Raw genomic sequence first — 233233 nt, 5'->3', positions numbered from 1 at the left:
TGATTTCTGAGCAGAGGCTGCTCTCCCTGAATCCCTGGCTTTAGTGACATTCCTGTCTTTAGCTTCCCTGGAAGGTGATGATTCCTGACAGACAAGCTGGCAGAAATAAATGAATGAACAACACCACCAAAAGAGAAAACAAATCAGCTTTACTCCTGAAAACTTGGGAGCTTTTCCTTTTTTTTTTCCTTTTTCCTTCCCTGTCTGCATTATGTACACGAAGCTCCTTGAGAGATTTCTTTATTACTTTATTATAATTGGTAATCTGAGCTCTATTACACTTTCCTAATGATGCTCTTCGTGTTTTGCCTGTTTAAATGTTATTTTATATATTCCCTTTACTGCCTTGCTGTAAATAAATGATTCAAAAACTCAGCAGCTCAGAGAAATCCGAGCTCCCCTGCCCTGGAATCCCAGCTGGGATTTTTGGGGTTGTTTTGCTGCAGTTTTGGGGCTCTTTCACATCCACAACACTGGAATTCATCTCTCCACAGGCAGGGAAGACATGAGGGGGATTCAGGGAAGCATTGCAGGTGAGGTTTGGGTCATTTTGGATCATTTGGAGTCCGTTTTGGGTCACTTTGAGTTATTTTTGGGTCATTTTTTTGGGTCATTTTGAGTTATTTTTGGGTTATAAGAGCTTTAAGGTCCCTTCCAACCCAAACCATTCCATGATTCCAGGGCGTTCTGAGCAATTAGGGTGGCATTCTGTCCCTCCACCTCCCTAAATGACAAAAAACAACTGTTGAATCCATTTGTTCTCTCAGCAAAGATCCCTTTGGTATTTATTGAAAAATACCCATAATTCCCGCCCCCCCTTTTTTTTTTTTCTTTTTTTTTTGTCAACTCCTCAATGGATTTTAGGTTTTGTTCTTTCAAAATATTGATGGCAGGTTGGTGTAGGATGGAAGTTGTCCAGTCCCTGGCACAAGTTCTTTGCCAGTTGGGCTGAGCATTTTGGGGAGAAATGTTTCCCATCAGAGCTGGGCCCAGCACTCCCTGAATGAAAAACAAAAACCAAAAACCCAAAAAATTTGGATGTGTTTCCTTCCAAGTCTGATCCAAAATCGAGCTGGGAAAGAGCCTGGGGTTAACTCTGAGCATATGCCTGGGTTAAAATGTTTTAACAACTCTTCCAAAATTTTTAGACACCTATTATTAAAAAAAGGAAGCTCAGGGGAGTTTTTGAAGGAGCCAAAAGTTTTGATGCCACTTCCAGCTCCGTCCTGGTGAGGTCAGTGAAAATAAAGCTGTGATTTTTGAGGGATTTCAGAGCCTTCCTGCAGAGCTGCACGTTGGTGTCCAGCCCCATTCACTGATTTCAGCACTTCTGGGAACTAATCCTGGGAGAAGGAAATTGGGAGTGAGAGGAAATGGCCTTGAGATTCAGGTCTGATATTTGGGCTGGGTATTTCTGATATTTGGGCTGGGTATTTCTGATATTTCTCCATGGGAAGGGTGCTCAGGCTTTGGAGCAGTGGTGGAGCCAGCATCCAAAAACCTGTGGATGTGGCACTTGAGGTGGTGCCATTGTGGGTGATGGGTTGATATTATCAATTATTAATCTTAAAGGGCTTTTCTAGCCTTAAAAATTCCATTATTCCATCCAAGTGCATTTCTTGCTTGAACCCTCCTGCATTTCTCCACATCCCAAACCAAAAATCCACCGCCAGCCTTTCCTTTAATCAGGAAGCTGAATTTTTCCCCCCCTTATTTTCCTCAGCTGCAGTTTACAGCTGCAAATCATCGAGTTGGGCTTTTGGCAGAATAAAACCCCCAAAATATCCCAGCCTCTTCCTTTCTTGCAGCACTTTGTTTGTTTCCAGATGTCTGCAGCTTATTCAGCGTGGAGCATCTCCCCTGATCAATATTTTAACCTTCTTGTTGATATTTACTCAGTGCTGCTGAATAAACTCCGTGGAGTGGAGCTCCAGAGTGAATCTCCATTTCTCTCAGCTCTCCGGAGCTTTGGCAATAATTTGCATTATCCGGAGTTATTGTTATGCTGGGATATTAATGAGCACATCTCCCTTCCTTCTGTCTCTCCAAAATTCAATTCAGAGCCCACTTCTGCTGCTGAAACAACTTCTCAGCTCTGAATTAGCACAGGGAGGAGAGAGCTTTGTGCTTTTCTTTTGTCAGCTCGCTTTGAAAAACCCTTTTCTCTCGAGTTTTATAAAGATGGCTTTGATGCAACTCCAGCTGCTTGGGCCTTGTGATGAGGGGGAGATTAAACCCTTCTTGGTGGCATTTTTTAATCCTTCTTCCATCTTTCAAAACTACGAAGTTTAATCCCATTTCTCTGGCTCTTCACCACAAAAACTCCATATCAGAACTGCCCCATGTTGCCCCGTGCCTGTCCTTCACCTGTTCTTTCACCTCCAAATGCTGATTTTTTTTGCACGCTTGGTTTTTTGGGAACTCCTCTCCTGGGTTAAATGGGTTCACTGGATTTCAGAAGCCCCCCTGAACGATTCATCACCATCATTTCGGGGCGTGCATGCAGCAGAAGTCAAATAGCCTCGATTGCAGCTTCTATTGAACTCATCTTTTCTCCTCTGCAATTTCTTTATTGTGCCATAATAAAGCTGCCCCTGTCACTGCTGAGCTCTGCCTCATCCATCTCCCTCTGCGAGATGGGAGCTGAGAGAAAACTCTGCTGAGGCTGGACTGGATCAGTCCACCTCAGAAACTGGAAAAAACTCTCCCCCAGGTGGTTTTTTCCTGCTGGAAATGCTGTGACAGCCCCCCAGGCACAGCAGTGGCTCTGGATGTGCCCCGGGAACAGCAAATGACTCCAGGCTCGGCTTCTCCCTCTCAGCAAACCCAGTTCTCTGGTTTAGGCACAAATTCCTGCCCCAAAATCCACAGCAGCAGCCTGGTCTCTGCTCCAGCTGCTCCTCAGGGCTCCGTGCTTGGAATTCCCTTACAAAACTCGGGGTTTGGGCTCTCAGCAGATCCAAATCTCCCTGCCCAGGTGCTCATTCCCCTAGGACTGAGCCTATGCTTTTCCTCTTTTCCCTCCATTCCTTCCTTTTCCTCCTTTTCCTCCTTTTCCTCCTTTTCCTCTTTTCCTCTTTTCCTCTTTTCCTCTTTTCCTCTTTTCCTCTTTTCCTCTTTTCCTCTTTTCTTTACCTCTTTTTCATTTTTTCCTCTTTTTTCCTTTTTTCCTCTTCCTCTTCCTTCTCCTCTTCCTCCTCCTCCTTTCTCCTTCTCCTCTTCCTCTTCCTCCACTTCCTCCTCCTTTTCCTTCTCCTTTTCCTTCTTCTCCTTCCCTCCATGGAATTATGAGAGCCAGAACTCTCCACGGAATTATCAGGCCTCCATGCTTGGATTTTCCTTACAGAAATTGGGGCTTGGGCTCTCAGCAGATCCAAATCTCCCTGTTCAGGTGCTCCTTCCCCTAAAGACTGAGTCTTCCCTTCACTGCCTTCCTCTCCTGACTCTTCATGGAGTTATGAGAGGTGGAATTATGAGAGGTGGAACTTTCCATGGAATTATGAGAGCTGGAATTATGAAAGGTGGAACTTTAAATGGAATTATGAGAGGTGGAACTTTCCATGGAATTATGAGAGCTGGAATTATGAAAGGTGGAACTTTAAATGGAATTATGAGAGGTGGAGTTATGAGAGGTGGGGCTTTCCATGGAATTATGAGATGTGAAACTCTGCATGGAATTATGAGAGGTGGAACTTTCCATGGAATTATGAGATGTGAAACTCTCCATGGAATTATGAGAGGTGGAATTATGAGAGCTGGAACTTTCCATGGAATTATGAGAGCTGGAAGATGTGCCCTGTGCACATGGGAGAAGTCAGACCTGCAGGTCTGCAGGGATAAAAGGTGTCTCTACACCTCTGACCTCTGCCTGGAAAAGTTGTATAAACTGGTGGAGATTTAAAAGCAGGTGAATTTACCCCAAAATCACAGCCAGGGCTGGAATTCCCTGAACCTGCTGCAAAAATGAGAGGTCTCCTCCTGAGTCCTTGTCCCAACCTGCCCATGACTCATTTCATTCTTCGTTCCTCCCTTCCCTTACTCATTCCTCACTTGAAAGTCTCTTCATCTTTTGTCTCTTCATCTTTTGTTTTCCCCACATTTCAAAGAGAGGTTGGGTTTTGGTTGGATGGTTTTTTTTCTGCCTCACTTAAATGACTGCTTTCCTTTCTCTTTGGGGTGTGAATGGGATGCACAGAGGAGAAAACATCCTTTGATGCAGTAATTATGAGGAGGATACCAAAAAAAAAAAAAAAAAGAGCAAGGGGAAGTGTGATATGGAAGGAAAGATAGGCTGGAAATGATAATTCCAATATTTATGATTGGGGGGATGGATCCTGTGGCAGCTGAGATGTTCTGTGTGACCCTCCTGAGATCCTGTCACTGCTCTGTTCCCCGTCCCTAAAGTGGCAAAAATCCCAAATTCCTTAAATATTGCACCTTCTTTCAGTGCTCTGACCTCCCGGGGCTCTCACTGCGTGTGCAGCACCTGAGAGGGGGTGGGATCCATTTTTGGGAAGCTTCAGGCACTAAAATCCCCAATCCCACGTGCAGTTTGGGATTAGGTGGCAGCTGAAGGCTTCCCAAAAGGGGAGCCAGGGTGTGGAGCCTCTTCAGCTGGGACCAGGAATATCCTCCCAGATCCTGCAGCAGGATTTGGCAGATGCCACTCCTGGCTCTCCAGCTCGTTGAAACTCACACACATTTTCCTTTTTGCATGGAAGACAAGGCAAACAAACTGTTCCACATAATGTTCCTTATTTATCTAACTCATCCTACCAACTTCTTGGAGCTATCTAAATATATATTTATAATTAGCTGGGCTTTTTTATATAACTACCACAGGCTACTTGCTCCTCTCACTGCTTCCTTCAGAGCAGCTCTTATCTTGAAAATTATCTCATTTGGACGTCCTCTATTACCAATAAAAACTTGTTATGAACCTGGGTGGAAAAAAACCCCACACCCAATATAGATTTATTCTTTGTGTCTCAGTCAAATCTTGACTTTCAGTGCCTTTTATCCCCTCAAATCTCTCAGCTCTGCCTGAATTTGACTTTTTGTTTTTGCAGTGGGGCTGTTATTTACTGTTCTGCTGAAATACAGCCACCTATGTAGATAAATGTGGATTTTTAAATTTTTTTTTAAATGATTCACTGCTCACCTCCGCGTCAGTTTGAGATCAGAGCCCCTCTCTGTGCAGCTGACAGGAAAAAGGGAATTTAACTGCTTGGATGAATAACCTGCTATGAGGGAAGCAGTGGGCACTGCTGGAGGCTCTTTGTTCCAGATGTCTGGAGGTGTGGGATTATTCCCAGAAAAAAACCAGCCTGGAGTTTGGGGAAACTGGGGCAGCTTCATCCGTGTGCAGCACCACAGGATTTCCTACACCTTCCTGGCAAAGCTGCTGCTGGGAAAGGCTTTTGGGGCTGGGTGGAGGCACCAAAAAGTGTTTGGGGCTGGATTTAGACTTCAACATGTGTTTGGGGCTGGATTGAGGCACCAGGTCTGGATTGAGAACCTAAAGTGTGTTTAGGTCTGGATTAAGCCCCCAAATCATGTTTGGATCTGGATTGAGGCCTCAAAATGTGTTTGTGACTGGATAGAGACCCCCTAATTTGTTTGGGTCTGGATTGAGACACTACAAAATGTTTGGGTCTGGACTGAGGCCTCAAAATGTGTCTGTGACTGGATGGAGACCCCAAAGTGTGTTTGGGTCTGAATTGTGACCCCAAAACAGGTTTGGGTCTGGATTGTGACTCCAAAATGTGATTGAGTCTGGATTAAGACCTTGAAACAGGTTTAGGTCTGGATTGAGACCCCAAAACAGGTTTGGGTCTGGACTGAGACCCCAAAACAGGTTTGGGTCTGGACTGAGACCCCAGAACAGGTTTGGGTCTGGACTGAGACCCCAAAACAGTTTTGGGTCTGGACTGAGACCCCAGAACAGGTTGAGGTCTGGATTGAGAACCCAAAACAGGTTTGGGTCTGGATTGTGACTCCAAAACGTGTTTGAGTCTGGACTGAGACCCCAAACCAGGTTTGGGTCTGGACTGAGACCCCAGAACAGGTTGGGGTCTGCCCTGAGCTGGACCTGCACTGGTCCCATGCCTTTGTGCTGCTCTCTGGGACAAGGATCTCCATTTCCAAGCCCTGCTGCTCTCCCCTGTGCCTTGGTGAGCCCAGGAACATCCCTGGCAGGATTCCCCGGGCAGGAGCACCCGGGGCTGGCTGGGGGGAGCAGTGCCCTGCCCTGAGCAGCCCAAGGGCTTTGGAAGCCTCAGCATCTCCTCCTGCCTCTGAGTGGGATCCCACCCCCTCCGTAACACTTGGATTTGCAGCCTCACACCAACAACAGCTCCAGGATTTTCTGGGTCACCAAACCCTCCAGCTTTGGCAGGTGTTGCCTTCAGGGGAAGGCAAGGCGACCTGGTTTCAAGGAACAGCACGGCAGCCCAGTCTCCCCTGGGCCACTCGGGCCAACGACACACGCAGGCACCAGTGTGGTGGACGGTCGAAAGCCTTTATTATCTTATCTCATGGGTTTAAATAGTCTTGGGGGACTCTGCTACGTCAGGGGGGGTTGGTAGGGTCTCTAGGGTTAGTCAGGAGTGGAAAACTACTGGGTTAGGTGTGGTTACATTCTTTGGGGTAAATGGATAACATGTTGCAGGGTGAGAGGGGGAAGGGGTCTTTCTTTCCGTCACATCCCGAAATCTTCCGTTCGCCTGTCCCTATCTACTACATCTCCCCCCTCCTTTTCATAAGTAACATGAGGTAGTCGTAGATATAGGCACTGGAGTGAGGTACAAACTTGTAACTTGGTAAGGAAAAAAGGGTTTTTGGTAAACCTGAGTAAATCTCGCAAGGTGAGTTTCGAAGGCTTTTGCAGCTGACTGTGTTAGCAGTTTTTGGTTTACAGCATTTGTTGCTGGCCTACAAACAGAATGTTTGCCCTTTCTAGACGGGCCTGAATAAATGAGACTAGCTTGTTCAGCAGGCATGGTCCTATGGTAACAGCTAAAAGCAGTATTGCCAGTGGACCTACCAGGGCAGAAATTAAAGTGGTGAGCCAAGGTGATTGATTGAACCAGGATTCGAACCAGCTCTGCTGGGTTTCCTTGTCTCTCTTTCTTCGAGCCAGTCTATCTCGGAGTTCTGCCATGGAGTTTTTAACGACTCCTGTATGATCTGCATAAAAGCAGCATTCCTCTTTCAAAGCTGCACACAGTCCTCCTTGTTGCATGAACAAGAGGTCCAGTTTTCGCCTATTTTGTAAAACTACTTCTGAAAGCGAAGAGACTGATTTCTCTAGATAGGAGATGGATTTCTCGATCCTCTGCAGGTCTTTATCGATGGTCATTTGCAGCTGAGAGAGTCCGTGCTGTTGGGTTGCGATGGTTGAGACACCTGTGGCTGTACCAGCTGCTCCCAGGCCGAGCAGCATTGCGATAGTTATACTTGTGATTATTTCTCTTTTGTGCAGTCTGTCAGGTTCTTCGAAAAGGTGGTACACTTCTTCATCTGAGTGGTATAGGACCCTAGGAACAATCAGAACTTGGACACAGAAGTTAATAGAGTCATTAAATTTGGCAAGGAACACACAAGGACTCACTCCGGATCGCTGGCAAACCCACATCCCAGATGCGGATGGGACCACCCACTTACCGATCTTTCTGTTGGGCTTGACAACTTTAGTGCAGAAGTTGCCTTTCTGCTTTGCTAAAGTTGCATTACCAAAACATTTGCCTTGTCCTGTGATTTGACTCAGGGTGATTCCTCTGCGGGGAGTGTCCCATCTGCACTGCTGGGGGGCACTGGCTGTGGAGTAACTGAAGGGGGTGTCTAAAGCGATGCCTTCGTAGAAAGGGGGTTTAACATCATAACAAAGCCAACAGGAGTTAGTCAGGTTCGGTTTGGTTTCGTTTAGGGTTAGAAAGGTAGCTTCTAGTATATAAACACAGGGGTGTTCCACGGGCTGGTGGAGGGTTCTATGTGACCCTTTTGCAGCTCGAGGTCGACCAGTTCTAGCAAGGCTGCTATTCGAGGCTTTGACAGGGGCCACTGCTCGATCCATACGGGGTCTGGTGATTTCTAAGTCAGTTTGATTGGCAGCAGTGGGTGTACGGCAGTGGCCCTTATTATAAATTTGTAATCTTGACTCTTAACATAGCAAGGATGTCTCTTCCTATCAGGGGTGGAGAGTTTTGCAAAATGTAGGGGTGGATTGCTACTGTTTGTTCTGGTCCCTTTTTTGTATGAAGCGTTATGGCTACTAATTGGGTGCTTTTCCAAGCTCGGGACGGCCCTCCTACTCCGTTCACTGGGGGGACTTCTTTGCACTGCCAGTGTCGGGGCCACAGTGCTTGGGGAAAAATCGAGCAGTCTGCTCCTGTGTCTGCCCAAAACTGAAGCCCTATGACATGGGGGTCCTGACTGCCATAAAGGCGGCACGTCCCCCACACCTTCGGTGGCTCCTTCCCTATTTTCATGGCCAGGGCCACCCAGGGGTCCCGTTCTGGGGCGTCCCCTGCTGACCCTGCGGCACAGGCGCTGTTTGCGGCGGTAGTGGGTACGAAGGTACCGCAGGCTGTGTTGCGAAATTCGCTGGCGAGGGTACGAAGCTGGCTGCCTCCCGTGGGGGTATGGGGTATAAGGGCGCCCCGTCCCACTGGGGGTTGGCATAGATGGGCTGCCTTGCATTTGCAGCGGGAGGAGGCTGGGTGCAGCCCGCACGCCCCCTCCCTCTCCCGTTTCCCTGGGGCCGGGACCTGCATTCCTTGGCCAGATGCCCCTTCCTCCCGCAGCCCCAAACAGGCTCTTCTCGGGCGTGCTTGGGGTGGAGGCGCCGCGGCGGGCTGCCATGCCAGCTGGGGACAGCTCAGCGCAGGCTATTTTTATTTCTCCCCAGTCGGTAAACTGGGCTGGTTTGTATTGTGGCTGCTTTTCGGTGCGGCTTAAAGCTTTACTTGGTTTTGTTTTAAATTGCATTGGCTCTATTCTCTTCGTCTCAGAGTCCCAGCCGGCTCCCGGCAGCTCTTCCGAGCTGCCGGAGCTGCTGCCGGACTCAGAGTCGGAAGTCGAATGCCAGCGCACTTCCGGGGCTCGGTGCCGTTTTGTGCGGCTCCGACCCCGCTCCTCCCCCCGGGGGTGGCGCCGCTGCCGTCCCCCGGGCTCGCCCTGCCTCCTGCAGGGGGGTGTTTCTCCCTTATATGGTGGCAGCGTCAGGCGCGGCTGCCGATCGGCTCCGAGCCCTCTGCTGCTCTCCTCCTCTTTCTCCCGCACACGCGCATTAGCGAAACTCTGCGCCTCTGGGCTCTTCGCGCCGAGACTGCCCGCGCCCCGCCCCTCCCCTTGGCTGCCGGCGCCATTTTCAAAGGCGTATGGAGGCGGCGTGGGCAAGATCTCCTCCCGAGCCGCGGCTCCCGCGGCTCTGGCTTCCCCCGCCAGTCCCTGCCAAAAGAACTCTGCGCGCTGCTGCACCTCCGGTACCGGGTCATCGACCGGCGGTGGCGGGGCGGATGGGGAAGCCGCGGATTTTTGGGAGGTTTCCGCGGGGGGTCCCGGGCCCCCGCCCGGGGAGGGGGGCGACGCGCCGGCCCCCCCCGGATCCCCGCTCCCGGGCGGATCGCCCTCAGGGGTAGTTTGCGTTGCCGCTCCTACCCCTAGCTTGGGTGTAACCAATAAACACGTACGCGCTGCGCTCCATGTCTCTTGCTCTTCTATTGCTCTGCGCAGGGCTTTCTCTACTTTTCCCCACGCCTTAAGGTATTTGCCGCTGCCTGAGGATTTCGTGTCCTCGGCCAGCGCGGCTGTGCATTTTTCCCATATCTCCGGATGCAAAACATCCACAGGGCGTTCAATTGCCCCAAGCTCAAGCAGCCTTGCTATAGCAAGATAAAAGTCTTTGAGCTTACACTCAATTCCCCATTGCTTATGAACCTCACTTACGACCCTGGCGATGGCATCCATGATGATCGCGGGTCCTGGGACGTCTCCCTTGCCGAGAACACGGTTCCACCGGTCCGGCCGCTGCTCTTGTCCAGGCGACACCCGCAACCCGAGCGAATTATTCCCGGGCTTCGGCACCAGTTATGTTGCCTTCAGGGGAAGGCAAGGCGACCTGGTTTCAAGGAACAGCACGGCAGCCCAGTCTCCCCTGGGCCACTCGGGCCAACGACACACGCAGGCACCAGTGTGGTGGACGGTCGAAAGCCTTTATTATCTTATCTCATGGGTTTAAATAGTCTTGGGGGACTCTGCTACGTCAGGGGGGGTTGGTAGGGTCTCTAGGGTTAGTCAGGAGTGGAAAACTACTGGGTTAGGTGTGGTTACATTCTTTGGGGTAAATGGATAACATGTTGCAGGGTGAGAGGGGGAAGGGGTCTTTCTTTCCGTCACATCCCGAAATCTTCCGTTCGCCTGTCCCTATCTACTACAGGCAGGGAACTGTGTCACAGCACCTCATTCATAAAATGACCAAACTCTATTTTAAACCTCGCTGGGTGCCTTCCCTCCCCTCCTCTCCCCACGTAACACTTCCCAGCAGAAGGCACTTTGGAAAGCTCTCTCCTGTGGTTAGAATCCTGGGTTTTTTTCCCCCAAAACCAAACCAGATTTCTTTGCAGGCAGTTTCTGGAGCTGTCTCCTCTGGATTCCTGCTTTCAGCTCACCCTGTTGGCTGCCAGGGTGCTTTAACTTGTGATTCTGCTCTGATTTATTCTGATTTATGCCATGCCGTGGAGACTTTGGAGAAACTCTGGGTTTCCAGGTCTTGAGTTGAGGCTCCAATAAGTGCATGAAAGGCTCAGGGCATGGCAGAGATGGATCTGAACCACGCAAAAAAAATCTCTAAAAGAGAGAGGGGTGCTGGCACAAGGCAGGAGCCATGAGGAGGGTGCAGAATCCACCTGGATCAAGGTGGCTGGGGGAGCCCTGCCTGGCCCAGGTGTGCTCAGAGCAGAGGTGAGAGGTGGGATCTGTCCAGCTCCCACTCCTGGAGTTGGCACAGAGCTGCTCCGGGTCCAGGAGGAATCCCAGCTCTGTCAGCCAAACCTCTGCTCACCCAGGCAGGCCTGAACCCGGACCTGCAGGGCCACAGTCATTCATTAGAAGCAGATGAAGCCCAGATGAGGGAAATGCTCATCAATTCCAGGAATAATAAATGCTGGCAACGGCCTGCTGGGCAGGGACACTGGGACAAAGGGATCTGTCACAAAGCCACTGACTTGTAGCTGTTGTCCTGAGGGAAATGATGTGTAAAAGGGATGAGCTCAAACACCCCATGCCTGTTACCTGTGTATCTCATGAGTAATTTGTCTCTGAGGCAGAGGCGTTTTATTTTTCTCCTGTGAAGCTGATTCTCTTCCTCCAGCTTATTTCTTCTCAGCAGGAGGGGAAGATGAATTTCTGTCAAATAATAGTTCATTGCTCTTAATGCAAGAGTCCAATTAATTGATGGTTTAAAAGCTTTGCTTTCCTCACCATCACAAACAAACAAAAGCAGGAGGACAGGACTGCAGCACTGCAGGCAAGGCTGGAGCATCACAGGGATCAGGATCCTGCCTGGCATTTCCCAGCCTCACACCACGGATGCCTCTGCCCCACTCCTGCTTCCCAGTGCTGGGTGATGCCTTTTCCCAGCCTGTGTGGCTGCTCAGGGCACCAGGACGAGGTTAAGCTTTAATATGAAGATTTTAGCAGCTGGGAGCAAAATTACCTCACCCTGTGTCCTTCTCAGGGAGGGGAGAAGGAGAGGAGGAGGAGGGAGACTCGGGGTGCTGGCAGGGAGTCCCAAAGCAGTTGAGGATTTGGGATGTGTGGGGAGCAAGCACAGCTTTCCCAAACCCAGCTGACCCAACCAGAGGTGTTTGGGTTTAAAGCTGCTCGCTGTTGGAAGCAATAGTTCCTGTGCCACGCTGGTCCTTGCCCTCCCTCCTCAGTGCCCTCCATCCCAGATTCCTGTGCTCCCTCCATCCTTGGAATCATCAAACCACAGAATCTCCTGAGCTGGAGGGACCCACCAGGATCACCCAGTGCAGCTCCTGGCCCTGCACAGACACCCCCAAATCCCACCTGGGCATCCCTGGCAGCGCTGCCCAACCACTCCTGGAGCTCTGGCAGCCCTGGGGTTGTGCCCATTCCCTGGGGAGCCTGGACAGTGCCAGCACCTCTGGGGAAGAACCTTTCCCTGAGATCCACTCCAAAACTTCCTTTGGCACAGTTTAGTGCCCCATCCTCTCTGTATCCTTCCATCCTGCCTGATCCTCCTTCCATCCTTAGTGTCCTGTTCTTCCTGCCTTTCTCCATCCTGCCCAGTCCTCCTTTCATCCCTGCTCCATTGCTCTTCCTGCATCCTTCCATCCTCCCTGCATCCCTCCATCCTGCCTGGTCCTCTTTCCACACTTAGCCCCCTGCTCTCCCTGCATCCCCTGATCCATCCCACTCCCCTGCTTTCCCTGTATCCCTCCATCTCGCCCTGCTCTCCTCTCATCCCTCCATCCATCCCGGATCCCCTGCTCTCGTCTCATCCCTCCATCCATCCCAGATCCCTGCTCTCCCTATATCCTTCCATCTCGCCCTGTTCTCCTCTCATCCCTCCATCCATCCCAGATCCCCTGCTCTCCTCTCATCCCTCCATCCATCCCGGATCCTCTCTTCTCATCCCTCCATCCATCCCAGATACTCTCTTCTTATCCCTCCATCCATCCCAGATCCCTGCTCTCCTCTCATCCCTCCATCCATCCCTGATCCCCTGTTCTCCTCTCATCCCTCCATCCATCCCAGATCCCTGCTCTCCCTGTATCCCTCCATCTCGCCCTGTTCTCCTCTCATCCCTCCATCCATCCCAGATCCCCTGCTCTCCTCTCATCCCTCCATCCATCCCAGATCCTCTCTTCTCATCCCTCCATCCATCCCAGATACTCTCTTCTTATCCCTCCATCCATCCCAGATCTCCTGCTCTCCTCTCATCCCTCCATCCATCCCTGATCCCCTGTTCTCCTCTCATCCCTCCATCCATCCCAGATCCCCTGCTCTCCTCTCATCCCTCCATCCATCCCGGATCCTCTCTTCTTATCCCTCCATCCATCCCGGATCCTCTCTTCTCATCCCTCCATCCATCCCGGATCCTCTCCTCTCATCCCTCCATCCATCCCTGTCCCTGTTCTCCTCTCATCCCTCCAATCCATCCCTGTTCCGGTCTCCCCTCGTGCCTCCCTCTCTCCCTGGCCCCGATCGCTCCCGTCCCCGCGGTGCCGGTGCCGGTGTCGGTGCCGGTGTCGGTGTCCCCGGCGGTGCCGGTGCCGGTGCCGGTATCCCCGGCGGTGCCGGTGCCGGTGCCGGTGCCGGTGCCGGTGTCCCCGGCGGTGCCGGTGCCGGTGCCGGTGCCGGTATCCCCGGCGGTGCCGGTGCCGGTATCCCCGGCGGTGCCGGTGCCGGTGCCGGTGCCGGTGCCGGTGCCGGTATCCCCGGCGGTGCCGGTGCCGGTGTCCCCGGCGGTGCCGGCGCCGGTGCCGGTGCCGGTGCCGGTGTCCCCGGCGGTGCCGGTGCCGGTGCCGGTGTCCCTGGCAGTGCCGGTGCCGGTGCCGGTGTCCCCGGCGGTGCCGGTGCCGGTATCCCCGGCGGTGCCGGTGCCGGTGCCGGTGTCCCTGGCAGTGCCGGTGTCCCCGGCGGTGCCGGTGCCGGTGCCGGTGCCGGTGCCGGTGCCGGTGCCGCCCCCTGCAGTTCCCCCGCCCGCCGCCGGGGACCCGCGGCCGCCGCCGCCGAGCGGGGCCGGAGCAGCCGCGGGCAGAGCCCAGCCCAGGTACGAGCCGCGGGCAGCGGGGGGGATGCGGGGCTCGGGGGGGATGGCGGCCGGGCCGGGGGGCGGGCGCGGCTCCCCCGGGACCCCCGCGGGATGCTCGGCACGGCGCCGGGGCCGCGGGGCTCGGAGCCGCAGCCGCCGCCGCTCGCCGGCTGCCGGCGGTGCCCCCGGCTGGCACTCGGTTCTCCTCTCCCCGGCCCCATCCAGCCCTCCCCGGTCACACCCAGCCCCCCTCGGCCACGGCCGGTGCCCCCCGACCGCCTCCCGCACTCGCTGAAGGACTTTGGGACCAGCCCTTTGCGGTGTTTTAGCGCACCAAGAGTTGAAAAATGCCACGCTCGGGCTCTGAGCAGAGCTGAAGTTCAGAGAGCGCGGGGAGGGGGCACTCGGTGTGGCTCCGACTCGTGCGGGTCACCGGGAGCGGCTCCCGGCTGCGGGAGCGGGCGGCGGGCAGGGATGCTCCCCGCGGGCTCGGGGCTCGCCGGGCTCGCAGCCTGCGTGCCGCGCTCGGAGGAGGCGAGGAAAACGCTCTTTAACTCGTATTCGCTCAGGCTTGGCACGGGGGAGGAAAGGGTCGTTGTTCTGGAAGGCGTTTGTGCGGAGTTGTGCTCGGGAAGGATTCGCGGTGCGATCGCTGAGGCGCTCGCTGCGTGCGCAGACGTGCGGGGCTGATGCTGACAGACTCCAGCGCTGAACCGGCAGCGCCGAGCCCGGCCAGCGTGCGGGGGAAACTCCTGCAGAAACCTCTCCCTAGGCCTAACTTTATTCTGGCTGATTTATGCCCAAACTCCGGTTTAGCTGCGGCTCGGGCCGGGGCTCTGCGTAGGTGCGAGATGCTGCGAGTGCTGCTCTCGCCATCCGCCGGGCTGGATTCTTTCCCTGGGCAGGATTGAGACCGCGGGGTTGTGGCCCTGGGGGAGTTAAGCGGTCCCCGGTGGGGCTGGCTTTGTCCCCACACGCGTGTCCTTCGTGGGGAGGTGCTGCTGGCCGGAGCATCCCCGGGGACCTGCCACTAGCGAGGGATGCTGAGGGACGGCTCAGCTCGCTCTGCCGCCGCATCCCGGCCGCTCTGACGGGGCTCCAGCAGCCCCCACCCCACGGGAGATCCCCCCAGGAGGAGCCAGCCCCTTTGTGTCGGCGAGGCGAGGCAGCCTTTCCTCCGGCAGCCACATCCCGGCTGGATGTGACGGCTGCAGGCAGCCGGGAGCGGAGCCCTCCCCTCTCCCCGGGCAGCGAGTCGGGAGTCTACGGCATCGGAGAGAGCCGGGAGCATCCCCCAGGAGTCTGACAGACCCGGCAGCTGCCTCTGCCTCCGTTCCGGGTGCTCAGCCGTGTGTGCTCGCAGGTAGGAGGGGGATGTGGCCGCGCTGGGGCATCCCTGCCGTGCTTTGCTCGAGTCTTGTAGAAACGATCCGCAGTGAGGCTCCCACCGCGCCGAGGCGCGTTTAAAGTGTCTCGATGCAAGCCCGCGTCGGTATTGATGTGTCTGAAGCTGGGGATTTGAAGGGAAACCATCTGCGTGCAGAAATCGATGGTGAGAGGCAGAACCTGCCCCTCTCGGTTTCCATCGCAGGGCTGGGCCTGGCGAGCAGAGACAGAAGTTGGGAAAGTTGCTGCGTGGGGTTTTCCCCTGCACCTGGAGGAATGAACAGCCTGGGATGAGACCCCTGGAATTCTGGGGAAGAGGGAGCTGCCGACAGGCTGTGCCGAGCAGAGAGTGGCAGCGCAGGGAAGGAGAATGCTCTCTTTAAAAAATTCCCTTTAACTGGCCATTTCTCTTAGACCCTTTGTGATCTGGCTCCGGTGTGCTGGGAACAGGCTGCCTGGGGAAGGTGAACCCCAAAATGAAGGGCTTTATCCCAAAATCTTGGGATAAAGACATGAACATCTTGGAAAGATCAGTTCTAAGCGGCTGATTCGGAGCAGCAGCCTGCAGCTTCCAGAGGCACAGAGATGCTGCTGCAAGTTTCTTGCTGGAGGTTTCTTTTGCAAGCCGTGCAAGGAAAATCAGCCAAGGAGTCATGTGGGCTGGCAGAGGTCTGGACACCTCGGTGCCAAGGAGCACTCAGCAATCTGGGGGTGAGCAGGGCAGGATTTGAGGGACCTGGGCTCCTCACAGCTCATCAGAGGAGCAGCGAGGCAAGGAAGGGGCAAGACTGCCTGAAAAATATCCTGAAATCTTCAGTGTGCCAGGAAATCTCATCTCCTGTGCTTGTGTGTGTGCTCACAGCGATGTCTCGGCTTGGAGGAAAAGCAGAGAGTGAATTTCAAACTCCCCCAGGAGCTGGGAGCATCCTCGGCTAAATCCTGGCTGGTTGCAGGGGAAATGGTGGTGGGGAAGTACGTGGCTGTGATGTGGGACCTGGGTGTTCCACGTGGGATCAGATTCCTGTTCCTCCTGGAGGAACCTGCTGGTTTTCCATCTGGAACAGGGCCAGAGGAAAGGCTCGGCTGGGGGAGAAGCTGGGGGGCTTCACTGGGTGATGGTTGGGTGGGTGCAAGGGAAAGGCTTTGGGGTCAGCAGGGAGAGGAGGAGCAGGGGCTGACCCGAGAGATGAAGGAGCTGATACATCCCTAGGGTCAGACAGGCAGAGGAGAACGCTCTCCTCCAAGAAACTTCATTTTTTTGAAGGCAATTTAAGCTTTATTCTGGTTTTGCTCAGCACTCAGCATGTGCAGACAGTTGATGTCTTGACCTTTTTAAAGGCTTGCTGATGTTCCTGAGGTGTGGATATTGATTTTCACTGACTTTGGGGAGAGATCTTTGTGGGCAGCACTTGTTTGGGTCAGATTTTATTTATTTTTCATGCTTCTAGGCAGGCAGAAGGCAAGACAGAAATTTTGCAAGCCTCCTCAGAAATGCTTTTTGTTCTGGGGCAAGAGGTTTCTAAGGCAGCACATAAAAGGTGAGGAATCTGTTAAAACAAGGCACCTCTTGCTGTGTGTGAACAGGAGGAACAGTGAAATTGTGGCTCGGCAGGATGAGAACAGCTTGGAGGGTGTTGCCTAAACCTGAGGGAGGAATCACCGGGGTATCAGCAGCTCCACGAGGAAGAATCTGTCCAGAAAGGAGATTGTGGGATTGCTGGAGCTGTGCCCATGCACGGGAGGATGCAAACTCCTTTTTGTCACCTCAAGGCAGCCACTAACGCTGTCCCGGGGTCCCTGCCAGGAAAAATGGGGGTTTGGAGAGATAAAAGGAGGTGTAAAACCCGTGAGAGGTAATGGAGCAGTGTTAAGGATCACCATCATAACTTCATTGGTGGGATGGAGCTTGCAAGGACAGATTGTGGTGGTAACATAAGGATTTTTATGTCCTGGTGCCTCTGGAAGATTTGTTTGCTAATGGATGTGGGACTTGGTTGTGCAGGAGGAGGAGGAAAATGCAGCGAGGAGCAGAGTGGAGAAGCCCAGAATGGTTTGGGTTGGGAGAGAACTTAAAGCTCATCTCATTCCATGGACAGGGCCACCTTGCAGAGGACAAAGCAGGAATATTTCCATGCTGGTCACAGGGAGTGGCTGCTGGCAGGACAGAGCTGGCAGTGCCCAGTGCGGGGCATTAGCAGTGACTGTATTGCTCAAAGAGGGAGAAATGCACCCAAAGTGTTCCACATCAGTAGATCTGAGGTAAATCAGGTGTAAAAGAGCAGCAGGTGTAAACATAAAGGGGAGGACACCTCTTCCTTCTCCTCGTCCTTGAGTATTGAATATTAATTTAATATGAATATTCAATTTTATCTTGAGATCTTGCGGCTGAAGAGCTGCCAGAATCCTTTACCAAGCTACAGGTCATTGGGAAGGGATACGGTGGTGAACAACTAAACAATTTAAAGCTGATTTATCCTGTTTTTAAGCTTGGATTTCCTAACAGAAGATACAGGGGGGAATAAAAAGGTAATATTTCCATGACACTGTAAGAAGTTTTTAATAAAAGGACTTGAATGATAGAAAAAAACCATGAACCTTGCAAATTCATCTATGTTTTCTTTTCCAAGTCCAATTTTTATATCCAGCCCGTGCTGAGCATTTCAAGAATGCTCATGTAAATACACTTGCCCTAAAACAAAGACTTGTCACGGCTTCCAGGGGAATGGAGTGAGGACAGTTTTGGACTAGTTTTGAAAGCCCTCTCATGCAGCAAAAAAAGCTTTGCCTAACTGGAGTCAAACCTTCAAATTCTCCCGTGTGTGTAGTCACTGTCATTAGCTTTAAGAGAAAAAAAAAAAAACAACCCTGGACACAAAACATGGACACAAATTATTATGTCGTGACTTGTCTTTTTCTTTAAAACTAATGCCGAGAGACAACACGTAACTCAGATTTTATATTCTGTGTTGGGTTAGATGCAATACAGTTTCTTTCTCCCTGGCCATGGCAGAGGGAGCTGATGGTGCAGCAGGAATTTTTGCCACTCTGCCTGTCCAGAAACCAAACCTGAGGAAGAGCTGGGATATCAACTAACTGAGTTTTTCCTTCTGTGCCTGCTGGGAGGGCCTAATTATCCCTCAAATACTTGGATGCTCTATCCCTGGGGGTCAAATCACCACCGTTTATTTGCAGAGGATGGCTGCCCAGTAGGGAAGCCTTCCTTCCTTAAGGCCGAGGAAATAAGAGTTCAACATGTTCCAACGGGCCTAATTTATTTGGATATTTCATTAAATCCACCCAAAAGAGACTATTTTAGGAAATAAACAGCAGAACGTGGGCAATAAATAGCAGTGGGATAAGGGGCAGAGTTCAGTGCTGGCTTTCCTAGTTAAGCTGCAGAAAATAGAAGTGTAATGGCCGAGTGCTGATGGGAGCATAGATATGTGATTATGTGAGGGTTCCTCACACTGAGGCTGGGCTTATTTATTATCTTTAATGATTTGGAGGTGGAAATGGATCAGAGCTGGGTTAGGGAGAGTGAACATGCTAACAGGAAGGGTTTTTTTGGCAAGAATTAAGAGGGAAAGCTGCTGGATTGGAGCGTGCAGCGCTTTGGCCGCTGCAGCAGCAGTTGGTGTAACTCAGATTTGAGCATGTGAAAAAATGGGAAAACCTGAGTTTTCCTGAAAACCTGAAAACTCCTTCCCTGATAACAAATCCTGGGCGATTCTGTGGCATTCTAGCAGGAGGACACGCGGGGATGCAAAGAGCTGGTGTGGTTTGTGTGCAGCTGAGGAGCTCCTGGGGCTGTGTGGACGAGGTGCAGGTGCTGGGGAGCCCCTGGAGCTGCTCTGCTGGGGCAAACAGGGCTCTGTCCATCTCTGTGTGGTCCAGAGGGGGCTCTGCTGTGACATCTGCTCTCCCCAAAGCCCCCCAGCCCAGAGATTTGCTGCTGCTGGAGCAGGGGCTCTGGGTGACTGTGCCAGCATCATGTGGATTTGCTGCTGTGGAATCCATCAAGGGGAACTTTGCTGAGTCCTGATCTCCTGCTGGGGCCATCCTCTGGATTCCCCAAGGAGGAAGATGATGGCTCAGGGATGAAGGAGCCGAGATCAGCTGTCCATCTCCAGGGGTGATTCCCCCCAGGCCCGTGGTGCCTCCATCCTGGAGCCCTGGGGATGTTCTGAGTTTGAAGTGCAGAATTTGAGGGGTCCCTGGTGCTGGGAGGGGGATTGGAGAGCCCAGAGGGTTCTGCTGCTGCTGGATTGCACCTCCCTGAGCCAGCTCTCATCCCCAGAACATTTATTTTGTGTCCTCATTGCACGTGAGCAGCTCTGGAACAAAATACCCACACGCTGCCTCACCTGCAGAGCCATCCAGCACCGGGGGGATTTTCATCTCTGCTGAGATCTCCTGGCTTCAAAGTCTGCAGAATTCATTTGCATCCTTCATGAGGGAGACAGCCAGGCACAGCATTTTGTATTTTTTTTTTTTTCCTTCCTCCCCCTGTTTCCCCACTGGCTTTTCAGTTTGTTTATTTGGTGAGCTCAGCATCAGCACAATGATGTGGAAATAAAGCAAAGGAGCTTCCTCTTGGCCTCCCTGCATATGCATAAATGGGAGACATAGATCATGCTGGCAATCCCCAGCCAGGCTCCAGTTAATGAAAATTCTCCTGTGACCTTACAAACCCCTCTTTGCCAGGGTTTATAATGAGTCTGCAAAAATCCGTGCAGGGCACAAACAAGTCATCTGAGGTCTCAGACCCTGGGAGCAGAGAGCCACAATAAAACACTAATTTCCCACCCACTCAGGCATGTGCTCGGCTCCTTAAAGAGTTTGCTATTTTTAAAAAGCCGTTTTTTCACCTTTTTGGGGACTGTTACGATGTGTTTGTCGGGGAGGAGGAGGAGAACAACCGGTGGGGAACAGCTCTCCCTGAGCTGTGTGACACCAGATCCTCCTGGGAGCATCCGTGCCTCTCGCTGGAGCAGTTTTGGGTCAGGAACCTGGCAGCGCTCACACCTCAGCTGCTTCAGCAGAAAATCAGCTTTCCTCCCCTCTGCCCCCTCTCCCCACAGCTGAGTCTGACCACAAAGATCATCTGTGCCCCCTCAGGAGGGGACGGGCTCCTGCAAACCCCTTGCTCAGCCCTGACCTGTCGCTACAGGACACGAAAAGCACAACACGAGCCACTGCGATGGCGAGGCAAAAGAAGAAGGAAGTTTATTTTCTGATTCCAACTTTTATACCTTTCCAAAGGTGACAGTGGATTGAAGAGTGAATGGGCCACCTCTCCAAAGACATTGGACAAACCACCGGTACATCAACTTCTTCCACCCCCACGAAGGAACGCAAAACAATATCTTGTTTATAGAAAATGTGTGGGAAAGTTCTCCAACAGAATGTAAACTCAGAAGTCTTTAGAAAATCTTAAGAATCAGGGCGACACTGACCTTTGTGTAAACGCTTGCCGCAAACCACGGAGCGTGCGGTGGGGCGGCAGGAGTTGATGTTTTTTGGATTTGGATGCTGAGGGTTGGTTTGATGGCTCTCTGTCCCTGCTCAGGGGCATGGGGGCTGCAGGAGGCTGTGGTGGGATCCACGCTAGCCCTGCCTAGGCTGTGATGAAGCAGCAAATTGCTGCTGTGGCTGAGGGAATTGCTCTAAATTCACTCTGGGTGAAGGGGCTCAGCCAGGCAAACTCTGTGGCAACCACTGCTGATCTGTGCGTTCTTAGTGTGCCAAAACTGCTTTTTCCCACCCCAAAAAAGAGGTTCATCAAAGGATCTGTCCCTCTACCATCACTGGTTATTGGCCTTTGCTGCTTTCTTGGTTGCTCTCTGCTTATTTCCTGCTCCACCTCCCGAGTGCTGCTGGGGGCTGCGTGTGCAGCTCTGGGCATCACATCTCTTTTTTAGCCCGAGAAATGTTCGGGGCAGAGCCTGTGCTGCTGCTCACCGAGCATCTGGTCCTCTCCAGGTCCCATTCATCACTGTCTCACACTTTGCATTATTGTTCACACCGAGGGAAAGTGGGTGTGAAGCTGGAATAATAATGTTTCACACTTGCTTTGCAGTGGGTTTGATAGCCAGCAGCATTTGAACGGATCACAAAAGGCACCGAGCAGCGGAGGGCTTGGGAGCTGGAGGTGCAGCTGACAAATAACGAGTTAATTACCTTCAGTGAGGAAATGACCCCTGGGATTCGTATTACACCCATGATAAACTGAAAATCAAGATGGGATTTTTAAATTCTGGCTTGACAGGTTAGAAGGAATCTGCAGGTGAGGGCAGAGCTCAGTGCAATGGTTCCCCCAACTTCAACCTCGTTCTTTCACATGGAATTCCAGCAGGGATATCATCCTGAATCTTCAGAGCACTGAAAATATGTCTTTAATCCAACATGCCTTGCTCATTTCCAAAGGGGCTGGGAGGTTAAATGATGGACATTGGTGCAGTTGCTTTAATGACAAACATGGAAAGAATTGAATGCTCTGTGGAATATCAGGAGTTTGGTGTTTGGGAATTGGGGTCTTTTGGCAGCTGGACCTCCCAAGGGTCTCTCAGGAGATGTGGCTTTCAGTGATTTGGACTGACGAGCCTTTTGTTGTGTTCCTGCTGGATGTTAAATAAGATTTAAGTCTCAGTCACCACTTAGTTATTGAAGAACATCGCAGCTACCAGAAGAGCAAACAAAACTGTCTGGATGCTTGTTTATGCAACAGATCATTAGAAAGTCTGTAGGAAAAAAACTATTCTTGTCTGTTAGATAATTAATCTGCATTTTAAGAATTGTCTAAAGACATATTTGCAAGCCAGTCCATTGAGCTGCTGCTCATCTAGTCAATAATCCCATATTTAATAGTCCCTGAGAATGTATTTCCATAATGTGCTGTGAACAGTTGAGAAATCTGCATCTTTTTTTGTCTTAAGATGTCAGTGCTCGCACATTTTCTTATGACAATTTTTTTTTTCCCCCTGACTGTGGGTGAGAAAATCCAGCCATATGAACTCCCAACTGGTGGGGCTGGGGGTAGGGAAGAGATGCTGGGAGCAAACCCCTGGATGAGTTTGCAGTTTCCATCTGGCATCTGTGAGCCTGCAGCGTGCTGGCAGCGCTGCCCAAAAGGCACCTCGGGGATGGGGGGAGTGGGGCCAGGGGCTTTCCCAGCTCCCAAAAATCCCCTTGGAGTCAGGGAAGTGGGAGCACGGCTTGGGAAGGAGGGGCTGCCCTGAGCTGTGGGGATGCCCTGGTGGGGATGCCTGGCCCTGGGGGGGCAGATTTGGGCCTGGCAGGAGCAGGGATGTCCTGGCTGGGATGCTGGAGCTGGTTTGGCTCCCAGGATGGGGCTCTGCTGCAGCAGCACGAAGGCACAGGGACCTGGACAGGGACTCCCCTCTTCCAGCCTGGAGTTCTGGGAGCAGCCATTGCATTTTGGGGTGTCTACAGCACCTCTGGGCCGAGGTTTTGCATGTTCCCACATGGATGGGTGTGGGTTTAGCCAGTTCCCCGGGTGTACAGGGGGAAAGGCTGAGTCTGTGATAATTTACTAATTTACTAATCCACACTAACGAGAGCGGGGAGTAAAACCCACACTTGGCGAGAGGAACCCCCCGGGAGCTGCCACATCAAGGTGAGAAACAGGAGCTTAATTTCATTATCTTATCAATAACTGGCTGGTCTTGTGCTGTGCTGTGAATCCTCAGGAGTGCTAATGCTATCTCGGGCTGTCTAAGCAGAGAAATAATGAATACAAGCAGGAAGAGCATTGTGTGCAGCCCTGGTATCTATACCTTAAAAATGATGTTGGCAAACTGGAGGGAGATAAGGGGAGAGCCACGGGGATGATGTGAGGGCTGTAAAACAGGCTGGGGAGAGAGAGAGAGACTGAAGCCCAATCTTCTTCTTCTCACAAAAGGGAAAATTTGATTATTGTCCAGGAGTACTTAAGCAGGGGAAGAGAGTTCTGCTAGGCAAAGGTTGGGAGGCAGGCCATGGTTCTGTGGCTGGGTGCTCAAGCTGGATAAAGCCAGACAAGAAAAAGCCATGTTTTATTTTTGTACAGCATTATATTTAAGCACAGGAGCAAATTACCCAGGACTTGGTACATTTGCTGTTCTTTAAATTGAAATGATACATCTTGCCAGCGTTCTTTTAGGTCAACTGCAGGTTTGGAGTGGGAAAAGCTCAGCATGAGTCAATCACAACTCAAACAAGATTTTCAAAATGGTCATTATTGCCCTTCAAATCTTTCAGTATGTTATGATTTTTTTTTTTTTTTCTGATGTGGGGGAGGGCAGGGATGTAAAATCCAGCAGGGCTTTGGGCTGTAATGTAGAAGGGATCGGGCTGCTGACAGCTGAGCCCACGTGTAGGGCTTATCCAGTTTAAAAATCCCCTTTTCCCACTGCTTTTAGGACTGGCACAGGTCTGTTTGGATGTTTTCGGGGTGCCTGAGGGGTTCTGCTTTCCCCAGACCCACTTTCCTCCTGCTGTCCCATGAGGTTGACCAACCTCCTGCTCAGCCACGGGCAGGATGCTGCAGCCACAAATCCCCTGTGCCACCTCCCAGAGGAGCTCAGCAGACCCGGGCTGAGAGATTAAGAGGCATCATTACATTCGGTGGGTGGCTGGCATGTTAATTAGGGCACGGGGCTCTGGAAGGTTACTTTCACCTCTTACCTCACCAACCTTAAAGCTGCAGAGTGGGAAAGGAGCAGAGGCGAGAAAAGGCAGCTGGAAACGAGCCCAGCTTCCCCAGGGATTGGGAAGGGGAGGTTTAGCCAGTGCTGCGTCCCCTTTGCCACACGGAAAGTGGTTCCAGGTGGCAATGCCAGCCTTGCCCTGTCTCCATCCCCACTTTGACTCAGCTCTTTGCAGAAATGAAGGATATTTCACCCTTTCAGAGGGTGGCTCCTCATTCTTTTTCTTTCCTCGCTTGATGCTGGTGCGCTGAAGAAAATCAAATTAGGGCTGTATCAGTACAAGGGAGAGATTACCATTTGCAAAAACATGTTTTGCTTAAGTTGGTAATATTGTAAGTGTTAATTGAGTGTTCATTGATTGCCTGTCACCACCCTGATGTAATTCTGCTCCTCTCGGGTGGGTGCCCTGCCCCTGGTTGAACAGAGCTGCTCTCGCACCGGGAACCGCCTTGGTTGTTCATTTCTTCCCCCCAGTGATCCCATTTTACCAGCTGGATAATTAGCATCATCTCCTCCTCTGGAGCCAGCTCAGCCCGCACACCATCCCTGTTCTCTCCCAAGCACCTTTCATGCTTTAATACTTCAGGGTTTTTAAGTGGCCCTAGACAAGAATTTAAGCAGGGATGTGGTTGAACTCGGGCCAGGAGCTGTTGTCTGCCTGGATTTAGGGTCTGAGCTCCCCCAGCAATTGCTCTGTTCATTAGAGGTCCTTTGTTGCTGGAGGTTCAATTATGGGAGTGAATGGTGTTTTATGGGAATAGAGGTGGGGAAGGAGAAGCCAAAAGCTTTCTGTGCTAATGGTGTCTGTTATGTAAATGGCTCTGTAATCAGGTAATCGCGGCCGAGTCCTGCTGGTGACAGGACTTGTGTAATCCTTCCACTGGAGACCTTTCAGAGCCTTTTTTGTGTTCCAGGGAAGCTGCTCGGGCTCCCTGCGGGGGCTGCGAGCGTTTGGGCATGGGAGGTTCCGTGCAGGACACCCCAAGGTGAGCTGGAGCAGGAGGGTTGGACACGGCATCCACACGTCCTTGGGACACAGCATCCACACATCCTTGGGTCCTCCAGTGCTCCTCTAACCCAGCCAGGAGCTGCAGCACATCCCAGTGATGCCCAGCAGCAAACGAGCTCCTCTCCTGTCAGAACCCAGGGCTTCCCTCTGGCTGCCCTGGGACCCTGGCAGGGTCAGGAACCCCCTGGACAGAGCCCCCAGAGACACTGGCTGTGATCTCTGGCCATGGAAAAGAGTTTTCAATCTTACAGGATCAATTACCATCTCTGAGTGTTTGATATCAGTAATAATTAAGTGTGGCATGGGTGCAAAAGTAAAATTTTAGGATTCTAGATGAGGGGTCCAAAGGGATCAAGCTGGAGGAAATTGGGTGTGCCTTGTCCTTTTTCTCCTTCTTCATGCCCTCCGTGTCTCACTGTGGTGTTGGCATTTTTCTGTTGGTTCAGGCTGGGGACACACTGTCCAACGTAGGTGACAGATATTGGCACGTTCTTGTAAATGCAGCCCAGGGAGTTTCTGGTATTGAATGTTTGTCACATCCCACTGAGGGCAGAGCCCCACACGCTGCCCTGCAGGACAGAGCTGGGCAGGGCAGCAGAACATGTGAGAGATAAACAGAATAAACAACCTGGAAACCAGCACAGACCAATTATGGCTTCTGCTTTGGCAGGGGGCTGACAGACAGAGACTTTCTACAATCTCAGGATCATCAATAGCTCAGATTCCAACACTCTCCCACAGCCACCCCGTGATCTGGAATATTTGTGTTTTCCCTCCCAAGAATGAGGCTCGTGGTGCAGTTCTGCATATTCCATCATTCCTCCCCTGCCAGGTTGTGCAGCAGAGCTCTGAGATTTGTGCTGGGGCTTTCCTGGGGTGAAGGATCTTCCTGGTGTGTGTTTGGTGGGTTGGAGAACCTTTGGAAAGATTAATTAACCCTAGGTGAGAAAGTGTGATTTAACATTCATACAGGGGGAGGGAAATTAATATTCCTTCTGCCATGCAGAATCTGTTTAAACTCCTGCCTTCAGCTTGTCTGACTGGGAATCTCCTCTAACTTGTACAAATGAAAGAACAATTTGTTTTAGATGATGAGTTATGAGAATATTGCTCATAGACCCAGAACACGACACTTTCAATCACATCTTTATTCCATTGGTAAGGAAAAAAAATTATTTTTAGGATCTTGACATGCTTATCCTTCGGAGACCAAGTCAATTATCATATTATATAAGAATTTACTCCATGGCTCTCTGGTCTCTGGGAATATCTTCATGTCAAGAGGGAAATCCTGCAGAGTTTGTTGCAGCTGTTGCAGAGCTGAAAGGATTGCCCAATTTTTTGTGGTTTGTACCCACAGGTGGCCTTCAGGTGGCTTAAGAAATGTGAGGTGGTGAAAATATAAGTTAAAAGTCATTTTGTCCATTCAGTTTTTGACAATGTGCAGCTTTAGCCTCGTCTTGAGGGCCACAAGAACCAGAAACTCATTTTCCATCAGCCTGGGAAGGTGGAGGTGGAGCAACAGGTCAGAAATCCTGAGCTGGATGACCAAACACTGAAGTGAATGATGAAATCCTTCTTTGTAGCCCTTAGCTGAGGTCGTGGTGGTGTTTGTGTGTTTTTAGATGTCTGCAGGGTCCATCCTGCTGGGAATTACAGTGGTTGGAGTTGTTCTCTTCTCCAGGCTGGGTTTTTTTGGTGAGGGACACTCTTCACTCCTCGTTTTTCTCTGCCTGTAAAGCATGGACAAGCCTGTGCTGCTGGCACACAGCAGATTAGCACGGAATGATGCTCCAGGAGCTGGAAATGCTGCTCTGAGCGCAGAACTCGGAGCACTTTTCTCCTTGAGCAGATTTCCAGTCACAAAAATACCCGAGTCCCATTTGCAGGCACTGGTGTTAATGCAGTGCAGCTGCTCTGCTCCATTTGCTTGCATAAATGCAGCTTTTAGAGCTGTCACATATGCTTGATGGAGCCACTAGCCCTCACCTGCTCCTTCCTGGAGTGGCAATTCCTGGCAGGGATTGCCGAGACGAGGGAGATGATGGTTGTCTCCGTGCTTTAGTGCATATGCCAGGGCTAAGATCTCACCATTTCCAAGCTGCTCTGGATGCCTGGAATGCTCCAAATGCACTTGTGCAGATGGAATTTTTGGGCTGTATTACCTTGGCTCGAGCCCTCCCTGGTTCTCTAGCTTTGTTTACGTGGAGGTTTCGCTTTGCCCTGATTTTTCAAAGTGTTAAGTTGTCTTTTATAGTTCTTTTGAAAGTTTTAAAGTTCTCATAAAACTTCTTTAGCCTTCTAATAATGTTTACATATTTCTACTGGAGTTCTCACGCACTGTCCATATAAATAATGATTATTTTGCATTCTTCTTTGTGGGAGGAGAGAATTGTTGGGCTGTTGGTTTGACCAGTGTGCTTGGAGAGGTGGCAATTTCACGCTCCAATCCACTGTCATTTTTGGAATTCTAAAAATACCAGATGTTCAAATAAAACTTTATTTTTTTCCTCTTTTAATCTTACCAAGCTTCTGTGTACTCATTTTGTGTCCAATAGCAACAGTTTCGAGCTGGGTTTTGATTCTCCTGTTATTGAGGTTGTTATTTTTTTTATAGTGTTGCATTACTCATTGCTTCCTTTAACTCCTTTCAAGTTTGCCATGACTAATGAAGAGTTTTGCGGCAGCCTCTTGTGGAGTGGACAGCCCAAGAAGCTCTAAAGGGATTTTTAGTGTTTTATTTTCTCTTTCCCATGGTTTGGTAGTGCAGGCTTGGTGCTTTCAGTGGGAAGCTGTGCCTCCTTTTTTCCCCCAGCCCAGGAGGGAGTGATTTGGGAGCTTCAGGAGTTAAAGGAATGATTCAATTTTTAAAGCTGGGGTGTTGTCTCCAGTTTGGAGGTGCTTCAAGGCCAGGCTGGATGTGCTTGGAGCAGCGTGAGCTCATGGAACATGTCCCATGGGATGATTTTTAAATCCCTTCCAGCCTAAATCTTTTGTTATTCAGCGATCTTTCTATTTAGTGCATCCCCCTGTTGTATCCTGGGAATCCTTGGTGAGCCAGGGCTGTGTTTTGTGGGACCACCAGGACTCCTGAGGGATGGCAGGGTGGGAGGAAACGTGCTGGAAGGTTCCCAGCTCATTCTAATTCCATTGCTGGGCTGTTTGTGCTTTAATCTTCAGCCCCAGTGTGGTGAGGAAAGGAATCCTTCCTGGGCAAGGGCGGAGATTTTGCTCAAGGGAAGCCCTGAAGCCTTGAAGATGTCGGGGTGTGGGCTGGTGTCACGGCGGGGTTGTCCCCTTGGTGTCCCTGCTCCCTGTCTGGGATCATTTCTGTGTTCAGCTCAGCCCTGAGTGTTTTCCCAGGGCTCACACCTGTGCTGGGGACCCTGGAGTTATTCCTGCCGTGGCTTTTGTCTCTCTCCCTTGCACAAAGCTTTGTCTTCCACGCCGAGGAGCCCAGCAGCTGAGCCAGGGTCTGTCGTGCCATCTGTTTGAGCACACCCCTGTGCCCCCAGCCCTGCCTCAGCTGATTCTTCCCTGGCACTGGGGATTTCAGCAATCAGGCAGCCCCGGGAATGCTCCTGGAGCGTGTGGATATTCTCAGCTCAGAGAGAAAAAGAGAAAGATTTCTGGGAAAAAGTCTGGGAGGATGTAAACAATCGATTATCTTGTTTGTTCATATTGTTTATAGATATGTTCTACCACACTGACCTAAGCCCAGTGCACCAATCAGGTGAAATGGTTTTACTTTAAGACCAATGGAATGAATGTTCCCGATGTTCTCTATAAAAGAGAGAAATACTTTTGAATAAACATTTATTTGCCTTCATAAATCGTGCGAGTCATTTCGCCCGTCCCTGGCTCAACAGCATCAGGAGCGAGCAACCAAAAAAACCCCCCAAAACAGGAGAGAAGCTAAGAATATTTAAAATAAATAATTCTCCCTGGCTCCTGAAGCATAGCTGGGCAGCTTGCTGAGCTAAATTCAGCTTAAAAAACATCTGTGAAATTCAGGTTTAGGGCGGTGGGTTCACTGGGATACCCTTTGGGAAGAGCAGGTGGATGTTTGATTCCCTTTTCCTTCCACTCCCTCCTCCAAGAGCACTGGATCTGGATATTCAGAAAGGATGGGTGAGAATTTGGGTTCTTATGACCCTGTTTTGCCCTTCTTAACTGTGAATAATTTGAGATGTGGAAACAGGTAGCTTTGGATGCACAGCTGTGAATTTCTATCAAAAATTTCAAATGCCCTTCCTAAAAAGAAGAAGAAGAAGAAAAAAAAAAAGACTGTGGAAAACAGATTGAGATGAGTCTTTTTTTAATTAAAGGAAGCTGTTGTCTTGTGTACTTGGGTGTTCCCACGGAGATGACGAGCTGCTGAATTTTAATTCGCTGCACATTTTTTTTTTATTCACTTTCCTCCAGCTTCTCCTCCTGAACTTTGCCCCGTGGGTGGAACCGGTGCTCCCCTTGTTAGAGCATCTAAAACCTCTAATTATCAGGGAAATGGCTGAGAATTAGCAAACCAGCTGCTGTGCATGTGCTGGATTTTTGTTTTCTTTTTTTTTTTTTTTTTTTTTTTTCCCTAGGTGTGGATGAAGCTCCTTAATTTAAAAAGCAGGGAGATGTGACTGGTGTGGCTTTGGTCTGGCAGAACGAGCTGTGCTGGGGTTTGTGTGCTTTCCTGTCATGTTCCTACTCCTGTCCAGGAGAATTGTTCTGTGTTTGGGGCATTGTTATTTTGCAACTGGAATCAAGTTAACATGGATTTGATTTTTTTTCTTTTTTTTTTTTTAACGTGGAGCCACTGGGAGCAGTTAGTCAGTGAATACAAAAAGGCACCAGCCCTAATGATGACAGGGAAAAGTTCTTTATGGGATCTGGGAGCAAAAGGCAGGCAACAAATGGGTACAGCCTGCAGAGGCTCAGCACGGAATCCATCAGGGGAGCAGGGCTTCCAAATAATTGCATCTGCTTTTGTTAATGTCTCTAGTGATTAGTTGGGAGCTGCTGTCCCCATCCTTCCTGGGAACAGCGCCTGCAAGGAGGGGAAAAAAAGGTTGGGTGGAGTAAAGAGAGATAAAGGAGCAGCAGCAGGGGTGTCACAGCGTTATGGAGTGGTCTGGAGGATGCAAAAGGACAGGGATGGATCTGCTGGATTCAATCCCTGCATCCCAACAACCTGCATGGGCTGGAAGGATTCAAAAGGACAGGGAGGGGTCTGCTGGATGCAATCCCTGCATCCCAACTCCCTGAACAGGCTGGAAGGATGAAAAAGGACAGGGATGGATCTGCTGGATTCAATCCCTGCATCCCAACAACCTGCATGGGCTGGAAGGATGCAAAAGGACAGGGAGGGGTCTGCTGGATGCAATCCCTGCATCCCAGCTCCCTGCAGGCATTGGCAGGGTGCTCCGGGCGTGTGGCAGCACCTCTGGCACAGGGAACAGGGAGGAAAATTCACTGCCTTGCTTCCTTTCCCCACCTTCTGGCAGGGTGATGAGCTCCTGAGGTGTGGGAAATGCAGGGCTGGCTGGTTGAGGAGCAGTGGGGATGTCCCTGTCCCCAGGGCTGGCCTGGGAGGCAGCAGGACAGGCTGGAATGCTGAGCCATGGCAAAAAATGTCATGAAACAGGAGAATGCTGTAAGAGAGGAGCTGAGGGCAGCACCCACAGCAGATCCAGGGCTGGCTGGGTGTGCTGGAGGCCTGGCTGGGTGTGCTGGAGGCTTGTTCTTGCTCTGGGATGCTCTTGGTGAGTTTTTTGGGCACTGCTGGAGCCATGAGCAGCGCTGTGTTGGCTCCAGCCATGGCACGAGCTGTGTGCTGCCAGCTGGGCTGTCCCTGTGCTCTGGGCTTGTGGGGGTGCTGGGATGGGCTCCAGGGACACCCAAAACCATGGCAGGACACACAGCTGGCCCTACAATTGGTGTTTGGGGCCAGCCAAGGCTGGGGCACAGCTGTGGCTCGTGTTGGGGCACACAGTGACCCGGACAGGCTGGGGGATCAGGGCAAGGACCACCAGGGCATCAGCAAAGCTCCATTCCTGCCTGCTGCAGACAGCTCCTCTCAGCACCTGCTTCATGTTCTGGGGTGGCTAGAGTGGGAAATCTGTGTGTGAGGAGGGCTTGGAGCAGAGATGTTCCTCCTCAGTTTGCAGGTTTGAGCTTGTGCTCCTCACTGGATGTGGTTATTGGGAGAGCTTTGCTCTGTTTCCATTTGCTTCCCAGCATGTTCCCATTCTTTTCCCCCACCCATTCCCCTGTTGAACAACTCGTTTGTGTAGCCTTGGTGTTTTCCAGGTCCCAGCAGGGCTCTGGCAGGGCACTGCTTCCCTCTCCTCTTCTTTCCCAAGGTGACAAGCCAATGTTTCAGAGGTGGGAGCTCTCATCTGCAGTTTGGGCACAAAAATCACCTTTGAGCTGCAGGTAATTAATGTGTCTGAAACAGAAACGGCTGCTTTGGGTGCTTGGATCTGAGTGCTCTGTGTAAGGGGAAATCAGGGCTGTAAAGATTTGTTTAATTTGTTTTATTTGTCCCTGATGAATTTTGGTTGCCAGTTTGGGATTCCGACCCGCAGAGCTCCTGTTTGTGCTGGGCCACGTGCAAAGGTCTGGCTGGCAATCCAGCAACAGCAAATTCCTGAGCTGGGCTTGCAGAGGGCAGCTCAGATAAGCTGGCCCATCAGTTCTGTGCTGTAATGTTTGATTTATTAATGCCTGGAAACCTGAACACAAGCCCCCAGGAATCAAAGAGAAACAATCTGCAACGAAAGAGAGAGAATGAACTCTTCTCAACAGCAGAAATTGCAGAAAGAAAAATTGAGGCTGGACATCGGGAAACATTGTTGAACAGTAAAAATAGTGAAGAGCTAAAATAGATTGCTAAGGGAGTTTGCAGAGGATCTGTCACTGGAGATTTTAAAGAACAGATTAGACAAATGGCTTGGAAGGATTGAGCTTGTTGGATGGACGGGAGGACTAACAGAGCTCTTCATTTACTGCCTGCTTCCCACGGCTCCTCCATCAGTGTCACAGCCTGCCCTGCCCCGTGCCAGCCTCTCTCCCCACACACAGAGCCCTCAGCTCAGCCCCTGCCTGCTCCTGGGGCTGGCACAGCCCTGGGGACAGGGAATTTGGGGTTTCCTGGCTCTCTCTTGGCTCTTTGCTTCAGCCCTGTGGCCACTGAGCAGCCCGTGCCATTATTGGCAGTGCTGCACAGATTCAGAGATTTAGATTTAATTCAGAACTCTGCCACCTGACCTCAGGAAAATCATCTGAACCTCTTGGGCACAGGCCAGACTTTCAGCAACAAGTAGAGGTTTCCTCATTAGGGACTGAGATGAATTTTTTTGGCCTGTTTCAGTCCATGGTTGATTAGAGACAGTGCTAATTCTAGAATAACAATGGGCTGTAAGGACCTCAAAGCTCATCCAGTGCCATGGGCATGGACACCTTCCACTATCCCAGTGTGCTCCAAACCCCATCCAGCCTGGCCTTGGGCACTTCCAGGGATGGGGCAGCCACAGCTTCTCTGGGAAATCCATTCCAGGGCCTCCCCACCCTCACAGGGAAGGATTTTTTGAGTGTGGTTGTGCTCCCTGTGATGTGCAGTCCATCCTTCCCGAGCAGATTTATGTCAATTGAGATGGGTGTTATGTGAGAACGTCATTATCTGAAGGCTTTCAGGGCTCTGGAAGGCAAAAAAAAAAAAAAAAAAAAAAAGAAGAATTTTGGAAAATTAAATGTTTCTGACTAGGGTATGCTAAACCCTTTTCTGTTTAGGAAGGTGAGAAATTAAAATTGCAAAGCAGGCAGCGAGGGAGCGAGTCGCTGTGTGTGGCAGGGTTGGCTGGGTCTCCTGACTTCACAGAGGCTGTGAGAGGGAATCAGCAGAGAGACAGAGCTGCTTCACATGCAGAGAAGCCTCAAAACCTGTGTGTGACAGGGCTGTGGCTTCCTTGGCGTGTGCAGGATCCCAGCAGCTCTCCCCACGCAACGCCGAGCCCCTGTCTGGTGCTCTTTGCCTTGGGAGTGTTTTTCCCTGGCCTCCATGGTGCTGTGAGAGGGGAGTGCTGAAAACTCGTGGGGAGCCCTGTATTTGTGTCCTTTCACTGTTTTCATCAGCAAAAGCATCTCCAAAATGGACTGGGGAGCGAGCTGAGTGGTAGGTTACAGATGAAAAACCCAATTTATCAATCCGTCAGCGTGGGGAGAGGGAAAGAAGGGAGAGGCAGGGGTCTCCTGGTGGTCTGGGAGGCTCAGGGCTGAGCTGAGCTGGGCAAAGCTCAGCCTCGGAACAGGAAAATCAGGGGGTGTTTGATTTGATGTGCAGAGACTGCATTCTCTGTCTGACAGGGCTGTACAAAGCACAAATTATTCTCTCTGTGGAAGAAAACCACTTCTGTTCAGCCTCTGCTGGCTGCCCGAGGCCAGGTTTGGCTGCTGCAGGCAGGAGACACGACCAGGCTCGTTTCGCCCCGAGCACAGGGTGGCACAGGCACCTGGCCAGCATTGCTGCTCTTGTGTTGCATGCCCAGCTCCTCAAAGGTGGGAAAACCTCTGGAAAAACCTGTGTGGCCACCGGATCGTGACTGCAGTGAGGCACAGACTCGGAGATGGGTCCAAAGGCTTGGAGCGAGGTGGCCAAGTGGGAATTGGAAGCCAAATTTCACAGGGGGATGCAGTGGCCAGCTCACAGTTGTTTGTGAAGGTGCCAGGAGTGATTCTGCATCTCCCTTTTCCCACTGCAGGCTGAGCTGGTCCCGGGAAGGACGTGGGGACCCTCCCTGGTGTCCCCGGGGCGATGGCAGCGGGTGGCAGGCAGCAGCCCCTGCCCTCCCCTGAAGCACGGCCCTGGCAGCTCCAGTGCCTCGGTTACTCTGGCAACAAACTGCAGGCAGACAGCACCAAGCAGCTGAATTCAGCCCCTTGTTCCAGCAAAAAAATGCTCCCATTGAAGGCCAGCCCGAGCAAAACCCCCCTGCTGAAGGACCTGGGCGGCCAGAGGGACATTTGGGAGTTGGGGAGTGTGGGAGGAGCTGTCCCCCAGGGCTGTGTCCCCATCAGGGCTCCTTGTCCCTCACATTTGGAAGTGTTTGATGGGTGGGGAACAGAGATTTGGGGAGGTGACAGGGATGGGTAGAATGGAGCTGCTGGAAGGGGTGGAAGGAGCAGTGTCACAGTGACAGGGCCCCACGTCACCAGGAGTGTGGGACAAGCTGTCCCCCAGAGCCGTGTCCCCATCAGGGCACCTTGTCCCTCACATTTGGAAGTGTTTGATGGGTGGGGAACAGAGATTTGGGGAGGTGACAGGGATGGGTAGAATGGAGCTGCTGGAAGGGGTGGAAGGAGCAGTGTCACAGTGACAGGGCCCCACGTCACCAGGAGTGTGGGACAAGCTGTCCCCCAGAGCTCTGTCCCCATCAGGGAACCTTGTCCCTGTGTTTGGAAGTGTTTGATGGCTTGGGGGTGTTGAAATAGAGATTTTTGGAGTTCACTTAAGCATTTCTATTTTAGCTTGTAGGGTTATGTGTGGGGAACAGAGGGAGATTTGGGTGACAGAGATGGGTAGAATGGAGCTGCTGGAAGGGGTGGAAGGAGCAGTGTCACGGTGACAGGGCCCCATGTCACCAGGAGTGTGGGACAAGCTGTCCCCCAGAGCTGTGTCCCCATCAGGGCACCTTGTCCCTCACATTTGGACGTTTCTGATGGCCAGGGGTGTTGAAATAGAGATTTTTGGAGTTCACTTAAGCATTTCTATTTTAGCTTGTAGGGTTATGTGTGGGGAACAGAGGGAGATTTGGGGAGGTGACAGGGATGGGGAGAAGGGAGCTGCTGGAAGGGGTGGGACAGGGAGCAGTGTCACGGTGACAGCTTCCCACGTCACCAGGAGCTCACCAGGAGCGGGGAATTCTGCCCTCACCCCAGCAGCAGCAGCAGCAATCCTGGCAGAGCTCCCCTCCCTCTCTGCTTGTTTGTCAGCTCACAAGGGTAACAAAAGCATCCGTGGCACCGGGGATGTGCTGCTGCTGCTTCTCTGGGATCCAGCGAGCTGCCCAGAATGATAATTGGGCGCTTTTTCATTTTTTTTAAGGAGCTAACAGGCTACTGCACGAAGTAATTAACTGGACAGATGGATCCAGCAGAATTTGTAAACGTCGACAGCAACAATAAGGTGTTGTTTTTTTTTTTTTAAAGGCCTTGTGTCAGCAGAAGGGCTCCAGGTTGGGGCTGGCTTTCAGGGAAGCAGCTAAAATAAATGAGACTTTAAAAAATTAATAATCTTCATGGCTGCAGATGATGCAGGTGTCTGGTGGTGGCAGTGAGGACAGCCAAGAGATGAAGGAGCAAAAAGGCCAGTATTTCTGTGTAGCTGCTTGTGTGTTTATATATTCATTTTGCCCATGCAGAACATCCCCTCTCTGTGCATATAAAGGGGAATTTACTCACCAAGAGTGTGAGAGGACTGAAATAAAAATTAGGTTGTTGCAGCAGCAAATCCAATCCAAGTGGTTTTTAGATTGTTACCTGCATTCTGGGACTGCCAGATTTATTTCAATTTGTCGGCAATGGGTGATTCAAATGCTCCTTTTGCTGCAGCCTGACAGCGTTGGGTTCAAGATGTGTGTTTTTTTTTCCCCTCACATTTTCTCACCTTTCAAATGTCAGGTCTTTGCTGTGTAACCCATCAGCCTTTTGAGTGCTTCCCTTTGCTGGTTTAATTGGGCAGGTTGTTCTTCCCTTTGTGTGCAGGAAGTGCTGGGCACTGCTGGCTGCAGTGACCTGCTGTGGATGGCCTCTCCACCAGGTGCCAAAGGCAGATAAAATGCAGAGCAGAGGGCGAGGGAGGCTGCTCACACAGAATTATGGAATAATTTGGCTTGGAGAGACCTTCAGATGATCCAGTGTCACCCCTGCTGTGGGAGTCCAGCTCATCCCTCTGGCTGCCCTCGTTGTCCCCAGACCATGGCAGGGGCTCAGAGACCCTGGCACAAAGTCAAAAACACCTGTGGCTTCCATTTTAGCCCCTGGAAAAAGCTGCCAACTTTGTGTGAGGAATTAAAAGCCACAAGGGTTTGAGCAGTGTGGTGGTTGAATTAACACAGGGTGAAAAAATAGAATTTTGGTATTTTTAGAATGTGATTCAGGGGGTCAAGATGGAGGAATTTGAGTGTGCCCTGGCCTTCTTCTCCTTCTCCTTGACCTCCATGTCTTGCTGTGATGGTGACACTTTTCTATTGGCATAAGGTAGAGACACTGTCCAACATAAATGATAGATAGTGGAACAATATTGTAAACATACTACACGTAATCTTTGGTATAAAATGTAAATGCCACCTGAGGGGAGAGGCAGATTGCCATGGCCGACTTGCTAGATGGACCTCGGCAAGTCAGAGAAAGAATGTTTTAGAAAAGGAAAAATAAATAACCTTGAGAAGCTGATCCTGCACATTCAGACTCCTCCTTTGGCTGCACAGGCTGGGAAATGAGCATTTTACACTCTTGGGATCATCCCACAACAAGCAAACCCTGAGACCCTGCCATGGGCAGGGACATCTTCCACCATCCCAGGCTGCTCCAGCCTGGCCTGGGACATTCCCAGGGATGGGACAGCCACATCTTCTCCGGGAAATCCATTCCAGGGCCTCCCCACCCACACAGGGAACAGCTTTTTTCCTAGTATTTCATCTAAACCTCCTCTCTGTCAGCTTAAAACTGACATTTGTTCCCCTGTCCTGTCACCAGGTGCCCTTGTAAACAGTTCTTCTGTGAGGCAGCCTTGCCTGGGCCCCTCTGGGCCGTGCTGTGTGGTGTAATTAGTCTGACTTCAGCAAGAGTGAAGCGCTGCTCTTGATTTATCTCACTTTATTGGCTCGGGGCTGATATTGGTCTGTGCAGCAAAGCTTGGAGGATGTTGTCCTCCAGCATCAGCCTCCCAGGAGACATCTCGGAGCGGCCCGTTCTGCCTGTCAGCTCGGTGTAAATCACCCAAACACCCATCCTTCCCAGCAGCGCCGCACACACGGCCAAGGACACTTGTTGCAAGCGTGTCCCTGGGAATGCAACAGGTTTTTGGGGCTGCTGGCAGCTCCAGCCCTGTTCCCACTCGCTGGTTGTTTTGGCTTGGTTGGGGATGCAGCGTCCTGGGGATGGAGCATCCCGGTGCCAGGGGGGTCCTGCCTTCGACCCAGAGGAAATGGTTTGGTTTTCTGGGAGTTGTTTGCCCACTTGTTTGTTTTTAGCAGCACAAAGGTGCCCTCGTTAGGGCCGGGATTTGTGTGGTTTGTGCCTCGGGGGGCTTGGGAACATCACAGCGGCTGGGAAGGTTTTGAAGCTGCACCCAAGGAGAGCATCCCTCTCATCGTCTCCAGGCTCTTCCTTTAATTAGCAGGCAGGAATTGGGATGAGTTGTACCAAGTGCAGGCATGGGGGCACACGGGGAAGGGAACTGCAGAAGGATCGGTGCTGTATGAGTGTGGCAGAGCTGATTAGGGAGAGAGGGAGAGGGGAAGGCCAGAGGCGTCTCCCGAATCCCAAACGACCCTGCCTGGCTGGAGCAGCCTCCCCCTGGCACAGGGAGTGTGACACATCCAGCCCTGCCAGGAAAACAGGGAGCAGCAGTGGGGGAACCATGCCTAAATCATGCTTGGTTTAATCAAGTTAACTGTTTTATGGGATTGTGATTAGTTCTTTCGATACATCGATGGCAGAGGCGCCTCCGCTGTGCTTTGTGCTTCTTCCCTTCCTCCTCCTGGCATTGCATTTCTCTTCCCTGAGAGCGAATTTTTATTTGTTCTTTTTGAGGTGTTGCAGTGGATAAAGTTTGGGGTTCAATATTTTTAATAGGAAGAAAAAACTATTTAAGGGAGCAAGAGCAGCCTTGTGATTTCCTTTGGATGCAGCAGTTTGAATTATTGGTGAATTTCTGTTTTTTCCCCCTGCTTTGCTGTGGAATTGGAGAACCTTATTCTGCTCTGAAATTGTGCTGTCTGCACTGGTTTTGGGGATGAATTGAGAGTTTTGCTTACTTTCCACTTCAGCTCAAGTGCTGCTTGCAATGAGTGGGTCCCTGGCTGATGTGGCAGGGACCACATCCCTGCAGGAGGGCTGGGATTGCCCTGGCACAGGGCTCTGGCTGGGATCTCCTGGATGAGAGGGATCTCCTGGATGGAGGAAAAACCTGCTGGGATCTCCTGGATGGAGGAAAACTCTGCTGGGATCTCCTGGCTGAGGAGATCTTCTGGATAGGAGGAAATCTCTGCTGGGATCTCCTGGGTAAAGGGAATCTCTGCTGGGATTTTCTGGATAGGGAGGAATCTCTGCTGGGGTCTCTTGGATGAGAGGAATCTCTGCTGGGATCTCCTGGATTGAGGGAATCTCTACTAGAATCTCCTGGATAAAGGGAATCTCTGCTGGGATCTCCTGGATGGAGGAAAACTCTGTTGGGATCTCCTGGATGGAGGGATCTCTGCTGGAATCTCCTGGATGAGGGGATCTCCTGGATAAAGGGAATCTCTGCTGGGATCTCCTGGATGAGAGGAATCTCCTGGCTGAGGGGGATCTCTGCTGGGATCTCCTGGGTGATGGGATCTCCTGGATGGAGGGAATCTCTGCTGGGATCTCCTGGATGAGAGGAATCTCTGCTGGGATCTCCTGGCCCTCTGCTCTGCAGCTGAGCCTCCGTGTGAGCTCTGAATTCATCTTTTTCCACGTCATGCAGCCTCTGCCTGCAGACCTGGCTGCTCCGAGATATCCTTGAGTTCAAAGTCATTCAGATTGGGCACTCTCAGGGACAATGGGAGAATGAAAACCGAGAAGTGAAATTATTATGCGGTCGGGATATTTCATATTATTTTATTCTAGAGGACAGAAATGTTTCTGGTGCTGGAGATGGCAACGGCCTCATTGTCCCTCAAGACAAGTCAATCTCTTTTTCCTTGGAAATTGGTCCAAAGTTTTCAGTTTAGGACACCAGACCTAGGACAGGCATGCCAGAATTTAATCTCACGGAGCAATTATGGCCCACCAGATTTCACAGAAGCAGGAAAGGGAAGGATCTTGACATCTTTTGGTGGCTCTAAAACCAGCTTTAGGGCAGGCTGTGTGCTGTGGGTGAATTGCCCCCAGTCAGACCAGCTCCTTTTTCCTCTTTATGGGAAAAGCCTCCAGGCAATTTTGGGGTGGTTTTGCTGGGAAAAAAGCAAGATGTGAATGGGTGAAATCCTGCTTATCCACAGGCAGAGGGGACTTCTGGGAGCACAAACCCCAGCGTTGCATCCCTGGGATTTGTGAGCTCTGTGGCGGAACGTTCAGGTCACTGATTCTCGAGATAAAAGACTCCTGACTCGAGCAGAACAAGCTCTGCTACAAATTGCTTTAGTTCATTATGCTTGGGTAATTAATAGGCACTCTCCCAAACCTCCTGGAGCTGCAAGCTGCCAGGCAGGGAGCAGGGACAGGTTGGGAGCCTTGTTTGCTGCCCATGGGGACAAAGGCAGCACGGGAGCTGCAGGCAGTGCCTCGCCCCTGGCAGAGCCAGCCTGAGCTGAAGCTGCTCCTGCAGCTGCAGGAAAGGAACATCAGCCTGGGCTCTGCTCCAGTGATGCCTTGAGTTTTAGCTTTCATATTTTTCAGATTCTGTGCTGCTTTGGAGTATTACTCTGAGCTTCGTGTAAGTGTCAGCGAGTTCTCTTCACAGGGCAGGTGGACAAAACATTTCTTTTTTCAGCTTGAGCCCAAGGACAATTGATACAAGCTCCAGGCCCAGAAAGTGTAAACAACAGAGAATCGAGCAGAGAAAAACAAGGAGGATGGGACTTCATAACCCAAAGTCATTTGGGTTAACCAATTACCAATGGAATTGGACAATGAACTCCAAGGTTCAAATGGAGCAGAACTGATCAAAGTGAGAGACTCCGGGAGCGCTCGTGCATTTTGGGACCATTTTGGGACCATTTTGGGACCATTTTGGGACCATTTTGGTTCATTTTGTGGCCATTTTTGATTCATCTTGGGCTCATTTTGGGACCATTTCCATTCATCTTTGGTTAATTTTGGGACCATTTTGGTTCATCTTGGGTGCAGCCCTGGCTGGGCTCTGGTGCTGCCCAAGGTGGGTCCTTTGAATAAATCCCTGCTTTATTCTGTAACTCCGTCCAGCTCTGCTCTAGGCCAGCCAGAACAGCTGGAGCAGGGAAGGGGTGACTGGCAGAGAATATTTGGGCTGGAGAAGGAAACCAGAGATCACATCTCCCTTCCTGCAAGGACCAGGCTTTTCCTTGCTCTTCTGTTTGCTGCAGATAACAAAGGAATAGAAACACCCTGAGGATGGCATAGAAATCAGTGGAACAAACCTTGTTCTGAGTGCCCTGATATTGTAAATGCAGGTGAACCCAATGGGAAGAAATGACCATGTCTGACTCAATTCAGAAGGCTGAATGATTTCTTTATTATTAACTATGCTAAAATACATTAATATATTACATAAAAGGAGAATACTAAAATTACATGCTATTTTCTCTGACTCTAACACAACTCGTGACCCTCTCTGAGAGTCCAGCCCCAGGTGGGTTGGATTGGCCACCAGGCTCAAACAATCCTCACCAGAATCCAATCAAGCACTCACTCTAGGTAAACAACTCTCTAAACACATTCTATATAGGAAAAACAAGGAGCAGAAATAGAAATTGTTTTCTCTTTCATTTTGCTTTATGAAAAATCTTGAGAGGGAGAGAAATGTGCTTGCCACACCCTGACTCCTTTTTTTTTGGGTGTAAACGTGTCAGATGTGCAGCCCAGCAGCCAGGAAGAGGCACCAGCCTCCAGGCAGAGGCCCCCAGCAGTTGTTAGAGGAAACTCCACTGAGGTGGAAAGGAAAGCAGGGAGGTTTTCTATGGAAAAAGGCATGAATGGCACAGTCAGCTGGAGCAGTGCCTTGTGCCAGCAGGGTGGGAGCTCTGCTGAGTCCCTGAATCCAGGCACTTGTCTTGGAGGCCATGGGAGCACCTGCCCCGGGAGAGGAGGCAAAGGTAGGGCGTGTTCCTGCTGTGTGCTCCCTCCCCTGGCATCCTCACCCATCCCCTCTGCCTCGGGCTCTCTGCAGCCTTAAATAAACCTGTGGGAGTTGGAGGAAGCGCCAAAATAGCAGAAATACAAACGTGGAAAAACAGTTGCAGTTTAAGAGGTGAAAAAGCAAAACTCCCTTTATTCCTTCTCAAGGTCTCCTTTCCCTTCTGCTCTTTTTTCCCTTTTATTTTTGCTTTTGGTAGGAGCTGTTTTCTCCAGTAACCCTTAATAAAGGAGGCAGGAAATTGAATGTGTTACTTGAGAGGTTTGTGGGGAAAATTGGAAACTTCTTGGTGAGGGGGCTGAATTGCAAAAATTGCCAATTTTTGGAAGAGGGCCATTCGTTTGACAAAAACTATTTGAGAATTTCTCCCCAGCTCTCGCTCTAATGTGTTTTGGCCACCATCCTGTGTAATCACAGTTCATTATTTCTGAAGCACGGATGCTGTCTCATCTGAAATATCCCTCAAGTGAGGGAATGATGATGCCTCAGGCAGAAGCACGGACCTGCTCCCTCCTCACCCTGCTGGCAAGGTGGTGTCTCCCCTCTGCTCTGGACATGCAAGAAATTTGGGGACAATCCCGTGGATGGCACATGGAGGATAGCACATCTCCTCCTGGAGGTTGGTTGGGCTTTGCAAGGTTCCAGGGTGTGGAAACCCAGGGCAAGGGGAATATTTCTCTGCCTGACTCCCAGGGGAGCACTGACTTTGACCCTCATTCATGGAGAAAGCCTTCAAAGCCTCAAGCTAAACTAAAGACCACAGAAGTGTGAAATAGATTACAGAGAGTAGTGTAACATGTCACTTGGGTGAGAAATTTGAGGTTTTTAGTATGTTGTAGATGGGAACAAGATGGAGGGTGTAGGGTGTTGTCTCAAGTTCCTTTTTCTACCTTCTTCTATCTTCTTCTTCATGGGTTTGGGTGGTGTCTTGTAATTGGGCAGAAAAATCCGCATTGCAGGTTTTTAGGGGTCAGTTATTGGGTTAGAAGGGAAAATAATCTAGGTGTCACTTCTTAATTGGGCACCTTCTTTTTTGATTAAGCTTAAAAGGCCTTGTGACATGAGGTTGTTGGCCATTTCTGTGCTGTTTTCCTGCATGCAAGGTCTGGTGCAGACAGCGTGCTGAGGCTTTGGTGAGATAACAATAAACAGAAGCTGAAGACTGAAAAAGTCCTGTGTGTGTCCTTTCTGTGACACAGAACTGCTCCACGAGGGTTCCCCCATCAGAGCCTCAGGGAATGGCCCAACCTGGGGCCAACTAAGCCATGCCAGGGTCACAGGAATGCTTTCAGACCCCCTTGGCCATGTCTGGACTGTGGTGCAGCAGGGCATGGCGTGGCCAGAGCAGCTTCTGTGCCCTCCCTCTGTGCCCCAGTCCCAGCTGGAAGGGTGGATTCCCTGACTTCCACCTCATGGTGAAAATGTCATTTCCTTTAACTCTTAGTGCTGGGTTGATTCTGCAGCTTGAATCTCCTGTTGTTCTTTCTCCTTGGAGGCGACAGGAACATTCTGCAATGTTCTGAGGTCCCAGTGACAGCAGCACAATCCCAGCATGGCTTTGTTTGGTTCTTTACCTCTCCTGCCTCCCCCCTCCCCTCAGCCTCCGCTCCTCCCCGAGCACCTGCCTTTTATCCAATTTAATTTTCACACCTCCTCCTGCCGCTGCTGTCCTTGCCAGTTATCTCTGTGCTTCTGCAGTGGGTGTCTTTCCTTTATTGGACTGATTGCCTTGCAGGTTCCCATCCCGAACTGGCTTCCATAATCCTGCTGGATCTGGTCATAGCTGGGGGAGAGCAGCTCAGATTGCCAGCAGGACAGGGCTAAAGCACAAGGTCAGCTGTGAATTTGTGGTGGTTTGGATATAAAGCAGTGCCGTGGCTGGCTGTGTGATATCAGCACCCCAGCAGGGTGGAGACAGCAGCGTGTCCCTCCTCTGGGAGGCCATGAGCATCTCCTCTTGGTGTCAGTGCCCACCCAACTGGGGTTCCATCCCTAATTCTGCTTTTAGCCAGGCGTTCCTGGCTCCTGCCAGCCCTGCAGGGCCAGAGCAGCAGCTGGAGGACGAGTCAGCAGCAGCTCTGGCTCTGCCAGCAGCACAAGTGCTGATGAAGTCTCAGCTGAAGGTTCAGGCAACTGCAGCTCTCTGTGCCCAGAACAGAGCCAGAACCTCCTGGGCTCGGTGGCCTCACGGCTGAGTTTGGCCTCTGACATTTGTGACTCGTGGTGGCCCAGCAGAACGAAGCCCAGCTGCCACCTGAGCCTGCAGGGTGGGCAGGAGAGGAGAGCAGAGGCAGAGGTGGTGCTCCTGATGAGAAATTGGGGCTCACAGGCTGCTCATGCCACCCTGCTGGGAGTGCCCAGCAAGGCTTGGGGAGCTTTTGTTTAAAACTGCCCCCAATTTCTGAGGCCAAGCCTCCAGCAGAGGTGGGAGCACCTCTGGATAACAGAGAAAAGAGAACCAGGGGGAAAAGGAAGGGATTGGAAAAGCTGCTGTAAGGTTTGGGGTTATTTCTCAGGATCTGATTTGGTTGGGAATAATTTCCTGAAGCTGACCCTGTTTTTATCCCTGTCCCCCTGAGGAAGACTCAGCTGCAGGGTGACAGTGACCATGGTTCTCCCCACGGGGTGTGGGATCTGTTCCCTTCAGTGCTCAGTGCCACCCTAAATGGGATCCCAGAATTTGTACAGAGCTCTGCCCTGACTCCACAGAGGATTTTTCCAGCTCAGCTGGAATTGGAAGTGTTGGCACTGAAATGCAAAGTGCAGGACCTCCTAACCACTGACCTTGAGGTTCAGGTGTAGGATAGAGGAAGGCAAGACCCAAAATATGGGAATTATGGCCAGATATCATCATTTAAAACTAATAACCACGTCCCTCGGGTATTTTTCTGATATTATTCTTGTTCTGTAGATAACATTTAGCATTTGCATGAGATAATGAGATCTGGCCATGACCAGTAAGGACAGGTCCCTGCTCTGCCCCGGTCTGTGTGTGAGTGTGTCTGCAGCCCTGTGCTGATTTATTCAAATCTGAGATGATTATAAGGGACCTTCATCAAAAAGACAGAGATTATCCTAACTGGGAGGAAGGAAAGATGGTGCCTGCACAGCTGGGCCTGCACTGGGAGCTGGCAATGCCCTTTCCAGCTGAGGAAGCTGGGAAAGGGGAAAATTGCCATATTTTCTTTTTTTCTTTCTTTTTTTCTGCTCTTCTTTTTGCTAGGATGAAAAGACAACAAAGTATGAATGGTCATAATTTAGTGGGCTCCTGGGTAAATTTGTATTTCATTCCGATTATTGAGTGCATTCCCTAATTGCAGCAATAAAAAGGAATAGTCCATCTTCTAAATGCAAGTGGTAGCACTGATTGTTATTTAATTACTTGATTCCAGTGGTCGAGGGGTGAGCCTGGAATTACAATTGCAGCTTGTATTATTTCACTGAGATTGCCGAATTAATTAGGAGAACAATGGGATTCTTCATTGTTGACATCTTAAGGACTTGCGACAAGAACTTTAAAACCCAGTGAATAATAAAAAGCCACCGTGGGGTTTTCTCCTGAGAAAAAGAGAAATGGGGGAGCTGAAGTCCCCCCCATCCCCTCTTTCCCCCTCCAATGCCCTTCCCTGTTCTAGAATGTTCTCATTCAGGAAGGAAAAGGTAATTTCCAGTCAAACTCCAGTTGCTGCTATGTGGGTTAATTCCTGAATATCAAGGAAAAATTGCCCGTGGTGTTCATCCTCACCCGGTGGAATTGAAACCCAGAGCTGATATTTATGGGATTTACCAGACTTTTTAGGGACTTGGGGAGTGTAAGAGCATAAATGAATAGAAAGTTATAAGTTCTTGTGCTTTAGGATGTGTCCTAAGCTCTGCTTAATGAGACTGAGAAGAGATTTAACCCCAGGATAAACTTTCTCTCCTCTGCTCTTGCATTTCCCTCTCAAAACTCGGTGCTGGCTGAGCCCAAGGAGACCAATGGGAAATCCCAAGGGAGCTTTGGGAAGGGTTGTGCTCACCTCAATAATCTGCTGGCCCTGGAAAGGAGGTGCTGCCTTTCCAGGCATCTCCCTGGGATGGTTTTGTGCAAAAATCGGGAATTTTCTGTGTGCTTTTCTCATTGCTGTGCTGGCTCAAGGTGGTTTCATCCACGAGGAAATGAGGTCTTGCCCTCTCCTGCCAGGAGTGGGAAGGATGATGCAGGGAATGAAGGATGATGGAAAAGATATTTTCTGTAGGGCTGAAAATGCCCCCCAAAAATTGTTCCTGAGGGGAACAGTTGTTCCTGAGGTGCTGCCTTTCCAGGCATCTCACTGGGGTGGTTTTGTACAGAAATCAGGATAGTTTTGTACAAAAATCAGGAATTTCCTGTGTTCTTTTCTCATTGCTGTGCTGGCTCAAGGTGGTTTGGATCCACTTGGGAATGTTGGTGAAGGAAATGAGGTCTTGCCCTCTCCTGCCACCTTCCAGACCCTGGGAATGCAGCATTTTCTGTAGGGCTGTTTTCCTGTAGGGCTGATAATTTAATATTATTTTATTCTAGAGGACAGAAATGTTTCTGGTGCTGGAGATGGCAAAGGCCTCATTGTCCCTCAAGACAAGTCAATCTCTTTTTCCTTGCAAATTCCCCCAAAATTATTCCTGAGGGGAACAACGAAACATTTAATTGAGGGAGTTGTGGGTGGGTAATGCTGAACAGAGGTGGAAAATGATGTGAGAGGGGAAATATTCAGATATTCAGGGTGGACATTTGTCTTGATCTACTTAAAAACAAGCAGAAATCCATCTCAGCACCCCTGAAAGTGGCAGGCAAGAGGCACTGATTGAGGTTTTGCTCTGAAAACGTTGGCTTCATTGTTTTTTTCTTTTTATCTCTCTTTTTTTTTTATATTTTATTGAAAATGTGTTTCATATAATGGCCTTTGTTGTGATGTGGCTTTTACTGTGGCTGACTGAGTGTTTGTGAGGTTATTACAGCCTTGCAGTGGAGGAAAACACAAAACAGGCTCTCTCAAAAGCCTTGGGGGGAGGCATGATTATGTTAAAATAATCATCTTCCCTGACCAAACTTGGCTTTCTCTTTCCTGGGTGCTCTGCAGAGAGTTGTTCCCTTTTTTCCTCTACATCTTTGTATTGTCAGGATTAATTTTTCAGAGGGAGAAATCTCCATAAGCTGAGTGGTGCCCACTCCTTCCTTTTTAGGAGCAGGAGGTTGGGTTTCTTTTTTCCCCCCTCTCTTCTCTGCAGAAATTCTGTGGCTTGAATCTGCTCCACTGCTCACTTTCTTCCCTTTCAGCCTCTGATTTCCTCTCGATTTTTGTGTGAGTTTTCTGAGTAGATTGGAAGCACTTTGAGGTACTTTTTGAAGTCCTTTCCTCCTGGATTTGTGGGATGAGGTACATTTTGAGGTCCTTTACCCAGTGGATTTTGAGAATTAGTTACATTTTGAGGTTTTTCCTCCTGGATTTGTGGGAATGAGGTACATTTTGAGGTTTTTCCTCCCTGGATTTGTGGGATGAGGTACATTTTGAGGTCCTTTACCCAGTGGATTTTGAGAATTAGTTACATTTTGAGGTTTTTCCTCCTGGATTTGTGGGATGAGGTACATTTTGAGGTTTTTTCCTCCCAGATTTGTGGGAATGAGGAACATTTTGAGGTTTTTCCTCCCTGGATTTGTGGGATGAGGAACATTTTGAGGTCCTTTCCTCCTGGATCGGTGGGAATTTGCAGGGCCATCATGGATGGAGGGGAGCTCAGGCAGAAATGCATCCCCTGCTTTGGGATGGGAATGGGGCAGGATTTGCAGGATTTGGGAGCTGGGGCGTGGCTCTGTGGGTTGGGGATGAGGGGATGATGGTGGGGGTAGAATTCCACGTGTGGGTTTTTCGGGAGAGGACAGGGAAGGGCTGAGGGCAAGATTTTGGCAGGGAGGGATGGAGAGGAAATCACTCAAGAGGCAGGGGTGGGTTTGGGCAGAGCTGTCCCTGTCAGGTTTGGAGGTTCAGGTGCTCCCAGCTCTTTTTGCTGCAGCAGAAGGAAGAAGCTTTCGGCATCGATTTCTTCTCTTCACCCCAAATCAGCAGAGGGGCAGGGCAGAGGGGTTTGCAGTTTGCAGTCTGCCTTCCCCCTCCTCTCGTCCCTCACTTCTCAACCCACTTTATTCCCTTTGCTTCTACTTGTGCCTGACAAGCAAATATCTGCTCTCCCTCTCTGCAAGAACCTTTTCTTCCCCCACTGCCTGATTTTTCCCTTCTCCAGAACATCTCTAATCTCTCTCCCTGCACTGATAACTGAAATGAGTTCCACTCCCCAGCCGGCAGCAGCTCGCCTTGGACAGGGCTGAAGGGCAGGCTCTGACTGACGGGGGATCTCTGGCATTTTGTGGGCTCTGGTGATTTATTTCCCTCTTTCCCCCTTTCCCTTCCTGTTGGGAATTTGCCACCTGCAGGAGAAAGGGCAACCAGGCTTCATTTCCAGAGGGCAGAGGGTGAGGAGGAGGAGGAGGAGACGTGGAGCTGGGGAGGTGTGAGTGAGATCAGCCTGGCTGGGCTCTGCTGGTCTGGAGTCCTTCAGCCAGAAGCTGTGCAGAGCAGGAAACCCCAGGGGACAGCGAGGAGAAGCAGAGAGGTGAATGAAAGAGAGGAGCAAGGAGGAATTGAAAAAAAAAAAAAAAAATAAAGAATGGCACCCTGGAGATCTGGAAAAGAGCCAGAAAGAACAGGGTACAAAATACCAGGGAATTGACAGTTAATTTACAGTCTCTAGGGAGAGAAAGGGAAGAGAAGAGGGGGGAAATTGTCTTTGTTGAGAAGAAGCAAATGGACGAGAAGAGAGTGGATGGTGGTGTGGAAATCCTCCTGGCTCCTGGGGTTCCTCCTCTTCCTGAGTGTCCTGCTCGATGCAAATCCCATTTTCCCAAGGATCTTAAGGAAAACGTCCTGGAGCTTTCCCCCGGTATCACGGGGAGGTTTTGAGTTAGACAAAGGCAACGGGAGAAACTCAAGGGCTGCTCTCAGTGTCAGATGTGGGGAACCTGCTTTTGGCACAGATTGGATTTGGAGGGGTCACATCCTCCTAAATTGGAGGGTTTGGATCAAATTTGGATTGTTGGGATCCAAACATGTCCAGGCGGGGAGTTGTACCCTGTTCCTGCTTTGTCCCCTGCTGTGGCTTAAATCCAGATTTCCTGGATGTGCTGATTTTTCCCAAAGGTACCCCAGGCCCTGCTCCTCAAGGAAGCACAGCTGGATGAGCTTATCTAAGCCTGGCTTTTTACCTGGCCATGGATGGAGCTCAGGTGGATTTTGTGTCCAGAAATTGAAAACCTCGTGTTCTTCCTGAAGGTGACGCACATCTTGAGAAGCAAGAAGCTTAAAGAAGGGGAAGAGGAGAGAAACAATAAAAATTCCTGGGTTTTGTCCTGTGAGCTGAAGGTTCCCTCCAGCTATGAGCTGGAGCTGCTGGAGTGAGCAAGGTGTGAGGCAAATGGGGCTCAATATTCCTCATTCCCACAAATTCGGGAGAAAAGGACCTCAAAATGTTCCTCATTCCCACAAACCTGGGAGAAAAGGGCCTCAAAATATTCCTCATTCCCACAAATTGGTGAGGAAAAAACCTCAAAATGTTCCTCATTCATACAAATTCATGAGGAAAGGACCTCAAAATGTTCCTCATTCCCACAAATCTGGGAGGAAAGGACCCCCAAATGTTCCTTATTCCCACCGGTCTCTGAGGGAAAAAGCCTCAAAATGTTCTTCATTCCCTCAAATTTTCCTCTCTGAGGAAAAAACCTAAAAATTCCCATAAATCCGTGAGGAAAGGACCTCAAAATATTCCTCATTCCCACAAATGTGGGAGAAAAGGACTTCAAAATTTGCACAAATCTGTGGGGAAAGGACCCCAAAATGTGCTTTATTCCCACAAAATTAGGAGGAAAAAACCTCAAAATGTTCCTCATTCCCACAAATCCGGGATGGACAAACGTCAAAATGTTCCTCATTTCCACAAATCTAGGAGGAAAGGGGATAAAAATTCCCACAAATCTGTGAGGAAAAGACCTCAAAATAGTCCCATTTCCGCAAATCTGTGAGGAAAGGACCCCAAAAATTCCTTATTCCCACAAATTTGTGAGGGGAAAAAAAGCTCAAAATGTTCTTTGTTCCCTCAAATGTGGGAGGAAAGGACCTCAAAATGTTCCTCATTCCCAGAAATCTGTGAGGAAAGGGCCTCAACATATTTCTCATTCCCACAAATCTGTGAGGAAAGGGCCTCAAAATGTTCCTAATTCCCAGAAATCTGTGAGGAAAGGGCCTCAAAATTCCCACAGATCTGAGGCTGAGTAAACAGTGGCTGATCATGGTGCTGGGGTGCTCAGAGCTGGAATTTGGGGTTCGGGGAGCACACAGGCTGTGTCCAGAGTCTCCTCTGACAGCAATACAGATGCCATGGTTCTTTTTCACTCTGTCTGGAATAGCTTTTTAATAACAGCAGGAGTTGGAGAGGCATTTTTATTGATTAAACAATTGAGGCTATTTGTCTTTAGCAAAGCAAAAATATTGAGGTGTCTCTCTCTTCCTACATATACATTATAAACATTTATTATGTGCAGCAGGCTCTGTAATCAAGCTGATGTTTATGATGGGCTGGATTGAGATGGTGTAATGGGAGCTGAAGTGCAGAGGAAACCTGGTGTCAATATTCTGAATAACCAGGGCTGAGGCAGAGGGGAGGGAGGCCAGGGGCTGGGATTTTGCAGCAGGAGTGATGTGAACTAAGGATTTCTTTGCAATGACTGCTGCTGAGCTCCCTCCCAGAGGTTCCTGGGGCATTCCTTTGATCAGACTCCATTCCAGCTATTGGAAATTCATAATTTGAAAATTTGCAGCTGCACCTCTCTCTTGCCTGTGCTCCCCTGAGGCTGAGCAGATCCCTCCGTGGTGCCTGACATCTCTGAGTCCCCCTGCTCTGGGGTTTTCTCTGCCCTCCCCTGTTTGGTTTTCTCAGTTCCCAGTGCACCGAGAGAGATCTCATCTCTTGATTTCTGTGTTTGTACCAGCAGTAACTGAGCACTCAGGGGTAATCTCTGATTTTACCCTTACAGATTTCCTTTTAATTTGGATTTTTTTTCCCTTTCTCCCCTTCTCCACACAGAAGAATTTATCTGCAGACAGGAACTTGTGTGTGATGGAGCCTGGCTGCCTTTGGGCACGTGTGGGCTTTGAGAGGTGAGACAGTGAGTGTGCTTTGTGTAATCTTTTCCAGCTGATAAACGGGAGAGCTCTCTCTGCCTTTGGGCTGGCAAAAGGGGCTCCTTTTGGTGGCTGTCCTGAGTTTTCCCTCATTTTCCCACTTGCAAGCTCCCAGAGCAGGGAATTCAGGCTGGGAAGGAACCCGAGCCTTCCCAAGGGGGTTTATCCAGGTAGAAATTGTGGGAAATGGATTTCTAGAAAAATCTTAATCCAACAAGAAGTGGATTGGGATCTGGCAGAACTGTTTGGAGATTGTTTGAATGTCAGCGCTCAGCTCTGAGCTGTTTCTGATGCTGGCTCTGGTTCTTTGGGGAGCTGCAGAGGACCCAGGTGAGCACGGCGTGCCTCTGTAGGTGTGTTTGTTGATGCAATTTCTTAGGTGCACAATATGTCTGTGCATGGCACAGCCACCTTCTCCTGGAAGGAGGGGAGGGCTTGGCTGGAAACGCCGCCTGTGGCACAGATGGGCACGTTGCTCTGTTCTCCCCGTGTGATGTGTTGAAGGAATTTTGGATGGGAGCCTAGACAGGGACCTTCGGAGCCACCCAGCCCCTGCAATCGCAGCTACCTGCCTTGGGAAGGCTCCACGAGCTCCCACCTCCAACCTGCTTTGGGGGTTTTCCCCTTTTATTCATTTTTGGGAAGGCATTTCCAGCTCTAATTGGACCCAAAATTAATTCCAGGGCTTGCTTAGCCCCATTAACTTTTGTTAAATCATCATCATCATCGTTATTATTATAATATAAAACTTTATATTTATATATTTATTTATTTTCCTTGGGTATCAACAATCACAGAGAGGAGCTGTCCACTGGATTTATCTCAGACTGGAATGGTGCATCCCAGCAGGATGGATGGGCCTCCTTGGGTTGGGGGTTTGCTTAAAAGTCCCTTTCAGCACCAAATTAAAATGTGCCCTTGTCACTGCAGCTCTGTAGGGGGTGATTTGCATTTCCTCCTTCAGATGAACTTGTCAAACTTGGTGATAATGAAGCAAAAAAAAAAAAAAAAAAAAAAAAAAAAATTACAATGGGTAAGAAAGAGGTGCCTTGTGAAAAACCTTCCTTAATGGAAAATGTCTTTTTTGATGCAAAAGTCTCATGTGTGTGTGCATATGTGTGTGTGTGTGTGAGAGAGAGAGAGAAGCTTTGATTTTCCTGTGATCTAAAACCAATCAGCTTTGTCATGTCCTAGAAGGGAGGAAAGGAAATGAAGCCAGCAGAAATAAAGCAGAATATTGGGATGGAAGTCGTCTGACCTATCAGAGGGGCTAAAGACAGCCAGGAATGCACTTTTTTCTCCCTGTTTTTTGTGAGCTGAGCCAGTTGTAGCAATGTTTTCCCACTTTTTCTGTGGATTGAGTGGGGCACAGGAAAATGAGGGTGTTTTAAGAGGCACCTGTGTGCTCAGGGTCCACCGAGTTGTCCCCATTCCGCTCTGGCATTCCTTGACTCCGTGCCTGCCTTAACTGGGCTCAGCTCTGTATGTTAAAATAAATGAACTTTTCACTGCAAAAGAGGAAAAGAAGAGAGACAGATGATCCCTCAGCAGCAGCTGTTTGGAGAAAGAATCCCACAGAAGCCGCTTTCTTGGCTAATTAGAAATCTGCTTTCCTTTAGGAAGGATAACGTTTACGTTCCTGACTCCTGTTCTTGCTTCTAATTACTTTTTGGAGAAATGAATAAAGACACTTTCATATGTTTTACTCAGAGCTGCTGAGGCAGAGAGTGCTGGGTGGGAAACGGCTCCTGGAGATGGGAGAGGAGCCAAGGGGAGGAAATCAAGGTGTGACTTTGCACTCTGGGGTTCATTCCAGCAGGAGCTCCAGGTTGGAGGCAGCAGAGAAGGTTCGGTGGGATCTTCTGGTCTTTGGGGGAGGCTGTTTATCCCTGAAAATTCCAGTTTTTCCTGTTGTTTCTCTGCATAATTTAATAAAAAAGAGAAAGAGTTGTGTCCAGCAGGAGTCGTGTCCAGCCAGGAAAGTGGAGAACATCTCCTCCAAATCCTTCCAGTCCCACAAAGCCAGAAGAAGCCAAGAACCATTCCCTCAGGGCAGGCAGGGTGCAAGGCAAGCTCACTCCTTGTTGCAGAATTTACATTTTCCCTGGCTGGGGCACTCAGAGCCTGAAGGAAAGCCAGGCACAGGAAAGGATGAAGGAACAGCAACCAAAGCTCCACCGTGCCGTGCTTGGAGGTGGCGTTGGGCTCCCAGAGATGGCTTTGGGCTCCCAGAGATGGTATTGGGTTCACCGAGATGATTTTGGGTTCACAGAGATGGCTTCCAGAGATGATATTGGGTTCACAGAGATGATTTTGGGTTCTCAGAGATTATTTTGGGCTTTCAGAGATGATTTTGGGTTCTCTGAGATGATTTTGGGCTCTCACAGATGATTTTGGGCTCCCATAGATGATTTTGGGCTTTCAGAGATGATTTTGGGTTCTCTGAGATGATTTTGGGCTCTCACAGATGATTTTGGGCTCTCACAGATGATTTTGGGCTCCCAGAGGTGTCCCTGGGCCCAGGGGGCTGCAGGAGTGGTGGGAGGAGGAAGGTGAAGCCCCAAGGGCACCAGAAGCTCTGCTGGGAAGGGTTCCCTTCCCCACCCCAGTCTCAGCATCCTCCTGTGGGGCACAGGGGTTTTTCCAAGGAAGGGAAAACACGGAGATAAGCCCAGCTAGCTCCATGCCCCCTTGGAATTGAAACCACTTTGGGGCTCTGGCTTAGTGATTACAAGACGGGGGGGATCCACTCGAGCTGTTTGATACCTGGGGAACGGAGCAGTAAATTCATCCCCAAACAAATGTGCAGGGAAATGAAATGTTCAAGCTAAAATTCTGGAAAACAGCAAGCGTGCTCGTTTGGCATCTGCTGAGAAACAAGCTTTGATTGCTCGCCACGAAGATAGAATTTAGTGAGGAAATGTGCTTCATCTTTTTATTAAGGTTATAAATATTGAAATTGGAACAAAGCATTTTACTCGGCCTGAAATGAAGAATTCTCTCTTTTTTTTTCCCCCCTCCCAGCAGGCCCCTGGAGTTCAGGGTGTCTCCTCCTGCCTGGAAACTGCTGCTGCTGGGTTTTCTTTGGTGTGCAAGGGGTGGTGATTTAAGCAAAGCCTTTCTCTGCCTCTGCTGAACTTTTCAAAGCCTTGAGCAGGTGTTAGTTTGCAATCCAACAATTCAATTACTCTGGGCAATAAATTTCAAGGTAAATGTTGGAAGCTCCATCACTTGAAGTACCAATGTTTTCCTTTTTTTTCTCCCAGTCTTCAGGGGAGTATCATCAGCAGTGGAAGTAATGAAGCCTGGTTTCCTATGGATTGCTTTCTCATGGTTGGATTCTTTGATAACTAAATAATTTCAGGCTTTGAGTGCCCCAGCCACAGAAAGAGCTGGATTGTGTGTAAATTCTCTAATAAGGAGTGAGCTTGCCTTGCGTCCTGCCCGTCCCTGAGGATGCTGCAAGCCTGGTTTTGTCTGGCCTCTGTTTTTGTGGAGCTGGAAGGATTTGGAGGAGCTGGCTCTGGACAATGTGCTGCAGGTGGGTTCGTTTGTGGGTGGCTTTGCCCGTTTCCATAGGAAAGCAGGTTGGAAAGATAGGTGGGTAAAGGGTATTTTTGGCAGGCGGACCCGGTGGAGTCGGTGCCACCATTTCGGGACTCTGAGAGGAGGGAGGAGGATGTTTTTTTTTTTGGGGAATGTGTGAAAAAACACATCCATTAACATGGTGACAAACAGGACTTGACATGCAGGGTGGTGCTTAAATTAAAACTGATCGTTTACCATGACCAGGGGATGGGATTTCAATGCTTGGTACTGCATTTTTACCACAGGATAACTTCCATTGCATGCAGTATTAAAAAAAAAAAAAAATTAAAAAAAATCCATTTCTCTACTGGAGATGCAATTTTCCTAAATTTCCTTTACTTTTTTTTTTTTTTTTTTTTTTTTGCTGTTATTTGTTTTTAGGATTAAACAAAAGCAGTGATAAAAAATGTGAGTGGCTGGGCAATAAGGAGGGAAAGGAGTGAAATGTGTGTTTCATTTCTTGCCTGGGAACTCCACAGACTGAATTCCCCCAGCTCCTGATGGGATGGTGCTGGTGCTCTCCAGCATCTGATAAAAGAGAAAAAATCCAGGGGCAAAATCAGCAGGGCACAGTGAAAAATTTTTCTGTACAGATAATAAGTGAGACGCTGGTAAGTGTTAGCCAGGCAGGCAATTAACACAACGGGTTAATGAACTGAGGGCAGAGATCTCCTCTGGGCTGAGCCTTTCAGCCCTTTCTGGAGGGATGGACACCTTGAGGAACCAGCAGTGACTCGGGAGGATAAATGAGGGTTTGCTGCTGCTGATGGACAAACCAAGCAGCTCCACTCTTCCTGTCAGTGATGCTCAGCTTTCCTCCCTGCTCAAACTTTTCCAGCAGAGATTAGAGAGAAGGAAAGGGAGAGAAGGGAAGGACTGGCCCCCTCTTGGCTTGATTTATGATCCAACCCTTTTGTAACAAGATTTCCAGTGTTGTAAAATATTAAATACATCCTTATATTCAATATCACATTTTGATACATTTCATGCCTCATTTGCTTCTGGAGTCAAGGACAACTTCACATTTTTCATGGCACCGGGCCCAGATTTGTCTATTTATTTATTTTTAATCACTGCATTTTTCTCTTTTTTATACCTGTATCGTTCTGGATTAGATCTTGGGAGCCATAGCAACCTATTCCACTGGGTGGATTCAGGTCTCCAGCACGTGGCAACTTTTTTGGCTTGGCTGATTCCCCCCGGGCTGCTGTGCAGGTGCCATCCACGGGGGAATGGTTTCGTAGGAAATGGGAGAGGGGTGGTTTTGTGCTGGATTTGAGGCTGAGGCAGCAGTTCTGTCACTTTGAAACAAAAGGCTGTTTTATTGAACAGCTCACGTGCTGGGATGAGGGGGATCAAGTGGGATTTGCTGCCACACTTCCAGGGGGATGCACAAGGCTCCCATGAGGTGGGGAGGGGCTGGGATTTGGCGGTGTGGGAGGTTTTTGTTTATTTTTTCTCTCACTTTGGGGGAGAGCAGCTGCCTGGTGAGTGGAGTCAGCAGCACGGAGGGACTCTGCTCCTGCAGGGACAGGTGCCTGTGCTGAATATTTGTGATATTTGTGCTGAATATTTGTGACCAGAGCAGGGTGGGCTCTGTCCTGTCTCAGCTCTGGGTGCATCCTTTTAAATCCAATATTCATCCAAGGGCTGCTGTAGGGGTGAGAGGGGATGCGGTTTGGGTTTTCTGGGGAGAGTTCATTTCTCCCATCCCTCAGCCTGGATCCATCCCCTTTACCTTCACTGAGGTGTCTCATCTCTTTAAGTCAACAGAGAGCAATTGGCCTGTGTTCCCTCCGAGGTGACATCTCAGATGTGACTCATCCTCTGGGCTCAGCTTGTCTTCCCCTTTTTATGAAATCCTGTTTTTTCTTCCTACTGCCAAGGTGACTGCATTTTTTATTTTTTTTCCTGGGTCTAAGAAAGTACAGCAAGAGCCACTTGTAAGGAACGGGAGCTCAAGAAGTTCTGCCTTAGGACCAAGACAGACGGTCCTGAGAAGTGAGAGTAATTAAAAACTGTAATATCTCCCCTAAGGCTTGTGGTCAATTATCCATGAATGGCAACTTTAGCTTGTGATTGGATGCTTTTCCTGGAGGATAAAGCTGGAGTGAGCTCAAGAAGGCCCATGGCTGGTTGTTTTGGAAGGGGGCCTGGGCAACCACAGGAGTCCTGACTGATCTGTCAGAGGGAGCTGTTTTAGCTGAAGAACTCATCTTTTTTTCCAGACTTCTTTTCTGACTCTTTTGAGCTTCTCCAGCTTTGCCACTGAAGCCAAATTCCTGAAAGAGTGGCCACAAGGCTTGAGAGGGTTTGGCTGGAGGGAAAGGTTTCCGGCTCATCTCTTGGTGGTGCTGCCCTTCCCGTTCTCAGGAGTTTCCACAAGTGCTCAGCACCCAGAAATGAAATAATTTCAGTGATAATGTCTCTGAATGGGCAGCACTGAGCTGCTTTTGGGGAAAGGTCAGGTGTCCTACGTGAGTGACTTTGAACTTTCTGTCCTTTGGCAAAGGAGCCCGTGAAAGATGAGAGTCTCACAAATGAGAAACAAACAGCTTTTCTCTGTAGGACAGCTTGTATCTGAACAGGAAAACTTCTAAGACTTGGGATCAAAAACAATCTTCAAAGCCCTTTTTATAAATGAAACTATCAACAGGAGTCAGGGGGCCTTGCTTGAGGGGCTCTCACAAATCCCACGAGCTTCTTCTCTGCCTCTTTCGCTGCCTGATACCCTTTGAAAATCTGTCCCAAACCGCTTGAATCACTCCTGGAAATTTACACTTCTAAATTACCTGCCTGCCTGCAAACCCTGCCTTTTCCTAATTGCCACATCAATTAAAAGCCTCCCTCATCCTGCTGCCAGCAGCCCCTGGTGGCTGGTGGGGAGTGCAGGAGTTTCACCCCAGCTGCTTTTTATGGTCCCCACTCTTTGGGAAGGCAACAAAATTTAGTGAGGGGAACCTGTCTTGGTTCCCTCCTTCCCATCCAGCAAACTAATTGAAAACAACATGAATGTTAATGATGCATTTCGCATTTGGAAGTTAGAGGGGTGATTAATACGTTGTACATTGTATATTAACACCTTCTCAGGGGCATAATGAAGACAAAATATATGCTCTGAGACGAGGCTGTTTATTTCTCTGTGTGTTCCCTGTGTTCCACCATCCCTTCCCACGGTGAAATACAAGCTTTCCAATCCAGAGGGCTTTGTTTCAAAGCATAATTTTAAGTCAATCAATAAACTTTTATGTGTTAATCTTTTTTTATATTTTTTTTTTTAAATTTTCCCGCCTGTTTTGATGGGGTGGCTGGAACAAAAGGCACAAAGAGAATGGGATTTGAGGAGGGAAAGACCAGTGGTGTGCCAGGTTCTTGGAGCTGTCACCTTGTGGTGCTGGTGGAGGAAAGCTGGAAAAAGAATCCAGGGAAAGCTTTTTTTCCTTCTCTCCTGCTCCTTGACTGATGGCTTCAGAATCCTTGTAATGCTGATTTTTTTTTTCTTTTTTTTTTTTAATTATGGTGATAAATGGCTCCTGTGGCTGGAGCTTGGCTGGAGGCCGGGGCTCTGATTAATCTGTGAGGCTGCTGGAGGCTCTGAGTGCATCCATGTGAGGAGCACGGATCAGCCTCCTCTGTCCCTGCCTGGGGCTGGCTGGGCTGGGCTGCTGACCCCAAACTCGGCCCCCTCTGCCTCTTCCTCCTTGTGGATGCTCCTCAGCCTTCCAAGGATTGTCACCTTCTGGATTTGGGCACTGCTGTGGCCCCAGTGTCGCTGTTGGTTTTGTGGGATTATGCCCTTTTCTGACCCAGAGATGGGGCAACTGCGAGGTGTTTTCAAAGCTTTGATTCCATTTTCACAGAATTCACAAATCACAGATTCACAGGCTGGAAGAGACCTTCAGGATCATCGAGTCCAACCCAGCACCTCAACCAAACCCTGGCACCCAGTGCCACATCCAGGCTTGTTTTAAACAGACCCAGGGGTCGTGACTCCACCATGTCCACAGGCAGCAATTGCAGAACTTTATCTCCCTTTCTGTAAAAAAAATTTTTCCTAATTTCCAACCAGAATTTTCCTATTTTCAGTCTCATGTGAAGGGTGAGACAATACAGATGTTATAATTTATGCTATTACAATCAGAAGCCAACTATTTCCTGATTACAATTCATTATAAGTGTTACTTATAATATGTTATTAGCCCCAGTTTGTCAGGTTATGCCCTTTTCATTTCCCAACTTCTTGTCTGTGCCATATTCCCAAAGCTCTGCTTGCAGGAGGGATTTGAGCAGGGCAGAGATCACATCCAGGCACAGCTTTTGGGAGCAGTGAAATCCTAATCAATACCAAAAGGGTTAATTCTGCATCTTTGCACTCTAGAAGAGCTCAAAAGTCACTCAAAAGTTGGTTTTGCTGTAGATGTTTGAACAGGCTCATTGTTTTCCAAGAAACTCACAGCTCCTGCCACCCTGCCTCTCCCCTGCATCTTCTGCTGTCCCTTTCTGAACCAGATTCAGTCTCTGCTTTGCTAAACAGACCCTGGGCACAGCAAACATGGGAGGAAAGGAACAATTCTACTGAATTCATCAGATTAACAGTTCCAGGTAATCCCAGCACGTAGTGACAGGAGAAGGAGGCATGATTTCAAACTGAGAGTAGGGTTGGGTGGGATATTAGTTATCTTTTTTTTCCTGTGAGGCCCTGGCACAGTTTTTCCAGAGAAGCTGTGGCTGTCCCATCCCTGGAAGTGTCCAAGGCCAGGCTGGAGCAGCCTGGGATAGTGGGAAGTGTCCCTGCCCATGGCAGGGGGTGGAATTAAATGATTTTTAAGGTCCGTTCCAGCCCAGGCCATTCAGTGATTGCACACCATTGGTATTCACCTGTTGCTCTGTGTGTGCTGGAGATTTATTATTTTTAGTGTGACTTTGTGTGGTGACAGTGGAATTGTTCCCTCAGCTTGGGATTTTGGCTGGGCTTGTTTATGATGGACAGTGTGTGATTATTTTTGGTGTGTGTAATGAAGACTGTCCGGTTCAATGCCTAGATGTGCTCGTGTTGGAAGTATGGAATCTGTTGAAATTCTTATAAATCTCATAAATCATCAGGGACAGTGAAGCTGTAACCTGGAAAAGCCCTTCAGGTGGGGAGGCAGGACATTGATGCTCCAAACCTTGAGCATCAGCTGCTTCAAAAGCAGGGAGCAGATCCACAACCACGTGGATAAAACCTCAGCACGGAGCTGGGAGGATTTTTTTCCATCTGTGAGAAAAACCTCTGACGCCTTTTGGCCATTCCAGCCCCTCTCCACGGGCAGCGAGGCTGATGAGCATCCTCATTTTTGCCTCTCCAAGTAGAAAACTCGGGGAAAAATTGAATTTTCTGAGTGGAAAACTCATTGGGAATATTGTTGTGGTGGGTGGGAGCGTGTGCTGGGGCTGATTATGTAACTGCAGGAAGGGGAAGGCGGGCACGGGAGCTGTAACACGTCTATAATTAAGCACAACAAACAGCCCAGAAAACAACAAACATTTCTTCAACCCCATTCTTGGCCACAGCTGAATTATTATTTTGTTAGAGGGGAAAGTGACAGGGGGAGAAGCATCTAGGTGTTAATTCATTAAGTGTGTTTGAAATTATTATTTTTTTTTTTTTTTGGTGGGAGGGGTGTTGTTTTTTGTTTTTTTTTCTTTTTTTGTATTTTTAATGAATGAAAATTAAATCTGAGAATGGGTAGAGAGCCCTGGTGAGAGCAGCAGAGCTCCCAGAGGCTGTAGGCAGCTCCTATTAATAGCACCTGGCACTGCTGTTCCCACCAGTTGGGTGAAAAAGAACCCCAGTTCTGGAGTGATTTTCCAAACAGGGAGGGGAGGAACCAACCTGGAGTAATTCCTGCTCTGCAAACAGAGTGTTTATCCACTTTCTGAATGAATGGAAATGTGCTTTATTTATTAAAATGAGTAAAATTCCTTTTCCCTTCAGGACTTGGCATATTTTTGCTGTCCTTGCTGCCTCCTCTCCCTTTTATCTGCCTTTAAGCCATGTATTTGCATGAAACCAGGATAAAATTTGGTTTTATCTGGATGATTGTGGGCTCAGATTGTGGGTTTCTTGGCTGCGTCCCTGCCCTCAGAGCAGATTCGTGTGGCTGTGGACATGATCCTACCCTGCTGCATCTCAACCTCCTTCCTTGCTTGCCTCTAATTAATCTCCCGTTAATAACCCAGCCCAAACGTGAGGAGTCAGAGGCAGAGCTGAAATTCCGAGTGGTGCTACCAGGGAATATTTCAGGTTGGTGTAATGGGATTTTATCCTTCTGCTGGCGTTCCCAGCTGTGCTGGGGGAGGCAGGATTTACTGCTGCTCTTCTCCTGACCTCCTGCTCCACCAGGCATTCCAGCCTGGCCATAAATCCGGGGCTGTTGCTTCTCCCAGCCGTGCTGGTGAGCTCAGAGCAGCCTCGTGCTCGCTGTTCCATGGCTGTCTGTCTGCCTGCTGCTTCTCCCGGGCTCACATTCCCGTTTTTTGGGATGTGTCCTTGCTTATCTGCAGCTTGCCTGGCGTTGGAGGGAGCTGGGTGAGGTGGAGGGTTGTGCTCTCCCAGTTGGGGCAGCTTCTCTGGTGTGACACCTGAGCAAAACTCGCTGGGTGTGGGATTATAGGTGAGGAAGAACAGGCTGGAAAACCTGGAAAACCATCTCCCAACCTGGAGATGGTTCAGAGAATTCCAGGAGCTGTCAAGGCTTGGGTACTACCCATATTTTGGATTATTTACCTCAAGGGAAACATTTTAAAAGAGGTGTTGTAAGGTCTTTTTTTTTTTTTTTTTTTTTTTTGCCTGTGGATAAGGATTTCCCAATCCTGGAATTGTGCTCTGGAATTGTCAGGGTTGTGCAGCCACTCTCAAAAGTCTGGCACCTGGAGGTCTGAAGGGATGATGCCATGAGAGCACCAGCAATTCCACCGTCCTGGAATGCTCAGGCAGGAGCATTAGAACCATTCCCCTGTGGAATTTTCTCTTTCCCACCTTGAGGAGGAGTAAATCCAAGCTGTCACCATCCATAAGTGTGAGCCCTGCTGTGCAAGCCCTCAGCAGATTGCAGGAGCTGCTTCCAGGAGAATAATTCAAGGGATAAGGAGTCCCCAGGTCCAGCTTAGGAAAGGCTTGTAATCACTCCCAGGGAGCAATTCCAGCATCCATAATCCTGGGATTCCTGGCAGGAGCCACACCCGTGGTGGTGATGGGGAGCAAAGAAAATTTGGAGCAGTTTGTGGGGTTTTTCCACGGAGTTGGAGTGTGGGAAGCAGCACTGGGGCAAGGAGGAGTAAAGGGGCTGGTTAAAAAGATAAAGGCACAGACCTGAATGTCATTTTAGAAACCTTGATAAAAAAAAAAAAAAATCCAACTCAGAGGCTGTTAAGAGCAGAGTGAAGGCTCAGATCAATAGGCTTTGAATGAATTCCTATAAAAAGGAAGAATTTGGGTTTGACTTTGTAGGCACACTGCAGGAGAATAGAATCCATTGTCCCCAAAGGAGCTGTTCCATCCCTCCTCTCGTCGAGATACTCGGGGATTTTAAAACCTGCCAGCTTTTAGTGGTGTTGGAGAAGGGAAAAAAAAGGTAGAGGAGAGGTGGAAATTAAACCACAAATGTTCACAATAAAAATAGTGATAGAAATGGAGGTGGACAGGGAAAAAGAGAGAATCTGGACTCTGTGTCAGGGGAGCAGTAACTCACCTGAGTGTTTGGGCTGCTCTCAGGTATTGCTGCTGAAATCAACCCAGAGCTGGGCTTTTGCTGTATTTTGGTGTCAAAAATGTGATTCCCGTCCAGGGAATTGCTTGGCTGCCCCCCACCTTTTGAAATAAGCCCAAAATCTGGGCACAGAAGTTGTTTTCCAAGCACACAGCTGAAGGTGGTGGCTCAGCCCTCCTGCAGTGCCAGCTGTGCTTCTGCTGGAGCAGGATCCTGCACAAGGGGGGAGTTTTCCTCTGGAGCTCCAGGGCTGGGGGAGATGGGCCTGGGCTCCTCTGGGAATGCAGGGGGAAGAAAGCTGCTCCTCTGGGAATGCAGTGGGCAAAGACTGCCTGTGGTGTTCCAAATTTCAGATTGTATCCAGGTAGGAATTCTTGGCTCCTCCCCCTGGGTAGAGAATCTCCCCATGGGATGATGAAATTTCATCAGTGATACTCAATGGCCCATGAACAGAAGATAATTAATAATTAATGGCCCATGAGCAGAAGAGATTTCCTGGAGGGAGGATTGGCTGTGGAAGAGATAAAGAAAAAACTGCCCAAAGAACCGAGGATACCTGCCCCAGCTCTGACAGATGGAAATAGAATACACATTTATTTTACAACCCAGGACATTTGGTGTCCTGTCAACCACGGGCACTGTAGGATTCTGGAAAACCCCTCTGGGATTCTGGAAAAGGCAGAGGGCCTTTGGGTCTTGTTTTTTAATGTGAAAAATGCTGCGAAGGCCTCCTTGCATCTGTCCCCTCCTGCTGGTGCCGCTGTGGGGTTTATTTGGAATTTTGGAGAAGGCCACTCCAGCTCCTCCCCAAAGCCCATCAGGAGCGTGTGGGGCCATCAGCAGCTCCAGGGCCCCGCTGGCAGCTTTGATTCTCTGACAGCGATGAATTGCCGGCACAGCGGATGGATAAACAGCTTCGTTACCGCGGCGTTAATTACCTTCATCCCCGTGCTGCTCTGGCCCACGCGCCGAGGCAGAGCACTGACCTGATGCTACCAGAGCTGAGTTGCTTGTCCTGAGCTGTCAGGGGCAGAATTATGAGATTCTCTTCATCACTGCTCAGCTTTGGGGGTGAGAGAAGTGATTTTTGCAGAGGGGATTTACCTCGCGTAACCCACCCGGTTTGTGCCTGCAGTCGACTCCTGGAGTGACTTTCCCAGTGCCTCGTCCCACTGTGGGGATGGGAATGGCTGAGCTGCTGCACCACAGGGCAGAAATCCCTGTGGAAATGTCGTTAAAAGCAGTTATTTCCTCCTTTTGCTAAATATTTAGGCTTTTCTGCGAGCGCTGCCTGTAGACTTCAGGTGTGAAATGTTAATGGCAGCATCTTCTAGTTCTGTTCTGGGATTTTGAGGCACAGGATGGAGTTCTTGGGGTTGTCACTCAGATATCCTTGTGGATATTCAGGATATTCCATGATTCTCTGTAATTTTTTTTTTTTTATTATTTTTGCTGTGCAGATCAGGGCTTGCGTTGACTGACAAGACACATTTTTGGGGACAAGCAGCCGTGATGATTTCATTTGAGGTGTTTCTGTGGTGCCAATAAATGGCAATAAAAGTCCAGCTAGGCAGAAGGAGCAGGGTGTGGGCTGGAGGGAGGGAAGCACATTCCAAGTGCAGCTGGAAAAATGCTGCTGCACGTTCCCAGCTCCTGGGTTATTCCTGGCCAGAGCTAATGATGATGTACGAGCCTTGCAGAACACTCTTCATCCTGACACCCTCGCTGGAGAGGTTTTGACATTATTCTCACTAGGTACAGGTGGTAAAATTAATGCATGTGGAGAGAAAGTTTGGCCAAGCAGCAGAGGCGGGGAGGGAATCTTGGTGTCCTGAAGCAGTGTCAGGCTTTGCCTCACAGGAGCCGTGAAATTCCCAGCAAATTCCCAACTCCTGGAGTTTGCTGGTGCTCTGATTGCTAAATCAAGCCCTGATGTTTTGGAAGGTCAGCAAGGTTTATTCCTGTCCATAATTCCTTGGCTGGTGGGGTGCCACAAAGGGCTCTGAACCCCACGTCCCAGCTTCTGCCAGTGAGGAAATCAAACACCAGTTTATCATCATCATCATCATCATCATCACCTCCCTCGTGCTGAGCAGCTGCTGGCAGTGCCACGTGCCAGCGCTTGAACTCTCACAGACTGCTCACTGAGCTTGTTGCAACATTTTTGAGGGTTTTTTGGGGGGTCTCAAAGCTTCTACAACTCCCTAAAAAACCTTGGGAAAAGGTGAGGCCGAGGGCTGGTTTGGGACGTGCATAGGGTAACACCACTGAGTGTTCAGGGCTGCCCAGTCCCAGCCCTGGCACCCCTTTTCTTATCCTGGTTTTGGGACAGAATCCTCGTTTTAGCATGGACAAACTGAGTTTAGGCTCTGAATTACACCAGGACACATTGCCTGCTCCTGAAATGGATCTGTGTCCCTTGTCCCTGTCTGGTTCCTCTCTCGGGGTGCAGAACTCTGCATCCCTTTGTCTTGTCCCTTTTTCCTGCCCCGTGGCTCTCAGTTTTTAGCAGCTAAAACCTGTTTCTTGCGGTTTGTGGGGCTTTTGTCCCTTATTTTTCCTTGCTTGGATCCACTGGAGCCATTCTGCACCAACCCACAGATCTGCCAAGACCTGACTCTCATTTTTTTGTCTCCTTTATCTAACCCTGCTGCCAGGAAAAATGTGTTGGCTAGGAGACAGCCAACGAGGAAGAATGGGTCAGCACCAGTGGGAGCAGGGACAAAGCCATGAAAAGCCACAAAAATCAGGGAAATCCTCTGTTGGACAGGAACATGTGCCTTCCCTCCTGATCTGCTCTTTCCCTTGGCTTCCCCGTGCTTCCAAGGTGTTGCCTCTGCTTCTCCATCACCCTGGGAAGAGCTGGATGAGGACAAGGCTGGGGAAAGGGCTCTGCATGCCTGCCCTGCCCTCGGTGTTTGCAGCTCCCCCTCCCAAGGTGCTGCACAGATGGATGGAACAGTTTGGAGAGCAGATTCTCTCCGTTTGTGGAAAGGTAAATAGGCCTTGAAGTGCCTGAGATGCTACAGCAAGAGTGATGGGGAAAATCAGAATTTTTTTGGGGGGGTGTTGTTAGGTTTGGTTCCTACAGCCACAGCCAGAGGTGGTGGCACACACAGGGGGATTCTCTGCACGTTCACACAGCCCTGGTGACATCCTGAGCTGTGGCCTCGTGGCACAGGCTTGCCCAGCATCTCACTGGGAGCTATGCTGGCTCTCTTTTGGGAAACTTCTGGCTCGTTAAGGGGTTTATCACCTGGAGAAGTCGCTGGGCTGGAAAGAGCCATTTCTGCCCGGTGGAAAATCCCTATTTATTCCGTGAGCGAAAGGTCAGGCTGGCAATCTCCCCTACTTAGATAAAGTAAGAAACCCTCCCCTCTCTGCTGCCTGGGCTTGCTGGAGCACTTTTTGTTATCCCAAGACTCCTGTGGGAGGGAGCAGTGCACTGGGGAGATTCTGGTGCTGGTTCCTTGCTCGCTCAGAGGATTCACTCACATCCCCACCCCACGCTCAGACGTTGCTGCTGCCCACCAGGAGCTGATTAAATGTTAAGGAGAGCTCGAGATTCCCACTGCAGCTGTGCAGGATGTGGCACAGCCCAAAATTCCAGCCAGGCTAAAATCAAATTAAAGTTTCCCAGCGTGGTGTTTTATGAGGAGGAGTAGGAAAAAATAAAATAAAATAAAAAAGAGATGGGATAAAAGAAAAACTCCAAACAAAACGAGACCCCTGCAGAGTTCATCTGGTGGATGGAGTTACATTAAGTGAATGGAAATTAAAGGCTTTTCATAGAGATCTTCAGTATAATTTGATGGAAGACTTTAATTATTTCAAAGTGCCTAAGAAAAGGAGCTTAGAATGATTTTGGGAAGATGGGGGGGGGGGGGAGCTTTCATAAAAATATCTCTCTTCAGCAGGGTTTTGAGCTGTTGTTGGGCTGAAAGGCTGCTGTCAGCTCCAAGGGAGGGATTTGAAAATCCTGTGCCCCCCATCCCTCCCCAGAGAGCAATTCCTGCCTGAGTGGCAGCAGCCTGGGAAGAGAGGGACAGGGAGGAGAGGAGGAGGCTGCAGGAGGAGCAGAGGCTCGAGTGCTGCCAGGCAGCTCCTTTATCAGCCCTTCCCAAGGCACGGGGGTGGAGAGGGCTCCTGGCTGGGAACGTGAGGAGGGCGGGATTGGGGAATTGGGATCTCTCTCGGAGTTTCAGACAGAGCCAGCATCCTCTCCTGGCCACCCCGGGGACGTGGGCCATTGTGCTGCAGTTGTCACTCATCCAATTCTTGCTTGGACAGCTCAGGAATTAATGGGTCCTTGTCGAGTCTCCAGGTTGACATAAATCCAGGGATCTGGAGACTGTCCATGCCTTCCTGGGATTTGGATGCTCTGCTCCTGCCTCCAGCCTGGCTCGGTTTCAGGCAGAAATGTGGCCTCTTCCTGCTCTGAATCTCAGTGCTCTTAACTCCCCCTCTTCCCCAGACATTGACATTCCTGTCTCCACCTCCTCTGGCATGGGGAGGGCAGGAAGCTGAAGCCCTGGGGGCAGGACTGTACAGAATCAGGTTTAGAATTCAACATTTAGGTTGGACAAGACCTCCAAGATTATCAAGTCCAAGCTGCCCAAACCCCACCTTGTCCCCAGCCCAGAGCACTGAGTGCCACCTCCAGGGATGGGGACTCCAGGACCTCCCTGGGCAGCCCCTTCCAATGTTTAACCACCCTGATGTCGCTGTTGAGGCGGGACGGGAATGAGAAGACTCTGATCAGAAGGCTGCTGAGAGTATAACTCTGATTTATTTCAAAATACATCACTTGTTTATACAGAGCTTCGTGAGGACCAAATCCATTGGACCTGAAGTGAAAACAACTCACCCCATTGGTGCAAAGTGCTTGACGCACAGTGATAGAACTTAACTATAAACAATGTGAACAACAAGAGAGATAAAGAATTATTCAGATTATTCTCCAGCTCTTTCCCAGGCTTCTGCCTGGCTAGAAACTCCCGTTTCTCTCTTTGAATCCGAGACCCACACCCTTCCAGTGCAGGAATTCTTCTGCCACCCATCCCTGGACGTCTCGTCTCCTCTCTGGGGTCAGGCTGGAGCAGAGTGGCCAAGGCCAGTGGAGTTGACACCAAGGAATGGATTTGAGCTGGCCTGAGTTCAAATGCCATGGAAATCCAGCTGCTCTCACAGGATCCTGCAGATCCCGTTGCTGCCAGGCTGTGGTGGAGGATGGCAGTGAGGGGTGGCAGTGGCTCAGTGGAGCTGGGAGCTTTTCCTGCTTCCCTGGAGCCCGGGAGCTGCAGCGCTGGGCATTTCCCACTCAGCTTTCCTTGCTGTGCCTCTCCCCTTCCCTTCTGATGGTCCTGGGGTTGATTTGGCTGTGGGGAGCTCCGTGAGGGCTCTGTGGCACATCCGGGTGGATAACAGCACCACACCCCTCTGCACATCCAACTCTTCCCAGGGTGATGGAGAAGCAGAGCCAACACCTTGAAAGCAAGAAGCCAAGGAAAAGAGGGTTTCTTCCCAGGACAAACCCTGCCAAGGAAGTTCAGGGCACAGGGAAAACCACAACCAGCTTGGATAATCAGGGGAAATGGGGGGAGAACAGCAGGATCCATTCCCAGGGAATGAGTTTCAGAGCAGGGGGAGGCAGGCACTGATGCCTCCTCCCTGAGGAGAGGGGGTTTGGCAGGCAGCTGGCACAGAGTGCTGGTAGCCATGGGGATGGGAGAAAAAGGGGGATGCAGGTGGGAGTCAGGGAAAAAAAGGACAGGCACTCATCAACCTGGCTGCACCAGGCAGCACAGGAGGTGAGCTGCTTCTATTTTCAGTTTTCCTGATGAGCAGTGCCAGGCTTGGGGAGGCATCAAGGTGGAGCAAAGCCAAGCAGGGAGCTGTTGGGATAAACATCCACATTGAGGGAGGTGAAGTCTGGGTTTTGGGGGCTTGGATGGCTGCAGTGGTGCAGGAGAGAGGGAGCAGGCAGGAGCAGCTGGAGCTGAAGGGGCTTTGGGTGTTTGCAGCTCTCATGAGCAGCTCCTTGGAAGTGCAGCTCAGAGAGGTCCTGCAGGATGGAGAATCTGAGCCTGCTCAGGGGCCAGAATTAACCCAGCGCCTCAGCACCAGCAAATTATGCACTGTTTATTGCTGAGAGTCTTGTTTTCTGGGCTTTTTTTCCCCTTGATGTGTCAAAGGCTTTCTGCACCGATCGTTCTTTGCTGCATTCCCTGGCTGCAGCTGCTGCTGGAGGAGCAGGAGCCTGTGCCTGGTGCTTGGCCAGGCTCCTGCCCGCTGTCACTGCAGGGCTTTGGGCTGTGCTCCTCAGCATTTGCACTTCACACCCTCAGCATCCAGCCCTGTCCCTCCCACACCCCATCTCCTGTGCCGTGGGGTGGAACTGGGGCCCCCACGGGTGATGCCCAGACCAGTGGCAGAAATCCAGGTGTGGAAAAACCTTCCTGGTGTGTTCTCATCCCAGCTGCTGTGGGAGCAGGGCTGGAGTGGTGGGGACAGACAGCTTCCCACCACTGAGGAAGCACCGAGGTGCTGGCAGCTGGTTTTGTTTCTGATTTAAAGCTCTATTTGCCCAGACCAGGCTGCCCTTGCTCTGTTAATAACAGGTCACCGTGTCCCTGAGCTCTCTGAGGTTTGGGGGGTGGCAGAGAGAGAATGTCCCCCTGATTTTGTGATTTAATTCAGGCTGAGGATGGAGGGCAGGAAAAACTGCTCCAGCTCAGGCTGGAAGTTTGATGAAGATCCTTGCTCCACCTTCAGTGCTGTTCTCTCCCACCAGCAGTATGGAAACTACTTTTGGGAAGGAATAATGTGAGTTTTTAGCATTAACAGCTTTTCTTCCTGGGGGCAGGGGGAGGCTGCCATTTGACAGCAGTCAGCAGCAATCAGCTGGGCCAGTGGCTCCTGGAGCAGTTTGGAAGCCTGCTGGGCTCCAGACTGCTTCAAAATGAGCTGTGCTGAATCACAGACACTCCAAACTCCCTCTGCTTGCAGAGGGGCTGGGGTGAAGAGAATTCCAGGGGCTGGGGGAATAAAACCCAAGTGGTTCCCATGAGCTGGGGAGTTAAGGCAGCCTGGAGAGTTGTTTATGCCTCATGGCTGAGCTCAGCAAGCTCTAATTGATGATTTCCCCACATTTAGGGCATGCATACCTCCTTCCCTGGTGGATTCGTTGGTGCCTGATGGGAGCTGAGCTAGACACTTCCCTCTGCGAGGAAATCTTTCCTCCAGCAGACTGTGATTTCATGACACTCAGAGAAACCAGGAGTTTTTTACGAGCCTGCCTCCCCAGGAAATTTGGCTGGGAGCTGGCCATCCTATTCCAGATTGATTAAGGACGGGCACAGAAGTGGGTGTTGAAAGCTCAGCTGTTTAATCCTCTTTTTCTCTGCTGTTGACACACAAGCAGAAGTGTCTGGATGGGGAAGAGCAGACTCAGGATGTCACATCCCTGAGTCCTGTTGGCTCATCTGCCAGACAGGCTGTGACTGTGGGCTCCAGGGTGACAGCTGCATGAGGACGTGGTGCTGGGCTCTGGATGGATTTTAGGTCAAGATGCAAACATTACAGTTGGGCTAAGCCTGGTTAATGAGGACAATTTATGCCAGAGCTGGGGCAGAGTGATGCGATGAGGCTTTTCAGCTTGGGCATAACTTTATCCTTCCCTCATTTCACTGGAATTGATGTCAAGCCAGCGATGAGAACAACTGCAAAGCCAGGGAAGGGCTGCTCCTTGCTCAGTTTGGAAATTGGACATCACTGATGAGGATGAGCGCCCTGGGAGCAGTTTTGGGAATGCTGCTGAGCCAGGAGCACGGCCAGCCTGAGCACAGCTAACCTGGGCACAGTGGGTTTGCTCAGGGAACAATTTTGTTTTTCATGCTGAGGCCATGTCCGGGCCTTTGTGGGGCTGTGTCACACTTTGTTAACAAGGCCAAGTGATCTTTGCTCACTGGAGAAAAGCCACAGACTGTGGTGTCATTCCTGATCCTGTACCACACTGCAGACAGGATCAGGAGTGCAGTAAAACCTCCTGAGGTGTCTGTGAGATTTATCCCGTGCTTGGCTCAGGAAATGCTGGCTCTGTTTGAATCACAGCATCGCAGAATGGTTTGGGTTGGAAGGGACTTCAAAGCTCATCTCATTCCAACCCCCTGCCACGGGCAGGGACAGATTCTGCTGGGCCAGGTTGGCAGAATCAATGCTGGAAATGGTTGTGGCTGTGGGGTTTTCTTCAGGGCTGTGCTTAGGGGGGTTTTTATGGCAGGTTTTTATCCCCATTAGCATTTTTGGGGATCTCTACTTATCTGTAGTGTGGAAAAGCTGGGATTTCCTGCAGGAGTGGCTCTGTCTGGGCAAGCTCCCCTTAGCAAAACAGGAGAAATGGTGAATAACTCAGGCAGAACCACAGGAGAAACGTGGGGCTGCCCTGGAATTGTGTCTGTAAAGTGGCCAGATATGGGAGAAACAAAGGGTAAAGCAGGCAGGAAGGAGTTTATCTGGAGGCTTATGAAACTTGAGTGGTGCTTGGTTCCAAAGCACTTCTTGCATCACCAGGCAAGCTGCTCTGAGCCCAAATTTCCCGTTATGCAAAAGGTTCCCCAAGCCTTAAATAAACCCACGAAAGGCCATGAGACAGGGAGGGGAGTGTGGTGAGAAACTGAGAGGTGCCAGAGCCCAGGCTGTGGAGGCAAGCCATGTCTGTGAGTGGATTTTCTGTGCTGCTGTGTGCTGAGGGGAGAAGCTGAGCAGGTTCTTGCCAAGGATGAGTGTGAGGATTTGTCTGGTCTGCTGCCCAGCAGTGACAGGCAGGAGAGGAAATTTCCTTTTGTCAGCCAACACTGCCTCTCTCCTGTCCTTTCCCCATCCCTGCTCTGGGGATGCTCCTCTTGCTGAGCCAGGGGATCTCTGTTGGATTAAAAGCAAATCCCATTCCCTCACATCCCCACCAGGGTGGGAGGTCAGCAAATAATACCCTAAAAACACTGAGTACTCCACTTGTCTGGCTGGCATTTCCCCTAGAGCCAGAATTCCCCTCTTTTATATGGGATTTGATGAGTGGTTACAACAAGCAGAGGAAAAGTGCCAGGGCTGCCCATTCTCCTCCATCCCTCTGGGTTTTGGGTGTTTCATCTCAGCAGCAAAGGAGAACTGCACCCCTAATTGCTGCTTTTTGCTGTTAATTAATCAAACCCATGGTTTTCTGGCCTGAAATCTTGTTTTGTTTTTTTTTTTTTCCCTTCTTGTCAGGATTAAAAGCTTCTCTCATGCAAAATAATGCCTTTAATTGCAACTTCACATACAAGTTTGGACTTTGATTCTGCCTTCCTGTGCAAGGCTATTTATTGCTGCTTTATTCTTTTGCATCTGGTGGCTGCGTGTGCAGCTGTGCCCTTGCACCAGCATCTCCCAGCTCCTGTATTTTCCTTGTACCTCATTAATTTTGCAGGTTTCCTTGCTCCCTTGCCCCCAAGCCTATCACCCCTGTGCTTCCTTGTGCCTGTTCTCAGCTTGGCATCTGTCCTGGCTCCCACCTCCTTCCCTGTGCATATGCTCCCTGTCATCCAAATGCACCCCCAGCAATCCTCACTCCATTAAAACACACAAATGTCCTCTCCAGCCATTCACAAAGTGCCTCCTTCCAGCCTCAAAACCCAGCCTTTTAGAGCTTGGATGGAGCAAAATGTTCTGTGGGTGATAGATGGGAGATTAATCTATTTGTTTCACTTTACACTTTTGGCAGCAATAAAAAGAAACAAACCCGGATTTTTGGCCACAAACCACTTCTTGCGGGTTGATTTGGTAGAGGCTGCTTTGTTTTCCTTTCTTCTCCCTCTTGAATCTGCCAGGGCCTCTAAGTTAAATAAATAGATTAATCTTCTTTCTGTAGCCCAGAGATCAGGTTGATGCATTTAAGAGCTTTCTCTCCCTCCAGACTCCTGAGATGTTCACAGATCCGATTCATATTTTAGAGTTTCCTTCATGTGTAAAAAGCCTCGTTGGTGTAGCAGCAATTCTTCACTAACAGCAAATAGGGCTCCGTGCTCCTTGGGTTTCTTTTCTTCTGAGAGAGCTGAAATTTTTCCATCAAAGCCTTTTTTTGCTAAAAGGAGAATTTTTTTTTTTTTTTTTGGTGGAAAAAGGAGCCTTTGGAGAGGTGGTGGGAACGGCCTCAAACCTGAAGGTTTTTCCTTCAGAAGGGAAACTTGGTGTTTTGTGTGTTGAAGGTTGGATCAGCCAAATGGCTGAGAGCAGCTTCCCAAAAGTGTCTCCACTTAGCAAAACAAAAAGTGTGGCACAACTGGGGAAGTCGTGGCTTTTGAGGGGGAGAAAATGGGTTTTTGATCAGCTCTGTTTGCTGTGCTCAAAGGTGATGCACTGAGTGCAAGAAAACCTCAAACAAGGGGTGTTTTAAAGCAGTTCTTTCTTAATGCTGCTTTTGAAATTTAATAAAAGTGGGGTCCTGAGTGAGTTTTTCATCCACTTTGTGCACCCACAGCATGGTTTTGTAAGAGACAGGCAGGAAGGTTGGAAGAATTAAAGGTTTAATGCCAGTGGGTACTTGGATCTTTTACTGCCAGGGAAAGATGTTTTGCTAAAATTTCTAAAGCTGTGGACACTTTCTGCTATCTCAGTTTGCTCCAGGCCCCATCCAGCCTGGCCTTGGACACTCCCAGGGATGGGGAACCCTGAGACATCCATTTGAAAAAGCCACAGTGGTTTGTTCCCTATTGGAACAAAACCCCGACTCCAAAACTCAATTTTTATCCATTTCTCAGTGCAAGACCTCTGCTGTTTTAAAGCCTTTTTCCTGGTTAAGCTTTTGATGAATCCAAGGCTCTGGCTGTGCTCATTTATTCAGGTTTCTTTGCAAGCAGACTTGTTGAGCAGCTCAGATTCTGCTCACCTCAGAGTGTCCCCAGGCCACCTCAGCTGGAGAGATCACTTTGCATTTCCCTCTCCAAAAATCCCCTCCTGTACTGCTGTCTGCAGTGCAAACTCTGCTCTGTCCCTCACCAGAGGTGCTTTCATGGAAGCAAAGGCCTGCGGAGTGGGCAGGAGTCTTCTGCTGAATTAATGTGGCATAAAATGTGTCAGGAGAGCCACTTTAAATTGGAAAAACCAGCTGTACACAGAGGGGTTTGTGCCTGCCAGGGCTGGAGAGGCAAACAAAGATTTTTTTTTCTTTTTTCTTTCTTTAGGGATGATTTTTGACCTGCCTAGAATCTTTATCCAAGGTAAACAACCCTCAGCTTTGTATTTTGTGCTCAGAGTGGTCAAGGGTGGAGGTGCTGGTCAAGGATTGAGGTGCTGGTCAAGGATTGAGGCGCTGGACAAAGTTGAGGTGCTGGTCAAGGAAGGAGGTGCAGGTCAAGGGTGGAGGTGCTGGTCAAGGTTGAGGTGCTGGTCAAGGTTGAGGTGCTGGTCAAGGATTGAGGTGCTGGTCAATGATTGAGGTGCAGATCAAGGATTGACGTGATGGTCAAGGACTGAGGTGATGGTCAAGGATGGAGGTACTGGTCAAGGTTGAGGTGCTGATCAAGGAAGGAGGTGCAGGTCAAGGAAGGAGGTGCTGGTCAATGATGGAGGTGCTGGTCAATGATGGAGGTGCTGGTCAAGGATTGAGGTGTTGATCAAGGACTGAGGTGATGGTCAAGGATTGAGGCACTGGGCAAAGCTGAGGTGCTGGTCAAGGATGGAGGTGCTGGCTGTAGGACCAGAGCAGCAGAGCTGCTGTGGCCACCTCTGGCCCTGTTTTAGGACATCTCCCTGTCCATCCCAGCTGGGAGAAACCCTTCCCTCCCTCCTTCCACCCGCAGCTTCTCCTCTTCCCCCAGCCTGCTGGTGATTTTTCCTCTCAGATAACAGCTCCAAGCCAATTAAGTGTGTCTCACACAGTCCTCGCTGTGGGAGACCACGGTGCTTTTAACTGCTATTGTTTGTTAATAAAAATAAATCGTGGGCACCAGAGGAGAGAGGGAGGGAGGGAATCCCACACGGCCTCCGTTTTCTCTTTTCCTGGAAGTTTTTTTCCAGTCAGGGGATGGTCAGATGTCAGAGCCCCGGCCGGGTTCAGGGGATCCGTGTAGTGGAAAAGTCTCTCCTCCAACCCGAGCTTCCAAAGAAAGGCTCAGCAGTCTCTGTTGTTGGGTCTCAAGGCAGTTTATTGCAAGTTATCTAAAAGATTTTCTCCTGGGGCTGCTGTGGTTTGCTCACAGCTCAGGCAGAGGCACACACACACCCTGACATCCTCTCTGACCCCGACTGCTTCTTCTCTCCCACCCAGGGCTGCTGCTGTCTTTTATATGGTACATTATGTGTGACATGGTTACAGTTTTTCCCAATGCCTATTACCTATATTAAATGGTGCTTTTCTATCTTTTATATGGTACATTACGTGTTACATGGTTACAGTTTTTCCCAATGCCTATTACCTATATTAAATGGTGATTTTCTACTCTAAACCAATCTGTGAGTGCCAACATCACCAAGAACATGGAGGTGAGGAAGGAGAAAGAGGGAGGACAGGGCAGGCCCAAATCCCAAATCCATCTTAAAACCTCTGACCCCCATGTACAAAACCAAAACCCCCCTGTACAGGTGTTAAAACCCCCTTGTACAATACTAAAAAATTCTTCATTTTACTTTGTAATTACTTCTACTATAATATCTAAACTTTTGTTGTCGCTGTCGAGGCAGGACGGGAATGAGAAGACTCTGACTCAGAAGGCTGTAATAGTAAAACTCCGATTTATTCAAAATACACTGCTCTTTTATACAGAGCTTCACAAGGATCAAATCCCTTGGTTCCGAAGTGAAAACAACGTACACCATTGGTGTACAGTGCTTGACACACAGTGATAGAACTTAACTATAAACAATGTGAAAAACAAGAGAGATAAAGAATTATTTACATTCTTTCCCATCTCTCCCAGGCTTTTTGCCTGGCTAGAAACTCTCTGTTTCTTTCTTTGACTGAATCTGAGACCCACATTTTTTGACTTCTTGTTCTTCCTGCAAGGTTGGTAAATCATTCTATGGCTCAAACCCAAAATCACAGCTGTTTGCAGCTGCCTGCCAGGGTCTCAAATGCTTCTGACCTGGGCCTGGAACCTCCAAAAATGTCTGAGGGACATTTTGAGTTCCGACAGTCAGAGCCAGGTTCTGGCAGGTGGTGTGGGCAGGGATGTGTGGGGTGTTTGGTGCCCTGTGCAAGGTGCAGATCCCTGCTCAGCAGCTGCCCTGGGGCACAGGTGCAAGTGGGGCTGCATTGGTGCCAGCAGCAGCATTGCTGCAGGGACGGGGCAGCTGCAGCTGCAGCATCTCCCAGAGGCTGGGGGAGCTCATCCAGCACAGCAGCCAGACTTGGAGAAAAACAGGGAGGAGGTGGGATGGGAGAAGTTGGAAAGGCCAATATGAGAAGGAGAGCATCATTTCAGGCATGAAAGCACAGCCAGGGCTGGAGGATGTAGAGCTTCACTGTTATAGATGCATATGATATGATTGGCTTTTCAATCTAAAATGCAAATATTTTTATTTTAATATTTAAATGTTTTTATATTTTCCCAAATTTTAATATTTTCCAAATATTAAAATGAATACTCTATGTGTTACGTTGGAAAGTTAAGCTTATTAATCTCTTTTAAGCAGTGTGGTAAATATAGCTTTTAAGTTATAGCATAACATTAAAATAGAAACTATCTGATGTAAGATACTTTTTGTAACTAGCTCAAGGAATGGACTAGATAACCAAGAAATTCTTCTCATACTAACACCAAAAATTCCAAGAGAAGATTGGAACTTATCTGGACTGTTCAAACTTCTTCCAGACTTCTAACAGCCAAGAAATTGATTTACAAGATGAAGTGGCAGGCAGAAATTAAGCAGAGGACATCCCTGTTTGAAAAGAATGTTTGCATCATGTATGAGATATATGAAAATGCAACAGGCTGTTGCTTTTTAGGGTTAATCCTTAATTAGAAAGGTTAATTAGCAAGGTGTGCTTTTGTGGCTTAGTGCCCAAGAGCATCCCATCTGTAATTCTTTGCTTTTTATTGTCCTAACTCTGATTGTCCAAACTCTTAGTGCTCTAATTTTTATTACAATTCCTATAACTATTTTATTGTTATTAAACCTGTAAAATTTTAAAAGCGGTGATTGGCGTTTTTCACACTCACACATTGTGAGTGCTGTTGGTGCCACGAAGTTTTGTACCCACGGGGGCTCAGGTGGCTCTCCCAGGGAGGGTTACCCCAAACAACCCCACGATTTTGTGAAAAATTCCCTCCTGAGAACTTCTAACTCCTTGTAATCACCAACAACATGCACAAGCTAAAACATCAATATTACCAGGTAATTTCTCACTATTTTACATATTGGGGTGCTTTGCTGACAGTTCTCTGTGCATCCATCATGTTGAGTGTTTTCTCAGCGGGCGCAGGATTTTGTGGAAGGCTTTAGAGGAGGGCAGGAAGGGCACAGCCCCTGGATCTCTGCACTGCCCAAATTCCCAAGCAGAGCCCCAGCTCAAACCCACTCCCAGCACCGAGCGGGCTGCCCCAGCAAATGAGCTTTGATGCTCATTTGGGACTTTTGTGAGCGTGGCCGAGGGGGCAGGTGGGGTTTCACACTCATAATTCCACTCGTCATCCCCTCCTCTGTGCCAGCAGAGCTCTCAAGCATTGACCCAGCCTGGGAGGGCTGATGGGTCGCATGATAAACTGTGGAGGAGAGGAAAATTGAATAAAGATGTCCTGTGACTGAAGTCTCCTTGTGTTCACAGGTTGATAATGCTGGGGGAAATCTCACTCTGAGATAGCCCAGCCTGTGTGAGGAATTAGGATGGGGACAAGCTGCTTTTATCTCTTAGCTGCGATAGGAAATTTGATCAGGCTTTGCTAATTCTGGGGAGGATTGAGAAGGGTGAGATGAGAGGACTCAAGGCTGGGGAGAGAGAAAGTTAAAGAAAATAATCCACAGCAACGAGAAATGTCAGCAATACATTCGTCCTTCTGCTTCACTGCCTCCAGAATTCTTTTCCCCTTGAAGTTTTCTTGCTTCTTTTTCTGGAAGTCACGAAGGGTGGAGGGGGAAAAAAAAAAAAACGGAGAAGGGAGAGATGAAAGAACACAGCTAGGGGAATGAAAAATTTAAAAAAAAATCAATTTCTGTATCAGCTGAGCAGGTGTTTATCACTAATATCACCTTCCCTGGGCTGTCCCCTGCCCTGGTGTCACCTGGCTGCTCTCTGCAGAGGGGAGATGTGATGGGGAGCCCCAGGTTCCTTTCACCCCCTGGCACCTGGGGAAGGCAGATAGCACAGCTCTGCCTCTCAGCCTGGCTAAATCCACGCCTGGCACTGGTGTGAGGACAGAGGGGCGGCTGCGAGCAAAGCAGGCTCTTTAATGCTGATGAAATCGAAAAAAAAAAAAACGAGACGTGGTTTTTATAGGAACATAGAAATTGCCAGACTGGAACCGAGCTCTGCTTCATGTTGTTAAGCATCCTTTTTAAGCACTGCCTGCTTCCAGAGGCTGTGTGAGGAGCCTTGCCCCAAGGGCTGATTCTTCCAGCCCTCAAAAATAGGGAATTCACCAGCTCCTTGAAGCGTTGAGGGGTTTACACCCCATCCAAACATTAATTTGTGCTTTTTTTCCTTCAAATGTAGCATTCTAATTCCAGCCATTCATTCTCTTTATCGATGTCGATCCTTCCCTCAGCCTCACTGAGGTTTTTTTGACTGCGACAATACCTCGTGGTAATGATTTACCCGTGCTAATTATGCTTTTTTTTTTTTTTTTTTTTTTTCTTGTCGAGCGAAACATATTGGTGGTGGCTTTAAATGGAGCGATTTTTCAGTTTAATTGAACTTACATCTTTGTGGCCCCGGGGCAGGCTGTCAGTGGAGCTCTCCCTTCCCCTGAGACACTTTTTGGAGCTCAGCAGCAGCCACCTGTTGAGATGTTTTTTAGGTTTTCCAGGTTCTTGCCTGTTCTATTTAAACCCCAGCCTGTCTGCAGAAGAAGCTTGACACAAGGCAAGAGCTCTCTTTGCCTGTCGAGCCCCGTTGTTTGTTGATATTCCCAGACAGCTTTTTTCCCCCCAATTCCTTGCTGCTCTGCAGCTGTTAAATTTGTTGTCTCAGCTGTGAGGATTACTCCAGCTTTGCTCGAGCTGCGTTTTCTCACCATTCATCAAGCTTCTGCTGAGGCAAGGAGAGATCCATCAACACCAAAGCCCCCTCCAAACTCCTGCTTGGGTGAAAAAAAAAAAAAAAACCCAAAAAACCCCAAAAAAATCTGCCTGGAGAAGGTGGAATTTGCTGCCAGGTTTTCCCAGGGTGTTTGCGGTTTCTCAGCTTGCAGGAGAAGGCGTGCAGGGGGGTTTGCAGTGTGGGGTTGCGTGGGGATAAAAGCAACACGTTGGGGTTTTTGGGAAGCCTGGGCCTGGAGATGCTGAGCCCTGCGTGGCTCCTGCTGGGCACAGATGTGGCAGGAGCAGGTTCTGGTGGGGTTTTTGGAGGTGGCAGCAGAAATCACTGCCCAGAGAAGTTGATGCCCCATCCCTGGAAGTGCCCAAAGGCAAGTTGGACAGGGCTTGGAGAAACCTGGGATGGTGGGAGATGTCCCAACCCATGGCAGATGGTTTTTAAGATCCCTTCCAGCCCAAACCACTCCATAATTGTGTGAAATAACAGCAGATTCCTCGAGTGTCCTTGTCAGGCTATGCAGAGGGAACGAGCAGAGGTGGCTGCTTTGCAGGGATGTCTTCTTTATCTCTGTGGCAGCTTCAGCAGAGGGGTGGTTTTGGGGTTTTCTTGTAGTGATTTAACATTTTATTCTGCCTTTTGGCTTTTTGCTCTACTGTCTAAGAATTTTTCTGCAGAAATCTCCAAATAGCAGGAGGCTGTGGTGATAGCAGTGAGGAAGAGCACCAGCTCACACAGTCATTAAAAATGTATCAGCAGTTTCAGAAGCAACTTGCTCCCTCTCGGAGGCAAATCGTCCATAATTCTGCTTGGTATTTAGAGACTTTTATCTCCAGAGAGAACACAAAACTCCCCAGTATAGCCCTGATTTATTTTATTCTCTTGACTTTCCAGAGCTGAAAGATAAAAAAAAAAAAACCCTGGAGCTTAGCAGGAACAGAATTCCACATTTGTGCTGCACGCAGGGGTCAGCTCGTGATCCAGCAGCAGCTTCTCAGCAAGGCACCTCCCACCCTGAAGGACCCAGGGAACTCTTTCCCAGTCATCCCACTCTTTTTTTGGGGGGAGAAGATTGGGAATGCTCCACAGACAGCTGTCCATCAACCCAGCCTGCTGTCAGAGCAGGAGAGAGGAGCCACTCGAGCAGGAGCTGTGACTGCACAGCTCCTGACACGTTCTCGCTGGAAACTTCAGCAGGGGAAGTTGGTTTGATTTATTTTCAGCCAGCTGAGGATGAGTCTGGGATAAGTCATCTTCACACGCACGAGAATTAGCACAGCAAGCTGCTAAAGAGCTTTGTCTCTTTGGGGTTTTCTTGGCTGGGTGAGGTTTTAATGAAGGAAAGTTGTCCTCCTCTCCTCTCTGAGTGGAATTTTGGGTGGGTACCCCAGCTGTAGCCACAATTCACTGGTGCACCTGGGTGGAACTCCTGTTTCACAGCTTCTCCTGGGGAAATGAGGGACAGACAGATGCACCTTGCAGCTGGAAGGCAGCTCGGGAGGATGACAAGCTCAGCAAGGCAAAATTAACGTTTGAACTGTGCTCGCCTCCTTTTTGTGCCTGAATTTAGGGAGGGGGCAGCAGGTGGGGACTGGGAGATGAAGGGGGCTGTGAGGACTGAAGCACCTCTTTGTTCATTTTAGAGTAACTTTGATGCCGGGCCAGGAGGGAAATCCTTTCTCTCCTTCCCTCGTGCTCCTAAATCTGGGATCCCAGCTTCTGTGCACGTGTGCTGGTGGGGAGGACATCCTTGTGCTCCTCTCCCCAGGTATTTTGCCATCACCTCCAGCAGCCACACGGTCCGTGGGCACGGCTTGTAGGGTCCTGTGGTTTCTGCTGTTTGGCAACCCCCAAGGTGCATTTCTGTGATGTTCTCCAGACAGACAGACAGAATTCTGTCTCTCAGAGAAGCAGAGAGAAGAAGAGGAAGCAATCTTTGTCTCTGCTCCACTCCCCATGTGGAATGTGGTGTGCAGATTGTTCACCTGGGTTGGATTCTGGTGAAGTTGTTTGGGGTCAGTGACCAGTGGGATCCAGCTGTGGCTCAGACACTCAGCAGGGTCATGAGTTTGAGTTAAAAAGGTAAGTAAGGAGTAAGTGTGTAGAATAGGATAGTATCTCTTTAAATAGTATATTAATGTAATATAGTATAATTTTAATGAAGTTATCCTTCAGCCTTCTGATCTGGAGCAGACATCAGCATTTCTTCCATGGTGTCCTGCCTGATTTTGATCCATTTCTATTGCTGGCAGCCGTTCCCTGGGCCCGTGCTCCAAATCCCCTCCTGCAGGGCGAGGTGGAGCAGCATCCCCCTGTGCTCCACGTCCCAGGTAATGACAGCCCCGCCGCTCCTGGAGCAGGGCTCAGCGGGCGCCCTGGATTTACTGCTCAGCTTTACTGGATTTACTGGCTCTGAACTCCCAGCTGCTGGTGCACAGGCAGCTGCTGATCTCCTCCTCAGCCTCTCCAGCAGGCTGCAAACAGCAGGAGCAGCCTTGAGGTCTGTCCTTCAGAGCAGGGAGTCACAGGAGCTTTTTTCCTTTTCCCACAGGAGTGGTTGCTCCTTGTGTATTTTGTCTTTGCAGAGTCTGAAATGAGAACCCCTCATTTTAACCTGGAGGTTCACAGGATTATTGAGGTTGGAAAAGCTCTCCCAGACCATCTAGTCCAAGCTGTGACCCATCCCCACCTTGTCACCAGCTCAGAGCACTGAGTGCCACCTCCAGTGGTTTCTTGGACATCTCCAGGGATGAGCACTCCAAACCTCTCCTGGCCTGATCTGAGTCTGTTCCCTCTCGTCCTGTCCCTGTTCCTGGGATAAGATCCCAAATCCCCCCCCGGCTGTACTCTCCTGTCAGGAGCTGTGCAGAGCCACAAGGTCCCCCCGATCCCCCTTTTCTCCAGGCTCAGCCCCTTCCCAGCTCCCTCAGCCCCTCCTGGGGCTCCAGCCCCTTCCCCAGCTCCTTTTCTTTCCCTGGACATTCTCCAGCCCCTCCATGTCCTTCCTTGAAGAGATTCCATAGATCTTTGGCAGGGAATGATGAGGATGTAAACTCCAGCAACCTCCTGGAATTTCACGCAGGCGTTTCCCTCCTGTTTGGCTGGAATTTGAGGGGTTTTACGTCCTTTTCCCTGCCCTGCTCCTGGTCTGACATTCCCTACCAGATGTTTTAGTTGAGCTCTGGCTGTTCATCACCAGGGGCTAGCAAGGTGTTTTGGTTTTGTCAAAATCTCCAGTTCGCTTTTCTCAAAATCCCAAATTGGCGAACCAAAACCGCCACACAAGGAAAACACACTGGGCGTAGCAGTGCAAGAAGTCAGACCTGAAATGACCTAAAAAAGGAGGAAAACAGGACTGTGAGCGTTGGGGAGCAGCTTCAGAGCCAGAACTGAGCACGAGGGAGCTCTTTGGGTTGCAAACCTCAAGCTGCCCTCGCCGAGCTGCTGTCTCCGTGGGGAAGGGATGTCTGTGTGTGTCTGTGCCTGTTCCATGAGCTCCAGCCCCACATTCCAGGCTGTGAGTGCCTCTGACGTGATCCTGCTGTTTTGTCAATATCTTGGAAAGTTTGGAAATAGCTGCCTCAAAGTGCTCAAATGATACCTTGCTCCGTAATCCGTCTCTGCCGCTGCCGGCGCGTCTAAGTAGCCAATTTCCCGTGGGTTTAACCTTTTAGGGCTTCTCTTCCCCAGGAATTACTCTGGAACTCCCACTGAAAAGAGGGGGGAAAAAAATGGAGAAAATTGCTATTTGCCCTTCACAGAGGTGGTTCACGGTTGGCCAGGTGGTTTTGGAGGAGTTTCTAGCTTTTAAAAATGCTGAAGTGGGGATGTTCTTCCCATGTCTGACTGACAGCGGAGTATGATATCCCTCAATTTTCTGGAATTGGGATGCAGGAGGTGGGAAGGCATGATCCAGGAAAGGATCAAACCTCCATGGAGTGGAGATGTTCCAGGATTCCCTGGATTTTTATTATTTCTGTGGCCCTGTCTCTGCATTTCCCCTCCGTGAGAGGGGTTGGTCCCTGTGGAGAATGCTGAGATAAGCTGGAGGAAGTCTTAAATATAATCTAAAAATAGATTAATTGGAAAATTGCAAGTAAAAGGCTGCGTCTTGCTCAGACAAAACTCCTGGTAACTTCAAAGGCACATTAAAGACTTTGCCTGTGTCAGGACTTGGTATTTGGCCCAAGAAGGAGACAAATGGAAGAGGGTGAGAATGTTTGCCAGCAAAAGAGAAGGGAGAGATAAGGTAACAGATGAAACGCTCAAAGTCAGCATTTAAGGACATTGCTGCCTGTGGAGATAATTTTATCAACTCCAGAAACAACAGGTTTTTTTGTTTTTTGGGATTTTTTTCCTATTTTCTATGAAAATCTGCCCTTTATGAAGCTGTTTAAAATGGCATTTGTTACAAATTTGATTAGCTGTGCTGCAGGAGCCTGCTGTGGGACAGCCAGTGCCAATATCTGTGCTGGTGATGAGTTTGTGGGTTTTCCACCTCCTGCCCTTCATTTTGGTGGTGTTCTGACTTTGGAACTTGGACCTCTGTGTGGTTGGGTGGTGAGACAAAAAAAAAAAGAGGACCAAAAAAAGATTCTCTTGGTCTTGTGCTGAACCCTCTCGTTCCTGAAAGGGCAGGGAAGGAGGTGACTGGAATTGTGGCAAGGAGTTGGTTTCTACTTTGGTGAGTCCCAAGTGACTTCTGCCACCTAAACCCTTCCCTCAAATCACGTTTTGCTATGAAAATGTTTTGTCCCATCCTAAAATCAGAAGTCAGTATTATATAATGAGCTGCAGGCTGCTCTGAGTGGAAAGAGAAAGGGGGGGGGGGGGGGTGAGAATAGAAGTCAGAGATGTGACTCAATATTGAGCAAGGAGCTCTCTGCCCAGTTGGATTCCAAATCTTGAATAATTCATAGTCTGTAAATAGCTTCCTCCTCCTCGGGTAAATAGAGCTTTTGTCTCCAGTGCTGGGCGGGCTGAGTGATGCTGCTGGGGGAGAGCAGAGGGGCTCACGGCCGGGTTTTGTGTCTCCCTGCAGAGTTATGTCATGCCCAGACCACCACAGGGCTCCATGAGGATTTATGGAAGATGCTCCGTGTCTTGGCGCCTCTGGTGCTCCTTCTGCTGTGGCTGATGAGGATCTGGGCCAGCCCCCATTCCCTGAGGATTGGTGAGTGCTCACCTGGCTCGTTTGTTGTTCATTTTTGCTCATTAGGAACTCCTGCTATGGTTTTGCAAGAGTCAAATCTTAAAAGACCTCTTTAGAAATTAATAAAACCCAGGAAGGATATTTGACCGTAGTAAGGTCGGTAACACATAAATATTTTTATATTTATATCTACACTTATATTCACATAAACAAGAGCAAAACTAGATGTATCATTTACTGTGAAATATTAATTAATATGAAAAAAATCTACAAATGCTTTGATAGATTTTACCAGTCAGATGCTGGAAGTTATGCCAGTATCACCAAGTTCACAGAAACAACACTGGCTTGCACCTCTAAAACTTGGTGTATTAGCAGAACTTGACCATTAGAAGAAGACTTTTGTATTTTTTAATACGTATTCATTTTCTTCCCACCAGCCCTTAACAATTGTCCTTCCTCTGATGAGAAGATCAGAGAGAAAAAGACACAGAGAAGTCTGAGACTTGAAAAAATAATGGGGAAATGGCTCAAAATGACTTAAAAAAATAATGGGGAAATGACTCAATATAATCAAAATGTTTTCCCAGAGATACTCTGGAGTGATTCTTGGACAGGGGAATCCTCCCTGCCGGGTGGGGTGTCCCTGTGCAGGTGAAAGGTTTTCCTGCATTTTGGGAATGTTCTGCCTGGAATTTGTACATGAAATGCAGTTTATGGTGAGCTGACACACTGGCTGAAGTTCCTCCTTGCATTTCGGGAATGTTGTCTCCCTCCTTTTGTAAATGAAATTGAGTTTGTGGTGAGTGGAGACGCTGAGCTCCTCCCTGAATTCTGGGAATGTCCTTCAGTTTGTACATGAAATGCAGTTGATGGTGAGTTGACACACTGGCTGAAGTTCCTCCGTGCATTTTGGGGAAGTTCTGTCTTTAGTTTGTACATGAAATGAGGTTTATGGTGAGCTGACACGCTTGCTGAGCTCCTCCATGCATTTTGGGAATGTTCTCTCCTTCTTCTTGTCAATGAAATTAGTTTCTAGTGAGTTGACACGCTCGCTGAGTTCCTCCCTACATTTTGGGAACGTTTTCTACTTCTTTTTGTAAGTGAAATGCAGTTTATGGTGAGCTGACACACTTACTGAAGCTTCTCCCTGCATTTTGGAGATGCTCTCGCTTTCCTTTTATAAATGTAAATAGTTTATGGTGAGTTGACAGAGTTGCTGAAATTCCTCCATGCATTTTGGGCATGTTGTCTCTTCCTCTTGTAAATTAAATTACTTTATGGCGAGTTAACACAGTTGCTGAGCTCCTCCCTGCATTTTGGAGGTATTCTGTCTCTGGTTTGTAAATGAAATGCAGTTTATGGTGAGCTGACAACGCTTGTTGAAGCTCCTCCCTGCATTTTGGAGATGTTGTCTCTTCCTCTTCTAAATGAAAGGCAGTTTATGGTGAATTTCCGTATTTGTGTTGGTTCTCCTGGTGTGGACATTGCCATTCCTGTGTGAAATCAAAGCCACCCCTCAAAGAGCCACCGAGGAGCTAAAATCACCTCCTGCCACGTCCTACCCCTCTCCTAAACTCCACAGAAAATGAAAGATTTCTCTCACAAATATATCTGCCCTCCATCGATGAGCAAGGGGTGCCAGAGCCCAGCTGCCCCCAGCTCAAGGAGCTGTGAAAACCCCAAACCACCCCATTTTACAGGGAAGCCCCTTGAGCCCAGCCTCCTTTGGGCTGTGCTGAGAAGCCCAGGGGGAGGCACCATCATTTCCCCTGGCTGCGAGTGCAGGTTAAAGAACAGAAAAACATCCAGAAACCTCATAATGGAACTCCCCTCCCAGAACTGGCACTTTGCTGTGCTGTTTGGACAGGAAACTGCTTCCCCTGGCTGCTCCCCCTGCAGCCACCAGCCGCCTTCATTCATTTTTTGTTGCAGATAAGCAGCCAATCCATTCCTGTCCCCATTTGCAACTTTCACAGGTGACACACTTGAAGTAAAAATTACCTCTCCCCTCTGCTGGTGGAGCATGAGGCAGCTCAGGAAATATGGGGAGGGAGGGTGTGAGCTGGCAGGAGCCTGGGAAGGGTGGCTGGGTGTTTTATATCCCTGGAATCCCTGATTCATGTGGAGCACTCCCTGCACGCTCCCAGCCCTGCTGCCTGCATTTCACCTTGATGGGCACATCCTCCACTCGAGCCAGCAGGCAGGGATGGGGATGGAATGTGAGTTAGCAGGATGCTGAAGGTGAAAATCCTTCCTTTTGCTTTGCGCCCCATCTTTTTGGAGAGTATTCTGGGGTTTTTGGGAGTGTGGAATAAAAGGGGAGCTCCTCTGACAGCACAGAGCTGCAAACCTGGGGTCAGTTTGTTTCCCACCTCCCCAGAGTAAAAGGTGAAGATGTTTGAGATCCTGAAGGATTGAATGAAAATCCTTCCTTTTGCTTTGTGCCCCATCTTTTTGGAGAGTATTCTGGGGTTTTTGGGAGTGTGGAATAAAAGGGGAGCTCCTCCAGAAGCACAGAGCTGCAAACCTGGGGTCAGTTTGTTTCCCACCTCCCCAGAGTGAAAGCTGAAGGTGTTTGAGACCTGGGACTGTGATTTTCAGCTTTTGAGGACTGGAAACTCAAATCTGTGCTGCAGCTTCCAGGTGGGAATGGCAGCTGCCTTCCAGCTTGCTTTGGTTTGGGGGGTTTGATGAGTGTTGTTCCTTCAAGCCACAGTTTCATTTTTACAGTGCCTCCAACAAAAAAGTTAATAAAAATAAAGTGCAGAATAAAAAGAGGGGGAAAAAATATTACCAGCAGCCCTGAAATCATTCCCAAATGCATGCTTTTGGCAAGGCAGGGAGATATGGTATCTAGCAACATAAATCAATGCTCTGCATAAGGAAGGAAAAACAGGCCAGCAAGAACATTTAAATATTCAAAGAAAATGCGAGAAAATGTTAAAACAATCCTGAAAACCATCTGATAAGGGGCTGCTGAAATGCAAGGGGATGTGATCAGTCATGGCAGGTGAGCTGGGCAGTGTCAGGGTGGGTTCCTCACCAGGAAAAAGAGATTATTCCCTGCAGCTCTTGGCTTCCAGGCAGAAGGGAACTCGGTGGTGCTGAGTCAGGGACACTTGGCTTGCCAAGCGAGCCCTGAGCTCGCCTGCTGCTGCTTTTTTGGGGGTTTGGGCTGGATCTTGGCCCTGGCAGCCCTGGGTGGAGTGGAGAGGCAGCAGATTGCTTCATCTGGGAGCGAATTTCTGCTGGCTGGGCAGGACCCACAGCGAGTGTTGCATTGCAGTGAGCTGGAGAGGCATCATCTGTGCAAGGCATGGAGCAGAATTTGGGCTACAGGGTCACCTTCCCCGTGCCTCTGGCTGCAGAGGAGCAGTCTGGAGGCTCCTGTTTGTCTCCTTGGTACAAAGCAGGGCAAAACCATCAGTGCAGACTTGTTTTTTTTTCAGCCTTACATTGTTTGTTCCCTCCTGATGCAGCCCTGGAGAAACTCTCCTCGTTCCTGTTTTTTTCCTGGAGACCTTGGTGGGGAAATCCGGGTTGTAAAAAAGCTTTGTTCAAAATGGTGATGTTTTACTGAGAATGGCTTTTGTCAGTCAGTTCCCTGCTCTGTCGGGGTGAATTTATTATCTCTGTGGACCTCAAAAGCTGGGTCTGATCATGGAGGGAAGGAGCAGGCAGGGATGGGAGTGTTCTCAACAGCTTTAAGAGCTCTGGGATGGCAGGAATTGCCTCCAGGCAGCCTGGAGCCCTTGGAAGAACCAGTGCAAAGCCTCCCAAAATATCCTGGGAGCTCTTGCACACGTTGTGTTGCATCCAGACACCCCAAAAAACAAAAATCAGCTCCCCCCTGCCCTCCAGGGTAGCATCTCTCCTGGCCCTGCTTTCCTGCAGCACACAAAGTGTGTGGGAGCAGTTCTGGGTTTGTTTTTTCACCCGTTCACTCATGCTGAAGGAGGTGTCAGGAAATTTGCCTGAGTTATTTACTGGGTTATTTACTCGGCCTCACTGAGCAGAGCGTGGGGGCCCTAAATTGGCATTCTCTGGCTTTATTCATTGGGTGTGCTAAAGGAGCTCATTTAAAATTCATACCCTGCCCAAAACTGTAGTTTATCCGTGGAATCGCCCTCACCAGGAGCAGGATCAGGATCTGACAGAGGATCTGCTGGCAAACTCCTTGCAAGGCCTCCTGCAGCCCTTCAGGATTTCCTCTGCCCGTGAAAATCTCTTCCCTGCCTCTGTGTCCCAGCTCTGCAATCTTTAAGGGTTTAAGGGTGTTTTTTTTGGTGGATCTTGATGTTTTCCTGCCCCATATCCAGGGACTGTGCATCCACCTGTGGATGTCACTGCTGTCACTGTCACTGCTGTCCCAGTGCTTTGTGCTTCCATCCCCCAGGTTTGTGCTCCGAGTCCTCATGAACCCCTGGGTGTCACTGGGGGTGTCACTCTGGGCAGTTTGTCCTTGTTTCCAGGCATGATTCCAGAATTCTGGGGTGCCTGAAGGGCTGTGAATCTCCTGTGTCTGCTCTGATGGTGGAACAAGAATCACAGGATCACAAAATGGTTTAGGTTGGTTTAAAGATCCAGTTCCACACCCCTGTAATGGGCAGGGACACCTCCCACTGTCCCAGGATGCTCCAGCTTGTCCTTGAACATTTCCAGGGATCCAGGAGCAGCCACAGCTTCTGTGGCACCTGTGCCAGGGCCTCACCACCCTCCCAGGGAAGGATTTCTTCCCAATATCCCATTTAAACCTACTCTTTTTGAGTTTCAAGCCATTGCCCCTCATCCTGTCACTCCAAGCCCTTGTAAAAAGCTCGTCTCCATCTTTCTGCAGCTCCTTCATGCACTGCAAGGCACAATGAGGTCACCCCAAAGCCTCTCTTCTCCAGGCTGAACAATCCAATTCTCTCAGCTTTTCACATCAAGAAGATGTTCTGGGGGACTCCTCAGAGCTGTGTGAAGCCACTGGCACTCAGCTTGTGTGCTGAAGGAGGTGGGAGGAGGCAGAGTGGAGCTTTTTCTGCATCCCAGTGTTTGTGTGGTGCCCCTTTATCCCCAGCCCATCCCTCTGTCACGGCTGTGGGCAGCAGAGCATAGTTTGTACAGCCCCAGATCCCCCTTGAGCAGTTTGTGATACACTAAACCACTTTTGCAGTGAGTAAAGGGCCCAGAGCTGCCCTGGTGGTGCAGTTTGTCCACAGGTGTGGCTGAAAGTTCCTCCATGTGGGAATCCAGGGCTTCCCTCTGGCTGCCCTGGGACCCTGTCAGGGGTCAGGAACCCCCCTGGACAGAGCCCCCAGAGACACTGGCTGTGATCTCTGCCCATGGAAAAGAGTTTTCAATCTTACAGGATCAATTACCAGCTCTGAGTGTTTGATATCAGTAATAATTAAGTGTGGCACGGGTGCAAAAGTAAAATTTTAGGATTCTAGATGAGGGGTCCAAAGGGGACAAGCTGGAGGAAATTGGGTGTGCCTTGTCCTTTTTCTCCTTCTTCATGCCCTCCATGTCTCACTGTGGTGTTGGCATTTTTCTGTTGGTTCAGGCTGGGGACACACTGTCCAACGTAGGTGACAGATATTGGCACGTTCTTGTAAATGCAGCCCAGGGAGTTTCTGGTATTTAATGTTTGTCACATCCCACTGAGGGCAGAGCCCCACACGCTGCCCTGCAGGACAGAGCTGGGCAGGGCAGCAGAACATGTGAGAGATAAACAGAATAAACAACCTGGAAACCAGCACAGACCAATGATGGCTTCTGCTTTGGCAGGGGGTGACAGACAGAGACTTTCTACAATCTCAGAATCATCAATAGCTCAGATTCTGACACCTCCATGCATTTTGGGGAAGTTCTGTCTTTAGTTTGTACATGAAATGCAGTTTATGGTGAGCTGACACACTTGCTGAGCTCTTCCATGCATTTTGGGAATGTTCTCTCCTTCTTCTTGTCAATGAAATTAGTTTATGGTGAGTTAACACGCTTGCTGAGTTCCTCCCTACATTTTGGGAATGTTCTCTATGAACATTCTAAAGAACGAGCTTTAAAGACCTTAAAGAGGTAAAAATGGACAATATCAGCAGTGGAATTGGGGATAGTTCAGTTCAGCTCCCCAGGACACACAGAATTCTCCTGCAGGCAGTGCAGGGAAGATCCCACAAGGCAGAATTAGCATTTTAAAGGGTGCAGGCAGTCCCTGGGTGCTGGGGAAGGAGGACGCTGATGTCAGCAGGTACCAAATTCTTCCTCCCAGGTGTCAGGAGGAGGTGGCGGGGGGAGAAACCCAGCTGTAGGCAGGCAGTGTGGCTTTGTGGCAGATTTTGTGCCATCCCCAGCTTCCCACCTCCTGTTTGCAGCTGGCTCACGCAGCTTGAAGCTCCTCTTCTCCCTCCTGCTGGAAACATTTAACACACACAAAGCACAAACTCCTTTCCTGGTGTAGCTCTGCCTTCACCAAGCCCTTTGTGGATGCTCCTGATGGATCTGGGATAAAGTGGCCGTGGATTTGCTGTTCCCCAGCAGAGAAATGGCCTTAGCCTGGCTCTGAACCCAGCCAGGCTGCTGTGATCAGCTCAGAGCACAGGAGCAATCTGCAGGGCTCACATGGTGGTGCTGTTGCTGGAAAACCTCTCCACTTGTCATGAGGATTAGTGTTTAATCCCAGCCTGGCTTGGGGAGTGGGGTGGGAGGAGGGTGTAGTTATTGGGATACAATATTAATATTTCCTCCAATATTAAAAAGAGTCAGTTTAGTTCATTAAAGCAAAGTAGGTTTGTAGTTATTTATCATTTGCTGCTGGGGACTGGTGAGAGGTTGAGAAAAATACAATATTCATCTGCTATCTGGAGTCTTTTAATTTTGTTCTGATTATTCTTCTTGGAGAGCGATGTCTTATTTATGGGTTTTGAGTTATGTGCATAAATATTTTTTTTAAATCACCTGTAAATGTGCCAAGCCCTTCAGCAAAGCCTCCTTTAGACTTACAGTGAATCACAAATGGTTTGGGTTGGAAGGATTTTAAAGATTACCCAGTTCCAACCCCCTGACAGGGACAGGGACATCTTCCACCGGGTCTGGTTGCTCCAAGCCCTGTCCAACCTGGTTTTGGTCACTTCCAGCATCCAGGGGAAGGCACAGCTCTGGGCACGTTTTATCCTTGGATTCTTTGCAGTTCTCCCCAGGAATTCTGTTCCTGTGCTCCAGCACTGGGAGGAGTGGCTGCCACTGCCCCATCTCCTTCACCCTCCCTGTCCTGAGCCATCTCCTTAAGGCCACTCACCCACGGAGTCTGCTCAAGGATAAAATGGGATGGTTGTTTTCAGGAAAAGGCAAACTGTTCAAAAAGGGGCTGGTGACTGGTGCAGTCATTTATCCACCCTGCTTTTCTCTGGAATGGCCTGGTGAAAGGTGTTTCCTTGAAAGCTTTGCTGCAGGACACTGGGGCAAGGTGCTGAGGCTCAGCCGCGGTCGGTGGTGGGCACCGGGCGGTCTCCAGGAGGTTTGCACGCTATTCCCACTAAACCTGTGGGTGCAGCTTTTCCCGGGGCTGTGCTCAGCACCCTGGCAGCCTGCAGAGGCAGGAGGAGGCTCATTAGCACCACGGAAGTGTGAGCAAAAACTGCGGGAGGAGCGCGAGCGCTTCCGAGTGGGAGCCGCGAGCAGCCGCGAGCGAATAAACTGAGGGATGCGGAAACTCCAGGGGATGCACAAACCCCAAGGGATGCACAAACCCCGAGGGATGCACAAACCCTGCAGCCCTGCTCAGCTTTGTCTCAGGGTCTGCAGTGCTGGGATGACCCCAAGAGTGTAAAAGTCCTCATTTCCCAGCCCATGCAGCCAAAGAAGAAATCCGAGTGTGTAGAATCGGCTTCTCAAGGTTGTTTATTTTTCCTTATCTAGAATATTCTTTCTCTGACCTGCTGAGCTCTGTCCATGCCATTCTGTCTGCCCTCAGGGCAGTGTTTGCATTTTATGTCAAAAAATACGTGTGTCATGTTTACAATAACGTGCCAATATCTGTCATTTGTGTTGGGCAGTGTGTCTGTACCTTAAACCAACAGGAAAGTGTCACCAGCACAGCAAGGCATGGAGGGCAAGGAGAAGGAGAAGGCTGGGACACGCCCAAACCTCTCCATCTTGTCTCCTTGAACCCCATTCTAAAACCCCCAAAATTCCATTTTTTTCACCCTGTGTTAATTCAACTACCACACTACTCAAACCCTTGTGGCTTGTAATTCCTCACACAGAGTTGGCAGTTTTTTCCATGGGCTGAAATCAAAGCCACAGGTGTTTTTGAGCTCTTGCCAGGGTCTGGGGACAGCCAGGGCATCCAGAGGGATGTGCTGGGCTCCGACTTTGCTTTCCAGCACTGAGAGGGGCCTTTCTGGCAGATTTAGTACCCAGGCAGGACTGGGTACCAAAGGAGGGAGGGATCGGTGGCTTCCTCCACCGTGGAGGTTTGTCCGCCAATTTTATGTGGTCAAGGCTGGATGTGTTTGGCTTAAAAATCAACTGAGCCTCATCCTGTAGGGAAACTCTGTGGAAAATAGAGGGGCTTGGTGCAGAGTAGGGAAATTCCATGGAAAAAAGAGGGATTTGGTATAGAGTAGGGAAATTCCATGGAAGAAGAGGGATTTGGTGCAGGGCAGGGAAACTTCATGGGAAAAAAAGAGGAATTTAGTGCAGAGTAGGGAAACTCCATGGAAAAAAGAGGGATTTGGTGCAGAACAGGGAAACTTCTTTGGAAAAAAGAGGGATTTAAGACAGATGAGGGAAACTTCATTGGAAAAAAGAGGGATTTGGTACAGAGTAGGGAAATTCCATGGAAGAAAGAGGGATTTGGTGCAGAACAGGGAAACTCCATGGAAGAAAGAGGGATTTGATACAGGGTGAGGAAACTCCATGGAAAAAATGAGGGGCTTGGTGCAGAACAGGGAAACTCCATGGGAAAAAAGAGGGATTTGGTACAGAGTAGGGAAATTCCATGAAAAAAGCAGGATTTGGTGCAGAGTAGGGAAAGTCCATGGGAAAAAGAGGGATTTGGTGCAGAGTAGGGTAACTCCATGGAAAAAAGAAGAATTTAGTGCAGAGTAGGGAAACTCCATGGGAAAAAAGAGGGATTTGGTACAGAGTAGGGAAATTCGATTAAAAAAGCAGGATTTGGTGCAGAACAGGGAAACTCCATGGGAAAAGAGGGATTTGGAGAAGGTGTCCAGCACCAGGCAGACTGTGCCCAGCAAAGCAGTGCCCCTTGCCTGGCGTGGGAGGGCTCTGCCTCTCTCCAGGCTGCAGCTTTGCCACGTAACATAAAACATAATGAGCTCCTCGTCTCCAGCGGAGGAATCCAGCACTATAATAATATGAATAATAAATAATAAGCAGATTTATATTTTAAATCAGTGCCACAGGGCATGGAGTGAGGAGGGATGGGGAGGGAGTCAGCCAGACAGATCATCTTTTTCTATCTTTTGCACCTCTGTGGCAAGAGTTATTTTTCCTGATCTGTTCCTATTCATTAATGTCCGAGAGGCAGGTTATATTATCCACCCCAGGAGGCCTCTAAGCTTTGTTTTGATTCATTATATATCCACATACATATTATATAGATATAGATCTCTCTGTGCAGAGCAGCTGGATGGGGAAACCGGCTGGTAGTTATGGAAAAGAGCCACGTTACTTAAGCAGAAAATCAACGTTCTATTTCTTCACTCTCTTGTTTATTGAAAGCCATTTAGCCACCAGCACGGGGGAAGCTGTGGTGCCCCTGGGCACAACAGCAGCTGCTGCCCTGGCCTGCGTGGCTTTGTGGTTTTGGAAGGTGACTGGGTTGGAAGCAGGTGCTAATTCAGTAGGAAAAGGGAAATTTAAGGAGAGGAGCCAGGGGTTGGTCAGTGGAAAGGTGACATTTATCTCTTCCAGGCACAGTGCTGAGCTGTGGCAGGGTGACAGAGGACAGGCATGCATAGGTGCATGTACAGAATTTTGTATCAAAGGTCTGGTTTTTTACACTTGTTCCTGAATATTAAACATTCTCCCGGAGCCAAGGATCAGGATCTGAGAGTCGTGTAACTTGTTTTATATCTAAATACTGTTCCTGCCCCTGGGCAGCACTTTGTGTATTTAGCTGCTGAGCCACTTCTAATACAGATCTTTTTGTTTCACACAGAGGAAGCTACTGATAGCAAGATCTACTCTGCAATTTCTTTCATTATTTTTTCATATATATATGTGAATAAAAAAGTCAATTACATGAATGAAAGATCCTTGGTTGCCTGCCTAAACAGCTGCCAAAATGAATTCCAACTCGGAGCCAAATTCAGCGAAGCCGGAATTTCTGCAGAGAGCTCCAGTGTGGCGTGAGATGGGATTGTGCAGGAGGCTGCATTACAGATTCCTGCTGCCCAGCCCCTCGCCCCTGGCTATCCGTGTGGGCAGCCAGCAAGGATGGATTTCACTCCTCTGCAGGGCTGGATTAAATCTCCTCCTCGGAGCCGTGCTGGGGTGAGGGCACCGCCCTGCCAGGAGCTGCCCTGGCACCCGGAGCACCTGGAACTCGGCGCCAGGCTCGGCGGTGCTCGGAGCTCCAAATCCCTTCTCCCCACAGAGCAATTAACCTGCCTGCGAGGAACCAGCTGAAGTGAGCAGCAGAATTTTGGGCTTGTGGGCAGGAGCAGGGTGGAGTTAGAAAACCTGGATAAGCACAGAGGGGAGGCAAATCCTCCACAGAGGCAGGAGCAGTTCTGGGAATGACTCCTGAGGATGGGGCACCTCTGGATGCCTGGCTGAAGAGCATGTTCCTTGTTTTTAGGGAAATGCTGGTCTGTAGTGACCACAATGTGATCTGAAGGTCCTTTTCGGGCAGTGAGGGGGAGGAGAGCCTTGCAGATTTTAGGTAGATGCCCAATTTCCTCAAGCTGAGTTGAGATAAAACCGAATTTGTCACCTGGGAGCTGTTGGAACCTTTCTGGGAAGGACAGGAGGAGGATGGCAGATGGGAGAAGGAAGACAAAAAGCCACTCCAGCTCCAGCCTGTCGGAGCAGAGCTGAGATCCACCCTGGCAGTGCAAGGAAGGGCTCTTTGTGCTCGGGGTTTATTCCTCCTGCTCTGTTTCTCTTGGCACATTCCCTCGTCCTTGCTCTGTGGATGGGTGGGTTGCAAGCTCAGGAGCTCTCAGGCTGCCACGTGCCCAGAGCTGAGCTCAGTGAGGTGTTTAGGGCCTCTTGCTGAGCTTTATGCACTGCAGGGCTGCTGGGCAACCTTCCCAGAAGAGGAGCTTTGACCTAGCAGGGCACTTCTCTCGAGTGCCCCTCTGCAGCTAATTGCTGCTGGCTCGGTGTCAGATAAACACAGCCCCTGAGAGGCTGAAATCCCAAATTGTCCTGGCTGGGATTCAGCAGCTCCCACTCTGCATATCCAGGTGTTAGGGACGCACAGTACTTGGAAAATTCCCAATCCCAGAAGTGGAGAACAAGCTGCTGACAAAGCAGGGGGAGTGGTGGGTCCTGCCCTTCCTTTGCTCCAGCTTTGTGCTCCTCTTCCTCCTCTTCTCCCTCGCAGAGACCTCACTGTGGTGAGATCCAAGCTGGAAAAAAACCCAAAAACACTTTGGGAAAAGAGGAGGATGGAAAAGAAAACTACTGGGGGAAAAGGAAGGATGGAAATGAAAAATCACTGGGGGAAAAGGGAAGGATGGGAAAGGAAACCACTGAGGGAAAAGGGAAGGGTGGGAAAGAAAACCACTGGGGGAAAAGGGAATGGTGGGGAAGAAAAGTACTGAGGGAAAAGGGAATTATGGAAAAGAAAACCACTGGGGGAAATGGGAAGGATGGAAAAGAAAATCACTGGGGGAAAGGGAAGGATGGAAAATAAAAGCACTGGGGGAAAGGGAAGGATGGGAAAGAAAATGACTGGAGGAAAAGGGAAGGATGGAAAGACCTGAAAGAATGAAATTTGTGCTTTTCTCTGGATATCAGCTGTAAAAAGCAGGAGAGCATGTGGGAGAGAAGGACAACACCCAGGGCACAATCTGTGGCAGAAAGGGCTGGGAGCAGGCAGGGAAAATGGGAAAATGGGGGCCTTTTGTTACTGGGACAACCACCCAAGAGCACTGTGTCACATTAGGGTGGCATCATAGCCCAGAGCCCTTCTTGGGGGTGTTCCTTGGAGAGGAGTGCCAAAGGAGCACTGAGGATGTCAGGAGTGGGGAGGGATGGCTCCTTTTGCTTTCCATCACTCATGAATTCCTCTTGCACCTCCAGCCACTGGAGGGGCTTGGAGAGACTGAGTGGAACTTTATGTGAAAGTGATGGCTGAATGTCAATGCTGCTGTTGAAGCCAATTTGGGAGCTGGAAAGTGCTAAAAGAATTAAAATTGTTAAATGGAAATAAGTCTACTTGGTTGAGATAAAATAGGGTTTAAATGAGTGAAATTATCAGTGGACTACCCTTGTTAGAGCACTGCCTTATTTAATAAACTGAGTTTTAATCTGCTGTGAGCACTCCTGAAGGGAAAGCTCAGCCTGTGGAGATGCAGGGATATGATGGAGGGGAAGGACCAGCGGTGCCATCCTCCTCTAGAATGGATCCACAGGAGCGAGAATTTGCCCAGGGTGCTTCGTACTCTCAGAGGGACCTGGTTCACTGTTGGAACTCAAAATGTCTCTCAGACATTTTTAGAGGTTCCAGGCCTTGGTCAGAAGCATTTGAGACCCTGGCAGGCAGCTGGAAACAGCTGTGATTTTGAGTTTGAGCCATGGAATGAGTTACCACCTTTGAGGGTAGAGCAAGCAGTCACAAAGGGTTAGATAGTATAGTAAAAGTAGTTACAAAACAGAGGGGAAATTTTTTTAGTATTGTACAGGGGGGTTTTAGCACCTGTACAGGGGAGGTTTTTACTTTGTGCATGGGGGTCAGAAGTTCTAAGATGGAGGAAAGTGGGCTGAGCCTGTTCTTCCTCCTTCTTCTTCCTTGCCTCCATGTTCTTGGTGACGTTGGCACTCACAGATTGGTTTAGAGTAGAAAAGCACTTTGTAATATAGATAGGAGGTACTGGGGAAAAACTGTAAACATGTAATATGTAAAATATCATATAAAAGACAGCAGCAGCCCTGGGCGGGAGAGAAGAAGCAGTCGGGGTCAGAGAGGATGTCAGGGTGTGTGTGTGCCTCTGCCTGAGCTGTGAGCAAACCACAGCAGCCCCAGAAGAAAATCTTTTAGATAACTTGCAATAAACTGCCTTGAGACTGAACAAGAGGCTGCGGAGTTTTTCTTTGGAAGCTCGGGCTGGAGGAGAGACTTTTACACCACACGAGACCCCAGACCAAGCCTGGGATTCTCACAGTTCACTGCTTTACAAGGCTGATCTTCGTTTGAGTTTCTCTTGCTGAACTGGGGTGGGATCCCCTGGGTACCTCTGGGGAGCATTTTCAGAGCAGAGCCACACGGTGCTGCATCCTCTGGGGTAAATGGGTGCAGTCAGAGTCCCCTGGAGCCCTGGCAAGGGGTGCTGCAGAGGGAGCAGCCTGACATCCTCTCTGACCCCGACTGCTTCTTCTCTCCCACCCAGGGCTGCTGCTGTCTTTTATATGGGACATTACGTGTTACATGGGTACAGTTTTCCCAATGCCTATTACCTATATTAAATGGTGATTTTCTATCTTTTATATGGTACATTACGTGTTACATGTTTGCAGCTTTCCCCAATGCCTATTACCTATATTAAATGGTGATTTTCTATCTTTTATATGGTACATTACATGTTACATGGTTACAGTTTTTCCCAAGGCCTATTACCTATATTAAATGGTGCTTTTCTACTCTAAACCAATCTGTGAGTGCCAACATCACCAAGAACATGGAGGTAAGGAAGGAGAAAGAAGGAGGACAGGGCAGGCCCAAATCCCAAATCCATCTTAAAACCTCTGACCCCATGTACAAAACCAAAACCCCCCTGTACAGCACTCAAAAATTCTTCCCTCTACTTTGTGACTACTTCTACTCTAATATCCAAACTTTTGTGACTTCTTGTTCTTCCTGCAAGGTTGGTAACTCATTCCATGGCTCAAACCCAAAATCCCAGCTGTTTGCAGCTGCCTGCCAGGGTCTCAAATGCTTCTGACCTAAACCTGGAACCTCTAAAAATGTCTGAGGGACATTTTGAGTTCCAACACCTACCCATGATTTTAAGTTTCTTTCAGGCCCAACCCATTCTGGGGTTTTTTGATTTCCTCGTTGCTGCCCTTGTGAATGACAAACTGTGGCTGTTTGTTGTCCCGGGGCTGTCAGATTTCATTGTGAGGAAATGAGAAGCATTTTCAGGCATTAGCTGGCAGCACAGAGAGTTTTAGAGTAGCAGTTCATGCCACTGAACATGCTTTTGGAGGATGTGTCCTCATGCTTGGAGAATCAATTAACCTCGAAAACATTTGGTGGCTTGGTTTGAAGAACACTGGCTCTGAGAATTTCCTCTCCTGCTGCTAAAATCAGCCACATTCAGCGTGAAGCATGGATGGTTTCTAGCACTGAAAGGTGAAGTGAGAACAAAAAAAAAAAAAAAGAAAAAAGAGAATAAAATAACTGCATAATACCAGAAGAAATGAAAAAAAAAGAAAAAAAAAAGAGAAAAGAGCATCTGTGTGACTAAAACCCTTCTGAAAACCAGTCATTTGCTGAATATATTTTGTTTTAAATGTCCTGGCTCTGTTCTCTGCTCTTCCCCACCCTCCCCATCTGGAAAGCATCCAGCATTATCCGTGCTTGGAAAGGCAGCACTGGCTGTGTGTTCTGCCCGAGCCAGCACCTGCAGGGAGCTGCAACAGGTCCCTGTCTGCCTGCTTGGTGTTTTTGGAGTTTTTTTTTTGGGGGGAAAGCAGAATTATCCGTGCACAGCAGTGGGGAAGGGCATCCTCACCTGCTCTGCTCGCAGGGTCAGGACAAAGGCTCCTCTACTTCTGGAATATCATCCTTTCCCCGCTGCTTTTATGGATTTATCTGCCAGAGCTGAATTAAAGCAGCTTTGGGGAAAAAGTGTTACAACCTCCTCGACCTAAAGTTCTCACCCCAGCAGCTTCATCCTTTCCCATTCCACAGTGGGCTCTGGGAGGGTGGATTTTGCTTTCAGCTGCAAAAAAAGTGAAAAATACCGTGGGATTTAGTGCAGACATTGCTGCTCACATCTCTCACCTCTTTCTCCCTTCTGATTCTGGCAGCTCAGCCCTGGGTTTTGAGGAGCTCTGTATTAAGAATTTCCAGGAGAAGCACCAAATTCTGGCTTCTCCTTCTCATTCCTTGGGTATTAAATCAGAATGGGTTCCATCAGAAAGCTGAGAATCTGGAAATGTGAAGTATTAGCATTGGGTTTAGGTGTCAGGTTGTTTTCCAGGCAGGTGAGCAACACCTGAGCAGGTGGATTTCTTGTTGCACTGAGAGCACCGGGGGCTGAGAGCTGTGGTTGTTCCACAGGGTTCTGGCTGGGTTTTTTTTCTGTTTTTTTGTAATCCTGGGCACGCCACACTCATGCTTTGGATTTCAGTCTCAGTTTTCTAATCTGCTTTCTGACCTATAGAAGAAAATAGCTGGTAATTATTTGTTTACTTTGTGCAATTCAACTGTGCAAGAGCTTCCTTAGAAGAGCCAGGCTGGGTGATTAGGAGGGGAGGTTTATTTTATTTTGGTTTAGTTTATTTTCCCTGGCATGTTGTCTTTATGTTTGGGAGGGCTGAATATCTTGGGGGGTGGGGGGAGGTTTGCCATTTTTAGGAGGATTGAACTCTGTGGCTGCATCAAAAAGTGAGAAATGGAGCAGAAAGGGGTTGAAAAGTCATTTTTTATGTGCTGTCTTGTCAGGGTTTGTGAGATGGGGCTGGCCTGAGGCTGGGAGCACAGCAGTGTCACCCTGATGGATTTGGATGGACTTTAAGGCACAGCCTGGGCTGATTTTCCCCCATGTTATTCCTCAAATTCACTCTCACCCCACGCTGCACTGCAGTTCTGGGAAAGCAGGAGAGTGCTGAGCATCCTGCAGACAACGAAACCTCTCTTCTGGGCTGGGATTATTCAACTAATCTCGTGATTATGGTGATAATCCCCTTTGCAGGGACGCCCCTCTCCAAGGAGCTTTTCCCTCGGGCCTTTCCAAGTCCCAAATCCCATTTTCTCCTAATGCTGAAGTGCTCTACATTAAATTAAGGCACTCTCAGGGATCAGAGGTGTAAAAGTCCTGTGATATTAAAAGCTCTGCAGTCTTTTGCCTGACTGATCCTCCTGGGGTTCATGGTGGGGATGGAGAAGAGGGGCTCTGCTGTTGGAGAAGAGATGGATTTTTACCTTTTACCCCTTATTTTTGGAGCAGAACAAGCTGTGGACAGTGCCACAGCCTGGCCAGTGATGCCCTGAAGGCCAGATGATTCCAGGTAGGATTTTCCTGCAGGGAAAGCATCTCCTTTCCCTCTCCTGCTGCCAGGTGCTTGGCGGCAAATAAACATTTTGCTCACAACTCATTGGAGGTGGCATCTAACCAGATGTGCTCTCACTTGGTGCAGCAGGAGATTTATTTGGTTGTCCATTTATAGCTTATTATTTCCTGCTGTCTCCCCCCTCCCCAGCCTAATAGCAGTTTGCTATCCACCAGGGTATACATTTTCTTCTGATTAAGTGCTGCTTAGCCGTTGGCTGCTTGCTCATTTTACTTTTATAGACACATTTGCAGAGGCACAAGCGCCCAGGAGCAAGGGTAAGGAGAATGGAGACTCACAACTGCTTGATTAGATTGGATTTTAATAAAGTTTCCAGCCAAGCTGCAGCACAACTATTCCTCACCGTGCTGATGATCTCCAGAGGTCCCTTTCAACCCTGATTATCCCGTGGTGCTGGACAAGGGGTTGCACAGCTCCTCGCCTGTCAAGTGGGAGTGAATTCCCAAGGAATTGCTGACCAGCAGGGATCTCTGAGCTCTGCACACCTCCGAGCTCATCTCTCAGGGGCGAGGAAAGATTTTTTTTTTTTTTCCCCATCTTTCCACAGCTGCTAATTAGTCGCAGATGATGAGATAATTTATAAAAATTAGGAGCGATTATCCCTCATTGTGCTAATATAGCTTGGCAATAAAACTGCTCTTTTAAGGGGGTGACTTTTCCCTAATGCAGGGAGCAAGGCTAAAAATACATCCCTGTGTATGGCAGCAGAGAGGGGGAGCGTGCTCCATCACCACACGCAAGGAGCTCTTCCAGAAGTTCATCAGGACCACGAGAACGAGCTCAAATTGAGATGCAAGTCCCAGCCTGGCTGTTTGGGAAGATGTTCCACGGTGTCACCTTGGTGGCAGGGATGAGGGAACAACCAGTGTGGGAATGCAGAGCTTCCCTCTGGCTGCCCTGGGACCCTGGCAGGGCTCAGGAACCCCCCTGGACAGAGCCCCCAGAGACACTGGCTGTGATCTCTGCCCATGGAAAAGAGTTTTCAATCTTACAGGATCAATTACCAGCTCTGAGTGTTTGATATAAGTAATAATTAAGTGTGGCATGGGTGCAAAAGTAAAATTTTAGGATTCTAGATGAGGGGTCCAAAGGGGACAAGCTGGAGGAAATTGGGTGTGCCTTGTCCTTTTTCTCCTTCTTCATGCCCTCCATGTTTCACTGTGGTGTTGGCATTTTTCTGTTGGTTCAGGCTGGGGACACACTGTCCAACGTAGGTGACAGATATTGGCACGTTCTTGTAAATGCAGCCCAGGGAGTTTCTGGTATTGAATGTTTGTCACATCCCACTGAGGGCAGAGCCCCACACGCTGCCCTGCAGGACAGAGCTGGGCAGGGCAGCAGAACATGTGAGAGATCAACAGAATAAACAACCTGGAAACCAGCACAGACCAATTATGGCTTCTGCTTTGGCAGCGGGGCTGAAACAGAGACTTTCTACAATCTCAGAATCATCAATACCACAGATTCTGACAAACCAGCACACAGCTGCTGTGGCAGGAGGCCCCCGGCGTGGACGTGGGGCTTTGGCAGGGGATCAGCACAGGGCAGGGCTCTGCTGTCCCCATCCCCAGCAGTGACAGTGGCTCCGTGCCAGCTCCCCACGTCACCAGGCAGGAGCAGCAGCCCGCAGGGACAGCGACAGGAGCAGGAGCAGTGTTTTGTCTCCTGTGCAGCAGCCAGAGTATTGTAAATGCAGGCGAACCCAATGGGAAGAAATGACGCTGTCTGACTCAAGTCAGAAGGCTGAATTATTTATTTATTAGAACTATGTTAAAATACATCAATATACTATATAGAAGGAGGATACTCAAACTACATACTACTTTCTCTGACTCTCACACAACTCGTGACCCTCTCTGAGAGCCCAGCCCCAGGGGGGTTAGATTGGGTTGGGTTGGATTGGATTGGATTGGGTTGGATTGGATTGGATTGGATTGGATTGGCCATCAGCTCAAACAATCCTCACCTGAATCTAACCAAGCATCACCCCAGGTAAACAATTCTCCACACATGTTCCACATGGGAAAAACAAGGAGCAGAAATAGAAATTGTTTTCTCTTTCATTTGTCTCTGTGCACATCTATGAAAATCCAGAGAGGGAGAGAAGTGTGCTTGCCACACAGGGGAGCAGCATGCAGGAGCCAAAGGAGCAGGGGGGGCTCAGCTCCCAGTTTTGCCTCTCCTGTGGCACTGGGATGTGCTCCCAGCAGAGCTGGCATTGAACATTTCACCTTGATGGAGAGACCCCCAAAGAGTTCTGTGCCAGGAATGAGAGATGGATAGATGGATGGGACTCTTGGTTTTTCGATCTTTATTTTCTCTTGTTAGAAGTTCTGCACCTCCAGACTAAAAACCCAAAACTCCAAGTTTTTCACCCTGTGATAAGCTGTACTACTGTCTATTTCCCACACGTAGATTACAATTCATCCCAAAGTCTTGGAAGCTTTCCCTGTGGATGAAGGTTAAAAGCAGCATTCTCCTGGGGGTCAGGACATCTCAGGGCAGTCAGAGAAACATTTCTGGGTTCCAGCAGGGCTGAGGTTTGGTGCTGGGATTTGTTCCCAGTGCAATTTTGGGTGGGCAAGGTGCTTTTGCCCCTTCAGCTGCTCCAGGATCAACCAGGTGCGCGTGTCTGGTGGGAACTGAGAAACGGGGGGATGCTGTGGCAGTTGTTTGGAAAAAGCCATTCATTAGGCTGAGGAATGAATTTTCCATGAACTCAGAAGGCCTCCAGCACTCCCTCAGGCTCCTAATGATTTTGTCACAGCGTTAATCCCTCAGGTGAGCGGTGGCATTTTGATATCAGCAAACAAATTGCGTTTTCTGCGCCGAGAACTCAATCCAGAATCAGGCACGAGAGCAGGAAACAATTCCTCAGTGCCTAATGGGCCCTGCAGATCCCAGGCAGGGCTGGATGCAGCTCCCTGTACCCCATGGCATTCCAGGGAATGTGTGTCTGCACAGGATCCCTGTACAACACACCCAGGGAACCTGGTTTGGCTTTTTAGGGATGCTCAGGGTGGAATTCCTGCCTGGAATTACGCATTTTGAGAGGTAATGCCTGTTCCTGGAGAGTTTCCAGGAAGGCAAATCCCAGCAAAATGGAGGTGGGGAGGATCAGCTGGGTTTTTTTTTGCAATAGGTGATTGATATGTTGAGCTCAGAGGATGTGGTGGGTACAGAAAGTTTTCACAGATTTAAGGGGAAAGTGGTCGAGCACAAGGGAGAGAAAAGCACAAGGGAGAGAAAAGCACTTACAGCGTTACAAGCACACCCAGGGAACCTGGTTTGGTTTCTTAGGGATGCTCAGGGTGGAATTCCTGCCTGGAATTACGCATTTTGAGAGGTAATGAATGCCCTGTTCCTGGAGAGTTTCCAGGAAGGCAAATCCCAGCAAAATGGAGGTGGAGAGGGTCAGCTGGGTGTTTTTTATAACGGGTGATTGATATGTTGAGCTCAGAGGATGTGGTGGGTACAGAAAGTTTTCACAGATTTAAGGGGAAACTGGTCAAGCACAGGGGAGAGAAAAGCACTTAGGAGTTATTAAATATATAAACAACATCAGTTTCAGGAGTTTCCTAACCTGAGAGTAGCCCAGGGCTGGGAGGCCATTAGCAGGAATTATTGGATGGACTTCTGCTTTGGCAGGAACATTTGTTCTTACAATCCAGATATGAGGCAGAGGCACAGAGAAAATGAAAGGAATTGCCTGCAGCAAGCTCTCAAATTAACACCTCTATCTCCACAGCCCCAGCCTGGTGCAGTGTCCATCAGGGAAGTGTGGAAATCTGCCTGGGCTGTTAGCAGCAAACAGAGGAAAATTGTGGCAGCAGTGACACAGTGACAGAGCGAAACCAGCAGCAGCAGGGGTGGGGAAGGGCTGGGAGCAGCACCTGGGAGCTGGAAAATTCAGCTTGGAATCATCCCCTGGTTTAGTGGGAGCAGAATTCATGTAAACCTGTTTGGGTTTTGGCGCCCCTCTCCCATTCCCACAGCTGAACACTCATTTCTGCTGTTGAATGTTGAATGTTAAATATCACCTTCATTGCTAAATGATTCTGTGCTGTGCTTGATGGGGGGATTATCTTGCTCTCCCCATCTCTCCTGCCTCAGCTTTAGATTCTAGGAAGAGCAGGCTGTGTTCATTCAGCCTCTCTGGAGATGTTAATACACAATTCTCTCCGGCATTTTACCGCTCTCCCTTCTAATTTAAGCTTCTTCACACTTTTGGGTGCCTTGCTTTATCTCTGTCAGACACAGAGCCACGAGCACAACCTCGCTGGGACTCCATCAGGAGGATCCTGTGCTGGCTGAATTTTATCTGCGATGTGCCTTTGACTCTCCCCTTCCAGAGTCCTCTCTAGTTCAGTCTCCCGGGCATTTTTTTCTCCAGTTTTCTTCATTTTTTCTTCTCCTTTTTCAAACTCAGAGCCTTCTGATGGTGCTGCCAAAAGCCGTGTGACCTCAGGCTGTGCTCTTGTCCAACATGAGTGAGGAAAATGGAGTGGGGTGTGCACGAGAGGCAGAGCTGGGACAGGGGCATGAAAATTCCCATGAAAATCAGGGAATTTGAGCTGGAATTTGGACCAGCTGGACTTGTCTTCTTGCATCCTTTAAATCCTTTCTTCTGGGATGGCTGCAAGAATCGTATCAGTCATTTATCAGCTTGGATATGTCGTAGCTATTTATCTAGATAGCATAATTAATAATCCTCATTTACATCCATCCATCCAAACATTAGCAAAGTTGTGATAAAATCCGATCCTGTTGTGCAGGGAACCCCTCTACTTTTGCTGTGTTTTCCTTCTGCCTTCATTCCTTATTCTCATATTCCTTATGTTGCATGCAGAATCATTTGGTGTATTTTCCAGGATCCTTGTAAGCACAAATATTTGGTCATTATTGAGAATCCAATTACAACGCTAATTAAGTTTTTTTGCGACTGGAAACAAGTCTTAACGTGAAAAGAGAAAAATGTGTCTTCACTGTGTTTGAATTCCTCTGAGTATCAATGAATTGGGATGGGATGGGATGGGATGGGATGGGATGGGATGGGATGGGATGGGATGGGATGAAATGGAACAGGATGGAATTAACTAAAATGGAATTCCAGCTGATCCAGAGGCTGCAGAGGGGTTAGGAAACCTTCTGTGGATCTGGGAGTGTGTGACTGGTGTTGTGCGATGGGAGAGGATGAGGAGGGAAGCATTCTCCTATCATTAGCAAGTTCTGCTTGCTCTTTAAAAGGGAAAATCCAAACCTCCTCAGCCCCCTGGCCCTGCAGGTCAATCAAATGAACACTCACTAATGGCTGAATCAGAGACTCGACAACTTCATTACACTTGTAAAATCAATGGCCATTACCCAGCTGAGCTCTGATCTGAGCTGCAGGATGTCAGCAGGGCCTGGGAGCTGACAGAGGATTTTGAAGACGTCTGGAGCCCATTAAGACACTTTTCCTTCAGGCCAGACCTTCCTGTGATCCCTGCAGGGCAGTCCCCGGGCACAGCCAGGTGAGGTGGCACAGCAGCCAGGTCAGCTCCTGATGGGAGAGCCCACTCTGCTGAAGGGCTGCTGGGGCGAATTTGTAGCTTCTGGACTGCTGCTGGGAGGCCTGGATGTAAATGACAACGCAGCTAATAAGGTCTAATTGGCTATTAAAGGGGGAAGCAGCCCTGGAGATGCTGAGGGCCAATTAACCCTGGGAGCCTGACAGTGCTGCTGTGCAGTGATGTGTGAGAGCCCTTCATAAACACAGCAGGACAGGGCCACTGGAGGTCCTTGCCCAAATCCTCTGGAAATTGCCGGGGTATTTCAGTGCTCACTCACAAGTGCTCACCTGCCTTTGTAGGCAGAAAGGATTCAATGCCTGAGCAGCTCAGGCACGCCCCTGCAGACACATCAGAGCAGCCCTGGTGAGGTGCAGCTTCTCAGGAGGCTGATTTTTTAAGCCCTGCTCAGCTCTGAGGGACTAAAAGCCCAGTCAGGTGAGGTGGATGCGTAGGGAAGGCACATTCCTGCATCAGGCTGTGATTGATGCAGTGCCAGTGAAAGCAGGGACCAACCCCAGGGCTGGGGACCAGGGGGAGGCAGGGAACTGCCCTTGGAATGCTGAGATGGATCCTGAGCAAGCCAGTCCAGAGCTGTGGGAGCCACCAGGGGCTGTGGGAGGCTCAGTCAATCATCCTGCCTCAAACACTCTCTGAGATCAGGGCCGTGAGGTGCCCGGGTTTTTGACACAGGCTTGTTGCTAATTTGAATAAACAAATTAAATCTAATGGCTTTGTCTTCTAAGTGATGCCAGTGCCTTCTTGATAAGGGAAAACAGAGATATTCAGTGTTGCAAAGCCAGCTACCTGTTTTCATATCTGTTCTTCTGCCAGGAGTGGATAGGCAGAAAATGGGATTGGGTGGATTTGATGGAGAATTGGGACTTGGGAGTCTCAGCCTCATATGGGCCATGCCTGAGACTTTGGAGTCTGTTGCATCTTAATGACGTGAGGGTGGCTTTGTGTGCTGCTGTTGTGATAATGATCTTTCTCTTGCTCCTCTTCCTCCAGTTGATTTTAATCTATTTTTTGCTGTTTTTTTAACATTATTATTTCTAATTTCTGCATTTTTTGCTGCTCTGAACTCTGACCTTTCTGAAATCCTAGGATTTCAATCCAAGCAGGAGATGGGCTCAGCTCCTGGACCTGGAGCAGCTGCAGGCTGATGTTGTTTGTCTCCTGCTTGGCTTTGTGCAGAGCAGAGAGAAGGGGACTGTGCCTGCAGGGGCTGTCCCACAGTGACACCGTGACTTGTGTGTCCCATGAAGAAATGAGGCTGATACACTGAGAACAGCCCAGTTCTCACTGCAGATTTCCAGGGAAAGCAGGATGGACTTCCTGTCCTCATTTCTGCTGATCCCCAAGGATGTTACTCTTGTCTTGGGTCAAGGAAGCAGCAGGAAAGAAGATGCAGTGCTGACCTCAGCATGCAGACAGACTGATTTGCTCCTTCAAACCTGCCTAAAACACCTTTTAGTCTGTCTGGGACTCCGAGTTTGTGGATTTGCTGAGTTAGAGGTGAGCTGGGCTGAGCTGGGTTGGCACCGACCAGAGCCAGGAGGGGCTGGAGCCCCCAAGGGCATCTGCTGAGCCCCTGCCACGACCCTTTGGGCTGTGAGGAGCAGCAGAGGGGCCTCAGAGGCTGCTTTTCCTCCTGACTCTGCTCCAAAAGAGACAAAAACTCCTTCCAGCCGCACAGCCGGGAGCGCTTGGCTGAAATAATTTCTATTACCTTTTATCTGCCTCAAAGGAACACTTAAAAAAAAGAAAAAAAATCATCCTGCCCATAGCGGGTAACCTGATGAGCCTAATTTGGTGGTATGAAAACACAACCACTTGGAGGTTTCCAATCCGTGTTCTGGCTAATTAGAGCCACTTCCCCTGGTGCTCAAACACCCCGGCATGAGCAGGAGTGTGGTGCACGTTGGTTAACGCGCATTTTTTGGCCGATGGTGAAATAGAGATTTTTTTGGAGTTCACTTAAGCATTTATGGTTTAGCTTGTAGGGTTATGTGTTGAATTTTAACCTTTTACTTAAGAAATCTCTACCATGGGTCAAAAGCCGAAAGAGATGTAAATTTTGGAAGCTTCTTCAATAAATAAACAGTACCCAAGAATGCAAGGAATAAAGACACTTGTGTGTCTCCCAGCTTATCAAAACGGTTGGAGATACACAGATAAGCAGCAAGAGACCGAAAGCACAGGCGCAGAGAGGAAGGGTTTAAAAGTTCAGACATGAGGAAGACCCGCAGCCTTCAGCCTCAGAGGCCACCACAGCAAAGCCATGCATGCTCAGAAAGGCTGATTAGCGTGGGAGGCGAGGGCAGGCGGTGTGTGTCCTGTCTCAGCACAAACAGCACCGGTGGGGAAACAGCACAGAAATTCAGCAGGGTCTGGCTGAGGTCTCCACCCAGGCAGAAAATAAATTGGTTGCTGCTGCTGCTGTTCTCTTTTTAAAGTGGCTGTGCCTGGAATGGGGCCAGCTTTTTCCCTTCTCTGGGAGACACCCGTTGCTTCTCCAGGGAGATCTCTGAGGGGACCTGGGGAGCAGGACTGGCTTGTGGGTTTAGCGAGCAGCGGGATGCCGCAGAGGTTAATTGCATCCGGCTGAAGCGCTGCCCAAAACCGTGAGTTTTGGGATAAAAAACAGCTGCTAAAGCAAATCCCCGGTGTTGCAATCTGCTCTGTGCTCAGCTCCCCCTGCGTGTGCCGGGGTGAGGTGTCTGGGCAGCAGATAACAGCAGCCTCATCCACATCCATCCCCAGCTCTCTGCGGGTGAGCATCCCTGAGCTGATGGGGCCGGGGATATTATCACTCGTGCCTCTAAATGGCCGAGCACACGCTGCAAATTCTGCCCTAAACGGAATCTGATGTGCTCAGAAGCTGCACAAGTCTCTTAAAGAAAATGAGATCTTAGCAGGAAGCCTAACACCAAACAGAAGGCTCTTTATTGACCATGGGATGCTGCTGTCGGAAGGGGACTGCAGGTGGCTGCTCCTGTGTAGTAAAACATGTCAGCCTGGTCTGGATGGGCTTTTTTTTTTTTTTTTTAAGACAGTTAAGAAACCAATAAAGTTAAATTGGTAGGACTGTCTAATGTGATTACAGCAAGATGGGGATAAATGTGGTTCCATTAGAGCTTGTTTTGAGATGGGAGGCTGTCATTTGGTGATGGAAAACCGAGATGACAGCGAGTGTTGGTATTCCAAGGGCCTTTTTCTAAGGAATGACCCGCTCTGTCTTTTTGACATCAAGCATATGTATGCATAAGGAGAGCACTGGTTTGTGTTCTGGTGCCACTGCACTTTCAGGTTGAAGTGTTCTATCAAAAAATTTTATGAGGGAAGGGGAAAAAAACCTTGGATGAAAGTGCTTGAATGTGGAAAGGTTGAGACGGGGCAGAGCCTGTAAATTCCAGCTGGGGAGGATGGGCTGTGTAGGGCAGGGAGGGCTCAAGGTTGTGAGAATCCAGGGCTTCCCTCTGGCTGCCCTGGGACCCTGGCAGGGGTCAGAACCCCCCTGGACAGAGCCCCCAGAGACACTGGCTGTGATCTCTGGCCATGGAAAAGAGTTTGCAATCTTACAGGATCAATTACCAGCTCTGAGTGTTTGATATCAGTAATAATTAAGTGTGGCACGGGTGCAAAAGTAAAATTTTAGGATTCTAGATGAGGGGTCCAAAGGGGACAAGCTGGAGGAAATTGGGTGTGCCTTGTCCTTTTTCTCCTTCTTCATGCCCTCCATGTCTCACTGTGGTGTTGGCATTTTTCTGTTGGTTCAGGCTGGGGACACACTGTCCAACGTAGGTGACAGATATTGGCACGTTCTTGTAAATGCAGCCCAGGGAGTTTCTGGTATTGAATGTTTGTCACATCCCACTGAGGGCAGAGCCCCACACGCTGCCCTGCAGGACAGAGCTGGGCAGGGCAGCAGAACATGTGAGAGATAAACAGAATAAACAACCTGGAAACCAGCACAGACCAATTATGGCTTCTGCTTTGGCAGGGGGCTGACAGACAGAGACTTTTTGCAATTTTGGAATCATCAATAGCTCAGATTCCGACAAAGGTGAGCCCAGAAGTGAAGGTGGCTGCTCGCTACAGGCTCTTGTCTTCAGGGCACCCCAAATCACATTCTGCTCATTGTCAGTTTGAGTTCTGCTGGAAGCTCTTGAGTTGGTGGTGTGCAGGACACACCTGATTCAATTCTCTCTTTGAGGCTTCAGGTTTTGGGTTCTGTCTTGGGGTACCCCCAGGGCTCCACCACCCTGGAACCAGGGTTCTGACTTTTCTCTCCTTGCCATCAACATGTAATAAGAGATCCAGAACTTGCTCCTGGTCTCTTCCAAGGAGGAGGCTTGGAGCTGACACTGAGCTTCCATCTGAGCTCTTTGCATCCTGGCTCTAATCCCAGTGTTGGTTGTTAAATGTTTCACAGGGACTTTCCACTGCCCCTGGGACGTGAATTAAAAGATTTTCAGCCTAAAAAAAACCCCAGAAGCCCCTGTGCACTTTTGGTATTCTGCAAGGAACTACAGCGTGGATTGGTGTTAGTGTTGGAATCTCCTGGATGGAGCCATGCACAGACTGGTGTTTCCTGGTGGTCAGAAAGAGAAGAAAATGCAATGTCTGATGTCCTCTGTCCAGGAGGTGAAATTTGGAAGGGAAATTCAGTGACTGATGTCCTTCTTGGTTAGGAGGTGAAATCTGGGAGAAGGAAATGCAGTGTCTGATGTCCTCCTTGGCCAGGAGATGAAATCTGGGAAAGGGAAATGCAGTGTCTGATTTCTTCTGTCCAGAGATGAGATCTGAAAGGGAAATGCAGTGTCTGATGTCCTCTGTCCAAAGATGAAATCTGGGAAAGGGAAATACAGTGTCTGATTTCTTCTGTCCAGAGATGAAATCTGGAATCTCATGTGTAGAAAAGCACCAGGAAGGAAGAGGAAAAGCACGGCCCAGATCTTACTAAAGCAAAGATGATGTGCCATCAAATGAGCAACACTCATGGAAAATGTAAGAACTGACTAATGTTGTAGCCAGAGTAATTGTCTGGAGGACTGGCATTTCTGGTACTTAAAAGATTTAGAGTGAGCTTTCAGTAAATAAAGGAGGAATTGTGCAGGGCTAAGATTTGGCAGCTGAGATTGAAAAAGGAGTGGGGAGGGGAGGTTGTTGCAAGTACTTTAAGGAAAGAAAATAATTTTTCAAACAGCATTTCACTTAACTAAATATCAACAAGAAAGGCTGGACTGAAAAATTTTTATTCCATAGAGCAAAAATCACCTCTGCCCATGGAGCTGAAGGGAAGCTTCCACATCCCTGTGGATGCAATCCCATGGGATTATAACACCAATCCCACTTTTTGTGCTGCAAAAACAGGAGCTCATTTGCTGCAAGGTTTCCTTGGAGTTCTCTGTCTGTGCGTGGTGGCAGCCACAGCAGCTTTTCCAAGCAGTGGATGCTGCTTCCCTGGGATTATTTCATTTCCTTCATGGATGCTGGGCAGCCAGGGCAAGGCAGGAAAACCCTTTTGTGCTGGGCTGGCTTTGTTCTAGTCTGTAGTCTGGGATTTGAGGCTGTCTGGGAGAGCATGTTTGTGTGAACTAATGATCCCATTCCCTGGCTGCCTTTATCCACCTCACCATCTTCCCGTGCCCTTCTCCAGCGATGCCTTTTCCACGGGGTTAGATCAAAGTGCAGAGCTCGGGAAATTTCAGCCAGTTAGTGATTCCCAGGGTGCCAAGGACTGGGGAAAAGGGGGTGCCATCCAACACCAGCTCCTGACCCGCTTCCTTAAGGGGTTTGCCCATTAAGGTGTGGATGGGGGCAGGAGAAGGGGATTGTTAATGGGAGCAGAGCAAAGCCCAGCCAGGTCCTAATGAGCTGCCATGCAGAGCTTTAATAAAGGTTCTTGTAGCTTCCAGAGTCACTTTTTTCTCCCTCATTTCTCCCCGGATTCCTCTGCTCAGGATCAGGAGGGCAGTGTGGCGTTGAGGACAAAGGTCTGGGCGTGGACCCTGAGGTTCAGGTCACAGCTGTGCCTGAAATTCCAGACTGGGAATGGTTCTTTGTCCTCCCAGTGGTGCTCCAAGCCGTGGTGGGGCTGGTGGAAGGGCTCGGAGCTGGCAGGACACAGGGGGAGGGCAGGCAGCGTTCCCAGAGCCTTTCCCCAGGTCAGGAATGTGCCACGGGAACCCCTCAGGAGGAGGAACCCTGGAGGCTGCTGGAGCTCTGATTAATGCTGCAGCAGGGCTCGTTCTGCTGGAGAGGAGCCTTTCCTCCAGAGACATTAAATATTAATAGCAGCAATAGAGACACAGATAAACAAGAGCGAGTTACCAACTTCATTTTGAGGGCGCTGCTGTTCGCTCCGGCAAACTCCTGCCACAGCCAGCTCGGGAACACGGGCCAGAGGCTGGGGCTGCGTTTCAATATCTGTGTGAAAAACTCCAATCACTTGGTTTTTAAATTTTTAAAAGTTTAATAATAATAAAATGGTTATAAAAATAATAATACAATTAGGATAATAAAGTTCAGAGTAGGACAATTACAAGACAATAAAAAGCAAAGAATTACGGACGTCCGGATGCTCTCGGACTCTAAGTCACAAAAAGTATCCCTTGTGAACAAAGGAAATTACCTTTAAATCAATACACTTGTTGCATATTCATACATCCTTTATGGTTATGCATACTATTCTATTCTAAACAAGAAACTCTGTCTGTTGTATGTCAACTGTTTGTTTAATCCCCTGGCATCTTTGAGTCTGAGCAAGGCCTGAAGAAATTTGCTTCTTCTGATTAGAAGCCATAAATTCCTCTCCTTTGGAAGATTTAGGTGTTCCTCAAAGCAAGTATCTCATCCTGAAAAAAAACTTCCCCCACATATATAGTCTCTATTTTAAAATTATGTTGAAACCTAAAACCACACTTAACACACCACTTAAGAGAATTAATACAGCATAACTTCCTAACATTGCACATCTAATATTCATTGTAACATTTGCGAACAGCCAATCATAAATACGCATTTTTCACAATCTGCATTTCCACCCAGAACTCCGAGCTCCTGACTGTTTCCCCAGCAGAAAAAAGCCTCCTTAGCCATGATCAAACCCCTTCTGGAAGGTGACAGTGACCTGCCACCAGTGCCTGTCACACGGGCAGAGCTTCCCCAGCCGCTGCCATCTGTGCCTTGTGTTTCCTTATTCCACCCCAGCGCATCTTTCCTGTGCAGGGATTTGTGCTACCAGTTCCTGGAGAGCTGAGAACTCACCTTCAAAACCCAGGCAGGTGTTTTAGCCAGGTGGTTACGGATATCCAGGGCGGGGGACAGGGATGCTGTGCCAGGATGAGACTTTCACCCGCTGTGGGTGTTCACATCTCTCTGTGCAGCCTCTGTGCAGCGTAAATCACGTTAATTTTTTATTTGAAAACCTTCACGGCGTGGGGCGATAATTTACACATCACACCTGTTTAAAACCTGCTGCAAATTCCTGGGGTTTTTGGGATAAGAGCAGTCAGGTATCTCAGGCAGGTTGTTGTGAATTATCCAGGGTGGGGACAGGGATGCTCTGGGAGGATGATGATTCCTTCTCTGCGTGGCGGGAGCTGGGGGTGCTCAGATCTCTCTGGGAAGCCTCTCTGCAGCATAAATCACTTTATTTATTTATCTGAAAATCCTCACAGCACGTGCTTGTAGCTTACAAATCACACCTGTTTAAAACCTGCCACTTCCTGAGGTTTTTGGGATAACAGGAGCCGTGTGGGCATCCCATAACTCCAGGAGCTGGGCAAGGAGAGAAAATCAGTCCAGGAAAAACACTAAATAATCCCAGTGCAAACTGGGGATCACTAACGAGCCTGGTGTTTACTGCTTACACAGCTTTCAGATGAGAAATGATTGCAAATTCATATTTTAGTAATGCAAAATATTATTGACTGAATGCAAAGTGAGAGTGTTTAAAAGATGTCAAATCAACTTTTGTACTGTAATTTATATTGGATTCTCCTTCCGAGGGGTGGGGATGATGGAGGCAGCTGCTGGCTGAGGTGTCACGCTGGAAAAAGATGAATTTTGGTGTTTTATATGATTTTTAGGTGCTCTTTTGGCTGTATTGCACCTCATTATTTAGGGAGGAGCACTGGGACATGAAAAATACAGGGAAAAAACAGATTTTGGGCCACCCTGCCAGTCTGGAAATCTCTTTGAACAAGCAGGTCTAGAAACTGATTCTGGTTTGAGAATGTGAGGTTGGATGAAGAATTCCAGCCCCTCTTGGAAAATAAGATGATGAACTATTTATGCAAACCCACCTGGGCAATGAAAATCCCACCAGGTGCCTTGGGAAGCTCCAATGGAGCAGAAGCATGGAGCTGTGACCAGCAAAACCAGGAATAATTAATGGAAAAGGAAACAAAACCCAACCAACGGCTGCAGAGGGGAAAAGGCAATAAACCCAAGCACTGCTTGGGGTTTAAAATCTCTTCTTAATGTATGCAGCAGCGAGGAAAAGCAGGCTGGGAATTTGAAGGTTAAATATTAGGAAGAAAAAAAAAAAAGAAAATGAGGCAAATAAATCTTGATTTCAAATTTGCTCTCATTGTCAGTGAATTTTATTGAGTTTATTTTTTAATGCCGTTGGGACAAACACACCTTAATCACTGGACGATGAGAGCAAATTTGAATTCAAGATTTATTTGCCTGGTTTTCTTTTTGGTTGGAGGAGGTTTTTGGTTCAAAATCTAATTAGTCCTTCCCCACAGAGCCCTGTCCTCTGCTGCTGGCCTCTGGCAGCTTCCTGCCCATTTCCACGCACCCTCCCGCAGCTCCTGGAGCCCCAGCTCAGCCCTGATGAGAAAAGACAAGTGTTTTCCAGAATTGGATGGCAGAGTGAGGAAATGGCCCTCATCATTTATATTTATGTTCTTAATTCACTCCTCTCTGGTCATTGGCCATTGTACAAGGCCCCCATCATCTCCTCTGGTTACAACACTTGAGCAGAGTTTGTCTTAACGTGATTTATGGCAGCAGAACTTTCAAGGTAATTACTGAGATTGCTGCAGCAGTTCCTTGGAGGGATTCTGAAGGGTATTTTTGGGTGCTGGTGAGGGAATGAAAGGTCCAACAGGCTGCAGGTTTTACCTGATTTGTTTTTTTAATTTTTTTTCTCATTCCCCTGTGATGCTGGCAGAAAAACCTGGAGGTCACCTGTGCACAGAGAGACACACAGCCACCTCCTCCTGCAGAGCATAAACCTCGCTGTCTGCTCTGGAACCAGACAGCTTAAAAGGGGAGGAAAATTATGGAGCCAGGAGCTTGGCTAACGCTGCTTTCAATGCACCAAGACTCGCTGCCATCATTTCCTCCAGGATGGCTTCGGGTGGCGTGGCTGGGAGATGGATGGAGCTGATGGAGCTGAGCAGCCCAGGGAGAGGCTGGGACTCTCCTGGGAGTGTTCCAGCCAGGAACAGATCTAGGGCTGCTTCCAGGAGGGGTTTTTACCAGCCCAGCTCCCCCTGCCCGAGCTCTGCTGTGAAACGTGGATGAAAAACCAAACCCCACAATTCCAATAAAGTTTTGTAGGGAACGGTGTGTTTATTCACAGTGCTGGACACACGTGGGGACTCACTGCCCTTCAATGGACATGTGCACCCCTGAGAACTCCTGATCCTTTTTTATTTCATTTCCATATGCATACAATTTCACAATAGGTTCATCCATATTCATTCTGCTGATTTCGGTTACACTTACAGCTAGTTGCACTTGCACTCAGTTTTTGTCAGAAAGTACAGAAGAACTCTTGGGTCACTATTCCCTGTCTGCTTCAAGGTTTGAGGAGTCTTTCTTATCTCTTATCTTTTAGTGTTGAAATTTGCATTCTTATCCTTAGCTGGGGTAGTTTTGCTAGTACTGCAGTTACCAGACTAAACAGCATATATATAGCAAGCTCAAAGTGGCACATTTCACCTAAATCCAAATGGATTTCTACCCTGTTAAATTTTCACTGTCTCAGCCGGCAGGCTGCTGCTGTTTGTGGCCCCTTTTGCTGGCAGGTGCTGCTCAGGTGCAGGCAGGGAGACAAGCAGAGGCTCTAAAATGTCAAATTGGGAGGCACCAAAATCATCCAGCCCTGCTGGAGGCACCTGGGGTAGAGCTCATGGCTTGAGTTGCTTGTTCTGACTCAGAGTTGTGTGCACAGTGAAACGTAAATTTTAAGGAATTTAGAGATTTTAGAGGAGCTAAGATTTGAGTTAGAAATAAGCCTTACTAGAGTTAATTAAAATAAATGAGTAGGCCCTGATGAAGTTAGGAGTTAGTAGTTAACTAATAACTGATTGCTTGTCAGCACAATGTTGAGTTAGCTGGGTTTATAATGAAGAATACACAAACTGACAAAGAGCTTTTAGGAACATCAGACAATTGTGGCCTCCTCTGTTCTGAAACCAACTGAAGACAAGGAATGGGAGTTCTACCAAGAGTTCATTTGTCATATTGGCATTGAAAAGGTGGAAAGGTCAGAAGGAGGAAGACTCCATTGACTTCCTCATTTTGGGACCCCTCCCCATGGAAGGGACACCGACCCATTCCAAGGAACAAACTTCATGCTTAATACTTTTTGAAATTATTAGTATATGAAGTGAGGAATGGGATGTACCAAAATGATGAATATATATTTATATTTTAAGTATTCAACACTTGTATGGATAAAAGGGCTCTGTAATCACCTGGAAGCTGTGGTGTGGATTTGGGAGCGATCCCACACACAATAAACACTCACTGTCTAACTTTAAACTGTTAGAGAGTTTCTGTCTGTCACAGTTGGATATCGGTACTAGATCAATATCCATATTTTTTAAATAAATCAACAGAACCCTCTCTCTAGTGACATTTCCAGGCTCCTCTGAGAGCTCTGGTGTCACCTTTCTGTGTACCCAGTGTCAGCTGGATAAAGGGATTGGTGCTTTAGTTTATTTTTCCAGGAGTTTAATCTTCCCCAGCTTTTTTCTTTTTGGAGCTCAGCTATGGATGCCCTCCCCATATTTGATCAGATATTAGGAGAAATTTCTGGAAAGCATTGGAACAGGCTCCTCAGGGAAGTGTTGGAGTCACCAACCCTGGAAGTGTTCAAAAAATGTGTGGATATGGGACATGGGACACTTTCCACTATCCCAAGCCTCATCCAACCTGGCCTCAGACACTTCCAGGGGAATTTTTTCCTCCTACAGAGTTGATGGTGATGCCACTGAGCAATAAATTTGAGCACAGAAATTGCATGGGATTTTGACTTTTTAAAGTTGGTTTTTTGTTGGTTTGTTTTTTTTGTTTTTGTTTTTTTTTTTTTTTTTGGTGGCCCAAGAGTAAAACTTTGTAAACTAAGGAAATAAATGAAAAAATTAAAATCAAGAGACCAGAAACTCTCTGGGGGCATTTGTAGATCTAGCCACATAAAACTGAAGAAAAAAACTGTCTGGTTTTCCTGCCTTTCCCTGTCAGGGAAAAAAAGTCTGGAAGGGTTTTTAAAAATCCACAATGGCTGCTGCACTCTCCCAGTAAAACCAGGAGCATTAAGGATAGCCATGCCAGGAGCCTGAATTATTGTAATGCCATTTGTCTTGGTTATTGCAGCTCAGAACCTGGTGCAGAGCTTTGCTGAAGGGATCATAAAGTTGGTGTGAAAAGAGCTGGAAACTAAACAGAAAAGGCTTTTACAAAAAAGCCATTAAATGAGAAATGAGGTCTGGCTGAGAAGCGGGGCATGAAGGAGGAATGTGGCTGTCGGGTCTGGAGATTTTGCTTTTCTCACTGCTGGAATAACCTGTGCCCCACAGGTGTGTGCCCAAGGGAAATTCCCCTCCTTTCCAGAGCCCTGTGCTTCCTGCAGGCTGCACAGGCTGCAGGGGAGGCCAGGAGAGTGTGGGAGCAGCAGCTCCTGTGCCATCCTTAAGGCTTACCAATGGCTTTAATCCATATTTTCTATGGGATCCTGTGAGTTATGTACCCTTAGTGCTGACTGATGGCTTTAATCCATATTTTCCATGGGATCCTGTGAGTTTTGTACCCTCAGTGCTGACTGATGGCTTTAATCCATATTTTCTATGGGATCCTGTGAGTTTTGTACCCTTAGTGCTGACTAATGGCTTTAATCCATATTTTCTATGGGATCCTGTGAGATCTTGTACCCTCAGTCCTGACTGATGGCTTTAATCCATATTTTCTATGGGATCCTATGAGTTTTGTACCCTCAGTGCTGACTGATGCATTTAATCCATATTTTTTATGGAATCCTGTGAGATCTTATGCCCTCAGTGCTGATTGATGGGTTTAATCCATATTTTCTATGGGATCCTGTAAGTACTTCTGCCTCTAGTGCTGACTGATGGCTTTAATCCATATTTATTATGGGATCCTGTGAGATCTTGTACCCTCAGTCCTGACTGATGCCTTTAATCCATATTTTCTATGGGATCCTGGGAGACACCACCCCGGGAGCATCCCCCTTGCTGCCCTTCCTCCTCCCCCTCCTCATCCCAGCCCCTGGGTGCTGCTGGGGCCGTTCCCAAGGGCAGCAGCTCAGGAGGGAGGGAGAAGGGACAGGGATGAGCTGTGGCATCTCCAAAGGGCCATCGCTCATGGGGTGATGCCAAGGTGCTGCCCTGGCCCTGCTGGGTGAGGTGGAGGGGCAGGAATTCAGGGAGGAGATCTGGAATCTTCCCCACATCCTCCCCTCTGTGCCCCACAGCAGGGCAGGGAGCAGGGAGGGCACACAGGGGGGGTTTGGCACACAGCTGGAGTGTCGGAACTCAAAATGTCCCTCAGACATTTTTGGAGGTTCCAGGCCCAGGTCAGAAGCATTTGAGACCCTGGCAGGCAGCTGCAAACAGCTGTGATTTTGGGTTTGAGCATGGAATGATTTAACAACATTGCAGGAAGAACAAGAAGTCACAAAGGTTTAGATATTAGAGTAGAAGTAGTTACAAAGTAAAAGGAAGAATTTTTAAGTATTGTACAAGGGGGTTTTAACACCTGTACAGGGGTTTTTTACTTTGTACATGGGGGTCAGAAGTTTTAAGATGGAGGAATGTAGGCCTGCCCTGTTCCTCCTCTTTCTTCTTCCTTGCCTCCATGTTCTTAATGATGTTGGCACTCATAGATTAGTTTAGAATAGAAGAGCACCATTTAATATAAGTAATAAGTATTAGAGAAAAACTGTAAACATTTATCACATAATGTACCACATAAAAGATAGCAGCAGCCCAAGGGCAGGGGAAGGAAGAAGACAGCAGACAAAGAGGGTGTCAAAGGTGTGTGTGCCTCTGCCTGAGCTACTGACCAAACCACAGCAGCCAAAGAAAACAATCTTTTAGATAGCTTAGAATAAACTGCCTTAAAACCAAACAACAAAAAACTACTAAGTTTTCTCTAGAAGCACAAGTTAAAAAAAGAATCTTTACCACCGCACGGAACCCCTAAACCAAGCAAGGGTTCTGACACTGGAGCAGCACAGAGGGAATGAAAAACGTGGAATTGCAGGCAGGGAGCTCTGGCATGGGCTGCTCTCCTCTTCCTGCCCTGCCTGGGGCACAGGGAGGTGTTGGGGCATGGTTTGGACTCGGCGATGTTTTAGGTCTCTTCCTCCAGTTTTATTGTGAATTCTGTGAGTTCTGGGAGGTGACACTCTGGGGACACGGTGCTGGCATCTCGCTGTGCTGGCAGCGCCCCGGGGTCCCTCTGCTTTGTGCTGGGGGTTTGCCCAGGCTGAGGACGAGGCGAGCTGGCACCGGGAGCTGCAGGAACATCCAGCCTGTCCTGCTGCTCCGTGTGAGCTGCCCAAAATTGCTGTCAGTCAGGCACACAGGCAGCCTGTCCACACCTTCCCGAGCTGTTCTCAGGGCTCTTCCAGCACCTCACCCCCAAAACCTTTCTTTTAATTAATATTTTCTCATTTTAACCCAGCTCTGAGGTGCTGGTTGAACTCCCACTGAACAACCATGGGCAGACCCATTGCAATGGAGTTCTTTTAAATGGGAAAAATTTCCTTTTTGGAGTGCTCCTTATGGAAGTGGCATTCAGGAGTCTCAAGATCAGCACTGTGCAGTGCCTGGTTGTGATTCAGAGAGATCTGGTCTGGGTCAATGCAGATCAGCGTCCATAATTACACCTATAAGGGAAAGTATTTTCCTTTCATCACTGTTAGCTTAATTACATTTGTCAATGGGAGTCCTGCTCCAGAAATCAATACAGAAGGAAGTTCTGCTTGGTTGTGTATGAGAGGAGGTGCATTTCCACAGCCTCCCCTTGGCCCTGCAGCAAATAATGGTAATAACAAATCTATATTTGTGCTTCTCGTGTTTGCTGTTATCGGGATCTCTTTGGTGAGATAACACAGGCAGAAGAAAAGCAGCATTCTCTCTTCTTTCCCTTCTGCCCGTGTGTTTTCATATTTTTAAATTAACCTTATTGAACCCACCTGTTGCAAGCAGGGCTCTGCTGGCTCCTGGGGGAGGTTGAGATTTCTGCACCACTCACAAAATCCCAGAATGGTTTGGGCTGGAAGAAACCTTAAAGCTCACCCCATTCCCGCCTCTCCACCATGGGCAGGGACACCTTCCACCAGCCCAATCATCTTGAGGCATTTTCATGATAAATTGGGAAGATTTTTGCGCTTTTATAACCAAACTCCAACACTTTGTCCTGTTTTTTGTCCCTCACCAAATTTCACGTGTCCCTGATGGACAACTGAAGCTTTGTAGGACATGTGATTATTATTTCTTTTTTTTGGTCTCTTTAAGTGAGCAATATATATTCAAGAACTAAAAGACACTCAGGAAATGAGATTGCTGGCATTGCTGCTGCTTGGAGGGGAAACCATTTCCGTCCCTGCTGATGGAGGAAGGGTCACAGAAACAGCAGCAAACACCAAAATGTGCCAGGAGAAGGGAAAACCAAACAAAACCGGGGGGGCCTCTGGAGGGGCTGTCAGGTTGGTTGTGTTGGGGTTTTCCTTCTTCCTCTGGGGTTTCTGTAACATCTGGACACACACCCAGCCCTGGCTGTAGGATTTTGGTCAGGAAAAGGAAGGGAAAAACCTTTTGGTCAGGAAAAGCACCAAGGAGGATCCCACCAGCTCCCCAAAGGTTGTGTGTGGCTGCTGGATTAACTGCAGCGAGGGCTAAACCTCCTCCAGAGCCTTCCAGAGGATTCTCTAGGCCTGGGTTAAGCTGACAGGCTCTGAATAAATGATTTCCCTGCCTCCCCCATGATATGAGAACTTCAGCTGCCAGAGAGGGGCAGGGAATGTGTCAGAGCCCCGGCCGGGTTCAGGGGCTCCATGTGGTAGAAAAGTCTCTCCTCCAACCCGAGCTTCCAAAGAAAACTCAGCAGTCTCTGTTGTTCGGTCTCAAGGCAGTTTATTGCAAGTTATCTAAAAGATTTTCTCCTTGGGCTGCTGTGGTTTGCTCACAGCTCAGGCAGAGGCACACACACACCCTGACATCCTCTCTGACCCCGACTGCTTCTTCTCTCCCACCCAGGGCTGCTGCTGTCTTTTATATGGGACATTACGTGTTACATGGGTACAGTTTTTCCCAATGCCTATTACCTATATTAAATGGTGCTTTTCTATCTTTTATATGTACATTACGTGTGACATGTTTACAGTTTTTCCCCAATGCCTATTACCTATATTAAATGGTGATTTTCTACTCTAAACCAATCTGTGAGTGCCAACATCACCAAGAACATGGAGGTGAGGAAGGAGAAAGAGGGAGGACAGGGCAGGCCCAAATCCCAAATCCATCTTAAAACCTCTGACCCCCATGTACAAAACCAAAACCCCCCTGTACAGCACTCAAAAATTCTTCCCTCTACTTTGTGACTACTTCTACTCTAATATCTAAACTTTTGTGACTTCTTGTTCTTCCTGCAAAGTTGGTAACTCATTCCATGGCTCAAACCCCAAATCACAGCTGTTTGCAGCTGCCTGCCAGGGTCTCAAATGCTTCTGACCTGGGCCTGGAACATCCAAAATGTCTGAGGGACATTTTGAGTTCCCACAGGAATGGAGGAGAGAGGTGAAACCCCACATCCTCCCGCCTCTCCAGGTAGAGCAGAGGGGTTTTTTGGCTTTCCCTGCAGACAGATGTCTGGAGAGCCAGCAGATCCACACCAGAGCTGTGCAAATCCCTGGCTGCGCCTCCCAGGGAGGAAGGAATTAGGAACGTCAGGTTAAATCAGCTTTTTTTGGGAAAGGGAAATCCTAAGAGTGAACGAGCCCGGAAACTTCAAAGGCTGGGATTCAAGTTGGTGTTGATTGATTTAATGTGAAATGCAAAGAGTGGGGATGGGAGGGGGCTGTGCAGGGGTTTCAGTGATTTAATATGAAATACAAAGGGTGGGGATGGGAGGGGTCTGTGCAGGGTTTCAGTGATTTAATATGAAATACAAAGGGTGGGGATGGGAGGGGGCTGTGCAGGGGTTTCAGTGATTTAATATGAAATACAAAGGGTGGGGATGGGAGGGGGCTGTGCAGGGTTTCAGTGATTTAATATGAAATACAAAGGGTGGGGATGGGAGGGGGCTGTGCAGGGTTTCAGTGATTTAATATGAAATACAAAGGGTGGGGATGGGAGGGGGCTGTGCAGGGGTTTCAGGGGTGTTCTGGAAGGTGGCAGGGATGTGAGGGAGCTCTGTGGGGTCTCTGAGAGAGGGGAAAGCTGCAGCTCTCAGCTCCTGGAGAAACATCTCAGGCAGCTGCTGGTGCATGAGAAAGGAAAAACAAGGAAAGACCTCGAATGAATGCCAGAATTCCAGCATCATCGAGGTTGAAAAAGCCCTCCCAGACCTTTGAGTCCAACCTGTGACCTGTCCCCACCGTGTCACATCCAGCCATCCCTTGGGAACTCCAAACCACCCTGGGCAGTCCCTTCCAGTGTTTAACAACTAAAGAAATCCCTCCTGATGTCCAACCTGAGCCTCCCGAGGTGCAGTTCCCTCTGCTCCTGCCACTGGCTGCAGCTGCTTTGGGGTTGATGCTGATTGATCCATACCCTCCCTTTGCTCATCTGTCAAAAATTCTCCTCCCTGAGTTCCTGACCCACCCACAGCACCGGGAAAATCCCTGATCCCAAGGGATTGTGCCCTCAAGCATCCCCATCCCATCCCACCAGCGCTGGGAAATTCACTTTATCACTGCAAAAACCATCAGAGCACAGCGCTGGCAAATGCAGGAGAGCTTTATGCATTTCCTTGAAAACCACATGAATGCGCCAGTTTTCAATAAAATAACGGGGCTGGAGGTGAGAAAAAGCACATATATATAATTTCTCACTTACTGCTCGCAGAGCTTTTTTGATTTGCCCATTTCCCCTGCGATGTGTGAAACCCGATCCAAACCTCAGCTCCCCTCCTGTTGACCTCGTCAGGGGCGCTGAGTTTGGGAGGAAGAAAAGAACAATAAATTGCTTTTTGTACCTGCAGTCAGCAGAGCCCTGCACTCCCCTGGCAGGCTGACTTTTCCATCTGTCACCTCGCTGCGCTGCCTCTGACAGTGAAAGGGTTTTAAAATCGTGGGATTTGGGGAGTTAGAAGGAAAGTTAGGCTTAGTAAACCCTGGGAGAATATCCTGGGAAAGTGTAGGCCTTGTGCTTGCTAGAGCTGCACCTGTGTAACCAGGATATGATAAATGATATAATTGTTAGATGTGGTGATTGTTGAGTAATTAACGATAGTTACTATTTAATCATGAGAATAACCATGAGGAAATGTGGCCAGGGGCTTGAGAGAGAGCACGAGAAATTCATGCTTGAATAAGATCAATCCCAGAATCCCAGAATCCCAGAATCACAGAATAATGAGGTTGGAAGAGACCTCTGAGATCATCAAGTCCAACCTAACACCTCAACTAGACCATAGCACCAAGTGCCATATCCAGTCTGTTTTTAACACATCCAGAGATGGTGATTCCACCACCTCCTTGGGAAGAAAATTCCAGTGCTTTATTATTCTTTTAGTGAAATATTTTTTCCTAATATCCAACTGTTGGAGTCCAGGACATCCTCTGGCTGCCCTGGCAGGGGTCTCAGAGACCTGATTCCCAGAGCTCTTCAATAAAAGCACCTTCATATAATGATATTCCGTGATTATGTCTGTTCCTGAATGCTAACACCTCCAGTTTACCTTGATGCCCTGATTTTTGAAAGTGTTAAGTTTCCTTTATAGATCTTTTCAAAGTTTCTCGTAAAACTTCTTTAGCCTTCTGATAATGCTTACATATTTGAGAGTCAAAGTTCCACACAATTTCATGTATAAATAAAATAGTTTACATATTTCTTTGTGAGTAGAAAAAATGATTAATTGATATTTAAACTAGTGTAGTTAGAGAAGTAGTAATTCCATCCTCCAATCCAGTCACCTTTAGAATTCTATAAATACCAGATGTTTGAATAAAATTATCTCTTTTTCTCCTTTGAACTTCCCAAGCTTCTGTATACTAATTTCGTGTCCAATAGCAACATTCTGCCTTTAGAAATAACTGGAATTTTCCGATTTTCTCTGCAGTAGCAGATCAGAGGTGCTGGTGGTGTGCTCTCAGGTGGAGCAGCAGGCACTGAGAGAGTTCAGGGCTAAAATTTAGGGAAGTTTAGGTTGGATATCAGGAAGAAGTTTTTTACAGAAGGGGTGATAAAGTTCTGGGGTGACTGCCTGAGGAGGTGGTGGGGTCACCACCCCTGGGTGTGTTTAAAACAAGCCTGGATGTGGCACTGGGTGCCAGGGTTTGGTTGAGGTGCTGGGGCTGGGTTGGACTCAATCTTTAAGGTCTCTTCCAACCTGTGATTCTGTGAATTCTGTAAATTTTGGCTCCATTCCTTGCCCCTGAGTACCCCAGAGCATCCCCCTGCATCCAGGCAGGGTAGCAGGGCACAGGGAGTTGGCAGGTGCAGATAAAACAGAGCACCTGTAAGTGTTATCCCTGGATTTCCTTTTTATTTTTAAATTATTTTTCTGCAATTTTAGCGATGTGGTTGCTCCACATTCAGTTTTATTTTGTGTGTGAAATGATGCATGTTAAAATGTCATTTGTTTTTGTGAGGAAAAACAATTTGTGTGACCATAGGAGCAGAGCAGAGCAGAGCCACTGTGTTCTTTTGCCTGTCCTTGATCTATTTTCCATAAAGTTTCAAATCTGAGTAATCACACCACAACCTGACATCCCCACACAGCCCAGGGCTCCACCTGCCCAGAGTGTGAGGAATTCTGGAGGAATTGGAGACAGGACTTCTGAATTGGTTTTGGTGATACAGTTTGTTTTTCTTTTTATTTTCTACACAGAAGGAAGGGTGAGTTCAGCTCACATCTTCACTGCTTGCTTCTCAAGGTCACGAGACCCCCATTATAAGACTTTTTAAGGATTTATTGACCAATAAAACACTGCCAACAAGGATATTTATGTTTTGGGCCTAATTCTTAAATATTTCATCTCATGGACTCATGCTACAGTGTGAGCTTTCTTAGCCAATCATGTTATGACACACAAAACCACAGTGCTGCATCCTAAGCTCCTTGTTTACCTTTGTAATTACTTTATTTTTTTCTATACCTTAACTTAAAACTCTATCTTAAACTCTAAAACTCAATACTTAACGTGAATAGCTTTAAACTATAAATCTGCATTCTTGCTTTCAGTACCTACATTTGGAAGCTTTCTCCAAAATCCCAAAAATCGAGTCCTGTATTTAATTCTGAGCTTACAGCTTAGAATGAAAGAAATGAGAATGAAACAAATAAGAATGAAATGAATGAGAATGAAATGAATGAGAATGAAATAAATAAGAATGAAGTGAATGAGAATGAAATGAATTAGAATGAAATAAATTAGAATGAAATAAATTAGAATTCTAAGCTTTAATTCTTTAGCATACAGGCCCAAAGTCTGAGAGTTCCCTGCATTTCAAATTTGAACACCAGAGCATCTTTCCCCAAAAATTGCTGTTTCCTCAGCCCAAACTGGGCTCCCAGCCCTCTCCTGCCTCTCCCAGACTCAACATTTAATAAATGGCAGCGGAGTGGGTGGGGGAGCTGTGTTTACCCCGTGCCTGCCAGGCAGACAATGAACCTCCCCTCGCCCAGATGGCACAGGCTCCTCTCCAAGCTGGCAGCCAGGGCTGCTGCCATCCAAACGGGCCCAAACCCAGCCAGAGAGTGGCAATTCCAGCGCCTCCAGTGACCATCTGGACACACAAACTGAGTTTCTGTTTGGATGAGAAAGCCTCTCCCACGTCTCCAATATTAGCCGTGTATGGGGATGCTAATTGATTTAATTGGAGCTCTCTGGGCACTGCCAAGCTGCTCGGGTTGGGGACGTGGTGGGGTGTGGTAAGCACGTTTCTGTCCCTCTCAGGATTTTTCATAGAGGTGCACAGAGAAAAATGAAAGAGAAAACAATTTCTATTCCTGCTGTTTGTTTTCCCATGTGGAATGTGTTTGGAGAATTGTTTCCCTGGGGTGATGCTTGGTTGGATTCTGGTGAGGACTGTTTGAGCCTGGTGGCCAATCCAACCCACCTGGGGCTGGGCTCTTAGAGAGGGGCACGAGTTGGGAGTTAGATATGGTAGTTAGAAAAAGTAAGTTTGTAGTTTTAGTATCCTCCTTTTATATAGCATATTAATGTATTTTAGCATAGTTGTAATAAATAAATAATTCAGCCTTCTGAATTGAGTCAGACATGGCCATTTCTTCCCATTGGGTTCACCTGCATTTACAATAGTGGGAATTAATAAATGTTGGAGGGGAGGGAGTTGCGGGGTGATTTGGAGGTTTTGGGAGAGGAAGGGCTGGGGGAGATGCTGGGGTATGGGAATCACAAGTTTCTGCCCCAGAAAGGAAATGGAGAAGCTTCTGCTGAGCTCCCCCTAAGCAAAGAGACAGAATTTTGCTGCTCTCGGTGGTGCTGAACTCTTTAATTTATTGCATTTTAAACAAAGGTTGTCATTTCATGCTTTATTTATACATATACAAGCAAACACGTATCAGATTGTGGTTGTATGAGGAATAAAATCGTGGCCAAGTGATTAATATCCTTTATTTTTGGACTTTAGTAGCATCTCACAACTTGGCTCATGATGTTGGACAGAAAAAACCCTGCATTCAGAGACTTCCAATGTAATGAAAACCCTCTCTGCGCCTTGAAAATCTGTTTGCTGCACTCGAGAAATTTAAATTTTTGGAGAAACACCTCTTTTGACCTAGAAGATATCATCAGGGCTTCTCTGCCAAAAAATTATCCCAGCCTGTTTTTTTTTTTTTTTTTCGTTTAGATGATATTTTTTTCCCAGCAAACAAACAAAAACAACAACAACAAAAAAAGAAAACCCACAACCTTGCAGCAAAGTTATGCACTTAAAGAGGTGGCAAAAAGTGACCTCTTGCAGCAGAGACAGGAGCAGAACCAGTTGGTTTTGGAACTATTCCCACATAACCTCAGGCTTTTATTAATGAATATTCCTGATCATTAAGGTGCTTTATGATATTGAGGATATGTAGAGGTGGTTGGTATTTCCTAGGAAAAGCACTTTGCGTCTTCCACTTGAGCTTTTGCCACCCTTCAGGGGGATATTTTGGATTTTTTTCCCCTGTGCTTTCTCTCGTTTCAAACAGGAGGGATGTTGGCTTCGTTTCCTGTTGATTTTGCTTGGTGCAGACTCCTCATTAACTGGTTAATTAGGAAAACACAGCCAAGCACTTTTGGTGAAAGGCACGTTGGGTTTGGAGGGGAGGAAAAGAGCTCAGTGTGAACCCCCAGCAGAACCCCAGGCACTTGCAAATCACCAAAATGTTGGCCCAAAATCCTTTTATCCAGTAAAATAGTTGGGAAAGGGGAGATAAATTTGGTTTAGGAGCAGGGATGGGCATTTCCAAAAGGTGGGAGAGTGCAAGTGAGTGCTCTGGGCTGCCAGGGGAGGATCACGAGTGGAGAAATGACAATTTTCTGGGGACTTTACCCCATCTTCTCAAGGGTGGAAGGTGGCTTTTGCAGGAGACTTCAGGAATGGTGTCCCCTGATGTCACTGCACTTGTTAATTGGGCTTGACAGATGATAAGGAAGGAGAGGCTGTGGCTGAGCAAGGGCACAGGGAATGGCAGCGCTCCTGGGGGAGCAGGGCAGAGCAGAAGAGTCCAGATGTCCAGGTCACTCCAAGTATTAATCTCTGCTGTTTCTGCTCCCAGAGGTGACAGGGGAAATTCAGTGGCTCTGAAGTGAAGGTTATTTATCTCCAGTTCCCAATCCTGGCGTGGCCTTGCTCTTAAACCTCATAAAAATGAGTTGTTTTTATTTTTGGGAAGGGACCCCCCTCTTTTGAGGATGTGTGGGGGACAGATCCCCTGAGCAGATGTGGAGTGGGGTGACATCGCGTCCCCAAAATGCAGCCCTGTTCCCTGGAACTGTGGTCCTGTGCCCACGTGCCTTATGGCCAATGCATAATTAGCCTTAATTAGCTTAATTAGCCTGGAAAATGAGAGGGGGACTGCCTCTGTTGGAAGGTCAGCGTGTCCTCCCCTGGCTGGGGGACGTTGTGGCCTTGGCAGTGGGAGCAGGACTCACAGGAATGCTGGTGCTGGATGCTGCTCCATCGAGGGGAGGGATGAATCCTTGAAAAAGGTGGGATTTTACCCCCTCAGGGGCAGGATTGCTGCCCAAATTCCACTGCAGGATTGGGCTGTGTTTTCTGCCTCTTGTCCCCACGAAAAGGAGGTGACAGCACTTCTCTGGCTGCTGAGGGATGGTGCAGAGTCCTGAGCAAACAGCCGAGAGTTGCAGTTGTGACGTGCCTGTCACGAGCAAGAACAGCCTTATTTATCCTCAAATCACACCAAAGTGGCTCCTTTTGTAGAGCAGCTCCATTTGTAGGATGCTCAGGAGCTGCTGAGTGCCACAGGCAATATTTTCCCAGTGCTGAGAACCTGCCCAAGTCGAGGGGATTCTCACTCCAAAGTTAGTTTGGGATTGTCCCTTCAGCAAAGGGATCCTCGAGGGTTTCCTCTTCTCCCCTGATCGTGGGCTCTCCTGTTTTTCCTTGTAATTAGGAAGCTGCCTGACCAAAATGCTTTTCCCTGGCTGGCAGGAGCACACTCTGATGAGTCAGGGGAAGAAGAGCTGCTGTTTAACTGGAAAAGGGGACTGAGGGGCAAGGAAGGGGAAGAATTGCTGCCAGAGAGCTGTGGAATGAATGAATGACATTTGTTTAAAGACACATGAGGAGATTAATGATGGGAGTTGAAAGTATGAAAGCAACAGGGCCTAAGTGAGGCATTAATGGAAACCATTTTCTCCACCATCTCCTGCAGGAACTCTTTGGAAGTAGAGAAAGGGGAAAATCACTTTACAGTAATAACTGTTATTTATGTAAGAGAACAGCTTTGGATATATCAAAATGCGAGGTTTCAAGGTAATAACTGGCCCCTCACAATCGTTGTTATCCATTTCAAAGACACTTTCTGTGATGGTGAAGAGATGGAGGAAATAGCACCAGTCCTGCAACTGACCCAAAATGAAGTCTATTTTATCATTAGTCAGTTCCCAACCTGATAGGATTGTGTTAAGAAAAAGGTGAAAAGGCTGGAGGAGATGAAGGGGGGCTGGTAATCAGAATTTTTTGGGACCATTTGATGGGTTCATTAGAGACCTGGGGCCTCGTCTTGGCCCCCTCCAGAGCCTCACTCCACCGTGGCTCTGCTCCTTGGGCACCAAATCCGTCTTGCACAAAGGAGGAGCTCAGCTCTTCTGCAGGAACCAGGAGAGACTCATGAATGATTCATGAGGAGGGATTGGGGGTAGCAGGGAAGGATGATAATAATATTCTCCATGTGTCAAAATATAACAATAATTTGACCAGCTCTAATTTTTAATAACCACTGGGTTCGGGAGCAGATGTGATGGATGAGCTGGAGCAAGCCATGGTCTCCCAAGCTGGCTTTTCACTTCAGAGCACCAAGGCCACTCTCTGAAATATTAGAGCTGTATAAAACCTCTCAGGCTCTGGGAGGAAGGAGCAGAAAGCTGAAAAGGAAAGGACAAAGGGTCTGCTCTGCTTTCATAATTCCAATTAGAGTAAGTGTTAGAGATGATCTTTAATTGATCCTGGCTCAGACTGGCGGTGGAGTGGGAATTTTGTCATCTTTAAACTTCCAATCTCATGGAGTGAAGCCTTTCAGAAGGGTTTTCCCCTTTAACTCTGCAGGGTGCTGTTGTGAGCACGGAATGAGCCGACAGGGGTAGCCAGGAGTGGGTGACGGGGTTGGGGATTTGATGATGGGGTCACATTTTGCCGTCCCAGACGTGGCCCAGGACATTTGTCACGTGGGAAGAGGCAGGGGAGGAGGATGATAAAGCAGCCCTGTTCCTCCAGGCAGGCTCTTTCTGGCTGGGATAATGAAAAAGAATTGGATTTGTGAGGGCAGCTGACAGAGCTGGCTGTCTCCAAGATGTTTTCATTGCTGTGTTAAGAAGTCTGTAAAAGACTTGGAGAAGTACTGGGAGTGTGGTGCTGCCCGAGGCTGCCTGCCCTGAATCCTCACATGACAGCAGCGAGAGTGAGCCCCCAGCAGAACCCCAGAAACCCCCAGCAGAAATTCCAGGACCACCACTGCAATTCCTTGGCAAAGCCCCCTGTCCCCCTGCCCTCCCCTGAGTGTGTGCTTAGGCTTGCAAGTGTCAAACATCACTGCTGGCTTCAGCTCTTCAGGTATCCTCATTAAGGTGGTTGGAAGGAGGAGGATTTAATGATCTGAACCATGACTTCAATTAATCAGTATAAATGTTGCTTATTTATAACGTAAACCCCAGCCTATGGGTAACTCTTGTTTAATTAAGCTTATCACTGGGAACCTGATCCAGTTCCTTGCTGCATGAATGTCACTAATTCAGTATCCCCTCTCAGAAGCTTCGGAACACACTGCAGGGGATGTAATTCACTCCACTCCCTCTGCTTTACAAGCCTGGCTGGCTCTGGAACATCTCAATCCTCACCCCGGGCTGGTGCTGATTCCTCCCCAGTCCCACCAGCTCCTCCATCATTCCTGACATCCCAGGAGCCTGGAACAGCTTTTTCCTTCAGTTTGTTCAGCCTTGTTCACTAAGAGTTCTTGTGTCTGCTTTAATTTACTCTCTGCAGCTGAGCCTCCTCTGTAGCCTTGCTTTTCCTCTCTTCCTTTCTTGCTTTTCACTTGCCCTCTCCAGTTTCTGTGTGGTGTCTTTAAAACTTTTCCAGATGCAGGATAATCTGTAATGAGCTCCCAAGCTGAAAGCAAAAGCTGTTTGCCCAGAAGTTCTTTTTTACCCACACTGGAGAGCCTTGCACTAGAAACTGCAGAGATTCTCTGGGAAAACTTAGAGTAACTTTTTAAGGATTTTGTGGTTGTTTTTTCTGTTGTGCCAGGGATTCTCCAGGCAATTTTTGATACCCCCCTCTGCTTAGGGGTGGTCTCCAGAGGATGCTGAGACAAATTGCTCTGAGCGAGGATGTTGCTGTGCATCACTTCACTCACTCAGGGCTCTGCAGATCGTTCTCTCAAAAAACCATCTAAGAAAACAAAGTGGAGCTGCTTTTTTTTTTTTTTTAGTCCAAACAACCAGAAAAAGTACCCTGGGGTTAGATGAATTAGCAGTGCGCTGCTAAGATGGATAGAAAGGCAGGGAAAGCCATGTCAGAGTCCAGGGAAAAGCAAATTGCTGTTTCTGTTTCCCATCCAGAAGTCGGGGAAGAAGCCATCAGGGGAGAAGGATTGCAGTGGGCAGAGCATACTAACGAGGGCAGGCAGGGAGGCATTAAAGCAACCTGTTACATCAGCTGAGGGCTGAGTGGCAAAAAAAGAAATGAAGAGAGGCTGTGCAGATTGATCAGGATTGGATCTGAAGGGCTTCCACATCTGCTGTGGCAGCTCCTTAGCATCTCATTCCGGCGTGACTCAGCAGCAAAAGGTGTTTGTTCTGCCAGGGAAGCACAGGGATGAAAACAATCCTGAGGCGCCTCAGGGGAAGGCTCAAGTGTTGTTTTTATACCTGGATCAAACTCTTTTATGTGCTTTAAGACATCTGGATCCTCTTGAAGAGAGGTGAGGTTTCCAGTGTGACCTTTTCCCAACTTTATTCACCTTTTCTGTTGGAGCAGACAGGTTTGGGGGAAAGGTGTTCCTGCCCATGGAATTTCTCCTTGCCCATGGAAGATGTTCCTGCCCATGGAATTTCTCCTTGCCCATGGAAGGTGTTCCTGACCATGGAATTTCTCCTTGCCCATGGAAGGCGTTCCTGCCCATGGAAGGTGTCCCTGCCCATAGAACTTCTCCCTGCCCATGGAACTTCTCCCTGCCCATGGCAAGGAGTTGGAATTTGACGATCTCCAAAGCCCTTTCCAACCCAAAGGCTCCCAAACATAGTTCAACTCTTCCATCCACGCTCAGCCACGTGGCATTGACCCACTGACCTTTACACACATTCCTGCTTCCAGGGATTCCCAGCTCCCAAAAAGATCTGTTTGTAGTGCTGACTTTGTGATGCCCTCAAATGTCTGAAGATTGAGGCAGAATTGTCAGCTTTTGGTGGCAGAAAGGCCAAGTCTCTAAACAAAGCTTCCTGAAGCCTCCTGGCACTTTAAATCTGTTTATTTGCCACGTGGTCCTGGCAAACCTTGAGGAGTCACTTTATCTCTTCACTCTTCATCCATCATGAGAGAATGAAAATCATTCCACCTATCATTTGTCTGGCTCATATCTTTATAGGAATTGCCATATCTACATCCTGCATGGTCGGTCCTTGTCCCTGGGTCCATCTTTTAGAGATTTGTCACAGCAGCAGCGGCCAGTGATCTGGAACAGGAACACAAGTGGTGCAAAATATCTCTAAATTCTCTGTAATAATTCAAGCAAACCCCCAGATCTCTCTACAACATTTCCCCCGTCCTCACCTTGATATTGGGGCTACATCCAAGGCTGTTTTTTGTCTCTGTGTGTGGATTAATCACTGGGTGGGGGAAGCCAGGACCTGCAATTTCCCCTCTGCATCCTTTGGGGTGAGCTGTGCGTCCCCTGCCAGCCTGGGAGGGATCAGCCAAAGCTGTGACCTCCCTGAAGCAGGGAGGTGCTGGAAGAAGAGCAAATGCAATCTTTAAATGCTGAGATATCCAGAAGGATTGAGAGGAAAATGGTCATTAAAGCTCCACTTAATGGAAATTCAGGGGCTGTAAAGGCATCCCCAGTTCCTTAAATCCTGTAACCTGCTGTCTCATCCTCACCAGGATCAGAGGAAATGGCCTCAAATTGTGCCAGGGGAGGTCTGGATTAGAAATTAAAGAGAAATTTATCCATGGAAAGGCTGTCAAGCACTGGCCCAGGCTGTCCAGGGTAGTGGTGGAGTCACCATCCCTGAAAGTGTTCCAAAAACGTGTGGGTGTGGCACCTGGGGACTGGGTTTAGTGACCGTGGTGGTGGCTTGATGATCTTTGAGGTCTTTTCCAACCTGTGACCAGAAGGAGGCTCAGGAAACGTTGCAGGTTTGGGAATTCTCCTCTCCTTAAATCCCTGTCAGTCAGAAAATCCCAAAGTGCTGCAGATTTTTGTGTGTGATAAAATGGCCACTGAAACTCAGCCACCTCTGGGGACGGAGTTCTGGCATTTTGTGGGGTTGTGAGTACAAAACACATTTATTGAGGGTATTTTGTGGGGTCTGGGTCCTTTCCTGCCTGCCCTCCAGCCCCAAATCCCACAGCTCCATTATTCATTTCCATCTCTCAAATCCATCATTAGAGCCACAAATCCTACTGGGCTTTCCCATTTGTTTGCTGGCATTTTTTATTTTTTTGTTGTTGTTGTTTTTGTGTTTTTAACTCAGAACTTTACCCATTGTTTCTTCCTTCTTCATTCTTTTTCCTTGCCTGGCAGTGGCACTTGGGGTTTGTGTGGTTATTTCTCTTATATTTATACTCTCCACTGACTTAATTAAGTTGTTGCTCATTTCTTGGTCTTGCCAAGTTTATTGGCCCCACCAGGGCTTCCCAGTGCTCTCTTCCTACAAAACCACAGCTGCTGCCAGTCACCTGAGACCATGAAAATGGGCAGAAAAACCTCCTTTGGAAGAAAATTGATCTTCCCAACCCGGGTCAGTGTTTTTCGGCTGGATTCCTAAGAAAATAAGATTAGGGCATTTAGGGGATGTGGGTGCCCGTTCAGGAGCTTGGATTTTTTGGCAAATTCTGTCCAGACTGACAGATGGGCCTTTGCAGAGGTGCTGAAAATCTGGATTTGAAGGCAGTGCTGTGGGGAGCTCCTGCTGGGAGCAAAGTTTCAGGGAAAACAAAAAAAGTCGTCCCACCACACCACATTGATCCATGCAGAAACAAGCTCCTGGAATTCCCTGGTTTTGGGGATTTGGGGATGTGCAGGAGAGCCCCTGGTGTTCCAGCCTGTCCCTTCCTTCCAGAGCCACAATCCCATTCCCTGACCTTACACCTCGGGGAGGTTCAATCCCTCATCCCTCCTTCTCCCTGCTTTTTTCTCCTTGTTTTTGGGAGTTCTCTTGGCCATTTTTTCAGGGCATCAGGTGGGATTTAACTGGTCACAATCCCAATATTTAAATCCCCAGCTCAGGACTTTCTCTCACAAAGCTGCAGTGCCTCAAGTCTGGTTCTGAAAACTTGCAGGAATTTCTCTTTAAAATAAATTTCCTGCCCTGCTTTGCTTCCAGAGGGTGGATTCAGACCCCATGAGCCTCCCTGGAAATTCCCTGGATGGGAATTTCCCACTTTAGGCCCTTTTCTTATATTTCTTTGCCTTTTTGCTCTTCTCTTTGTGCTCAGGATGTTTGCTGCTGCCTCGGAGTGCGATTTATATTCCCAAAATCAGGTGAGATGAGGAGCCTGGAGGGTTTTTACCTGCCTGCCCAGAGGGATGATGGTTGCTGGGATCCAGGGATGGTCCCACTGAGGCTTTGCATCCCAGCGTGATGGACAGATCACCACCTTCCTGCTCCATTTCTCTGGAAACCCCAGCTCTCAGAGAGTGTAATTCTGATTTTATGAACACAAAGCACTTATTAAAGAAGATAAAAGAGAGATTGTGTTTCAAGCAGCAGGAACTAAAGCCCTCAGCTGTTTTTATCACATCTCCCCTGAATTTGCTCTCTCAGGATAGCAGGAATGAGAGGGAAGCTCCATTTAAATGCAGATTTCCAATGCTGGCCAAGAGCAATAAATAGCCCTCTGCTACCCTGACCAGACAAACATTATCAAGCCTCTTTGTGAAGGGGATTTTATGTTTTCAGATCTTCTTTTTCCCTTGATGAGGTGCTCTTTCCTCGCAGAGTAATAGCATGTTGACGCCTTTTTATTTTATTTTTAAGCAGCACTTCAGAGATTATAATGGAAATACAATCCCACCTGTTTCTCCACTGGAGCTCCACTTGACAGCTCTGTAATGAGGAACTGTGCAAATTTCTTCTCCTTTACTCTACTGACAGCCTGGAGGGTTGATACCTTATTCAGCAGAGCAGAAAAGCACAAAAAAAGGGCAATTTTGGCAACATTTTTTAATCACCTGACCCTGCAGCCTCGTGGGTTTGGAGTTCAGGAGGATGGGGAGATGTGGAGATCCCTGGGGCGTCTCCTGATGTTCCTCAGCAGGGCACGGGTGTTTGAAGAATGAAATGTTTTCCTGGAGCTCTTTTGGGTTTCCTGGTTTGCAGAGAGAGGATTGGTTGGCTCCAGTGGCATCTTCTGGGCGACTGAACTGGGATTCCAGCTGGGAATTTGATAAAGGGGGCATAGAGGGTTTGAGGACTAGGGAATTGAGGCTGTTGAGGCAGGATGGGAATTAAATGACTCCACTTCAGAAGGTGTGAGAGTAGAACTGATTTATTTCAAAATACATCACTCTTTCATACAGAGATTCGTGCAGACCAACTCCATTGGTCCTGAAATGAAAACATCTCATCCATTGGTGTGCAGTGAATGATGTACAGTAGCAAAACTTAACTATAAACAATGTAAATAATAAGAGAGATAAAGAACTTATTTACATTCTTTTCTCAGGCTTCTGCCTGGTTAGAAATTTCCCGTTTTCTCTTTGACTGAATCTGAGACCTAGAGGGATTGGCGTGGCCAGCAGGAGCGGGGAAGTGAGGAGCCACCTGGAATTCTGTGTCCAGTTCTGGGCTCCTCATGGGATCAGGGGCTGGAGGGGCTGAGGGAGCTGGGAAGGGGCTGAGCCTGGAGAAAAGGGGGATCAGGGGGGACCTTGTGGCTCTGCAGAGCTCCTGGCAGGAGGGGACAGCCAGGAACAGGGACACTCCAGATGTCAGCATTCAGGCACACACAGAATCACAGGATATGATTATCTGCAGGTGCTTTTATTGAGAGCTCTGGGAATCAGGGGTACAGACCCAAATCTGACTCCGACACGGCTTTTGAACTGAACGTATTTTATATTCTATCCTTATATAACGTACATATTAATTATTAAACTTATATTGTTCTATTGTATACATTGACATGAGTTTCTCGTGATCTTCCTTAGGTCCCTGACCACAGTTTCTAATGATTATTCTTATGATTAAACAGTAATTGTATTTAATTACTAAACAATCATCACATCTAACAATTATATAATTTAACATGTACTAGCTACACAGGTGCAGTTCTAGCAAGTACAGGTTCTTCATGTGCTTAGGGTGTTTATTTTTCCAGGGCCTACTAAGCTTATTTTTCCTGTTAACCCTAAATCCCCACGATTTGAAAACCCTTTTACTATCAGGAAGAGAGGGAATGGCCTCAGGCTGGGCCAGGGGAGGCTCAGGGTGGAATCAGCAGGAATTTCCCCATGGAAAGGGTTATAAAATATTGGAAGGGGCTGCCCAGGGAGGTTTGGAGCACCCAGTCCTGGAGGGAAGGACTGGATGTGGCACTCAGAGCTCTGGTGGGGATCAGGCACAGTTTGGATTTAATAATCCCGGAGGTCTTTTCCAACCTCAGTGATTCAGTGGTTGTGTTTGCAGCATAAATCAGAAGAGGTTGTAGGTGTGATCTTAACCTGTCACTTGGGACATTTAGGAAATATTACAGGTACCTTTATGTGTTTTTCACTTGGAGGGACAGGTTATGAACAGTGAAATATCCTGTTTACCAAGCCAGTGCTGTGTTAAATCTACATTTTTCAAGAGATGCCTTGAGATGGAAATCCCATTTCTGAGTATGACTTTCCATTTCAAAGGTATAAAAAGCATCTGAGAAAATGTAAATAATAAAAAAAAAATAAGCCCTGAATAGGGAAAGGTCGGCTGCACACAGTTTGTTGTGGCTGTGTGTAATCCTCGCAGTGGCATCTGTTCCCTGTTATTGTTATAAAAATGTGGATTCATTGGATTTGGGATGAATCACGGGCTGGGGAGCGATGCTGGAGCTGGCTGGCAGTGGGCTCAGCCTGTCAGAGTGCGTATGTTGGGAGCCTGGCTGGGGCAGGGAGCCACGGGGCCCTGGGGGATGCAGGATGGAGCCTTTCTGCTCCCAGCCCTGCCTGCAGCCAGCTGAGGATTGAATTCCAGCTCTGGCTGGGCGCTGGCTCAGATGGTGGCTGTGTCCCCCCCAGCTTGGGACAGGGGCAGCCCTGCCTGCCTCGTGCTTCGGCACAGAGGGGCACAGCTGAGCTGAGAGGGGTGGGAGATGGATGGCCTTCCTCCCCCTGGGAGAGGCAGAGGGGCTGAGCATCTGCAGCCACAGCTGGCTGTGCCCAGGGCTGGAAGGGCTGTGGGCACATGGACCCGTCCTGCCTGGGCTTGGGGAACCACGGGGAGCTCCTTGTGCAGCTCCTGCCTCAGCAGAGAGATCCAGTTCCTCCTTGTGCAGCTCCTGCCTCAGCAGAGAGATCCAGTTCCTCCTTGTGCAGCTCCTGCCTCAGCAGAGAGATCCAGTTCCTCGTTTCTCAGTTCTTGCCTCAGCAGAGAGATCCAATTCGTCCTTGTGCAGTTCCTGGCTCAACAGAGAGCACCAATTCCTTTTTTCCCAGCTTCTGCCTTACCAGAGAGCACCAATTCTTCTTTTCCCAGTTCCTGCTTCAGCAGAAAGCACCAACTCCTCTTTTCCCAGTTCCTGGCTCAACAGAGAGCACCAATTCCTCTTTTCCCAGCTCCTGCCTCACCAGAGAGCTCCAATTCCTCTTTTCCCAGTTCCTGCTTCAGCAGAAAGCACCAACTCCTCTTTCCTCAGCTCCTGCCTCACCAGTGAGATCCAATTCCTCTTTACCCAGGTTCCTGTCTCAGCAGAGAGCTCCAATTCCTCTTGTCCCAGCTCCTGCCTCACCAGAGAGCTCCAATTCCTCTTTTCCCAGCTCCTGCCTCAGCAGAGAGATCCAATTCCTCTTTTCCCAGCTCCTGCCTCACCAGAGAGCTCCAATTCCTCTTTTCCCAGCTCCTGCCTCAGCAGAGAGATCCAATTCCTCTTTTCCCAGCTCCTGGCTCACCAGAGAGCTCCAATTCCTCTTTCCTCAGCTCCTGGCTCAGCAGAGAGATCCAATTCCTCTTTTCCCAGCTCCTGCCTCACCAGAGAGCGCCAGTTCCTCCTCACCCCCATCCCCAAGGGCTGACAAATCCCTGCAGGACAGTCACTAAAATCTGCTTTTCTCAGAAGGTGCCATCCCATCCCCTTGCATTTCTTTGGCTCCAAATTATACCTTTATTTTTCCTGTTTCTTGCTGTTAAATCATTAACTTTGAGCGTTGCCTTTGAAATGTGTTTCTGATGGAGATTTGCACTGGAAGTCACTTATTGCTTGAACCTTGATTGATTATTACCCAGCTATTCCAAAGGGTTAAACTCTGGTTTGGCACTTCTGGAGCATGGATTTTGTGTTGATTGTATGGGAAATCAAAGTAAATGGAATAAAAAGCTAATTATTCCGATACAAGGGATGTTTTTCCTGCCAGAACTGGAACATCCCATGGGAAGAGATGTTCTTCCTGAGGAAAGCTCAGCCCTGGCTGGCTTCACTCAGTGCCTGGGAATTCCTGAGCAGCCCTGAGCCAGGCACTGCAGATCCAGGTGCTCCTGGCTCCCTCTGCAATATTTTTCTCATCATTCATGGAGAAGCAGTCTAGACTGGTGACATTTATCACGATGGGGAAGATAGAAATGATTTTTGAGGGCAACGAAGTTCAAAGACTTTGCTGTAAGTCTTCAGGATTAAAGATTTACTTGATGCATCTTCCCCTGTTTAATAGACAGGAGGAGATGAAAGGGAATTTCTGTAAAAGTTTTCGTTCATACTTAATGATGCCACTATTAGATGAGCTTTGGCACAGTGTCCCGAGCCATGAAGCTTTAAAACCAACCTTTTTTAAACATTAAATGACCTTTTTTCATCATCCAGCTTTAATAAATAAAGATTAGTTCAGCCTCATTACCTCCCTAGTCCTGGGGGCTGGTTTAATATTTAGTTAAAGTAACCAGTCTCCCAAAATGAGGACATTTTTCTGGTTTCCTAAATCCCACAGGGAGACTGGAAACTCTTCTGGTATTTGATCTGGGTTCTGGAACTGCTGCTGCCACTTCTGGATCCAGCTCTCCATCTGAATTCCTTTCTTTCCAAAACCTGCACTTTCCCCTTCCTCTTGTATTTGCTCCCAAAATTAAAATTCAGTCACAGCTGAGTAGGTAAAATAGTTTGCTGTTGTTATTTTGGGTTTCTTTCCCTTTCCCTTTCCCTTTCCCTTTCCCTTTCCCTTTCCCTTTCCCTTTCCTACCTTCAGGAAAGTTTTCAAGATTCTCAAAAATGCAAATAGAAAATCCCACCCTGAAAAGAAATTTTAAAAAGCTGTGTGCAAACTTTTTTTGCTTAGCTGGCTAGAGGAGCTATTCAAAATGCTTTGGTTTTGACTATTTTTATACTTAAAAATCGTTTAACTGTATATTAGTGGAAGTGGATTTTGTTTGAAAGATGCCAGTTATGAAAATACTTGAAAACATCCCATAATTTAGTGATTTTGAAGCTTTAAATTAGAAACTAATGAATCTGAGAATGCTGACGTCCACTCCCCCACTGCTGATCTTTAATTTCACAGAGTCAGCACCTGAGCAGGAGCTGCATTTGGTGATGTTCATCAGGCTCAGCACATGGATTTACCCTTCCCTGGCAGGCCTTGGAGGAAAGCACAACCCCTTTTGGTGGCATAATGAGATTAAGATGAAGTCAATTTAACTCCCATAAAACTGGGAAAAGAGAGGAAAAGAATGAATTGTTGAGTATTATCAGGATATGAAGTCATTCAGGCTGTGTGGGAATCCAGGGCTTCCCTCTGGCTGCCCTGGCAGGTCTGGGACCCTGGCAGGGTCAGGAACCCCCCTGGACAGAGCCCCCAGAGACACTGGCTGTGATCTCTGTCCATGGAAAAGAGTTTTCAATCTTACAGGATCAATTACCAGCTCTGAGTGTTTGATATCAGTAATAATTAAGTGTGGCACGGGTGCAAAAGTAAAATTTTAGGATTCTAGATGAGGGGTCCAAAGGGGACAGGATGGAGGAAATTGGGTGTGTCTTGTCCTTTTTCTCCTTCTTCATGCCCTCCATGTCTCACTGTGGTGTTGGCATTTTTCTGTTGGTTCAGGCTGGGGACACACTGTCCAACGTAGGTGACAGATATTGGCACGTTCTTGTAAATGCAGCCCAGGTAGTTTCTGGTATTGAATGTTTGTCACATCCCACTGAGGGCAGAGCCCCACACGCTGCCCTGCAGGACAGAGCTGGGCAGGGCAGCAGAACATGTGAGAGATCAACAGAATAAACAACCTGGAAACCAGCACAGACCAATTATGGCTTCTGCTTTGGCAGGGGGCTGACAGACAGAGACTTTTGCAATCTCAGAATCATCAATACCTCAGATTCTGACAAGGCTGGTGTGGAGCAGCTTTGGGCTTGCACTGCTGGGTTAGGACGGGGCTGGGACATGGAGATGCTCAGGAGAGAGAAGATCCCACTGGGATGAGCAGGGCAAGGCTGGGAAAAGAGCCCTGAGAGCTGGGGGTTGAAATCAGGCTGTGCTTTGAGTTTTGGGGCTGGGCCAAAGTCTTAGGGGTAGGAAAGACAAAGAAAAGGAGCCTGGGCTCCAGACAGGGTTTCTGGGCTGTGCTGGGGACTCTGTGGTGGCAGGGAAGGGTGATGGGAGCAATGAAGACCTTGAGGCACAGCCCAGATCCTTCTGTGGGTCCTCAGTCCCACCTCCAGCTCAACATCCCTGTGCTGCTCTGATCCCAGCCAGCTCTGCCTTCCAAATCTCTCTGTCCTTTGTGCCCTGCTCTTAGGCACATCATATACACTCAGAGATCTCCCTGATGGGCTTTATTTTACTTCCCAGCTTATTTATGCTTTTCCTTACCAAAAAAAAAAAAAAAAAAAAAAAAAATATAACCAAACCCAAACCTGCTGCAGCACGAGGAGTTTCTTTCCTTCCCTTTTCCTTCTTTCCTTCCTACAGGACAGGGACAGGCTCCAAAGCTCCAGCAAGGCACTCTGGCTGCTCCAGGGAGTTCCCTTTTTTCCTGTCACCAACCAGCAGAGCCCCACTAATCCCTGCTCTGCTCCCCTCCACCTGATCCAGAGCCTGAGCAGTCCTGAAGGGCACACCTCCCTGTGGAGGGGTGTTTTTTGGAAGAGGAAAGATGAGAATTGGTGCTTTTTTAATGCACAGAGCAAGCAGCAGCACTGCTTTGCCCCAGATAAAATGGAAAAGCTGAGTTTTTGGGGGGACCCCTCCTGTTAGCAAGGATAAACCCACTGGGGTGCCAGCTCCTCATGAAATTCTGGCCTGAATGCTCCACCCCTGAATCCTTTTCACCTTCCCTCCAGAAAACAAAGGTAATACCCCTCCCCACCTCCTCTGCCTGCCACAGATCTGAGTGGGCAGCCCCAGGAGCTGAGTTCAAGAGCCAAGAGCGTTCTGTTTGAAAAATATTTGTCCCTCCCCACCCACAGCTGCCCAGGTGCTTCCTGAAATATTCCAGCTCCTCAGCATCCTATCAGTGCTCCCACAAAGGAACCATCCCGGGGTTTTTGGGGACGTTCTGCCTTTGTTGGGATGTGAGGCAGCACCTGGGTCTGGGTTTTTTGGGGTTGGGCAGCTGGATGTGCCTCTCTGGGAGCAGCCAGCCTGTGTGGCAGTGGGTGCTGGGAGCCTGGCAGTGTGGGTGGCTGTGCTGTGGCATTCCAGCAGGTAAAACAGAGATTTCTCTGCAGAGATTTCACCACCCACCTGTCTGGCAGGACCTGGGGAGTGGGAGAAGCAGCGGGAAAGGCCACGTGTGGGAAGGGGGATGTGCCAGCTCTGGTGGTGACAGGAGCACAAACAGAGCTCCTGCAGGGATCAGGGAGTGTGGGTGGTGCCTTCAGAGGCTACCTGAAACAGAGGTTAGACAGAGGTAAAGGACTAAAGCAGGGATTTATTAAAAGGCTTTCAAAGCATGCACCTTGGGCTGTACAGAATCCTGGCCCAGGCTCCACCCGAGGTGTACCCCAGGTCACAAATTTTCACATTTTTATAAGTGTTGATCCATTTCCACATCGGGTTAATTGTCCAATTCCAGCTCCAGGTGCTGCAGTCCCACCCTCCCAGGTTGCTCCCCTCCATTCCTGCTGTTTGCATTTTTGGGGCTGAAGCTGCAGCGGTGTCCTTGGTTCTGGGCTGGTTCAGGATTGTTCTGTGTGCTGAGCTGGTTCTGGGCTGGAAAAGGATTGTTCTGTGTGCCTGAGCTGGTTCTGGGCTGGAAAAGGATTGTTCTGTGTGCCTGAGCTGGTTCTGGGCTGGAAAAGGATTGTTCTGTGTGCTGAGCTGGTTCTGGGCTGGTTCAGGATTGTTCTGTGTGCCTGAGCTGTTTCTGGGCTTGTTCAGGATTGTTCTGTGTGCTGAGCTGGTTCTGGGCTGGTTCAGGATTGTTCTGTGTGCCTGAGCTGGTTCTGGGCTTGTTCAGGATTGTTCTGTGTGCCTGAGCTGGTTCTGGGCTGGTTCAGGATTGTTCAGTGTGCCTGAGCTGGTTCTGGGCTGGTTTAGGATTGTTCTGTGTGCTGAGCTGGTTCTGGGCTGGTTCAGGATTGTTCTGTGTGCTGAGCTGGTTCTGGGCTGGTTCAGGATTGTTCAGTGTGCCTGAGCTGTGAGCAGAGCTGCTGACACTTTCTGTGGAGTTCAGAGTTATAAATGCAGCACAGAAGGTGGGAAATACGAAAGCTCAAACTTGAGGCATCACGGGGACAGGGAGGGGAGTGGAGATGCCAAAGCTAACCTGTGCCAACACCTTTTTCCCCCACAGCTGCCATCCTGGATGACCCCATGGAGTGCAGCAGAGGGGAGAGGCTCTCCATCACCCTGGCCAAGAACCGCATCAACCGTGCGCCCGAGCGGGCGGGCAAGGCCAGGGTGGAGGTGGACATCTTCGAGCTGCTGCGGGACAGCGAGTACGAGACAGCAGAGACCAGTGAGTACCACCCAGAGATGCTTGGGCAGAGCTGGGCAGAGCTAAAGAACAAAGCAGGGATTTATTAAAAGCATCTCCTCCATGGTTCCACCTTGGGCAGCACAAGAGCCTAGCCAGAGCTGCACCCAAGATGAAGCAAAATGGTCCCAAAATGAACCCAAGATGAACCAAAATGGCCCAAAATGAACCCAAGATGAACCAAAATGCTCCCAAAATGAGCCCAAGATGAACCCAAATGCACACAAAATGAACCAAAATGGTCCCAAAATGCACGAGCGCTCCCGGGGGCTCTCCCTGGGATCAGTTCTGCTCCATTGGCACCTTGGAGTTCATTGTCCCATTCCAGCTTTAGCCCAGGCAGTCCCATCCTGCTTGTTTTTCTCTCTCCAGCCCCTCTCTTCAGTTGTTTGTGCTCTTGGGCCTGAGATTTGGTGTGGAAATTCTCAGTTCAGGCAGAGAGAAAAGGAGAGATTTTTGCCAGAGTAAGCCTGGGAAGAAGTCCGAGAGGAATGTAAACCATCTATTATCTCCCTTTCTGTTCATGTGGTTTATAGATATGTTCTACCACTGTGTGCTATTCATAGTGCACCAATGGTGTGAAATGTTTACCAATCATGTTTCACCTCAGCAATCCTGGTTATAAAAGAGGAACTCTAGTTGTTAATAAAGTTTTTCATTCTTTGTCCCCTGATCTTGGAGTCTCATTATTCCTGTCCCTGCCTCAACAGGAGCAATTTGGATCATTTGTCCTTGGTGCCCAGCTGGAGCAGGAATTGTTTTGTCTCCCTGCTCTGTGCAGACCTCAGCATCCCCTCATGTGAATCCCACACACTGAAGCAGCACAGAACCTGAAAAATAGAAAAGCCAAACCTGAGGCATCACCAGAGAGCCCAACTCTCCTCCCAAGAGGCATGTGGCACTCTGAACTTGTGATTTTGTGGCATCAAAGGGGAGCAGAGAGAAAAAACTGATCTCTGCTCCTTGCACAGAGCAGTGTTCATTCAAATGAATGAAATGTGCTGGTGTGAGCTCAGGCGTGGACTGAGAGGATCCCCCAATAAGCTTTGCCACCACTCAGTGGCTTGGGACAAATAATTTCCTTTAATCTGCCTGTCAATAAACAGGAGTAATGCTGATTCTTTGTCAAGAGCTTAATGGTGAACAAACAAGAGACTCTCGGGCAAGTTGGGTGCAATTAAGTTGTTTTTAAAACCCACTGGAATCCTGTGTGTCAGCAAACATGACAGCTCTTCCTGGAGCCTGAGATTGGCAGCAGATTTATTTACACCAAGTGAAGTTGCTCAAGTGATGTTTGAAATCATGAGGATGAAGAAGAGCTAATTCCCAAAGAGCAGCAGATTTCCCACCTCACGTTCAAGGCCCTGAGTGAAGCTGTTCTTTATTAGGGTTGTTCCTCTGGATGCCCAACATGCCAGTTCTGTGCTGGTGAATAAAAAAGAAATTGATGGTCACTGTCCCACAGTTTGAAAGGAACCCTAAAGATCTGTGGTAGTTTTTTTCCTGTAAGAGGGAAAACCCTTTGGAATAGGAAATCCTCCTTTTAAAATCATTTTTAAGCCGACCTTTAGAGTTCAAGGGAGGGCTGTAATTTTTTATTACCAGTTGACTCAAGAAGGCTGGAGGAATCATTTTAAATAATATGGATTTCAGACTTGTTTCCTAACGATTCTGCATTCCATGGCTGTGTGATCTGCAGGATAACCCCAAAAAAGTGTGTCAGAGTGTTGTGCTTTGGGGCAGGCTGGTTTTTCCTGGCGTTTTGGTGGCTTTTCTGCCCAGCAGTGCTCAGGGATCTCCAGGTGAGCTGGCAGAGCAGCTCTTGGGGGCTGTGGGATCAGCACATCGCTCCTTCATTTCCTGCACGAGCGTTTGCACTATTTATAGAAGTGTGCAGTTAATAAAGAGATCTCAGCAGGAACCTGGGCTCTATTTATAGAGCCCAGACTGAGCCAGCTCAGGGACCTGCACCCAGCACTTCACTGCTGTGGATCCTTCAATTTTTAATCATTTTCCTGCTCTTCCCTATCTCTGTTGTCCACTCTTACCCCCAAAACTGGCACAGCGTTACGGCAGATTGTATGGGCAATCGGAGGAAACGGAATAAAAGCTAATTATTCCGATGCAAGGGATGTTTTTCCTGTCAGAATTGGAACATCCCATGGGAAGAGATGTTCTTCCTGGCCTTAATTTATCTGGCCAGACCAATTAAGATCCAATTTATCTGGCCAGGCCTTGCAGAAAGGATGGGAATTGCCATGGAATCTGAGAATCCCAAACTGGAGTGGGTTGGGAAGGATCTTAAAGCTCATCCAGCTCCACTCCAAGTTGTCCTTGGACACTTCCAGGGATCCAAGGGCAGCCACAGCTTCTCTGGGCATCCAAAAGTGGCATTTTTAGCCCGATTTTTGTTCCTTCCTCATAAATATCCTGCTTGCAGCAGCATTTCTGCCTGTAACTTTGTTTGGGAAACAGACCCGACTGCAGGGACCCCAGAGCTGCTGTAAGGAACACCAGAGGGATTTCTGCCTCATTTTCAGCCTGTGACACTGCTCAGGGATTCTTCTCTTGGAAGGTTTCTCCACTTGGAATATTAATTGGCTGAGAATGAAATATTAAGCAAGAAATCGTTGGTTTCAGCAAATGTTGTGTTTGGGGAGAAACTGGAAACAGAGCAAGTGAGGAAGAGGCATCTCCCATTTCCAGTTTTCACCTTGGGGTGATTTTATTTGTTTTCTTTATTTGGATTTTTCGAGTAGAAATTGGAGCAAATTGACTTGAATTTGGTGAATTTTTCAGTGTGTTATTTGCCTTTTCTTCACAGGGAAAAAATGTCTGGAAGCTTTTCTTAGAAAAGGAATAATCTGGATTCTGTATAGCTCTGCTATTAATGTCACTGATGTTATTCTTGATTTATCCTGGTGGCAGAGGAAAATCAGATCCCCGAACTTAAATTTCAAGGCTTTCATGGCTTTCAAATGCTTCAATACGTTTCTGGTTTTTGTTATGACATACAATATTAATAAAAATTGTTGAGATGTTTTAACCTGTGACTGCAAAGCTGTTTACAGCTGTTTAATACTGTTCTCACATTTCACACTCTCTGATTCATTCTTAAATATCACAGCTCCATGCTTAGCTGGCAGATCTGGGAGTGCTGGGATTACACCACGTACTCCATACTCCATACACAGGAAAAGGAAGAATTTTGGGGAATGAGGGTTTTTATGTGGGGAGTCAGAGTTATTCTTTTGTTTAATTTAATTTAATTTAATTTTATTTAATTTTATTTTATTTTATTTTATTTTATTTTATTTTATTTTATTTTATTTTATTTTACTATTTTATTTTATATTTATTTTATATTTTATTTTATTTTATTTTATTTTATTTTATTTCATTTCATTTCATTTAATTTCATTTTATTGTATTTCATTTCATTTCATTTCATTTCATTTCATTTCTTTTTTTTTTTACTTTTTTATTTTTATTATCAATTTTTTTTCAATTTTTTTTTTTTTTCTGGAGCTGTTTTTCTCCCATTTCCCCTTCTGACTGACTCAGGTGTTTTAATGTAAGAGAGCCCCAAAATCAGAGCTGCTCCAGCAGTTAAAATCCCAGTCAATCCATCACATTCATGCCTGGTTTGCTATTCCAGCTTTAGATCTGAATGAACACAAACTTTGACACTTCCTGTGTGATTTTAAGGCGGTTTCAATGAGAAGTTGTGAGCAGAGCCTTATTTTCTTTTTGCTGTTTCAAGGAAAACCTGTTCTCTCTGTGTGTTTGATGTCCCAGCTCCTTTTGTGCAGCTCCAAAATGACTTGTTTAATCATGTCTTTATCTAAACCTCCTCGTTCCTTTTGATGTCTGGGCAGGACAGATTTCCCTACTTGTCCCCCTGTCCCCTCTGGCCTGCTCAGCCTTTTAAGCTCCTCTTTGTTGTGAATCCAAACATACCCGGGCAGGTCAGGCAGCAGCTGGAGAATTGGAGATTTTCATTTATCCACACGGATATTTCAAAGTGCCCTTCCAAAGGCTCCTTTCGGTGCTGTTGGCTCCAAACGCCTTGTTTTGACCTGTCCCTCTGTTCTGGGGGATTTCAGCCTGCTCTGGTTTTTAGGGAATCATGGAATGGTTGGGGTTGGAAGGGACCTTAAGGATCATTTTGATCCACGCCTTGCCATGTGGAGGTGTGGGAATCCAGGGCTTCCCTCTGGCTGCCCTGGGACCCTGGCAGGGTCAGGAACCCCCCTGGACAGAGCCCCCAGAGACACTGGCTGTGATCTCTGCCCATGGAAAAGAGTTTTCAATCTTACAGGATCAATTACCAGCTCTGAGTGTTTGATATCAGTAATAATTAAGTGTGGCACAGGTGCAAAAGTAAAATTTTAGGATTCTAGATGAGGGGTCCAAAGGGGACAAGATGGAGGAAATTGGGTGTGCCTTGTCCTTTTTCTCCTTCTTCATGCCCTCCATGTCTCACTGTGGTGTTGGCATTTTTCTGTTGGTTCAGCCTGGGGACACACTGTCCAACGTAGGTGACAGATATTGGCACGTTCTTGTAAATGCAGCCCAGGGAGTTTCTGGTATTGAATGTTTGTCACATCCCACTGAGGGCAGAGCCCCACACGCTGCCCTGCAGGACAGAGCTGGGCAGGGCAGCAGAACATGTGAGAGATAAACAGAATAAACAACCTGGAAACCAGCACAGACCAATTATGGCTTCTGCTTTGGCAGCGAGGCAGAAAGAGACTTTTTACAATCTTGAAATCATCAATACCTCAGATTCCGACATGCAGGGACGTTTTCCACTATCCCAGCTTGCTCCAAGCCCTGTCCAGCCTGGCCTTGGACACTTCCAGGGCATCCCAAACCTCTCCAGACCTCTCTGGTGGCAGGTTCCTGTCAGGAAGCACAAGGGATGTTCCAGGAGCATCTTAAACCCCCTTTTCTTTATGCTCTTGGTGTTTTCTCTCTGAGAATCCCATCACCAGTCCCTGTCTCTGGAGATCTCGGGTGTATTTTTCAATCAGGGAGCTCCTGAGGTGTTCCCACACTTTCCCTGCTGGTTTGTTTTGAATTATAACCAGGAATCTTCTTTACATTCTGTTTGAAACCCTGCTCAGGTATCTGTGTGCTCTGAACGAGATGATTCTGCCCCGGGGGTGGATCCTCTTTCTGGAGGGAGCTTTCAGCCCTGCTTTGAAGAGGGGAGGATTCATGGAAATGTTTTCCAGGTGCTTTGGGATCTCAAGAAGCAAAAGACACTCTGACCATGTCTGAGGGGATGTGCATACATTTATCATCAAGAGCTACTCATTTGTTGTGCTTTTTCATGTTCAAAAACAAGTTTGCAGTTCTGCCTGCCTTTAAAAAACATCTTGCTGGGTCACAAGTGTCCAAACCTGGGCTTAATTCCCAGATGCACTCATGGAAATGGCTGGACACTGCCCTGGTGTACAAAAGGAGGGTCCCTGTGCCCAGATCCAGGATGGTCAGTGGTGCCCATGCTGAAGAGGTTCTTGAGGTGATGCCACCTCAATGTCCAGCACTCTTGAGACCCTGAATTCTATAATTCTAGAATTCCTTTGAATTCTAAACACATCAAAACTGGGAGAGAAACTCGGAGCTGCTGGAGCCTGCAGCACTCACAAAGGGCCCTGCACAGCCCACAGCCTTTGTGGTGCCCAGCTGTTGGGCTATGAAGGGATTTGAGTGGCAGGGGGGCTGTAATTATCCATAGTTACGTTCCCTGGGATTATTGGGTGGATTTTGGATACAGGACCAACATTTCCACTTCCTGCAAGTGCTCGTGTGGATGCTCATGGCAGCAGCAAGGTCGAGCCTTTTCTCCCTGTGGAGACCTGACAGCATCGAGCAACGCTCTGAAATAAGAAATGTACTTGGATGACAAGAGAAGCTTTCCAAATGTGGTCAAAACCTTTGCCTCAGGCACCTCCACTTTGTTTCCATTCATTTTCCTTCATTTTTGTGGATGTTTCCCCCTGGTACTGATAAGCCAGATCTTTTTCTTCCTCCAGTTGTTGCAACTCTGTTGCTATAGCTACTTAACCCACTTTTTGTTCCTGCAAGCAGGCACGAGAAGAAAACCACTCACCAAACTTTCACCTGCACGGAACAAGGAGATTTTCCCAGGAATTTTGTCCTGGTTACCTGTGCATCAGCTCCTTCCTGGTGGATGCTGGATGGCAGAGCTGAGAGGGACTGATGGGTGCTGCTGAGACAGCAGGCGAGGCTTTCAGGCTGCTGCTCTTTATTTAAAAGGATCTTCTGGGGAGGTTTAAGTGCCTGTAAATTTTTTAAGCACGGAAGAAAATCAACTCCAGGATTCCTTTGAAGAAGCTGCAGAAAAATATCCCTCATTTCATAGGAGATTGAGTTGTTGGAGGGCGAGGGAGCTGAGAAGGAAGGAAAACCCAAGAGGAGATGTTTGCATTTCATGAGCACTTTCTGTAAGAAGCTGGAGCAATCAGCAGGGACTGGGGAGGATAAGGAGCTTTTCCTTCAAAAGAGAAGCAAAACCAATTCCCCAAAGTGACAAATTAAATGAGATTTGGGCCTCACATTCCAATTGTGAGACTGTGGAGGAAACTAAGGCCAGAGATGACAGAATGGTTTGGATTGGCAGGAACCTTCAAGATCATCTTGTTCCACCTCCTGCCATGGGCAGGGCCAACTTCCAGGATGCTCCAAGCCCTGGGCACTTCCAGGGATCCAAGGGCAGCCACAGCTTCTCTGGGAAAACTTGAAACTGTAGATGTTCACTTCCCAAACCCCACAGTCAACCCCAAACTTGCTGTTCTAAAACCACCCCAAGCACAGTGAGCTTTTATTCCACTGCCAGCCTTGATTTAAAGACTCGAAGTCACTAAAACCCCTGCTCTGATCTGGAGCTCAGCAGTTTTGATGATGAATTCACTTTACTACCAAAAAGAACCGTGTTCATATTTGAATTTTTCCAGCTCAAATAACTCCTCACAACCCTCACAAGAGCTGCTCAGAGGTGCAAGAGGCAGGTTTGATAGCGACAAGAGCTGAAATCTCAGCTTTGGGATGCAGTGGTTTGGTTTTCACACACAGAAAATGTTGTGAGCTTGCCCTGGCCAGAACTCATAAGAGTTTTGGTGCTTCTTTTCTCCCTTTTGGTGCCTCCTTCCTCCCCTTCAGTATCCAGTTTCTTCAGAAAGATTCCAGTTGAGCAAACATGGCTTTGTCAGGGGAAAAACCTGAGTGTGTGAGGATGCTGAGGCAGGTCAGCTCTCAGGAGCTCAGGGACTGAGGCATGAGGGGTTCTCAGCTCCTGCTCAGGAGGATTTTCCTGCTCTGCAGGAAAGGTTCTGAGCCATGCAGGAGATGGGGATGGAGCAGGGAGGTGACACCAGCTGGGCTGCTGCTGGCACTGAAATTCAGCTGGATTTGTGCTGTGAATTAAACAGACCAAAACCAGGGTTGCAGTTTAACCTGAGAAGAGATTTAACTTCAGTTTGTCAAGTGTTTTTTGTGGTTCTGCTAACCTTGATGGCAGGGAGCCAGAAGGTTTAACTACTGCCAGGCAGAAAACAACACAAAACAAATGAAAACCAGCAATGAAATCCTTGTTTTCACCACTGAACTCTGCAGAGATGAGGGGAGAAATTCCTGCAAGTCTGTTTGATGCTTTGAAGCTGGGTCACTGCTGTGTGTAGCATCTTCATAAAGTTTAGTTCATGTTTCTCTCCTGGGGACAGAAAGGGGTCAGAGATGAAGATTCTGGGATTTTGGGGAGAGTTTAGGTGAGGTTTTAAAAGGCTGGGGGAAGATGGAGAGTGCCACAGGCAGGGTGACAATGCTTCAGGGGGAAAAAAGGGATTTTGGGGATGGAAATGGCAGAGAGGGTGTTGTGTGAAGATGAGGCCATGTCCTTACTGAGGTGCAGCAGGCACTGTGAGCACGACTGTCTGCTGGAATTTTGGGATGAATTCTGATCTCTGTTCCCTCTCTCTGCTGCCCACAGTGTGCCAGATTCTCCCCAAAGGCGTGGTGGGAGTTCTGGGACCCTCCTCCAGCCCAGCCTCCAGCTCCATTATCAGCAACATCTGCGGGGAGAAGGAGGTAAGTGCAGCTCCTTTGTGATGCTCAGAGTGGACAGCATGCTTGATCACCCCTCCTCCTAATGCACAGACCTTCGAAATGTCTCCCTTTCCCCTCTGCTCCCTCTTTCTGCCTCCCTTTTCCTCTCTGCACCCCTTTTTCTCCAACTCCCCTCACATTCATCCCCAACCCAGCCACGTCCCCACTGACTGAGGGCTGCAAAGCCCAAACTTGCCCTGATGGATGCAAACCCAAAGCTCCTGCTGTGGCTTTCTGCACATTCTCGGGGAGCTGCTTTGTGTTTACTGCTGTTCCATCCAGTTCGACCCCTTTTTTTATCTGTGTCCAGGCTCTGTGCTGGATTTAATATTTTATAAGCCTCGAACCGTGCTGCACGGATCTGGCTCTGCACTCCGGAGAAGAAATTGAGTTCTCTTCTCACAGTTCATCCCTTTAAAGGCAGATAACATCTCTCAGCCATTTAGTGGCTTTCTCTGGAGCCCAGCCATGGAGGAGAGGAGGCTGGGACTCAGCACTGTAAATAATTTGCATTCACAAGCAAGTGCTGGTCCTTGTTCCTGGGGTGTGGAAGAGATGGAAGGGATCTTCCATCCCTGATGCACACACAGGGCTGCAGCAGGAGGGGTCTCCTTAGGGTGTTTTGTAGCATTTTCTCTTGCTAAATGTCCTGGACATGTGCTGCATCCAAGGAAATGCAACCCTGCAAGTGTTTTTCCTCTGAAATTCATATTAATTCTGAGCCTCTGATCTGAGGCTGCTGATTTATTTTTTTCCTTCAAAAAGGAGAGGTGAGCGCTGGTGCCCTCCTGAGGTGTTTGGTTCTCTTGGCTGCCCTCCACATGATGTAAACCTGCAGGAACTCCGTGGGATTTACATCCCAGGAGCATCAGCTGGGACACAGAGCCCAGCCAGAGCCCTGTGTGCCTGCTGCCACCCCTCAGGGACAGAGAGCAGTGTCCCCAGGCAGCCACCGAGCACCAGCTGGCGTGACTGATGCTCTGGGGGATGAACCTGTCCTGTGTTCCTCAATCCCTTTCCCCCATCCAGAAATGGGAATTGCACTGGGCCAATGTGGCATGCACATTCACTGGACAGACAGAATTCTGTCTCTCAGGATTTCACAGAGAGAAGAAGAGGAAACAATCTTTGTCTCTGCTCCTTGGTTTTTCCCATGTGGAATGTGGTGTGGAGATTGTTCACCTGGGTTGGATTCTGGGGAAGGTTGGTTGGGGTCAGTGACCAGTGGGATCCAGCTGTGCTCTCAGCAGAGTCACGAGTTTGAGTTAGATAAGTAAGAAATAAATATATAGAATAAAATAATATCACTTTAAATAGTATATTAATGTAATATAGTGTAGTTTTAATAAGGCTATCCTTCAGCCTTCTGATCTGCAGCAGACATCAGCATTTCTTCCCTGAGTGGGGGGTGCCTTTTCTTCCAACAGGGCAGAGCTCCTGGACAGGAGAGGAGGTTCCTGGGGTGAGGGCAGGGGGTGACCAGGGCTGTGCTCAGCCCTGGCAGCTGCTGTGCTGCTGGATTCCCTCACCCGAGTGAGTCCCAAGCTGGATCTGGATCGCTCCCAGCAGGGATCAGGGTGCTGCCAGGAGCTGCCCTGTCTGCTCTGCTTACAGGAAGCCACCTCTGGACTCAAGGCAGAGAGCAGCTTATTGCTCCTTAATTCCCCTCTGCTAACCAACAGCTCCTGCTGCAATGAAGCAGCCTCCAGGAGCTGCTAACAGGCTCTCCCAGGAGGAGCGAGGTGGGAGGCAGGGGCTGATGGCTTTGGAAGGACCAATAATGGAGGGAAAGAGGACCTGACATGCTGCTAACAAAGCTGTGGCAGATGTTTCCCTTTCTCCGACTTCTGCTTGTTCCAAAAGAGGCAGAAGGAAAACAAGATTGCCTCTCTCTGTCTGGCTGAGCCCGCGGTGTCTGGGCTCTGTCTGTGTGTCTGTTCCACCCGTGCTCTGCAGGATGTGCAGCAGAGCTTCCTCAGAGCCAGCCCTGCGGCTTCCCAGCTCCCGAAATTCCCCGTGGAGCAGCATCCCGCTCCAGCTGCTGCTCCTGCATCAGTGACAAGCCCAGCACTGCTGGTTCCAGCCCTGTCTGGCCTCCTGTTGATCAGAAATGCCCAAAGCTTCTGGCTGCTGCAGCTGCTCTTCCTCTGCCCAGCCTCTCCAGCGCGGGGTCATCTTGTTCTTGCCTTCATCTCTGCTAATTAATGACCTGGTGGTGCCTCCATCCAGCAGGCAGGGCTGGACTCACCGCCCTGGATGATCCCTGTGTCCTGCACGGCATCCTTCCCAAACGAAGGCTGGGCCCAGCTACAATTAGCGCCCCAGCTAATTAGGTTGGACTCACATGGAAGGTTTCCTGTGCTGTAATCACAGTCCCCGATGCCTTTCTCTGAGTGGCTCAGCAAGACTTTTCCTGCTCCACTCCTTCCCGTGGCTTTTCGTTGCTGTGATAATTATTTTCCTCTGCTGCTGCACGAGTCCCACCCTCCCCTCTTGACTCCAGCGCTGCTTCTGCAGTTTTATTGGGATATTCCACTTTCTGCCTGCTGTGTGTTTCACACCACAGGCCCTTTATCGCAGATTTACTTGTTTTTATTTCTACTTCCTCTTTAATTATATTTTCTTCCCTCCTCCCCACGCTCAGGTTCCTCACTTCAAAGTGGCTCCGGAGGAGTTCCTGAAGCTGCAGCTCCAGAGGTTCACCACCCTCAACCTCCACCCCAGCAACACCGACATCAGCGTGGCCGTGGCAGGAATCCTGAATTTCTTTAACTGCACCACTGCCTGCCTCATCTGTGCCAAAGCTGAATGTAAGTCTTGGCCAGGCCCCTCTGCTTCATCTCCTTTTTGTTTGGTGGAGAAGGTCCCAGGTCCTCATGTCTCTGGTCAGAGCAGCTTTTTCTACTCCAGTTTCTCCACCCTGGTGCCCCGTGGAGGAGTTTTTCAGAGGAGGAAAGGGGATGGGGAGAGATTATCCTGCCTTCTGTTTGAAGAGCATTTTGCTTCCACAGATGGGACTTCCACAGAAAAGAAAATTAAGGTGTAGGCCTGTTTCTGGAGATTAGTTTTAAGCAAGTAAAGCACTTTGAAATATGGCTTGCCCAAACCATGTGCTGTTTGTGGCCTAAAAACAGGATTTGGGTAACAGCACAGTGCACACCCTCCTGGGCTCTGCAGCCGTGCATCTGCTGGTGATTGTGCATCTGGAGAGTGGAACCTTCCACCTCAGCAGGGCCATGTCCACCTCAGCAGGGCCATCTCCATCCTTGCAGGGCCATCTCCACCTCAGCAGGGCCATCTCCACCTCAGCAGGGCCATCTCCATCCTTGCAGGGCCATCTCCATCTCAGCAGGGCCGTATCCACTTCTCCAGGGCCATCTCCACCCTCAGCAGGACCATCTCCATCCCTGCAAGGCCATATCCGCCATCAGCAGGACCACCTCCACCTCAGCAGGGCCACCTCCATCCCTGCAGGCCCATCTCCACCCTCTCCAGGACCATCTCCAACCTTGGCAGGGCCATCTCCACCTCTCCAGGGCCACCACCTCCATCCCTGCAGAGCTCCTGGTGTGGCAGGAGCAGGCTGCATCCCAGTGCCTGGAGCCGAGTGTGTCCTGTGCTTTCTGAGGTCGCCGTGCGGTAGATTTGGGGTGGCCACATCACCTCTGGAGGTTGCATAAACAGCCTGGGAGAGGGTCTTTGGAAAGGGCAGGGCCAGCTTTGGGAGTGCTGCTCTGTCGCCGTTGGACACAAAATGAGAGCACAGAAGCTTGGAAAGTTCAAAGCAGAAAAAGGCCCAGTTTTATTCAAACATCTGGTATTTCTAGAATTCCAAAGGTGACTGTGGATTGGAGGATGGAATTACCACCTCTCCAACCACGCTGCTCCAAAGATCAATCAATCATTTCTCTCTGCCCACAGAGAAATAAGTAAACTATTTCATCTATACATGAAATTGTGTGGGAACTCTGACTCTCAAATACGTAAACATCATCAGAAGGCTAAAGAAGTTTGATGAGTGTTACAGTGAGCTCATGGGCACTCTGTTCCCCTTCCCTGGGACCCTGTGGCTCTGATCGGATAACCCTGGACCCTCCTTCCTGCCCCAACAGGAGAGCCAGGGAAGCCCACCCTGTCCAAAGTCTGTACAGACCCCTGACAATTCCTGTTTATCCTCTCCACATGGACACCACAGAATAAAGAGAGCTGAACCAACATATCTGGGCTAAGAGCCTCTTTTGGGAATCTTTGCCATCTCCTGATATTCCTCCCCTCACAGCCTCGGACCTCTGAGCTAGCTGATATTCAGGGGGCTTTGCAAGGGGTGGAACGTCAGATGAGAACTTTAAAACTTCCGAAAGAGCTATAAAAGAAAACTTAACACTTAAAAATGAGGGCAACGCTGCTCTCAGGCGGGAGCTCTCAGCCAGCCCTGGGCAAAGCCCCAGCAGCAGCTGCTGTGGAGGGTTCCTGCACAGGGCTGGGGGACAGGAGTGTCTCTGCCTCTCCTTTGTGCTTTCTGTGCCCCGAGGACAGCAGGCTGGGGTAGGTCAGCAAATCACCTTCGGTGAGCAGTGCTCACATCCACCCCAGGAAAGGCCCTGGCTCAAAATGACGCAATTAAAATCATGCAAATGGTCTCCCACATCACTCCCAGAGCTGGGATTTTTCATTGTCTAACCTTCACCTTAAGCAAGAAGGGATGCAAAGATAATGAGGTTTTCTCAGCTGCCGTGCTGGAGGCTCAGGGCTCTGCACCCCTGCCCTGCTCCTGGCCAGGGTGTCTCCCACCGGGATGAATATGATTAATATGATTTTTATTTAGCTGGATCAAACCCTCTTACCCAAAGCAATCCAATTTACCCAGCCCTGGTGCTGCTGCTGGATAACTCAATATTTAAGATGTGCTGAGTCCTCCCCAGACCCAGGGAAGCAGTGGGACAGGAGCCTTCATCCTTCCAGCTCTTTGTGCTCAGCAAGGACCTGATCTGAGCCAGGCTTGAAGCCCAGCATTCCCCGACTGTAACAGAGTGTTGCAGCATTTCTGAGAGACAGAGGGCAAGATTTATGTTTGGAATGAGATTTGAGCTACTCCAGCCTGGGCCTCAGATCTGGGCCTTGCGAGGCCTTCCAGCCTCTGACGCAGTTCGAAATTAAGATTTGTGGCTCAGTTAGAAATTAAGAGTTTGTGGCTCAGTTAAAAATTAAGAGTTTGTGGCACAGTTAGAAATTAAGAGTTTGTGGCTCAGTTAAAAATTAAGAGTTTGTGGCACAGTTAGAAATTAAGAGTTTGTGGCTCAGAAATTGTATTAAGGTGTGATGGGGAGCACTGGGCTGTCTGGGTGTGAAGTAGTACAGGTTTATAGTGTGAGGTTTAGGCCACCTTAAGACAAAGACAAACAATGTTAGCTTGCCAATCAGAGTGCCTTTTTAAACTCTAAACTGTATAGAAGTGTATAAAAACTGCCATCTTGTCTCTAATAAAGGGAGAACGTTGCATTAATCACATTGGTTGGATGTGTGTTCTGTCCTGGCCAGCTTTCCTGTTTTATGAGGTCCCTGGCTTTTACAGAGCACAGACATTAATTGAGCTTCGTGTAGGAGCACAAACCCTGATTTTCCCTGAGGACATGCACTGCTCCTAAGCACAGTCCTTAAACAACTAACTGGAGGCACATCAGGCTTTTGGAAGGTTCCCTTGAGGCAGCTGAGGGAAGCATAAGAGATTCCTGCTCATCAGTGAGGAAATGCTGCTTTGAGGGATGTTATTATTTAGATCCCAGGAGGGGCAAGCTGGAGCTGCTTTGGTTTAAGTGCGAGGCTGTGTGATGGGACCCCTGGGCCCTCCCCTGCCACACTCATCCTGTCACAGCCTCCCTCTGGGGACTGGCTGTGATTTCCCCTGGCAGAGGCAGAAAATGACCCTTAAAACAAAAGGACTTGGGCCAGCCTAAGTGTAATGCCCTGGGGAATGTAAAACGCAGTGCCATGAACAGAAGGAGATTTGTGTGACTCGGTTCAGTGGATAAAATAAGATTATCTGACTCAGTTTCTCTGGGATGTCCAAGAAATAGCTGGTTTGAGAACTGCTCTGAAAGGTTTTGAGTGATTCCACAGAAATCTTAACTGACAAAAGCAAATAGAGGAGCATATGGGCTTTTTAAGAGCTTCTCTGATTGCCAGAGGGGAGGGAATAACACCCAATGCTTGGAAAGGGTGACCAGGGCATGGAGGTCCAAGGCCTTGTGCACATCCTTGATCCTTTTTTAAAATACTTTTTTTTTTTTTTTTTTTTTTAATTCAAACACCCAGAGAGATGTTTGAAGAAACATTGTTGGGATTAAAAGCGAGGCTGGATGATGGGAATGTTCTCTTCCCAGCCATCCATGTCCAGGACTGCAACCATCAGCAGGAGCACTAAACAGGGATGTGGCACTCCAGGAGAGCTCCAGCTCCTGCCTTTCCTCCTTCCCAGGAGCAGCTCCTCCATCAGCAGGAGCACTAAACAGGGATGTGGCACTCCAGGAGAGCTCCAGCTCCTGCTTTTCCATCTTCTCAGGAGCAGCTCTGCTGCTGAGAGCTCAAGAGTGGGGCAGCTCCAGATGTTTGCATAAGGAAAAATCAAATAATCAAGGTCAGGACTTGCCACAGGCCAGCCTGAACCTCTCTCAGAGCTCCCCATGGGAGTGTTCAAGCAGCAGGTGCCTGCTGCAGCCTTTCTGTCCTCACTTTGGTACTTCAAAGGTGCCAGGAGGAGTCTGCAAGCCTTTGCTGGTGTTCACATCCCTCTGAAGTGCCAGTCTGGCAGCAGCAGCAGCAGCAAGAGTCTCACATCCTCCCAGCATCAAACAAAGGGGAATCTCTGCACAATAGAGACTTCCCTGCACTCAGCAAGAGCAGATGCAAGCAGGAGGCTGGATGAGGTTACAGGTAGGATCTAACGTGCTGGAAATGATAATTTCCTCAAGCTGAAGGTGGAGATCAAATGATTCTTTTTTTTTTTTTTTTTTTTTTCCCCTCCTGGTTCCACTTCTTCCTCTCTGTGCCTGATGAGCTTTAGAAAAATTTTCCTGGGTTTGAGAGCAGCAAAGTGAGCTGGGATGAGCTGCAAGTAAACTTGGTGGTGTCAGGGCTGTAATTTGAGGCAGCCTGTCTGTTCCCCTGCAGATGTGGAACGAGGAGAAAATAAACTTTTCTACATCCTCAAGGGTCAAATGGAGGGCTTAGGTAAAATTTACTGTTCACCTGGGTTAGAAGAAAAAGAAGTGTTCAGGTGAGGTCCCTGTGTGCTGGAAGCAGAGTGAATTTTCTTCCTGGTGAGGAAGAAGAAGCTGATGTAACCCAGAAAAGTCCTGGCACAGCTGTTTTTGTAACCCCTTGCTGTGCTCCTGCCTGTACCCAGAGAAAAGGGGAGAGGTAAGGTGCTCAGAGCAAACTCAGAGTGCTTTAAACCTCTCCCTGTCAACGAGAGGTTCCTCATCTTGGATGTGTCCCTTTCCCTGCACTGCTCTCTTACCTGGTGAAGTGCTGGGAGTCCTTGAGAGCAGAGCTCAGCACTGATCCCATCCTGCTGTGACCCTTCCCTGCCTCCTGCCCTGCTGGGGAATGAGTGGATTGGTGCAGTCAAAAATAACTCAGGTTAAGAGTAAAACTCTGACTTGAGGGTTAATTTGCCTCTCTGCCAGCTGGGCTGTGATCTTGCTGATAGTTCTGTTTCTCCAGCTCTCTTCTGGGGCTGTCTTCCCGTGGGGAGGGGATGTGTGGCTATGCTGGCTGTGTCTTGCTGACAAATCCATCTGCTGGTTCCTCTGGTCAATCAAACCTGGCAGGAGGTTATTTCTTGATGAAACTCAGCAGCTGGAGACAAGAGAGACTCTATCAAAGCTGCTTTCCTGACTAACAAAATCTGCAGCAGGAGTTTTGACATCTTATTAGGCTTCAAGGCAGCTGTGTTGGAAGGAGGCCTTGACGTGCCCATGCTTATTTGTGTCACGATTTTTTAAAGTTGTATTCTTGCAGTGGTCTCCAACTCTCAGCAGAGCTTCTCATCCCCTTGGGAGAGAACAGCTAGCCATCAGAGTGCTCCAAGATCTCCAAAAAAGCTGCACCTTCCTGGGCACCTAATTTGGAAGCTGGAAATGCAAAGGCTGAGAGGGAGGAATAATCCTCCAGCAACCAAAACAATCCCACATGCAGGGAGATAATGGAGACTTTGTCTGGACCTTGTTTTGAAGGTCTTATCTCTTCCCAAGATGAGTCTGGGGACACTTTATTTTCCTGGAGAAGAGCTGGAGTAGCTCCATCACTTCTCCTTCCCTGCTGGACCAAGTGACGAGTCCTAAATCCTTTCCACTTCTTTTTTTTTTTTTTTTTTTTTTTTTTTTTTTTTTTTTTTTTTTTTTTTTTCCTGGGGAGCAGATGGAATAACTCCATTATTCTCATTCCCTGCTGGACCCAGAACTGAGCCCCAAATCCTTTCCTTTCCTCTCCCTTTTTCTGGGGAACAGCTGGAATAGAGCCATCATTTTTCCTTCCCTGCTGAACCCAGAGCTGAGCCCCAAATCTTTTCCTTTCCTCAACCTTTTTCTGAGGAACAGCTGGAATAACTGGAAAAATAATAACTCCATCATTTTTCATGCCCAAGCAGTGAGCCTCAAATCCTTTCCTTTGCAGTGCACAGACCCAGAACTTCAGGAATGCATCCTGCCATGGATCACCGTGTTCCATGGGAGAACCAAGCCTGACATTCAGAGGGATCTGTTCTTTTTTTTCTCTCTCTCTCCTCCCAAGGCCTTTTGAACCTGGAGAAGCTGCTGCGGCAGTTCCTCATCTCCAAGGACACGCTGTCGGTGCGGATGCTGGATGACAGCCGGGATCCCACCCCGCTCCTGAAGGAGATCCGAGATGACAAGACAGCCACCATCATCGTCCATGCCAACGCCTCCATGTCCCACACCATCCTGCAGAAGGTGAGGTCCCTCCCTGTCCCTCCCCTGTCCCTCCCCTGTCCCTCGGGATGCTGCTGCTCCCCACAGCCATCTCTTGTGGGATATTTTGGTGCCTTGTGCAGGCTGAGCTAGAACAGAGCTGGACAGAATAAAGAATAAAGCAGGATTTATTCAAAGGAATGTCCTCCATGGATCCACCTTGGGCAGCACAAGAGCCCAGCCAGGGCTGCACCAAAAATGAACCAAAATGGTCCCAAAATGAACCCAAGATGAAGAAAATGGACCCAAAATGAGCCCAAGATGAACCCAAATGGCCACAAAATGAGCCAAAATGGTCCCAAAATGCACGAGCGCTCCCGGGGGCTCTCCCTGGGATCAGTTCTGCTCCATTGGCACCTTGGAGTTCATTGTCCCATTCCAGCTCCAGCCCAGGCAGTCCCATCCTGCTTGTTTTTCTCTCTCCAGCCCACGGTGTTTGTGCTCCTGGGCTGAGATTTGGATCATTTGTCCTTGGTGCCCAGCTGGAGCAGGAATTGTTTTGTGTCCCTGCTCTGTGCACAGAGCTCAGCATCCCCTCATGTGAAGCTCAGACCCACACACTGAAGCAGCACAGAGTGTGAAAAATAGAAAAGCCAAACCTGAGGCATCAACTGAAATGTGAAAATTCCCACAGCAGCACTCTGCCCAAGGGGGAATTGTCACTGATGGAATTTCCATGGCTGGATCTGTGCAAGTAGTGGTTGAATTGCTCTGAGGGGATGTGTTTGCTCTCCACAAGTGGTGTTGCCATCCAAGAGCTGTGAAGGACTGCTCAGCTCTCTGAAATAACTCCTGTGCCTCCTTTTCCCCCTCCCATTATATGTCTAACTTCTTCCTTCTTTTTCTTTTTATTGTCTTATTAACCGAGATTTTATTTTAATCCTGTTTATTTTTAAATGGTCTCTGGCTGCAGTTTCTAGCACATGTTTTGATAGCCTGCTTCAAAACTGAGCAGTGGCTCCAGATGGAGCAGAGTTTCCTACATCCTGGAGGGAACAAGAAGCACATTCCTGAAGGGGGACAGGATCCAAGCACTGGGATCCCCCTGGCTGCAGCAGCATTCCATTTTGTCACTGTGTGTGTCATCCAAAGGCCTTGCCTGTGTCAGATTTACCCCTGATGGCATCCAGCAGGAATGTTTTTATCATTCCTCTCTCCCCAAAAAAGATTTTTAATCCACTACATGCATTTTTCAGTTTTAAAGAGACAGTTTGGGGGATTTTTAGGGGTTGTCTACTCAGAGGAGTTTTTTTGGTGTGTTTTTTCCCCCTTTTTCTCCTATTGCTGCCTGGCTGCTGAGGGCTGTCCCCCTCTTCTGTTGCTATAGTGACTTCCCACAGGCTCCCAGCAGCTCTCTCCAGGCACCCACAGCTCCCTGCCCAGCTCCAGCCTCCTTCTGCCACCCCTGAGAAACGTCAGAAATTGCCAGCATTTCCCAGTAAAACCCAATTCTTCCAGCTAGAGCACTGTAGGAATGGGGGGTAATAAATAAAGAGCTCCTGATTTGACAACTTCGTGCACCTTGTGGTGCTGCAGAGTGTTTTATTGGGAGCCAGGGATGGTGGTGCTGAGCAGCAGGTGAGCCCACATCCTACCCCACAGCAGGAAAATCACTCTGTGGGTTTGCTGGGTCTGTCCAGTGAGAGGAATTCACAGCTTCTCATGCCTCAGCCTCCACAGATGGGCTGGAGACACGTGGATGATTCCCAGCTCCCAGCTGCCAGGAATGAATGGATGGGAGAAGCACTGCTTTGCTGCTCACCTTGATTTCTGTCCTTGAAACAAAACTCCCTGACCTCAAAGTGAGTCACAGGGAGCACTGGCATTGTCACTGTCCCCAGGAAGGGATCAGCAAGGGAAATTGGAAGTTTTGCTGTGGAGGGGGTGAAAAATGAGGCAGCCTCCTCTGGGTTCAGGGGACTCCTTGGAGCAAACTTTGCTGTGTCTGTTGTGCCAGCTGGGCAGGGGACAGGGTGACAGTGTGCAGCCAAGGGGCTGGGCACAGGTTTGTGAGAGCAAGCAGAGCAAACACATCCCCTCAGAGCAATTCAACCACCACTTGCACAGATCCAGCCCTGGAAATTCCATCAATGGCAATTCCCCCTTGGGCAGAGCCCATTTCCAGCGCTGCTGTGGGAATTTTCACATTTCAATTGATGCCTCAGGTTTAGCTTTTCTATTTTTCACATTCTGTGCTGCTTCAGTGTGTGGGTCTGGGCTTCACACCTGAGCCTGGCGGCCTCAGGTTTACACAGGAACAGCTCAAAGGCAGGCAGGAAAAGGGAGAGGTACAATCCAAGCTGCTCTTTCTGTCTTTCCTTCCCTCACTTTCTGTTCCCACAGCTTCTGGGAAGGACAAAAAGGAGCTCAGACCAGGAGGTGCTGCCTTTGGTCCTTACCCCTTGCCTCCCATTCCTCTGGGTGGTCTGGCCTGCTGGGAAAACCTCTTTGCCAGGGTCTGGAAGCTTGATTTGAGAGCAGCTGTGCTTGGCAGTGGAACAGAGGCTTCCAGGAGCATCTGCAGATTAATGCCCCACTTTCCTGAGCATCTGTTCCCACAACCAGCTCCTTGTGTAGTGAGAATTTTGGGAAAGGGCTTCAGTTATCTGCTCTGTGATCTCTGGAACAGATTATCCCCATGGAAAATTCTGTGTCCTTCTCTCTGCATCCCTGGACAGTTTTGCCCCGTTTTCTTCTATTTCTGTGGCCAGCACGCCCTGTCTCAATTCTGGAGAGCACGCTGAGTTACTGGGTCTCATCCATGCTCATTAATTTGTGGGATTTGAGCCCAAATCTGACTGATAAAACTGGAAAACCACCAGTGGCTTGATTGTCCTTTTGCTGTAACTCCCAAGAGCTTTTCCTGCCTTTCTCTCTCCACCATGGTGTTTGTGGTGGAAGGGACAAGCCTGCAGCTCTCAGCTGCTCTTTTCCCTCATTACGTCCCAAAACAGGAGCAAAGCAGCATCCACACACAAAATAAGCAGAAATCCTTATTTTCCTCTAAAACCATAATGGAATTCATCATCCCAAGGAGTTCTGGAGCTCTCAGGACTGGGGCTGCAGGGCCCACCTCACCTTCCCAGTGTCTCTGTGGACCACTGGGGTCTGTCAGGGGTTCAAAAGCTTTTCTGCTGGGAGTTCAAAAGTTTCTGTTTCCCACAGGCATCTTCCTTAGATTTTGTCCTTGGATGGCTGCAGGAATCCCTGAATTCCATCTCAGAATGCCGTGGAGAGGGCAGGGATGCTCCCAGGGCTCTGCAGCTGGGTCATTTCCCTCTGTGCAGGCACTTTGTCAGGGCTGGCGTGGGCAGGAGACCTCAGCCAGGCTCAATCCTGATGAAAAATTGCTTCCCCAGACTTTAATTTCCCAGGTCCAACCGTGCTGCTGTGTCCCACCCTCCCTTCCTGCAGGGAGAGATAAGCCTGAAAAAAGCAAAATGTGGCCCTGGCTCTGCCTTGCTGGAGTGGAGATTGGAGATTGTCAGGCTCTGGTTTAATCTCTTTTTTCCTCTCCTTCACAGGCAGCTGAACTGGGGATGGCATCTGCCTATTACACCTATATCTTCACTAATCTGGTAAGGAGTTTTTCCCAGCTTTTCCTGCTTGAGTGTGGAGTCATTTTAATGGGAGCTGATCCCCCTGACCCGTGGGATCCTTGGGCAGAGCCACGTGTGCTGGGGAGGGAGGGAGGGAGGCAGGGGTGTCCCCTGCTGCCTAGAATCAAAAGGCAAAACCTTTCCAAACAATATCAAAAATAATATTTCCACGAGCAGTTCTGTAACGAAAGCTTTCTGTGCACACATGGTATTGGATTTCTACAGTTTGTATCAGGTTAATTAATTAGTTCATCTGACAGGTACATCCAACAGGAGACCAGTTGCCCCAGCAACCAACCCTTGGGTCTGCCCCTTGGAGTTGTTCTGTGTCTTGTTACATCTCTTAAATTCTGGTGCAAAAGAAGATGTCCTCGTTAGAAATTCCTGTTGTTAAAATCAGACTAACCAGCATTTCAAGAAGGTGTTAGGAAGAGTTGGCTTATTGTTCTAAAATGTGAGAAAGGGCAGGAAAATCACTAGAAACTCTGCAACTACATATTTAAAAGCTGTGAGGCTACAAGGATACGAAAATATATAAAAAGCTGAAAGATCTTCAGACATCATTCCTGCAAAGCTGGGAAGGTCTTGGGGAGGTGGAAAATGATGGGTGCAGCATCCAAGAGCAGGAATTGTGGACATTGTGATGGGAGCTGGTGCAATGAGATGTGCAGGTCTTTGGGAAGCTCCATGAGATGGTGGATCCTGATTGCCCTGGTTTCCTGGTTTTTCCAATTGTCCTGGTTTTTCTGATTGTCCTGTTTTTTCTGATTGTCCTGGTTTTTCTGATTTTCCTGGTTTTTCTGATTGCCCTGGGTTTCCTGATTTTCCTGATTTTTCTGATTTTCCTGATTGTCCTGATTTTTCTGATTGTCCTGGGTTTCCTGATTTTCCTGATTTTTCTGTTTGTCCTGATTTTTCTGATTGTCCTGGGTTTCCTGATTTTCCTGATTTTTCTGATTGTCCTGTTTTTCCTGATTTTCCTGATCTGTGGGGGTATTGCTGATGTTGTCACCCCCTCGAGGCCATTCCCTGTGCTGGAAAAGGGATGAGCACGTGAAAGGCGTCACAGCCTTGTGTCCATAAATCCCATAAATGCTGAGAGATGGGGATGGTTTGGCTTCATGGCCATGAATAGCATTAATGGGATCATGGTGTGGCTAAACCCCTCAGTGCTGTGCTGAACAAGGAGCAATGGGCTGAAGCAGCAGAAGGGGAAATCCCAAATAAACATCAGAGGAACTTCTCCACCAGGAGAGCAGGAACCCAGCTGTCAGTGGGGCTGATGGAAGCCTGGGGGGTGAAGTGGAGATGCCTCCCAACCCGAGTGATTCTCCTATTCTTTAATTCCTATTAATATTTCTGGCAGGGAAGCCGAGAGCTGAATCACACTTTGTGTTTGGGTGGGAGACAGACGGGAAGGGCCGGAGCCAAACGTGTGGGCAGGGAGATGGAGTGGAAAGGGGGAAGGAGAAGGAGGGAAATGGAAAAGTTGGGAGCAGTTGGGGCACAGAGTGGAGAAGGGATAAGGGGAGGTGTGGCAGCAGCTGTCTGGCCACAGAGAAAAACAACTTTCCCAGGCATTTTCCTCATTGCTCTCTACAGCTCCTGAAGGGAGGTTTAGACAGGCAGGGTCGGTCTCTTCCACCGGGCAGCACTGACAGAACAGGAGGACACAGCCTCAGCTACGTCAGGGAACTTTAGGTTGGATATTAGGAAAAAAAAATCACTGAAAGAATAATAAAATACTGGAATTGTCTTCCCAGGGAGGTGGTGGAATCACCATCTCTGGATATGTTTAAAAAAAGACTGGACTTGGCACTTGGTGCTATAGTGTAGTTGTGGTGTTGGGGCATGGGTTGGACTTGATGATCTCAGAAGCTCTTCCAACCTCATTATTCTGTAATTCTGTGATTCTGTGATTCTGGGATTCTGGGATTGATTCTGTGATTCTGTGATTCTGTGATTCTGTGATTCTGTGGGGAAGGCTGTGATAAAATCAGAGAAAAGAACGAGAAACAATTCTTATCTCTGCTTGCTGCACCTCCTGCTGTGCATGTGTGGAATGTGCCATGGAGATTTGTTTAACCAAAGGGTGATTCCTTAACTGGACACTGCATGGTGTTGGGATAGATTGACCAATTAGGTCAGAGCTGGATGGGACTGGCTGTAGGGGGTTACTGAGTTTCTTAATTAGTATAATATAGTATAAGACGATATAATAAAGCAGTTGATCAGCCTTCTGCAATCATGGAGTCAATGCTAATTATTCCCTGGCTGGGAATAATTCCCTGGCTGGGGCTTGTGATGACAGGGAGGGAGGTGTCAGAGGGAGAAATGAAAAAGGCCATGGGGCTCCTGGCTGGGCTCCTCTCAGTGTCCAATCCATGGGTCAGTCCAGCAGGACAAACTTCAGAGCTGTTTTTCATGCCCGTGGGATGGACAGCACAGGCAGAGGAAGGGCTGTTCCTGCAGGGAGGCAGCTTGGGGGTTGTGCTGTGTGCCCCTGTTGGAACTCAAAATGTCCCTCAGACATTTTTGGAGGTTCCAGGCCCAGGTCAGAAGCATTTGAGACCCTGGCAGGCAGCTGCAAACAGCTGTGATTTTGGGTTTGAAACATGGAATGATTTACCAACCTTGCAGGAAGAACAAGAAGTCACAAAAGTTTAGATATTAGAGTAGAAGTAGTCAAAAAGTAGAGGGAAGAATTTTTGAGTGCTGTACAGGGGGTTTTGGTTTTGTACATGGGGGTCAGAGGTTTTAAGATGGATTTGGGATTTGGGCCTGCCCTGTCCTCCCTCTTTCTCCTTCCTCACCTCCATGTTCTTGGTGATGTTGGCACTCACAGATTGGTTTAGAGTAGAAAATCACCATTTAATATAGGTAATAGGCATTGGGGAAAAACTGTAAACATGTAACACCATGGTATTTTATTTATTTTATATGGTAATGTACCGTATAAAAGACAGCAGCAACCCTGGGTAGGAGAGAAGAAGCAGTCGGGGTCAGAGAGGATGTCAGGGTGTGTGTGTGCCTCTGCCTGAGCTGTGAGCAAACCACAGCAGCCCAAGGAGAAAATCTTTTAGATAACTTGCAATAAACTGCCTTGAGACCGAACAAGAGAAGAATTCTGAGCCTTTCTTTGGAAGCTCGGGCTGGAGGAGAGACTTTTCCACCACACAGAGCCCCTGAACCAGGCCGGGGCTCCGTCATGCCCCAAGTCACGGTGTCACCGTGCTGGCACAGCTGCTGAGGGACAGTGCCATCCCTACAGATGTGCCCACAGTGCCAATCCCAGCCATTCCCACTCCCAGGGGGAATTCCCAGTGCTCCCAACAGCTCTTCCTGTCCGACTTGCCCTCCCAAACCCATTCCCAGTCCCACAGAGCAGGGCTGGGCACACAGTGAGGGATTTCCACCTGCACATCACCAGAAGAATCTGCAAAAAATGTCTTCTTTTAAGAGTTGTTTCTGTTGTGTGAGCAGCATCTCATGGATGCTACTCTAAAAATGAAGCTCCCACCTCCACCCCCACCCAGTCCTGAGCTCGGGTGTGATGAAGCATTTGCTGGAGGTGAAATTTGCCTTTCAAACCCATTCATCTCGTGGAATGCAGCTATGGCAGGTGATAAAGAAATGAGTTTTGTTGCCATTCACTCTCCCAGGGTATTAATCTGTTTATCCAGGTTATTTTACCACTTTGTTCAAAAGCCCAGCCCTTAGCAGAGCTAACAGGATTTTTGGCAGGGATCATTATGGGAAGGTGACATCAGACAAAACCTGGGCAGATGGAAGAGATGTTTAAGGAAATTAGTAATATTTAAATGGGGATTGGAGATGGGAGTGAGCAATTTAGGCTCATAAATCTGGAGGGATTATCAAGCTCCTAATGAACCCTCTGAGGTTCTGCAATCACTGCCTAATAGAAAAGATAAAATCAGAGTGAACTACTGTCAAGGGGAGCAAGCAAAAAGATGGCTTAAATGGAGAGAGAACCCATCAGGAAAGGGAATAGAGAGTCTGTAGAGCACGGAGCTGCTTGGAGATGGAAAAATATTTCAGGCAAAAAAAAAGAAAAAAAGAGGAGAAAATAGGATAAAATGCTGAATTAAACACCTGCCCTGCAGCTCTAGAGGGGAGTTCTGTTTCTGTCTTTTAGCATTAATTTTATTTAATAAGCACATCCCAGCTGACAGCTCGTGGTGTGGTGCAGCTCTGCTCTCTGTGAGTGTGAGAGGAGGGAATTCTCTGTGTGCTGGGGCACAGGAGGGCATTTTTGGGGGGTGATGACCCCTCTGTCCCAGCCTGGAGGCTGCAGGCAGCGGCACCAGAGCTCTCCCAGGAGATCAGAGGAGCAGACGAGGAGGAACCCTCAGCCCCCAACACATTTCCATGGGAGCCAAGGCGAGCAGCCCGATGTAAAAATACCCACAGGCTCCTTTCCTGCGTGCAAATTCATTATCAGCCTCCTTCAGCCAGCTCCAGGGACCTGTTTTTGTCAGCAGCAGCAGCCTGGCAAATTTTCCAGGAGTTCCTAATGGAACTCTCAGGTCTGGTACATTTTTCTTCCCCACGTCCTACATTTGGGGCACTCCTGGCAGCCCTCCTGTCCTCCATCCCCTGGCAAAAAATCCCCGTCCAAACCCATTTTCTCCCTGGCATCTCCACGTGGTTCTGATTCCCTTGGTCTGGGACTTTTGGGAGGGATGAAATTCCCTGCAGATAATCACAGGATATGATTATCTGCAGGTGCTTTTATTGAGAGCTCTGGGAATCAGGGGTCCAGACCCAAATCTGACTCCGACACGGCTTTCGAGCTGAGCATATTTTATATTCTATCATTATATAACGTACATATTAATTATTAAACTTATATTGTTCTATTGTATACATTGACATGAGTTTCTCATGATCTTTCTTAGGCCCTTGACCACAGTTTCAACAGTAATTATATTTAATTACTAAACAATCATAACATCTAACAATTATATCATTTATCATGTACCAGCTACACAGGTGCAGTTCTAGCAAGGTACAAGGCCTTCATGTACCCAGGTTATTTATTTTTTTCCAGGGCCTACTAAGCTTAATTTTCCTTTTAACCCTAAATCCCCATGATTTTAAAACCCTTTTACTATCAGGATAATCTCAGAGCTGTTCATCATCCCTTCCCTTCTCCCTGGCAGGGCTGGCTGGGTCTCCAAAGAACTCACGGTCATGTGAGGGGGCAATGATGTGCAGAATAATAAAAATCAAAATTAATAATAGTAATAACAATAGTAATAGTAATAGTAGTAGTAATAATAATAATAATAATAATAATAATAATAATAATAATAATAATAATATTGCACAAATAGACCATTGAAAGCAAACTGCTGTGCATTGAAGAAAATGTTCCTTCCAGCACTGGAAATCCCTGAAATCAGCAGCACAGAGTAGGAGGGGTGTTGGATGCCTCCAAAACTCCACGCTACAATTAATTCTTTTAGCTTGTTAATTCTCTGTAGCTATTGGGGTTTGTCTTTTTTTTTCCCTTCTCTGTTTGGTTTGTATTTAGGTTTGTTTGGTTTTTTTTTTAAGTAACATCCGGACCTCAGGCTGGGTTTAAATTTCAAAATATTTGACAATTAGATGGGAATAACTGAAACAATTAAAATTATTGCTCCGAGGGGGAAGGTGTAAAGGAGGTTTCCCCTTGCCTCAAGCCAGGCAGGGCAATTCACTGGGTGCAGTTTTCTTCCCTGACAAAATTGTGTGCAGGTGTTGCTGCTGATAAAACAGCTGCCGTGTTCAACTCCCACAGACCAGATAAATCAGTTCAGGCTTGGGGTTTTTTTGCCTTGTTTCCTACTTTCCCTGCTTTGTTTGGTGATTTATAAAGAGGTCTTCATAGAGGATGAGGTTTCCAAAGCTGAGTTGTCAGCCTGGGAGAAGAACTGGAGGGGAAATTGGTGTCCAGATCCCCCAGAGAGTGCCACACGTTTGTGCTGTAGCTTGTCAGCAGGGTGACATCCCTTGGGAGGAAGGGATGATGTCAAATCAAGCAGAGGGACAGAAAACTACAGATTAGGCTTTGACCAGGGCTTGTTTCTTGTGCAATTACCTTTTTGTGCTGAAATAATCTTCTTTTTCACCGTGAGCTCCAGCATGGGTTGTGCTGCTTGGCCTTTGAGCTGCCAGGGGCACCTCCCCGAGCTTTGCCCAGGTGAGGAAGGCAGAATCTCATTTCTCCTGTGACAAATTTCAGATTTCTCCCAGCCCAGCCAGCCCTCCTGATTCCCAGCAGCTGAAGCGAAGTGTTCTGGAGAGCCCCGATCATTGCCGGGATTTATGGATCATATTTTCATGGCATGTGGTAGCAGGGCAAACAAATCAGGTTTTTGCAAGGCTGCCAAAGCAATTTCTCCTCGTTCCAGTTAGCATGAGGGAAGGAGGGTTTAGACAAAGCAGTGGCTGTGCCTCCCTGCCTTTTGCTGCCTCAGTCTTGTTACTTTATGACCAGATCCCTGTGCTTGATTCCCAAATTTTTGGGTAAATCATTCTCTCAGATACACCCCAGCCCCTCTGAGGTGAGGGCAAATCTCTCTTTTTCCTTCTTTCCCTACTTCTCACCCCCTCTGAGGTGAGGGCAACAAATCTCTCTCTTTCCCTCTTTCCCTACTTCTCACCCCTTTTTTCCAAGAGTTGTCTTTTTTCAGATCCCAACATTTAGCACTTGACCTCTTTGCGGATATTCTCTCTCCAAATCTCGTGCTCACTGCAGAGAAGTCGAAGTTTGGGCAGTGTATTTTCCTAAAAGTGCTCTTGTTTGAAGGAAAGCCTCCAAAATTTAACAGCTGGCCTTGCATGAGGAGGTTCAAGATCTGTAAGGTACATCAATGCTTTTTTTTTGGAAGATAAATCCAATTACAGATAGAAATATATTCCCCTAAATTGCCCCTGAGCTCACTGAGGTCACAGCTTCTCTTTCCCTACCTGAATGGCCAGCTAGCATTGCCTTGAGTAGATCAACCCCATCCATTTACCTACTCAAATTGTTGCTTTTTTCCACGTTTTTTCCCTCCTAGAGGAATTGATTTTTACGTGTGACCCATTAGAAACTTATTGACTCCGTCAATAGTTTATAAATAAATGGAGCCTTTCAGGAAAACCATAGAAAGCACTTAACATAATATTGTCCACTTGAGTAAACAAATAAATGTGTTCTGAGCAGAGCTTTGGAATGATTTACAGGCTTGGCAGCTCTGCTCCGAGGGCAGCAGGATCCAGAGAGGAAAAGGCAGGAATTTCCTCCACCTCTGACTGATTTGGGTGATTTTTGGGGAAAATTGGTCACTGGGGCCAGGGGGTGAGGAAGTGACCATTGCAGGGTCAAGCTCCTTTTGGGTGAAGTGTTTTAGTTTTGCCTTCCATGACCTGGAGTCCTGTTTGCCCAAAGAACCTGCTCTGGGATACTTAATTAACCCCAAAATGGTGACTAAGGACACACAGAGGTGATGTCACCAGAGCTGGGCTGAGTTGGCACTGCAGGTTTGGCTCTTGCACAAAAGCTGCCCAGAAATCTGAGGATGGACATTGCACTCCGGGTTCAGAGAGCTTTTCTGAGCACCAAACACTCTGAGCAAGGAGGTTTTGCCAGAGTGAGGGTTTAATAGAGAAATGGAAGCCTTGGCCCAGCGTTCTCCTTTCCCATCCCACTTGAAAAAAGAGTAGGAACAGCACAGAGTGTCCTGGGCCTGGTGTAAATCAGGTGTAAATCAGGTGTAAATCAGCTTTTGGTGCTGGGAGTGAGGTCAGTGCAGTCTCTGCTGAGTTTACAGCAGTGAGTTTCTCCTGCTGAGCACAGTGTTGGAGGGAGTTTAGGAGGCTGTTAATCAGCAGATCCAAAAATCCAATAAAGTCCTCGCAGTGATTAGGAGAGGAAGATGAAACTGAGAGAGAGGAGGGATGGAGAGGGCACCTTGCTCTTGGTGCAGCCTGAATTGAGCAAACCCTGCTCCTTCCAGAGCCTTGGGCTGAGGTCAGGGCGTGGGAAGGTCTGGGTGTCCCTGGCAGTGAAAAAAACCCTCTTTGGGCTTGTCCCCAGCCTGCAGGCACTGCTTCCTGCCTCCCCGCTGCCCAGGCACTCTGGGTTATTAAAGATGAGGTAAGGATCGAGGTCCTGCACACACACTGGGGCTGCAGAACAGGATCACCAGCAAAATCGATGCTGGAAGGAGCTCAGGAGCTGCTGCAGTGCTCAGCAGCACAGTGGCTGCTGCAGGAGGAAAAATTACCAGGAGCCACTCTCTGGAGGGACATCCCAGCTTGGCAGGGAAGGGGAGGTGGCTCCACACTTTAAAATACATTATTTTTTTGCCAGGCAGGCTGCTGTGACGTGGACAATTTCCTGCTGGGCTGGAATCTGAAATCTCAATGCTGAAATCTCCAGCCACTCTTCTTGGGAAGCAGTGGAGCCAGTGCCATAATTCCTGGGATTTCCTTTAGCCCAGGAGTTGATAGCTTAGCTGCAGGTTTGGGATGAGCCTCATTAGTGAGATGCTGATAGATGGATGCTGGCTTTGATGGTTTGTGTTGTAAGGCAGGTTTTTAAACCACATCTCTTTTGGGCTGCTCAGCCTGGAAAAGAGAATCTTTGGAGAGACTTCCAGCACCTTCCAGTGCTTGAGTGTGACCTGCAAGAGGGCTGGAGAAGGATTTTGACAAGGGCATGGGGTGATAGGGGAAGAGAAAATGGTTCTAAGGTGAAAGAAGGTAGATTTAGGGATACTGGGAAGGAATTCTTCCCTGTGATGGTGGTGAGGCCCTGGCACAGGGTGCCCAGAGAAGCTGTGACTGCTCCTGGATCCCTGGCAGTGCCCAAGGCCAGGCTGGACAGGGCTGGGAGCAGCCTGGGAAGGTGTCAGGGTGGAGCGAGATGCTGTTAAATGTCCCTTCCAACCCCAACCCTTCCATGGCCCTAAGAGCGTGCTGCCAGGTATAAATCTCTTGCTGATTTTCACTCTGCACCTCAGTTTCCCCCTCTGTATTTGGGCATAACAGCTCCAGGGCAGGATTTCCCCCTGGGTAAGGCAGCTGGGATTTCCCACACTGTTGAGGAGCTGCTGGGCTGTCCCAGGGCAGGGCAGGAGGGACAATTCCCTGCCAGACTCACGGGTGCTGCAGGAGCCAGCTGAGGTGGGAGAGGAGTTGTGAGTGCAGAATCTGGTCAGGATCAGCTGCTCCTCCATCCATTCCAAAGCCAGACTTGCAGCGAGCACCACTTGTTCCTGATGGCTTCATGTCCCTAAAGAAGGGGGGGTGTATCCTGCACATCTGATAACTCACACCCAGCCTGGCTGGAAAATCCCATCCCACGGCTTTAGGATGGCAGAGCTCACCTTTATGGCTTTTATTAGCCAGGTCCTGGCAGTGCCCTCAATGCTGGGGTCATTCCACGGGGTTCGTGTGCTGCTGGAAAGTGCAGAGTGCAGGTGGAGTGCTGCAGAGAGCCAGGGAGTGACTTCATCCTCTAATAACTCCTCCAGCGCTGTCTCCCAGGGAACCCCGTGGAATTCAATTAGCTAATTGTGTGACTAGCACTCGGGAAAATATAGAATGCCACGGAATTGCTAAGTGTTGTTATTTAACAGCACACATTTTGTGGTTGCAGCCCTGTAGTAGCAGTCAGAAAATCTACACTGTAATTGTCTGCTGGTGCCTGCTGGTGAATTTGCTGTGAGCAGAGCAAGGCCTGGGGGTTTTTCTTTCTGCAAAAAAGTTCATTAATTTTGGCTGCACATCCTCCGGGTCTCATTTTTTACCGAGCTCTCTTGAAACAGAATATTGACATGTGGTGGGTGTTTTAAAAAAACAGAGTGGAAAGAGGGGGAGGAATTCAGGCAGGCAGGATTTGTGTCCCTGAAATTCACCTTGGCATGATTCCTGGTGGTCTTCTCTGTGCCTCGTGTTGGACTGAGATTGAGGGCCAAGTTTTGGGCAATTACTGCAATTCCTCCAGTGTAGGGAGAGGGATAAAAAAACCCAATGGAATGGGAGGAAATGATGGAACTGCTGTTTGCACCCGTCATTTTGATGGCATTTTCTGAAAGCATGTGGTTATAAAGCTGTGTTTGCACAGGTGGAGAAGGCTTGGACTCCTCTCTTATACAGGATATCAGAGTTATTTTCCTAATGGCTCTTTGCTCTTTTTGCATTGGGAATCTTCTATCCTGCAGAAGCTCCAGCCAGCACTGGGGATGAGGGAGAGTAACTCCAGGAGGAGAAAAAGGCAGCTGGGAAAGTGTTTTCTGTAGGAATATCCTTCATCATGTCTCAGAGAGAAATCCTTGGCTCTCCACCTGAAAACATCCCAGAGGTCAGGGGTTTTCCACCCCTTGTCCTGCCTGTGTTTGCCTCTTGCAAGCATGGGAGGAGGGCAGGACAGGTGAGAAATCAGCTGAGAGGTGCAGGTCTGGAATAGCAAACGAGGTTTTGTTTGCAAAACGTGGGTTTGGAAATGTCAGGCATGGTGAATGAGTGTAAAAAGAGAGAAAAAAAACCCCCAACAATTAGGGACAGAAGCTGAGCTGGCAGCTCGGGGAGTATCGGGATGCTCTCACCCTTTTGCCCTCTGCAGCAAAGCCTGACCTGAGCAAATCTCTCTTATCCCAGTGCAAATGAAGTGTGTCCCCCTCGGGTGGTTTATCCCCATCTCATTGCAGAGGCAGCTCACGGCTCATTTCCTCCTGACCCGGCTCTGCTGGCTGCTCTCTGATGGAAAGGCATTTAATGGCCAAAGATTGGAGCTGGAGCAGAGGGACAGGACAGGGAGCAGGGTGGAAGGGGTCGGGTCCAGGCCATGCCACCCCTGTGTGTCACAGAGGTGATGCTTTATGGACGTGACAGCCACAGAAACGGGGCTTTCTGCAGCTGGAGGATTGCCTGGAAAAAGATGGATATGGAGAGGGTTGGCTGTGGGAAAAGACCAAAGCTTGCACAAAGCAGCCAGTGGTGATGGGAGCAGGGCAAAGCTGCTGGTGACGTTTGAACCAGAGCAAATTATCGGCTCTGGGGGAGCCCGTCGGGGTCTGGCTGTGGTCGTTTGCAGGCAGAGAGTCCTGGCAGCTGCCTCAGGACAGGGAATTTACCCAGGGAAAGTGGGCAAAGATCCCTTCAGGGGGCTGGTTCTGACCGTGGCACTCAGCCACTCAGGGCAGCAGGACCTCTGAGTTCAGCCCTGTGGCTGTGCCTGGCTGAGGTGAATCTCCCCCCTGCCTCAGTTTCCCCACGTGAACGGAGACCATTTCATCCCCTCTCCCAGTAATTGCATATTTAAAGATCAGAGCATAACAAAAAACCCTTCAACTTCAAAAGCTTGGAAGTGTTTCCAGGGGAGAAAAGGCACAATAAATAAACAAACACACTCATTTCAGCTGCCCCGAGGCTGGGGCGGGCTGGCACAAGATGAAACCTTGGATTTTGTGACAGAACATCTCATTTTCCTCTTGGATACCCCGAAGCCAAGAGGGCAGTGGGGCAGCTGTTTGCCTGGTGCCCTGCACGATTTGCCTCGAGGCTCTGGCTGCGGGGAGAGAGGATTTTCCAGGGGTTTCCATCCCTCCTGCTGCTCCTCATCAGCCATCTGCCCTGCTCACTGGGGCTGACAGGATGCCCTGGGTGAATGGATCACCTGTCAGCAAGGCAGGGCGATGATATCATTCAAATGAATCAATAGTTCACAGGCAATTTCACATTACCCAACGTTAACGTGTCCAAAATGTGCTTCGTCCTGGCTTGGATGGCGTTCCCGTGGGTCTTGGCCGGGCTGGAATAGTCTTGTAAGTCCCACATTTGGGAGATTTACAGGAATTGCTCCTGCGTGCCCAGCAAAGATAAAAAATGGCTCGACTTGCAGGAATCTCATCCCCCTGGGAGCCCAGGGACAGCTGGATCCGTGATGGGCATCCAGCATTTGCCGAAAGTGTCACTCCCACCTTCTCACTCCACTTCAGCAATTAGCAGAAGAGAAATTAGTGAGGAAAGTGCCATTATTCCCTGCTAATAGGACAAGGAGGGCTGGACCTTTGTGTAGCTGCTTCCGTGGATATGAGGAGGAAAACTCAGCCTTAATTTTTTGCTTTAATTTTTTTTTCCTTATGTAGTTGTTTTTATACTTCTTAGCACTTGTAGAAATGCAAGAGGAGGCTTCCAACTCCAAAATTCACAGTCAAGGCACCCTCCAGCCCTCCCCAGGGCATTAGGGTGGCATCTCCTCCTGGGATTTGACAGCAGAAAGGAGTACTGCAGGGTTGAGGATTTTTAGGGTTAGGCAGAATTTGGTTCCTCTTCCTATGGGAAAGAACTGATTTAATTTAACAGTTGAAACTTGGTGTCACCAAATGGGATGTAGTGATGGAACAGCTTCACTCAGCAGGTGAGTGACGCCCTCTTTAGAGGATTTTGGGTGTTTTTTTTTTGAATTTGGCCAATAAAGTACTGGATCTCTTCATTAAAAGCCTGAGGTGAGCAGCACCCTGAGTCAAATCCTGGTTAAAACCCCGGCTCTCCCTTCCAACAGCTGCATGGGTTTTGCATCCAGGATCTCACATCTCCCATTCCATTTGTGAGCACTGAGTGGGTTTGAAGCTTTCAGTGCCTGTTTTCCCCTCTAATCCCATTTTCTGTTTTGGGCTGCTGTAGGAGTTTTCCCTGCAGCGCCTGGACAGCCTGCTGGACGACCGAGTCAACATCCTGGGATTCTCCATTTTCAACCAGTCTCATGCCTTCTTCCAAGAGTTTGTCCAGAGCCTCAACCAGTCCTGGCAGGAGAATTGTGACCACGCTCCTTTTACTGGGCCAGCAGTAAGTAAAGTCCATTCCCATCCCCCAGAACCTCCCTGAGCTGGGAGCTGTGATAGACCATGGAAAAACCTTGTGGGAAGAGCTTCAGGATGGTCCTGAGCAACTCAGGGGTAAAAACTCTGGTCTCAAATAATTTTTTAAAAAGTTATTTAAATTATTAATCCATTTAATTATTTAATCCTATTTAATCTTGTGTGAAATGGCTCAGGGATATCCCCAGGCTGCTGTTGTACCTCGGGTTGGATTTTATGGGGAGATGCTGGTCCAGGAATGGGAAGGAAGAACCAGGGCAGAGCATATTTATTAAGTAGGTAGGAGAGGACTTGAGCTGTCAATCTGTGATTTACAAAGGACAAAGGAGTCTCCTGATGTGGAAAACAGCAAAGTGACCCTGGAAGTCAGAGCTGCCCAAAGGACCTTGAGGTGCAGAGCTTAGCAGAGTTTCTCTGTGCTGGACTGGGATCACAGCCTTAAATTCAAGCCTAATCTTGATTTGGATTTCATTTCTCTGTGGGTGCAGGCGATGATGCAGCTCTGATTCATTTTTTCCCCAATGAAGTTTATCCCTGATTGTTTAAACTCCAGGAAAATGGCTCGTGCAGGGGGGACTGTGGCTGGAAGGGCTGGGTCAGGCAGATGGGGCTGAGCTGTGCTCTGTGCTCCAGCAGCTCCCCGAGGAGTGTGAGCAGTGTGCACATCAGCACTGGAGCATTCCCCAGGGATTCTGCACAACTGGGAGAGTTTGCAAAGCAGATTTGCCACATCAGAGCAGCATCTGAAGGAGGAGAGACAGGGAAATATCATCAGCTGAACCCCTTGCATGGATTTTACTGAACTCAGACCCCCCTTGACGAGCTGAGCTGTGAAAACCTCCTTATTGTCACCACAAAGGGATCCTTAAGAGACAAAATAAGGAGATTTTTGCCCTTTGTGCCCACATCCTTTGGCTTGACTTGAGCTCCTGTGCCTGGGACCATCCTGCTGTCCCTCCCACTCAGAGGCAGCTGCAATCAGCTTGCCCTGCTCAGTCTCCGTGGGATTATTCCCAGGAAGATTCCTTTTTGGACTGCAGGGCCTGTTGAGAGGCATTAAAAACAAATTTCCTCCTCCTAAGGCAAACAGGAGACAGCAGGAACCAGCAGCAGGTGTGATGGGGAAATGAAAATTCTCATTTCAGGTTCTTACCCCACATCCAGCAAAACCTGTAGGTGGGGGAGATGCCTGGAAGAACTGAAATTCTTCAAGATGCCACTGCCCAGGTGATGGGAGAAGGGTTTGAGGGCAGGGAAGATACAGAGCAGAGGTGGAATATTCCCAAGCAGAGCTTCTTTTGTCTGTGAGGTGAATCCAGGACCACTGTGCCTCTGCTGTTGGAAATCTGGCAGGGAGCAGCCCTGGGAAGGAGTTCTGCTGTGGGATAACTCATCCTAAAGAGAGAAGAGGAAGCTCAACAGCTGGAAGTGACAGGAGGGAGGTTTCCTGTGGGCTGCAAAAATCCCAGGGCATTCTTGCTGGAGCTGAGGAAGCATCTGACAAAGGAGGAGGGAGCTGCCTGCTCTAATGCCATTCTCATTAATCACACTGCAAAGAAAGGAAATCAGAGAAAATCATTCAAATTACAGATGGCTAGATTTGGTAATTAGAATTTAGGCTAAAACAGATGTTTGTAATTAAGTGTTTATGTCATTGAATAAAACCCAGATTGCAAAGTCTATTTCCCAGGGTTTTAATGGCTTTAATTCCCCGTGTTGGGTTTGGGGGCAAAGATACAGCTGATAATGTTTTAGGGAGAGAAGAAAAAACCCTCATGGCAAAACCCAAACCTGGGTTCATGTTTCAGTGCCAAGAATTGTCAAGAATTGTCAAGAATTTGGGGATTGAAGGAAGTCCTCCAAGTCCCGTGGATTTTCCATGGAGCTCTGATATTGCAGAGGGGCACAAAACCAACAGAGCTCTGCACAAATCAGATGGTGCAGGCAAGGGAGAAAATCAATTTGTTAGCAGACAAATTGGCTTTTTTTTGTGACACAGGGACAAAGCTGTGGTTTAAAATGAGAATATAAAAGTAGTGAGAGGTTTTTGAAGGTGACATGGGGAAAGCTGAGGAACTCACAGAAGGGCAGCAACAAATCCCTCTGGCTGGATCTGCCTGGAGGACATTCCAAAAGTCTCTTTTCACTCCTCTGTTGGAGGTTATGACCTCAAAACTTTGTAGTTTTCCTCTGTTTCATGCAAAATCAGACTGCAGGGAAGGGATTCCTATTCCATGCCATGAAGACTTGATCCTGTGTATCTCCACACTCTACCCAGTACTTAAATTGCTTGAAATCATAAAGGGTGCTGGCAGAAATTCTAATGAATTTTACAGAGTTCAGGAGTAAAACATTCCAATCAATAATGTCAAATGCTTCACTGAGATCTACAAGTCTCTTGCTCACCATCTAATAAGGGATTAACTTCTCAGGGAAAATGGAAATAGAAACCCAGCAGGAGAAAATGAAAAATGCAGGGCCAATGTTCTGATTTGGTAGGAAATGGGGAAAACTTTGGGGTTGAGGGGGTTGTGTTTCATTTGTCCAGCTGATGTTAATGTGGCTCCTGATTCGGGAAAGGAATTGCAAATTGAGTGTGAGATCCTGTAACCTGAACAGAATTCAATTCATAATTAAAATTAAGTGCATGGAAAGAGCTTCATGGACCAGGGGCTGAGGACAGGACAGGCTGGAGAAGCCTTGTTAAGGAAAGAATTTATATTGAAGGGATAAAACAAAGGTGGGGAGAAGGATTTATCAGCTTCTAAGAATCTCTGGAAAAGGCTTTCCAGGAGGGGAATGTTTAGGCCAGCTTTAGCAGGTTGGAGGAGTGAAAGGTCACTGGTGTTGTCAGAGCTGGTGTTTGGGGTTTTGATGGCATCAGGCTGAAATCCTGCCTTTTTAGGATGATTTGTAGGTTTTGATGGTTTTGTGCTGCTTTTTAAATGTCTAATCCCACACCAGTGAGGTCTCACCACTGGTCTAAGTAAGACCCAGCAGGGTTAAGTCAAAATTAACTACAGAGTGGAAGCCCAAGGTTTGTTGGGATCACTGAGCTGGGTGAGATCATCCCTGCAGGGCCACTGGCAGCAGGGAATAAACCTGGTCAGGCTCTGGGAGGAGGAGAGGATGCAGAAGCCACTGCAGGGCTGGAAGTCACAGCCAGGGTAAGGTGGGGAAAGCAGCCCCAGGCTGGAGACTGAACCCTCAGCCAGGAGCTGGGATGGGAAGAGGATGCTCCTGGAAGTATCCATGGGGAAAATGTAGCCTGGATAGTAATGAGCTGCTACGGCTTAATTCCAGCAGTCAGGAGGTGACAGTAATTAAAAGTGAAATCTCAGTTGCAGCAGTGATCACGAGGGAGAAAATAGCTGATTGTTAACGAGCCCAAAGCCATGGAAACTGCTGTGCATGAGTGGGAAACGGGGGTTGTGAGGCTTGGTGGGCAAAGAAAGCTGGGCAGAGGCAACCAAAGGCAAGGTGAGCAGAGGAGGGGATGAGCTCTGAGCCTCTGGACGTTCCTTCAGCAGTGCTGTTCCAGCAGGGAACTGCAGGTTGTAACGAGGGATGGATGATCTCTGTGGGGTCTGAAAGGCAGCATTTGGCTGCTGGACAAGCAGATCTGGCAATCATTTCTTGTGGGTCTGACTGTCAAAGAAGTGGTTGGGGAAGGCCACCCATGATGGCTGAAGCAGCACAGTTGAGTCTCCTTCTGTGGGAGCAGGCGTTGGATCTCAATTCCCCCTGGAAATTCCTGCTTCTCTCAGGAGCATTCCCCCTGGCCAGCAGACTGATCAGAGGCACCAAAACGCTGAAAAACCTCCCTTGACTGGGAAAGGAAAACTGCAGAAACTGAGATAGAAAGGATTGGGAAGCAACAAGGGCAAGCAGAGATAGAGATTCGACAGTGATGGATGAAACAAGCCCACACAAAGGGCATCCCAGCCGACCCCAGGCTGTGCACAGAACACGCTCCAGCTCCGAGGTGCAGCAGGATGGGGGATTTTTGTGCTCCAAGCTGACTTTTTGCTGCCTTTCTGTGGCATTCACATTCTCCAGACAGACAGACATAATTCTGTATCTCAGGAGAAGCACAGAGAGCAGAAGAGGAAACAATCTTTATCTTTGCTGCTTGGTTTTCCCCATGTGGAATGTGGTGTGGAGATTGTTCACCTGCAGTGATGGCTGGGTTGGATTCTGGGGAAGTTGTTTGGGGTCAGTGACCAGTGGGATCCAGCTGTGCTCTCAGCAGAGACACGAGTTTGCAGTTAGATAGGTAAAAGAAGCAAGGGACTTCATATAAAATCAGGAAATCTGGACAGGAAAAACACAGATCCAAACCAATACAGTTAATCCTACATTCTCCCTTTATTGTTTATAAGACAGTTTATACACACTTCAATATAGTTTAAAATTGTGGGCACACTCTCATTGGCAAGCAAACATTGTTTGCCTTTGTCTTGAGGTGGTTAAATTTCACACTGCAGATCTAATTCACACCCAGAAAGCTCATTACTCTGTGCTTACACCTTAACATTATTTCTAACTGTGCCATAGGCTTCAAAGGGCTCACCAAGGCCCGTATCTGAGGCCTAGGTTGGGGTAGCTCAACCTTCATTCTAAATATAAGTTCTCTCCTCTCTCTCTCAGAAATTCTGCTACAGGTAAGTAAGAAGGAAATATGTGGAATAGGATAGTATCTCTTTAAATAGTATATTAATGTAATATAGTATAATTTTAATAAAGCAAGCATCCAGCATTCCAAAGCCTTCTGATTTCTTCCCCAAGTCAGTCTGTGTCAGAACTCAAAATGTCCCTCAGACATTTTTGGAGGTTCCAGGCCCAGGTCAGAAGCATTTGAGACCCTGGCAGGCAGCTGCAAACAGCTGTGATTTTGGGTTTGAGCCATGGAATGATTTACCAACCTTGCAGGAAGAACAAGAAGTCACAAAAGTTTAGATATTAGAGTAGAAGTAGTCACAAAGTAGAGGGAAGAAATTTTGAGTGCTGTACAGGGGGGTTTTGGTTTTGTACATGGGGGTCAGAGATTTTAAGATGGATTTGGGATTTGGGCCTGCCCTGTCCTCCCTCTTTCTCCTTCCTCACCTCCATGTTCTTGGTGATGTTGGCACTCACAGATTGGTTTAGAGTAGAAAATCACCATTTAATATAGGTAATAGGCATTGGGAAAACTGTAACCATGTAACATGTAATGTACCATATAAAAGATAGAAAATCACCATTTAATATAGGTAATAGGCATTGGGAAAAACTGTAACCATGTAACACGTAATGTACCATATAAAATATAGAAAATCACCATTTAATATAGGTAATGGGCATTGGGAAAAACTGTAACCATGTAACACGTAATGTCCCATATAAAAGATAGAAAATCACCATTTAATATAGGTAATAGGCATTGGGAAAAACTGTAAACATGTAACACGTAATGTACCATATAAAAGATAGAAAAGCACCATTTAATATAGGTAATAGGCATTGGGAAAAACTGTAACCATGTAACATGTAATGTACCATATAAAAGACAGCAGCAGCCCTGGGTGGGAGAGAAGAAGCAGTCGGGGTCAGAGAGGATGTCAGGGTGTGTGTGTGCCTCTGCCTGAGCTGTGAGCAAACCCCAGCAGCCCAGAAGAAAATCTTTTAGATAACTTGCAATAAACTGCCTTGAGACCCAACAACAGAGACTGCTGAGTTTTCTTTGGAAGCTCGGGTTGGAGGAGAGACTTTTCCACCACACGGAGCTACCCTGACCTAGGCTGAGCTCGGGCACTCATGTTTTCCTTTCCCCCACAGCTGTCCTCAGCGCTGCTGTTCGACGCCGTGTACGCCGTGGTGACGGCGGTGCAGGAGCTGAACCGCAGCCAGGAGATCGGCGTCAAGCCCCTGTCCTGCGGCTCGGCACAGATCTGGCAGCACGGCACCAGCCTGATGAACTACCTGAGAATGGTGAGAGGGGGGCTGAGGGCTGCTCCTGGCTGCCGGCAGCAGGGTCTGGCTACAGGATGATAAAACATTTTGTTTCACTGAGGATAAAGAAGGAACGGACCCAGAAAATGAAATAAAATAAGTAATGCGAGAGATAAAGAGACGGGAGGACGAGATGAGGAAAAAGAGGAACAGGAAAGGCTGAGACCCCTAAGTGAGTGGTATGACCAATTGGAAAAACAGTACACAAAATGGGGATTGCCTGCTTCAGACCAGAATCTATTTGTGGATCTGATGCAGGAGATTGCCACAGAACTAGGGTTGACTAATTGATGGATCTGTGGGTGGCTGAAATCCACTGAGAAATGGCCTTGGAAGGGTGAGGGTTTGACTCCTGAGCAACTATTGAAGTGGAAGGCTGACAAAACTCCCAAAATAATTCAAAGACCGGAGAGGTACATGCTGGACAAATGAGTAATTGGAACATTCTGCCTCGTCAGAGAGAGGAGGGAGTATTCAGAAGTTGTAGGATACACTCCATGTGTATCCACTCTAACCTTAAGTTCTACCAGCAAAATTAAGACTTGGCAGCCCGAAAGCCCTACCGGGTATTGGAGCCTGGAGAAAAAGGATGAGTGCGAATGGACTGATAAAATCGGCTCTTTGAAGGTAGTGAAAAGAGAGATCTGAGGGTTTGGGTTGTCATCGGCCTTGGAACGACATGAAACTCTCCCTTTTTCAGGCTTTGCTGCAAAAAAGCTGGACTTCAATTGTTTTTGTTTTTGTTTTTGTTTTTTTTAAATATGAATGTTTCTAAGTGATTTGAGCTCCGACTTGAGCTGATACGAGATCATGCAGTACAATTGCTCAAAGCTAAAGGACAAGATGTATGTTTCCCTATGGGTTTGGACTCCTTTGAACCCAAAATTGTCATTTGTGGAACCAAACAAGCCTAAATCGGGCATGAGAACACTCTGAAATCCCATCCTTGTGAAATAGTTGGAGTTTGTGGCTCCTCAGAGCTGAGGTGACCATGCAGCAGGAACAGTTTTCTGACCCTGAGCGTAAATGAGACAAGGAAATTTTATAAAGGTTTTTTATTTATGAGAGTTTTTTTTCCCCCCAAAGGAAAGCTGAGCTGAACCTGAGCATTGTACCACTTTGGCCCATTGTTTTAAATCCCACATTTAGCCAGGGACAGCCTGGGATGGAGGGAGGCAGTGAGGGGATGTGGAGCTGGTTTTTCCAAAGCAAGGAAATCTGGGGAGTCCGGCACCTTGTGCTGCTGATTCCCTGCTCCTCTCCTTGTCTTTTCTCCTCTAGCCAGACTCCAAAAATAATTAGGACTGAGCTAAGAGGGTTGCATTGCTGTTCCTGCTGGAAGTGTGGGGTGTGTGGGGCCATCCCTCCGGGCTCTGGACAGAGAACTCTCAAAACCTTGGGCCTGTAAGCCAAAGCTTAGAATTAAACACAGGATTTGATCTGAGACCTTGGAAAAGGCTTCCAAACTTAGGTGCTGGAAGTGAGAATGTGGATTTACAGTTTAGAGCAGAGACACGTTAAGCTAAGTAGAGAAAAGTTTAGAGTTTGAGAGTGCATTTTTTTTAAAGCTTGATATGGCTTTCCATTCTTTGCTGGAATCCACTTTGTTCCTGAACCTCTGGAGACACAAGCATAGTTTTTGCCCCAGGTTATTAGTGGAAATGAACCTTCAATTTGGACCTTCAAAATTTGTCCCGTTTCTGGGTTTCTGCTCAGGACTAAAGGATTTTCTTTCAATTTTGCCCGTGTCCTATTAGACCAATGCCTGTAGTGGGGTGGGGCAGCCTCGCTGGGCGCTGTAACTGAGTCTCTCTTGCACAGGTAGAATTGGAAGGTCTCACCGGCCACATCGAATTCAACAGCAAAGGCCAACGCTCCAACTACGCCCTGAAAATCCTGCAGCACACTCGTGGTGGCTTCCGGCAGGTGAGAGCAGCCGGGAGGTGGCCTGGGCTTGGGGAGATGCTCTGGGGACCAAAACGGGCTGTGAACCCCCCTTGTTTGCACCACGAGGTGCTCAGGGTGTCACTCAGCGTGTTGGACTTCACCAGGAACGTGCCTCAGGATGGTTTGGATTTGTCTTAATCCATCAGGCCCTGGAGGATGTGATGGCAGAGTGATGCTGCTGAGGCAGGGATGGGCGAAATGACTCGCACGATTTCAGAAGGCAAGCGAAAATTTATTCAAAAGCACCTCTCTCTTTTATAGAGAACATCATGAACATTAATTCCATTGGTCTTAAAGTAAAATAATTTCACCTGATTGGCGCACTGGACTTAGGTCAGTGTGGTAGAACATCCTACAAACAATATGAACAAACAAGATAATCGATTGTTTACATTCCTCTTGGACTTTTCCCAGGCAGAAATCTTTCTCTTTTTCTCTTTGACTGAACTGAGAATATCCACAGCAGAGCCAAACTCTGGCCTGTCACAGGTGCTAATTTGGGGCAGGGAGTCTGTGCCAGCTCACACCCACACTCCTTTAGTTCTTAAGCTTGTGGCTGCATTTGCTTAAAATTACTTGGATGGGGGGAAAATGGGGGAATTTTCTATGAAATGGGAAAAAAAAATGGGTTCTTTGAATCTTTTCAAATTGTTTCTGGGAAGGAAAGCAAATGGGGCAACCCCATGTGAAGAGCTGCCCATCATCTCCCCGCTGTGAGGGGAAGTTCAAGTTCATTTCACTCTGGGTTTATGGTTGCTGTCTAACAGGTTTGCTTAGCTCACACTCATTTACTTTTTGTCTCGGTGCTCGTAGGTTCCTCACAGCTTTCCTCTGCCCACAGAACACCGAGCAGATTTCATTAAAATCATTAATTTGAGTGGTAATTCCTCATCTCACACTTTCTGCCCAAGCCATATTTTCTGGTTTGAGCTGAAGTTGAGGATCTCAGACTGATGAGATTACATGAAACAAATCCAAGGAATTTGCTGGTAAATCCAAACCATATTCAGGAGAAAAAAAAAATACAAATCCCAGAGGAAAAAAAAAAAGGGGGGGTTTCATCTGTCTTGTTTCCCTGCTGACAGCTCCACTGCTGCCCTTTTCTCAGAGACTGCCACTTCTAGATGCTGGCAGAGAACAAAAGCTATTGTACCCTACCCTCACCAACAGAGCATTTTGGCACCAGGAACCCTCTCCTGGCCTGGCAGCAGTGAATTTCAGCCTTGGCAAGGATGTTACCTGCCAGTTCTTACCTGTCAAGTGACAGCTTGGCTTTGATGCTGCCTTTCTCCGAGCGAGCAGGGGGGATTGGGATGGCATTTTCCCCACAGAGATCTCTCACAGCATCAATGCCCTTTTAATCCTCTCCCAAACCCATCACCCTCTGAACAGAAGTGACAGATCCAAGCCCATCTGCATTAATAAGAGCACAAATTCAGCTGGATTCGGGAAGGAAATGCTGCAAAGCTCCCTGTGACAGCTTTGGTTTTGATGTGTTTGAGTGTGGCAGGGACTGCACGTTACACTCACAGCTCCTCTTGGAGCAGAGCTTCTCCCAGAGCTCCTTGGGGAGCTGTGACTGCACCTGATCTGCCCTGAGACTGAAGTCTCATCTCTTCCCCACAAACCTGGCGTGACAGGAGAAAACCTTTGCTGACCTGCTGTAACAGCTCGGTAAAAAAGGAGCTTTGTGTCTGTGACATGCCCAGGAAAGCTGCGCTGGGATCAAGCTTCCCAAATTCCCCATCAGGCTGCAGGGGGATGAAACACTTCCAGCCACGGGGAGAAACTGCTGGAAGGTCAGGGCAGTTCCCCGGGGCTGGCTGCAAGCCCTGCCCTGTCACAAACCCACCAGGAAAGGGCTGATTTTTATAAAACTGCTCCTGTCTCAGCTTTTCTGCCTTTCTCAGGTGTCACAATCTGAGGTATTGGTGATTCTGAGATTGTAGAAAGTCTCTGTCTGTCAGCCCCCTGCCAAAGCAGAAGCCATAATTGGTCTGTGCTGGTTTCCAGGTTGTTTATTCTGTTTATCTCTCGCATGTTCTGCTGCCCTGCCCAGCTCTGTCCTGCAGGGCAGTGTGTGGGGCTCTGCCCTCAGTGGGATGTGACAAACATTCAATACCAGAAACTCCCTGGGCTGCATTTACAAGAACGTGCCAATATCTGTCACCTACGTTGGACAGTGTGTCCCCAGCCTGAACCCACAGAAAAATGCCAACACCACAGTGAGACATGGAGGGCATGAAGAAGGAGAAAAAGGACAAGGCACACCCAATTTCCTCCAGCTTGTCCCCTTTGGACCCCTCATCTAGAATCCTAACATTTTACTTTTGCACCCGTGCCACACTTAATTATTACTGATATCAAACACTCAGAGCTGGTAATTGATCCTGTAAGATTGAAAACTCTTTTCCATGGCCAGAGATCACAGCCAGTGTCTCTGGGGGCTCTGTCCAGGGGGGTTCCTGACCCCTGCCAGGGTCCCAGGGCAGCCAGAGGGAAGCCCTGGGTTCCCACACTCAGGGAGCTTTTCTGACCCACAGCAGTGCCCAGAGGGGTTGCAGGGCCCCTCCCAGCCTAAGGGGGTTTGTTGAGATGTGTTTAACTGGGAGGAGCATCCCCAGAGAGCTGTGACACCTGCCAGGCTCCTGCCCAACCTTCCTCCCCTCCGTGTTCCTGCAAAGAACAGCCAAAGGCAGCTCTGCTGTGCCATAAATGCTTATTTTCTTGTTGCCAGCCTGGCTCCTTTTAATGAAAAGAACTAAATAAATCATTAGAAATATTTTAATTAAAAGAACAGGGTAAAGAACAGGCATTCACATCCTGGAGACAATCTTGCTCCCAAGGGTTGCATTAACTGATTTGTTTGAAACACTTCCATTCCCTGCTTGGTTTTAACCAAGCTCATTCCTCTCTTCCTCTCTTTCCCTCTCCTCCTCTTCTCCCTCCATCCAGTGAAGCCACAGGGACTTCCAGCTCGTCAGCTTTGATGGAGAGCTCACAGAATTTGGAGGCTGATCCAGCCAGGGAGCAAATTAGAGATGCTTAGGTTCTCTAACTTGCTGCTGCTTTTGGGCAAGGGGAGGCAGGGCTTTTTGACATCCAATTTTTAATACATTTATGTAACGCACCAAACGCGTCTTTCTTTTCCTGATTTAGCTTAACCAGAGGAATTTTTTCCACAGCCATATGAGAGCTGCTCTCTCTGCTCACAGGATGCTCGATAAAGCACAGGCTCATTAATGTGCTGGTGATCTATAGATCTGACAAGGGCTGCGTTTTGTAAATGTCATCTTTTTAATTTTTTCCCCCCTTTCTTTGCATCTCTAAAAAACACCACAGGGTTCCAGCAGACTGATTTGCTGTAAATCACGAGCTGAGGTTTGGGAACTTTTTCTTTTTTTATTTTTATCATATTTTTAATTTTTCCCCCTTTTCTTTGCCCCTCTAAAAAAACACTTCAGAGTTGCAGCAGAGTGATTTGCTGTAAATCATGAACTAAGGTTTGGAAAGTTTTGGGGTTTTTTTTTCATATTTTAATTTTTCCCCCCTTTTCTTTACCCCTCTAAAAAACATTGCAGAGTTCCAGCAGAGTGATTTCCTGTAATCATGAGCTGAAGTTTGGGAACTTTAAATTTTTTAATTTTTTTTCATATTTTAATTTTTTTGCCCCTCTAAAAAACACTGCAGAGTTGCAGCAGAGTTATTTGCTGTAAATCACGAGGTTTGGGAACTTCATGGGCGAGGTGATTTAGAGAGGAAAAGGGGAAGCAGCAGACCCCGACCCCAGCTCTCATCCTCATGAATCCCAACATTCTCCTCTGAACCACAGGCCCTGCTGGTGTCCTGAGACAGAGCAGTGCAAGGTTTGGGCTGTTAATTGGGATGTTGATGAGATACAGATGAGTTCCCCACCAACACCTCTGGGACCCTTCTCAGCCCCTGCCGCAGCAAACCTTTTTAATTGAGCAGCAGCTAATCAGCCTCGGTGGGAGCGGTTCCTCTCCAGCTGCTGCCCCCCAGGAACAGCCCAGGAACAGGTTCTGCCACGAGCTCGATGGTTTCTGCCCCCAAGGACCTGGCAGGCTCCGGGGGTGCCACCACAGCCCTGCCAAGTGTCAATCACACGGTCCAGAGGGGACATTTGGGGAGGAGGGGACATCTGGGGGATGCTGGTGGCCTCAGGGCTGAGGTGTGTGTGCACCTCGTGGCTCTTTGGTTTAATAGTTGATGCTTTCAGTGCTAATCTCAGAGCAGGAACTTTTGCCTCCTTGCTGTGCTGGCATCACTCAGGAATCCAACCCCGTGGCTGTGTCCTCAGAGGGATTTCCTTCATTTGTTTGATTCCCTTTTTCCCTTCCCGGTCACTCCCAGATTCCTTCTCCTTGGGGCACCTTGATTGCATTGTGCACTCCTCCCTTTTCCTGGGGAGGAGATGATGGCTGCAAGCTGGGGGACAGCACCTGGAATCAGAGCCCACAAGGTGCCTGGTGCTGTCTGCCTCTTCCAAAATCCGGATTCAGGACTGGCTTTGCCTTAATTTGAAGCTGGGAATGGTAAATGGTAAATACCTGTGGTGCCTCTGAAGCTCGTGGAGAAGTCTTGCCCTGTCATCGCCATGCCTACAGAAAAATAAGCAGATTTCATTAAAATCACTGCTTTGAGAGGTATTTCATCACCTCACACCACGAGGAGCCTCAAAGCTTCTCCACACAGGGTGGAAGGAGTGAGCCAGAAATGCTCCACGTGGGGATTTGCTAGAGATGAGAAATATTTCTGTGCCACCAACCCAAATATCACCTTTTTCAGAGCAGCTAAATTGAGGCACCTCAGCTGCCTGTGGGGATGGAGCAGTGGCACGAGCAATGGCACTTCCCTGCTCCTTCCAGGCTCGAGGCTTTCTGGGCTGCTTCACCCCCGAATTTCAGTTTGTGCTGGCCTCGAGATGCCTGTGGGTTTCTGAGGCAGAGCTGCCTCTCCTCGGGGCACAGGGAGGTGCAGGGGTGATGCCGTGGGGGCCACACATCCCTGAGGACATGGAGGGAATTTCTCCACCCAGCCCTGGGCTGTCACCAGGTCACGTAATCCCTCTCGAAAGGTGCTGAGCTCCAGCTTGCACCCAGCTGCTTGTGCTGCCCTCGTTGCTCTTCTAGGACAGGTGTCACTCCAGCTCCTCTGATCATCAGGAGCCTCTCCCCTGCTTTGTCAGCTTGTTTATTTCTGGCTGGTTTGTATGTATTTATTTTTGTGCCAACGCCATCGTTTCAGCTTCAAAAAGCTGTTCTACCTCTTTGCTACAGACCTCCTCCACCTGGAGTATTTATAAAGACCAATCACATCCTCTACTTAAAAACCCCGAGTCCTAAAAACCCTGAAGTCCTTGTCTAGAGCCTTAACAACAGGATGGTCTCACCCCTGTCCGTGTGGAGCATTTGATTGTTTTTTAGCAGATGGATATGTTTTCTGTTTTCCAGAGGCTCTTTATATGTAGATAGAGATGATTAAAATCACCTTGACATCCATCTTGCAGAAGAGGAGTGTGAGGGGCCCAGACTCCCTCTGCCACTGCAGGAACAGCAGCGTGAGGAGCTTTGTCAGCCTGTGAGGGGCACAGGGGGAGCTGGGGCCAGCAGGATGGGGAGAAGTGCCCCAGCACCTGGGATTCATGGCCTTGGTGCCTTTAAAAGCAAGGTCAAGCCCACCGCAGTGTCAGGAGAAGAGGCAATTAGTCTCAGCACGTGCCAGCAGGGGAGGGACAAATTGGAGAACAGAGAGGGCTGTTAAAATTAAAGTTAATCTGTCACTAATCTCTGGTTGAGAGATCCGGGAGGGGAGAAAAATTAGGCAATGTTTGTGAGTGATGACTTGCTCCGAGAGGCGATTGCTGCTGCTCAGCAATCAGCAGAGCTGGGGAATTCAGGGGGGATTTATCCTCCTTGGATTCAGACCAGTGAAAGCTGTGCTCCAAGGGCTCCCTGCTCGTCAAATGGGTGGGAAATCTCCCACTTTTGGGGCTGTTGTTCCCTGCACTAGGAATGGTGCCAGAGCTCCAGGAGAGTTTGGACAAATCTCTCAGGCACGGGGTGGCATTTCTGGGCTGTCTGTGCCGGGCTGGGCTTTGATGATTCTGAGTGCAGAGCTGTCCTGCTGGCCCTTCCCACTGCTCCTTGTGCCTTGGGATCAGGAGGCTGGATTTGGGACTCCTCACAGATTCCCACTGTGGCTTCTGGGTCACTTGAGCTGGATTTGCACCTGGGACAGGAAAGGACTTGGCCCTTCCCTCAACACCCAGAGGGATTTGGTCTGTGAGGGTGTCTGTGCTGGGCTCAGATCCAAGTCCTCGAGCCTTTGGTCACACCAGAGGCCAAACAATGCCCAGAGCAGGCACGGAGTCAGTCCCAGGGCTCCACACTGCCTTTCCCTCCCCTGCACATAGCAAGATTAACCCGTGACAGAGAGGAAAATCAATTCGTTCGTCCCATCCTGACAGCGAGAGGACAGCCTGCCTCAGTCCCAGTGCCACAGCAAGGACATGGGTGGGCATGGATTTGCTCTGGAGAAGCTCTGAAAACCCCCCTGCACCTCTGGGGTCACCCACTGCCTCTCAGGGCCACTAGAGAGGTGTCAGAGGACACCAGCAGAGTGCTGGAACCTGATGGGACAGAGGAGGAAAAGGTGGTTCAGATGGAGCTGACCTCCCTCAGCCCTCCTGTATCCACCAGGAAAAGCAGAGGAGGAAAAGCAGACACACTTTTAAGGACAATAAGAGAGCAGGAGTTTAATTTGCACATTCTGAACGAGCTGCTGGAGGTGCTGATCTCCCTGCCCAGAGCTCTGAGGGAAGGAGATTAGGCTCTTGAAGTTAAAATTAGGTTTTGTGGAATATTCCTCCCCCCTGGCTGAAGGCAGTTGTGTCACAGCTGAATCACGATGTCCTCCCGAGCCTGGGGGGACTGGTTCCTGCCATCCAGGGGGAATGCAACCACTGGTTCCTGCCCTCCACGCTGGGAATTTGGGTTTGCTGCAGCCACACTGATGTTTGGGTGGGTCAATTGGTGTGAATCAAAGGATTTGGAAGTGCCTAATTGTGGTAATTAAGAGCTAGAAGTCATGGAGCAGCAGCACTGAGAAGGTGGCTTTGTCCCATCACCTGCCACCAAGGTGGAGGGCAGAGGTTCCCACCACCACGCTGAGAGGGACAAGCCCAAAGATTAGGAACTTCTGGCTAAGATGGACCCATTTGGTGGCATCTGGGGACAACACACCAGGCTGTGTGCCTCCCAGCTCCCAGCTTTGTCCCCGTGCAGGGCTCTGCAGGGAGGACACGTGGGAAGGCAGCACAGGGCCAGGCTGATGGCCCTGCAGAGCAGGTGGGGGTGTGCACAGAGGGTTAATCTCTCTGCTGACCCATTCTGGGGTTGTGAAGGTAATGGAGCATCCCTAAACAGGCCAGCTCGAGGGCTGTCACTCACCAGAGCCATATGGGCAGTGACTCGCCCTATAAATCCCCTTATTGTGCTGTTTATCTCTCCAGATTGGCCACTGGCACGTCTCTGAAGGGCTCAGCATGGACAACAGGATCTTCTCCTCCAACATATCCGACAGCCTGTTCAACACCACGCTCATTGTCACCACCATCCTGGTAAGGGAGGGGGGCACCTGCAGTTCCCACCGGGCAGCCCAGCCCTCAGGGGTGGGGTCGGCTGGGACAGGAAAGGGCTTGGTCCTTCCCTCAGCACCCAGAGGGGTTTGGTCTGTTGGGGTATCTGTGCTGGGCTCAGATCCAGCTGGAATCCTGCTGCCTGCTCCTGCCCCTGATTTCACACAGCAAGGCTCGAATCGCAGCCTGGGGGGACAATTCCTGGCAGTGCAACCAAGCCCAGGTCAATGTCTCATGTGGAAATGGCATTTGATGGGTTCAGAGGGGCTGGGATGGGGACACGCTGCCAGTCTGCATCCAGATCTGAATGGGGCTCTTGTTTGGTGTGCAGCTGCTGAGCTGGAAGGGACACTTGCCCCTTCTACCCATAAAATTATAAAAATTGGCCAAAATGGGCAGGATTTTTATGGAAACTTGGCATGTACAGGCACCACATGTACAGATTCCCTTCTAGGCTCTGCATGTCCAGTGATTTTTTTTTTGGTCCTTTAAAGACACCCAAACTCCTCACATCCTACAAAGTTTGTTGAAAAGGGGACAGACTGGAGAAATATCTCTGTGCCAGGAGAGATTGAAGTCTGGATGTCGTGCCATGACTCAGAGAAGTCACTGGGCTGCTCTTGCACTTCCCAGTTGGAAACAGCCCCCAAATCATCATCCCTTAGCTCTGCTTCGTGTCCTGAACCAGGACAGATCTTCACACACCAGGGGCCAGGGAACACCAGTGTGCAGCCAGCTCTGAGAGCTTGGCACACCTCAGCTCCCAAGCTTTCCTCATCAATCACATCCAGCTTGAGAGGGATCCATTGTGCTGGGATGTGCTTTTTGGGCTCAGAACTCAACGTTTTCTAAGGTTTCTCCCAAACCAAGCCACCCTGTGAGTCCCTGGCACTGCCTTCCCTGCTCCGTGCTGGCGGGACGCCTCGGCTAAGATGGGAATGACAGCTGCCCAGTTTCACTGCAGGAAAACCCTTACTTAATGCTGAAGTGGAACCACCAGGAGCTGGAAGGCAACGACCGCTACGAGGGTTTCTGTGTGGACATGCTGAAGGAGCTGGCGGAGATCCTGCGCTTCAACTACAAGATCCACCTGGTCGGGGATGGCGTCTACGGAGTCCCCGAGGCCAACGGCACCTGGACAGGGATGGTCGGGGAGCTGATAGCTCGGGTAAGTGGAGCAGCTGCTCTTTTAAACTCTGCTCTGCTGGGCTTTGGAGCTGCAAACCACAGTGCTTCCTGGTTGTCTTGGTTTGGGAAGGCAGGTGTCTGCTAACGAGGTCAGGAGCCTCTCCTGAAATGGGAAAAAAAGATGTTTTTTTTCTTTTGGAGCTCCTCCCTCCAAATTGAAATTAAGGGGGGGGGGGGCTCTCAGGCAAAATGTGGGAGCAGGAATAACAGTTCTTTATTTTATATAAAATAAACAGTTGTTTATTTTTTATATTTATATAAAAATATAAAATAAACAAGTCAGAATACAACCTGACAGCCTGTTGGCTGCAGTCCAATTGGAATTGTGGCTGCAGTCCTCCTGGAGTGTCAGGTGTGGTTCTGTTGGAGCAGTGATCCTGTAGAAAATCTGTCTTCCTGCAGTGCAAGAGGCAGCTGTTCCTCTGGGAAATCCAGTGCAGGTGTCCCAAAATCCAGATTATATCCAGGTAGGAATGCTTGGCTCCTCCCTCTGGGTGGAGCATCTCCCAGTGGGAGCTGTAATTTTATCAGCCATGCAGTGACATTCAATAGGCCATTAACAGCAGATGTCTCCCCTGATAGAGGATTGGTTTGTGGAAGAAATAAAGAAAAACTGCCCAATTTAGAGAAGACAACTGCCACACCTCCAACAGATGGGAAATTAATACATCTTGCCTTGCCGTCTAGGACAGTGATGATGAGGCTGGATGGGGGTTTAGTCTGTTTGGGAGGCTTGGAGCAGAGGATTGGCACTTAACGTGTTCTCCTGATGGAAAATGTGTTTCTTGGGGTGATGTGGCAGTGTGGGAAGAAGTCAGAGCAAGAGCAGGGCTGTGGGATGCTCTCAGGGGTGCTCACTTTGTTGGGAAGGAAGTTTGGACTCTGGCGTCCCATGTAAAAACTCATTACACAATAGATTATTTTTTTCCTAGCGGAAAGATTAACAAAAACTTGCAACAGGAAAACGCAGAGCTTGGTAGAAGCTGCAAAAAATTTATCAAACCACACTGGGATGGAAGCAAGTGAGAATCCCATTTCTGCCTAGAAAAGTTTTGGCAGATTCAGTTCAGCTGCTTAACTCAGTGTTGCTTTTGGAGAAGCACATTTCCTATTTCCTTGAAGCGCATGGCTCAAGATCTTTTCACTGCTCTGCTCTGTGGAGCTGCTGCCCAACAGCAAAGCTGAAAACTGAATTATTTTGCTGGGTTTGACAATAATTCTGTGTACTCCTGGGCTCAGCCAGCCTGGACCCTTCTCCCTGCTCTTTGTTTTCCTCTGTGGTATTTCCCAGGCTTCCTGAAGCTTAAACACAGCCCACAGAATGCTCTGAGATCCTTGGGAAAATAGGCTTAGCCACAGCTCACGGTGGGATTGATGCTATTTAAGCCAATACTTCCTCATTGATTCCTGCCTTGTCATTCCTGACGTGCCCCTGAGAGTCCAGTGCCACTTTCCCAGCTGGTGACAAATCCACGGTGACGTGGGTTGGTGATAATCCCCTCACTGTGGGAGAGGAGACCCTGAGTCATTTGCTTTCTGCAGAGCAGAGGAGCAAGGGCCCAAATCCATCCCCTGTGGCTCCAGGCAGGGATCTGAGGCTCCTGTCAGATTTTTCCTCCCTGGAAAATGAGCATCACTTCCCCTTGTGGTTTATTGGGCACAGTGGAATTTGGCTGGAAGTTGGGCTGGAGGATTTTGGAGGTCTTTTCCATGGTCCTGTGCTCTTTAATGGGTCCAGGATCTCTAGAAATGCCCACTGGCACTTTCTGCTTCTCCCCCACGTGGCAAAGGGCGATGCTCATCCCACTTCAGGAGTTTCAACTGGGTGTTTGAGGTCAGCTGGGACAACTGTTTGTCTGAAGAGGGAGGGATTTGGGGTTTTCTGCGGGTCACTGAACAGTCTGGAGACTCCCCTGAGCTCTCCCTGTCTCTGGGGTCACCCTTCCCCACGCAGTCGCTCTCACCGCCAGCTGAGATCCCACCCCCATCTGCTCTTCTAAAAGAGCTTCTGGGAGGCTGTTTGCAAATGCTCCAGGCTATTGGCATAGTTTTTCCCCATCTTTGTGTCTCAGTGTGTACACACACACACAATTACACTCCTGCAGCATTCCTTTGGGCAGGCAAGAGGGAAGGAGCTGAGAGCTCAAAAGAAGGGAGCAGCCATCAAACTCTTGGCCTACTAACCTTGGCAGTTCCTCTTCATTAAATGAGACTTTTTGGAAGGTTGTTTTTCTCCAGTGATGAGTATTTTAGCTTCATCTTCACACAGAAACCGTTTGTTTCTTCTGCAGCTCGAGCTTTATTTAGGAGGGTTTTTTGATTCTGCAGGGCAGAGCTGTCAGAGCCTGTGAGGCTGGATCACAAATTGGGGAAGAGAAACAGCTTTGTCTCTTGTTCTCCCTATATCCCTGAGAGTTTTTATAATGGTTTCAGCAAGTTTTTGATCAATCCCAGACAGAGAGCTCAGGTCAGCCAGGGCAGAGCTGGGTGTGCTTGGTGTTGTGTTTATTCAGGGCTGCCTGGGATGTTGTTTTTTGAGGGCATTTCACTGCCCAAGAGGCTTTTGTCCATCTTTGCCAGCCAGTTCCCAAGGGAGTTTATCCTTGATTCCAACCCCTTTTTCACCCCTGTCCCATGGGATCCAGCAGATCCTGTGCTGGGCACACGTATTCCCCTTTCAGTGGATTTATATATTATATAAATTTATATATATATTTATATTTTTACTCTCACCCTTTAGGACAAAAAGGGGATCAGCTGGGGCACAAACCTCTCATAAAAGTCCCCAGTTCTTCCCAAAAATGAAAGCTCTGCCTATGTCCAACACAGGAAAATAATTTCGCCTTGATCCTGATCAGCCATGGGAAAATAAGGTTTGACTCACACTCACTTAAGGTGCAGGACCAAAAGGTCACAGAATTATCCAGCCTCCCTTGTAATCCCTTTGCGGCACAGAATCTCCTCAGAGCAACTCTAGGCTATTTGGGAGAAAATATTTCATTTTATTGCTCCTAAATTAACCAGCTATTGATTTATTCTTAAGCGCTGGGAATTCCATTACAGCTAATTGTGCACCCTGATATGATTGAGCAGGATGCTGTACAAACACAAATCCCTTGTTGACCCAAATTCAGCAGTACATATCTTATTGACCTGCTCACAAAACAGGCTGGGAGGTGAGGGAGAGGGGAGCTGGGGTGGCTTGGGAATCCTGTACACTTTGTGATCAGCTCATGGAGGTTTGGCTTGGGAGAAGCCACTTGGAAGGACTCGGAATCAGGGAATTGTGATTTAGTTTCAACCCCCTTTTACACCTTCCACTATCCCAGGTTGCTCCAAGCCTCATCCAGCCTGGCCTTGGACAATTCCAGGGATGGGGCAGCCACAGCTTCTCTGGGAATTCCATCCCAGCCCCTCACCACCCTCATAGCGTGTGAGATCCCCGGGCTCTGTCTGCTGTCTTCTTCTTCTCTCTCCCCACCCAAGGCTGCTGCTATCTTTTATATGATATATTACGTATTACGTGTTTACAGTTTTCCCCCAATACCTATTACCTATATTACAAAGTGCTTTTCTACTCTAAACCAATCCATAAATGCCAGCATCACCAAGAACATGGAGACAAGGTAGACGAAGAAGGAGGAAGAACAGGCTCAGGCCACTTTCTTCCATCTTAGAACTTCTGACCCCCATGTACAAAGTAAAAATCCCCCCTGTACAGGTGCTAAAACCCCCCTGTACAATACTAAAAAAATTTCCCCTCTACTTTGTAACTACTTTTGCTATACTATCTAACCTTTCGTGGCTGTTCCACCTTCAAATTTGGAACTCATTCCATGGCTCAAACTCAAAATCACAGCTGTTTGCAGCTGCCTGCCAGGGTCCAAAATGCTTCTGACCAAGGCCTGGAACCTCTAAAAATGTCTGAGAGACATTTTGAGTTCCAACAACAGAAAGAATTCCTTCCCAATATCTCTTTCGGTTCAAAGCCTCTCCCCGTTGTCCTGTCACTCCAGCTCCTGATGAGGAGTTCCTCAAGCCCATCCTGCAGTGAGACATGTCACAAAGGCAAAAAGCCTGCCCTGAATTGTCCCTCTGAGCATGCAGGGCAGGGAGATGCAGCACCCTGCTCATTCTGGAGTGAGCAGGGCACTCAAGCCACTCTCCCTGTCAGCCCTCCTGGCTCTGGCACAGACAAACAAACAAGGGAGAGCAGCAAATCTCCTCATCTCCTCCTTTCTGGCATCAGAGACTTAAAGGGCATTTGGGCTGGAAGAATTACATCCTGCTCCTCACTGCTGCAGTGCAGCCCTGGCTCAGAGTCCCTGATGGTGCCTGCTCTTCCCCTTCTCTCTCTCTCCAGCACATCCTCGAGCTGAAATGAATTCTCTGGCATGACACAAACCAAGGGATGTGTTTTCACAGCACCGTGACAGCCTTGGCCTTGTCCCACCGTGCCTGGCTCGAATCTGGCCAGGATCAGTGGTGATCAAAGCCCTTTTTAAAGGGAGGGACATGAAGCCCATCTTGTCCAGCCTCAGGAGCAGCAACACCAAGAGCAGGAAAGCCCTTAAAGCTTTGGGGTGCTGGTGTTCCTTGCTGGTGGCCAGGCACTGCTTTCCCTTCAGCTGCTCCAAAGCTGGGGACGGCAGGAAAGGGAAAGAAGGGAAAGACTCTCCATAGCTGGCAGAGTCCTGCTCCCCTCTCACGGTGTGCAGAGAAAAGCTGTGTGTGGCTGAGGGGAGGCAGGGGAGGCTGTTCTCAGCCGTGCTGGTGGCAGCTGTGACAAGGAGAGGGGCAGTGGGTGGCTGTGCGAGCACGGCGAGGGGACGGGCAGAGGGGTCTGCAGAGCACTGCTGGAAAATCAAACCAGGATGGGGAGAAGGTGTGAGCTGGGCTGGTCCCATTGCTGCCCCTGCGTGCTTTGTGTCCCTGGTGCTGCACCTCAGCTGGCTTTGCCACGGGCAGGGCGAGCACCTGGTGCTCCCACAGAGAGAGGCCAGGTGAGCAAGCACGGGCCAGGGCAGACCGGAGGCTGACACCTGCACCAGGTGCTCACCCTGCCCCAACTGGGGCTTGCAGGGAGAGCTGCAGCCTCCAGGCTTTCCAGGCTGTCACTTCTGATACGGCAGGACTCACACTTGTCCTTAAAAAAACCCCAGACACCTGTTTGGAGTGCCCCTCGTGCCTCCGAATGCAGGAATGGGCATCTGGGCATCGGGGAGTGCCATGGGACAGCAGAGAACCTCTGGGGATCCATCAGGGCCACCTCCAGCTGGATGGGCTTCCCCAGGGACACCCCCAGGGCTGCTGGCTCTGCAGCGGTGGGTCCTGAAGCTTGAAGAGCTATTTCACCTTTCTGTGAGGCCTTTTGAGCACAGGGACAGTGCAGAAGAAGGCTTTGCTGGCCCTGGTTGTGCTCTCAGGGCTCGGTGGGTGTCAGAATCTGAGGTATTGGTGATTCTGAGATTGTAGAAAGTCTCTGTCTGTCAGCCCCCTGCCAAAGCAGAAGCCAGAATTGGTCTGTGCTGGTTTCCAGGTTGTTTATTCTGTTTATATCTCACATGTTCTGCTGCCCTGCCCAGCTCTGTCCTGCAGGGCAGCGTGTGGGGCTCTGCCCTCAGTGGGATGTGACAAACATTAAATACCAGAAACTCCCTGGGCTGCATTTACAAGAACGTGCCAATATCTGTCACCTACGTTGGACAGTGTGTCCCCAGCCTGAACCAACAGAAAAATGCCAACACCACAGTGAGACATGGAGGGCATGAAGAAGGAGAAAAAGGACAAGGCACACCCAATTTCCTCCAGCTTGTCCCCTTTGGACCCCTCATCTAGAATCCTAAAATTTTACTTTTGCACCCGTGCCACACTTAATTATTACTGGTATCAAACACTCAGAGCTGGTAATTGATCCTGTAAGATTGGAAACTCTTTTCCATGGGCAGAGATCACAGCCAGTGTCTCTGGGGGCTCTGTCCAGGGGGGTTCCTGACCCTGCCAGGGTCCCAGGGCAGCCAGAGGGAAGTTCTGGATTCCCAAACATGAGCAGCGCTGGTGACAACGCCACTGTCACAAGCACCCAGGGGATGTGGCATCCAAGGAACTGCTCAAGCCAGGGACTGGAAAGGATCCCAGCCCTGTGCCCCCAGAGCTGTCCTGGCTTGTTCTGCAGGTGTTTGACACAGAGATCCCCAGCCCCAGCCTCGCTGCCTGCGCTGTGTCCCCGCAGCCTGGCACAGCCCGGGGTGGCCATGGGGCTGCACTGGGCTCTTCTTCTGGCTGCTTTCTGCCATCCCATGCCGTGGGAGGCTTCTCTGGGATCCTCTCGGGCTGGGGCTGACGTCAGGGCCCATTCATCACCATTAGCTCCGAGCTGAGCCCTGTCAGAGCCCGCGGCGAGGGGGCGGATGCCGCCTCTGGACTGGCAGGCCCTGCAATTTGCTCCTGAAGGATGCTTAATTGTTGTTCCTCCTCGGGAGCCCGGCTCAGCCCCCGTGTTTAATGTCCTTTCCAGAGCCCTGATGCAGGCAGAGCCCACGGGAACGCCAGGTAGGGTGGTGGTGGTGGCAGCTTTTGTCTGGCACGCCAGCCCACCTGGGTTTCCTCTCACCTAGCGAGGGTCTGGCCTTGCTTGGGCGGTGTGTTGTCAAGAGAAGTGGTTGTCTCCACTCCCAAAAAGTCTGGGTCTTTTTCCAAGCCTATTTCATGCCAGTATTTATAGCTGCAATTGTGCTGGCAGGATGAAAAACAGCCCCTCTTCCCCTCACTCCCAATCCTTTGCCTCCTATTTTTCCCTTTCCCCGGAGCCCAGATGTGGACAGAGTGTGGGGAAACAAAACAAAATCCATTTCTCCTCCCCCAGGGCATTCCTTAGCCCACAAAATGCCAACACCTACCTGTGCTCAGGTGGGGAGGCTGGAGAGAACTCAGCTTTGCAGAGCTCCTCTGCAGCTCCACCGAGCTCAGTGAATCCCAAAAAGTTTTGTCAGGAAGCCGAGTTGAAAGCATGAAATGGATGAAATTCAGGCAGAGAAGTCTTTGCATGCCATTCCCAGATCAAAGTCTCCTGCTATCAGAGATCAGCTCTTAACTTGCATGACTGAACCTGCAGAGAGAAGAGAGAGGGAGAGAGATGAGGAGCTGGAGCTCTGCTGCACAAAGTTCTGCTCCTCTGATGTGGCAGAACTCCTGAAAAGTTAGCAGGGGATGAGCAGAAGGAAATAACTCTGATGGAGATGAGAGATGAGGGAGCTGGGCACAAAGTCTGAGTGCCTGGGGAAGGCTGTGCTGTGCCTCTGCTCCCTGACAAAGGCAGGGGGATGGATTTGCCCTGTATTTTGTGTAGGGAAGAGCAGCACAGGATGCTGCTGATGATTCAGCAACACCAAGATGTTGTTTCTCCCCAGAGAACCCCAAATCTGGACAGACCTGGGGATGCTGCTGCTCCTTCAACATCGCCTTTAGATTTTCCCCTGGACAGGAATGAAAATTTCCTGAAAGCTTTGGCATGAAATCCTTTTGCCATGGCATTTTTACCCTCTGCTTTAGTCTGTGACTTTGCTGGTGGAACTGTGTTTAATTTGGAGAACTGAGAGGAGAATTCCATTGTCAGACTAAGCTGTATTTTCAGCAGGGGCTTTGCTTGGAGAGCTCTGCCCGGGACAATGGCACCTACAAACCTTTTAATAGAGACAAGAGGGGTTTAGGAAGTGGGACAATTATTGTAAATGCAGGTGAACCTGGTGAGAAGAAATGCTGATGTCTGACTCCAGCTCAGAAGGCTGAATGATTTCTTTATTATAACTATACAATAATACATTAATATACTATTTAAAGGAGATACTAAAACTACAAAACAACTTTTTCTAACTCCCATATCTAACTCCCAACTCGTGCCCCTCTCTGAGAGCCCAGCCCCAGGTGGGTTGGGTTGGCCACCAGGCTCAAACAATCCTCACCAGAATCCAACCAAGCATCACCCCAGGTAAACAATTCTCCACACACATTCCACATGGGAAAAACAAGGAGCAGAAATAGAAATTATTTTCTCTTTCTTTTCTCTGTGCTCCTCTATGAAAAAATCCTGAGAGAAGAACGTGTCTGCCACAGACAATGGCACCTACAAACCTTTTAAGCAGAGACAAGAGGGGTTTAGGAAGCTTTAAGCTTTCCTCATAGATAAAATTCTCCACATGCCACGTCCCAGAGATGAACTGATCCCGTTTCAGTAATCTGCTGCTGTTTACACAGGGCTCAACTGCTCACACACCGCGTTGGGATTATTGGTGCCTTTTAAAAAGCCTGTGGGTAAATGTCTGGCTGTGCAGAAATTCTCCTCAGCTCCTAACTCATTGCAGCCTGAACCTCTCAGGAATCGGTAAGAGCTGCTTGGAAACAGTTGTAAAAACCTCCAAGCAGCACGTCCAAGGTGTCACCTTCTCCGTGACCCCTTCCTGGGCTCGTGGGTCACCTTCCCTTCCTTTTCCCCCTCCTGGTTCCAGCAGTGCTGCTCTCCTCTCTTGCAGCCTTTCCCAGGACCTCCATCAGCCCTGGCATCTGCACAGACCTTGTCAAATTTAGGGACAAAAAGTGCAAACAGCTTTTCTTTCTCCCCCATCATCTCTTTTTCCACATGCATAATCATCTTCCTGCAAAGCAGAGAAACAAATGGATAAGGGAGTGGAGGTTTCATTTTTTTACAGAAAGCAATTACAGACATTAAAAGAGCTAAAGTAATAAAAATAATATTTAAAATTCAAATCCCTTATCTATATTACAAGGGTATTAACATGAGAAGAAGTTATTTTTATTTTTTTTTCTCCCCCCTAATCTCATTTGCTTCGCAGGTCAATCTGCAAACTTTAATGCCAGTCCTCTGAATTTTATTATTTTATTTTTTTTGTTTGGAGACTGATCTGCAGTTCTGAAGGTCTGATTTTGGCAGGTTTGTGAGCTCCATGGCTCAGGGGTGAGGATGCTGCTTTGTCACCAACCTGTGGTGCTTGCTTGTACCAGAAGGGACAGCTGTGTTCAACGGGGAAAGGGGGGAGGTTGTGTTTTCTGTAGATTAATATAATATTTATTGGTTTATGGCTCCAGGTTTTAATGCATTAAATGAATAAAAATGGCAATCGGGCTGTGAGAATTTGGGGGAAGGAGCTGCTCCAGCCTGAAAGGGAAGGAAAAAGGAGGAAAGGGAAGGGCAAATGAGGAAAGGGAAGGGAAAATGAGGAAAGGGAAGGGAAAGTTGAGAAAGGGAAGGGGAAATAGGGAAAGGGAAGGAGAAATGTGGAAAGGGAAGGGAAATGGAGAGGGGGAAGGAGAAATGGGGAAAGGAAGGAAAAAATGGAGAAAGGGAAGGAGAAATGTGGAAAGGGAAAATGGAAAAGGGGAAGGAGAAATGGAGAAAGGGAAAGATATGGGAAAATGGAAGGGAAAATGGAGAAGGGGAAGGAGAAATGGAGAAAGGAAGGAAAAAATGGGGAAAGGGAAGGGAAAATGGGAAAAGGGAGGGAGAAATGGGAAAAGGGAAGGGAAAATGGAGAAGGGGAAGGAGAAATGGAGAAAGGGAAGGGAAAATGGGGAGAATGCTCCAGAGCACAGGGTGGGATAAACTTTGGGGTGAGTTTGAGCTAGGCTTGTGTGAAAGGCAGCCAGGCAGAGGGGCGTGGGGAGCAGGGGTGCAGAGCTCCTGCCGCTCCCCCAGCAACGTCCCAGAAGCTGGGACATCCCCGCTGCAGGAGCAGGGCTCCTCTGTGGCCCCAGGGGTGCTGCTTGCCCAGGATTCTGACTTTTCCTTCTCCCTCCTCCCCAGAAAGCTGACCTGGCCGTGGCGGGGCTGACGATCACGGCGGAGCGGGAGAAGGTGATTGATTTCTCCAAGCCCTTCATGACTCTGGGAATTAGCATTCTCTACCGAGTTCACATGGTAAGAGCCCGATTTCAGAGCCATTTACGCCCCTCCATTATTTGCATGCAAACCTGCCTGGTTAGAGGAGAATAATGAACGACTCATAAAAATATTTTGGTTTCTTATTTAAACGCAAATGTGCTCGACCTTTATTTCCTGCTTCCCTCTCTCTCTCTGCTCTGTGTCAGGATGGGTGAATTCCATTCCTATTCAACCCCCAGCCCTTTGGCTTCTGTCCCCACTCCTCCCAGGGCACACCATGGGTTTTTTGGCATGGTGAGGGCTGTAGGAGGGGTTTAGAGTGGCTTTAAGTGGCTTTAAGGCCTCTGAGTGAGGTGTGCTGAGGGCAGGCTTGGCTGGAAGGGTGCAACAGCGTGGCTGGGTGGCCCCTCAATTGCAGAAACTTGGCTGGAAGTCACCATCCAGTTGGATTTAGTGGTAAAACTGGCAGGGAGGCTGAGCTGGGATATCTGTGGGTGTTCCTTGCTGGTGTTGAGGCCATTCTTGGTCTCGGCTTTGCTCTCCTGCTGCCTTCTCCCACCTGAGAATCCCGTCAGGAAGGAATCCTGCATTGGTTTTTTTTGCTGTCACCTCCTGGAAATGCTCTAGAGGCAGATCAGCCTCGGCTTTCCAACCCCAGGGGAACGTCATGTCCCTCCTGGGGAGCACAGGGTGCCAGGCTGAGCTCCCAGCCCTGGGCTCTGCCTCTGCTCCCAGCCTCCTCATCTGATCACCCTAAAGAGCAGCAGCCCCTGAAAGCTCCCTAAGCTCAGGGGGTGCTCTCAGCACAGCTGTAGCACCACAGGATCCTGGAATGGTTTGTGTTGAAAGGACCTCAAAGCTCATCCAGTGCCACCCCTGCCATGGGCAGGGACACCTTCCCTGTCCCAGGGTGCTCCAAGCCCTGTCCAGCCTGGCCTTGGACACTTCCAAGAGTGGGGCAAGTTTTTTTTTCTGTTTCAAAACAGCTGGGAATATTCCCAAGGGATTCGTGTGTGCAAGCATGTACACAGTGTTGTGTGTTTGCTTAGCCAAACTTGTCTTGAACTCCCAAAAATCCTGTTTTATTTGCATTCTCCATTGTTTTACCTTCTCCCTGAAGCTCAGGAGGGGCCAGATCTCCCCCAGTCCCTCCCAAATTCCTGGTATCCCAGGAGGAAAGCTCCAAATCTGCATTTGTGATGTGAGTGACAGTGCCTTGGTTTTCTGTCAGCCCAACAATAGCAGCCAAAAGGAAAAAACCATTCAAGCTGCCTCTCCCAGCCCCCTCTCCACCCGGGAGGCTGTTAAGGATGCAGCGTTGGGGATGAACAGAAGCAAATTCACGCATCTCTCTCTGTGCTGAGTGGCTCCTGCCAAGAGCAAACAAGTAATTAAAATCTAGTTAAAATTCTGCTTCCTCTGGTACGTGCAGAATTTAGGATCAATTATTTAACTGATCACAAAAGAAATAAGAAAAAAAAAAACAAAACAAAACAAAAAAAGAGGGGTTGACTCTTCCAGCTCCTGGAAGTCAAATGGAATTGTCCCTTCCCCACCAGGGTTGGGTTTTCACATCAGCCTTGTGGAGCCAGGACCTTTTACTGCCAGGGTCTCCTAGGATTAAAATCAGATTTGGTGATTTAATACTGTGTTATATTAGGAAGGAATTCTTCGCTGTGAGGGTGGAGAAGCCCTGGAATGGATTTTCCAGAGAAGCTGTGGCTGCCCCATCCCTGGAAGCACCCAAGGCCAGGTTAGATGGAGCTCTGAGCAACCTCAGGGATAGTGAAAGTGTCCCTGCCCATCAAAAAGGGATCTTAAAGAAGATCTCTGTTCCTCAGATCCATTCGCTGCCTCCTCGGGGAGCTCTGCAGGATTTCTGACACTTCTGTTCAGGGTGGAGGCTCCTCAGGGCACGGAGCACCTGCTGCCAGCAGAGGAGCACAGCCCAGCCCTGCTCCTTGTGGCATTCCCCAAACGGAGCAGGATTCACAATTCCAGACTCCAGCGGGGTTTGGGAATCCTCCCCATGCTGTCAGCAGCACTTTGGCTGCTTCTCAAAGGATCTGGTTTGGTCTGAGCTGCCCAGGGAGCCAGGCAGGGATGCAAAGACATCTCCCAGGTGGGGTCACCCCACTAGGGACGTGAGGAGTGGTGGAATGTCAGAACTCAAAATGTCCCTCAGACATTTTTGGAGGTTCCAGGTCCAGGTCAGAAGCATTTGAGACCCTGGCAGGCAGCTGCAAACAGCTGTGATTTTGGGTTTGAGCCATGGAATGAGTTACCAACCTTGCAGGAAGAACAAGGAATCACAAAAGTTTAGATATTAGAGTAGAAGTAGTCACAAAGTAGAGGGAAGAATTTTTGAGTGCTGTACAGGGGGTTTTGTTTAGTACATGGGGGTCAGAGGGTTTAAGATGGATTTTGGATTTGGGCGTGCCCTGTCCTCCCTCTTTCTCCTTCCTCACCTCCATGTTCTTGGTGATGTTGGCACTCCCAGATTGGTTTAGAGTAGAAAATCACCATTTAATATAGGTAATAGGCATTGGGGAAAAACTGTAAACATGTAACACGTAATATACTATATAAAAGATGGAAAATCACCATTTAATATAGGTAATAGGCATTGGGAAAAACTGTAACCATGTCACACGTAATGTACCATATAAAAGACAGCAGCAGCCCTGGGTGGGAGAGAAGAAGCAGTCGGGGTCAGAGAGGATGTCAGGGTGTGTGTGTGCCTCTGCCTGAGCTGTGAGCAAACCACAGCAGCCCCAGAAGAAAATCTTTTAGATAACTTGCAATGAACTGCCTTGAGACCGAACAACAGAAGAATTCTGAGCCTTTTTTTGAAAGCTCGGGCTGGAGGAGAGACTTTGAGCTCGGGCAGTGGAGGGCAGCCAGGCTCGTGCCCTGCCCAGGGCAGGGAAGCTCCGAGCCCTCCCTTCCCTCCCCAAGCCTTGGCACCTCTTCCTCCAACCCTTTCCTGCTCAGCTTGAGGAAAGTGCCTGAGAGCTGTGTGGCAATTTAACTTCTCAAACCGGTAAATATTTGTTAAACCACACACTTCTGGTTTTCCTTTCAGGATGTGCTTTGCAGAGCAGTCCCATAGCTTTCTTCTCCCCACCCCAAAAACCACCTCTGCAATGTCAAAAATTGCAGCTGACGTCTGTTAATCACAGCTCGGATGAGATGGAGCCTAATAAATAACCACAAATGAGCCTCTTCCTCGCTGAGGAGTTCTCTCCACACCCTGGGCTCCTTCAAATGCGATGACATTTTATTTTCATTTCCATGTAGCTCCAGTGGCAAGTGATTTCTCGCCCCTTTCTCCTCCCCACGCCGCCAACCCAGCCACCACAGAGCCTGTGCCTCTTGTCACACATAACCAAATATGGCAGCTTTAACCAGGGCTGTCATTTTTCTCAATTTCCCTGCTTGTGATACAATCAAGGCTGGATTTCTGACACGGGAGCTCTGACAGGCTTCCTCCCTCACAGGCTGCTGAGAGAAAAGGCCTGGCTGGTTGCATCAGGTGCCCATTCTGCCCAGCCAGGGGGATGTGGGGATGGCAGGAGGTGGATGGGGAGCCCTGAGCATTCCTGGGTTTGGCAGGGGGCTGGAGTCAGGTGCCCAGGGTGGTTTCTGCATGGAGGGATAAATCAGGATTATTTATGTCTCACATCCTGCTTCTGTGGCAGGGAATGAGGGACTAGAGATGATTGTGGCTCCTCAGCCCTGAAATCCTTGCCTTCAAAATGAGGAAATGGAGCTTGGGGGAGCACAGAGCAATAGCTGAGTTTAGGCCAAGTGAGCTGAGCCTTAAAGTGTTTCGGCTTGATTGCTGCAGAGGACACAAAATGGGAAGGATGGATGGAAAAACTCCTTCATTCCAGCCAGGGGAATCTTAAGAGGAGCTGAGAGGAGCTGAGCCTCCCTCCTGGCAGCTCTGCCAGCAAGAATCCCTCCGCACCAGGGCAGGGTTGGGGCAACTCCTGGCCCCAGGAATGCATTTGCTGGTTGTGAACCATGTGGTGACTCCAAACGAGGCTCAAGATTGAGAGCAGTCTGTGCAGGAAAGGAAAAGGAGGAATGTGGATCAGCCCCTGGACCAGGTGTGGTTATCCTGGGATGTGCCCTGGTTCGGTGCCCAAGCACACATCAACATTTCTGCCTCTCCAGGCTGAGTTTTCTTGCTTTGCCTCTGACCTCCAGAGGCAGGAGAGAGTTCTCTGCTCTTCTTTTTTAAGGGAAACACTTGTGAGAAATGGCATGGATGGGGCTGACTGGGATCCCTCCAGACTGCGTGTCCAGGGCAGGGAGTGCTGAAAGCAACAAATCCAGGCTGTCCTCTCCTTCCCAAATATCCCCCTTGTCCAAGCTCTTCAGTCACCAGTATCTTCCCAGAAAACTGCTGCTCACTGGCTGAAAAAATGAAGATTTCCAAGAACAACTTAAGAGGAGGGTATATTAATCTCTCCCACATCCATCTGAGGATTCGCAGGAGGCCTTCATCAATTATTGGACATTTTGAACATATCTATTCCAGGAAAAATAGCTCTTCCAATTAACAAAGCCCTATTGGGACTGCCTAAAAATATCTGACAGACTCCAGATATTGTCATTCCCATCTTCAAAACAGACAGATAAGAGAGTTTGTGCCCTCCGTGGGAACAGAACATCTTTATTCTTACCCACAACTGTGAATGAAAAGAATATGTCCCAGCAGCCTGGAAATGACTGGAGCTGAAAAGAACCAGAACTACTACAACTGTAAAGTCACAGGAGAGATTCACTGCCAAGCTGGAGATTTAAAGCTTCCAACGCAATTTCCTTAATGAGAGCAATTTATTGACAAACTGCCCCAAAAATATAAAGAAGACATCAAGGCTTTAATTGCAGAAAGGAACTTTGTCACGGGAGAATCTCACAGGGGGAGGCTCAGCCAAGGCTCTGCCAGGGCCTGTGAGCTCCCTGCCAGCTCTGGGATGCCAGGGTGGATCATTCCCTGCCTGGAATTCTGTGCTCCAGGAGCTCCAGCTTGCTCAGCAGCCTGTGCCCTTCACACCTTGCTGGATCCCCACGGCCTCATTTCATCCTTGAGGAGGAATAAGGAGTTATTGAGCTGGTTTGGCTGCGGAGGAAGAGGGGAACCAGGGTTTGAGGGGCACCCAGGAGAGGCATGAAGGGGACAGCTCGGGCAGTGTCACGCTTTGGCAGTGTCACCCTTTGGCAGTGCCACCCTTTGGCAGTGTCACCCTTAAGCAGGGTCACCCTTAGGCAGTGTCACCCTTCGGCAGTGCCACCCTTTGGCAGTGCCACCCTTTGGCAGTGCCACCCTTTGGCAGTGCCACCCTTTGGCAGTGTCACCCTTTGGCAGTGCCACCCTTAAGCAGTGTCACCCTTAGGCAGTGTCACCCTTTGGCAGTGCCACCCTTGGGCAGTGCCACTCTTTGGTAGTGCCACCCTTAAGCAGTGTCACCCTTTGGCAGTGTCACCCTTTGGCAGTGTCACCCTTTGGCAGTGCCACCCTTAAGCAGTGTCACCCTTTGGCAGTGTCACCCTTTGGCAGTGCCACCCTTTGGCAGTGTCACCCTTTGGCAGTGTCACCCTTTGGCAGTGCCACCCTTAAGCAGTGTCACCCTTTGGCAGTGTCACCCTTTGGCAGTGCCACCCTTTGGCAGTGCCACCCTTAAGCAGTGCCACCCTTTGGCAGTGACACTCTTTGGCAGTGCCACCCTTTGGCAGTGCCACCCTTTGGCATGGATCCTCTGGATGGGATCAGTGGGAAGGGCAGAGGGAACACCCCGTGGCACCTGCAGGGCTGGGAGGCCTCCCTGGATTAGGGAAAGGAGCTCCAGCAGGGTGAGCAAAGGCTTCTCCTGGAAATGAGGGTCTCTCAGGATGCTGGGGTGCAGCTCCCTGCAGTTTCTGTGGCTCTGAAAACCAGAACACGGCAGCAAGTGACCGAAAAATTGGGAAAGGACACAAAGAATGTGGTGTCTTCCACTGTTTGTACCTCACCTGTTGATAGAAGAAACCTGGAACAGAAGAGAGACATTGCCCTGAAGAGAAACTCTGGAATTAAACCCAGGAGAACCCGAAATTTTCCTTGGGATTTGACTGAAAATTAATCTGAGAACCTGAACTTTTCCTTGGGAGTGACTGAAAATTAATCTGAGAACCTGAACTTTTTCCTTGGGAATTGACTGAAAATTAATCTGAGAACCCGAACTTTTCCTTGGGAGTGACTGAAAATTAATCTGAGAACCTGAACTTTTCTTTGGGAATTGACTCAAAGTTGATCTGAGAATCTGAACTTTTCCTTGGGAATTGACTCAAAGTTGATCTGAGAACCTGAATTTTTCCTTGGGAATTGACTCAAAGTTAATCTGAGTAGCTGAACTTTTCCTTGGGAGTGACTGAAAATTAATCTGAGAACCTGAACTTTTCCTTGGGGATTGACTCAAATCTGAGAATTGATGCTAGGCCACTGGTCCTCAACTCATCCATTTGCTAAAAAGCCTTAGCAAGCCAAATTCTCTAAAAATGCTCATCCAGAATGGTTTGGCTTGGAAGGGACCTCAAAGACCCTTTAGTTCCACCCTCCCCACCACAGGCAGGGACAGTGCAGATCCCAAAATCTCGCCCTGAAGGATACAGGGACAGGTTGTTGTGGTGTGCTGGGCTTTTCCTGCGGGCAGGGTTTGCTGGGGAAGGTTCCTGACACCTTACAGGTTCCCAGATGGTGACTGGAGCTGAGGATTTCACAGGCTCCTGGATATTTTTAGCAGATGAAGATTTTTGTGCAACAACTGCTGCCTTTTCTAGCAACAGCTCCAGTCTCCAGGAGAACTGCTGAGACCTTGTGAAATTCAGGTTTTGCATAGCATTCAGTAGTAAAACAGTGAGGTTTGGAAGTGGAATTTAAAATGCTGGTCTAAGTTTGGGGAAGGAAAAAAAAAAAAAAAAACCAAAAAAAGCCTTTTCAAAGCTCTGACTCGTGGGAAGCTTCCCAGTTACAGGTGCTTGGGGAAGCTGTGGAGCTGTTTTAGGGATGCCAGGACTGAATTTGTGGTTTGGGACAGAAAATCCAAGGTTCTGTGAGCTGTGGGATCTTGTCCCTTGGGTGTGCATGAGCTGCTCTTTCCTTTCAGAGGAGCTGGATCCGCAGAGCTGGTGCTGACAGGAGAAATCCACTTAAAATGGGAGGTGTTTGGCTTTTGAGAAACTTCTCCAAAAGATTCATCTCCTGCTTTTGCACAAATTTGGTGGCGTTTGACAATTTTCTGGTGGTGGCAGCATCCTTGTGAAAGTTTAAAATGCTCTGGGAGGAGATCAACCTGCTTTTTCTAGCAGTGAAGCCTTATTTTTTTTTCCAAGGAAAGGTGGTTTGCTAAGGAGAAAAACAGGAAAATCTGACGCATCCTGGAGATAAAAATATCCAGTTCCCTGAGATAAAAGTAATAATTTTATTGGGTTTTTTGTAAAAGAAGAAACTTTGCAAGGCCAGAGAGAGAAGTTTTGAAAGCTTTTTTTTTCTCCTTTTGCTTTACAAATATATTTCCTGTGAGCTCAGGTGGAGCCCCTTCTGCCCAGTTAAGTGTGGGGTGCACAAGGATGGGGGGACCCCCCTCAGGGCTGAGGGTGCAGCAAACTCTGCCAGGGAGGGACAGAAAACTGTGATTGCCTCATTTTTTTCTCTCAATTCACTCGTTCTTTGTCTGGAGGAACACAAATGGGGGGTGAAAACAGATTTAGGGGATGAATCCAGTGGGGAAATGCAGGACTCAGTTATTTGTGGGGTTGCTGTCACTTTTTGCCCTGCAAAGTTGGTTTATCCCCCTTCTCCTGTTTATTTCCCTTCTCCTATTTATCCCCTTTCTCCCATTTATTTTCCTTCTCCATTTATTTCCTTTACTCCCCTTCTCTTTTTTTCCTCTTTCTCCCATTTATTTCCTTTCTCCCATTTATCATTTTTGCTCCACTTATCCCCTTTCTTCCATTCATTCCCCTTTCTCCCACTTATCCCCCTTCTCCCATTTATACCCTTCCCTTTCTTATTCCCTTTTCTCCCATTTACCTCTCTCTCTCCCATTTATTCCCTTTTTACTGTTTATCCCCTTTCTTCCATTTATTCTTTCTCCCATTTCTCCCCCTTCTCCCACTCATCCCCTTTTCTCCCACTTACCCCCTTTCTCCCATTTCTCCCATTTCTCCCGTTTACCCCATTCCCCCTTTTATTCCCATTCACCCCATTCCCCTTTTTATTCCCATTCACCCCATTCCCCTTTTTATTCCCATTTCTCCCATTTAGCCCCATTCCCCTTTTTGTTCCCATTTACCCCATTCCCCTTTTTATTCCCACTTCTCCCATTCACCCCATTTCCCTTTTTATTCCCATTTACCCCCATTCCCCTTTTTATTCCCATTCCTCCCATTTACCCCCATTCCCCTTTTTATTCCCATTCCTCCCGTTTACCCCATTCCCCTTTTTATTCCCATTCCTTCCATTTACCCCCATTCCCCATTTTATTCCCATTTACCCCATTCCCCTTTTTATTCCCATTTACAACCATTCCCCTTTTTATTCCCATTCCTCCCATTTACCCCACTCCCCATTTTATTCCCATTTACCCCACTCCCCATTTTATTCCCGTTTGCCCCCATTCCCCATTTTATTCCCATTTACCCCACTCCCCATTTTATTCCCATTTACCCCCATTCCCCCATTCCCCATTTCCGCTGCGGTGCCACCAGGGCAGGTTGATTTCCCTCGTGCCCTTCCAGAACCGTTTCCACCTCTCCAAACCCAACCAGCTCCAACTCCCGCTGTGCTTTTCCCTCCCCAGGGCCGCCGACCCGGCTATTTCTCCTTCCTGGACCCCTTTTCTCCGGGCGTCTGGCTCTTCATGCTGCTCGCCTACCTGGCTGTCAGCTGTGTCCTCTTCTTGGTGGCTCGGTAATGTCGCGGTGCCTTTCCCTTCCTCGCGGTGCCACCTAGTGTCCCTCGCAGGGCCGGGGACTGGGGACTCCCAGGGGGACACGGGGACATCCTCTGCCCCCCCAGCTCCCCGGGATGGGCTGGCAAGAAGCGTCCCATCCCCTCTTCCAGCCGGTTTGTCACCGTGTCCCCATGCTAGGATGGCCATCGTGCCCTGGTTCAGGATGTGTTTGGTGCCCTGAGGTGGTGGGAGAAGGTTTTGGAGAAACCATCCTTCCCATTTTTGGTGCTGTTGGAACCTCCCTGCAGATGTTTTTTTTTACCCCTTTGTCCCGAACAGGGAGGTTGGAGATGTTAGGAACCTCCAAATCCATTCCGAGGTGTCAACAGGAATTCCACCAGTGAATTCTGGCTCCCAGTTTGTGGAGGAGGGAAAAGTTCATGAGTATCTTCGAGCAGCTGATGTGCAGAGCCTCTCTTGGCAGCTCTCAGCTCCATTCCCCTACGACTAATTCCAATCAGCACCAAAATGCCCCGTTGAGTGCACGGCCCCATGGTGGCCCAGGCTCTGGGCTCCAGTGCTGCCCTCCCTGCCCTGCCCACACCCCTGTGGGGCTGTCCCTGTGTCCTGTGTCGCTCAGCGTGGCTGAAGTTGTCATCCTGGCAGGGCTTTAATGGGTTCCTCAAATGCTGCTGCAGCCTCAGAAATGCAGGGATGGAGAAACCATTGAATTATGCACAGCTGGTGCCTCTTTAGCCCCTTCCTCATGTTTTAAATATGATCCTCCAGAAAGGTGCCCTTACCCAGCTCCGCTCAGGAGAGGGAGCTTTGGCTGCTGCTCCCTGCCTCGCTCAGCAGGAAGGAGCTTTTGACCCTGTGAGCTGCAGACTGTTCCAGAGCACTGGGGTTTGCTGCCAGTGCTTGATCTGCCATGGAAGGCCTGCAGGAAATAACCTCCTCCTCCTCCCTGGCACCACCGTGAGAGAGGAGATGCAGGGATGAAAAGAGCCCCCTCATTCTGGCTAAATGTGAGCTGGCACAGCCCTGCAGCTGTTTTGGCAATAGCCCCAAAACGACCCTCCCAGGCCCCAGCTTTCTTAGTTAGAGCAGAATGATGAAGTGCAGCACGTGAATTAGCAGACTTTCTTAGCAACCAGGGAACTGCAGACTGGAAACTGCAAAAGAGAGAGAGAGAGGTGCAGCCACAACAGTGACAGGCTCAGATATTTCCCATTCCCACATCTGTCCTGTCCCTGAAGGGTGGGATGCTTTGAAACACCAGCACTGAGCTTCCAACTCCACCTCAGACCTTCTCAGAACAACCCTTTGCACCAACAAGAGCTTTTCTTGATGGTTTAATGCAGTCAGGGCTCACACACTTCGCTTTTGAACTTGCCGTCAGTGCTCGTGCTCCGGCAGGGAGCGCAGCCAAAGACGTTTGATTTCTGCTTCCCATCAAGTCCGTGCACATCTGGAGTTCTTGCTGTGGTGGGAATCTGCACGCAGGGCTGCAGGATGCACGCAGAGCTGCCCAGAGCAGAGCCTCTCAAAGTTTTTGCAAATCTTTACAAGAAAGCCTCTGGCTCCTGAGTCTCAGAGCAAACGTTTCACACAGCTCTGAGCCCTGGGCATCAACTGACAGCAAAGCATTTCCTCCTCAGAAAACTCTGCCTCCAGGAGAGCTGGAGCTTCACAGCTTTTCTCTCTTTTTTATTTTTTTTTTTTTTTTTTAAGTGTCCCATTTCCCAGCGCATTCCCTGAGCTCCCCTTTTCTTGTCCTTTCAGGCTGACACCGTACGAGTGGTACAGCCCCCACCCCTGCTCCCAAGGTCGATGCAACCTCCTGGTGAACCAGTACTCCCTGGGGAACTCGCTGTGGTTCCCGGTGGGGGGGTTCATGCAGCAGGGCTCCACCATCGCCCCCCAGGCCCTGTCCACGCGCTGCGTCAGCGGGGTCTGGTAAGGAGGGCAGCCCTTCCTGCCAGGGAGGTTTCTCTGGGCAGAGGGGGACGTGGAGAGGGAATTCCTTCATGGAAAGGGTTGTGGGACATCGGGAGGGGCTGCCCAGGTGGAGGTGTTCAGGGATGAGTGGGTGTGGCACTCACTTGTCTAGGTGACAAGGTGGGGATGGATGGTTTTGGAGAGAGTTTGCCATCTCAGTGATTCTGGGATTCTGAGAGGCAAAGGGTGGGGATGGAAAGCAGATTTGCTGAGGGAAAACACACCGTCTCTTCCCTCCCCCTAGGTGGGCATTCACCTTGATCATCATCTCCTCCTACACGGCCAACCTGGCAGCGTTCCTGACCGTGCAGAGGATGGACGTCCCCATCGAGTCCGTGGATGACCTCGCTGACCAGACAACCATCGAGTACGGCACCATCCACGGCGGCTCCAGCATGACCTTCTTCCAAGTAAACCCCCTCCTCTGGCTGCCTGGGGGGCGGGGGGTGCACAGGGCACCCCTCAATCAGATTGGGGCGTCCCCCTCAGCCTGTGTATCTCTCCAGTTGCTGGGGAACCTCTGGAGAGATCCTTGCACAGGATCAGTGGTGGGAGACGCATGGTGGAGGACACAGGAAGGGAATTTGACAATGAAGTCAAATTTTCATGGTTTTAGCTTTTATTTGAGGGTCTTTCAGGTGTGATAAGCAAAGAGACATTTGCACCAGCCAGGCAGGCTCGCAGAAGCCAAAGTGCTGGAGACTGTTTGAGGTCAGTGGCACTGAAATAAGTCAAGTGTATGCAAAGTTATGTGGGCCATTTAGCCCAATTTAATTTTTATCTTCCCTGCTCTGCTCAGAAGGGAAATGAATGAGTGAATCTTTTCTGCAGCGCTCTGAACGCACAAAGAGCTGCTTGAGGATTATTTATTTATTTATTACTTGTTGAAATTCCAAAAGGAGATAAAGCTTGTTCTCACTCTTTCCCCCCACTCTGAGTCTGAACTGAATTTGGAAGGCTGGGAAATCTCTGGAGTCAGCCTGAGCTTTTCAGCTTAACTTTGTGCTCTTTGGGGGTATGGAAAAGAGCTACTTTTAAGCCAAACTTTACATCTAAAATGAGCTGAGCAGAGCCTAAGTGAGGAAGGTGGTTGCATAGGAGGGGCTCACTTGAGGAAAGCTTTCAAGTTTAAACCCCTGGCTGTGTCTCTGCGCTGGCTGGCAGTGAGGAAGTCAGAGAGGAAATTAGGAAAAGAGGGTTTTGTCCTATTTGTGGTGCTTTAAGCTGTGTTGGGATTCATTTGCCTCTGGTGTAAGGATGGAGAGGTTAAAGTAGTGATGGATAACTGCCTCCATCTCCCCTCCCTTCCTGGTGCACGAAGGAATGCTTGTCCCCTCCTGAGGCACCTTGTCCTGGCAGTGCTTCCCCTGACACTGACACACAGTTTAAGGTTTAAAAATGCAGTGAAACAGAACCAAACCCCTCTGCTCATCTGTCTCCTGTCCATGTGGCTGCACCCAGAGGACAGAGCTGCACAGACGAGGACAGGAACTGGGTCAGCAGCAGATTCCCTGAGGTTCTCCAGCACTGCTCACCAGCCACAGAAAACAAGCCCTTGACAGTATGAAAATCCTCATGCAGAGCAGGGGGTGTTTATATTCAGTCTTTGTGACCAGGTTTCACTCTCTGCTCAGCACAGGCAAGAGAGATTCCTCATTCTCAGCTTTCTTTTCATCGGACCAAGGTGGTCCAGCCACCAGCCAGCTCTGAGGATTTGGGGCTGGCTGAGCTTTGGTTTCTTGTAATCAATGACAAAAAAAAAAACAGTTCTTTTCAGCAAGCACTTTAATTGCCTCACAGAGGGGTGAATCAAATCTGGATTATTTTTTTAATTATATTTGTGAGCAACAATCTCCAGAGAGCTTTTGTGCTGCCCCCAGCCCTCAGTGCCCTCCTCAGGGTGCTGGAGGACTGAAGAACTGAAGAACTGTTGGGACAGTGAGGGATGGTCAGTACTGTGTGAGCTCTACAGGGAGCACCCAGAGGTTTTGATTAACCAAGCAGGAGCTGTTTCTTCGGGCTTTTTATTTGTGTGTTTTTGATTTCTTTTTCTAAAATTGAATTTACTTTGTTTTGACAGACTCTGTTGGAAGTGGGACATTTCATGCCCAGCTTTTCCCACAAACCTCCAACACATTTGGGCCTCTTTGAGATAAACAAAGATGAGGCACCAAAATCCTTTCTGAATCTGAAATCCGATTTTGATTCCTCTCTCCACTGTGGCCTTCCCTCAGCAGCGCCTGATGCGGGGGGCTCAATTTTAGGGGTCTGATTTACCCCAAAATCTCCTCCCTGAGCCGTGGCTGCCTCTTTCCTCCCCGCAGAACTCCCGCTACCAGACGTACCAGCGGATGTGGAATTACATGTACTCCAAGCAGCCCAGCGTCTTCGTGAAGAGCACGGAGGAAGGGATCGCGCGCGTGCTGAACTCCAACTACGCCTTCCTGCTGGAGTCCACCATGAACGAGTATTATCGGCAGCGCAATTGCAACCTCACGCAGGTCGGGGGCCTTCTGGACACCAAGGGCTACGGGATTGGCATGCCCGTCGGTAGGCAGTGAAGAACAATTCTAGTCCTTCTCGGCTGTCGGCAGAGGACCGGAGCGTTCCAAAGGCTGCGCCGGCTCTAAAAGCCAACGTTGCATCTCACAGGGTCCTTTTGATTCCTTACCTGCTGCCCATGCTCAGAGCCAGATGTGCAAGACCCTGCTCTGGTCCAGAGCCAGATGTGCGAGACCCTGCTCTGGTCCAGAGCCAGATGTGAGACCCTGCTCTGGTCCAGAGCCATGTGAGACGCGACCGCGGCTCTTTCAATAATTCATGTGAAAGATGTCTCAAAATTGCTGCTTGTTTTCTGCATACCCGCTCTTTGCTGTTCCCTTCCCCAACCAGTGTTTGTGCATCGTTTTGTGCTCCTTGTTTTAATCCTGGAAGTGATGTCAAAGTGATGCTGTGGCAATTCTGGTAGATTTTAGCAGGAATGTCTTAACAGTTCTTGAAACTGCAGGCCAGAGATTTGGGTGATTCAGGGGCTCTCATCAGGTTTAACAAACACAGGGGGTTTGTCTTTCAAATGTATGAGCTCACAAGAGAACATTGCCACTAAATAAGGGTTTAGTTGTTATTCCAAAGGATCCGCTGGTCTTTTGGACAGCCTGGAAGCCTTGTCCTGACCTTTAAGCCCTGGCATTTAGCAACACAAAGTTGAGGTGGATTACATAAGGCCCCCATCACACAAACAGCCACTCTAGTTTAGGGAACACGGGTAAGCTTGTAAAGTCACAGCAACCTGATCAAAGTCAGTACAAATCCCTACCTTCAGGGCTAAATTTGTTCTGACATTGTCTTGTTAAACAGTGAAACTGTAGCAGATAAGAGGAGCAGAAAGCTGCTGGCTGGGACAATAGTGCAGAGTTACTGGGAGAAGTGCAGTCTTTCCCATGGCCCTTCTTAGGGTGGCAGACAAGGATTTCTTGTACCAGACAAGGATCTCTGGTGGCAGACAAGGATCTCTGGTAGCAGACACTGGGACTGCAGCAGAGCTCTGTGCCCAGCACAGGACTGAGCTCCTCCAACATGGACATTTTGGCTTCCGTGATCCTTGGGCTCCTTCCAGCTCAGGATTTCTATTCCGTGACTAGTTTGAGGGAGGGAGCGTTAGGAACAAGGTTGAACTGGAGGTGGAATGACAAGAGAAAGACCCTGCAGGAGCAGGATAGTGAACTGCTCATTCAACAGCCAAAGTTCCCCTTGCCATGGACCTGCTCCAGTGGCCTGAGTGGCTCCTGGTGGCCATGTAAAGTCACCTTCTGCAAGTGGCATTGACCAGGTGGCATTCCCAGTGGGGTGCTGCAGCTTTCCATGGCTTGCATGGACTGACAGCCCCTCCAGGCCACCCGGAGAGGAGCTGTGCTAGCTGGGCACACTGGGGTGGGGCGAGTGGCGAGGATGATGACGGGGAGGAAGGTGGGGCCCTACCACGTCCCTCTCGGCGTTGCAGGCTCCGTGTTCCGCGACGAGTTCGACCTGGCCATCCTCCAGCTGCAGGAGAACAACCGCCTGGAAATCCTGAAGCGCAAGTGGTGGGAAGGAGGGAAGTGCCCCAAAGAGGAGGACCACAGAGCCAAAGGTAAGCCCTGCACTCCCAAGGGACCAGGCACAGAAACATCCTGGCCAGAGGTGCAAGGATGAACACCCAGCTGCATTTCTGCCTGGGAATCACTTTTTCCCCTTCTCCTGACCTGAGATTCCTTCCTCCACAACTCAAGGAGAAAGCCAAACAGCTCCGCCGTGCCTCACGCTGTGTGTTTTTGCCTGGGGCAGAGATAGCGGGAACAACCAAATGACAAATATTGGAGGCATATGGAGGGTAAATTAGCTTCTAATGAATGTCTGGGAAAATGGATGGCTGAAGGGATCAGACCAAAATCCTGAGTTCCTTGAAGGGAGATGGATCTCCACCACAGGCCCGCTGGTTAATGGCTCCAAGTGAAAGCGTCTTTTAAACAGCCAGGGGAAGGGACACAAGGACTTTATTAGTACACTTGTAAACTGAGGAGCAAATTCTTTTGGGTAATGCTATGCAAATTGCCATAAAAGCCACCACATTAGGCTGATGTCCCAGCATGAGAGCAGTTGCCAGCTTAACACAGTTGCTGCATTTTTGAGTTTTGGCAGCCACCCTTTGCTCAGCAAGTGTTTTCTGCGAGGCCAGCAGGCCCCCCAGCTAAAAGCACAGCCTTGTGACCTTTGGGGGAGCAGAGAGAATAGCCAAACAGGACTGGGGAAGCTCTTTTGGGGTTTTGACCTTGCAGCAGGTATAGGTGTGTGTCTGTGCAGTTCCTGCTGGGACTCCACAGGGCTGATGCTAACTTTTGGACAGTGCTGTTCTACAGACAACCCCAATTATTTATCTTCAGGCTGAAGGTGTAAGACATCGGGTTATTGCTATTAAATGAGTTACTTTTTAAGGTGGAAGGTATTTTTTTCTCCCTGGACTGTGCCAAAGGCAGCTCTAAGGTGGAATCTAGGCTGGGGGCTGTTTTGAGGTGGCTTTGGAAGGGGGAAGCTGGGCTGTTTCTGGCACTGCCCAGCACAATCTGTGACCCTGGGCAAGTTTTTCTGCTGTTTGTTCCCTATGCCATAGCTCACTTGCTCAGTTTGGGAGATGAGGAAGGCTGTAGCTGTATGGGGAAAGGAAATATCCCTCAGTGAGCTTGGGTGTCTGAGCTGGCACCCAGACAGAATGATAGGAGGATGTAGAGAGAGGTACAAACCTGAAATTCACACTTGTGAGCTGTGGAGGGGAGTGGATGGCCTTTACCTTTGGGTCTGAGCTGTAATTCCGGGCTGTTTTATCTGCCTTGCCATTGCTGTGGAAGCACCTCTGCAAAAGTCTCTGATTTACAGACTCCCTGCTTTGCTTTGGGGGTGGTGCCAAAAGAATGACGGAGGAGGAGGCAGAAATGTGACCTGCTAAGTTTTAGAACAAAACAGGTCAGCGATTTACAAGGGTTTTGGTGAGGTTTTATGTCTAAAAGCCAGGCCAAGATCAAGTCAATAAATAATCTATTCTTACACTTTGATTTAATGCTACAGGAGGGAGAGGAAGATTTTTATAGATGTTCTTGTTGAGTAATGGCCTCACACAGCCAACCCAGGGCAGAGCACATGTTTTTTAGTAATCAGTCCAATCAGGGACTCAAACAAAACACAGGAGAGAGGAACCATCTCCCAGGAGAGCAAATGTTGAGGTCAGCTCATCTCACAGGCAGATGGAGGCACAGTTTTGGGGACCAGGACTGTGGTGCAGGTGAAGTGATGGCCTCAGCACATGGAAAACTCGGGTTTTTAAGGGATGGATTTTCCTTCAGCTGCTGGAACTTTCTGGAATGCAGGCTGGTTAAGCATGGTGGGCATCCCACAGGAAGCGAGTTGTGCGGAGGAGGTGGGATGAGCTGTCCATGGAAGGGGCTGTTCCCTCCTCATGGGCCAGGTGGGCTGGGCAGAGACCCCCAACCCACAGCCAGGTAGCCCAGGGTGGCAGGGACCCCGTTTTGTCACCCTGTAGTGACACAGCATCCTGCTCTCACTCAGCCTCTCCTTTCCCACTGCAGTCCGAGCAGCTGGAATCATTTTCCTGCAGCACTTTGTGATGCAATCAAAGGAGCTTTTCCTGGTGCCAGCTTCCTTTAAAGCCCTTCCCTGTCTCCTTCATCTCTGCTCCTTTAACAACCTTGCTCCTCTTCCTTTTCAAGTTCAAAGCCACTGGAGCTCGGTGAATAATTTGCAGGGATTAATGTGCCCCTTTGATCCTGCCTTTTTCCCCTCCTGTTTTCAGTTTGTCCACAAATTGCTTTGTGCTTCCCCTCGAACATTCTGGCTGTTTATCTGCAAAATCATCATTTCTGAGCAGGCATCTTCGATCCTGCAGTTACTGCAAGTCACTCACTTGGGCCATCTGAGTCATGCAGGGAGCTATTAATAGGATGCTGCCTGCTCGGTGGTTTTGGTCCCTGGCTGGGCGTCTACAATGCCAACAAAACAGCAAAGCCTGGGGGTTCTGTGCAATGACACTTGAGATTTATGATGTGTCTGCCTCTCCAGAGTGTCTCTCCTGCTTTATTTTAGGCTTGGGGATGGAGAACATTGGTGGAATCTTCGTGGTGCTCATCTGTGGCTTAATCGTAGCAATTTTTATGGCAATGCTGGAATTTTTGTGGAGCCTTCGGCACTCTGAACAGTCGGAGGTAGGACCTGGGAGTGTCCTGAGGGGACAGGGTGTGCTTATTGCTGTCTGTGGGGTGTCCTACAGCAAGTCATGCACCCAGGCTGAGGAACAATCCCACCCAGGACACCTCAACAGGCTTGGTCCTTTGGGCAGGGTCTAAAATCCATGAGCTTCTCGTGCACTCCTACTCAGAGTGAGGCTGTAGAGATGCTCCAAGGGCTTTCAAAGGGATCAAAGATGTGTACAACATCCAGGTACCTTTCCTGGGGACAGGATTTCTACCTGCAGCAGCTTTGGATCTTGAGCTGATCTGGGGGTGAAGAACACAGGGGGGTCTCTGATGAGAGGCAGAGTTGGGTTGAATCAAGTGTAAGTGTCTGAGCGTTGATGTTGAAAACCAGCAGCACTGAGTCCGTAAAAATTTGGGGTGAGAATCACATCACGGAATCTTAAAACAGCCTGGGTTGGAAGGGACCTTAAAGCTCATCCAGTTCCACCCCCTGCCATGGTCAGGGACACCTCCCACTGTGCCAGGTCACTCCAAGCCCTCATCACCACAGGACCCAGAGCCCCTGAGGGACTCGGCGCTCGCTCAGGTGAGCAGCAGGGCTCCATTCTCCCCCGCAGGTGTCGGTGTGCCAAGAGATGGTGACGGAGCTGCGCAACATCATCCTGTGCAAGGACAGTTTCCACCCCCGTCGGAGGCGAGCGGGGGTGGCACGGACTCGCCCCGCTCTGCCCGAGGAGCGCCGAGCCCGCAGCACGACCACGCTCAGCAACGGCAAGCTGTGCAGCGGGGGCGAGCCAGACCCCCTGGCACAAAGACTGGCACAAGAGGCCGCCCTGGTCGCCCGGGGCTGCACCCACATCCGCGTGTGCCCCGAGTGCCGGCGCTTCCAGGGGCTCCGGGCGCGGCCAGCCGCGGGGTCCCCGGCGCGCAGCGAGGAGAGCCTGGAGTGGGACAAGGCCACCAACAGCAGCGGGCCCGAGTAACGCCAAGCCCGGCGGCGTCGGGGTGGGACGAGAGGGTCCTGTTCCATTTTACAGAACACGGACTTGTACAATGTCAACTCGTTTTTAAATCAATAGCAGTTACCCGGCTTCTCCAGAGCGAGGTGGACCTTGGGGTGGGCGCTACGGCCTGGCTGAGGTTTGGGTGGCCGCTGAGGTTTGGCGTGGCACAAGGAGGTCCTCAGGCTGGTGGGTGTCTGGAGGTTGTCTCTGGGATGGAGGGACGTGGCGGGTGGTGGTGTAGCAGGAATTGCCCACCCAAGGTCAAGGAGGGGTTCCTGGAGCTTCTCCAAGGTCAGGAGAAAGGACAGTGGCGCTGCCTCTTCATCACTTACTGGGGGATGTTCTCCGAGGGCAGGGGTGGGACTTTTTATTTGCCGTGGCTGTGGGAAGGGAGGAGTCATTATTTTGGATTTTTTTTTGTTTGTTTGTTTAATTTGGGTATGTCAGGACCCAGTCTCCAAGGCACCAGGTGCTGAACTCTTCTTCCTTTTCCAGAGGGTGGCAGATGGGTTGAAGGGGGAGGATGGGATGGGACACGCTCCCTGTGAGAAGCAGCATTTGCTGGAAGTCCATCTGAGGAGTTGTTGCAATTACATATATAGAGAAATATATCTATACATAGATATATAAATATATATATATATATTAAAATGCCAAAAAACAGCCAACGAACACAGTGAACTCAAAGAGGCCTTGAAACGCCTGGAATTTCAGGGGTTCTGTGTCTTTTGTTTCGTTCTGGGGTCATCTTTTGCTTTGTTTTTCCTTTTCCTTTCTATCCTTGGGATGGGGTGGGGGGCAGCCTTTTGAGGGAGGTGAGTGGGGAGCTCTGGGGGAGGCTGCCCATTCCCAGCAGCCGAGGGAGGAGGTGTTGGGACCCCCAAAGTGTCCCTGGCTGTGCTCTGCACGCTCCTGAAGTGACTCTGAGCTCTGCCCCAGGCTCAGCTGCTCCCCAAATCCGTGACCCCACGGAGCACCCTCAGCTTCCAGGGTGAATTCCAGCCACACAGCATTTGAGAAAATCATTAGCCCGGGATCTCGTGTAAGGAAAATAGTGACTTCCCTAGAAACAGCAGCAGCTCACCCTCTGCTTGGTACAGATGTGGGGTTTACACTGGCAAATTTAATTTTCTGATTGAAAAAACAAACTCTATGCAATTTCCGGTCGTAAAAGGAAAGAGATGACAATGGAGAGGGGCAGGGGAGATAAAGCCTTGAGTGAAGGTACATCCTGTTCTTGAATTGTTTTCTTTTCTTTTTGTCTTGAATGTACTGAAATAAAAGATGTCCTTGTATAATCATGCTTTTTTTTTTTTTTTTTTTTTTTTCCTTCTCTTTCCTTCCCTGTTTAGAGTCAGGAAAGTTGTGAGACAGTTTGAGGCCCGACTGCTCAGGGAGAAACCCAACAACTTGACAGGCAAGAGGTGCTTTGGTTGTTGCAGGTCTCTGCTGCCCGAGAGTGTCCACACCCCTGGTGTTGCTGTTTCCTGTAGCTGAATGGAAAACAGGAGTTAAAAAGAAAAAATTAAAAAAAAAAAAAAAAAAAAAAAACAAATTCCTGGTGATGAGGGGGGAGAGAACTCAGAGCTGACAGCAGGGTGAGCAGGGATGCAGCTCCATCTTTCCCATAGCTGGTGGTTGGAGCTGCCCAAGGGTGAATCCAGGGTGATTCCAGCTGATGTTTCTGAGGAGGATGGGCACGGAAGGAGGTGTGGACCATGGTGATGGGCATAGCAGGGTTGTATGATGATTCCAGAAGATGTTTCTGAGGATGAACAAGGAATGGGGTGTGGACCATGGTGATGGGCACAGCAGGGTTGTATGATGATTCCAGAAGATGTTTCTGAGGAGGATGGGCAGGGAATGAGGTGTGATCGATGGTGATGGGCCCAGCAGGGTTGTTCTGATGACTCCAGAATTTGTTTCTGAGGAGGATGGGCAGGGAATGGGTGTGATCCATGGTGATGGGCACAGCAGGGTTGTTTTGTTGATTCCAGAATTTGTTTCTGAGGGTGAACAAGGAATGGGGTGTGATCCATGGTGATGGGGCCACTCTGTTGTTCCCAGCAGGGTGTGAAGGGAAGCTCTGCCTCCCAGTGACTGTCAAACAGGCAGCAAGAGGAGGATTTAGAGCTTGTTTTTTAGGATGCCACATGAGATGCTCACAGAAGTCCTTCCTGGCTTTCACATCTGTAAATCCACGGGATGTTCCCTCTCCCTGACATCATCTGAGCAGTGGGATAAGGCAAGGTTCTCCCCATGCCATGGGGCTGCAGAGGCAGATCCTCAGCTGAGGTAAGTCAGTAAAACTCCACCCAACTCTGCCAGGAGCCAGGCTGGGCTTTCAGAGTCCTGACAGCAGCACTAGAGACATCTGAGAGCGCCTGTGTTGTGCTTAAAGGCCAACATGTTTCTACGAGCTGCAGAATATATTCATCAAAAGGAAGCTGCTTTTTAAAATTTATTTACAGATTAGCAGAAGAAAAGGCCCCATGAATCATTTATCAGACCTGATGTTTTTTTCACTGCTTCCCTGCACTGAATAAAGAGAAATCTTGACAGAGCTAGACATTATTCTGCATCTCCAAAGATCTTGCAGTCATCTGCTCAGACAGAGGATGTCAAGGAAAAAAATGATGAGAAACCACCTGGTTTTTATCTCTCCTGTTAGCTTGCTCCACCCACATGGTATTTTATATCTGGGTCTGTATTTTAAGGAGATTTGTTTCATGTCCCTCTTGCCCTCCTCTCTTTTTTTCTTATTTTTTAATATTCAGAGGCTTTGCACTCAGAGCAGGAATGGACCAGACGAGGAGGATAAAAGCTGCTGTCATTGAGATGCCTTTTCTAATGTGCCTCTGTCCTGCATTTTCTGCTCCCTGCTAAACCCTTCCAGGTGCCACCCTGGAGGGAGCAGGCAGCATTATGCATGTGCTGGGTTTGTGCTCACACTCATTTGTGTGCTCAGATGGGTTTACATCTCACATATTCCCTCTCTCCCTGGGTTTTTGTTTTTTTTTCCTTTCCTCTCATCTTTGAAACCATTGTGGGGCTCTTGTGCTCAGCCAGCCCCAATGCTAATGCAGTTCAAGATCTGGAGTATTTTGCCTTGCAAAAGGCACTTTCCCAGTATTGCTGTCTCCTGATAAACCCCGGGTAATTCTAGTAAGATATCTCTGCAAATTCCACCGGGAGCCAAAGATTAGATCAATTAAAATGGAATACTTTGCTTTATCCCCTCTAACCAGTGTGTTTGAGCCTCCTGCTGCCCTCTGTTTCGGGCTCACAACTCTCCCTGCCCTGACAGCCAATTCTCCAGCCCTGGCTCAGTCGACAGCAGCCTGGCAGCTTCCTAACTAAAAGGCCTGGATTCTCTCCTCGTGGGGTAAAACCCGTGTTTGTGTTGTTTTTTCCAGGCAGTTCTATTTTCACCTAATGATAAAAAGCTGTTTTCTCCCCGGAGGTTGCATGGGTGAAGGTATTAACAAGGCCTGGACTAACCTGGGGGCATTTCCTGAGCTGAGCCGTGTACATGAAATAGAAAAGAGTTGTTCTGTGAGCACAAAACCTTGGGAAGGGAGATGCTCAGCTATAAATTATAGAACAGGCACTAAGCCCTCAGTGGTCCTGAGGCAGGAATCTTTTTAACCATCCCACAGCCACAGAAATCTTCCCTGCTTCTGCCCTTCTCCACCAGCTAAGTGACACAAAAAGTGGAGGAATATCCACTTGGAACAGCTTTTTTTGCAGAGATTTGGAGTTACAGAAGGGGTGTGAATCCCTGTGAAGTGGCAGGGAACTGGGAGCTGCAGCTGTGGGCACAGGGAAGCTGGGACAGACACAGGAATGTGGGTAACTGGTCTGGATGGCTCTTGGGTGATGGCTCTGAGTGGTAAAAAAGAAGGTAAAAGGAAGAGACCTGCGGGTGAGAACTGTTCAGTGGAGGCTGGCTGGCTCCTAAGGAGGCTTCTGAGTTTCTGTAAGAGCAAATAAGCAAAGATAGACTGGTTTGGGGTGAAGCTGTCACAGCTTGGCTGTGAAAAGCCTGGCATGAGTGATCAAAGCCCCTCTAACATCTAGTTTCATTTAGCTCTGCAGTTAGCTGCCTGCAGGATGAGTGTTTCTCTCTTCTGCTTCACTTGCTCATCCAGTGAAGGCGATGGAATTTTTGCAGTGACTTTGGCTAGAGGGGGAAAGCAGCAGTGGCCATCAGGAGGAGAGTGAGGCACCACTCCAGGGCAAACAGCCCCAGGGTGGGCAGAATCAGGCAGAGAGAAGTGCAAACTGCCCCCAGAAATGGTAAAAAGTAAGTCTGGGCTCACATGTGGCACCTGCAAGTCTGCTGAGGAGCTAAGAGTGAGGGAACATCACGTTTGCCTGGAGTGAGGGGCTGAGCACAGCTCAGGGAAGAGCTCAGCGAGCCCAAACGCCTCCAGAACAGAGCATAAAGCACCCACAGTTCCAGAAACCCCATTAGTGTCTGATGGCCACTAACTGATTGAAAAGACAGAGCTGAGCTCTTCTGGGCACAAAGTGGCTCTCATGAATTCAGTATAAATAGGTTCCCCTGGAACACGACACCACGCTGGGAAAATCAGGACAATGGGCAGGTTTATGCATCCTTCAGGGCAGGTTTTTTCCCCTCCAAGGGGGGAATCTGCTGTGTTCCAGGTGACTTATGAGTCTGGTTGGTGGCAGGGCTGCAGCATTTCATCCCAGGGATGATTCCAGCTGGAGGGTGAGGATCTGTCCTGGTTGAGGGGGGACGTGTGGCACTGCATCACCAGCACAAAGGTTCATAGAGCAGCAGCTCCCCGAGAGCCCTGCCGGGGCCAGAGCAGCATGAAAATGAAGGGAGCTTAATTAACAAAGGCTTTCTCCTCTGCTCTGTGGAGGTCTGCAGTTATCAGCATAGCTGGCAGTTCTCAAAGACTGAAATGACAGTAGTTGGCTGTAAAAGAGATAACTGTCAGATTAGCTGGGACATATCTCTGCCGAGGTTTTCTATATCATACCTATCTTGAAGCATCTCCATGTATCAAAGGGACTAGTTGGCCATTTGCCTCTCCAAAGTACCCTTTCCACCGTGATAAATAAGGCTCTGTTACAGGGGAAAGGCCTAACATTTCTTGTGCCTTGACTCGAGCTGGTTTGGAGCAGCGTTTTTTGGGCTTTGATCAATATGTGGAGGTGAATCCTTGCTGTTGTTTTCAGTGTTTGATGTATTGAGTTTAGGGTTCAAGGGACTGAAATTGTCTGTTGGGATGTAAAGGCAGGGAGAAGGGACATTCCTGGCAGGTTCTTTGTGGGGTAAGTGGGATTTTCACTGACATTGGTGAGGAAAAGGCAGTTTACATAAATGTTTTTTCAAATCTCTTCCATCTTTCCCTGTATCACTGAATCCCAGCCGGTTTTGGTTGGGAGAGACCTTAAAGGACCTTGTTCCACCCCCTTTCCATGGGCAGGGACACTCTGCCTTCCAAGCACCTGTCCCTTTGCTCTTCATCCCCAAATACTTCTCCTCATGTTGTTCAGTCTCAGAAAAAAAGGTTTCAGCCTGGCTTTTGCCTGAGATCCCAGGGAATGATCCTGAACAGAGTCCTCTGGCTTCCCAGCTCTTGCTGAGCTGAGATTTAAAGCAATTTCCTTTCAAAGCCAGAAATGAGCACAAATGAGGGGAAAGAACCAGGGGAGGAAAAGAAGAAAGACCTTTTTATTCCCAGACGAGCGCTGAGATGTCTGAGCTGCAAGCCTCAAACTGATTGTTCTTCCAGAGTCTACAGCAAATGCCCCTGAGTGTTCCTGAGCCCAGGCAGGGAGGATGCTCTGATTGCTGCTGGCTGAGCTAAACTGGAGCAAGGAGGTGAACACACAGCCCCTGGTTTTATTGAACTGCTGCTCAGCCTCAGCATCCTGAGCCCTCAGCTGAAATGAAGGTCACGACACGGAAGGGAGCCAGACATGAGCAGAAAGCCACCAAATGTCCGTGCTCTGAGGTCCTGGGAGCCAGACTGCTCTCCTCTGTGGGGAAAGTTTGTCTGCTGGCCGTTTCTAATGGCCCTGGCACACTGTGACTGGGTCAAATGGATGATATTTCTGTTTGGAGCTAGGCCTTGAGTGGAAAACTGGAGTTTTGTCAGGGGATGGCTTTGAGGAGGAAGTCTGCTGTTTTTAGAAGATGTAATTTTTTACTCTGACCAACCTATTTCATTCTAATTCCTCCATGTAAGCACTGTATTTCAAAGGGACATCACTTTTTTTGGAGTGAAACCCACTGCTCTTAGGTTTGTCTTGGACAAGATCATGTCCACAAGGAGCTGTTGGAAAACAGCAGCGAGGATGGCAATGCTGGGTGGCAAAAATGCCACTGAGCCATAGCAGGGACAAGAGAAGCTGCTGTCACAGCACCCCGTGCTCTGTGCTTTGCTCTGTGCTATTTCTGGGTTATTTTCTGCTGTGTCCCAGCAGTGAGGACGGAAGCAGAACTATCTCTCCACCAGTTTGCTGATCCATGACAGACTGGGCTGAGTCTGCATCCCTTTCCTGCTTGGACTTTCTTGCCAGTGAGATAAAGATGAAGCCTTGGCAGGCAGAGGAAGGATGGGGCAGGGCTGGAAGCCACAAACTTTCACTCTTGCTGGGGGCTTGGAAATGTCACTTTTGCCACCACTCTGTAAAATGGGGGTGACCTGAGTATTTCCCAGTCTCACCCTGTTTGCTAAATACCCTGCCAGAGAATAGAAGTGGAGGGAAATCTTTGGATTAATGTGTAGGACTGGCAAGGTTTAATCTGTTCCTGTTTGCAGAGGGCTCTAAGAGCGGGTGGAGATTTGCCAAGTGTTTGCCAACATTAATGGTTAATTATTATGAATTCTGGCAGCCCACAGACGCAGCCAGCATCGTTCTCCAAGTGGGATCCAGACCCGTAATGGAGTTGTTAGACACAGAAGATGGGGAGAGACAGCTTCTAGCTCTGTTCTCTCCTGTTCCCCCAGCCAAAGCCCCATTCCCAAATCAGACAGCAGTGGCACCTCTCTGTCTCATCAGAGCTACGAATCCAGGACATCTGGCAGAGGGAGGCTCAGCCTTTTCCATGTCTGGGCTCATTTGTGCCTGCTGGAGCCCTTTTTGTCTGAGTGAACAGGATGGAAATCGTGGTCTGAGATGAGCTGTGCCTGGAACAGGTGGGTGCCACGGCAGGGACAGATCCAGAGCTGGCTGGAGAAGGGCTCTGAGCATGATCCGTGCCCAGGCTGGGTCAGCGAGCGCCTGGCACTTCCAAATGTGAGGATGCCACGCTGAGGGATCACAGGAGAGGACAGAGCTGGCAGATCAGACCACACCTGAGTTTGGGGGTCTCCCAAGCACAGCAGGCAGCTGTATCCTGCACTGAGTGCCCAGAAGGGTCCCCACAGTGCTGGAGAGGGTGACAGCAGCCAGCTGAGCGAGTGTGGCCCCGAGTTTTGATTTGCCAAACTCCATTTGCAGCAGTACCTGAGAAAGCTGCCTTTATCTAATTGTAGCCATCCAGAAAATGAAATCAACTGCATAAAAAGCTCAAGGTCCATTTGGTCCTCTGAGCATGCCTAGCAATTGCCAAATTATGAAAATGCAATAGATCTTGAGACTCTGCCGGCGCTGATTTATTTCTGATTTCTCTGTTTGAACGCACAGCCTCAATTTCCGAAGCTGAAAGCTGCATTGTCCCCATCTTTGGGCCACTGATAATATTTGAGAGTTATGGCCACGGAGAAATGTTTGCTCTAAGAGGTAACTTCAAGGTGCATTAGTCTCGGATAATTGACAGAGGCTGAAGAAGTGATTTGGGGAGCGTTTGTGCGGAACCAAAGATCCCAGTGAACAGCTACCTTAAATTAATGGTGTAGCGAGGAGCAGCTTGGACTTGATCAGCTGCCACTGGTGCTAAATGAAGTCAGGCTCTAAAGTTATTAACAAAATATCTATGAAGCAGCTCTGCTGTGGATTTATGGGCTTGCTTGAGTCCTTAGGGGGCAAATCTGCAGTGTGCTCAGCGTTCCCCATTTGGGGTGGGAGCAGGGAATGCTCAGCATCCGCCAGGATTGGGCTCTCCTGGAGCTCCGGTCAGGCTAGCAGGGCTCACACCTTTAACTCCCTTCTTAATCCCCAGATGGAATGAAAGGTCTTCTCTCCGCACTTAGTAAATCTCCAATTTTATTTCTCATTATTAAATCATGGAATTGGCCATAAATGTTTAAATTAAGTGAAAGGAAGAGAGATTTGTGAGAAAATTGAAGCCTCTATGTGGAATTGAAGAATAATCTCCAAGGATGAAGAAAGTTGCATTTGCTAGACCCAAAAGTGAAAGGATCAAAAAGCTACAGAAAAGAAATAGAAAATTGCATGCTTTAAATCCTCTCCTCCGCCCTCCCCTAAAACCTCTGCTGTTTTTAATATAGGGAGAAATATTCTGATAAGCAGCGCAGTCTAAAAGGTGCTCCTCCCTCTCTGCTGCCATTATCTCTGTGTGTGACCCAGGGAAACTCTGTGACCTCCGTGTCCCCATGTCCCCGAGTGTGACAGTGACACTCCAGCTCTGTGTGCAGCGAGACCTTTTGAACATTATTAGTGTGAGCTGGGAATTAATTGGGTTTAGATGCCTCACTCGAACTAGAATAAAGCCTGCTTTTTTTTTTTTTTTTATTAGCACAGTGAGTAATTAGCTGTTTGATTTTTCACAGACTGTGTTTGATTCTCTATCTCAGGTGATTTTTCAGCAATACATGGGAGGGAATTTTTTGCCCATGGCAGTGAAATTAGGGGAGTTTGTGGCTTTTATTCTGGATGTGATTCCCTTCTGGCCTCTGTGCGACTCAGACCCTGGCAAGTGCCCTCAGTGACAGTTGTGGGTGACATTAATTTGTGCTGCATTAGAGGGAAGGCTTGGGACAGGATTATTTTCAGATATTAAGGATGTTTTTCCCACTGAGTTTAATCAGGTCCAGCTCTAAAAATATGAAAATAACTAAAAACATGACAATAACTGGGATTTGGTGGCTCTGTCACCTCACCCATGTCAGCGGGGTGAGTGTGGGTGGGAGGTATCACAGCCAGGCAGGAGGAAGGATGTGCTGATCCCAGTTCTCCCAGTTCCCATGGCCTGTTTCACCCTGGGGCAGCGGCTGTGGGAAAGAGGGGAGCCTGCCAGGGAGGGACCAGGGCTGGGAAAAGCTTGGCAAGAGGATACCTGTGTGCCAGGGAGGAGGAGATGGACACCCATCAAAGCCGAACAATGAGACAGCCAAGGCGATAAGCGCTCGGGATCTGGGTTAGCTTGGGCTGAATTCAAACTGGTCCCCGGAGGGGGCAGATTAAATCGTGTTAACAATTCCCTGATCTGTCCGGGCTCCGTGGAAATGGGCTCTGAAGTCAGCCAGGGGTACAGCGGCCACTTTCTCACACTCGCAGCACTGACCCAGAGGAGGTTAACACAACATCTGCTCTATCCAGTCCATCTGTAATTATAGAAAGCAGCCCCTGAAATGTGTTCCGAGTCGAAGTGTGGTGCCAGTTACTCGCTCGGGTATGCTCCATCTGCCTTCCAGCAACTAAATAGCACAGGTGAGCTGTGCAAAAAGAAACCACGAGGATTGTTAGGGAAAGAGTGTGGCCTCTGAATGCCATGGAGTTCTTTATCTCGCTGAAACAGATCCCAGAAGCAGAGGGGGAAGGAAAAGCAAGTGCAGACAAAGCTCTCCCCGGGATGCATTGAAAGGACCAAATGAGCCGTTCAGAGCACGGGGAGAAGGCTTTTTAGGGAGTGTTAGCAAGGAAATGTTCGGCTGCGCTGGCCTGCCCAGGAACAGAATAAACCCACTGTTGTGTCAACAGGGTAAAAAGGAAGAACACCCAAGTGGATTTCTGTCTGCTAAAGGGCAAACAGGCCCATGAAATGTATTTCAGCCTGGGGCTGCTGCTGTGCTGGGAGGAGAGGCACAGAGGGGCTGGCAGGGAGGCACAGAGCAGAACTGGTGATGGAGATGGTCTGTGTGATGTGGACTGAGACACCTGGTTGGCAGCACATTTCTCTCTCTTTGCACCTCTATGAAAAACCCTGAGAGAGAGAGAAATGTGCTCCCACAACCTGGGAAGCCCTGAGTCCTTCACAGGGGTCAGTTTGCCACAGGATGTGCAGCAGTGATGTGACTCTGTCACAACCCAGGCAAGGTTTTCTCTACCGTGGTCTTGAAGAAAATGCTTCGTTTAAAAAGCTGCTGTGAACCCAGACTGAGGAGAAGCAGGGCATGGCAGACACTGCAGCTGTGTTTTACTTGTGGTAATGGATTTGGGCACCTCTGATTAGCTCATTAGATTCTATGACTAAGCCTATTACAGCTTTAAGTTTGGAGCTGGGGTTAATGTGACGTGCTGATGGCTCCAGCTTCAGCAATGGCCTCACTTTGCTTCTTGGGAGGGCGATTTTCTGTTGAGGAACCCTGAGGTTCAGCTCTGGCGATCCCAGGACTGCCTCCCCTGTGTGGGTGCAAACTCCGGGTGTCTGTCCAAAGAGGGAATTCCTGGCAGAGCAGGGGTTAAGCCAGCCCCCGGGCTGGGGCTGAGCCCCTCCTGCTGCCCTGTGCAGCCACAATGGTGCCATTGTGCCCTGCAGCCTGTGCAGAGCCCGGGCTGTGCGGGACGGGGATGTTACAGCCCGGGGAGATGCTCTGCAGCCACCCAGCCGTGACCAACGCAGCTCTCCTCCAGCTCCCCTGCCTCTGCCGGGCAGGACAGGCTGTGTGCCAGGCGGTTTCTGGTTCCTGCCATGCGAGGATGGAGGTGGGGGACCAGGCTGGGGGGATTTGTCCTCACTCTCAGCATGATTTGTCATCCAGGTCAGGCTGGGAGCAACCTGGGAGAGGAAAGCGTCCCTACCCATCCAGAGGGGTGGAATGGGATGAGCTTTAAGGTTCCTTCCAATCCAAATCAATCTGGCATTATCTAATTCTGGGTTTTTTCACCTGCAGAAAAGGAGGTGCCAGCAGTCAGCGAAGAGGAGAGAAATGGGTGAGCTGGTGAGGAGCAGGTGGGCACTGCTGCTGCAGGAGCCAGCGCAGCCAGTGCTGCTGACATTTCACATCCCGGACATGCAGTGGTTATGGCTTGGCACGGTTTTAGGTGATTTTAGGTATCCAGCTCCAGCAGGACCCTGGGGGCAAGGGAATGCCACCCTGAGGGCGAGGGAATGCCACCCTCAGACAACTCCTGTGCCCAGAGCTGGAGCCTGGGGTCTTGGCATCGTCTCTGTGTGGCACCACAGGATCACAGAGTGGGCCAAGACACCTCCGTGGGTCACCCGATGTCCCTTCTCCAGCAGGGCCATCCCAAGGCACAGCGTGTTTTGGGAATCACCAGTGAGGGAGACTCCCCACCCGCTCTGGGCAGCCTGGCCAGGGCTTGGACACGGAGTAATGAAGTTCTTCCTCCCGTCCAGGTGGAACTTTCTGGGCTCAGTCCCTGCCCGTTCCCCTCGTGCCATCGCTGGGAGCCCGGAGCAGAGCCCGGGGCACTGCCCGGCGGGGCTCAGGTCCCTTCCCACCCCAATTCCCTCCGGGAGATGCTCCCGTCCCTCATCTCTGCCACCCTCGCCGGCGCCGCTGCGGGACGTCGCTGTCGCTGGGGGGCCGGGAGGCGGCTCGGGGCCGGTGAGGCGAGGCCGGTGCCCGCCCGGTGGGTGAGGCCGGTGCCCGCCCGGTGGGTGAGGCCGGTGCCCGCCCGGGAGGGTAAGGTGAGGCCGGTGCCCGGTGGGTGAGGCGAAGCCGGTGTCTGCCCGGCGGGTGA

General features: G+C 48.9%; 1 protein-coding gene across 1 annotated transcript; it reads left to right on the top strand.

Annotated features, from left to right (window-relative positions):
* The first annotated feature begins 13744 nt into the window (after positions 1-13744).
* GRIK4 (glutamate ionotropic receptor kainate type subunit 4) lies at positions 13745-221501 on the top strand. The gene is made up of 20 exons (XM_031506858.2): positions 13745-13801; positions 82806-82937; positions 142269-142433; positions 150469-150566; positions 153229-153394; positions 159375-159553; positions 163096-163149; positions 175852-176013; positions 181863-182015; positions 183858-183962; positions 191518-191625; positions 192608-192811; positions 202649-202762; positions 211579-211688; positions 213457-213630; positions 213917-214082; positions 215997-216222; positions 217673-217801; positions 220303-220421; positions 221030-221501. The coding sequence occupies exons 2-20, from the start codon at positions 82856-82858 to the stop codon at positions 221393-221395; spliced, it is 2880 nt and encodes a 959-aa protein (XP_031362718.2). The 5' UTR covers positions 13745-13801; positions 82806-82855; the 3' UTR covers positions 221396-221501.
* The last annotated feature ends 11732 nt before the right edge of the window (positions 221502-233233 follow it).

Source organism: Lonchura striata, chromosome 23, assembly GCF_046129695.1.
Source record: "Lonchura striata isolate bLonStr1 chromosome 23, bLonStr1.mat, whole genome shotgun sequence".
Lineage (NCBI taxonomy): Eukaryota > Metazoa > Chordata > Aves > Passeriformes > Estrildidae > Lonchura > Lonchura striata.
The sequence above is the reverse complement of the archived record's forward strand: the minus strand, read 5'-3'. Positions and strand labels throughout refer to the sequence as shown.

Bases quoted from the DNA above. Each gene is read 5' to 3' on its own strand.
- GRIK4 (XM_031506858.2), top strand. From the start codon at position 82,856: ATGCTCCGTGTCTTGGCGCCTCTGGTGCTCCTTCTGCTGTGGCTGATG. The intron at 82,938-142,268 runs GTGAGTGCTCAC...TTTCCCCCACAG, and splicing joins CCCCCATTCCCTGAGGATTG to CTGCCATCCTGGATGACCCC. The intron at 211,689-213,456 runs GTAATGTCGCGG...TTGTCCTTTCAG, and splicing joins GTCCTCTTCTTGGTGGCTCG to GCTGACACCGTACGAGTGGT.